Genomic DNA, 288,358 nt, shown 5'->3' with positions numbered 1-288,358 from the left:
ATAGAGATGGGAAAGGGGAATATAAAGGATAGAGTAGGGAAGTGGGAGGATAAAGGCTGGAATAGGGAAAGGGGAATACAAGGATAGAGATGGGAAAGGGGAATACAAAGGATAGAGGTGGGAAAGGGGAATACTAAGGATAGAAATGGGAAAGAGGAATATAAAGGATAGAGATGGGAAAGGGGAATATAAAGGATAGAGATGGGAAAGGGGAATATAAAGGATAGAGATGGGAAAGGGGAATATAAAGGATAGAGATGGGAAAGGGGAATATAAAGGATAGAGATGGGAAAGGGGAATATAAAGGATAGAGATGGGAAAGGGGAATATAAAGGATAGAAATGGGAAAGGGGAATGTAAAGGATAGAGATGGGAAGTGGGAGGATAAAAGCTAGAATAGGGAAAGGGGAATGTTGTGTCTCCTTGTGTTCTTATACTATAAATAATACAGACACTTTAACTCATTTTAGTTACTGCTTTTACTTTGGCTGTATTCTTGCTTTGTTTCTCTGCTGCTGCATGGTGCGGAGTGATACAAGATGTCCGACGCTGCACTGTGCACTGCCCGTGCACAGTGTGCCACATAGCAATATAACTACACCATACCAAAGTAGTTCCATACCAAAGTAGTTCCATTTAACGATGTGATACTATAACAATGTAACATCCCTCTTCCTCAAAAAACTAAAACATGAAATTTAACAATTTAAATTAACAAATATTATATCTAAACTATTATTATCAACTACCAAGAATCGTGAGTTTTTTTTTTATTCGCGATATCGCTCAGGTGGTTGGATATTGTCCCTCCATCTTGTGGATTTGGTGGTGACCATTCCTCTCTGCGGTGTTTTGGTGTGTTCCGCTCTCGTTGTTGTTGTTGCTGTCGCCTTTGGAGTTGGAGTGTGCTTGCTCATGGTTGTTTGATTTGTAGCACTTGTTTCTGGTGTTGTACTGCTTGTGGTAGCTGGTGTTGTCAATGTTGCTGATGTTGTCTGCTACTTATCCAGTTCAGGTGAAGGTCTGATGTGGAGTCTGTTCCGTCTGTATTGGTTACCAGGTTCAATCTCTACGAAGTAGTATCTTGGAGTATCATGTTACATTGTTATAGTATCACATCGTTAAATGGAACTACTTTGGTATGGAACTACTTTGGTATGGTGTAGTTATATTGCTATGTGGCACACTGTGCACGGGCAGTGCACAGTGCAGCGTCGGACATCTTGTATCACTCCACACCATGCGGCAGCAGAGAAACAAAGCAAGAATACAGCCAAAGTAAAAGCAGTAACTAAAATGAGCTAAAAGTGTCTGTATTATTTATAGTATAAGAACACAAGGAGACACAACATGGCGGCAGCGGTGGGATAGTGGTCCCTCTTTATCGCCTGGTTTAGATCTTTGGGGTCCAAACATATTCTGAGATGCCTGTTTGGCTTTTCTCGTACCACAATTGAGTTTACCCAGTCTGTGGGTTCAGTGACCTTTACGATCACTCCCTTTTCTTCCATCTCCTTTAGCTCTCTTTCAAGCTTTGTCTTCAGCTCGATGGGTACTTTTTGTGGAGCATGGATAATGGGCTTTACCTCTGGATCGATGGTGATGTGGTATTGGAAATCTCCGAAACATCCCACAGTATCATCGAAACATTCCGGATACATATCTATCAAGTCTTTTTTACTCTTGATTTGTGGGCGGTTCTCCAGTGGGGTGTTGCTGTCTATCTTCAGTGGCGTTTCCGTCAGCTCGTGATGCACTGAGATCAATCTCAACTTCTCGCAGCTGTTTAATCCCAGGATCGCTGGCCCCTCAGTGTCGGTGACATAGAACATGCAGTTGATGTTCTTTCTTTTATGTGTCCCTTTGATAAAGGTTATTCCGAGTTGTTTAATCTCACTCCCATGGCACTATTTCGAAGAAGAGCAGGGCAGTTATCCCCGGTGTCCTGGCCAATAGTTATCCCTCAATCCACAGAACAAAAACAGATTATCTGGTCAGTATCACATTGCTGTTTGTGGGAGCTTGCTGTGCCCAAATTGGCTGCCGCATTTCCCACATTATAACAGTGACTACACTTCAAAACTACTTCATTGGCTGTAAAGCGCTTTAAGATGTCCGGTGGTCGTGAAAGGCGCTATATAAATGCAAGTCTTTCTGTTTTTTGATGATAGGGAGAATGTTGATGGGGCAGTAATTGGCTGGGTTGGATTCGTCCTGCTTTTTGTGGACAGGACATACCTGGGCAATTTTCCACATTATCTAGTAGATGTCAGTGTTGTAGTTGTACTGGAATAGCTTAGCTAGAGGCACAGCTAGTTCTGGAGTACAGGTCTTCAACACTACAGTCGGGCTGTTGTCGGGCCCCATAGCCTTTACTATGTCCAGCCGATTCTTGATGTCATGTGGAGTGAATCGAATTGACTGAAGACTGGCATCTATGGTGAGGACCTCAGGAGGAGGCCGAGAAAGATCATCCACTCAGCACTTCTGGCTGAAGATGGTTGCGAACACTTCTGCCTTGTATTTTTCACTCACTTGCTAGGCTCCGCCATCGTTGAGGACAGGGATTGTCCACCACCATTGACGATTTCATGTGCCACAACTGCAGAACTTTGACCTGATCCGTTGGTTGTGGGATTTCTTAGCTCTGTCTATAGCATGGTGCTTTCACTGTTTAGCATGCATGCAGTCCTGTGTTGTAGCATCACCAGGTTGGCACCTTATTTTCCAGAGTACGCCAAGTGCTGCTTCTGGCATGTTCTTCCACACTGCTCATTGATCGTTTGGCTTGATTGTGATGGAGGAGTAAGGGGTATGCTGGGCCATGATGTTACAGGTTGTGGTGGTTTACAATTTTGCTGGGGCTGATGGCCCACAACGCCTCAATAATGCCCAGTTTTGAGCTGCTAGATCTGTTCTTCATCAATCCCACTTAGCACAGTACCACATGACATGATGGAGAGTGTCCTCAGTGTGAAGACAGGACTTGGTCTCCACAAGGACTGTGTGACGGTCACTCCTACCATTATTGTCATGGAAAGACGCATCTGCGACAGGTAGATTAGTGAGATTATTCCCTCATGTTGGTTCTCTCACCATCTGCCACAAGCTCAGTCTGGCAGCTATGCCCTTCTGGACTCAGCCAGCTCGGTCAGTGGTGTAATGTATGTAATGTATATATACCTTAAGGGAGAGAACTACTTTTTACAGCTCCTGTATACTGTAGTACCGGCAGTGACCACACCTGTATATAAACCCTGAGTAGTGATCTGTACAATTAGTTCTAGAGTAACCCTCATTCAGTAAATACCTGTTGAATCGTTCCCTGCAGTCTGTTGTCTGATTATTGAAGGACACAACATTAAGATACACGGACATAACATTGGCGACGAGATAGATTTGAACCTACCTGCAACTCTGCATCACCTCCCAGGGATTCGCTCCTGGAGAACAGTGGAAGAAGGTCGAGTCCAGAAGCACGGGCGTCGACCACGGGCAACCTCCCAGTCATCCAGCGGAGATTTGAGCATCGCAGGGGAGGCTGTCGAGAGCCAGGCTTGGCTTTCCAGTCACGGTGGTCCAGCGAAACGGGCTGGCAACAAGTACTGCGCAGACCCTTCCCGGACAGCGGCGGGCTAGAGCCCGACCGAGCGGCACAGAAAAAGGCCGAGCAGCGTCGATGGGGGAGAGAGAGAAAGGGCAGAGCGCACAGGCCGCAGCCGGTGTTCAGGACCGAGTGGCGTCAACGGGGGAGAGAGACGAGAGAGAGCAGAGCACAGCCGGTGTTCAAGGGCCGAGCAGCGTCAACGGGGGAGAGAGGCGCGCAGGAAAACACGAGGCGCTGCCATTGCCACGAGGACCGCAGAGAGCGGCGTTGGCAACAGCGCAGGAGCAGCGCACGAAACCCACAGGGCGTTGCCATTTGCCACGAGGACCGCCGAGAGCGGCGTTGGCAGCAGCGCGGGAGACGCCATTTTAAGCCGCAGCGGGGAAGAAAGGAAAGCGCGGGAGACACCATTTTAAGCCAGTCTAACCACACCCAAAAATGCCGAAGAGTGGCAGTATCACAGCGTTCGACAATGAATAGAAGATTGGACGACATATGTCGAACGCATAGAAGTATACTGCAAGGCGAATGAAGTGCCAGATGACAAGAAAGCGCTGGTATTGTTGAATTCAATGGGTGCAAAAACGTATGGCTTACTACGAAACCTAGTAACCCCAGAAAAGCCAGTAGAAAAGGATTTTGAAAACCTAGTGTCAATCCTACAGGACCACTTAAACCCCACACCGCTGCTGATAGCAGAAAGATTTAAATTTCACAAAAGGAACCAGCATAAAGATGAAAGTAATGCTGAGTATTTAACGGAACTGCGCAAGCTATCGAAACACTGCCAGTTTGCAACGGGACTAGCAGATACTTTAAGGGACAAGTTTGTGTGTGGGCTTCAAAGTGAAGGAACCCAGAAACGGCTTCTATCAGAAAAGGATCTTACGCTAGACAAGGCTTTCAGCATTGCAGTATCACACGAAGCAGCAGCACAGGGCGCTGCAGAGATACAACGGAGACCGCAAGAATATGGCACAAATGAAATGTCATACGGAACAGTGAAGTGCTATCGCTGCGGCAGAACAACACACGACCGTAATGATTGCTGGTTCAAGGACAAAGTGTGCAGACAGTGTGGAAAAGTAGGACACATAGCAAGAGTCTGCAGGTCGGGAAAGAAAACCAGCAGCAAGAAATCTCCACAGGAGAAGTACAAGAAGGTACATAAGGTGACGGAGAGTAGTTCAGACGAACAGAAGAGTGATACAGACTCCGGAAGCAAGGAGCTGGGTTGTCTGAAACTACATAATGTGATCAAAATGGAGGATCACCAAATTATCTGGGTCACGCTCAAGATAGCAGGAGTCCAAGTGAAAATGGAATTGGACACAGGATCAGCCCTAACAGTCATAAACCGAAGGGACTACAAGCCGCTATTCTCACATATACCCTTGAGAGATACAAAGATTGTCTTGAAGATGTACACGGGGCAAAAAGTCTACCCCAAAGGAAAAATAAGGGTGAACGTCATATATAACGGCAAGGAAACACCAAAAATGGACCTATATGTATTGCCAGATGGAGGGCCACCACTACTAGGACGTGAATGGATCCGGAAGATACAGCTAGATAGGCATTCCATACAAGCACTGACTGTAGATGCCAAAAAGGATGACGACGTCACACCTGGACGACTGTCAAAAATGCTAACTGACGCACAAGAAGTGTTCCAGCAGGGACTCGGAACACTAAAAGACATAACAGCGACGATCAAAACAGAGGAAAATGCAAGCCCAAAGTTTTTTAAGGCCAGACCGGTACCTTATGCAATCTGCCCAGCCGTCGAAGCAGAGCTGGAAGGTTTGGAACGTTCAGGAGTACTGTCCAAAGTGGACTGGAGCGAGTGGGCTACACCCATCGTTCCTGTAATGAAGAGGTCGTTGAGTAATACGCCTGGGGAACCAAAGAAGGTTCGCATCTGTGGGGACTTTAAGGTGACAGTGAACCCAGTCCTTCACACTGTACAATATCCGCTTCTGCGGATTGAAGATATTTTCGCCTCGCTATCTGGAGGGAAACGCTTCACTAAGATTGAACTGGCCCAGGCGTACCTGCAAATGGAGGTAGAAGAAGCCTCGAAACAGTACCTCACGATCAACACTCATAAAGGTCTCTACCAATACAACCGGCTGGTGTTCGGGGTAGCATCAGCTCCGGCTATTTGGCAAAGGGCAATGGAACAAGTCCTGCAAGGGATTCCAGGGACCCAGTGTTATTTGGACGACATCCTGGTCACGGGCGAAAATGACAGTGGTCACCTCGCCAACCTGGAGCAGGTGCTCACTAGATTGAAGGAATATGGGCTCCGAGCTAATCGCCACAAATGTGAGTTTTTCCAGAAGCAGATCTCGTATTGTGGCCACATTATTGATAAAGAGGGGTTACATAAGTCCCCTGAAAAGATTGAGGCAGTAGTCAAGGCTCCAGCACCGGAAAATGTGTCACAACTGAGGTTGTTCCTCGGGCTGGTGAACTACTACCATAAGTTCTTGCCGAATTTGTCTACCGTACTACACCCACTGAACACCCTACTGCAAACGGGGGTACCATGGAAGTGGAGTGACGAATGTAAACGAGCTTTCCAGAAGAGCAAAGCATTGATCACATCAAAAGAGGTGTTGGCTCATTTCAACCCAGCACTACCAGTTCGGTTGGCGTGTGATGCATCACCCTATGGCATTGGAGCGGTGCTGTCACACAAATTCCCGGACGGCTCGGAGAGGCCAGTAGCCTTTGCGTCTCGGTCACTAACCTCAGCCGAGCGTAACTACGCCCAGATTGACAGGGAGGCCCTCAGCCTAGTGTGGGGAGTGAAAAAGTTCAATCACTATCTGCACGGGCAGAAGTTCACCTTGCTGACTGACCACCAGCCACTTGTCTCCATCTTTAATCCAAAGAAGGGCGTTCCGGTGATGACTGCGCAACGGCTGCAAAGATGGTCCCGTTTTTTAGGGGCGCACCAATATGAAATCGAGTAAAGGGGCACGAAAGAGCATGGAAACGCTGATGGGCTATCACGCCTGCCACTGCCTACTGTGGAGGAAGCACCAGCAGTGGATCCTGTCGAAATATTTCATTCGACTATAATTGAATGCTTGCCAGTAACTAACGCTGGTATAGAGAAGGAGACCCGAAATGACCCGACACTGTCTCGGGTATATGATTTGATGGTGAAGGGATGGCCAGCACATGGCGACTCACTGTTGCCAGCATTCTCATCCAGAAGAGAACAGCTGTCAGTATGCCAGGGGACCTTGATGTGTGGATCCCGAGTGGTAATTCCACCCAAGTTAAGGGAGAGAGTGCTCAATGAGCTTCACGAAGGTCATCTGGGAGGGGTGAAAATGAAAAGCCTTGCTAGGGCTTATGTGTGGTGGCCAGGGATCGATCAGCAAATCGAGGACCTGACAAAGAGCTGCTCAGGATGCCAGAAGGTCCAAAATGCACCACCACATGCCCCTCTACGCCCATGGGAGTGGCCCTCATCTCCATGGCAACGGGTGCATATTGATTTTGCTGGTCCATTCATGGACTCAATGTTTTTAATAGCCGTGGATGCGCACTCGAAATGGCCTGAGGTGATCAAAATGTCCTCCACCACCACGGAGAAAACTATTGCAGTCCTACGGACCATTTTTGTCAGGAACGGCTTGCCACAGCAGATTTGCTCTTATAACGGACCGCAGTTTATGTCCGAAGAGTTTCGAAGATTTATGAAAAGGAATGGGGTAAGGCATTGCACATCCGCCCCGTATCATCCAGCCACAAATGGATTGGCTGAGAGGTTCGTACAAACCTTTAAAAAAGCAGTAAAGGCCATGTGCGATGACGACATTCCACTGCAGCATAAGGTGGACAATTTCCTGTTAGCCTACAGAAATGCGACACATGCAGTCACCAACCAGGCCCCGGCCATGATGTTCTTTAACCGAAGGTTGAGATCTCATCTGGATTTGCTCAGACCAAATGTACGAAGAGATGTTGAGAGTAAGCAATTCCAGCACATCAATGAGAAGCCGACAAGAAGCTTCAATGTAGGGCAACCAGTCTTGGCCCGCGACTACTGAACAGAGAAATGGCAACCAGGAACGATATGCACACGGCAGGGGCCACTAATGTACACAGTGGATGTTGGGGAGAACATTGTGAGACGCCATGCTGACCAGATCCTAGAGTCACAGGAACGAGTCAACCCCATGTCTCGGCCATACGTACCTGGTGAGGAACCCGACGTACAGGTCGCATCTACCTCAGAAACAATAGCATTGGAAGCTGATGAATCAACTGACGACAGGGTGCTAGAATCGCCTCTGCACCAAGAGCGAGACACTCGGGAAAGGCGTTATCCAGAAAGAATCAGGAAGCCTCCCCAGAGACTGAATATATGAATGGACTATTTTCATATAACATTGTATATTAAAAATGTTAATTGTTAAATGAGTGTTATGGTACTGTTAATCTAAAAGGGAGGAATTGTAATGTATGTAATGTATATATACCTTAAGGGAGAGAACTACTTTTTACAGCTCCTGTATACTGTAGTACCGGCAGTGACCACACCTGTATATAAACCCTGAGTAGTGATCTGTAGAGTTAGTTCTAGAGTAACCCTCATTCAGTAAACACCTGTTGAATCGTTCCCTGCAGTCTGTTGTCTGATTATTGAAGGACACAACATTAAGATACACGGACATAACAAGTGGTGGTACTACTGAGCCACACTTGATGATGTACATTGGTCCCCCACCCTAAGCATATTCTGTGCCCTTGCTACCCTTAGTCATCATCTGGTGAGGGCAGTAGGTGATAATCGGCAAGAGGATTCCATGCCCATGTTTGACCTGAAGTCATGAAACTTGATGGGGGTCAGAAGTCAATGTTGAGGACTCCCAGCACCACCGCCTCCCCAACTTTGTACCACTGTGCCTCCACCTTTGGTGGGTCTGTCCTGCCCAACAGGCAGGACGTACCCAGGGATGGTGATGGAGAAGTCTGGGACATTGGCTGATATGATTCTTTCAGTAAGGCTATATCGGGCTGTTGCTTGGCTGATATGTAGGACAGCTGTCCCAACTTTGGTACCAGTCCAAAGATGTTAGTGGACAGGTCTTTGCAGTGTCGACAGGGCTGGGTGTGCCTTTGTTGGGTACTGATTCAATACCTAGGAAAGGGGAGGATAAATGTTAGAGTGGAGAAAGGGGACTATAACCAATAGAGTAGGGAAAGGGGAGATAAATAATAGAGTAGGAAAAGAGGAGGATGAATGATAGAATAGGGAAAGGGGAGGATAAACAATAATGTTTTCTTTTCTACTCTAGGATGCCATGGTCGGAACAGGTCCAAAAGACCACTGTGTTGGAGATGAAGCCAGGGCCAGACCAGACATTTGGATCTCCAAGTACCCAATCAAACATGCGATTGTGACCAACTGGGAAGACATGGAGAAGATCTGGCACCACACCTTCTACAGTATGTTGGAAGTCAACCCAGCAGAGTGTCCTGTTCTTCTCACGGAGGCACCTCTGAACCCCAAAGCAAACCAGGAGAAGATGACTCAGATGGTTTTATGAAGGGGAAGTCATGTTTGACAAATTTGCTGGAGTTCTTTGAGGAAGTAACATATAGGGTGGATAAAGGGGAACCAGTGGACGTAGTGTATTTAGACTTCCAAAAGGCATTTGACAAGGTGCCACACAAAAGATTATTGCTTAAGATAAAAAATCACGGGATTGGGGGTAATATTCTGGCATGGATAGAGGATTGGCTATCTAACAGAAGGCAGAGAGTTGGGATAAATGGTTCATTCTCAGACTGGCAATCAGTAACTAGTGGTGTTCCGCAGGGGTCAGTGCTGGGTCCCCAACTCTTTACAATCTATATTAACGATTTGGAGGAGGGGACCGAGTGTAACATATCAAAGTTTGCAGATGATACTAAGATGGGAGGGAAAGTAGTGAGTGAGGAGGACATAAAAAACCTGCAAGGGGACATCGACAGGCTAAGTAAGTGGGCAGAGATTTGGCAGATGGAATACAATACTGGAAAGTGTGAGGTTATGCACTTTGGCAGGAAAAATCGTAGAACAAGTTATTATCTTAATGGCAAGAAACTGAAAAGTACTGAAGTACAAAGGGATCTGGGGGTCCTGGTGCACGAAACTCAAAAGGTTAGTATGCAGGTGCAGCAAGTGATTAAGAAGGCCAATGGAATGTTGGCTTTCATTGCTAGGGGGATAGAATATAAAAATAGGGAGGTATTGCTTCAGTTGTACAAGGTATTGGTGAGACCGCACCTGGAATACTGCGTACAGTTTTGGTGTCCATACTTAAGAAAGGACATACTTGCTCTCGAGTCAGTACAAAGAAGGTTCACTCGGTTAATCCTGGGGATGAGGGGATGGACATATGAGGAGAGGTTGAGTAGATTGGGACTCTACTCATTGGAGTTCAGAAGAATGAGAGGTGATCTTATTGAAACATATAAGATTGTGAAGGGGTTGGATCGGGTGGATGCGGTGAGGATGTTCCCGATGATGGGTGAAACTAGAACTAGGGGGCATAGTCTTAGAATAAGGGGCTGCTCTTTCAAAACTGAGATGAGGAGGAACTACTTCACTCAGAGGGTGGTAGGTCCATGGAATATGCTGCCCCAAAAAGCAGTAGAAGCTACATCATTACATAAATTTAAAACAGAAATAGACAGTTTCCTAGAAGTAAAGGGAATTAAGGGTTACGGGGAGCGGGCAGGAATTTGGACATGAGTCTAGGTTCGGATCGGTCATGGCCCTGTGGGTAGCGGAGCGGGCCCAGGGGCCATGTAGCCTGATCCTGCTCCTATTTCGTGTGTCTAATTCTGTTAGATTCAGGAGATGGTTCTGTGATAGTAGATTGGCGGTTAGGATCAGATCAGCCATGATCTTATTGAATGGCGGAGCAGGCTCGAGGGGCTGATTGGCCTACTCCTGCTCCTATTTCTTATGTTCTTATGTTCTTATGATGTTCGAGAATTTTAGTCCACCAAGATTCTATGTTGCTGTCCCTGGTGTACTCTCAATGTATGCAAGTGGCCGCACCACAGGCCTCGTGTTGGACAGTGGTGATGGTGTGACCTATGCCATGTCAGTCAATGATGGCTATATAGTGTCTGATAGCATTAGACATCTAAACTTTGCTGGTAGGGAGCTCAATGACTACTTCATGGAGAGTTTGATTCACCATGGGTCCCACTTCATCACAGCTGCCGAGAGATTCGTTGCAAAAAAACTCAAGGAGGACCTTTGCTATGTGGCTCTTGATTATGACCAGGAGATGGTCATGGCTGCTTCTTCTTCCTGCCTGGACAAAAGCTATGAACTTCCTGATGGTTACATCATCACCATCGGCAATGAGCGTTTCCGATGTCCAGAAGCTCTATTCCATCCATCCTTCTTGGGAATGCCATCAGCAGGTGTCCATGAGACTGTCAATGACAGCATCAAGGCGTGTGAAAGCTGCAAGAGGTGCGATCTCTATGCAAATATTGTCCTGGCTGGTGGATCCACCATGTTTCCAGGTATGGCTGATCGAATACAAAAGGAAATCACGGCCTTGGCTCTGAGCACAATGAAGATTAAGGTCATTGCTCCACCCGAGAGGAAGTATTCGGTGTGGATCGGTGGCTCCATCTTGGCTTCTCTCTCCATCTTCCAGCAAATGTGGATCACCAAGCAGGAGTATGATGAGTCAGGGCGCTCCATAGTCCATCGCAAGTGCTTCTGAAGTGCTATGGCTAGGTTGTGCCTTTAATGGAGCAGGTAATGGGGGGAAACTATTCAAAACAAGCTTAATGACATCATTTTCTTTCATTTGTGGCTGATATAATGATGGTGGTGGCAGTGGCCCCAGTCAAGCCACCGCACTTCCAGTGCTGAATTCCTATGCCTTGCCCTCAGTCCAGCTGCTCCGGGTGATTTTCTAATATCTCTCAGTTGACTGTCCACAGCTGTAACAGGCTGATGCTTTGCTTGCTTGAGCAAGCCAATTCCCGATGGAGGCCCAGTGACTGCAAATATATCAGGTGGCCAGATTCCCCAAGGTCCAAGGGGCCATAGATGGCAACCATGTAGAATCATAGAATTTTACAGCACAGAAGGAGGCCATTCGGCCCGTCGTGCCTGTGCCGGCTCTTTGAAAGAGCTGTCCAATTTAGTCCCAGATCCCAGCTTTCTCCCTATAACCCTGCAAATTAGTCCTCTTCAAGTACATGTCCAATTGCTTTTTAAAAGTTCTTATAGAGTCTGATTACACCACTCATTCAGGTAGTGCGTTCCTGATCTTAACAACCCTCTATGTGAAGGAATTTCTCCTCATTTCCCCTCTAGTTCTTTTGCCAATTATTTTAAATTTATGACCTCTGGTTACTGACCCGCTTGCCAGAGGAATCAGTTTCTCCCTACTTGCTCTATCAAAACCCCTCATAACTTTGAATACCTCTATTAGGTCTCCCCTTAACCTTCTCTGCTCTAAGGAGAACAATCTCAGCTTCTCCAATCTCTCCACAAACTGAACTCCCTCATCCCTGGTATCATCCTGGTAAACCTCCTCAATACCCTTGCCAGGGAATTGGCAATCCTTCCTAAAGTGTGGTGTCCACAAATGTGCACAATACTCCATCTGAGGCCTATCCAGAGATTTGTTTTTGTATTCAATGCCCCTATTTACAAAGCCAAGTATCCCATATGCTTTCTTAACTTGCCCTGCCACATTCAAAGGTTGGTGAATATGCACCCCCTAAGAGGGCGCAAACAGGGCGCAAATCAACTAGCACCTGGGCACGGTGCCGCTAACGCCTCCCGTGAAATTCAACGGGAGGTTAGCGGCGGCGCTAACCGTTAGCGTCACGCAGCATTGTGCCGCCGGCAATGACCCCGGCTGTAATATTGGGTGGCGCCCCCTGACTTACCATTGGACGCTATGTTCGCCGGGGTCAGGGGGGCCTAGCTGCGGCCGGGGCTGTGCTAGTTAAAGGGGAGGTGGCGGGCGGCCATTTTTGTTGCTGGCCGCCTGCCAGCACCTGCCCCCGTTGCAGTCCCCGGCCCCCGTGAAGCCCCCCCCATGGGGTGCCGGCTGCTCTCCGTGAGCCCAGCACTTCTCTTGAGTGCCAGACTTGTTTGCCAGACCTCCTGATCCCCGGTGGCCCAGCTGGGTGCCGGGGCATGCTGCGCCAGGCCCCTCCCCTTTAATAAGGGGCGGAAGGCCTGCAGTACCGCGGCGCGATATTGGCTCGCAGCGTCCCAAGAGGGACGCAGGGCGCTTCCAGTAGCGCCCCTCCTCCCTTTCGGAGTGCTACCTGGGAAAATTGGCTGCCGGGGCGCTAACTTTTTCGGGGCGCTAAAAGTAACTACCCAATTTTTCCCCCCAAGTCTTTTGAGTCTTTCCTCATAACTCAGACCTCTGACACTGGAGATCAGCCTCAGGCTCCTCTTTCTACTGCCTCTAGTGCTCGAATATCTCTCTTGTTTCTTGACGATCAGAGTTGGACTCAGTATTCAAGGTGTGGTATGACCAGAGCCCTGTACTGCTTGATCATTACCTCCTTGGCTGATATTCTACTGTTCACTTGTTATTGGCTTAGTTAATTGCTGCTCTGTGTTGTGTATGTACCTTTAAGGGAATAACTGGTCTTAGACTGCAGTACCGGCAGTGACCACCCCTGTATAAAAGGCCCTAGCAGCCTTCTGTATTTTCAGTCTGACGCTGCCTCCTGTTCAGTAAAGTACCTGTTAAACTGTTCTCCCGAAGTCCATGTATTATTGAGGCGCGGACTTTACAGTGGCGACGAGTAAGTTCGAACTCACCTGCAGTGTGGCATCATCTCTCGGGGATCTCGCCTGAAAGGAAGGTCCTGGAAGGTCGTAGTCTGAGCAACGGGCGTCGACCAAGGGCAACCGGCCAAAGAATCCATCGGTGTCCAGAGAATTGCGGGAGAGACTGTGGTTCCAGCGAATCGTGCTGGTAGCAGGTAGCGCGCTGACCCTTCCGGACTGCGGCGGTCTCAAGCTCGATCGAGCGGACCTACAAAATGGGCCGCGCAGCGTCGCCGGGAAAAGAAAACAAGAGAGAGAGGGTGGAGCGCACAGGGCACGGTCGGTGCTCAAGAACAGGACAGCGGAGAGAAACTAAACGGGGAGGAAGGAAATCGAGATGCGCCGAAGCTGCGGGTCGCTGCCATTACCCTGTAGAATGCTAGGAGCAGCGTGGCAGTAAGGGGAAGAAGTAAAAGCGTGGGAGGCACCATTTTATCCCGTTGGGGAAGAAGCAAAAGCGCGGGAGGCGCCATTTTATTCCATTGGGGAAGAAGCAAAAGCGCGGGAGGCGCCATTTTAAGTCGCCCAAGATGCCGAAAAGTGGCAGTATCACTGCTTTCGACAACGAGGTAGAAGACTGGACCCCGTATGTGGAAAGAATTGAAGTGTACTGAAAGGCAAATGAGGTGGCCGATGGAAAGAGGGCATCGGTATTATTAAATCTGATGGGTGCGAGTACGTACGGCCTATTGCGGAATTTAATTACCCCAGCTAAACCAATGGAGAAAAGTTTTGAGGAGATTGTACATATCTTACAGGAACACCTAAGCCCTACGCCACTGCTGATAGCAGAAAGATTCAAGTTCCATAAAAGAAACCAGCACAAAGATGAGAGCAATGCTGATTATCTTACGGAACTACGCAAGTTATCGAAGCACTGCCAGTTCGGAGCAGGACTGGCAGACACCTTACGGGATAAGTTTGTCTGTGGGCTCCAGAGTGAAGGAACCCAGAAACGACTACTTTCAAAAAAGGACCTGATGCTAGAACAGGCTTTCAGCGTGGCAGTATCCTACGAAGCAGCAGCACGGGGAGCTGCGGAAATACAACAGAAACCACAAGAATACAGCGCTAATGAAATGGCGTATGGAGCCGAAAAGTGCTATCGCTGCGGCAGAACAACCCATGAGCAGAAGGACTGCTGGTTTAAAGACAAAATATGCAGGCAATGCGGGAAAATGGGACATATAGCAAGAGTCTGCAGGTCGGGAAAGAAGACCAACACGACAAGAACTACTAAAGAAACTGACAGATAGTAGTTCAGAAGGTCAGGAGAGTGATAAGGACTCTGGGAGCAGGCGACTAAGTTGTTTAAAGTTACACAACGTGATCGCAAAGGAAGATCACCGAACCATTTGGGTCACCCTCATGATAGCAGGGTCCCCAGTAAAGATGGAATTGGACACAGGATCAGCCCTAACTGTCATGAATCGACGAGACTATGAGCGGCTATTCTCACACATACCCTTAAAGGACACGTCCATTGTATTGAAGACATACACGGGGCAAAAGGTCTACCCCAGAGGAAAAATAAGGGTGCCAGTTGAATATAACGGAAAGGAAACACAGAAACTATACATGTATATACTACGAGATGGAGGACCACCATTATTGGGACATGAATGGATCTGAAAACTACAATTGGATTGGCATTCCATTCTGGCACTAACTGTGACTGACAAAAAAGATGATGACGTCGCACCTGGACGTCTGTCACAAATTCTATCTGACGCGGAAGAGGTGTTCAACAAGGACTTGGGACTCTAAAAGGAGTAAAGGCAACTATAAAGATTGAGGATAACGCAACCCCAAAATTTTTCAAGGCCAGACCGGTGCCATACGCGATACGCCCAGCTGTGGAAGCTGAACTGGAGAGTCTGGAGCGTTCGGGGGTGCTGTCTAAGGTGGACTGGAGCGAGTGGGCCACACCCATCGTTCCTGTAATGAAGAAAGCATTGAGCAGCACGCCTGGGGAGCCAAGGAAGGTTCGCATCTGTGGGGACTTCAAGGTGACTGTGAACCCAGTCCTGCACACAGTACAGTATCCGCTTCCGCGGATAGAATATATTTTCGCCTCACTATCTGGAGGAAAACATTTTACAAAGATTGACCTGGCTCAAGCGTATCTACAAATGGAGGTGGAAGAAGCAGCTAGGAAATACCTCACGATAAACACTCACAAAGGCCTTTACCAGTACAATCGACTGGTATTTGGGGTAGCATCGGCCCCGGCTATTTGGCAGAGGGCAATGGAACAAGTCCTGCAAGGGATCCCGGGGACCCAGTGTTATTTGGACGACATCCTGGTTACGGGTGAAAATGACAATGAACACCTTGCCAACCTGGAACAGGTGCTCATGAGATTGCAGGAATATGGGCTACGAGCCAACCATCCCAAATGCGAGTTCTTCAGGAGGCAAATCTCGTATTGTGGCCACATGATTGATGAGGAAGGGTTGCATAAGTCGCCGGACAAGATTGAGGCTGTAGTCAAGGCTCCAGCACTGGAAAATGTGTCGCAACTGAGGTCGTTCCTCGGGTTGGTGAACTACTACCATAAGTTCTTGCCGAATTTATCTACAATTCTGCACCCACTGAACGCCCTGCTTCAAACTGGTGTAACATGGAAATGGAGTGATGAGTGTAAGCGTGCCTTTCAGGAATGTAAATGCCAAATCACTTCAAAAGAAGTATTGGCCCACTACAACCCAACACTACCGATTCGGTTGGCATGTGATGCGTCACCTTACGGCATTGGAGCGGTGCTGTCACACAAATTCCGTGACGGTTCAGAGAGGCCAATAGCCTTTGCATCGCGCTCGCTAACCTCAGCCGAGTGTAACTACGCCCAGATTGACAGGGAGGCCCTCAGCCTGGTGTGGGGGGGGGGGGGGTGAAGAAGTTCAATCACTATCTGCACGGGCAGAAATTCACCCTACTGACTGATCATCAACCCCTGGTCTCAATTTTTAACCCAAAGAAGGGCGTTCCGGTGATGACGGCGCAACGGCTGCAAAGATGGTCACTTTTTCTAGGGGCACATCAGTATGACATAGAGTACAAAGGTACAAAACAACATGGAAATGCTGATGGTCTGTCGCGCCTACCGTTGCCTACAGCGGAAGAAGCACCTGCAGTGGACCCTGTGGAGATATTCCATGCGACCATAGTCGAATGTTTGCCTGTTACAAACGCAAGTATTGAGAAGGAAACCCGAAATGACCCGACACTCTCTCGGGTCTATGATTTGACGGTGAAGGGATGGCCAGCATATGGCGACTCACTGTTGCCAGCATTCTCGCCAAGGAGAGAACAGCTGTCAGTGTGCCGGGGAACCTTGATGTGTGGATCCCGAGTGGTAATTCCACCCAAGTTGAGAGATAGAGTACTCAATGAGCTTCACGAGGGTCATCTGGGAGGGGTAAAAATGAAGAGCCTAGCCAGGGCGTTTGTGTGGTGGTCGGGAATCGATAAAGAAATCGAGGATATGACCAAGAGATGCACAGGATGCCAGAAGGTCCAAAACGCTCCACCACAGGCCCCGCTACATCCATGGGAGTGGCCCTCATCTCCATGGCAACGGGTACACATTGATTTCGCTGGTCCATTTATGGACTCACTGTTTCTAATCGCTGTGGACGCCCATTCGAAATGGCCAGAGATCATTAAAATGTCCTCCACCACCACGGAGAAAACTATTGCAGTCCTAAGGACCATCTTCACCAGGAATGGGTTGCCAGAACAGATTTGTTCCGACAATGGCCCACAGTTTGTGTCTGAGGATTTCCGGAGGTTCCTGAAGAATAATGGGGTGAAACATTACACATCTGCCCTATATCATCCAGCCACAAATGGATTGGCTGAGAGGTTTGTTCAGACCTTTAAAAAGGCCATAAAGGCAATGTATAATGATGACATACCACTGCAACACAAGGTGGATAACTTCTTGTTTGCTTACCAGAATGCGACACATGCAGTAACCAACCAAACTCCAGCCTTACTGTTTTTCAACTGGAGACTAAGATGTCGCTTGGATTTGCTCAAACCAAACATAAGACGAGATGTTGAGGATAAGCAGTTCCAGCACATAAATGAGAAGCCAACCAGGAGCTTCAAGATAGGGCAACCAGTCTTGGCCCGCGACTACCGAACAGAAAAATGGCAGCCAGGAATGATATGCACACAGCAGGGACCACTAATGTACACAGTGGACGTTAGAGAGAGCATCGTGAGACACCATGCTGACCAGATTCTAGAGTCACAGGAACAAGCCAAACCTGTACCACAAGCATGTGCACCTGGTAATGAGCCCGAAGTACAGATTGCGTCTACCTCAGAAGCAGGGGTATTGGAAGCTGACGAACCAACCAATGACAATGAGCCAGAATTGACTCCACCGCCAGAACAGGATACTCGAGAAAGGCGCTATCCAGTCCGGATCAGGAAGCCTCCTCAAAGACTGAACTTATAAATGACTATTTCAGTTGATGTATATATTACTGAGAAAATTGTAATTATAATTAGTTATTATTTAGTTGTTAAATGAATGTTATGTACTGTTTATCTAAAAGGGGAGGAATTGTTGTGTATGTACCTTTAAGGGAATAACTGGTCTTAGACTGCAGTACCGGCAGTGACCACCCCTGTATAAAAGGCCCTAGCAGGCTTCTGTATTTTCAGTCTGACGCTGCCTCCTGTTCAGTAAAGTACCTGTTAAACTGTTCTCCCGAAGTCCGTGTATTATTGAGGCGCGGACTTTACACTCTGCATTGGTTGGACATGTTTAACATCAAGTCTACTAAGACTCCTAGGTCACTTTCAGCTTCATCTTTAGCTATTTCAACACCGTTCATTGGTTGTGTTGTCTATAGTTCCTTCCTATATGCAATACCTTACAGTTGTCTGCATTAAATTTCATCGGTCATTGTTCTGTCGACTTGTGTATCTTGTCAAACTCATTCTGAACTTTCTGAGCTGCGATCCAACTGCTGCAAATGTGACCACTTTACAATGAGTTTCAGAATCCAGGTCATTTATGTAAATTAGAAACATTACTGGTCCCAGCACTGAGACCTGAGGCACCCCACTCAATATGCCCAACCATTCTATGCCATTCAGCAAGAAGGAGAAACTGTTCCCCAGCAATGGGTCAAGGTTTTCAGGAAAGGGGCAGGAAAAATGACCCACAAAGCAGTTGCCCCGTATGGTCAAGTTTCTCAGTTTCAGAAATAGGTTGACAATAGGTTGAACCAATTTTACAGAAGACCACTTTAGTTTCTGATTATTTAAGGACCTGCACACAATGTTGGCTCCTGGTTGAGCTCAGAGCTGGCATTACTCGGGCGTGGGTACACCTGGATAGACCAGGCACACCTCCTGGCTGACTGGAACCTGGGGTCCAGACCAAGATCGGGGACACCACCTCTGAAGATTTGGCCATTAATTTTCTTTTAATAAAAGCGGCCCCCTTGGGGGGGCACCTACATGTTCATTTTGGGGTACATGCCACGCCTTGCCACCCCTTTAAGGATACAGCCTTTTTGTAGGGTGGGTGAGCTAGATGTGCCCTTAGCCCACTGAAGGACCACCACCTGACCTTGTGAGCTTTGGCGACGTCAGTGATGGACACTGTAGTGTCCGCGTATCAATAACACACGGACTGCAGGAGAACGGTAATAACAGGTGTTTACTGAACAGAGGGTATGCTGGAACTAACTGTACAAATTACTACACGGTGTTATATACAGGTGTGGTCACTACTGGTACTGCAGTATACAGGGGCTGTAAAAGATAGTTCCTCTCTTAAAGGTACATACATTACAGACACCATGGAGTCGATTTTAACTGTTCTCGCTAGGCGACAGCGGGTTAGTATTATAGCCCGCCCAATTTTCCTTCACCTAACCCCACATAGATTTTTGGGGCTTGGTGGTTAAGAATATGGGCTTTTGAGGATATTTAGATGGAATAATTAAATGACCTGTTGTGGTGTCGGTACCTTTCTACCTAGACACAATTTAGGACTCAGAACTCAGAGATTCAAACAGGAAAGGAAGTTCTGGAAAGTTCCGAACAAAGAGAGCTAAACTTAACAGAGAACACCCAACCATTTATCTCCTGTGACAGCGCCACAACAAGTGGGAGGAGAACACACAATAGAACACACAATACATAACATTTCCTCCCCTCTTAAATGGAAGGTCCACATTATTCCTCAACAGGTAAGTTACTTTCAATGCACTCAACGAACCTAGGGTAGAGGTAGACTGCCTCAAACCCTGACTTTACCCTGGGGTTTATTCTGCCCCAGTCTTGTGGGCAAGTCACTAAGCCTACAGATCGAAGCGTCTTGGAGGCCGCCGCTCTCTGACAGGATACCGGCGGTCATCGCTGGCTTCCACAGCAGTAGGCATTGACACAGGCCTGGATGGAGAAGGTGCCTGTGTCAGTCGAAAGTCAGGAGTTTGCACAGGTGGAACAGTCTCTTTGACTTCCTGTGTTAGAGAAGAGCACTGTGGCAAAGGATGCTGGTTTGCGGTATCAACAGTTCAGGCCAACCAGCCGTTGGAGCCTCTGTGGCTGTCTCTGCTCCTAGCAACAGTTGATCTGTGTGTCTTCTCCAGACGACGTCCTCAGCAGTCTCAACCGTGTAAGACACAGGGCCCGTCTGTGCGATCACCAGAGCAGGAACCCATTTCGGTCCAGTGTTGTAGTTTCGAGCTGGGACGTGCTCTCCAGGGTGAAACCGTCTCTCCTTGGCTCTTTTCTCTCTCTTTTCAACTTGAGCTTGTTGTTGACAATGGACAACCTGTTCTGCCCTTGGAGGTTTGAGTAAGTCAAAACTTGTCCGCAACTGCCTCTTCATCATGAGCGAAGCGGGGGAAGTTTTGGTTGTGGCATGCGGCTCGTTCCTGTAGGACAACAGGAAGCTGTTCAGATGTTGGTGGATTGAGCCCTGACCTTGCGATGCCTTCAAAGCGTGCTTCAAAGTTTGCACAAACCTTTCTGTCTGACCGTTAGTAGAGGGATGATAGGGCGCAGACCTGATGTGTTGGACACCATTCACATGCAGGAAGGTTGCAAACTCCTGTGATACAAATTGTGGACCATTGTCACTTACGAGTTGTTCCGGTGAGCCATAACGGCTGAACATCTCACCAAGTTTCTCAATTGTTTTCTCTGCCGTGGTAGATCTCATCACAGCGACCTCCGGCCACTTGCTACGAGCGTCCACAACCACCATAAACATCTTCTCTTCGAAAGGACCGGCGAAGTCCACATGTACTCGCTGCCACTCTTCTGCAGGCCAATCCCAGGGGTGTAGGGTTGCCAGCTGTGGAACATTCCGGGCCCTTTTTGACATGGGGAACATGTTTTGGCTTTCTCCTCAATATTCCCATCGAGACCTGGCCACCAGAAGTAGCGTCTTGCCATTTCCTTCATCCGAACCATCCCACTGTGGCCTGTATGAAGTTGTTGCAGTATAGGTTCCCTCAGAGGTGGCGGAAGGATGACACGGCGTCCCCAAAGAACACAACCTGCCTGGACGGAGAGCTCATTTCTTTTTGAAACGTAAGGTTTCAAACTAGGAGAATCTCCTATAGCTCTCCCTCGAATGACATCGTCCATTACCTCAGACAGGACTGGATCGTTGCGGGTGTACCTTCGCACCTGAACTGCAGTGACAGGTGCTCCCTCCACTTGTCTAAAGTAGAAGATGTCTATCTGACGAGGCTCTGGGGGAGTAACAGGCAAGGGTAGCCTCGAGAGACCGTCTGCGTTGCCGTGCAAGTCTGATTTGCGATATTTGATGTCGTATGTGTGTCGTGACAACAGTAAAGCCCACCTTTGCATCCTGCTTGCAGCGAGAGACGGCGCATAGTTACTCTCGGCCTTGTTCAAGGTGCGTGATACGAAGGAGATAGGTTTCTCTTCACCCGAAGGCATGATGTGGGATATGACTCCTCCCACACCATATGGTGATGCATCACATGCTAGCTGCACGGGTAGCTTTGGGTCGAAGTGTGTCAAGACCTCCGATTTCAGCAATGCTTTCTTTGCTTGGGCGAAAGCTTCGTTGCACAGTTCAGTCCATTTCCATGTTTTGCCTTGACATAGCAACTGATGTAACGGCTTCAGCAATGTTGCTAAGTCTGGAATAAACTTCCCATAGTAGTTAAGTAGCCCCAGAAATGAACGTAACTGGCTCACATTTTGGGGTGCTGGGGCCTCCATGATCGCCTTGACCTTTGACGGCGCCTTATGCAGGCCAGTAGCGTCAATCACATGCCCCAGGTACTCAACTGAAGACTGAAAGAATTCACATTTGTCTTTACGAACTCTGAGTCCGTACTCTTTCAGTCGTTGTAGTGTCGCATCCAAGTTCAGAAGATGATCCTCCTCATTTGTCCCAGTGACAAGGATGTCGTCCAGGTAGCACTGGACTCCTGGCAGTCCACTCAAAATCTGATCCATTGCCCTTTGGAATAGAGCAGGGGCTGACGTAATTCCAAACGGAAGGCGGCAGTACCTGTATAGCCCCTTGTGTGTCACAATTGTCAGCAGCTCCTTTGATTTGTCATCGACATGCATTTGTAGATAAGCTTGGCATAAGTCTATTTTGCTGAACTTTTGCCCTCTGGCCAGGCCCGTAAAAAGATCATCAATGAGGGGAAGAGGGTACTGTTCCACAGACAGCACCGGGTTAATAGTCACTTTAAAATCCCCGCAGATTCGAACAGATCCATCCTTTTTCAGGACAGGAACAATGGGTGTGGCCCATTTGCTCACGCTCACAGGCTCCAGGACTCCATTCTCGACTAAGGCCTCCAAGTTAGCCTCAACTTTTGGCCTAATTGCATAGGGTACAGGTCGGGCTTTGTGAAACTTCGGTTTGCTGTCAGGTTTAATGTCCAGTCTCACGCTGATCTTTTTCATGCTCCCAAGTTCCCCATTGAAGAGTTCTGCATGTTTGTTTAACACTGCAGTCAGACCTGACTCCCCTTTTGACATCATGTGGACTACAGGCCAGTCCAGCGTGATTTTCTCTAGCCACGCACGTCCCAGTAGCGATGGGTAATTTCCCTTTACCACATATAGTGGCAGTTTTGCAGTCTGTCCGTTCAATTTAACTGTCACCTCAATGACGCCTCTCATGGCCACAGGTTCGCCGGTATACGTCTTTAGCACAATGTTTGTTGGCTGAAGGGTAAGATGCTTTAGCATTTTGTTGTAGACAGTGTCTGAAACAAGGGACACAGCTGCGCCTGTGTCCATCTCCATCCGCACTGATTGTCCCTCCACCAGTGGTGACACCCAGTAGCCATTTAAATCACCTGCAACCGTCAGTATGTGCACCTCTTCCTCCTCAGACGTGTCGCTCCCCTCTGTTTTGCTTGTTCCATCATACTGCACTGAATGAACACTCTTTTTCCTCTCTTGTCCAAATACAGACATTTTGCTTCCATGCTTCCCAGCTCTGTCTGTTCTTTTTTTACCTCTACAGGCGCGTTCAATGTGACCCTTTTTGCCACAATTTCGGCATTCCAGCTCCATACACCAGCAGTCATTAGCGTGATGGCCCGTTTTCCCACAACGGTAACATGTGCCGTTCCGCGCACCTTTAGGCTCAGACGACACCTTGTGAACTCTCCCTGTTGCACTCAACTGGTGAGCCTCCTTGTCCACCATCTCCATGGAGACACTAACTTCAATGGCCTTTTCAAGAGTAAGGTTGTCCTTAGTAAGAAGGCGCTTCTGTATGGCTGCATTTTGCAGACCACAGACAAGTCTGTCTCTAATGGTGTCATTCAGCACCTCCTTGAACTGGCAGTGTTCCGACAACCTTTTTAAAGCAGCAATAAACATCGTCACTGATTCCCCCTCCTCTTGATTCCGTTTATGAAATCTAAATCTCTCAGCAATAACCAGAGGCTTTGGTGAAAAATGTGCTGCAAGAATTTCCACTAGTTGCTTATATGTTTTAGTTCCTGGCTTATCTGGTTGCACGAGGCTGCGAAGTAAATTGAATGTCTTCGGCCCGATTACACTCAAAAAGGTAGGCACGACCTTTTCATTTGCCACCGCATTTGCCAATACAAAATAGTCAAAACATTCTGTATAAGCGCTCCATTGCTCCACATTTTCATCAAAATCACCGATGTTTCCTAATATAGTAGCCATCTCACGTTTCAAATTAAATTTTCTGTTTACTCACTGCACCCGTAACGTACGCAGATTCATCCGCTCCTTGTTGCCACTTGTTGTGGTGTCGGTACCTTTCTACCTAGGCACAATTTAGGACTCAGAACTCAGAGATTCAAACATGAAGTGCTTTATTGGAAGGAAAGGAAGTTCTGGAAAGTTCCGAACAAAGAGAGCTAAACTTAACAGAGAACACCCAACCATTTATCTCCTGTGACAGCGCCACCACAGGTGGGAGGAGAACACACAATAGAACACACAATACATAACATGACCCTAAGGCTTTCCTGCTAAATTCACGGCTTTCGGACTCTTAGGATGATGTATGATCACATGTGTCCTTGTTATTGCAAAAACTAATTATTATTGCTAAAAGAGAGGGAAAAACAGTGCCTACAGCATTATTTCTTATCTCTCCTGTCTGCGGGAATGTGCTGAGAACTTTTGATATCTGTTGAGATATAATCAAATATAAATCGCTTTTAGTAATTTTCAGCATTAAGCTTTGCTAGATTGTAGTTTAATATTAAATTGCAGTTTTATTTCTCTTTTCTTAGAATTAGTAAAGAGAATGCTGTTTAAGTTAATATTTCTTTACAGTTAGAACTCTGTAGGGCACCGATCCGGGCAGGTGCAGACGTGTATGTGAGTAGAAGGAATGAGGAATAGGCCACGCCTACTATCCAAAGGCCAATAAAGAGTAATATAATTCTCAATTGTACTTTGTAAACTGCTGCTCAGATATTGTATTAAGTCTCACTTCTGCTTAAATAAAATCATAACTGTTATCAATATGGAGTCAGTTTCGAACCATTGAAAAGACAGTCCAAAGGGACATCAGTTTTTTTTCTTACATTGGGCATCATCCAAAGAACTGTTGTCCACCTGTACTCCACAGGGAGCTGATGGATTGTTCCAGAGTGGAAGAGTTACATAGGAACGTAGGAATAGGAGTAGGCCATTCAGCCCCTCGAGCCTGTTGCGCTATTTAATTAGATCATGGCTGATCTGTACCACAACTACATTTACCCACCTTTGCTTCTTGAAATCCTTACATAATAATATCTATCTATCTCAGTCCTGAAAGCTCCAATTGACCCAGCATCCATAGCCTATTGGGGAAGAGGTTCCAGATTTCCACTACACTTTGTGTAATAAAGTGCTTCCCGATTTCACTCCTTTAAGAACTTTAAGAGTATGCCACCTTATTCTGGATTCCCCCACTAGAGGAAATAATTTCTCTGTATCTACCTTATCGAATCATTTTATCATTTTAAACACCTCAATTAGATCACCTTTCAATCTTCTATACTCAGAAGGGAGGGAGTGCGGCGGAGGTTTACCAGAATGATACCCGGACTTCAAGGGTTAAGTTACGAGGAGAGATTACACAGATTAGGGTTGTATTGTCTAGAATTTAGAAGGTTAAGGGGTGATCTGATCGAAGTTTTCAGGATATTAAGGGGAACAGATAGGGTAGATAGAGAGAAACTATTTCCACTGGTTGGGGATTCTAGGACTAGGGAGCATAATCTAAAAATTAGAGCCAGACCTTTCAGGAGTGAAATTAGGAAACACTTCTACACACAAAGGGTGGTAGAAGTTTGGAACTCTCTTCCATAAACGGATTGATAGCTTTCTGTTAACCAAAAGTATTAATGGATATGGGCCAAAGGCGGATATATGGAGTTAGGTCGCAGGTCAGCCACAATCTCATTGAATGGCGGAGCAGGCTCAAGGGGCTGAATGGCCTACTCCTGTTCCTATGTTCCTATGTTCAAGGTAATACAAGCCAAGTTTATGCAACTTGCCTTCATAATTTAACCCTTTAACCCTGTTATAATTTTGGTGAATCTGTGCTATACCCCCTCCAAGCCCAATATGTTCTTCCTGAAATGCAGTGCCCAGAACTGAACATAGTACACAGTGTTGAAAGACAATTCTAAACTATACTGACTTTCCTTGGTTTTGGGTGTCAAGGTCTGCAATCAGGGAGAGGAGTGTTTCCTCAGGTAATGTGTAGTTAGGCTGTGGTACACAACAAAGGATCTTACACAATACCTGAAGTAACACTTGATCGAAAGTCACTTCAGACAGTCAGCAGACAAAGGAGCGCAGAGACTTTCATCCCATCAGTCTGAGCTGGATTAAAACTCAGGTCTATAGGGGTGAAAGGGCAGTGTGGTAACGCATGGCACCACCCAATCATTGGTTGGCCAATTTATATTAATTGTTAGATTACTTCTGTTTGCTTTTTTTTAACTCAAAGTTTCTAAACACAAATTAACTTCACAAAACCGAAAGCTGTGTTTGTTAGGGCAGATGCCAGCAAGTGTTTGTTTTGGTTGACAGCCACGCACGACTGAAGCACAGTATCTATCCAAAAAAACAAAGCCGGTCATCTCCACCATCAGAGATATTCAAGGCCAGCGATAATAATTAACCTCAGCGACCAATAGCTAACTTAGGGGTAGACAGGCTTCTGCTGGTGTGTCGCAGCAGTTTTGACTGGAGTTTTGCACAGGAGACTTCTGACGGGATGAGATCCTGGTTGACCGCCCTTGTGTGCGTCGGAGCGGTTGCGGTGGGGCACGGAGGCCCGGTTCAACGGACACCGACGTCCAAGGACGCTCTGTATGCCGCCATTTACAAGTACAACGCGGGGTCCAGCCGGCTGAACCTCTTTAAACTCATGGGAGCCCACTGCATCGCAATCAAGGTATAAAGACGTCATTGAACTGCTGGAATTGCGAAAGTGGATTCACAGCGGGCCTGCGTATGGCTTGTTTTTATTGCCTCAGAATTGGGAGGAGGAGGTGGGTGAGTGGGGGAGGCACAGGGTAAGGCTTCCTCCTGCACCCAGCCAGAGGCAAGAGAAGCAAGAAAAAAGCAATGGGGTCGATTTTCACTGCCTTTGCCTGGCATTAAAGGGACAGTAACAGCCTTAAAATGGGGTCGGTAGCATTTTGGCCCTTTTATCACCGGCGATGCGGCCAGCTCCATTTTGAAAGTGGTCTACTGCCGGGTGTCCAAAGTGCCCACCTGTTTCAGGCGACAGGCCCGTTTTAATATGGAAATCGGGGTCCATGACATAAATAGGCCCCCAATTGCCATTTTAGGTTGGAACTGGTCGGAGCCTGCACCGTGCCCAGTCCGACCAGTTCCGCGTCCGAGGGAACTGAAGAGGCCTGCCAAAGGTAAGTGTTGAATTATTTCTGTGGGCCCCGGAGGAGCAGGGGTGCTCCTCTCGGACTCACAAAAATAATCTAGGATGCTGCCGCCCCGAGACCCCCACCCTCCATGATCGTGAACCGCCCCCCCCCCTCCACCACCACCAACAACTTACCTTGCTGGTAGCAGCCCAGGCGCGATCTTGAGGCCTCTATCTGGTGAGCTGTGTCAGGGTGCCTGTTTGGCAGGCTATTCGACTTTGGAATACATTATAACCAAGTCTGATCCTGTACTTGCCTGGCATTATCCATACACACTTTCCAATGGTAGTTATTGGATAGTGAGCAGGCACATTCACCCAGCTGAATTTAATTCCCCCCTCCCTAGCCCCGGTGAGATAAGGACAATTGTAATGTTCTTAATCCCCTCCCACTCAGCACCACCCTCCTCCCACTCCAGCATGAGTGTAGCTCAGAACTGGCTGTGGACAGGCGCTGGGACCCTCCTGTCGATATAACTCACTGTGACAATGGAGGAGATTCAATATACACATATATATCTATTTTTGACAGTTGCTATTTTTCAGTTGAATGGTCTCCAATGCTTGCAAATTTGTTGTTAGCCATTGTACCAGTGATGAAGCCCAGTTTATAACTTAGATTATTTTTATTATTGATAAATCCAGATTCAGGGCCAAGGACAATGGCACTGGATACGATCAAGGTTCAAAGGAGTAGGACAGAATTACATAGAACATACAGCACAGAAACAGGCCATTCAGCCCAACAGGTCTATGCCGATCTTTATGCTCCCACTCTAATTCCCTCTTCTCACGCTGCCCCCATATCCCTCTATTCCCTTCACTCCTCATGTATGTATCAAGCCGGGCAAGTGCAGGATCAAACTTGGTTATTGTGGTATCTTGAGGTGGCCATAGATGGAGACGGACACCGGTTAACTCCATAACATGGTTTAATCAACCCTTGCACATAAAAGCTTCTGCCATGAGGCAGCATAAACAAAGAGTACAACAGTACAGATCAGACTTAACTCAGGAGAGCAATTGCCACAGCACCACCTGGTGGATCAGGTTACACATAACCTCCCAGGTTACTACACTCCTCCCCCCTTAAGATTGCCGTATGCAATTCTTAAACAATAACCCTTACTAGGTACTACGTTTTAACTAACCAGCATGCTCTAACCATGGTTAACCCCTGACTAATTTAACAGGTTTGTATAAGTCTTTCTGGTTGCTTGCGAATCCTTTGTGAACGTCTTAATTCCACTTGTGGTGGATTCTCAGATTCATTCGCACTTGAGATTGGAGTAGTCTCTGATGTTGGTTTTACTCTGTCCCGCTGTGGCCTGGCAGTACCAGTGTCCACTGGCACCTTATAAGCCGTGCTGGGTCCTGGAACAGCCTCCTCTACTGCCCTTTGTTCCATCTGAGGCAGTTCCCCCTGCTGCCGGCTGAAAAGCTGATCCACGTGCCGACGAACCCCTCGACCATCCCCTAGTAACACGGAGTATGACACAGGTCCTGTAATGTCTTGGATTAGTCCTGGTATCCATTTAGGTCCATAACCGAAGTTCCGGGTGTACACAGAGTCCCCTATGGCGAAATGGCGAGCTTTAGTATGTTTGTCATGGTACGCTTTTTGGTTTGTTTGTTTTGTCTCAACCTTGCTTTTGAGATCTGGGTGTATCAGGTCTAACGTGCACCGCAACTTTCTCCCCATCATCAACTCAGCCGGAGAAAGCCCCGTGGTAGCTTGGGGTGTTATACGATAACTAAACAAGGCTCTATTGAGCTTGGTCTCCAGGGTGTCACCTGAGCTCTTCCTCATGAGCTCCTTAAAAGTCTGCACGGCTCGCTCGGCTAACCCATTTGAGGCTGGGTGATATGGAGCCGAGGTGACATGTGTGATTCCATTCCTTACCATGAATTCTTTGCTCCCTTCACTAACAAAACACTGTGCATTGTCGGATACAATCATTTCTGGAATACCATGCCTGCTGAAGCTGTTCCTGAGACAATTCAGTGTGGCATCAGTCATTGCAGAGCTCACTGGATAAACGTCGATCCACTTTGAGTGAGCGTCTACCAGCACCAAAAACATTTTGCCCCTAAAAGGTCCCGCATAGTCTATGTGAATTCTCCTCCAGGGTTTGCTGGGCCACTCCCAGGGATGGAGTGGTGCCCCGGCAGGTGCTTTCCTCTGTTCCTGACATATAGTGCATGACTTTACCTTTGACTCAATTTCAGCATCCAAGTTAGGCCACCACAGGTAGCTCCTAGCCAGTCCTTTCATTTTAGTCATTCCTGGGTGCGATTGATGCAACTGTTCCATCAAAGTAGAGCATCCCCGCTCTGGGACTATGATGCGTGCTCCCCATAGCACACATCCATCTTGGACACTGAGCTTGTGCTGTCTCTGTCTGTACGGCGCGAACTCCGGTCCCTCACGGTGATCTGGCCAGCCTTTCCCAGGACTAGGGACAGGGTCACTGGCAAGGCTTGGAAGCTAAGCAGAGCCAGGCCTGGTTAGTACCTGGAGGGGTGACCATCAGGGAAGACCAGGTGCAGAAGGTCACGGAAGGAGCCCCGAGGAGGGGCGGTTGGTGAGAAGGTCACAGAAGGAGCCCCGGGAGGGGCGGCTGGTGAGCAGGCCTGGGCGTTGGGCTGAAGATTGTCGGACAGGAGGAATGGTGGAAATGGAATGGTGGCGCGCACAGACGCAGCGGCTTTGCTTCTCCCAGGACGGTGCTATTTACGTTTAATGTTAATGTTATTTGTACTGGACTCATGGGAGCTTGCAAGATCACATTTCGTTGTTCATGTACTTGTGCATTGTACAATGACAATAAAGTTGAATTATTATTAATTATTATATTATTATTATAGTCACGGACCCTTGACAGAACGGGGTCCTTGGCTGTCCAGCCCTGGATTTGCGCTGAAGTCATCAGGGGACTGATCTCCTAATCCAGCATCAGGACGTGCTCCTCAGGGGAAGTACTGCGAGGCAATTTTGAGAGGGGCAGGCGGCTGAGAGCATCCGCGTTCCCGTTTTCCTTGCCGGCTCTGTACGTGATCACATATTCATAGGCTCTTAGTATTACTGCCCATCTCATTATTCTCTGTGATGCCATTTGAGGCACCGCTTTCATCTCATTCAGTAAGCTAATAAGAGGCTTGTGGTCAGTACTGATTACAAACTTCCTCCCATATATGTACTTATGGAATTTCTTTACTCCAAATATAATGACCAACCCCTCTTTATCAAGCTGTGAATAGTTCTTTTCCGCAGCTGTGAGCGTGCGTGAAACAAACCCGATGGGCCTTTCCACTCCATCTGGCATGCGGTGGGCCAACACTGCCCCCACTCCATAGGGTGATGCGTCGTAGGACATTATCAGCTCCTTCTTCTCGTCATAATGCACTAACACCCTGCTGGACTGAAGTAGCTCCTTTGACTGCTGAAACGCTTTTGCTTGCTCTGGCCCCCAACGCCATGACTCCTCCTTTCTCAGCAGTTTGTGCAGGGGTGCCAGCAGCATCGATAAGTTTGGAAGAAACCGGTTATAATAATTCAGGAGCCCTAGATAGGCTTTCAGTTCAGTCACTGAGGTGGGTGCAGGTGCAGCCTGCACTGCCCGCACTTTCCCTGGTAATGGATGGAGGCCTGTGGCATCCACCCGATGTCCCAGGAATGTAACTTCCTTCTCCATGAAACTACACTTACTCCGTTTCAGGCGTAGCCCCGCCTCTTCCAGCTGCTGTAGCACTTTGTCCAGTGTTTTTAAGTGATCCTGATCGTCACTTCCTGTTAGCAGAATATCATCTAAGTACACGGCCACCTTTGGAATGCCCTGCAGAATGCCCTCCATAGTCAGTTGGAATATTGCTGGGCTAGAACTGACACCAAATGGTAACCTGGCATACGTGAACAGCCCCTTGTGCGTGTTCACCGTGACAAACTTTTTTGATTCTTCATCTAGCAATATCTGCTGATACGCATGACTCATGTCCAGTTTGCTGAATCTTTGTCCCCCAGCGAGCGATGTTAACATGTCCTCCATTCTCGGAATGGGGTACTGTTCCAGTGATGATACTCTGTTCACTGTTAACTTATAGTCACCACACACCCTTACGTTACCGTCGGGCTTCAATACCGGGACTATTGGTGCCGCCCAGTCTGAAAATTTCACTGGTTCTATTACTTTGTCCTTTAGCAGGTGATCTAGTTCCGCCTCCACCTTGGTTTTCATTGCAAAAGGTACCGACCTTGGTTTAAAGAAACGAGGCGTGGCATCACTGGCTACATGAATCTTGGCTGTGGCTCCCCTTAAGGTGCCCAGTTCGTCCTTGAACACTAACTCATGCTTCATCAGCACTTCTTGCAGTGCCTCTGTACTGTCCTCCATTTTATTAATTGCCTGCCAGTCCACACTCAACTCACTGATCCACCCTTGCCCTAACAGGTTTGGCCCTGACCCTGCTACCACTACCACCGTAAGCTCTTTGGTGACTCCTTTGTGTTCCACTTGTACTTCGGCCGCCCCCAAAATGTCCACCTTCTGTCCTGTGTAGGTTTTGAGACTAATGGGGCATGTACCTAGCTCTGGTACTTTTGCTTCCCCCCATAGCTTGGCGTACTCAGTCTGCGACATTATGGTTACACTACATCCGGTGTCAATCTCAAACTTTACTTGACCCCCGTTCACTATCAAATACTGAGTGAGAGGGGGTACGTTGGGCCTTGAAGTGTCTATACTGTATATAGTGAAAACCTCCTCACTAGACTCACTAGACTCTTCCTCTTGTATGTAATTTGCCCGCTTTGTGTACTTCTCCCTCTCCCCTTTAGCATGCTTTGCCTCTTTAGCACTGCTTCTCTCACTCACTGCCCTTTTACAGACTTTCTTTAAGTGCCCTATTTTTCCACAATTGTGGCACTTTGCCTTTGCAAACCTGCAGTCCTTTGCATAATGGCTCGTCCCGCCACATCGGTAGCAATCCCCAACCCCGACTGGTGGACTTTTCGCGCCAGCTTCCATCTTGAAAACAGCTCCTCCCACTGGTTTACTCCATTTCTCCTTGCTCATACTGTTTAAGTCCTTAATGTCCTTGTTAGCCATCTCCATGGCTTGTGCTTTTTTAAGTGCCGTCTCAAACGTTAATCCTTCTTCTGACAGCAACCTTTGCTGTATACTGTCGTCGTTAACTCCGCGTACTAGTCTGTCCCTTAACATGACTGTGAGCGTATTTCCAAAATTACAGTCCTGTGCGAGCTTCCGAAGCTCCTCCACATACTCAGTAACGCTTTCTTCCGGCCTCCTAATCCTCGAATTGAATTTCCATCTCTGTACTATTTCACTAGGTTTCGGATTGAAATGATTCTTTAGTAGACTCACCAACTCGTCAAAAGATTTTTCTCCTGGCCGCTCCGGGCTCAGCAGATTCCTCATCCGTGTATAGGTTTGCACTCCCACACAACACAGTAAAATGGCCCTTTTCTTTTCAGCACTGTCCACCTTGTTTGCCATAAAGAAATGGCTCAGTATTACAATATACTCCTCCCAAGACTGCGACTTGCTGTCAAAAGGTGCCACGGAGCCTACTGTTCCTGCCATTCTTGGAGTCCGGTCACTTCAGCCAAAAAATCAAACTCCGTTTCGACTCCCGCGGCCTAGCCTCGTGCTTTTCTGACTAGTTTGCTAACCAACCCGAGCACCTCTTCCGAATACTCCAAAACTCTTCCGTCCTTTATTCTCGTCGCCATATGTGGTATCTTGAGGTGGCCATAGATGGAGACGGACACCGGTTAACTCCGTAACATGGTTTAATCAACCCTTGCACATAAAAGCTTCTGCCATGAGGCAGCATAAACAAAGAGTACAACAGTACAGATCAGACTTAACTTAGGAGAGCAATTGCCACAGCACCACCTGGTGGATCAGGTTACACATAACCTCTCAGGTTACTACAGTTATAATGCCCTCCAAGGTGTAATAGCCTGCTATCTGCTTCAACCACTTCACGTGGCAGCGAGTTCCACATTCTCACCACGCTCTGTGTAAAAAAATCCTTCCTAAATGGTTTGATCTGTTAGTGACTGTTTTATATTTATGGCTCCTTGTTCTGGACTCACCCACAAATGAAAAAAAGCTAAGGGATGGTAAACCCAATGATGAGGCATCAGACAAAGATTGTGGTGGAGCGCCATATTCCCCCCACCCCCTGCGACCCTCTGCTTGATGGTTAGCGGAGTGGATGTACTGCTGCATGGGATGGGTGAAAGGCGGTTTTACCCTGTTTGGCACGTCAGTGTACTCTGCCTGCAAGACCGCCGTGCGCCATAAGCAGCAGGAGGTGGCGACCAGACCCAACATGTACCTGCAGGACCTGGGAACAGTTGAGGGAGAACACTTTACAGAACCTGGCAAGGTCCCAAGTAGATGGCCCAAGATCACATGCCACAAAGTGTTGTCCGTCAACTCGTTTAGTATTTAATGCTGGCACCCAGGCCAAGCTCTCACATAACCTCACAGAACATTGGATCTCATGCATGCCAATAACTTCAGTAGGGCACACATTTAAGGTGCAATTTACAATTGAAACCTTTGGCACAGTCGCATCTTCCAGGGATTTCACACAACAAGCTATTGTAACACAAACACGGTCACTTACTGCCCCCCAGCATGCTCTTCAGCTTGGCGACATGGCAGCCTGCACTGGCCCCTTGAAATGTAGCAGTGCAGCATCACTGGTGAGCTGAATCAACCCATTCAGTGGGATAGGTGAGGAAAGTGGATCAAAGTAGCTCGGTGGTGGTTATAACACTGGACTAGCAACCCAAAGGTTGTGAGTTCATAACCCCACTGTGGTAAATTATGAAAGTGAATTCAATAAATCTGGTTACCTTTTGGGCTGGTACCAGAAGAATGACCATGAAGCTGTCGGATTGTTGTAAAAACTAAACTGGTTCACTAATGTCCTTCAGAGAAGGGAATCTGCCACCCATACCTGGTCTGGCTTACATTGCGACTCCAGTTCCACGCTATGTTGTTGACTCTTAATGCCCTTGGGGCAACTAGGGATGAGTAATAAATAGTAGCTTGGCAGTTTCGCCCACATTCCAAGAACAAATAGAAACAACCTACATTCTGGTATGGTTGATACATGTGTGCAGCACCTTAACGAATACTGCAGTGCTAACTGGCAATGAACCAGTTAGCACTGGATGGCAGTGGCATCCTTGCCGACCACTGGTAATGTTGGCTGGAGGTGCAGGGCTCCTTGCTGAAAATGACAAAGATCTGCAACTGGCTCGCTGTTGACTGCGAGGCAGCTGTCCTCAGCAATGGCAGGCATCAAATATAGTTTAGTGCCTACTGATCTTGCTGGTGGGCAGATTGTGCCACCTCAACCGTGAAGTACTGGTGCCAATACTTTGATCTTTGCTTTTGTGCATCAGGTGCCGGTATCTTGCAGCAGGGGGCACTGAGGCCTAAGGCCCTCGGAGTGGCCAAAGCACAGGGCAAATCATATCTCAACTGAAAAGACATACATAGAAATACATAGGAGTTACAACATGGAAACAGGCCATTCGGCCCAACCAGTCCATGTTGACGTTTACCCTCCACGTAACCATATAGTTCTACTTACATTTACCCGCCCTGTTCCCATATTCCTTTAGCCCCTTGTCCTTCACCACATATCCAATCTAATTTGAATGTTGACATCGTTTCTGCCTCAACCAGTAACCCTGAAAAAATTTCGCAACCTCTCAACTCTCTGGCCTAGAAATTCAGGCGCGTCCACTTTTGGGTGCAGGCTACAATTCCTATTAGGCCTTGGGCCTCATTTCTACTGAAAGTAAGAGGCAGCTCGCCTGGTGAAGCATCACTAAAGATTGAGCTGGCGTGACACTAGCAACAGCCCTCAAGTAACTTAGTCCCAGTGAATGTGTGCGTTAGGCTTTGACGTTCTTCCATACTTGTGAGCTAGGCTTATTAAGGCACTCATTTTTATGTAAATTAAGGACGCTCCCATAATGAGCACTCTACAGAAAATAGGCACTGCATGGACACCCATTTCTTCAGTTGGGTCCTTGCTGTTAAAGGTGTATTGCAGTTTTTCAGATTCCTGTGCAGCTGTTTGCCATTCACTGCATCTGTGTTTTTTCATCTTTGTTCTTGGGATGTGGGCCACGTTGGCAAGGATGCATTTATTGACTCAGTACCCAGAGAAGGTGGTTTAACACATTCTCCTTCGACCACTGCAGTCCTTGTGGCGATGGTGCTCCCACAATGGCACTTACGTGGCGCGAATGTTACCTGCCACTTTGCCAGCTCTAGCCTGGCTGTTGTTCAGGTCCTGCTGTGGGCTGGCACAGGCTGCTTCATTATCAGAGAGTTCTGAGTGAAGCCGAACACTAAGGAATCATGTGAGCAGTCCTGCTCCTGAGTTTGTGATGGAGGGAAGGTCATTGGTGAAGCACCTGAATATGGCTGGGTCGAAGATGCTTTCCTGAGGAACTCCTGCAGCAATGTCCTGCGGCTGAGGTGATTGGCCTCTGACAATCAGAAGCATCTTCGTTTGTGTCATGTATGACTGCACTGGAGAGTTTTCCCTTTTGACTAGCAGTGACCTCAGCTTTGCTAGAATCACTAATGCCATTCTCGGTTGACTGCTGCCTTGATGTCGAGGGCAGCTTACACTCACCTCTCCTTGCTGTTGTGGGAGAAAGGAAGTCAATGAGGTTTATTAAAGCCTTACTTACAGTTTCTTAAAGCTGCACCCTGTCTGTTATCTGAGATTGTTTCCCAACCTAACAGTACTGAGGGACTACTGCACTGTCGAAGGTGCTGTCCTTTATGATGACATGTTAAACTGAGGCCCATCTACCTGTTCAGGTAAATGTAAAAGATCCCGTGGCATCGTTCCAAGAGGAACAGGTGAGTTTCCTTGGTGTCCTGATCAACACTCCTCCCTCAACCAACACCACCGAAAAACACATTAACTGGCCCTTCGTTTCATTTGCTGTTTGTGGGACCTTGCTGTGCATAAATTGGATGCCACGTTTAACTACATAACAGCAGTGACTGCACTTCAAAAGTAATTCATTGGTTGGATATCTTGAGGATGTTATATTTCATTGTATAAATGCAAGTTCTTTCCTTCTAAATTGCAGGTACTGGAGGAGGAGCACGGAAGTTATGCCAGACAGGACAACAATGAGAACACCTCCTTAAACTGCCAACAGGCCCAGACATTGGCATCTGGAGAAAACCTGTATGTGGAGACTACACCTTCCCAAAGAGGCTGTCACTGAACTGTGCTCGATGGGACAGTGTAGAGGGAACTTCACTCTATATCTAACCTGTGTTGTGCCTACCCAGGAAATGTTTGATAGGACAGTGTAGATGGAGCTTTCCTCTGTATCCAATCCATGCTGCACTTTACTTGGGAGTGCTCGATGGGGCAGTGTAGAAGGAGCGTTACTCTGTACCTAACCCCTGCTGTACCTGCCCTGGGTATGTTTGATGGGATAGTATATAGGGAACTTTACTCCATCTTTAACCCATGCTGTGCCTGCCCAGGGAGTGTTTGATGGGACTATTTAAACGGAGCTTTCCTCTGTATCTAACCCGTGCTGTACCTGATATGGGAGTCCTTGCTGATGACACTGGTATGTAGATATGTGAAATGTATCTGTTTCTCAGGAGTAAAATCCCTCAGCTTGTGAGAAGACAAATTCACTGACGAAAAAGAAGCAAATGTCTGTGAATGTCAACAGACCAGGCTCCCTAGAATGTACTGCTCGAAGTGTATAACGGCTTAATCACCTCTCCTTTCTGCAGGTAGTGTCACAAGGAAAAGAATACGAGATTGGGTTTGCCCTCAAGCAGACAGTGTGCACTAAAGGAATGGAGGATGTAATGCAAGAGTGTGAATTCATGGATAATGGGGTGAGTATGCCTGTGTCCTCTTTCTGAGTGTGTTGGGGGCCTGTCAAGCAATGTGACCCAGTGGAATTAACTGTGATTCACGGGTGCCCCCTTTTATCAAAGGATGCCAGTTGGTGGGATGAGCTGAGCCTGGGCCTAGCTTCCATCCCTGGGAGTCGTCTATCCATTCTGCTGCAGTAGAAGGAGGCCATTCGAGCCATTGGGCCTGTGCTAGCTCTTTTTTTAGAGCAAACCAAATCTAATCCCACTGCCCCACTCTCTCCCCATAGCTCTAAATCTTCATTCACTTCAAATATTTATCCAGTTTACCCTTAAATGATGCAATGGTGTCTGCCTCAGGCATTCCCTGGGACAAAGCATTCCAAGCTTTGTGTAAAAAAATGTTTTAAACCTTTTCCCTCACTCTTTTAGTGATAATTATAAATTGAAGACCTCTTGCCACACCTCGGAAAGAATATATTGGTCTTGGCGGGAGTGCAGCACAGATTCACCAGAATTCACCACTAGAAAGGGTGGTTGAGGCCAGGACACTGGACTTATTTAAAACGAGGCTGGATGATGTAACGAGGAGACCGTGGGGTTGGTCTTCTGGAAAGAGGTCAAATAGGCTGAAGGGGCTTCTCGTTCCTAACCTAGGTTATGAAGTGCAATAAGCTTCGAACTGTGAATATCTTCCAAAAATTCTGAACATGACCATTTGTTCCAACGATTGTTCCATTTTCCCAACAGACCATCTTGACCTGCAACGCGGTCATTACAGTTAGATTCAACATCCCTCTACCAACCAGAACTGTAGTCACCTGCACACAGGTAAGCAATCTCTTTCTTTCCTTTTTGGTGACTACTTCACATAGAGGGACAGTGAATGGACAGACCAGATATAATTACTGTCAGGCAATGACCATCTCCAACAAGAGACAGCCTAACTACCTCTGCTTGATAATCAGTGGCATTACCATCGCCAAATCCCTACCAACATCCTGGGGGTCACTATTGACCAGAAACTCAACTGGACCAACCACATAAATGCGGTGGCTACTAGAGCAGGGCAGAGGCTGGGTGGGTATTCTTTCACAAGTGGCTCACCTCCTGACTCCCCAAAGCCTCTCCATCTACAAGGCACAAGTCAGAAGTGTGATGGAATACTCTCCACTTGCCTGGATGGGTGCTGTTGCAACAATGTTCAAGAGGTTCAACAACATCCAGGACAAAGCAGACCGCTTGACTTGCACTTTATCCACCAGCTTAAACATCCACTCCCTCCACCACTAACGCACTGTGGCTGCAGCGTGTACTATCTACAGGATGCACTGCAGCAAGTCATCAAGGCTTCTTTGGCAGCATCTCCCAAACCCATGACCTCCACCACCTACAACAACAACAACAACTTGTCTTTATATAGCGCCTTTAACATAGTAAAACGCCCCAAGGCACTTCACAAGAGTATTATAAGTCAAAAAATTTGACACCGAGCCACATAAGGAGAAATTAGGGTAGGTGACCAAAAGCTTGGTCAAAGAGGTAGGTTTTAAGGAGAGTCTTAAAGGAGTAAAGAGAGGTAGAGAGGTGGAGAGATTTAGGGAGAGAATTCCAGAGCTTAACATAGAAACATAGAAACATAGAAGGTAGGAGCAGGAGTAGGCCATTCGGCCCCTCGAGCCTGCTCTGCCATTCAATGCGATCATGGCTGATCATCCAAATTCAGTACCCGGTCCCTGCTTTCTCCCCATACCCCTTGATCCCTTTAGCCTTAAGAAATATATCCAACTCCTTCTTGAATATATTTAATGAATTGGCCTCTACTGCCTTCTGTGGTAGAGAATTCCACAGGTTCACCACTCTCTGGGTGAAGAAATTCCTCCTCATTTCTGTCCTAAATGGCCTACCCCTTATCCTCAGACTGTGACTCCTGGTTCTGGACTCCCCGACCATCGGGAATATCCTTCCTGCATCTAGTCTGTCCAGTCCTGTCAGAATTTTATAAGTTTCAATGAGATCCCCTCTCATTCTTCTAAACTCCAGCGAGTACAAGCCCAATCGACCCAATCTCTCCTCATACATCATTCCTGCCATCTCAGGTATCAGCCTGGTGAATCTTCGCTGAACTCCTTCCATGGCAAGAACATCCTTCCTCAGATAAGGTGACCAAAACTGCACACAATACTCAAGATGTGGTCTCACCAAGGCACTGTACAACTGCAGCAAGACATCCTTGTTCCTGTGCTCAAACCCTCTCGCTACGAAGGCCAACATACCATTTGCCTTCTTAACCGCCTGCTGCACCTGCATGCTTACCTTCAGCGACTGGTGCACAAGGACACCCAGGTCTCGTTGCATTTCCCCTTCTCCCAATCTATTGCCATTCAGATAATAATCTGCCTTCCTGTTTTTGCTACCAAAGTGGATAACCTCACATTTATCCACATTATATTGCATCTGCCATGCTTCTGCCCAATCACCCAACCTGTCCAAATCATCCTGGAGTTTCTCGGCATCCTCCTCACAGCACACACGCCCACCCAGCTTTGTGTCGTCTGCAAATTTGGAGATATTACATCTAGTTCCCTTGTCTAGATTATTAATATATATTGTGAATAGCTGGGGTCCAAGGACCGATCCCTGTGGTACCCCACTAGTCACTGCCTGCCACTCGGAAAAAGACCCGTTTATTCCAACTCTTTGCTTTCTGTCTGCCAACCAGTTCTCTATTCAAGTCAATACCTTGCCCCCAATCCCACGTGCCTTAACTTTACACGCTAATCTCTTATGCGGGACCTTATCGAAAGCCTTCTGAAAGTCCAAATACACCACATCCGCTGGTTCTCCCTTATCTATTTTACCAGTTACATCCTCAAAAAATCCCAGTAGATTAGTCAAGCACGATTTACCTTTTGTAAATCTATGTTGACTTTGTCCGATCCTGTCACTGTTTTCCAAGTGCTCTGCTATTACATCTTTTATAATGGACTCTAGCATTTTCCCCACTACCGATGTCAGGCTTACTGGTCTGTAATTCCCCGTTTTCTCTCTACCACCTTTTTTGAATAGTGGGGTAACATTAGCTACCCTCCAATCCATGGGTACTGTTCCAGATTCCATCGAATGTTGGGAGATGATCAGCAATGCATCTACTATTTCTAGGGCCACTTTCTTAAGTACCCTAGGATGTAGATTATCAGGCCCTGGGGATTTATCGGCCTTCAATCCCATCAATTTCCTTAACACTATTTCCCTACAAATACTGATTTCTTTCAGTTCCTCCCTTTCATCAGACCCTATGTTCCCCGACGTCTCTGGGAGCTTAGGGCCAAAGCAGCTGAAGGGATGCTCAGGAGGGCAGAATTAGAGGAGCACAGATATCTCAGGGGTTGTGGGGCTGGAGGAGACTACAGAGATAGGGAGGGGCGAGGCCATGGAGGTATTTGAAAACAAGGATGAGAATTTTAAAATCGTGGCATTGCTTAACCGGGAACCAATGTAGGTCAGCGAGCACAGGGGTGATGGGTGAATGGGACTTGATGCAAGTTAGGACACAGGCAACCGAATTTTGGATGACCTCAAGTTTACGTAGGGTGAAATGTGGGAGGCCAGCCAGGAGTGCGTTGGAATAGTCAAGTCTCGAGGTAACAATGGATGAGGGTTTCAGCAGCAGATGAGCTGAGGCAGGTGCAGAGACGGGCAATGTTACGGAGGTGGAAATAGGCAGTCTTAGTTATGCCACAGATATGTGGTTGGAAGCTCATTTCAGGGTCAAATATGACACCAAGGTTGCGAACAGTGTGGTTCATCCTCAGACAGATGCTAGGGAGAGAACATATTTCTTATAAGAACATAAGAAACAGGAGCAGGAGCAGGCCAATCGGCCCCTCGAACCTGCTCCGCCATTCAATAAGATCATGGCTGATCCAATCTTGGCCTCAACACCACTTTCCCGCTCTCTCCCCATAACCCTTGACTCGCTTGTAGTTCAAATGTCTGTCAATCTCTGCCTTGAATATATTCAATGACTCTGCCTCCACAGCTCTCTGGGGCAGAGAATTCCAAAGATTCACCACCCTCTGAGAGAAGAAATTCCTCCTCATCTCCGTTTTAAATGGGCGATCCCTTATTCTGAAATTATGCCCTCTAGTTCTAGATTCTCCCATGAGGGGAAACATCCTCCCTGCATCCACCCTGTCAAGCCCCCTCAGAATCTTATATGTTTCAATACGATCACCTCTCATTCTTCTAAACTCCAATGAGTATAGGCCCAACCTGCTCAACCTTTCATCATACGTCAACCCCTTCATCCCAGGAATCAACCTAGTGAACCTTCTCTGCACTGCCTCCAATGCAAGTATATCCTTATTTATTTAATGGAGACCAAAACTGTACGCAGTACTCCAGGTGAGGTCTCACCAGCGCCCTGTAAAGTTGCATCAAAACTTCCCTACTTTTATACTCCATACCCCTTGCAATAAAGGCCAACATTCCATTAGCCTTCCTAATTACTTGCTGAGAGGGATGGAGTCGGTGGCTAGAACGACTGGGACAGCAAGGACAGGGATGTGGGTGTCGCTTGCAGGTTGAGGGCTGATCGAGATGCTGAAAATGTTAAAATGATTTGATAGGGTAGGGTAGTTAGACAGAAACTATTTCCTCTGGTGGGGGAAGTCAGAAACAGGAGACATAATCTTAAAATTCGAGCTAGGCCATTTAAGGGTGAAATCAGGAAGCACTTTTTCACACAAAGGGTAGTGGAAATCTGGAATTCTCTCCCCCAAAAGGCTGTGGATGTTGGGGCAATTAAAGCTTTCAAGACAGAGATCGATATATTTTTGTTGGGTAAGGGTATCAAGCGATATGGAGCAAAGGTGGGTAAATGGAGTTGAGGTACAGATCAGCAGTGATCTAATTGAATGGCGGAGCAGGAGCGAGGGGCTGAATAGCCCACTCCTGTTCCTAATATTCCTATGAGGGAAAAGGACGGTCGAGATTTGCGAGCGCTGCGTTCAATCCATGTGTTTTGTTTTTGCCTTTTCAGTAAAATTGACTGAGGAGTTTCGAAGAGGACATTGGCCAGCAGCATAGTGGGCAGAACGAACCGCCAAGGCAGCCATCTTTTGTCGGAAGTCACACGTTTAAAATAAAAATTGGCTTTGGACTCTCCAGAAACTGTTTAAAATGAGACATTTGAGGGTAAAATTTGCAATCTGCATTGTATTCAATCCTTGACGTCGGGCCTCGCCCCCTTTTCTTGAGACCGTCTGCCAATCATTTCTCCAGACCAATAGTAACTGGAGCTGAGCAGCCCAACCAATTACAGCTATTCCTCTAAGTGGTATCATAAGGGAGCCGGTAAACTGGATTCCATTTAAAGAGTGAGTCGCACTGTCTGAATCATCTGATCCTGTTACAATAAATTATAATCAATACTAAACCTCCGTCTGATTCTATGTCTGTTTTATCTTAAGTGTGGACAACACTGCCCCCTACACTCAAGAGCTGAATTAACAGATAGGCACACCGATGAGCATTAAAAGCGCCCTGCTCTCCTGACTGTATCTCTACTGATGTTAATCTGGCCCCCTCACACCATCACTCAGTAACCTCTCCCCCAGGTACCCTGTGTTACTAACCATAAACTTGAAATTCCTCCAGTATTGCATTGGGAAACTGGTGTTATTGGGACTGGAGTGAAGTTTTGGATGGGACCCGGTTGTGCCAGGATCTTGCCACATTTCTGTCAAAGTTTCCATGGTGCACCTCTCTGGCCCAGTATTGAATCCTTTTAAACAACTCAAGGGAATACAAACCAGGTTTATGCAACCTGTTCTCATTATTTAACCCTGCAAGCTTTGGATCCAAAGTTGATTACAACATACTTCCAACTAGGATTACGCTACCCATTACTTTCCAGACAGGACCACCCAACCCATTGATGACTAGCCAGCATCACCTTACCTAGGGCATTGTTTCGCAGTTGGAATGGATAACAAGATGGAGCGATCCCACAGGAAGCCTGTATTACGCAGAGTGGTCCCAGAGAATGTATATGTGCATTTGGGGAAGCAATGATGGGAGCAATAAAGAAGCCGCCCCTAAAAAAGGAAAATTATGCTATACAGGTTCAAAGTCCTCATCAGAGACCCAGCATAGCGTGTTGCAATGTGATGTTTGGCCCTTGTGTCACTCTCCAATGTCCAGCAGGTGGCAGACACTGTCCATCTGTCAGACTCACTGGTCTCCACAGAAACAGTGCGCTTCATTCAGAGACACCATTCAGACAGAATTAAAGGCCATTTCTAATATTCTATTTGGGGACAATGCTGCAACCTCCTGAATGATTGTTTGTTCTGATGTTTATCTGATGGTTACTGTCCTGCTTGGAACTAGGAAATCCCACCTAGATAAAGTAACTATGAATTATCCATTATGCTCAATTAGATTCCAGCCTGTAACTCACTCCTTGGTATCCATTATTATCTATATATAAACCATCTGAACTCCTTGATTAGATTTCAGCCTGTAACTCTCTCTGAGGTTACTATTATTCTATATGTAACCTATTTGAACCCCTCGATTAGATTCCAGCCTGTAATTCATTCCGGGTATTCATTATTCTATATATAAACCATCTGAACCCCTCAATTAGATTCCAGTCTGCAACTCACTCCCACGTATCTGTTATTCTATATAAACCAGCTGAACTCCTTGGTTGGATCCTAGCTTGTAGCTCATTTTGAATATCTGTTATTGTATATAAACAATTAAAATACAATAAGCACTGTGTTTGAAGAGTTGATTGTACTTCCAGAGGTGGTGCTGTGGACACGGTCTCCTATCTCACACTAACTCACCTTTATTTAGTGCATGTGTCACATTGTAGAAAGGCAAAGAAATCAATGTGTAAGCCGCAGACATGTTATAAAATTCAGGGTATGATTGAGCTCAGGGGTGGGGAAGGAAGAAACCAGTGAGGGGTCATGATCCTGATCGCTTTGCAACGAGTGGATGTATGGAAACTTTGTTTGAGGACAGGATCCGGTTCATCTAGGATGCCTATCATGGTCAAATCTCAAGGGCAATTAGGGATGGACAATAAATGCTAGCCTTGAGAGCGACGCCCGCATCCCATAAACGAATAAAAAAAAATATTTGGACCCCACCCACTATCCAGGCTCACACATGGAGAATGGCCTCTTGGGTGAGGGTTTTTTAGAGTTGTACATTAGCAAAGGAGAGGAGAAGAAGATGGGAACTTCGGAGGGAATAAAATCTCAACTAGCACTGAGTGAAGCATCAGTTAGGGAGCTGAGGTCACAAGACTCTAGATCCGCTCCAGCAGCTCCTGATATTTGCAGCCTGCGCCATTGATTTTCTGCCCTGTAAATGATTGCCTTGTCAGTCGCAGTCTCTAAGGGTTAGTTATGTACTAAACAGCTGAGACTCAATCCAGTGGCAGCCCGTTTAAACCTCGCTACCTGGTGAATTAACAAATAAGTACATAATTCTTTCTGTGCCTTTATTTTAAGAAGTGATCTCTGTGGTATTTCCCCAGGGCCGCAGGGCTGGGGATTTTTGTTGCGTTTCTAATCCAGAGCACGTCACAGCACTGAACAACTGCAATAGGACACGACGGGTGCAAGCTTTACTGTTGTGACTTTGTTTCTGTCTCTGTCCCTTCTCCTACATAGAAACATAGAAGATAGGAGCAGGAGTAGGCCATTCGGCCCCTCGAGCCTGCTCCGCCATTCAATGCGATCATGGCTGATCATCCAAATTCAGTACCCGGTCCCTGCTTTCTCCCCATACCCCTTGATCCCTTTAGCCTTAAGAAATATATCCAACTCCTTCTTGAATATATTTAATGTATTGGCCTCTACTGCCTTCTGTGGTAGAGAATTCCACAGGTTCACCACTCTCTGGGTGAAGAAATTCCTCCTCATTTCTGTCCTAAATGTCCTATCCCTTATCCTTAGACTGTGACCCCTGGTTCTGGACTCCCCGACCATCGGGAACATCCTTCCAGCATCTAGTCTGTCCAGTCCTGTCAGAATTTTATAAGTTTCAATGAGATCCCCTCTCATTCTTCTAAACTCCAGCGAGTACAAGCCCAATCGACCCAATCTCTCCTCATACGTCATTCCTGCCATCCCAGGTATCAGCCTGGTGAATCTTCGCTGAACTCCTTCCATGGCAAGAACATCCTTCCTCAGATAATGCGACCAAAATTGCACACAATACTCAAGATGTGGTCTCACCAAGGCCCTGTACAACTGCAGCAAGACATCCTTGTCCCTGTACTCAAACCCTCTCGCTACGAAGGCCAACATGCCATTTGCCTTCTTAACCGCCTGCTGCACCTGCATGCTTACCTTCAGCGGCTGGTGCACAAGGACACCCAGGTCTCGTTGCACTTCCCCTTCTCCCAATCTATTGCCATTCAGATAATAATCTGCCTTCCTGTTTTTGCCACCAAAGTGGATAACCTCGCATTTATCCACGTTATATTGCATCTGCCATGCTTTTGCCCAATCACCCAACCTGTCCAAATCATCCTGGAGTTTCTCGGCATCCTCCTCACAGCACACACGCCCACCCAGCTTTGTGTCGTCTGCAAATTTGGAGATATTACATCTAGTTCCCTTGTCTAGATCATTAATATATATTTTGAATAGCTGGGGCCCAAGGACCGATCCCTGCGGTACCCCACTAGTCACTGCCTGCCACTCGAAAAAAGACCCGTTTATTCCAACTCTTTGCTTTCTGTCTGCCAACCAGTTCTCCATCCAAGTCAATACCTTGCCCCCAATCTCATATGCCTTAGCTTTACACGCTAATCTCTTATGTGGGACCTTATCGAAAGCCTTCTGAAAGTCCAAATACACCACATCCACTGGTTCTCCCTTATCTATTTTACCAGTTACATAACACCAGTCACTGCACTTCAAAGTAATTCATTGTCCGTGGAGCACTGAGACATTTCTGAGAGAGGTGATAAGACACTATGGCCTAGAAATTCATTGTAGCCACTTTTGGGGCAGTAAAGTGGGGCGGCCGCTAAAGTTTGCGCCCGCCGCCAAATCGAGGCCACTTCTCCGATATTCATTAGCTTCGCCCTAAGAGTTCGCTCGAGCGCTAAAACTGGTGTTGGATGCCTCTGTTTGGGCGCTAAGCCGGAGGTGCTGATCGATAGCGCCGAGGCCGGGCGCAGCGCAGGTGCGGCCATCTCGTGATTGACAGCAGGCACCCTGGTGCCGGCCAGCTCTTAAGGGGGAAGGGTCGACTGTGTCTGCTGCCACGCCCTGGATAGTGGAACCCTGCAGCTAGGCCTGAACACTGCTGCTGGACCCAAATAGCGCCTGAAGCCATGGAGAAGGCCCGTGAACGTGCGCAGCGCTTCTCAGAGCGTGATCTGAGTGTGCTGGTTGGTGCTGTGGAGAAGAGGCGCCATGTTTTGTACCCGCACAATGGCAAGAGGGCGCCGTTCCGCGTCTACAGGAGAGCCTGGAGGCATGTCGCCAGCAAGCTGTCAGCCAACAGCGAGGTCCCCAGGAGCGGTGTCCAATGCCGCAAAAGGTTTAATGACCTCACGCGGATTGTCAGGGTGAGTACCCTTTCCAGTGACCTCCTCATCCTTGCATGTGCACCTCACATTATGGGCAAAGGGACCTGAAAGCCCTAATGGCCAGCCCTCATCCAGCAGCGATGGGACAGGCATGAACATCAATTGCACAATCTGCACTTAACACACTGGCCAGGCTATTCCACCATGGGAGGCAGTGCACACAAGATCAGGGCGACACACTGGCCAGGCTATTCCACCATGGGAGGCAGTGCACACAAGATCAGGGTGACACACTGTACTTAGAGGCCGTCCTTTCTCTTGCAGGCCAAGCTGGCAAATAATCGGAAGAGCCGGACTGTGACCGGGGGAGGCCGACCCCAGATCCAGCCGCTCACCGAGCTTCAACATCGCGTGGAGCGCATCATGGGTGCCCGGGTGATTGGCCCTCTTGCATGTGGAGATGCCGACCCTGTTCTGGCCACCAATGGTAAGGACATCCACGTTTGGACCTCTCTCGTCCCACTTGCGCATCAGATCTACATCCTTTGCCACTGTCCGACCAATGCGCTGAATGCCACCACTCATGCATCCCTTGCTGACGCCCTCTCCTCAGTCTAAAGCTACTCTTGTGCCTTCCTGCTTTCAGATGGTGAGGAGGAGGTCCCTGAACTTGCCAGTGACAGCCCCTCAGAAGAGGAGCAGGAGGAGGAGCAAGAGGAAGGCGGCCCATCAGGGGAACCCTCAGCTGCGGCCACCCAGGCCAATGTAGGGGACACGTCTTCCCTGGAGGGGAGCGTGGCGGAAGCTTCGAAGGGGAGGGGAGCTCATGGGACCTGCGGCCTGCAGAAACGCGGGAGGGGGGTGGAAGCTCGGCGGCCTTCTCCCCAGAGGGGGGATGCGTCGGAGGGGAGTCCAATTGCTGGGCCCAGCGGCGAACAGCAACGCAGGAAGGGTCGGCCAGCTCGGCGGCCTTCTCCCCAGAGGGAGAGTCCGGCCCCCAGTCCGGAGATGGTCTTCGCCGAGGAGATGGAACGCCTCGAGGACTTGTCCGCGGACTCGGAGCGCCGGCACACGGAGCTCATGGCGGCAGTGGCACGGTTGCCTGAGGCCATCGAGTCCCTCTCTCGGAGTGTGACTGAGTTCGGGCCCTCAGAGGCCATCAGTCGGGCGGAATTCCGGGCAGATCAGGCAGCGAGTCGGGCGGAATTCGGGGCAGATCAGGCAGCGAGTCGGGCGGAATTCGGGGCAGCTCTGGCAGCGACTGGCTAGGTGATCAGTGGTGCCGTCCAGTTAATGGCTGCTCTGATGCGGTCAGTGAACAGGTCAACATGGGCACTCACTGCTGCCACACTCGCTGTGTCAGCTAGGCATCGCCAGGGCACCCGGCGCGCTGCAGCAGCACAGCGGTCTGTCCCTCGGCAGATTGGTGCGCATGCTGCAGTGCTGGCCCGGGCGAGTGCCAGTGTCTCAGGCGACCAGCGAGCGCCTGCCATCCGCCAGCTTGCCCGCATTCCTCCAGCCGCCACTGCCACTCCCCCAGTGGAGCTGGCAGGAGCTACTGCAGCGACTGATGCTGGCCAGCCACAGCTGCAGCATTCAACAGCCGACCGCTCGACGGCCAGACCTCGACTAGGCCGACCCCCAAGGGCATCTGCCATCACGACATGTGCCCCTCAGGCGCCTGCCCCCAGCCTTGCAGCAGCCAATGGCCTTACTTTGAGGAGGAGCAGCAGGGCGGGCAGGGGCCACACAAAGATGGCCAAGGCATCGCCCTAGCGGGCCAAATAGTCGAATGTGTGGCCAGTTGTGTTTGTTTTTTGAGGCCGAGATTTGCATGTTTGTTTTTTGAAGGCCGATGATGTGATGTTTGTTTTTTTACGAAGGCCGAGAATGACGGCCATTTTAGTTGCACTATTTTGTTAATCCTCTCCAGGTTGTGGGAGCGAGTAATTTGTTTGAGTGTTTTTTGGGGGTTTCGTCTGTTTTTGGTTTTCATGTGGGAAGGGAGCTGAGTTTGAACAATAAAGCATTTTATTTATTAACATTGTCCATGTTTGATCTTTGAAGTGTTTGTTGCCTTAACCGGCTGAGGGCTTGCGGAGCGGCTGCAATCATGTTCTTTCATTGGCACATGCCATTCCCTGACAGGGGGCCTAGAAGTGACGTTCAATAAGCCGCCGACGGGCGGCCCTTGGACCTTGTGCCTCCCTCCTGGGCTGGTACTCCTCGTCCTCCTCCTCCTCATGCTCCTCCTGCTCCTCCTCCTGAGGTGGTGGTCCAACGTGAGGTGGCAGTGCCTGAGTCCTGCGGATAGCCAGGTTGTGCAGCATGCAGCAAACGACGACGAATTGGGAGACTCGATCCTGCGAATACTGGAGGGCTCCCCCGGAGCGATCGAGACAGCGGAACCGTTGCTTGAGGACGCCGATTGTTTGTTCTATGATGTTCCTAGTCGCTTGATGGCTCTCGTTGTATGCCTCTTCAGCAGGGGTCGTGGGCGCGCGGAGCGGGGTCATGAGCCAGGTACACAAAGGATAGCCTTTGTCCCCGATAAGCCATCCTCTTGGGGGAGGCTGTGCCTGGAACATGTCAGCCACAGTTGTCTGTCGCAGGATAAAGGCATCGTGGCTGCTGCCTGGAAAGCGGGCATTGACAGCTAGGATGCGCTGCCTGTGGTCACACACCAGCTGTACGTTGAGGGAATGGTAGCCCTTCCGGTTGCGGTAATCCTCGGCATGCTCCAGAGGTGCCCGCAAAGCCACATGCGTGCAGTCAATGGCGCCCTGCACCATGGGGAAGCCCGCTATTCTTGCAAATCCCACTGCACGCTGCTGCTGCTTGTCCAGGGTCATGGGGAAGGAGATGAATTGATGTCTCCTTGTGAAAAGGGCTTCTGTCACCTGGCAGATGCAGCAATGCACGGCGAACTGGGAGATGTTAGCGATGTCCCCAGCAGCGGATTGGAAGGAGCCGGTGGCATAGAAGTTGAGAGCCACCGTCACCTTCACTGCCACCGACAGAGACGTCCTGCACATCAGCTGTGGCTGCAGATCTCTGTGAAGCAGCTGGCAGATGTCTGCAACGACCTCCCTTCTGAATCGCAGCCTCCTAACACACATCGCGGCAGACATGGTCAGATAGGAGGACTGCTGGCGGTATACCCTGGGTGGGTAAGGCCTCACTTGGCGACGCCTGTTGCCCCCTCTGCGTCTAGCCAGGGCTGCCAGTCTCTCACGGCGTCTGTAAGCTCTTCTGGCATAAAGCTGAAAGTCAGCGTTGGCACCCAATGCAGCCCCCATTATATGCTGGCAAACACTGAGCTCTCAATGAAGGCAAAGATAATTGCTAAGCTCTGGCCTGAGCCAAAAATACCTGTCCTAGTGTTGGTCCAAACCAGTAAGCTCTCCTCCTTGGTCTCTGTCCAAAAAACCGTGGCACAAGAGTGAATGCTGCAAAATGGCTGGCCTTTATAGTGCAGGGTAAGTGCCCTTTAATTAGCGCTGTGTACCGTTCCACTTCACAGTCGTTAGGGCCGCCCGGCGCACAATGGGCCGGCGTGAGTGAAGTTCCGGTTTGGGGCGCACAAAGGGCGTTGCACTATTAAATGACGTCATGATCTGCGCGCGCAGCAGGGCGCGCGCTAAGACTTTGCACCGGCGCTAAATGTGTCCTGAAGTTGGGGAGAGGCGCAGATCGCGCTGCGCCCGGGCGATAAGCGCCTAGCGCTCGAGATCTACTCCTCCTAAGGCACTAACGGCTGGCGCGCCCAACTGAATTTCTAGGCCTATGTAATTGCAAGTCCTTCCTTCCTTCCTTCCTTCCTTCCTCCCTTCCTTCCTTCCTCCCTCCCTCCCTCCCTTCCTTCCCTTCCTTCCTTCCTTCCCTCCTTCCCTCCCAACAACTTGCATTTATAGAGCCACTTTAACATAGAAAAGAAATGTCCCAAGGTGCTGTACAGATGCGTAATCAGAGAAAAATCAATACCGAGCCAAAGGAGGCGATATTAGGAGGGGTGAGCAAATGCTCTGTCAAAGAGCTGCATTTTAGGTAGGGTCTTAAAGGGAGAAAGAGGCAAAGGTTATTTAGGGGGTGAATTCCAGAAAGTAGGACCCAGATGGCTGAAGGCATGGCCGCTAATGGTGGGGCGAAGGGAGTGGGGGATGCACGGGAGGCTAAAGTTGGAATAAGGCAGAGTTCTCAGAGGATTGCAGGGCTGGAGGAAGTTACAGAGCTAAGGAGGGGTGATACTATGAAGGGATATGAACACAAGGATGAGAATTTTAAATTTGAACCATTGGGGACCGGGAGCCAATGTAAGTCAGTGATGAGGGGTGATGAGTGAATGGGACTTAGTGTGGGTTAGGATATGCACAGCAGAGTTTTGGATGAGCAGAAATTTATGGAGGGTGAGAGGTGGGAGGCCGGCCAGGAAGGCATTGGAATAGTCAAGACCGGAGGTAACAAAGGCATGGAACAGATGAGGGTTTCAGCTGCAGATGTGCTGAGGCAGGGGCGGAGACGGGCGATGTTACGGAGGTGGGAATAGGCAGTCTTTGTCATGGAGATGATCTGGGGCTGAAAGCTCAGCTTAGGGGCCAACAGGATGTCGAATGTCTCGGCAGGGGGATGAAATCAATGGCAAGTGGTTGTGCCGAGGGCCGAAGACAATGGCTTCGGTCTTCCCAATATGTAACTGGAGAAGATTGTGACTCATCCAGGACTGGATGTTGGACAAGCAGTCTGACAACAGAGAGGCAGTGGCGGGGTTGAGACAGGTGGTGGAGAGATAGACCTGGGTGTTGTCAGTGTACACGTGGAAGCCGATCCCATGTCTGCGGGTGATTTGCCAAGTGGCAGTACATAGATGAGGAAGAGGAGGAATGCCAAAGGTGGATCATTGGGGAACTCCACCGGTAACACTGCTGGGGCAGGAAGTGAAGGCATTGCTGGAGATGTTCTGGCTATGATTGCATAGGTTAGAGTCAAACACTGCAGCGAGATTGAGGTGAATGAGATGGGATAGCACACCATGGTCAGAAGATGTCATTTCTGATTTCACAGCCAACAGTAATCCAAAGGCCTGGGCAAATAATCCAGAGAATGTGTGTTCAAATGCCAGCATGGCAGTTTGATCATTTGAATACAGATTTTTTTAAAAATCTGGAAATAAAAAAGTTAAAGTGACCATGAAACTGTCGGATTGTCGTAAAAAGCCAACTGGTTCACTAATGTCCTTTAGGGAAGGAAACCTGCAGTCCTTACCCAGTCTGGCCTATACGCGACTCAAGTCCCACACCAACGTGATTGACTCTTAACTACCCTCTGAAGTGGCCAAGTAAAGCACTCATAGAGAATCATAGAGAATCATGCATCATAGAGAAAAGCAGTAGGCCATTCAGCCCCTCGAGCCTGTTCCACCATTCAATTAGACCATGGCTGATCTGTATTCATTTTCCCGCCTTTGATCCATATCCCTTGATACCCTTACTGAATAAAAATGTGTCGATCTCATCCATGAAAATTTCAATTGACCCAGCATCCACAGACTTTTTGGGGAGAGAGTTCCAGATTTGCACCACCCTTTGTGTGAAAAAGTTCTTCCTGAATGGTTTAACTCTAATGTTAAGATTGTACCCCTGGCCAGAAACGTACTGATCAAGGTAGTTCTCCTGAACACACTTCAGAAATTCTTCCCCCTCTCTGCCCTTTACATTATTACTATCCCAGTCTATATTAGGATAGTTGAAGTCCCCCATTATCACTACGCTATAGTTCTTGCGCCTCTCAGTAATTTCCCTGCAAATTTGCTCCTCTATATCCTTCCCACTAGTTGGTGGCCTATAGAATACACCTCTATTATTTCTTAACTCTAACCAAATAGATTCTGTCCTTGACCCCTCCAGGATATCCTCTCTCTCCAGCACTGTAACATTCTCCTTAATCTCCCTAATCAATACTGCCACCCCACCTCCTTTCTTTCCTTCCTTACCTTTCCTGAACACCTCATATCCAGGAATATTTAATACCCAATCCTGCCCTTTTTTGAGCCAGGTCTCCGTTATTACCACGACATCATATTCCCATGTAACTATTTGCACCTGCAGCTCACCAACCTTATTTACCACGCTTCATGCATTTACATACATGCACTGTAAACCTCTCTTAGACCTTCTTGTATTCTCTCTTAGTCTGACTCCACCTAATACTTTACTATTTCTTACTCTAGTGCTATTTGTTTCTCCCAATCCTTTGTGCACTCTGTTTCTCCTTTCTAATGGTACATCCTGGTGCCCATTCCCCTGCCAAATACCCCAGCAGAGAAAATAACTTCCCTGCATTTCCCCTATCATTTTAAACACCTCAATTAGCTTATCCAATTTTATTTTCATTAATTCTGGTGAAAGGGCATTGCTAACAAGGCCAGCATTTATTGTCTATCCCTAGTTGCCCTTGAGAAGGTGGTGGTGAGCCTTCTTCTGGCCCTGTTGCAGTTCCACAGTGCTGTTTGGCAGGGAGTTCCAGGATTTTGACCCAGTGACCATGAAGGAACGGCGATATATGTCCAAGTCGGGATGGTGTGTGACTTGGAGGGGAACCTGGAGGTGATGGTGTTTCCATGCACCTGCTGCCCTTGTCCTTCTAGGTGGTGATCGCGGGTTTGGGAGATGTTGTTGAAGAAGCCTTCATGATTTGCTACAGTGCATCCTGTAGATACTACACACTGCAGCCGCGGTTCGCCAATGGTGGAGGGAGTGGATGTTTAAGGTGGTGGATGGGTTGCTGCTCAAGCTGACTGCTTTGTCCTGGATGGTGTCGAGCTTCTTGAGTGCTGTAAAATAACTGGAATGCAAATCGGATGGGTTCCATAAATGGTGGGTGATCTGCTTCACCTGATTACTGCCCAGGCTGTGAAGTTGAATCTACCCCATCTTTTCTGTAGCATACACTCATATAGCACTATAAGGTCACCTCTCAGTTGCCTCATTTCAAGGCTGACAAGTTCAAATTTCTTCAGTCTTTCCTCATAACTCAGTCCCGTGACTTATCTCTGCATGGCCGCTGCAGCCTGAAAATCCAATGTGTGCCTAGGTGACCTGACCAGGACAAAGTACTCAACGACCGTTAAAATATAAATTCGATAGATTTCTATCAGAAAATATTTAAATATATAGTATATGAGTACAGTAATTTGAGACATAACATGTAGTAAGTGTAGCATGCTTGGGGAGAACAGGGGACTTTGGACCTATGGTTTCCAAAGCTCTTCACCACTGGGGGTTTCCTCATGTCATTTCGGGCTCTTGTAGAACCATTGATAGAGGTTGATTGCTATGATTAGTCAACAACTCCATTATTGTTGTATCATGCAACTACCAGGGTGGTAGAAGCTGAACTAGATGGACTTTTGTCTTTTTTCATCTAGCAATTCTTATGTTCTGTAAGATTCGAAATTTTCGGTAATTAATCACGCAAGAAAATAGGGTTAATAAGACAGTTTATTGACCAAAAGAAGCTTGTACAGAAAAACCTTTGATAAAAGGGCCTACAAAATGGCCGCCGGACCTCGTGATCAGTTTCTGGGACCATTTGATTTCTGTTACTGCAAGCCAGACAGGCTTGTGGATTGAGGACAGTAAGCCCGCGAAAGCCAGTATCGGGAAACCGAAACTCATGGAACTGAGCATACATACTAATTAGATTCTAAGTACAGGACAGTTTTGGGTAACAGGATGAGGCCCATCAAGAAATGGGCGGACAATTGAATGAACACTTAAACCCATTTACTGTACAAAGGAAAACCGTTTAACAGCCATCGAGGGCAATCTCCAGACCGATCAATATACGAACCGAGTTACGGTGACAAAGTAAAAGACATTATCAGCCCAGGAAGGCCAGTTAAGCTATCACCGGCTCCCGTTACAAAGACAAAGCGCCCCTGCAGAGATTTCTGCCCGCCAAAATATTACAAAGACTGGACTATGATTTGGCGGGAGATAAGACTGTCCCAAAAAGGTATAACTGTGGATTAAAAGGTCCATCAAAAAAAAAACTACGCTTCACTTCACGATTCACTTCGGTACGCTTCGTAGCTTGGCCTCACGCTTCGCTTCGGAACTTCTACGACTCTTCGGTTAAGGCAGCACTTCGGTTTCGGAACGTGGTCGGTGTTCGGCCAGGCAAGGCTCAGCCACGACGGGAAGATGACGAGGGTGGCCCGGGTACTTTTGTCGGGAGATCATCGACGACCCAGGCCGAAGAAGAAGACACCCTCAGAAGGACAATCATTATGACTGTATAAAAGGACACTCCGGGCCTAGCACTCCAGTGCCTCAACATCCCATTCAGTAACGGACCTTCCATGTGCATCCATTTCTACAACATCACATCGGTAGCAGAGTCTCCAAGGTGCATCCAGTTCTTCGGCAGCCTTTCAGTAAAGGTAACACAGGTTTAACGGATTTCATCCATGACGAGCGCTCATCAAGGCTGTATCTGCTGCTTCACCGCGTAAGGAAAACCAAACTGCGCCAGAAGTTTCCAAATCCACGTGACGACGGAAAGCTGTGCCAAAAAGGCTGCGAACCCCCTTTTCGCGAATCTGAAAGTGGTGAGCATGATCCCGAGTTCCTCAAGTCGAAACTTAGTTTAGGTCTAGGGGAGGGGTTAAGGGTAATCGTAATGTGTTTCCCCTTTTACGATGTGCCGCGTGTTCCCCATTTCCATAGAGTTAAGTTTATAGATATGTGCATGCTTGTAGTTACTTTAATCTGTGCTTATGACATGTATTTTATAATGCTGCAAACTGTTTAATAATAAAAGCATCCATTTCGTGCTATTCAACCTGGTCTATTGAGTTTTTCTCTGCACTACAGTTCCCTGCACCTAAGTCCAAGGTCTAGAACCGTAGGGAAGAGTGGGTCGAACCACTCAAGGGTAATTATTGCACGAAGCCTGGTAGGAGACCAGAACGAGCAAGAGAAACCCCCTACAGTTCCTATGACCAGAGCACTGTACATTTGCTTTGTTGCTTGATGCTCTGTGGTGGTTAGACTTGTTGAGTGATGAGTGGAGTATAATGCACCTTTAAAAGATGCAGAACTCCATAGAGTGCCTTCTGAAAGTCCACATACATAACATCCACTGGACATATCTCCTACGCTAACTTAATTACCCCCTCAAAGAATTCCATTAGATTCGTGACGCATGACATATTGCTTCTAAATCCATGCCGAGTACTCCTTATGGCCTCTGCACCCTTTAGATAAACATTGATAACATCTCGTACAATATTCTCAAGCATTTTACAGTTTCTAGATAAATTTATCTATGATTTCCCAATTAAAGTCTGGCTCCTTTTTTTTAATATTGGGACAACAGTTGGTTGGACTCAGTCTTTCTCATGAATATAATGAGAAAGAAAAAAAGAAAGGAAAGAAAGAAAGGAAAGAAATAAAGAAAGAAAAAAGAAAGATAGAAAGAAAGAACGATATAGCACTTATATAGCACAGTTCACTACCTCAGGACATCCTAAAACACATCAGAGTCAATTAAATTATTTATTTGAAGTGCAATCACTGTTGTAATATAGGGAAATGCAGCAGCTGATTTGTGCACAGCAAGGTCCCACAAACAGCAATGAAATAAATGACCAGATCGTCTGCTTTTGATAGTGCTGGTTAAGTTATAAATGTTGGCCAGGATAGTGGGAGAACTCCCCTATTCTTCTTCAAACAGTGCCATGGGATCTTTTACGCTTACCTGAAAGGGCAGACAGGGGCTCAGTTTAATGTCTCATCCAAAAGACAGTACCTACGGCACCTATGACAATGCAGTGCTCCCTTAGTATTGTACTGAAGTGTCAGACTGGAATATGAGCTCAAGTGCCTGGACTGTGACTCACAGGCAAGAGTGCTACCACTGAGCCATGGCCGACACTATATAATGCAATGGGATTAAAGGTTGGGGAAAACATTTATACAAGTCACAACCAGGGAAGGAGCTGATTGGTAAGTAGGACCTGGTGAGTATTTCTACAGTCCAGTCGTTAAAGTAAAAGTAAGGTCTCTAGTTTAGAGTAAGTAGTGTGTAAAGTGAAGTAAGGTCCTTAGTGTATTTAATATTCTTTAATTTAGAGGAAGTAAAGGGAGTAAATTAAGGGTAGGACATGGCAGGGCAGCTCGGCAGCGTGGAGTGCTCCTCCTGTGCTATGTGGGAAGTCAGGGACACTTTCGGTGTCCAGGGCGAACACGTGTGCAGGAAGTGTCTCCAGCTACAGCTACTCAAAATCCGCATTTCGGATCTGGAGCTGTGGCTTGAGTCACTGTGGAGCATCCGCGAAGCTGAGATCTACATGGAGAGCACATTTAACGAGGTGGTTACACCGCAGGTAAAGAGTGCACAGTCAGAAAGGATAAAAGAACTAGGAAGGTAGTGCAGGAGTCCACTGGGTCCATCTCCCTCTCCAACAGATTTTCCGTTTTGGATACTGCTGGGGGAGATGGTTTCTCAGGGGAATGTAGCAAGAGCCAAGTCCGTGGCACTACGAGTGGCTCAGCTGCACAGGAGGGGAGGAAAAAGAGTGAGAGAGCAATAGTAATAGGGGATTCTATCGTAAGGGATAGACGTTTCTGTGGCCGTAGATGTGACTCCAGGATGGTATATTGCCTCCCTGGTGCCAGGGTCAAGGATGTCACTGAGCAGCTGCAGGACATTCTGAAGGGGGAGGGTGAACAGCCAGAGGTCGTGGTCCATATCGGTACCAACGACATAGGTAGAAACAGGGACGAGGTCCTGCAAGCAGAATATAGGGAGCTAGGAAATAAATTAAAAAGCAGGACCTCAAAGGTAGTAATCTCAGGATTACTCCCAGTGCCACATGCTAGTGAGAGCAGAAATAGGAGAATAGACCAGATATGCGTGGCTGGAGAGATGGTGTACATAAGAACATAAGAACATAAGAAATAGGAGCAGGAGTAGGCCAATCGGCCCCTCGAGCCTGCTCCGCCATTCAATAAGATCTTGGCTGATCTGACCCTAACCTCAAATCTACTTCCACTCTCCATCCCACCCATACCCATGTGATCTCCCGGGAGAGGCGAAAAACCAGATAAAAACCCAATGGCCAATTTGGGAGAAAAATCTGGGAAATTCCTCTCCGACCCAAATAGGCGATCGAAACTCGTCCAGGAGATCACTCTGTCCCTGTATTTCCTGCAGTACTTACCTTCTGTAAAAGATGATCTCCACCCCAGCCAGGAATAGGCCCAATTTACTCTTGAAGGACTCCTAGCTGGCAGCCTGTTCCCGAGGTCTCCACTAATCACTGTGAATAGAACCATCTCCTGAAATCTTACACAGAATTAGAACACAAGGGCCTAGAAATTGGGTTTTGGCTTAGCCAGGGCTTTAGCGCCGGAAGTTAGTGCCGGCGCTAAGTCCCCCTGCGCGCGCCAAAAATTCATTAGCGCCGCGCCCAAACGGCTGCCGGCGCCTGGAAAAGGGCGCTAACTGCCGTTTAGCGCCGCAATTCCGGCGCTGCGGCACCCGATGCGGTGCGGCAGGCTGGGGAAGTGCAGGCCTCCTCCTTCCGTTAAGGAGGAGCTGCCTGCACCCGGCCGCGGCCCGCGCAAATCTGTTTAAAAATGAGCCCGGCACCTCGGACAAGTGCCGGGCTTGCATCTGTTCCGGGGGGGGGGGGGGGAGAAGTCCGGGGAGGGAGCTGCGGGCAGGCGGCCGGCGGGAAAGCGGCCGGCCGCCGCGGGGCCTTTAATGCGCCGGCGCAAACACATGTTGGACTCTGTTGCCAGAGTCTTAGTTGCGGCTGCCACGGGCGAGGCGGCCGCAACTGAATTTCGGCGCTGGGGCCCGTCGGCATGGCAACCGGGACGCTGCGCACACCGATGACGTCATCGGTGCCGGCGCAGCGCTACCGGTGCAATGCCGCTTTAGGGCCCCAGGGAATTTTTCAACTGGCCATAACTCTGGCGCTAGTCCCTCTAGCGCCTCAAAAGCGGCGCTAAGGCTAGTGAATTTCTAGGCCAAGAAGTAGGAGCAGGACCAGGCTACATGGCCCCTGGGCCCGCTCCGCCACCCACAGTGCCATGACCGATCCGAACCTAGACTCATGTCCAATTTCCTGCCCGCTCCCCGTAACCCCTAATTCCCTTTACTTCTGGGAAACTGTCTATTTCTGTTTTAAATTTATTTAATGATGTAGCTTCCACAGCTTTCTGGGGCAGCAAATTCCACAGACCTACTACCCTCTGAGTGAAGAAGTTTCTCCTCATCTCAGTTTTGAAAGAGCAGCCCCTTATTCTAAGATTATGCCCCCCAGTTCTAGTTTCACCCATCATTGGGAACATCCTCACCGCATCCACCCGATCAAGCCCCTTCACAATCTTATATGTTTCAATAAGATCGCCTCTCATTCTTCTGAACTCCAATGAGTAGAGTCCCAATCTACTCAACCTCTCCTCATATGTCCACCTCCTCATCCCCGGGATTAACCGAGTGAACCTTCTTTGTACTGCCTCGAGAGCAAGTATGTCTTTTCTTAAGTATGGACACCAAAACTGTATGCAGTATTCCAGGTGCGGTCTCACCAATACCTTGTATAACTGCAGCAATACCTCCCTGTTTTTATATTCTATCCCCCTAGCAATAAAAGCCAACATTCCATTGGCCTTCTTGATCACCTGCTGCACCTGCATATTAACTTTTTGAGTTTCATGCACCAAGACCCTGTAAGGGGTCGTTTTAACGAGCTTATGGTGTGCTAAATCGGTTTTGATTTTTGCACTACTCGTGAGCGGTTTCGAAGTGCTCCCCCCTCACGGTTCTAGACATTGGGCTTATTGCCAGACAACCTTTGTGTGTTGGCCCAACTCGTGACTCGGAAGACAAATGGTCAGATGAGACAGATTGAGTTTTAAATCAAAAACGATCTTTATTTTTGAAAGAGAATGTACACAGAGAAAAATGGCAAGAATAAATGCAGACGAAAAATAATGTTTCTCACGGAGGACTAAATTATACACTGAGAAAAATAACTTTAAAACATATAAACAGTTCTAAAATAGCGATAAGCTAAAAGCGGGGGTGAGGGAAGTGCACGGACACATCGAGGGATAAATCACACTCCTGACTTACAAATACCCTTAACATTACAAACCCTCCCGTTACTGAATATACCTCAATTATGTCAGTTAGGCAGAGTTGGGCCTTTATGCTCACCAGAATTTCAAAACCTTTCTGGACCTTGGTACTTCTTGTTACGTCTGGAATTTCCGATCTTCCTTATGGGACCGGCTCCTGGACCCTGTTACTTGGTGTCATCCGGGACCTCCGACCTTCCTTATGGGACCGGCTCCTGGACTCGCTCTCCTGTACAAACTTTGGAAGTCCTCCGAAATCCTCGAGCCGTTTTCTGTTCCACATGGTCCTCGAACTCCTGATGGTAACTGGACTTGGACTTCACGGTGTGAACCGTCTCCGGAGGAGTCTTCCTTACTCTGGCTAAATCTTAGACTGACTTGCGGACGATTTACCTGAACGGTTATACTCTTTTCTGGCCCTAATCTTGGCGTCAAATCAACCGTTTTCCTTTGTTAAGGTTGCTTTAACAAAAGCAAGCACATTAATTTTAACTGCTCGCAAATCGAACTAATGGGAATCCGATTAGTGTCCCTTCGTTTGTGTGTGCTCAGCAGTTTCTGAGATCGGTTACCGCTTTGCCATAATGGGAATCCGTTTAGTGTCCCTCCGTTTGTGTGTGCTCAGCGGTTTCTGAGACCGGTTGCCGCCCTGCCAGCAATTAGCGCACCTCCAGGTGCTAATAGTTTTGTTTACTGCTGTAACCACATTACAATATCAAAAACAGTAAGGTTCTGGATTCTTCTAATCGATGATGACTCAGACTGCTGTTAGGTACTGTGTGTGTGTCCTTTTGAACTGGGCCATGAGAACTGCCAACTCCATTCTGTGTTCTCACAATGTGGCCACTTCAGGGGCCCTACCCGTATACTGTATTTCATGGATTTTTGCGAATCCTACAACCCCCAGGTCCCTTTGTACTGCAGTACTTTCCAGTTTCTTGCCATTAAGATAATAGCTTGCTCTATGATTTTTCCTGCCAAAGTGCATAACCTCACACTTTCCAGTATTGTATTCCATCTGCCAAATCTCTGCCCACTTACTTAACCTGTCTATGTCCCTTTGCAGGTTTTTTATGTCCTCCTCACTCACTACTTTCCCTCCCATCTTTGTATCATCTGCAAACTTTGATATGGTGTAGGAGGGAGGGATTTAAATTCCTGAGGCAATTGGACCGATTCTGGGGAAGGTGGGGCCTGTACAAGCTGGACGGGTTACACCTCGACAGAACCGGGGCCAATATCCTCGCAGGGGGGTTTGCTAGTGCTGTTGGGAAGGATTTAAACTAGTTTATCGGGGGATTGGGAACCTAAGTGTGGGCCCAGAATGGAGAGAAACAAAGCTGGAAGTGCAAGTTAGAAAAGTAGTCAGCAAAACTAGTAGGGAGCAGAAACAAAGGCCATCAGTAAAGAGGGTCAAAGTGCAGAAAAATATTAAACAGACAAAGTTGAAGGCACTTTATCAAATGCACGTAGCATTTGCAACAAGGTGGATGAATTAATGGCACAAATAGAAGTAAATGGGTATGATGTAATTGCCATTACAGAGACATGGTTGCAGGGTAACCAAAGCTGGGAACTGAATGTTCCAGGGTACTCAACATTTAGGAAGGACCGACAAAAAAGAAAAGGAGGTGGTGTAGCGCTGTTAATAAGGGATGAGGTCGGTATGGTAGGAGGTAAAAGATCTTGGCTCGGCAGATCATGATGTAGAACTGGAATCAGTTTCGGTGGAGCTAAGAAACAGCAAAGGGCGGAAAACATTGGTGGGAGTTGTGTATAGGCCACCAAACAGTAGTAGTAATGTAGGGCACAGTATGAATCAAGAAATTAGAAGTGCATGTAACAAGGGCAATACGGTAATCATGGGGGACTTTAATCTACACATTGACTGGGCAAATCAAATTACCACTAATGGTGTGGAGGACAAATTCTTGGAATGCATGCGAGATGGTTTCCTGGATCAGTATGTGGAGGAACCAACCAGGGAGCAGGCAATTCTGGATCTGGTACTGTGTAATGAGAAAGGGCTAATCAATAATCTTGTGGTAAAGGGGCCTTTAGGGACAAGTGACCATAATATGATTGAATTTTACATTAAGTTTGAGAGTGATGTAGTCCAATTTGAAACTAAGGTCTTCAATCTAAACAGAGGAAACTACAAGGGTATGAGGGACAAGTTGGCCATGGTAGATTGGGAGACTACACTAAAAGGTATGAAGGTGGACATACAATGGCTAACATTCAAGGAAATAATGCATAATTTGCAACAAACATATATTCCTCTAGGGCATAAAAACCCAAAAGAAAAAGTGATCCAACCATGGCTAACAAAAGAAATTAAAGCTAGTATTAATTCAAAAGAGGAAGCTTATAAAGTTGTCAGAAAAAGCGGTCAGCCTGAGGATTGGGATCTTTTTAGAATTCAGCAAAGGGGTACCAAGAAATTGATAAAGAAAGAGAAAATGGAATATGAGCACAAACTAGCAAAAAATATAAAAACAGATTGTAAAAGCTTCTATAGATATGTGAAAAGGAAAAGACTGGCGAAGGTAAATGTAGGTTCTTTACAGTCAGGGACGGGAGAATTTATAATAGGGAATGAGGAAATGGCAGAGAAATTAAATAAATACTTTGTTTCTGTCTTCACGAAGGAAGACACAAAAACCTCCCAGAAATACGAGAAAACCAAGGACGTGGCGAGAATGAGGAACTTAAAGAAATTACTATTAGTTAAAAAACAGTACTAGCAAAATTAATGGGACTAAAAGTCAATAAATCCCAAGAACCGGATGACCTACATCCTAAGGTTTTGAAAGAGGTGCCCATTGGGATGCTGGACGCATTGGTTGCCATCTTCCAAAATTCTATAGATTCTGGAATGGTTCCTGCAGATTGGAGGATAGCAAATGTAACCCCGCTATTTAAGAAAGGAGGGAGAGAGAAAACGGGGAACTACAGACCTGTTAGCCTCACATCAGTAGTTGGTAAAATGCTGGAATCTATTATAAAGGATGCAATAACTGGGCACTTAGAAACTAATAGTAAGAGTGGGCAGAGTCAGCATGGATTTATGAAAGGGAAATCCTGTTTAACAAACCTGTTGGAGTTCTTTGAGGATGTAACTAGTGGAGTAGACAAAGGGGAACCAGTAGATATGGCTCAGCATATCCCTCAATCTACCATTACCATCAAGCCGGGAGATCAACCCTGGTTTAACGAAGAGTGCAGGAGAGCATGCCGGGAACAGCACCAGGCATACCGAAAAATGAGGTGTCAACCTGGTGAGGCTACAACACAGGACTACTTGCATGCCAAACAACGGAAGCAACATGCGATAGACAGAGCTAAGCGATCTCACAACCATCGGATCAAATCAAAGCTCTGCAGTCCTGCCACATCCAGTCGTGAGTGGTGGTGGACAATTAAACAGTTAACAGGAGGAGGAGGCTCCAAAAATATCCCCATCCTCAATGATGGTGCAGCCCAGCACGTGAGTGCAAAAGACAAGGCTGAAGCATTTGCAACTATCTTCAGCCAGAAGTGCCGAGTGGATGACCCATCTCGGTCTCCTCCTGAGGTCCCCAGCATCACAGATGCCAGTCTTCAGCCCATTCAATTCACTCCACGTGATGTCAAGAAACGGCTGAAGACACTGGATACTGCAAAGGCTATGGGCCCTGACAACATTCCGGCAATAGTACTGAAGACTTGTGCTCCAGAACTAGCTGCACCCCTAGTCAAGCTGTTCCAGTACAGCTACAACACTGGCATCTACCCGGCAATGTGGAAAATTGCCCAAGTATGTCCTGTCTACAAAAAGCAGGACAAATCCGACCCAGCCAATTACCGTCCCATCAGTCTACACTCTATCATCAGCAATGTGATGGAAGGTGTCGTCGACAGTGCTATCAAGCGGCACTTACTCAGCAATAACCTGCTAACTGACGCCCAGTTTGGGTTCCGCCAGGGCCACTCAGCTCCTGACCTCATTACAGCCTTGGTCCAAACATGGACAAAAGAGCTGAACTCAAGAGGTGAGGTGAGAGTGACTGCCCTTGACATCAAGGCAGCATTTGATCGAGTGTGGCATCAAGGAGCCCTAGCAAAACTGAAGTCAATGGGAATCAAAGGGAAAACTCTCCATTGGTTGGAATCATACCTAGCACAAAGGAAGTTGGCTGTGGTTGTTGGAGGTCATTCATCTCAATCACATGACATCACTGCAGGTGTTCCTCAGGGCAGTGTCCTAGGCCCAACCATCTTCAGCTGTTTCATCAATGACCTTCCCTCCATCATAAGGTCAGAAGTGGGGATGTTCGCTGATGATTGTACACTGTTCAGCACCATTCGAGACTCGTCAGATACTGACGCAGTCCGTGTCCATATGCAGCAAGACCTGGACAACATTCAGACTTGGGCTGACAAGTGGCAAGTAACATTCGCACCACACAAGTGCCAGGCAATAACCATCTCCAACAAGCGAGACTCTAACCATCTCCCCTTGACATTCAATAGCATTACCATCGCTGAATCCCCCACTATCAACATCCTGGGGGTTACCATTGATCAGAAACTGAACTGGACCAGCCATATAAATACTGTGGCTACAAGAGCAGGCCAGAGGCTGGGAATTCTGCGGCGAGTGTCTCACCTCCTGACTCCCCAAAGCCTGTCCACCATCTACAAGGCGCAAGTCAGGAGTGTGATTGAATACTCTCCACTTGCCTGGATGAGTGCAGCTCCAACAACACTCAAGAAGCTCGACACCATTCAGGATAAAGCAGCCCGCGTGATTGGCACTCCATCCACCACCTTCAACATTCACTCCCTCCACCACCGGCGCACTGTGGCTGCAGTGTGTACCATCTACAAGATGCACTGCAGCAACTCGCCAAAGCTCCTTCAACAGCACCTTCCAAACCCGCGACCTCTACTACTTAGAAGGACAAGGGCAGCAGACGCATGGGAACATCACCACTTACAAGTTCCCCTCCAAGCCACACACCATCCTGACTTGGACCTGTATCACCGTTCCTTCACTGTCGCTGGGCCAAAATCCTGGAACTCCCTTCCTAACAGCATTGTGGGTGTACCTACACCATATGGACTGCAGCGGTTCAAGAAGGCGGCTCACCACCATCTTCTCAAGGGCAATTAGGGATGGGCACTAAATGCAGACCTAGCCAGCGACGCCCACATCCCATCAATGAATAATTTTTTTTTTTTTTAAATTGGATTTTCAGAAGGCCTTTGATAAGGTCCCACACAAGAGGTTGGTGAACAAAGTTAGGGCACGTGGAATTGGGGGTAATATACTAGCATGGATTGAGAATTGGTTAACAGACAGAAAACAAAGAGTAGGGATAAACAGGTCTTTTTCAGGATGGCAGGCTGTGACTAGTGGGATACCGTAAGGATTGGTGCTTGGGCCCCAGCTATTCACAATCTATATCAATGATTTGGATGAGGGGACTAAATGTAACATTTCCAAATTTGCTGATGATACAAAGCTATGTGGCAGCGTCAGTTGTGAAGAAGATGTGATGAGGCTTCAAGGGGATCTCAACAGGCTCAGTGAGTGGGCAAGAACATGGCAGATGGAATATAATGTGGATAAATGTGAAGTTATCCACTTTGGTAGAAAAAACAGAAAGGCAGAGTATTTCCTAAATGGTGAAAGATTGGGGAATGAAGATGCTCAAAGGGACCTGGGTGTCCTTGTACATGAGTCACTGAAAGTGAATGTGCAGGTACAGCAAGCCATTAGGAAGGAAATGGTATGCTGGCCTGCATTACAAGAGGATTTGAGTACAGGAGTAAAGAAGTCTTACTCCAATTATATAGGGCCTTGGTGAGACCACACCTGGAGTACTGTGTACAATTTTGGTCTCCTTACCTAAGGAAGGATATACTTGCCATAGAGGGAGTGCAACGAAGGTTCACGAGATTGATTCCTGGGATGGTGGGACTGTTGTATGAGAAGAGATTGAGTAAACTAAGCCTGTATTCTTTTGAATTCAGAAGATTGAGTGGGGATCTCATTGAAGCATACAAAATTATTACAGGGCTTGATAGGGTGGATGCTGGGAGAATGTTTCCCTTGGCTGGGGAGTCTCGAACCAGGGGCCACAGCCTCAGGATAAAGGGTAGGCCATTCAGGACTGAGATGAGAAGAAATTTCTTCACACAGAGGGTGGTGAATCTTTGGAATTCTCTACCCCAGGGGGCTGTGGAGGCTCAGTCATTGGGTATATTCAAAACAGAAGTTGATAGATTTCTGACTAGTAAGGGCATCAAGGGATATGGTGATAGGGCCGGTGAACGGAGTTGAGGCAGAAGATCAGCCATGATCTTATTGAATGGCGGAGCAGGCTCGAGGGGCCGTATGGCCTACTCCTGCTCCTATTTCTTATGTTCTTATGTTCTTATGTTAAGTAACCGTGATTATGGCAAGACCGGCCCGGAACTCAGTCACCCAGCTCCTGGAGATGTTCCAAGCAACTATTGCAATAGAGAGCGGTGACTGAGAGTCGTCGCTGGTGATGGGGGTAAGATCCATACGGACCAGCAGCGTGGAAACAAAGTGAGTTAGGCCCAGAGCTGAGCTGGCCTGGACTGACCGATTACAGGAAGCAGCTCAGGTACAATTGCATGGCCCTAATACCACCCCCGCATACTCTGCAAGCTCCAGACCTTGGTTCTGCCAGCCTACATCTAAGCTCACTTGATCCTGGTAAAGTGGAGTGCATCCTACAAAGAAAGTGCGCACTCCCCTATCGGGCAAACAGGTGTGGAATACCCAGCAGCTTATTTTAGTCAAAAGAAAAAACTCTAGGACTGCTTTGAATTACTTTGCAATAGATGCTTTACTAACCTCAACATATGGTAGAGATTTAACTGGCTGTGTAATTTCCTCACAGTACTAATTTAATACAGCTATCATTACTTAGCTTTAATGATCCTTCGAAGTAGCAGAAGGCCATTATCCCCCAACGAGCTTTTCCCTTCTTCATACATCAACCCCATCTCACCATCTCCCTCAATTCCTTCTCTCTGCAGAAATGCATCTAATTGTCTCTTGACCCCATTTATACTGTGCACTTTAGCCTCATCCCCTGGCCACTCATTCCACAGCTCTACAACCCCAGGTTCACCTTGACCTTCCCTCTAACTCCTAACTTCCTCATTTTTAACATGTGTCCTTTGCCACAGGGAATAATTTACCTGGTCAATGTCATTCCTTTTGAAATTCTATTACTTCAAGGTCACAGTATAAAAACCCTATGATTGTCTGGTTTAAGTACACCCTGTACTTAAAAAAGAATTCTTATAATTTTTTGAATTCTTTAAGGTAAGGGATGTTAGTTTTGGGAAATGTAACAACTTTTCATTTCAGGCACCCAGAGTCAGCATCAAATACTGCTAGGGCAAATGCAACACGGGCTAGATACCGAGTAAATCTCCTTCTATGCTGTCCCATGAAGCATTCCCATTTAAGGTGGGTAGCAGAGGCTAATAAGGTTCTGACGAAAGGTCATCAACCTGAAACGTTAACTCTGTTTCTCTCTTCACAGATGCTGCCTGACCTGCCGAGTATTTCCAGCATTTTCTGTTTTTATTTCAGATTTCCAGCATCTGCAGTATTTTCTTTTTGTTTTGGATACAACATTGGCTCATTGACAGGAAGCAAAGGGTAGTGGTTGATGGATGTTTTTCAGACTGGGAGATGGTTTGTAGTGGTGTTCCCCAAGGGTCAGTTTTGGGTCCATTACTCTTTTCAATTTTTATAAACGACCTAGACTTGGGTTTAGAGAGCAGCATTATTAAATTTGCAGATGATACGAAACTTGGCAAAGTAGTAGATAGTATGAGGATAGTTGTAGGCTTCAGGATGACATAGACAGGATGGTGAAATGGGCAGAAGCATGGCAGATGGAGTTCAATGTGGAGACGTGTGAAGTGGTGCACTTCGGGTGGACTAATATGGAAAGGCCGTATACTATAAATGGCACAATTTTGAAGTGTAGATGAGCAGAGAGATCTTGGTGTCCATATACACAAATCCTTAAAGGTGGCAGGGCAAGTTGATAAGGCGGTTATAAATCACGTACTTGGGTTTATAAATAGAGGAACAGAATATAAAAGCAAAGAGATCATGCTAGAACTTTCTAAATCACTGGTTAGGCCTCAACTGGGGTATTATGGACAATTCTGGGCACCACACTTCAGAAAAGATGTAAAGGCCTTAGAAAGGGTACAGAGGAGGTTTACCAGGACGTTATCAGGGATGAGTGACTTCAGTTATGAGGAGAGATTGGAAAAGTTAGGACCTAGAAGAGAGAAAGTTAAGAAGTGACCTAATAGAGGTTTTCAAGATGATGAGAGGTTTTGATCGAGTAGATAGAGAGAAACTATTCCCTCTGGCGAGTGGGTCAATAACCAGAGGTCATAGATTCAAAATCACTGGTAAAAGATCGAGAGGGAAAAATGAGAAAAAAAATTTCACTCGGCGAGGTGTCGGGATCTGGAATGTTCTACCTGAAAAGGTGGAGGAAGCTGATTCCATAAATATTTTTTAAAGGGATTTGGACAGATACTTGAGGATGAGGAACTTAGAGTTACTGACAAAAAGCAGGGGGTGCGGGACTAAGCACGACTGCTCTTTCAAAGAGCCAGTACAGGCACGATGGGCCGAATGGCCTCCTTCTGTGCTGTATGTTTCTGTGATTCTGTATTTTCAACAAAAGAAATTGAAGCCTTTGTGACCAGAAGCTCCTTAACTCATCATCTACGCACTGAGATTCCATCTCCGTGTCAGCAGAAACATCTCCTCACTCAGCAGCCACACGGGTCGTTGTGTGGTGATCAGTTTTGCTGCTGTCCAAAACTAATTTCATTCCCTTCCACCTCACCCCCGACCCCGCCCTGTGACTCTGTCCCAAAACGCTTCACATATAATTTATTACTTTGGAGTTCAGTGAATGCTGTTTTGTTAAATTTTATGAGTAATTTGAGATATGACTGGTGGTAAATGGAGCATGCTTGAGAGGATCAGGTGACTTTGGTCTTGGTTCCCAAAGCTCTCCACCACTGGGGGTTTCTTTGCCTCATGCCTGGGTCTGTTGTAAACTGATTGATAGAGATTGATTGCTAAGGTTAGTCAATAACTCCATTATCATTGTATCGTGCAAACACCAGGATGGTAGAAAGCCAACTAGATGAACCTTATTTTTTTTTGTCCAGCAAATCCTATATTCATATGTAGGCAAATGCGGCAGCTGGATTGTGCATTGCAAGATCCCACAAACAGCAGAGGTGAATGACTAATCCAAGGGTTAAATTATAAGGAGAGATTACATAAACTAGTTTCGTATTCCCTGGAATATAGGTTAAGGGGTTATTTGATTGAGTTTTAGGGTTTTCAAAGGAACTGTTAGGGTAGATAGAGAGTAACTTTTTCCGCTGGTGAGGGGAGGCTAGGACAAGGGGACATAACCTTAAAATCAGAGTCAGGCCATTCAGGAGAGAAGTTAGGAAACACTTCTTTACACAAAATGGTGGAATTGACGAATTCCTAACTAATAACTGAGGTCGACTCAGGAGATCAATCAAACAGGTCTTTAATGTAAGACTAAATGAGTTCAAACAGTTTGATGAGATCGATACAGGAGAGCCATGAAAACAGGTCTTAACAAGATGGAGATTCCACAAGGACTGCCTGGGCAGTCATGTGGTTTGCGACGTGACGCCATCGCGTTTGCCTGCGTTTTCCCACGCTCTTAAAGGGGCCACGCCCCGTACATACAAACACTATATACAAAACACAGTAATGTCTAACACAATGGTACAGGCTTAGGCTGGTGTTAGAACATCGTTAAAGGGAATTATATACAGTTGCCCAGAGTCATTCAGTGGCTCCGCCACATGCACCCCCCCAGAATTCGCTTTAACAGACAAAGTCAAACGGTGAGGGGGTCTGATGAGCCTGTCAGAACGGCTCCTGTACTCCTGAGGCGGAGGCTGTTGGGCGGCTGGCGGTCTGGCGGGTGGTTGCGCTTGGTCTGCCGTAACGGCGATGGGTGGCCGACCTCGTCTCGGTGGTTGTGCTGTCTCGACAGGGCAGTCGAGGTCCAGATGTGCCGGCTTTAATCGATCGACTGAAATGTGGTCCGGTTTACCACCGACATCTACCTTGAAGGTTTTGTCCCCTGCCTCCAACACGCTGAAGGGACCAATATATGGGGCCTTGAGTAGATCCCTAAGAGCATCGTGGCGAATAAAGACGTATTCTGCCTTGTGAAGCTCCGTTGGAACGTGCAAACTCTGCAGCCCGTGGTGCGAAGTGGGCACCGGCGCGAAACATCTGGCCCCCTCTTGGTGACTAGTAAGCTGGTCAGACGCGGACCAAGGCTTCGTCGACTCTGGTAGGAAATCCCCTGGGACTCGCAGCGGTTGACCGTACACTAGCTCCGCAGATGAAGAGTGAAGGTCTTCTTTGGGGGCCGTGCGAAGGCCCAACAGGACCCACGGTAGCTTGTCTGCCCATCCAGCGTCCTGGAGGCTGGCCCTCAGGGCGGCCTTCAGTGACCGGTGGAAACGTTCACAGAGACCATTCGCCTGTGGGTGGTAGGCTGTGGTGCGGTGTAATTTGACACCGAGTCCTTGGGCCACTGCATTCCAGAGTTCAGAGGAAAACTGTGGTCCCCTGTCTGAAGAAATATCAGCGGGCACTCCGAAATGGGCGACCCAGGTGGAAATGACCGCCCTGGCCACGTCCGCTGAAGTAGTGGATGATAGGGAAACCGCCTCTGGCCATCTGGTGGTGCGGTCAACCATGGTCAGGATGTGTGAAAAACCATGGGAGGGTGGGAGTGGACCCACCAGGTCCACATTGATATGGTCAAACCGTCGCTCCGGAACTGTGAAGGTGGCCAACGGAGCTTTGATGTGACGCTGTACTTTGGATTTTTGGCAGACCACGCAGGTATTGGTCCAGTCGCGGACATCCTTCTGCATGCCGTGCCATACGAATTTCGCTGACATCAGCTTCTGAGAGGCCTTCATTCCTGGGTCTGACAACCCATGTATGGCGTCGAACATTTTGCGGCGCCAGACGGCCGGTACGACAGGGCAAGGGTCCCGTACGGAGACGTCACACAAGAGCGTGGTACCTGCCGCATGGAACTTGACGTCGGCCAACTGGAGGCCAGTGACGGTGGTTCTGTAGGCCTGGACTTCTGGGTCCAAGGCTTGATCCGCTGCCATGAGGGCGTAATCGATGCCTAAATGAACCGTATTGACGGTCGCGCGGGAGAGGCAGTCGGCCACCAGGTTGTCCTTACCGGCCACGTGCTGTATATCCGTGGTGAACTCGGATATGTAGGTCAGTTGACATTGCTGTCGGGATGACCACGGTTCGACGGTCTTGGCCATGGTGAAGGTGAGCGGCTTATGGTCCACGAAGGCGGTGAAGGGACGTCCTTCCTGGAGGAAGCGAAAATGGCGGACGGCCAGAAAAAGAGCGAGCAACTCCCGGTCGAACGTGCTATATGCTCTCTCATTCCGCGGTAGTTGATGGCTGAAGAATGCCAACGGCTGCCACGTCCCATTCACCTACTGCTCTTGCACGGCGCCGATTGCGTAGTCTGACGCGTCGGTGGTGAGGGCGATGGTGGCTCCTGGCAGCGGGTGCGCCAGCATAGTTGCATTGGCCAAGGTACTTTTGGTGTCGGCGAACACCCGGGCCATGTCAACCATCCAGTCTACCGTATCTTTGCCAGTCTTGCCCTTGAGGGCCTCGTACAGGGGCTGCATGAGTAGTGCTGCCTTAGGCACGAAACGGTGGTAAAAGTTTACCATGCCTAGGAATTCCTGCAGGGCCTTAATGGTTTGCGGGCGTGGAAAGGATGTCACCGCCTCGACCTTCGCTTGTAAAGGAACCGCTCCCCCTGAAGTGATGCGATGCCCCAGGAAATCAATTTCTTGCAGGCCAAACTGACACTTGGCCGGGTTGATAATCAGGCCAAGTTGGCTGAGACGTCGAAAAAGAGTGCGAAGGTGACAGACATGTTCTTCTTTAGTGGGACTGGCAATGAGAATATCGTCCAGGTAGACGAAGAGGAACTTGAGGTCCCGCAGCACGGAGTCCATCAGGCGTTGGAAAGCCTGGGCGGCGTTCTTTAACCCAAACGGCATTCTTAAAAACTCGAAAAGGCCGAATATGGTGATGACTGCAGTCTTCTGGACGTCTTGGGGATGAACGGGGACCTGGTGGTCGTAGTTGTTTTTTTGGGGGGGAAGCTGCAGGGAGGGCGGCAATGTCTCGCTTTCGCGCCGAACTGCGCATGGTAGAAACACAGCTCAGCAGGCTGACGAGCTGGGGCGGTGTCTGTGGGGGATGGGCGCCTCGTGGCGGCGCAGTGCTGCTGAGTAACCGCAAAAATGTTGTCCTCCTCTGCCGTGAGTGCTGCGCAGTCCTCAACTTCGGATCTGGCCAGGGCGGCTTGCACCTGTTCCGGTAGCTGGCTGAGGAATATTTCACGGAATAGGAAGCATTCCGGTTCGGAGCCAAGGAGTGTGAGCATTTGGCTCATTAACTCCGAAGGCTTGGCGTCCCCGAGCCCGGGCATAGTGAGCAATCGACGGGCGCGCTCCGCTTTAGTGAGCCCAAAAACTTGCAGCAACCGTGCCTTGAGGGTTTCACACTTGCGCTCCGTTGGAGGGTTCTCGAGGAGGCTGACGATCCGCGAGGCGGTAGAGCTGTCGAGTGCGGAAACCACATAAAGATATTTGGTCTGATCCGCAGCGATGTCCCTCAGGGCGAATTGGGCCTCGACCTGAATGAACCACGAGGTCGCTTGCTGCTCCCAGAACTGCGGTAGCTTCAGCGAAACGGTGTTGGCCTCCATGCTGTGTCCTTTTTGTGAAAAACGTTCACAAAAAACGGGGTCACCAATGTAGGAATTGATGAATTCCTAACTAATAACTGAGGTCGACTCAGGAGATCAATCAAACAGGTCTTTAATGTAAGACTAAATGAGTTCAAACAGTTTGATGAGATCGATACAGGAGAGCCACGAAAACAGGTCTTAACAAGATGGAGATTCCACGAGGACTGCCTGGGCAGTCACGTGGTTTGCGATGTGACGTCATCGCGTTTGCCCGCGTTTTCCCGTGCTCTTAAAGGGGCCATGCCTCATGCATACAAACACTATAGACAAAACAAAGTAATGTCTAACACAATGGTACCGGCTTAGGTTGGTGTTAGAACATCGTTAAAGGGAATTATATACAGTTGCCCAGAGTCATTCAGTGGCTCCGCCACAGTAGGAATGTGGAACTCTCTCCCACAAAAAGCAGTAGATAATAGCTCAATTTATAATTTTAAATCTGATATCAATAGATATTTGCTAGTCAAGGGCATTAAGCGATATGGAGCCAAAGCGGGTGGATGGAGTTAGGATACAGATCAGCCATGATCTCATTGAATAGTGAAACAGGCTCGAGGGACTGAATGTTCCTATGTTAATACATTTTTGGCGGTGTTGGGTGAAGGCAGAATGTTGGTCAGGTCTCAACAGTGAAAGGGCATTTTTAACATCCAGCTGAACAGGAGGCAGGACCTTAGTTTGATGTATCATCTGAAAGATGACACTTCTAACAATGTAGCACTCCCTAAGTACTGTGATAAGGGGTGCAATTTTAACCCTACCCTCCTGGTGGGCAGGTAGTTGAAATTGCCTAGTTTATTTACCTGCCAGGATTCCACCATCCATGGTTTTAACCGGTTCTCCTGAGCAGACGGCAAGGACACCCACCCAAAGCCATGGGATCCTTCTTTACAGATGCATGTCAGGTCCCAATGAAGTTATCAGGACTCAACCGCGAAGCGGCCGCGGCTTTCCTGCCAGGCCAATCTGGAACAGAAGAAGAGCAGTCCGAGGTAGAGGCCGGAAAAGGAAAGCTTAGGCCCATCCCCCCAATTACACATACATGAGACCCCCATGAGACGCCCCTGGAACCCAATCCCACTGCCTAGTCTGTGACGGTATATGGACTCTGGTCATGCAATTTGCTGCTGCTTTGGGAGTTCAATGGGCAGCACGGTGGCATAATGGTTAGCACTGTTGCCTCACAGCGCCAGGGACCCGGGTTCAAATCCGGCCTCGGGTGACTATCTGTGTGGAGTTTGCACATTCTCCCCGTGTTTGCGTGGGTTTCCTCTGGGTGCTCCGGTTTCCTCCCACAGTCCAAAGATGTGCGGGTTAGGTTGATTGGCCATGATAAAAATTGGCCCTTAGTGTTAGGGGGGATTAAATACGTGGGGTTATGGGGATAGGGCTTGGGTGGGATGGCTGTCGGTGTAGGGACCGGGTGCTAGGGTTTGGGTGATCAGCCATGATCTCGTTGAATGGCAGAGCAGGCTCAAAGGGCCGAACGGCCTACTCCTGCTCCTATCTTCTATGTTTCTTCTATGTTTCTATGTTTCTAATGCAACGTCAAGCAACTGGCAGGATCTCAGGCTACATTGGGAAGTCAGTAGGAGCCAGAGTCATATAGGCAGCCCTAGGCCGCACCCAGAGCCAGACACACGTTAAGGAAGCCCACAGCAGTTATGGCCGCATCGGGGAAGCCAGAGGAGCTGGGGCCACATCAGAAGGCCAGTGGGAATTGGGGCTATGCTAGATGGCCAGTGACCATTGGGCTGAATCTGGAACCCAGTGGGAGCTGGGAGTCATGCTGGGAGGTCAGGAATAGATGGGTTGGCATCAGGAGGACGTCGCAGGGATGGAGAATTCTTTATCTGTGAGAAACACAATGAGAATTATACAAGTCACAATAACCACTAAATTAACATTCTGGTCAAAGAGGCCCAAGAATGGCTAGTGTTAAAAATGGAAGTGTCATTAGGGCATTAAGAACAGATCCTGGTGACTGAAGCCCATTATTAAAGTGTGAGGGTCAGAGTTTACAATTGTGAGTGACAGATTTAAGACCTAACGCCTGTTATACATAAGATCCATCAACTGAGACTTAAAAGGGACGTAGATACTTACTTGGCAAGTGAGAGTATTAAGGAATGTAGAAATCATAGAATCATAGAAATTTATGGCACAGAAGGAGGCCATTCAGCCCATCGTGTCTGTGCCGGCCAAAAAAGAGCTATCCAGCCTAATCCCACTTTCCAGCTCTTGGTCCGTAGCCCTGCAGGTTACGACACTTCAAGTGCATATCCAAGTACTTTTTAAAGGTGATGAGGGTTTCTTCCTCCACCACCCTTTCAGGCAGTGAGTTCCAGCCCCCCACCACCCTCTGGGTGAAAAAAGTTCACCTCAACTCCCTTCTACCAATTGCTTTAAATCTGTGCGCCCTGGTTACTGACCTCTCTGCTAAGGGAAATAGGTCCTTCCTATCCACTCTATCTAGGCCCCTCATCATTTTATACACTTCAGTCAAGTCTCCCCTCAACTTCCTCTGTTCCAAAGAAAACAACCCCAGCCAATCTAATATTTCCTCATAGCTAAAATTCTCCAGTCCTGGCAATAACCTCGTAAATCTCCTCTGTACCCTCTCTAATGCAATCACACCTTTCCTGTAATATGGTGACCTGAACTGTATGCAATACTCTAGCTGTGGCCTAACTACTGTAGTGTTTTATACAGTTCAAGCATAACCTCCCTGCTCCTATATTCTAAGCTTCGGCTAATAAAGGAATGTACCAACTTATCTACCGGTCCTGCTACCTACAGGGATCTGTGGACATGTACTCCAAGGTCCCTCTGTTCCTCTACACTTCTCAGTATCCTACCATTTATTGTGTATTCCCTTGCCTTGTTAGCCCTCCCCAAATGCATTACCTCACACTACTCCAGATTGAATTCCATTTGCCACTTTTCTACCCACCTGACCAGTCCATTAATATCTTCCTGCATTCTACAGCTATCTTCCTCACTATCAAACACACAGCCAAATTTTGTATTATCTGCAAAATTCTTAATCATGCCCCCTACACTGAAGTCTAAATCATTGATATATACCACAAAAAGCAAGGGACCCAGTGCTGAGCCCTGCAAAACCCCACTGGAAACAGCATTCCAATCACAAAAACACCCGTCGACCATTACCCTTTGCTTCCTGCCACTGAGCCAATTTTGGATCCAAATTTTGGATCCAAATTGCCACTTCCCCTTGGATCCCATGGGCTTTTACTTTTCTGACCAGTCTCCTGTGTGGGACCTTGTCAAAAGCCTTGCTAAGATCCATATAGACTACATCAAAAGCAGTCCTCATCGACCGTCCTCGTTACCTCCTCAAAAATTTCAATCAAGTTAGTCAGCCACGACCTTCCCTTAACAAATCCATGCTGACTGTCTTTGATTTAGGACAGGAAATCTGGCTGGAGCTAGTTTAATGGGCTGCACATGTTCGTATGTTTCTCGATAGATGATAGATAGATAGATAAATAATAGATTGATAGAGATAGGTAAATAATCGATATAGATAGATGGATGAATAAATATAGATGTGCAAAAAGATAGTGGACATGTACATAGATAAATAGAAAGAGATGGTTAAATAGGTAACAGATGCAGTACATGGATATTGAGATATATATATATATATATAGATAGATAGATAGATAAATAGATAGATAGATAGAGAAGCATATAAATAAATTAATTGATATCTAATAGATAACAGATGGTAGATAGGTGGATGAGAATGTAAGTTGTGAGGAGGATGCAAGGAGGCTTCAAGGGGATATAGACAGGCTAAGTGAGTGGGCAAGAACATGGCAAATGGAATATAATGTGGAGAAATGTGAAGTTATCCACTTTGGTAGGAAACATAGAAAAGCAGAGTATTTTTTAAATGGTGAGAGATTGGGAAATGTTGGGTGTCCTTGTACACAAATCACTGAAAGTTAACTTGCAGGTACAGCAAGCAATTAGGAAAGCAAATGGTCAGTTGGCCTTTATTACAAGAGGATTTGAGTATAAGAGTAAAGGGCCTAGAAATTCACTATGGCCCTGCCAGCTGGCTAGCGCCCAAAAGTTAGCGCTGGGCGGGAAGCCTATAGCGATCGTTAGATATTCATTGTTAGCGCCCCAATTCGGAACCGGGCGCTATACCAGGGTGTGCCCGCCTCTGCTTGGGGCGCTGACACTGAATATCAGCGCTCTTGGCGCCGCTGCGCCAGCCGCTGCAGAGCGGCAGGCTGCGGTACTGCAGGCCTCCTCCTTCTCTTAAGGGGGAGCTGCCTACAACGGGGAGATCGCCGCTGGATAGTGCCGGCAAATGAGCCCGGCACCACGGAGAAGTGCCGGGCTCGCGGAAAGCAGCCGGCAATGCCGTGGGGGGGGGGGAGTGGAGGAGGCCGGGGAAGGAGGTGCGGGCAGGCGGCCGCCGAAAAAGCGGCCGGCCGCACCTTCCGCTTTAAAGCGCCCCACTAAGGCAGCAGGACGGCCCCGTTTTCTGGTCGCTGTTTGCGGCCGCTTCGGAGGAGGCGGCCGCAACTAAATATGGGGATCGGGCCGGTTTCGGGGCGGAACCGGGGCACTGCGCACACCGATGACGTCATCGGTGCCGGCGCAGCGCTAACGGCTACCTCCGCCAATACCGCTGCGCTGAATATCTGCGCAAACTCATTTCTGGCGCAAAATCACTCTTTAGGCGTTAACTGGGCGCAAAGCTGGCAGCGCCTTAATGAATTTCTAGGCCAAGATGTCTTACTGCAATTATATAGGGCCCTGGTGAGACCACACCTGGTGAATTGTGTACAGTTTTGGTCTTCTTACCTAAGGAAGGATATACTTGCCATAGAGGGAGTGCAACAAAGGTTCACCAGACTGGTTCCTGGGATGGGGGGATTGTCCTATGAGGACAGATTGAGTAGACTAGGCCTATATTCTCTAGAGTTTAGAAGAATGAGAGGTGATCTCATTGAAACAAACAAAATTCTTACAGGGCTTGATAGGGTAGATGCAGGGAGGACGTTTCCTCTGGTTGGGGAGTCTAGAACCAGGGGTCACAGTCTCAGAATAAGGGGTCGGCCATTTAGGACTGAGATGAGGAGAAATTTCTTCACTCAGAGGGTGGTGAATCTTTGGAATTCTCTACCCCAGAGGGCTGTGGGGGCTCAGTCGTTGACAGAGATCGATGGATCTTTGAATATTAAGGGAATCAAGGGATATGGGGATAGATCAGGAAAGTGGAGATGAGGTAGAAGATCAGCCATGATCTCATTGAATGGTGAAGCAAGCTCGAAGGGCCAAATGGCTTACTCCTGCTCCTATTTCTTATGTTCTTATGTAATACTAGAGAGATAGGTGGCCAGCTTCTTATACTCCAGATCCACGAAGAAAAAGCTTCAGACTGTCTCAGAGTGGTAGGGCCTAGACTGCATTAATAGGAAGCACACAGTAGACACCAGTTGCTTCCCAGCAGACAGGGAGGTAAAGATGGGAGGGAGAGTCACTTTGTACTGCTATCGTGTACCAATTCATAGCTTGGTGGGGCCACACCTTCATACTAGGTTCAGCTCTGGTTTCTCAAACACAAGGGAGCCATCCAAGCTGTGGAAACGGTGCTGGAAAGGAACGTGAGGCTGAGCCCTAGTGTCAGCGGACTGGGTCATAAGGAAATGTTAGAAAAGCTTGGACTCTTCAGCCTTGAAAGGCGGCAGATGAGAGGTGACGTTATAGAGAGATAAGATACTAAATGCAATAGAAAAGCTTAATATGAAGCACTATGTCGAGTTGAACTTCGACTGCAGGAGAAAAAGGGATGTGGGTGTAAACTGGTAAAAAGGAAATGCAGACCAGTGTCAGGGAGCACCTCACAGAGACAGTGATTAACACTGGAATGGGCTCCAGATAGGGAACTGTGGACAAAAACAACGAGACCTGATTCTTCAGTCTGACTCCTGGCGACTGAGACTTTGCAGTGGGAAATTCATCTCGCACATGATCGGTACAGTACCAGGTCAGAATGGCGCAGTGTGTACTGTACATATACAGGAGCTGACACTGAGACACACACGAGTGATACAGTACCAGGTCAGAATGGCGCAGTGTGTACTGTACATATACAGGAGCTGACACTGAGACACACACGAGTGGTTCAGTACCAGGTCAGAATGGCGCAGTGTGTACTGTACATATACAGGAGCTGACACTGAGACACACACGAGCGGTACAGTACCAGGTCAGAATGGTGCAGTGTGTACTGTACATATACAGGAGCTGACACTGAGGGGTCGATTTTCCCAAAGCTGTCGGGAAGAAGGCGGGACTACAACTTTCGGGTTTTTGTCCCGCCTACTTCGACGTCCGGCCAATCCGTGCGATTTTCCCTTGATTGACCCGGCAACAGGTGACGTCACAGACTGCAATTTCATCTGTCAAGAGTTCTTGACAGATGAAATATCAGTGTTTCACAGCTGTTTGAAGCTGTGAAACACTGACAGTCCGAGTTCTAACATGAGTCCTTCTGCGCAGACTCAGTTAGAACTCTTACCGGCACTCAAAGCTGAAGGCTGTCACTTTTCACAGATCGCAGCCGTTCAGCTTTAAGTTCCAGCTGAGTGATGGGCTCCCGACGGCTACAGGAAGAAAGGCTGTTAAGGTAAGTAAAGGTTCTTTACACACTTTAGACACACCAAACACACTTACCTTTGCACTCATGCACCCATCACTCACCTGAACACCGACATCGCGACCCCTCCAACTCCTTCAACCCGACGGCCCGCCTGCTCTAACCTGGCGTGGTTTGGAGCCGTCGGGAATCCCACACGAAACCCCTCAAAATAGGGATTAGGCTAAAAACTGCCTGTTAACTACCTGTTAACAGGCAGCTAATTGGCACTAATCCCTTCCCGCCTGGTTTCGGCGGGTCCCAGTGCGGGGCGGGTACCCGCCGCCTCTGAAAGTTGCGTGGAGCGGGGTTTTGGGTGGGATGGTGTCAGGTCCGCCGAATTCGGGATTTCCCCCCCCCCCCACACACCTGAAACCCCGCCTGATGGCTCCACGAAAATCGACCCCATAGACACATACGTGCGGTACAGTACCAGGTCAGAATGGCGCAGTGTGTACTGTACATATACAAGAGCTGACACTGAGACACACACGAATGGTACAGTACCAGACAGGAGTGAATCGTTCCCTTTTACCCGCTGTTTACTGTACCTGTACTGGAGCTGACACTGAGACACTCATAAGCCGTACAGTACGAGACAGGAATGAATGATTACCATTTACCCCCCAGTGTCCCATATAAAAAAATTCCCTCAATCCATTACACTGAGTATTATCGGTGGGAATTATCGGTGTAATCTGATAATAATGAAAATACAAGATTCTGAAACATTCTGTAATAATTCCCACAACATTTTTTGCTCAAATTGCTACCGTCTTGCATTCCTGCTGTTTATTTTGGGACTAGATATTGACTGCCAAGTGAAAAAAAATAGCTTAACAGATTCCAAGAAACCATCTCGTGGAGAGAGACTGGAGATCATTGCATGTTTGAGGAAGGACAGAGCTAGGGAGTAATTATATTACATTTTTAAAATATTTCCTCCCCCACCTCTTAATCACAGGCTGGGTGGAGGCTGAGCCAATGGTAGGCAGTCTGCTCTTTGTACTTCCTCACCCCATCTCTGATACCTGCCCAACACACATAGAGTGGACAGAGAGAGAGGGAGAGAGAGACAGCTGGGCGATACGATCCCATCATTTCCAGGCTCATCACCGCTGGTGGGCAAGAAGACTGGGAAGGAGTGTATAAGGAGAGTAGGAATGCTGAAATGAAATATACATAATGAAACTATTTCAAGGCTTTAAATAAAGCTGAAGAAACTTTTCTTTTAAATAGAACTCTCGATTTATAAGACTTTAATCTACAGAACAATTTGGAGAAAATAAGCTGGAATATATATATGCATGCTGGAGAATGTGAAATTGACACGAAATTTACGCGGTGATATTCACACACAAGAGGTGGGCTTTTTTTTCCCTCGCCGAAATCCTGGAGCTGGAGTAAGGAAAGTGCAGAAAGGCGCCTGACCTGACAGCACAGAAACCGCCAGCCCAGGGCTTTACCTCGTTTCTTGCCACTGGCGAAGATCCAAGGGGAGGAGAAAAATAGTGAATTGAGGGCAGGGGGTTAATAAGCAACTGAGTTCTGTCATATGGATGTGATTTTTGTTGTTGCTGTCTAACCAGTATGCACAGAAAATCAAACATCGGTCGTGACTGCCCCAGACTCTGCTCCCTGCACAAGTGAAGGAAGAAAAGTTAGCGAGAGTTTCAATTCGTTTTTTTTTGGTGGGTGGGGGGCGGGGGGCGAGTTGGAATGGACTCGTGGATTCGATACTACCGAAGGTGAAGGAAGAGAGGAAAGTGTTTGAAATAAGGAATTTGAAAAGTGGATGAGGAAGGAACTCGGCTGACATCGTCGGGTGTCGAACATGGGAGGCGCCACCGTCTCTAGCAGCCTGGGAGTCTTGCTGTACTGCTCGGTCCTCAGCAGTGTCTACGCTCTGGTGAGTGCCTGAGTTCATTTAAAGAGGAGAGCGTGTTTTAAGGACATGTGTACAGATTCATCTATTGGGTTATTCCGGCTCGGGGATACCACATATTTCTTATATTAGCTTCTGCTGTTATATATATATGCATGTGTGTATTATAGATTTTATTTATATATTATAGGATCAATTTTATGAATGTATACCTGGCACTAGAGACAATCTCACAAGCTGGTCGCTCTCATTCCCAAAATCAGCTGATCTCTCTCTGTCTCTCTCTATACACACATTATATATATGAGTGTGATCATATACTATATATTTATGTGCATGCACCATAGGACAGAAAGTCTATATATATATATAATATATATATGCATAGACTCTCTCATTACATATATATATGTATATATACTTTCCTTTATATTGTATATTATGTATATATATTTACATACATGCACACATATATGTGTGTGAGTATACACTATATATATCTACTTGTGTATATACTATAGGATAGACATTACACGGTTTCACTGCCAGCACACTGTCTTGCTAGACCTAAGTGCAGGTCAGATACAGAGTCACAGATTGTAACCCCACTCCTGCAACCAAACTCACCTCTAGTGAGATCTAGTTCTAATTGGTAGGTTCCATCATCTCTGTTCCATATGTGTGTGCCTCTGTGTGTGCCTCTGTATGTGTGTTTGTACCTGTGTTCAAATCCCTCTATGGCCTCGCCCCTCCCTATCTCTGTAACTGACTCCAGCCCTACAACCCTCCGAGATCTCTGCACTTCTCCAATTCTGGCCTCTTGCACATCGCCAATTTTAATCGCTCCACCATTGGTGGCTGTGCCTACAGCTGCCTAGGCCCTAAGCTCTGAATTCTCTTCTTAAACCTCTCCGCCTCTCTATTTCTCTCTCCTCCTTTAAGTCGCTTCTTAAAACCTACCTCTTTGACCAAGCTTTTGGTCACCTGTCCTATTATGTGGCTTGGTGTCAAATTTTGTCTAATATTGCTCCTGTGAAGCACCTTGGGATGCTTTTACTAAGTTAAAGGTGCTGTATAAATGCCAGTTGCTGTTGTGTCTATATGTGTTTATGTGCATGTGTGTCTGTGTGTGTGCATCTGTTTGTGAGTGTGGGTGTGTCCATGTCTGTGCGTCTGTCTGTGTGCGTGTGTGTGCGTCTGTGTGAGTGTGTGTCTGTGTGCATGTGTAAGTGTGTGCCAGTGTGTGTGCGTCTGTGTGAGTGTGTGTGCGTCTGTGTGAGTGTGTGTCTGTGTGTGAGTGTGTCTGTCTGTGTGCATGTGTGAGTGTGTGTCAGTGTGTGTGCATCTGTGTGAGTGTGTGTCTGTGTGTGTGTGTGTCTGTCTGTGTGCATTTGTGAGTGTGTGTGTGTCTGTGTGAGTTTGTGCCTGTGTGCATGTGTAAGTGTGTGCCAGTGTGCGTGCATCTGTGTGAGTGTGTGTGTGAGTGTGTGTCAGTGTGTGTGTGTAAGTGTGAGTGTGTGTCAGTGTGTGTGCATCTGTGTGAGTGTGTGCCTGTGTGTGTGAGTGTGTCTGTCTGTGTGCATGTGTGAGTGTGTGCGTCTGTGTGAGTGAGTCTGTGTAAGTGTGTGCCAGTGTGTGTGAGTGTGTGTGTCTGTGTGTGTAAGTGTGTGTCTATGTGTGAGTGTGCGTCAGTGTGTGTGAGTCTGTGTAAGTGTGTGCCAGTGTGTGTGAGTCTGTGTAAGTGTGTGCCAGTGTGTGTGAGTCTGTGTGAGTGTGTGTGTCTGTGTGTGTAAGTGTGTGTCTATGTGTGAGTGTGCGTCAGTGTGTGTGAGTCTGTGTAAGTGTGTGCCAGTGTGTGTGAGTCTGTGTGAGTGTGTGCCAGTGTGTGTGAGTCTGTGTGAGTGTGTGCCAGTGTGTGTGTGCATGTGGTTCTTTTGCCAATTAACTTAAATCTATGTCCTCTGGCTATCAACCTCTCGCCAGTGGAAACAGTTTCTCCCCAACTACTCTTTTGAAACCCCTCATCATTTTGAACACTTTATTAAACTCCCCTTACTTAATCTATCAATTAACACTGATCATGAGGTGCTAGTAGGAACACTTTCATTTTAGTAAAGATTGCTATTTAATAACTAAAATATATTGGAAAATGCATTGCCGTTAGCAGCTTTTAATTTTAATTTTTTTGCTATTTCCTCCCTTCATCCTCTCCCATAGGTGCGACTGTGGGTTTCACAGGCACGTGCCCCTCCCCCCTGCTATCTCATCCGAGTAGCCGTCCGAGTGTACGAGTCCAGATGGAGGAGGCTGTTTGATCATGGGGGGCTTCATGGTTGATCTTGATTCTGTTCACATCTGATGCCCCCACACATGTATGTGCAACCCTGCCCCCCACCCCCCGCGCCAATGAGCCGTCATCAGTGTGGGCGTACTGACTGTTTTGTTCCCCTGCCCTTCCCATTTCAGAGGCACTGCGGGCAATCACACCTGAGATCAATTAACTCAGTACAGACTGCAGGTCGAATGTGTCCTGCTCCTACTTCTTGTGTTCTAATTCTGTGTTAGATTTCAGGAGATGGTTCTATTCACAGGGATTAGTGGAGACATCGAACAGGCTGCCAGCTAGGTGTCCTTCAAGAGTAAATTGGGCCTGTTCCTGGCTGGGGTGGAGATCACCTTTTACAGAAGGTAAGTACTGTAGGAAATACAGGGACAGGGTGATCTCCTGGACGAGTTTCGATCACATGGGTTCGGGTGGGATGTAGAGTGATAGTAGATTTGAGGTTAGGATCAGATCAGCCATGATCTTATTGAATGGTGGAGCAGGCTCGAGGGGCCGATTGGCCTACTCCTGCTCCTATTTCTTATGTTCTTATGTTTCCATCTCTGGCCCTCAGTAAAGAGAGAATAAACAAACTTGCATTTATATAGCACCTTTCTTGACCTCAGGACATTCCAAAGTGCTTCACAGCCAATGAAGTACTTCTGAAATGTAGTCACTGTTTAATATAGGAAACACAGCAGCCAATTTGCACACAGGTAGAGGCCACAAACATCAATGAGATAAATAACCAGATCATCTGTTTTAGTGATGATGGATGAGGGATAAATATTGGTCAGGAGACCAGGGAGAACTTGCTTTTCTTCGAATAGTGACATGGGATCTTTTACAACCACCTGAGAGAGAATACGAGGCCTCGGTTTAACGTCCCATTTGAAAGATGGCACCTCTGACAGTGCAGCACTGGAGTGTGGTGCTTGAACCCACAACCTGCTGAATCAGAGGCATGAGAGCTACCAACTGACTCATGGCTGACACAAAATACACAGTCCGTGACCAGCAGCCTCAGGGCAAGCAAACTATTGAGATCGTTGGTGTTGTAAGAAAGGATATGGCGCGGTCTTGATAAATAAGTGACAGAAAAATCAATCTCAACAGCAGGAGAATATAGGGAGGTTGTTTAGAAATCAGCAGTGACTCCAGAACCCTGGGGTGTTAAACAGAGAAGCATAGAAACATAGAAGATAGGAGCAGGAGTAGGCCATTCGGCCCCTCGAGCCTGCTCCGCCATTCAATGAGATCATGGCTAATCATTCAAATTCAGTACCCTGTCCCTGCCTTCTTCCCATATCCCTTGATCCCTTTAGCCTTAAGTAATATATCTAACTCCTTGAATATATTTAATGAATTGGCCTCCACTGCCTTCTGTGGTAGAGAATTCCACAGGTTCACCACTCTCTGGGTGAAGAAATTCCTCCTCATCTTTGTCCTAAATTGCTTACCCCTTATCCTTAGACTGTGACCTCTGGTTCTGGACTCCCCGTCCATCGGGAACATCCTTCCTGCATCTAGTCTGTCCAGTCCTGTTAGAATTTTATAAGTTTCAATGAGATCCCCTCTCATTCTTCTAAACTCCAGCGAGTATAAGCCTAATCGACCCAATCTCTCCTCATACGTCATTCCTGCCATCCCAGGGATCAGTCTGGTGAATCTTCGCTGCACTCCCTCCATGGCAAGAACATCCTTCCTCAGATAACATCAAGTGTGAACGAGAAAGGTTGTCAGGAATCTGACCTTGTGTCTGATTTAAAGAACAAAAATGAAAAAAAATCAACAGATCAAACCTGAAATAAAAACAAAAAATTCCAGAAACAAACAGCAGGCAGGTCAGCAACTGTAAAGGGAGAAAAAGAGGGAGGAGAGTTTGGCTTGGTCACCTCCATCACCATTAATTTACAAGAGGAATTTGCCACACCCACAATAAAATATCTTCTGCCCTATTCTCCAGCTCATGCCGGAGTTCGGTTCCATGGACCCTCAAACTCTATGAGGGGGCATAATTTCAGAATAAGGGGGCACCCTTTTAAATCAGAAATGAGGAGGAATTTCTTCTCTAAGAGGGTCGTGAATCTTTGGAATTCTCTCCCCCAGAGAGCTGTGGAGGCTGGGTCATTGAATATTTGTAAGGTGGAGATAGACAGATTTTTGAAAGGTAAGGGAGTGAAGGCTGATGGGGAGTGGGCAGGGAAGTGGAGCTGAGGCCAAAATAACAACAGAAAATGCTGGAAAAACTCAGCAGGCCAGGCAACATCGTGGAGAGAAAATAGAGTCAACGTTTCAGATCAAACCCTTTGTTAAGACTGGAAAGGCACAGGAAATGAAATAGAATGAAAGGCCAGACTGGGAGAGAACAAAAGAGAAGTGAAGAGACATTAAGAGGTATTCAAAACGAGACGAGATGGTGATAGGACTAGTGGAGACAAAAGACGGCTGAGATTAGGTGTGAAATGCACTGGCAGAATGGGAGACGGCTGCCATGTGGGAGAGAAAAAAAAGGGGGGGAAGGGCCAAAACAAAGGTGTGGATAAAATATAAGTAAAAATGTAATGGGGGCCGAGGTTATGATCTGAAATTGTTGAACTCGATATTGAGTCCAGAAGGCTGTAAAGTGCCTAATTGGAAGATGAGGTGCTGTTCCTCGAGTTTACGCTGAGCTTCCGTGGAACAATGCAAGAGCCCAAGTACAGTGAGGTCTGAGTGGGAATGGGGCGGTGAATTAAAATGACAGGCGACCGGAAGCTCGGGATCATCCTTACGGACTGGACGGAGGTGTTCCGCAAAGCTGTCACCCAATCTGCGTTTGGTCTCCCCAATGTAGAGGAGACCACATCGTGAGCAGCGAATACAGTATACTAGATTGCAAGAAGTACAAGTAAATCGCTGTTTCACCTGGAAGGGGTGTTTTGGGCCCTGGACAGTGGGAAGGGGGGAGGTATAAGGGCAGGTGTTGCATCTCCTGTGCTTGCACGGGAAGGTGCCGGGCGAAGGGGAAGGGGTGCTGGGGGTGATAGAGGAGTGGACTAGGGTGTCTCGGAGGGAGCGGTCCCTACAGAATGCTGAAAGGGGAGGGGAGGGGAAGATGCATTTGGTGGTGGGATCACTTTGGAGGTGGCGGAAATGGCGGAGGATGATTCGTTGAATGTGGAGGCTGGTGGGGTGAAAGATGAGGACAAGGGGAACCCTATCGTGGTTCCGGGAGGGAGGGGCAGGGGTGAGGGCAGAAGTGTGGGAGATAGAATGGACACGGTCAAGGGCCATGTCAACCACGGTAGAGGGGAATCCTCGGTTGAGGAAAAAGGAAGACATGCCGGAGGCACTGGTGTGGAAGGTGGCATCGTTGGAGCAGATGCGGCGGAGACGGAGAAACTGGGAGAATGGAATAGAGTCCTTACAGGAGGCGGGGTGGGAGGAAGTGTAGTCCAGGTAGCTGTGGGAGTCAGTGGGCTTGTAGCGAATGTTGGTCAATAACCTATCCCCAGAGATGGAGACGGAGAAGTCGAGGAAGGGAAGGGAAGAGTCGGAGATGGACCATGTGAAGGTGAGGCAAGGGTGGAAATTGGAGGCAAAGTGAATTAAATTGTCTAGTTCAGAGCGAGAGCAGGAAACGGCACCGATACAGTCATCAATGTACTGGAAAAGGAGGTGAGGGAGGGGACCTGAGTAGGACTGGAACAAAGAGTGTTCCACATATCCCACGAAAAGGCAGGCATAGCTAGGACCCATGCGGGTACCCATAGCAACACCTTTGATTTGGAGGAAATGAGTGGAGTCAAAGGAGTTGAGGCCAAGATCAGATCAGCCAGGATCTTATTGAATGGTGGAGCAGGCTCGAGGGGCCAAATGACCTACTCCTGCTCCTATTTCTTATGTTCTTATGTTTTTATGATATCTTTTCTACTTGAGCACATAATCTAGGCTGATACTCCAGTGCAGTGCTGAGGGAGTGCTGCACTGTTCGAGATGCTGTTTTTCCAATGTGAATTTAAACCGAGACCCTGTCTGCCCTCTCAGGTGAATGTAAGAGATCCCATGGCCCAACATTCCTCCCTCATCTAACACCACACACAGGCAGAAAGACTCACCTAGGCATTTATCTTTCTATCAGAAACCATTGAGTTAGAGCCTTTCTGAACCTCCCTTGATGGGTCTATTGGCAATTTCAGTACCCAGTGTGAAAGTGAGCTGCACGGAGTGGGAAGGTCGCAGATTGGAATTCCTGGTTTGTGCTGAGTTAGCAGATCTCAGTTGGGTCAACGGTAAGAGTGGTACAATTGGACTCAGCACCCCTCGGTGGAAAAAATTAATCAGTTAGTGTTCTCCTGCCCCTTACTGCTGACCAGTTGCCCCTGGTGTGTGAGAACAAGATTATCTGCGATGCCCCCATTGCAGAATAGCCCAGGGTCACTCATTGTGCAGATGAAGGCCTGATGCAGATGAGCACCTGCATGAGACCCTGAAGGGCTGGTGGAACCCACAGAAGTAAACACCCAGCAAAGAAAGTAGGAGAGATAATATGAAGAATGGTCACATTGAGAATGGTAAGAGACTGCAAGGCGGCTGGGGTGACCCGTGGGAATGGATCACCCAGCCCAAGAGACAGCACCTTCAGCATTGGGGGGTGGGGGGAGGTGGGAATCTTGGGGGGACCCGTGGGAATAGACTCTCAGCCAAAGAGACAGCACCTTCAACAGTGGGGGTATCTTGAGAGACCCATAGGAATGGACCCTCAGCCCAAGTGACAGCACCTTCAGCATTGGGGGGGGGGTGAGGGGCCGGGTGGGTACCTTGGCAGACCCGCAGAAATGGACCCTCAATTCAAGAGGCAGCACCTTCAGGACAGGGGTAACGAACTGCGACAAGGAAAATATGAAACAAATCTCCAATGACTGACAGAGAAATGAAAAGAATTTACAAGATGTTTAAGTGCCATGGCGTTTCCCTGGCGATGACTGCAGTGTGTCGGCTGCTTTGGTCTCTGGTTCAGATTTCTCTTTGCTGGTTTAATTACTTAGAAAGACAGCCCATTGTAATTTCTGCTCGATACAACCCTGCTATATTTTTAGAACCCAAAGTTAGTCTTCCTTTGAAGCCTGGTGCCGTGGGTTTTTAATTCTGTAACTCCAGATGTTCTGTGGAATTCACATGCCTTTTAACTCTCCACTGACAGTTCAAGTGGTTTGTCGAGAGCAGGGGGCTGTTTGATCCGATGGGATGTCCTTTCTGAAGTTCCCTCGGCTCTGTGCTTGTGAAAGCAGGGACCCAGGCAGCCACTGTGAACACCCACTGCTTTTTTTACCAGCTCGGAGGTCCCCTAGCGTTGCCGGTTATCAATGCATTGGGCACACCCTCCCTTCCCTTGGTGGCTGTGCGTTCAAGCGGCTAGGCCCTAAGCACTGGAATTCCCTTCCTAAACCTCTCCGTCTCTCCACCTCTCTCTCCTACTTTGAGACCCTGCTTAAAACCTACCTTTTTGACTAAGCTTTTAGTCACCCATCTTAATATCTTCATTTTTGGCTCAGCATCAATTTTTGTCTGATAACACTCCTGTGAAGCACCTTGGGACGTGTTACTATGTTAAAGGCGCTATATATGTAAGTTGTTCTTGAATTAACTTAGAGCAAACAAGTTCAATTTGTAATATGGATAGGGTTAACATAAGTGTCAGTATTCTTAGGAAATGAATGAGATAAATAAAATACACTCACAACTCAAATGAATGACTCATCGAGTAGCTTAATAAGTAGTTCATCCAACCATTGGTTCTTGAATTAACTCTATAAGGGGAACTGAACCAAACCGTCACAACACCAGATTGATAGCAAAGAGTTAACTTGTTTTATTGAGGTATAAATGGGAACAATACCATCATCTGGTTAACAAACAGTCAGCAGGTTCTGCACTGTGCATATTTGCACGTTGTTGATAGTGTGGCTTATTGGACTCAATTTTTGTGCAGTGGTGCAAGTCAGTCTTATATGGTTCAGAAGTGGTGCTAATCCAGTCAGCTCGTAAATATGTTAGTAGCACTGAGTCAGCTCATTTGCATAAATTCAGATTTGAGTGGGGGTAATATTTATGCACAAGGAATTTTCAGCTCCCAACCACGAGAGCATGGGACTGGAAAATTCCGTATGAGTGAAATGTAAAGGGATGAGAACAATTAAAGGGAAATGTCACAACAGGGTGGCAAAAACTCTGAAAGCCCTTAGACAGCCTCAAAGGGCATCTCAACCCATTAGCAGCCATTGCTAGGACTGAAGAGGCAAAAAGGGAAGCTTTTCACATACAACCATGAGTCTGCAGGCAAGTGATACAGGAGCCCAACATCACCCCCCACCCCGCTTCATGATGGCTGAAGTCGAGGACACTAGGATTACTCTGGTTGGAGGTATTCCTGTAGGGTTGATCATGTGATATCTGATCACGTGATAGCTGATCATGTGATGTCTGCAAATGTTATTACATTTACCTTGTAAAGGCTGGGTTCCCTTTGGTTGAGCATCTTTGCTTGTGGTTTCACACCAGTAGCTGTTGTGCGAGAAGCAGGAGGCCACCCCAGAGCAGGTGGTGAAGGGAAACTGAGGCCGGGGGAGAGGGGACACCTACTGTAAGTGGCGGAACGATTTGCAGAGGGGGAACCAGAGGTGGGAGGAACTTTGATTCCACCATTAACTAATAGTAATTTACTAAAATTGCACTGATAACTAATAGCAATGCTTGTAACATTCAGATTCTTTTCATAACCAAAAGTAATACAAAAACTTACTGATAGTCTATATGCAGTTATAACGCCCCGATATCCTACCTGTAACTATTGTAATCCTATAACTCATTGGGGGAGAAATTCGGTTGGCAGCGCCTCCAATTAGCGCCTAAAGAGGCCGAGAAGTGGGGCGTTAGCCAATTTTCGGCCGGGCGCAGTGAACCCAGTGCCTCCTCCCATATTGAGTGAGCATTTTGCGCCGGCGCTAAACCTTAGCGCCCGCTCGCGGGCGCAGGCAGATCATCACATCATTTCAGTGTGCAACGCCTTTTGGGCGCCTCGGACCGGAAATTCAGTGTTGCGCCTCTCCGTTCCGCCTGGCGCTAATAAGGACTGCTTACCTGGAACGTTCCCCAGTCGCTCTTGGGCTAGGGGGGCGCTCTTTAAAGGGGACTGCACTGGTATAAAAGCAGCAGCCATTTTGGGAGCACAATTTCCTCGAGACTTTCACAGAGTTGCTGAGCTGCACTCTGAGAGCCATTGCACCAGTGAGCCAGCGCTGGCCAGAGGAACTTCAGCCTTCTGACCATCACCTTGCTGCTGGTGAGCATTTACAACATTTACAATTTCTTGTGCGCTATTATTATGGGGGCTGCATTGGAGGGGAACGTCCTGCTGCTGAACCATCTGGAAAGGGCGCAGAGACGCAGGGAGAGAGGGGCAGGAATGGCCAGACGGAGGAGGGCCAACAGACGTCGCCACACCAGACCTTACGCTGCCAAGGTTTTCTGACAGCAGTTCTGTTACTTGAACATGTCAAAGGAGCAGTGTCTTAGAAGGCTGCACTTCAGAAAGGAGGTGGTGACTGAGCTGTGCCACCTGCTTCAGCCAGATCTGCAGCCTCAGATAAGTTGCAGGACCTCTCTGTCGGTGGCTGTCAAGATGACTGTTGCCCTGAATTTCTATGCGAGCGGCTCCTTCCAGGCCGCAACTGGGGACATCGCTAACATATCGCAGTTTGCGGTGCATTGCTGCATCCGTCAAGTAACAGATGCCCTATTTAAAAGGAGGCTGTAATGTATGTACCTTTAAGGGGGAACTACTTTCTACAGCTCATGTATACTGTAGTACCGGCAGTGACCACACCTGTATATAACGCTGAGTAGTAATCTGTTGTTTCAGTTGCAGTTTGAACCACGTTGAGTAAACACCTGTTGTACCGTTCTCTGCAGTCCTTTTCTTATTATTACATGGACGTAACAGTGGCGATGAGCAAGTTCGAACCTACCTGCAACTCTGCATCACCTCCCAGGGATTCGCTCCTGGAGAACAGTGGAAGAAGGTCGAGTCCAGAAGCACGGGCATCAGCCATGGGCAACCGCCCAGTCATCCAGCGGAGATTTGATCATCGCAGGGGAGGCTGTCGAGAGCCAGGCTTGGCTTTCCAGTCACGGTGGTCCAGCGAAACGGGCTGGCAACAGGTACTGCGCAGACCCTTCCTGGACAGCGACGGGCTAGAGCCCGACCGAGCGGCACAGAAAAAGGCCGAGCAGCGTCGGCGGGGGAGAGAGCGAGGGCAGAGCGCACAGGGTGCAGCTGGTGTTCAGGACCGAGCGGCGTCAACGGGGGAGAGAGGGGAGAGAGAGCAGAGTGCAGCCGGTGGTCAAGGGCCGAGCAGCGTCAACGGGGGAGAGAGGTGCGTGGGAAAACGCGAGGCGCTGCCATTGCCACGAGAACCGCAGAGAGCGGCATTGGCAGCAGCGCAGGAGCAGCGCACGAAACCCACAGGGCGTCGCCATTTGCCACGAGGACCGCCGAGAGCGGCGTTGGCAGCAGCGCGGGAGATGCCATTTTAAGCCGCAATGGGGAAGAAAGGAAAGCGCGGGAGACGCCATTTTAAGCCAGTCTAACCACACCCAAAAATGCCGAAGAGTGGCAGTATGACAGCGTTCGACAATGAAGTCGAAGATTGGACGACATATGTCGAACGCATAGAAGTATACTGCAAGGCGAATGAAGTGCCAGATGACAAGAAAGCGCTGGTATTGTTGAATTCAATGGGTGCAAAAACGTATGGCTTACTACGAAACCTAGTAACCCCAGAGAAGCCAGTAGAAAAGGATTTTGAAAACATAGTGTCAATCCTACAGGACCACTTAAACCCCACACCGCTGCTGATAGCAGAAAGATTTAAGTTTCACAAAAGGAACCAGCATAAAGATGAAAGTAATGCTGAGTATTTAACGGAACTGCGCAAGCTATCGAAACACTGCCAGTTTGGAACGGGACTAGCAGATACTTTAAGGGACAAGTTTGTGTGTGGGCTTCAAAGTGAAGGAACCCAGAAACGGCTTCTATCTGAAAAGGATCTTATGCTGGACAAGGCTTTCAGCATGGCAGTATCACATGAAGCAGCAGCACGGAGCGCTGCAGAGATACAATGGAGACCGCAAGAATATAGCACAAATGAAATGTCATACGGAACAGTGAAGTGCTATCGCTGCGGCAGAACAACACACGACCATAATGATTGCTGGTTCAAGGACAAAGTGTGCAGACAGTGTGGAAAAGTAGGACACATAGCAAGAGTCTGCAGGTCGGGAAAGAAAACCAGCAGCAAGAAATCTCCACAGGAGAAGTACAAGAAGGTACATAAGGTGACGGAGAGTAGTTCAGACGAACAGAAGAGTGATATAGACTCCGGAAGCAAGGAGCTGGGTTGTCTGAAACTACATAATGTGATCAAAACGGAGGATCACCAAACTATCTGGGTCACGCTCAAGATAGCAGGAGTCCAAGTGAAAATGGAATTGGACACAGGATCAGCCCTAACAGTCATAAACCGAAGGGACTACAAGCGGCTATTCTCACATATACCCTTGAGAGATACAAAGATTGTCTTGAAGACGTACACGGGGCAAAAAGTCTACCCCAAAGGAAAAATAAGGGTGAACGTTATATATAACGGCAAGAAAACACCATAAATGGACCTATATGTATTGCCAGATGGAGGACCACCACTACTAGGACGTGAATGGATCCGGAAGATACAGCTAGATTGGCATTCCATACAAGCACTGACTGTAGATGCCAAAAAGGATGACGACGTCACACCTGGACGACTGTCAAAAATGCTAACTGACGCACAAGAAGTGTTCCAGCAGGGACTCAGAACACTAAAAGGCATAACAGCGATGGTCAAAATAGAGGAAAATGCAAGCCCAAAGTTTTTTAAGGCCAGACCGGTACCCTATGCGATCCGCCCAGCCGTCGAAGCAGAGCTGGAAGGTTTGGAACGTTCAGGAGTACTGTCCAAAGTGGACTGGAGCGAGTGGGCTACACCCATTGTTCCTGTAATGAAGAGGTCGTTGAGTAATACGCCTAAGTTCCTCGGAGTCCACATCACGGAAGACCTCTCCTGGTCCCTCAATACCTCCTCTCTGGTGAAGAAGGCCCAGCAGCGCCTATATTTCCTAAGGAGGCTGAAGGGATGTAACCAGTCACCCCTGATCCTCTCTAACTTTTACCGCTGAACAATAGAGAGCATCCTGACGAACTGTATCACAGTATGGTATGGCAGCTGTAGCTACTATGACCGGAAAGCCCTGCAGCGGGTAGTCAAAACTGCCCAACGCATTACCGGCACCCGGCTACCGACCATAGAGCACATCTACCAGAAACGCTGTTTACGGAGGTCACGGGCCATCATCAAAGACCCTACCCACCCCAGCCACAGTCTGTTCGCCCTCCTGTCATCTGGGAGACGCTACAGATGCATTCGCACCCGAACGACCAGATTTCGGAACAGCTTCTTTCCCAGGGCTGTCATCCTACTGAACTCCACAAATAAACTCTAAAGCCTGCACATCTGCCAATGCACTTTATTATGGGGTGAACCAAACACTAGTACGATAGCAAAATACTGCAGATGTTGGAAATCCGAAATAACAACAGAAAATGCTGGAAAAACTCAGCAAGTCAGGCAACATCCGTGGAGAGAAATTTGAGTTGACGTTTCGGGTTTGACCCTTCTTCAAAACTGGAGAGAAAAGGAACTAGATCGAAGGCAGGGCTGCGATCGGACAAAAGAATAAAAGAACCAAAAGAAGTAAAAGAGATTAGAAGCTAGACGAGATGGTAATAGGCTGTGATTGGGTGTAAAGTGTACTGGCAGGGCAAAAGATAGCTGCCAGGTGTGAGAGAGAAACAAAAGGAAAGGGGGGGGGGAAAGGAAAGGAGTGGAAAAATATAAGTGAAAATGAAATAGGGGCCGAGGTTATGATCTGAAATTGTTGAACTCGATATTGAGACCGGAAGGCTGCAGACTGCCTAATCGGAAGATGAGGTGCTGTTCCTCGAGTTTACGTTGAGCTTCCGTGGAACAGTACAAGAGGCCAAGGACGGTGAGGTCCGAGTGGGAATGGAGCGGTGACTTCTTTTGGTTCTTTTATTCTTTTGTCCGATCGCAGCTCTGCCTTCGATCTAGTTCCTTTTCTCTCCAGTTTTGAAGAAGGGTCAAACCCGAAACGTCAACTCAAATTTCTCTCCACGGATGTTGCCTGACTTGCTGAGTTTTTCCAGCATTTTCTGTTGTTATTTCACTTTATTATGGTTATGTTTATGTTAATGTATTACAAGCCAAATGAATGTTGAATGTTTAAATGTCTTAATCTAAATGTACACTCTCGGGAGCCGCAAGCCTACATTTCGTTGTACTGCACTTGTGCACTAACAATGACAATAAAGTTGATTATGATTATGATTATGAAGAAGGTTCGCATCTGTGGGGACTTTAAGGTGACAGTGAACCCAGTCCTTCACACTGTACAATATCCGCTTCCGCGGATTGAAGATATTTTCGCCTCGCTATCTGGAGGGAAACGCTTCACTAAGATTGATCTGGCCCAGGCGTACCTGCAAATGGAGGTAGAAGAAGCCTCGAAACAGTACCTCACGATCAACACTCATAAAGGTCTCTACCAATACAACCGGCTGGTGTTCGGGGTAGCATCAGCTCCGGCTATTTGGCAAAGGGCAATGGAACAAGTCCTGCAAGGGATTCCAGGGACCCAGTGTTATTTGGACGACATCCTGGTCACAGGCAAAAATGACAGTGACCACCTCGCCAACCTGGAGCAGGTGCTCACTAGATTGAAGGAATATGGGCTCCGAGCTAATCGCCACAAATGCGAGTTTTTCCAGAAGCAGATCTCGTATTGTGGCCACGTTATTGATAAAGAGGGGCTACATAAGTCCCCTGAAAAGATTGAGGCAGTAGTCAAGGCTCCAGCACCGGAAAATGTGTCGCAACTGAGGTCGTTCCTCGGGCTGGTGAACTACTACCATAAGTTCCTGCCGAATTTGTCTACCGTACTACACCCACTGAACACCCTACTGCAAACGGGGGTACCATGGAAGTGGAGTGACGAATGTAAATGAACTTTCCAGAATAGCAAAACATTGATCACATCAAAAGAGGTGTTGGTTCATTTCAACCCAGCACTACCAGTTCGGTTGGCGTGTGATGCATCACCCTATGGCATTGGAGCAGTGCTGTCGCACAAATTCCCGGACCGCTCGGAGAGGCCAGTAGCCTTTGCGTCTCGGTCACTTACCTCAGCCGAGCGTAACTACGCCCAGATTGACAGGGAGGCCCTCAGCCTAGTGTGGGGAGTGAAAAAGTTCAATCACTATCTGCACGGGCAGAAGTTCACCTTGCTGACTGACCACCAACCACTTGTCTCCATCTTTAATCCAAAGAAGGGCGTTCCGGTGATGACTGCGCAACGGCTACAAAGATGGTCCCTTTTTCTAGGGGCGCGCCAATATAAAATTGAGTATAAAGGCACGAAAGAGCATGGAAACGCTGATGGGCTATCACGCCTGCCACTGCCTACTGCAGAGGAAGCACCAGCAGTGGATTCTGTCAAAATATTTCATTCGACTATAATTGAATGCTTGCCAGTAACTAACGCTGGTATAGAGAAGGAGACCCGAAATGACCCGACACTGTCTCGGGTATATGATTTGATGGTGAAGGGATGGCCAGCACATGGCGACTCACTGTTGCCAGCATTCTCATCCAGAAGAGAACAGCTGTCAGTATGCCAGGGGACCTTGATGTGTGGATCCCGAGTGGTAATTCCACCCAAGTTAAGGGAGAGAGTGCTCAATGAGCTTCACGAAGGTCATCTGGGAGGGGTGAAAATGAAAAGCCTTGCTAGGGCTTATGTGTGGTGGCCGGGGATCGATCAGCAAGTCGAGGACCTGACAAAGAGTTGCTCAGGATGCCAGAAGGTCCAAAATGCACCACCACGTGCCCCTCTACACCCATGGGAGTGGCCCTCATCTCCATGGCAACGGGTGCATATTGATTTTGCTGGTCCATTCATGGACTCAATGTTTTTAATAGCCGTGGATGCGCACTCGAAATGGCCTGAGGTGATCAAAATGTCCTCCACCACCACGGAGAAAACTATTGCAGTCCTACGGACCATTTTTGCCAGGAACGGCTTGCCAGAGTAGATTTGCTCTGATAACGGACCACAGTTTGTGTCCGAAGAGTTTTGAAGATTTAAGAAAAGGAATGGGGTAAGGCATTACACATCCGCCCCGTATCATCCAACCACAAATGGATTGGCTGAGAGGTTCATACAAACCTTTAAAAAAGCAGTAAAGGCCATGTGCAATGACGACATTCCACTGCAGCATAAGGTGGACAATTTCCTGTTAGCCTACAGAAATGCGACACATGCAGTCACCAACCAAGCCTCGGCCATGATGTTCTTTAACCGAAGGTTGAGATCTCATCTGGATTTGCTCAGACCAAATGTACGAAGAGATGTTGAGAGTAAGCAATTCCAGCACATCAATGAGAAGCCGACAAGGAGCTTCAATGTAGGGCAACCAGTCTTGGCCCGCGGCTACCGAACAGAGAAATGGCAACCAGGAACGATATGCACACGGCAGAGGCCACTAATGTACACAGTGGATGTTGGGGAGAACATTGTGAGATGCCATGCTGACCAGATCCTAGAGTCACAGGAACGAGTCAACCCCATGCCTCGCCCATATGTACCTGGTGATGAACCCGACGTACAGGTAGCATCTACCCCAGAAACAGTAGCATCGGAAGCTGATGAACCAACCGACGAGAGGGGGCCAGAATCGCCTCCGCACCAAGAGCAAGACACTCGGGAAAGGTGCTATCCAGAAAGGATCAGGAAGCCTCCCCAAAGACTGAATTTATAAATAGCCTATTTTCAGCTAATGTTGCATGTTAAAAGTGTTAATTGTAATTAGTTTGATATTTAATTGTTAAATGAGTGTTATGGTACTGTTAATCTAAAAGGGGAGGAATTGTAATGTATGTACCTTTAAGGGGGAACTACTTTCTACAGCTCATGTATACTGTAGTACTGGCAGTGACCACACCTGTATATAACGCTGAGTAGTAATCTGTTGTTTCAGTTGCAGTTTGAACCACGTTGAGTAAACACCTGTTGTACCGTTCTCTGCAGTCCTTTTCTTATTATTACATGGACATAACAGAGGCGGCAGTACATCTCCTTCCCTGTGACACTGGAGAAGCAGTGGGAGCGCGCAGAGGGCTTCGCAGCAATAGCAGACTTCCCCATGGTGCAGGGCGCCATTGACTGCACGCACGTGGCTTTGCGGGCGCCTGTTTTGAATCCGGAGGAGTTCCGCAACCGCAAGGGGTTCCATTCCTTGAATGTTCAGCTGGTCTGTGACCGCCGACAGCTGATCCTCGCAGTCAATGTGCAGTTTCCTGGCAGCAGCCACGATGCCTTCATCCTGCGCCAGATTTCAGTTGCAGACCTATTCGAGGCCCCGGTTCACCCAGGAGGCTGGCTTCTCGGTGACAAGGGCTATTCTCTGTGTCCATGGCTGATGACGCCGCTCCGTTCGCCCAGCACTCCTGCTGAAGAGCGCTTCAATGCGAGCCATCAGGCGACGAGGAACATTGTGGAGCTCCCAATCGGTGTGCTGAAGCAGCGGTTCCGCTGTCTGGACCATTCCGGAGGCGCCTTGCAGTACTCACCAGAGCGAGTGTCCCACTTCGTCATAGTCTGTTGCATGCTGCATAACCTCGCCATCCTATGCACCCAGCCAATGCCACCAGACATTGAAGCACCAGCGGAGGAGGAGGCGGAGGAGGAGGAGGAGGACGAAGACAGGAGGGAGGTACAAACTGGAAGGGCCGTCCGTCAGAGGCTGATAACAAGCCGCTTCTAGGCCCCTCTGACGGAATGCTTGGTGCCATTCGATGAGGAGGAATGGAACCGTCCGGATAACCCAAAGCCTATGAAGGGCAGTGAATGTAAATATCAGACATGGCCAATGTAAATTTAAAAAGTTGTTTATTTTGCTAAATGTGCTTCCTTCCAACATGACAAAGCAATGGCAACAGAAAGCAAAACTAACACACTAACACATAAGTGGCTCGCACACCCAGGAGACTATCCAAAACATTACTAACATTCAGACCAGCATCCACGGCCTTGATTTCTACAAATAAGACGTCTCAGCTGCACCTTCTACTCTTTCCCCCTTGATGGTGATCTACTTCTCTTGCGAGAACGGCCCCTTCCCTCCCTGCAGCTCCTCCATAATGGGACCCCAGTGGCTGCATCAAGGCTGGGGGAGGCCTGCTGGCTGCCTGAAAGCGCAGATGCCCCTGAGGGACGTCCTGGACGACCTCTGGCCTTGGAGGGCCCGGATGCTGACTGCTCCAACTGTATATGGGTGGAAGCAGTCTGTCCTGCAGGTGGTGGCAGCTGCAGTGGAGACGTGCCAGCGGTGGCATCAGGAATGCTGACATCCTGAGAGCGGACAGCAGCTCCCTGGTCGACCGACACACTGGCACTCTGACGGGGCAGCACCACAGCATGCGCACCAATCGGCTGGTCCACAGATTGATGCCCTGCTGTGGTGCTGCAAGGGCCCCAGGTAATCCCGCCTGATCCAGCGAGGGTGGCAGCAGTCATTGGTCGCGTGGCCTCAATATGCGTCTGCATGAGACCAGCGAGTGACTGCGTGGCAGCACTCAGCACTTGCGTGGCAGGTGCCAGTGCTTCGGTGAAGCCCTGGACAGTCCTTTCCAGTGCTGCCCCAAAGCCGTGGACAGTCCTTTCCAGTGATGCCCTGAAGTCCTGGACAGTCCTTTCCAGGGCTGCCCCAAAGTCCTGCGCACTCCTTGCCTGTGCTGCCCCGAAGTCCTGCGCACTCCTTGCCTATGCTGCCCCGAAGTCCTGCGCACTCCTTGCCTGTGCTGCCCCGAAGTCTTGGACACTCCTTGCCTGTGCTGCCCCGAAGTCTTGGACACTCCTTGCCAGTGTCTCGATGGATTCAGGCATCCTTGCCACTGCAGCCATGAGTTCAGTGTGCCTGAGCCGAGCCTGGGTGCTCATTTCTGCGAGGGAACACACCTCTTCTGCGCTCTGTGCAGCAGTACTCGCGGCCTGACTCGCCCTCCGGGGAGACGGCCCCCGAGCTTCCCTACCCCCCTTGCATTGCTGCAGCCTGCTGGTTCCTGGAACTGCTTCCTCCTCAGAGCATTCCCCCCCCCGCTCCCCTCCAGGGAAGTAGTCTCCCCAGTCTGCAGAGGGGCTGGCTCGCCTGAGGGTGGCAGGGATGGTCCAGCTTCCTCCTGCTCGTCGCCTCCGGAGTCAGTGGCAGTGGCAGCTTGAGGGCCCAGCTCCTGAGCTGGTGATGCAGCATCTGAAAGCAGGGAGGTTGAAGAGTGGCTTTAGCGAAAGGACAGGGTGGCAGCAAGGGATGCATGAGTGCTGCAATGCTCTGACATGGGTCCAGAGTGAAAAAGCATGCTGGTGGGGGGAAGAAGTGGAAGGAGAGAGTTCAAAAAGGTGATGACCTTACCATCGCTGTGCACAATGGGGTCGGCAGCTCCAGTGGTGACAGGACCAGTCATCCGGCCTCCAACAATCTGGTGGACTCGTTCCTCCAGGTCTGTCAGTGTCTGCAGCTGAGGAGGGCCTCTTCCGGTGCGAAGCTGCTCCCTCCGGTTCCTGGCCAGCTTGGCCTGCAGGAGAAAGGACGGGAAGTGATGAAACATGCTGGCCTGAGCTGACATCACATGCCCCCATGGTAGATTAGCCCTTCCATTATGCATTGAGCTGACAGCACATGCCCCCCATGGTAGAATAGCCCTTCCATTATGCATTGAGCTGACATCACATGCCCCCCACCATGGTAGAATAGCCCTTCCATTATGCATTGAGCTGAATGTGCGTGTGTGTTTCCAGAAAGGGCCATGGGTGCTGGCTGACAGATGGCCATTGGGGCTTCGCGCACCCTCTGGCCATAATGTCAGGTGCAGATGGAGGGATGAAGAAGATTGCGAAAAAGGCACTCACCCTAACGACCCGAGTGAGGTCGTTGAACTTCTTCCTGCATTGCACAGGAGTCCTGCCCACCACGCTGGTTGAGGTGACTCTTTGACAAACTTCCCTCCAAGCCCTGCGGTACTCGCTCTGATGAGGCCTCCTGCCATTGTCGGGGTACAGCACAGCTCGCCGGCGCTCTACTTCGCCAACCAAAGCATCCAATGCCCCATCGGTGAAGCGCTCCGCTCTCTGCTTCACCCTCTCCATATGTTCAAAGTTTGGAACGCCACAGAAAGCACAGCGCCGATTTTGAGGCCTACAAGGTGCAGAGTGTGGCTGCTGCTCCTAATTGACCTGCCCCTTTAAGAGCTGGCCGGCGCCAGCATGTCTCGGGGTAATCGATTATTGACAGCACCTGCGCTGCGCCCGGCCGCCGACATATTGAGTAGCGCCGCCGGGTTAGCGCCTTAAGACTCCCGTGCAGCGCCTGAATCAACGCCGCAATCACCTTTAGGGGCGCAGCAACCCAATATCGCTCGAGGTGGCGATAAGTTGCGCCTGGCGATAAAATTTGCGCAGCGCCAATTCTAACGCCCCAAACAGGGCTATACCCAATTTCTCCCCCATTGATATTCACCCTAAAACGACAGTCAGAATCCTTCCTCCAGCATTGCACAAGGTGCGGTCAGGCTTCCGAGTCAATGCTACTTTTAACAGGCTCCATCGCTCTCCCTATCTCTGTGGACTCTGGTTTGGACTCAGACTCTGTGTGAAAGTGACAACTCTGAATGGAGAACCTCAGTCAGAGCTGATCTGTACTTAGACTTCACACTTCAAATTCAGTCGGCACAAACCGACCTGGACCAAACCGAGAGATCACACAAAGAGCAGTGGGCTCAGTGTTTGGGACACTTCTCACAGGGCACATCGTCCTAAACTCAGCTCAGCATCAAGATTTCTAAACCACTCCCCGGACTTAGACTCAGTAAAAGAGCTTTTACACAGAATTTACAGCACAGGGGGAGGCCATTCGGCCCCCTGTGCCTGTGCCGGTGCTGGCACTCTCTCCTGTAAGCCCATTCCCCCATAACCATTGATATTCCTCCTTTTCAAATACTTATCCCATTCCGTTTTAAACGATGTTCTAGTTTATGCCTCACTAGCCACTTATGGTGAAGCATCCCATGGTCTAACAGCCCTGAGTACAAATACCTTCCTTCTTGCTTCCCACCAGACAGCCGAAGGCACGGCCACCAATGGTGGGGTGAAGGACAAGGTGCCAGAATAGGACAAATGCAGAGTTCACGGAGGGTTGTAGGGCTGGAGGAGTTTACAGAGATAGGGAAGAGCGAGGCCATGGAGGGATTTGAACACGAGGGTGAGAATTTTAAAATTGACGCATTGCCGTACTGGGAGCCAATGTAGGTCAGCGAGTGCAGGGGTGATGGGTGAACGGGATTTGGTGTGAGTTAGGAGACGGGGCAGTGAGCACAGGGGGTGATGGGTGAACGGGACTTGGTGTGAGTTAGGAGACGGGGCAGTGAGCACAGGGGGTGATGGGTGAACGGGACTTGGTGTGAGTTAGGAGACGGGGCAGTGAGCACAGGGGGTGATGGGTGAACGGGACTTGGTGTGAGTTAGGAGACGGGGCAGTGAGCACAGGGGGTGATGGGTGTACGGGACTTGGTGTGAGTTAGGACACGGGGCAGTGAGCACAGGGGGTGATGGGTGAACGGGACTTGGTATGAGTTAGGACACGGGGCAGTGAGCACAGGGGGCGATGGGTGAACGGGACTGGGTGTGATTTAGGAGACGGGGCAGTGAGCACAGGGGGTGATGGGTGAACGGGACTGGGTGTGAGTTAGGAGACGGGGCAGTGAGCACAGGGGGTGATGGGTGAACGGGACTGGGTGTGAGTTAGGAGACGGGGCAGTGAGCACAGGGGGTGATGGGTGAACGGGACTGGGTGTGAGTTAGGAGACGGGGCAGTGAGCACAGGGGGTGATGGGTGAACGGGACTTGGTGTGAGTTAGGAGACGGGGCAGTGAGCACGGGGTGATGGGTGAACGGGACTTGGTGTGAGTTAGGAGACGGGGCAGTGAGCACAGGGGGTGATGGGTGAACGGGACTTGGTGTGAGTTAGGACACGGGGCAGTGAGCACAGGGGGTGATGGGTGAACGGGACTTGGTGTGAGTTAGGACACGGGGCAGTGAGCACAGGGGGTGATGGGTGAACGGGACTGGGTGTGAGTTAGGACACGGGGCAGTGAGCACAGGCGGTGATGGGTGAACGGGACTTGGTGTGAGTTAGGACACGGGGCAGTGAGCACGGGGTGATGGGTGAACGGGACTTGGTGTGAGTTAGGAGACGGGGCAGTGAGCACAGGGGGTGATGGGTGAACGGGACTTGGTGTGAGTTAGGACACGGGGCAGTGAGCACAGGGGGTGATGGGTGAACGGGACTTGGTGTGAGTTAGGACACGGGGCAGTGAGCACAGGGGGTGATGGGTGAACGGGACTGGGTGTGAGTTAGGACACGGGGCAGTGAGCACAGGGGGTGATGGGTGAACGGGACTTGGGGTGAGTTAGGAGACGGGGCAGTGAGCACAGGGGGTGATGGGTGAACGGGACTTGGTGTGAGTTAGGACACGGGGCAGTGAGCACAGGGGGTGATGGGTGAACGGGACTTGGTGTGAGTTAGGACACGGGGCAGTGAGCACAGGGGGTGATGGGTGAACGGGACTTGGTGTGAGTTAGGACACGGGGCAGTGAGCACAGGGGGTGATGGGTGAACGGGACTGGGTGTGAGTTAGGACACGGGGCAGTGAGCACAGGGGGTGATGGGTGAACGGGACTTGGGGTGAGTTAGGAGACGGGGCAGTGAGCACAGGGGGTGATGGGTGAACGGGACTTGGTGTGAGTTAGGACACGGGGCAGTGAGCACAGGGGGTGATGGGTGAACGGGACTTGGTGTGAGTTAGGACACGGGGCAGTGAGCACAGGGGGTGATGGGTGAACGGGACTTGGTGTGAGTTAGGACACGGGGCAGTGAGCACAGGGGGTGATGGGTGAACGGGACTTGGTGTAAGTTAGGAGACGGGCAACAGAGCTTTGATGAGCTCAAGTTTATGGAGGGCGGGAGATGGGAGGCCGGTCAGAAGAGCTTTGGAATAGTCCACACCCGACTCCTGACTCCGTCTCCCCCATTCACCAATCTCCCTCTCTATCCCAATCCCCATCGCCCGAGTTCCTAACCCCCACACCCCAACTCCTGTCTCCGTCTCCCCCATTCCCCAATCCCCCTCTCTATCCCAATCCCCATCTCCCGAGCCCCTACCCCCCACACCCCGACTCCTATCTCCGCCTCCCCCCATTCCCCAATCTCCCTCTCTCCCCCAATCCCCATCACCTGACTCCTGTCTCCATCTCCCCCATTCCCCAATCTCCCCCTCTCTATCCCAATCCCCATCACCCGAGCCCCTACCCCCACACCTGACTCCTGACTCCGTCTCCCCCATTCCCCCATCCCCCTCTCTATCCCAATCCCCATCGCCCGAGCCCCTACCCCCCACACCCCGACTCCTATCTCCGTCTCCCCATTCCCCAATCCCCCTCTCTATCCCAATCCCCATCTCCCGAGCCCCTACCCCCCCACACCCTGACTCCTATCTCCGTCTCCCCCATTCCCCAATCTCCCTCTCTATCCCAATCCCCATCACCTGAGTCCCTACCCCCCACACCCCAACTCCTATCTCCATCGCCCCCATTCCCCAATCTCCCTCTCTATCCCAATCCCCATCGCCCGAGCTCCTAACCCCCACACCTCGACTCCTGTCTCTGTCTCCCCCAGGCCCGTCTGCTGTCATTCTCTCCCACCATCCCGAGCCCCAATACTCCCAGTTCTCGGTCACCTACTCTTCCACCCACTTCGATCTCCAATCCCCTACCTCCTAGTCCCTGTTCACCCTCTTCCTACCCAACCCCGCACCTCTCCAACATCGCTCTCTTCCCCTTCCCCAGACTGCCGGCTGCTTCTCCAGCAGCTGGTCCAGTTTATGGCCACCCCTAAGAGGGTGCCAGCTCTCTATGGTGAGGGGGCGGGGGTGTGGGGTAGTGGGTGATATCATCGATACTGGAGGTTTCTCTGCGGCGGTAGCCGGCGATGCCACGGAGCAAAGGGGAGGGGCCTTGGTTTAACATCTCATCCGAAAGAGCAAATTTTTCAAGAGGCGTATAAAGGGGAGGCAGAGGGTATTTTGCAGAAGGGAAGCCAAGTGGCTGAAGGCATGGTTGTCAATTGTTGGGCAAAGGAAGGGTGAGAGTGGAACATAATAAAAGGCCATTAACAGGGGAAGGGGATGTTCAGAGGGGGTGGGGTCGGGGTTTAGTGCACGAGGAGATTGCAGATATGGGATGGAACGAGGCCGCGGAGAGATTTAAAAACAAAGACTAACATTTTAAATGTAATGCGTTAGGGATGGGAGCTGGTGTAGGTCGGGGGAGGGGGCTGATGGGCGAGTAGGCCTCATACTGGGCACAGTAGGTCCCTTGTGTGTATCTGCTACACTTGCTCCACAGGCTCTGTTTACCAGCGGCTGCAATAGAAATATTTATAGAGACTAAGTTGTACTTCTTGGAAGGCTCCCAAGAAGTATTTCTGTGCTGTGAAGAGTTACCTGTGTGAAACTGCGGGGCCTCAACACACACAGCGGTGGATCTATTATGTTGGTCTGCGTGCGAGTGATTTATTTTTTCACATAGTGCTAATTAAGTCCGTGGAAACATTGAGGGTAATTTTAACTCAACCCTCCCTCCGGTGGGAAACTGATGGGATTGGATCGGCTGACCATTTTACACCCTGCCTGATTTGACTTTCTGCTGACTTCAATGGCTTAAGTTAGAATTACCCCCACATTGAATTAGACAGGGGTTCATCGGCATTTAAAAAAAATGATATAAAGAGAGATCAGGGGGGAAAAATTTGGTTGGTTAGCGCCTCTCCTTAGCACCTCCAGGGGGCGCTAATGGGGAGCTAGGAACTCAGTGCCTGAGCGCGATGATTTTAGCGCGCAAGCGCGGCAATTCTAGCGCCGCTCGCGAAATTGACCAGTCATTTTGCAGCGCCGCTAAACACTACCGCCATGATCTCCTGCGCCTGCAGATCATGACGTCAGTCGAGCGTGCAACGCCCTGGTAGCGCCTTAATGCCTGCCGTTAGGAACGACAGGTAGAGGGGAACGTTTTCAAGTCGGGAAGGGGCTGGGGCAGCGCTATTTAAAGGCGGGCACTTCCTGCCTTTCTTGTTGGCAAAATTTTTGGTACACGCAGATTGAGAAGGAGAGACACGTCTGGAGAGATTTAACGCTGTCTTGAGGAGTTTTGTCCCTCGCCACCACTTTTGAGGTTCCTAAGCGCCGAGCTCTTTCCCTGGGCCTATCCATTAGTGCTTCCAACACAATTGCTTTAGAGGTCTCTCCAGGCCGAGATTAAAGGCTGCAATGAGCAGAGAGTGTCGGGCCAGCAAGATGGCCCCTCCCCTTTAATAACTGGACGGCGCCAGTCTGTCTGGCTTCCATGGTAACTGACGTCGCCTGAGCTTCGGAAGCGTTCTGAGGTAGCGCCTCCCTCCCTGACGTTTGCGCCTTCAGAGAGGTATGTAGCGCCTGATTTAGCGCTCAAATCACCTCCTGGTGCTAGAGGCAAATTTTGCAGTCGGAGGCGATAAGTAGCACCGGGCGTAAAATTTCGCGCCCGGCCGATATTTGCGCCCCAAAATGGGTGACACCCAATTTTTTCCCCCCATGCATTTTAAAAGTAACCTTTCACAATCTCAGGACTTCCCAGAGTCCTTTATAGCCAATGGAGTACTTTTTGAAGTACAGTCACACAGCAAGATCCCACAAACAGCAATGAGATAAAAGACCAGATAATCTGCTTTATTGATGCTGTGCCCCCTCTCGGATGAGACACTAGACGGGGGATCCGTTTTCTCTCTCAGGTGGACGTAAAAGATCCCATGACATTATTTTGAAGAGGAGCAGGGGAGTTCTCCCCGGTGCCCTGGCCAACAATTATCCCTCAACCAACATCACTAAAACAGATTATCTGCTCATTGATTGCATTGCTTAGTGTGCATATGTGTGCATATGTGTGTGTGTTGAGTGTGTGCGCGTGTGTTGTGCGTATGTAAGTGCGGGTGTGTGCACGTGTGTGATGTACACGTGTGTGTGTGTGTGTGTGATGAATGTGTGCGTTTGTAGAGCAGATTAGGCTTGGCTATGATTTCCCCTGCGATTGAATATCCTCCTGACACTCACCATCTAGGTTAACATATGAAGATTGGTTACTTGGGTGAGATTCCAGAGGTGCTGCAGAACCATAAACTAGCAAGGGTCAGCATCGTCCGGCGAGTAGAGGAGAAAACGGGGGGAGTGGATACAGTAAACTGCCACAAATGGGTGAATTTGGTGAACTAAAGCAGATGCCATTTTGAAAAAATTCTCAGTATCAAACAGACTAAAGCATGGTTAGAGATAAAAGATATACAGCACCTCAGCACTTCTTTCAGCACTACAGTCGACCTTGCCAGTGATGCCCTTATCCCAAGAATTAATAATAAAAATATTTTGAAATTCAGGGATTGTTGTTGGAAAAGGAAACACCATTGACCATTTTGCCCACAGACAGCCGCAAGATGGCTGACCTGCTTTTGTTTCAATACTGAATGGTCATCGGGAAAACATCCTTCTTTTCATTGGATAGTGCCACAGCCTCTAACATCCATCTGCACCTGAGGTAGGGTTGGGGTGGGGGGTGGACTCAGTTTATTGTCTCCTTCAATAATGCAGCAGTATCTCAGTAGTGCTCTCTGCCTAACCTTGGCCTAAAATTCTGGGGGAGCGGGTGCTTATGAAGGCAGCTGAACCATAGACATCAGAGCCACTGCAGGAGGGAATCCAAAAGCTGCTCAGGCCGAGGATATTAAGTTGCCATTTTAAATTATATTCTCCACCTTGACTTTAGGCCCTGTTGAAATGACAATCGATCCTTCTGGAATCAATTTCATTTTTGCCTTTTGAACTTCAGGCGCTGCCATAGGAGCTCATGCTTGCTCTCAGCACACATGAGTCCCGTTGGGCCTATCGGGGAGAGGGCTTCTGGCAGAATTCTCAGGCTAGCCCAGGAATGCCCACCAGACACGTCACCAAAGTGCTGCCAAGGCATAAGGTGGCGGCAGTTTCCGGGCTGGGAGTCATGGAGTGTGGCTTTGACCCACAACCTTCTGAACAAGACGTGGCACTAGGGTTGCCAACTCTGGTTGGACCTGTTCCTGAAGGTTTCACCATACAACCTCCAGCCTCCACCCGCCCTGCCCACACATTCCCGCCATTGGTCACCCATCGTGTCTAGCCCAGTGGCACATTGCCTTCCTCCCCAATTGGAAAGTGAACAGACTCTTTAGTACCCGATTGGATGATTCTTGATGTCCGTCACCAGCTTTTTTCCCCCCATCTCTGATACTTTTACAACTAATAAACAAAAAGTGTTCTAAGGCAATGAAAAAAAAAAGGACCATGTTTTAAATTCAGCTACGATTAGTACTGAGGGAGCACAGTCGGAGGTGCCGTCTTTCGGATGAGACGTTAAACCGAGGCCCCGTCTACCCTCTCAGGTGGATGTAAAAGATCCCATGATACTTTTCGAAGAAGAGCAGGGGCGCTCTCCTGGTGTCCTGGCCAATGTTTAACCCCCAACCAACACCACTGAAACTGGCCATTTATCTCACTTTTTGTGGGATCTTGCTGTGTGCAAATTGGCGACTGCATTTTCCTATATTACAACAGCGACTACACTTCAAAAAGTACTTCATTGGCTGTAAAGTGCTTTGGGACGTCCTGTGGTCGTGAAAGACGCTATATAAATGTAAGTTCTTTCTCTTTCACCTAGGTTGCTCGCAGCACTGTCCAGGAGATTCATTTTTAATTCCTGGGAACTCCAGAACAATCCTGGTGGGTTGTCTGTTCAGCTGTCAAAGAGCCTGTGGTAGAGTGCTACCAATCTTCTCAAAATTTAGAATCAGTGCCATTTAAGTTGCAGGTTTAAACCTTACTTCTTTTGGCATTTCCCCGTAAAGCAGCTTCACTCAACAAACATCCAGTATCCAATAAAATCTTTGCCAGAGCCTTCAAACAGGCCCTGTATTTGTTTATCTGAACTCCTTGCTCTGGCTCACACCCTTTTTCTGTCAATTGATGAAGAGGCCTAGTCCGGCACTAAATCAACTGTACAAAGTGTGTACATTACAGTACACAACACAGCCAATACAGTGGAATCCTGTTATATACAGTAGGATAGTTAACCAAAATACAGTTCCATTACTCCAGCAGAGACTGGATGATCTGGTGTAAAGAGGGAGGCTATAAATATTCTGTTAACACGTCCCTCTGAAAATTTCACCAGGATATTCTAGACTCATTACTTTTCTAAACCCTTAGCAATGGGCAAATTATTTTCAGTGTGGGTTAGTGCATGACTTCATTCGCATTTGTTTTTAAACCCCACTCTTCAAATGTTCCAGAAAATTCTAACAATAACCCTGTAAAGCATCAGCCTTGGCTCAGTCGGTAGCACTCTTGCCTCTGAGTCAGAAGGTCATGGGTTCAAGCTCCACTCCAGAGATTTGAGCACATAATCCGGGCTAGCACACCAGTGCAGTACTGAGGGAGTGCTAAACTGTCAATGGTAACGTCTTCTGGAAGAGATATTAAACCGAGGCCCCGTCTGCCCTCTGAGGGGAACGTGAAAGATGCCACGGCACTATTTGAAGAAGATCAGGGAAATTGCCTGTGTCCTGCCGAGTAGTCATCCCCAATGAACGGAGTGTCTGGTCATTAATCTCATTGCTGTTGGTGGAACCATGTTGTGCGCAAGTTGGCTGTCAAGTTTCCTACATTACAACAGTAACTACACTTCAAAAACAGTAATTCATTGGTTGTAAAGCACTTGGGACTTCCTCAGGTCATGAAATACGCTATATAAATGCAACTTCTTTCTTTTAATACTCTTCATTATTACTAAGTGGTTCTTTTTTAAAATACATTGAGGGCCGAACAGCCACAGTCCAATTCTTTGGATGACACCACTGATGAGTGCACTGCCCTGTGTGGTACTGAGCTGTATGAATGAAGAAGTCCCCAAATGAATCCATGACGTGTGCATGAGGTAACTGATCACAGCCAGTGCAGCAGTTGGGTGTTGCTACAGTTGGCCTCAGTGCCCCTGGGTTAAGGAGAGGGGGAAAAAGATCAGCCTGGGTTCCTGCTCCTGATTGCTATCCATAACCTCGGCTAGGAATAGCGGTGAAATTCAACTTCAGCAGGTGGTACAAAATGGTGGTAGCGGATTGGGCGCCCGATTTACCTGATATACCATGCCCGATTTACCTTTCCGTTGACTTCAATTGGGCACGGTTTATAACAATCGGCCAATCCACTACCACCCATTGTGTGCCCCCGCCAAAGTTTAAATTCCACCCCTTCTTCCCCCCTTGTATGGATGTCGGGTAAGAACAGGAGCCAGCTCAGCTGTGATGGAGACCCGTGGTCAAATGATGAATGGCCACTTGCGTGAGGTGCTGCTGGGAAGCCAGCATCCGTGGATCAGAGCGTCAGAAAGAGGTTGCATCTATCAGAGAGGAGGGAGAGAGCTGGAAAAATGAAAACATAAAAAGTCGTTTGACGCCACGTGTTTGAGAAATGAGATTTACACAATCTTGTAAATGAGCGTGAGTAACAGGATTTACACAGTTGTGTAAATACACGAGTAACAAAATTTACATGGTTGTGTAAATGCACGTGAGTAACTTGATTTACACAACCGTGCAAATGTACGGGTAAATAAATGCACAAGTAATGTGATTGACAGAATTGTGTAAATAAATGCACAGGTAAGGAGATTTACATAACTGTGTAAATACACGTGGTGAAATGAGATTTACACAACTGTAAATAAATGCACATTTAATGTGATTGGCAGAATTGTGTAAATGGTGCATGAGTAATGGATCTTATATAACTGGTACGCTGTAAATGCCTCGAGATTTACATGATCGTGAAAGTGTATCTGCTCTTTTGTAAGACTCTCGGTTATAACACTCTGTTACACCCTGCTCTTAATATCAAACTTAGCATCATCTCCGTTATATCCCACTCTCATTATGTCTCAGTTGTAACACTCTCTACGTTATACCTCATGCTCACTAATAAGTCCAGTCATAACACTCGTGCTATAAAAGTGTATCTTAAAAGATCAGGAGTAAGGTTCCTCATTGGATCAGTGTGGAAACAAGTTGATTAATGTGTCCTGAGTCCTGCAAACCGTCTGTAAAAGTCATCTGATCTTAGCCCGTGTGGCAGTTGGGCTGTGGACCCCTGACTCTTGCTGGAAGCTGTGTTTGGGTGTGTGGATGTCAGGTGAGAAGATGATCGGGCTAAGGTGTGATGGCCTCTGCAGTTGAATAGACAGTTGGCAGTCGTGTGAACGAGATGTCGGAGAGCAACTGGCATTTGTGGAATTGTAACCCGGGTCGATGGGGGGAGGGGAGGGGGAATCAGTGACCTCAAGAAAGTGGGGAAGAAAACTGGGGGGGGAAATGCTGGATTAGAGCTAAATTATCCTTGTGGTGAAGTTATTCTGGGATTTGTTAAGGGAAAAGGGATGAGGTTAATTCCTGACACACTGACAGAATTGTCCGGAGTGAATTTCACCCTTCGATGAGCTTCGCCACAGGGATAATTATGACAAGGTTTTCAGTCAGGAACTGTGGAGGAGAGGGCCCAACTCCATTATATCCCAGGGTTACCTGTGGCAACAGGAAAAGGACATCACCGCCGAAAAACCAGATTCCTGAGTCGGTTGAGGTGGGAACACTGCTTCCAAGAAACATGTCTCAACATTTGCTTAGTTTGTTGGGAAATCCTATTTTTTTGAAGCCTCAGCTTCTTGGCGAGATTGCTTTCCAAACCAAGTAGGGTCAGTGCGATGGGGTAGTGGTTATGTTGCTAGAGGCCTGAGCTAATAATTCAGAGAATTCCTCAGATAATGAAGCAGTCCATGCCAGCATGCAGCAAGACCCAGACAACATCCAGGCTTGGGCTGATAAGTGGCAAGTAGCATTCGGGCCACACAAGTGCAAGGCAGTTACCATCTCCAACAAGAGAGAGCCTAACTATCTCCTTTTGACATTCAATGGCATTACCATCACTGAATCCCCACCATCAACATCCTGGGGGGGGGTCACCATTCTTCGAAACCTGCGATTTCTAGCACCTAAAAGGACAAGGGCAGCAGGCGCATGAGAACACCATCACCCGCAAGTTCCCCTCCAAGTTACACACCATCCTGACTTGGAAATATATCGCTGTTCCTTCATCGTCGCTGATTCAAAATCCTGGAACTCCCTCCCTAACAGCACTGTGGGAGTACCTTCACCACACGGACTGCAGCAGTTCAAGAAGGTGGCTCACCACCAACTTCTCGAGGGCAATTAGGGATGGGCAATAAATACTGGCCTTGCCAGCAATGCCCACATCCCAGAAACGAATTAAAAAAATTGACCAGGAATTGAACTAAACCAGCCACATAAATGCCGTGGCTATTACAGCAGGTCAGGGGCTGTGTATTCTGTGGCAAATGGCTCACCTCCTGTCTCCCCAAATCCACTCCACCACCTACAAGGCACAAGTCAGGAGTGTGATGGAATACTCTCCACCTGCCTGGATGAGTGCAGCTCCAACAAAACTCAAGAAGCTCGACACCATCCAGGACAAAGCAGTCTGTTTGATTGGCATCCACCATCTTAAACATTCACTCCCTCCACCACCGGCACATCAAAGGCTACAGTCTGTACTATCTACAGGATGCACTCCAGCAACTCACCAAGGGTTCTTTGGCAGCAGCTCCCTAACCGTGACCGCTACCACCCAGAAGGACAAAGGCAGCAGGTGCATGGGAACACCACACAGACATCCAAATGTGGGCCGAGCATCTGAAGGCCGGGAAAAGAGCGTACCGCAGTCCTGGGTGATAGGACAGAGTAGGGAGAGATTGCGCGTTCCTTCTTTTTGCCACAGTAGTCGCACCGATTGTATCAAGTCACTCATCATTCTGTGTGTTTCACCTACTGTGGGATAAGGCAGTTTACAATCTGAACCAAACCTCGTTCCACCCAGCGTTAACTCAGTCTGCTTTTGGTAAGATCAAAGGAGTACACAAGGATAAGGTGTGGAAGTCCCATCCAGATCACAAGAGGGTATCATTGTTAGATTCCTGGGTGCAGTTACCACACAAGTCGATACAGGGAGTCAGAATCCCTAAGAAGCAGGCCTCCAGACCTCAGTCCGACAAGAAGGACAAGGGCAGCAGGCACATGGGCACACCACCACCTGCAAGTTCCCCTCATGGACTGCAGTGGTTCAAGAAGAATGCTCACCACTACCTTCTCAGGGCAACTAGGGATGGGTAATAAATGCTGGCCGTGCCAGTGACGCCCATATACTAAGAAACAATAAAAAAAGAATGTGAGTTCATATCCCACCATGATATTTTTCCATTCCATGTTACCTGTGAGAGAGATGCCAGTTTAGTTGACAATTTTGCACGGAGGACTTGACAGGAGCTGGATGGGTGCTGCCCAATCTCAGATCACAGGGGTTAAGTTAGTATAGTGGTCATGTTACTGGACTAGTAATCCAGAGAACCAGACTTAATCAAGCCCAGAGAATATGAGTTCAAATCTCACCATGACAGCTTGAGAATTTGAACTCTGGCAATAAAAATCTGGTATCAGTAAAAGTGACAATGAAGCTGTTGTATAAAACCCAGCCGGTTCACTAATGTTCTTCAGGAAAGGAAACCTGGTGTCCTTACCTGTTCTGACTTTATGTGACTCCAGTCTTGTTGAGTCTGTATGTCCCAGTTATGTTTAGGATCAATCACTGGACACAGGCAACAAGAATAACTTTTAACAGGTCTTTACTATTCGAAGGTCAGGGCTGAACTGCCCAGCAATTCCTTGCACAACACTTATATACCGGTGTGGTCACCACCGGTATTACAGTATTACAGTATACAGCAGCCAAGAGAAAGTAGTACATCTCTTAAGGTAGTTCTCTTAAGGTGGAACAGGTTACATACACCACAATCCTCCCTTTTTAGCTTAACAGTTATATCCCCATTTAACATAACATAATAACATATATATATATACAACTTCATGCAAAACAGTTCAAAGATTCAGTCTCTGAGGAGGCCTCCTGATTCGAGTTGGATAACGCCTTTCAGGGGTCTCTGATTCTCGTTGCTGGGGTGACTCATCTAGTTGGTCTCTTATGGATTGGACATTATCATCAGGTGCATTCACTTCTGAGGTAGATGCTTCAGGTTCACTAACTTCTTTCACGGTTGTCTCTGCCGTAACCATGGGTTCGACCCTTGTTCTCGATTCTACCAGTTGGTCAGCATGACGCCGTATTACATTTTCACCAATATCTACCGTGTACATCAGGGGTCCTTGTCTGGCCCGAATTGTTCCAGATTGCCATTTGTCGTTTTTATAGTCCCGGGCTAACACTGGTTGTCCTATTTTGAAGCTCCGAGTGGTCTTGTTATTTATATGCTGGAACTGTTTGTTTTCAACTTCCCTCCGCACATTTGGTTTTAACAAGTCCAACCTGGACCGCAACCTCCTGTTATAGAACATCATGGCAGGACTTTGGTTTGTCACTGCATGAGTGGCGTTTCGATATGCCAGTAGGAATTTGTCCACCTTGTGTTGTAGTGGAATCTGATCTTCGCTCATGGCCTTTATTGCTTTTTTAAACGTTTGTACAAAACTCTCGGCCAACCCGTTTGTAGCCGGATGATATGGGGCAGAGGTATAATGTTTCACCCCATTCTTCTTCATGAATCTCTGGAATTCTTCTGACATGAACTGTGGTCCGTTGTCTGAACATATTTGTTCTGGGAATCCATTTCTCGCAAATATCGTTCTTAACACCGCGATCGTCTTTTCCGAGGTAGTGGTAGTCATCTTAATCACTTCTGGCCATTTAGAATGTGCGTCCACCGCAATTAAAAACATGGAGCCCATGAATGGACCAGCAAAGTCAATATGTACACGTTGCCATGGGGTTGAAGGCCATTCCCATGGATGCAGCGGTGCAATCGGAGGTGCATTTTGCACTTTTTGGCACCCTGAGCAGCTTTTCGTCAGATCCTCTATCTGTTGGTCGATACCCGGCCACCACACATAAGCCCTAGCAAGGCTTTTCATCTTGACTCCCCCCAGATGACCTTCATGCAGTTCCTTTAGAACCCTCTCTCTTAACTTAGGAGGAATAATCACCCTTGTTCCATACATCAATGTTCCTTGACAGACGGACAGCTGTTCTCGTCTTGCTGAGAATGCCGGTAACAGTGGATCACCATGTGCTGGCCATCCCTTCACTGTCACTTCGTAGACCCTGGACAGTGTCGGGTCATTCCTGGTTTCTCTTTCAATACTTGCATTGGTGACTGGTAAACATTCGATGATGGTCGAGTGAAATAACTCAACAGGGTCAACCGTCGGTGCCTCCTCCTCTGTAGGTAGTGGCAGGCGCGACAGCCCATCAGCATTACCATGCTGCTTTGTACCTTTGAATTCGATCTGATATTGATGTGCCCCTAGGAAAAGGGACCATCTCTGGAGTCTCTGTGCTGTCATCACCGAAACACCCTTCTTAGGGTTAAAAATGGATACCAACGGCTGGTGGTCTGTCAGAAGCGTAAACTTTTGGCCCTGCAGGTAATGATTAAACTTCTTTACTCCCCACACAAGGCTGAGAGCCTCCCTATCTATCTGAGCATAGTTGCGCTCAGCGGAGGTCAATGATCTGGATGCGAATGGAACTGGCCTCTCCTGGCCATTTGGCAACTTGTGTGAGAGTACTGCCCCAATACCATATGGAGAAGCATCACAAGCCAAACGAATAGGCAGCGTTGGGTTGAAGTGAGCCAACACTTCCTCTGAGGTGATCAATGTCTTGCTTTCGCGAAAGGCCCTCTTACAGTCCTCGCTCCACTTCCATGGTACTCCCTTCTGCAAAAGAGCGTTCTGCGGGTGCAGCACCGTGGATAAATTTGGCAGAAACTTATGGTAATAGTTAATCAACCCTAGAAACGACCTCAATTGGGATACATTATCCGGAGCGGGAGCCTTCACAACAGCTTCGATCTTGTCAGGAGACTTATGAAGCCCCTCCTGGTCAATGACATGACCACAGTACGAGATCCGCTTCTGAAAGAATTCACATTTCTGGCGATTAACTCGAAGACCATATTCTTTCAATCTGGTGAGCACCAGTTCCAAGTTTGCAAGGTGTTCCTCGTCATCATCTCCTGTAATCAGAATATCGTCCAGGTAACATTGTGTACCTGGAATTCCCTGTAATACCTGCTCCATGGCCCTCTGCCAAATTGCTGGAGCCGATGCCACTCCAAAAACCAGTCTATTATACCGGTACAAGCCTCTATGCGTGTTGATCGTGAGATACTGGCGTGACTCTTCCTCAACTTCCATCTGTAAGTATGCCTGCGCCAGGTCTATCTTGGTGAAGTGTTTCCCGCCAGACAACGAAGCAAAGATATCCTCAATCCGTGGAAGCGGATACTGCACCGTGTGAAGCACCGGATTAACAGTGATCTTGAAATCTCCACAGATGCGAACCTTCCCCGGTTCCCCCGGCTTGTTGCTCGATGAACGCTTCATGACTGGGACAATGGGCATGGCCCACTCACTCCAGTCTACCTTAGACAGTACTCCTGAACGTTCTAGCCCTTCCAGCTCAGCTTCCACAGCAGGTCGTATTGCATAAGGTACCGGTCTGGCTTTGAAAAATTTCGGGTTTGCATGTTCTTCCACCTTGATGTTTACTGTAATTCCACTCAGTGTTCCCAGTCCCTGTTGGAACACCTCTTTAGTATCGTCCAATATTCTGGACAATCGTTTAGGTTTGACATCTTTTGTACCGGAATCTACCGTTAGTGCTTTTAAGGAATGCCAGTCCATATTTATTTTCCTAATCCACTCCTGTCCCAGTAGTGGTGGACCTCCCTCAGGTAGCACATATAAGTCCATTCCTCGGCTTTCTTTGCCCTTGTGGACCACCTTTACCTCTATCTTCCCGATGGGGTATACTCTTTGCCCCGTGTATGTTTTCAATACAATCTCCGTATCCCGTAGGGGAATATGTGGGAATAACCTTTTGTAATCTTGCTTATTCATGACCGTCAATGCCGATCCAGTGTCCAATTCCATCTTCACTTGGACTCCTGCTATCTGAAGTGTGACCCAAATTGTTTGGAGGTCTGCTTCCTTACCAACATTGTGTACTCTTAGACTACCCAGTTCATTACTGCTGGAGTCTGAATCTGGCTTCTGTTCGTTCGAACTGTTCTCTGTCACCTTGTGTACCTTTTTGTACTTTTCCTGCGGTGACTTTTTGTTGCTGGTCTTCTTTCCTGACCGGCATACTTTAGCTATGTGACCAAGCCTGCCACATTTTCTGCATTCCTGATTTTTGAACCAGCACTGGTTCTGATCGTGCGTTGTCTTTCCACAACGATAACATTTTACTGTACTCAAGACCATTTGATTGGTGCAGAGTTCCGGTGACCGTAGCTGCATTTCTGCAGTGCCTCTCGCTGCGGCTTCTTGCGATGCTGCAATAGTGACAGCTTTATCAAGCGTAAGATCATTCTCTTCAAGCAGTCGCTTTTGTGTTCCTTCTTTTAACAATCCACACACAAATTTATCTCTCAGCGCATCTGCTAGCCCTGTTCCAAACTGACAGTACTTCGATAGCTTACGTAGTTCAATTAAAAATTCAGCGTTGCTTTCGTCTTTCAACTGCGTTCTTCTGTAAAATTTAAATCGTTCCGCTATCATCAGCGGCGTGGGGTTTAAATGATTTTTCAGGACAGTAACAATATTCGCGAAGGTCTGATCCGCCGGTTTATTTGGTGATAGAAGGTGCTTCAATAGCCCGTATGTCTTCGCCCCCATTGAGCTTAATAAGGTTAATGCTTTCTCATCATCTGGTACCTTATTTGCTTTACAATAAACTTCCATGCGTTCTACATACGTGGTCCAATCTTCGATATCACTATCAAAGGTATTAATGCTCCCATGTTTAGGCATCCTTGCAAGTTTTTAAATTTTTCTTTTTCTCAAAATGGCGGCTTCCCGCGCTTGTCTTCTTTCCCCGCCTACTAAAATGGCGGCTTCCCGCGCTTGGCGGTCTTTCCCGCGCTTGCCTTCTTCCCCCGCTGGCTGCAATGGCGATTGCCTTGCTGCTGCCGTTCTCGCCTCCCCAGCGGTTCTCACTCCCCGACGCTGCTTTGCCTTGCAGCCCCGCTTGCAGCCCAGTCCTTTACACCGGCTGCGCTTGAATTCTCCGCGGCTCTCGCGCCTTAAGCTTCTCAACTCCCCGACGCTGCTTTGCCTCGCAGCCCCGCTCGCAGCCCGGTCCTGTACACCGGCTGCGTTTGAGTTCTCCGCGGCTCTCGAGCCTTAAGCTGCCCCAGTCGCTGCGCCTCTCGGCCTCGATTGCAGCCCGGCCCTTCCTACCGGCCGTGGTCGAGCTCTCCGCCCTTATTCCTCCATTTTCCCTCCCCTACTCCACAGTCAACGCGGCCGACTTTCTGCTCGTGTCGCTGATCGGCTTACCCACCACCGTGGTAGAAGGGATGATCACTGCCTGTCGCTGATGGAGGGCTTCGTGGTCAGAATTCTTTTTCTTTTTAACCCGGGTTCTCGATGCCTCCCGTGCGATGGTGCTCAGCAGGATGATGAGGGCGGATGCCTCTTCTCGACGCCCGTTTTGAGGACGAAGCTGCCTTGGATGTAAATTTGCCGCAGGGTAAGATCGGACTCGTCGCCACTGTTGAGTCTGTATGTCCCAGTTATGTTTAGGATCAATCACTGGACACAGACAACAAGAATAACTTTTAACAGGTCTTTACTATTCGAAGGTCAGGGCTGAACTGCCCAGCAAATCCTTGCACAACACTTATATACCGGTGTGGTCACCGGTATTACAGTATTACAGTATACAGCAGCCAAGAGAAAGTAGTACATCTCTTAAGGTAGTTCTCTTAAGGTGGAACAGGTTACATACACCACAAGTCTCACACCAATGTGTTTCACATTTTTAGTAAGGAGTTGGCTTCCCTAGACATTCCCAAACTGACTTATGGATCAGTTGAAAGACAAATGGTAATTACAATATGAGACAGGATGTTGTTTCTCTCTGAGACACAACCAATGGACAATTTGTTAGCCAGGTTTGGCTATTCAGAAGGACACTGCACTTCGGTGTTGGAAACCTTTCTCGATTTCTGTGGGGGCTGTGAGAGTGGCTTTGAAAAATTAGAACACAGACATCCAAATGAGGGCTGAGCATCTGAAGGCCGGGAAAAGAGCATACCGCAGTCCTGGGTGATAGGACAGAGTAGGGAGAGATTGCGCGTTCCTTCTTTTTGTCACAGTAGTCGCACCGATTGTATCAAGTCACTCATCATTCTGTGTGTTTCACCTACTGTGGGATAAGGCGGTTTACAATCTGAACCAAACCTCGTTCCACCCAGCGTTAACTCAGTCTGCTTTTGGTAAGATCAAAGGAGTACACAAGGATAAGGTGTGGAAGTCCCATCCAGATCACAAGAGGGTATCATTGTTAGATTCCTGGGTGCAGTTACCACACAAGTCGATACAGGGAGTCAGAATCCCTAAGAAGCAGGCCTCCAGACCTCAGTCCGACAAGAAGGACAAGGGCAGCAGGCACATGGGCACACCACCACCTGCAAGTTCCCCTCCAAATCACACACCATCCTGACTTAGAAGTATATCGCCGATCCTTCATTGCCACTGGGTCAAAATCCTGGAACTCCCTCCCCAATAGCACTGTGGGAGTACCTTCAGCACACGGACTGCAGCGGTTCAAGAAGGCGGCTCACCACCAGCTTCTCAAGGGTAATTAGGGATGGACAATAAATGCTGGCCTTGCCAGCGACGCCCTCATCCCATAAACGAATAAAAAAGATATTGACTGTCGTTCTGAAACTGTAACAAGGTGTTTCAGCATCTTTACCATTGGGTAACTAGTTAAATGGCTGAGCATCTACTAAGTAGCCCCACAATATGCCAAATATACAACGTGTGCAAACATAAGGATGTGCGAGCTCTTTGTATTTGGTTTGCTCTTTGTGTGTTGTTACGAGCAGCACATAAATTGAAGTGTCATTTTATTGAGTGTGCTCTTGGTCTGATCCTAGAGAATTGAAAAGTAATGTAAACAAGTTTGAAGAGAATAGACTGATAGCCTGATGGCCAAGAAGGTCCTTGAATTAAGATCCTTTCATCTACCGTCTTATAAATGTTATTGAAACTATAATAAGTCAATAACAGTTTGTTACAAAAGGAAATTTTTTTGTTTTTCAATAGTCAATTCCATTCCTACAAGGGTGAATTCATTGAATTCTTCAGTCAGTGCACCGGGAATTAGAACACTGAACTGTGGTCTCAAATTTTAATTCAAAGGAGACAAGGAAGAAAGACAAACACTTCTTGAAAGGCTCTGAAATTCCTTGGGCTGGAGAGGGTGTGAAGCCTGATTTACCCCTAGGGGGAGGGGAGAGGAGGGCTTGCAATTGGGGAAGGAATCCAGTCAGACTGGCTTGCGTGCTGTGGTCCATTGAATTCTGATCAGAGTGGGTAGATCAACCGCCTGCCCCTCCCCCACACCAAGAGGGTGAGTCGAGAGGAAAATTCTTAGGTTTCCCCAGGGAAATACTGTCCTTTAGGCCCTTGAAAGGCCATCAGTCCCTTTGAGCTGCAAGTCTTTCGATTACCCTTGCGCAGAGGTTATATCCCTTATTCCTCTTATCTAACGAAACAGCCATTGATTTCAGTCCTGAAAATTTCAATTGACCCAGCATCCACTGTCTTTTGGGGTAGCGAGTTTGATATTTCAACTACCCTTTATGTGAAAAGGTGCTTCCTGATTTCACTCCGAAATGGCCTAGCTCTAATTTTAAGATTGTGCCCTCCTGTTCTTGATTCCCCCACCAGAGGAAATAGTTTCTCCGGCCCCAGCTTTAAAGGGGCTGGTGGGTACGATGTGCGCGAACCCCGAAGCAGGTAACACACCTGGGGAGTACGGGGACTTGGAGGGGCCGGGCCTGATTACCATAACTTTCATCAGAGTCCTGCCCAAGCCCGGCCATAATGCACTACCAGGGTGGCGAGCAGGAGCGGAAGAGCGCAGGCAGGAGGTCAGGAACCTGTGGGATCGGTCCCCGGCAGTCAGGTAAATGGGGGAGGGGTTGGGGGTCAAAGGTGATCGCGGGAGATGTGGGGCAGCTCGGGTTAAGGGAGGCCTAAGGATTCCTTGTAGGGCTCAGAGGAAACCTAAAAACAAATTTTAAAGCTTATCTCCTGGGTCTCTTCTGGCCTACGATTCACGTCCCAACAGGCCTAGCCTGATGGGGAAGCAGCTCAGGCCTCCAACTAAAATAGCAGATAATTGCACTAAGTGATAGGACCCCAATTAATCAGTCGGTCGGCAGTATCAGAGCAATAAAAAGAATTGTTTGAATTCCTGTTCTGTCAGCTTTCAAATATCTTTCTGAGACTATAGAAATCTTTGAGGCTCCAGGTCTGGACACCCAAATGGGGCCACAGTCATCAATGCTTTGATCGGTTTGCCTGGTTTCCAGTGTATCCGGGCCTTCCAGCGCATTCCTGATGAAGTAATGACGGGATTTTGTGGGAAGTCCATAGATGTTTCAGCTCTTTCTTTGGACCAGGATTCATATCCAGTCCAGCCCAATGGGATGAAGGGCTCCACTCTCTGGTGGTTGTAGGGTTCTATGTGAAGTGATTTGGAACATCTTCAACCCTGTTCCAAGAGATCATGAAACTGTCACACTAAACCGGCCCGAATGCTGCAATCTCACTAGAGAGGCCCTCAGGATGGAAAATGGTGCATTGGGGGAGGGCCTCTTCTGAGGTTCGGATTGGATAGTAATTTTGAAGCGGCTCAGTGTTTATCTAATCTGTGCCGTACCTGACCTGGGAGTGTTTGATGGGACAGTGTAAAGGGAGCTTTACCCTACATCTAATCTGTGCTGTACCTGACCTGGGAGTGTTTGATGGGACAGTGTAAAGGGAGCTTTATCTTACATCTAATCTGTGCTGTACCTGACCTGGGAGTGTTTGATGGGACAGTGTAAAGGGAACTTTACCCTGCATCTAATCTGTGCAGTATCTGACCTGGGAGTGTTTGATGGGACAGTGTAAAGGGAGCTTTACCCTGCATCTAATCTGTGCTGTACCTGACCTGGGAGTGTTTGATGGGACAGTGTAAAGGGAGCTTTACCCTACATCTAATCTGTGCAGTATCTGACCTGGGAGTGTTTGATGGGACAGTATAAAGGGAACTTTACCCTAAATCTAATCTGTGCAGTATGTGACCTGGGAGTGTTTGATGGGACAGTGTAAAGGGAGCTTTACCCTGCATCTAATCTGTGCAGTATCTGACCTGGGAGTGTTTGATGGACAGTGTAAAGGGAGCTTTACCCTGCATCTAATCTGTGCTGTACCTGACCTGGGAGCGTTTGATGGGACAGTGTAAAGGGAGCTTTACCCTGCATCTAATCTGTGCAGTATCTGACCTGGGAGTGTTTGATGGGACAGTGTAAAGGGAGCTTTACCCTGCATCGAATCTGTGCTGTACCTGACCTGGTGTTTGATGGGACAGTATAAAGGGAGCTTTACCCTACATCTAATCTGTGCAGTACCTGACCTGGGAGTGTTTGATGGGACAGTGTAAAGGGAGCTTTACCCTGCATCTAATCTGTGCAGCATCTGACCTGGGAGTGTTTGATGGGGCAGTGTAAAGGGAGCTTTACCCTGCATCTAATCTGTGCAGTATCTGACCTGGGAGTGTTTGATGGGACAGTGTAAAGGGAGTTTTACCCTACATCTAATCTGTGCAGTACCTGACCTGGGAGTATTTGATGGGACAGTGTAAAGGGAGCTTTACCCTGCATCTAATCTGTGCTGTACCTGACCTGGGAGTGTTTGATGGACAGTGTAAAGGGAGCTTTACCCTACATCTAATCTGTGCAGTACCTGACCTGGGAGTGTTTGATGGGACAGTGTAAAGGGAGCTTTATCCTGCATCTAATCTGTGCAGTATCTGACCTGGGAGAGTTTGATGGGACAGTGTAAAGGGAGCTTTACCCTGCATCTAATCTGTGCAGTACCTGACCTGGGAGTATTTGATGGGACAGTGTAAAGGGAGCTTTATCCTGCATCTAATCTGTGCAGTATCTGACCTGGGAGAGTTTGATGGGACAGTGTAAAGGGAGCTTTACCCTGCATCTAATCTGTGCAGTACCTGACCTGGGAGTGTTTGATGGGACAGTGTAAAGGGAGCTTTACCTTGTAATGATATCAGCAAATAGAGATGGTATTTGCCTGTTCGATTGTGATGCCTTAATAGCATGTTTGCATGTATTGATTGCTTGTGCCTGACCAGCAGAGGGCATGTGACCGAGAGAAGCAAGGCAGTGAGGTTTGGTTTCAGTTTCATTCTAGATGCATTACAAGCATCGTGTCTCCTGTAAAAGCTGTGATGTAAGAAAAAGGAGACTTACCATCAAGTAACTTTAAAGTAAGCTTTAAGTAACTTATAAACACACTATATACACAAGAGAGGTCTTTACCATGCCTCTGGTAGAAGCCTCTTACAATACTGAACAGACCAGTATTTATACCAGTCCAACAGGAAGTGACATATGACAGGAAGTGAGGTATGTACACAGTTCATAGTTCATAGTTCATAGTTCACAGGAAGTGATGACATAACTTCCCGGAAGTTATCATTTTTATCACATTCTTCCCTCCTGCAGGATTAGGAGGCTGTGGTCTACCTTTTGGTCCGCAGCCGCCGAACAAGGAAGAGTCGCACCCGTTTGGATTCCCGTCGTAGAGGGTCGCTGGTCCGCTTACATGCGGTTGGCCATTGGTCAGAGTCTGTGTGGCCTGGATTGCCCTGTGAAGGGCCGGGGAGATCATGGCTTCGAGTACGAGCCCCAATAGGTTCAAAGTCGGACTGCCTCTGTTCAGAGGGAGGTGCAGAGCTGGTCTGTGGCGGATCAGTACTTTCATGCGCGGTACTGGGAGGGTCGCAACCTTGAGCACGGGGTTCTACCGGCACCAAGCTAGTTGGTGTCCGATCAGGATCCTGGAGAGGGGTACCCGATAGGTCCCAAGAGTTTCCTGGTGAAATGCCATCACCCGATGTCCCACTAGGTCCTGGTGGGCAGGGAGCCAGATCCCGTAATGATACGGTAGATTCTCGGCCGTCGGAATATCGTATGTTTGCATAGGTGGGGTTGGCATCGGTTAGTTCGACCTCGTCTACAAGAGGGTCATTTTTAGACATCCGAACGTATCTTCGGAGTAATACAGGTCCAGGAGTAGTTAGCCATGACGGGAGTGATGTCCCATGAGATGAGCGACGCTGGAATCCAAAGAACCGCTCATGAGGTGTAGTATTTGTGGCTGTAGAAAGCAGGGACCGTATAGAGTGCAATGCATCCGGAAGCACTGTTTCCCATTGCTGGTCTGGTAGGCCCCGAGATCTTAAAGCGAGACGTACGGAATTCCAGATGATACCGTTATACCTCTCTACCTGCCCATTTCCGATGGGATGGTATGGTGTTGTTTTGCTTGTAGCAATTCCCCGTTCTGAGAGGTAGTCCTTGAGTTCCCTTGACATAAAGGATGGACCCCGATCTGAGTGAATATAAGCCGGCATGCCACAGAGAGAAAATACCTGCTCAAGGCAGCAGATTACTGTGGACGCCAGCATATTGGAGCAGGGGAAGGCAAACGGAAAACGTGAATATTCGTCGATCATGGTGAGCAAATATGTGTTCCGAGTTGAAGAGGGCACTGGGCCCTTAAAATCGATGCTAAGTCGTTGCATCGGTTGGGTTGCATGTATGAGTATACCATCTGAGGGGCGGAAGAACTGAGGTTTTAATTCCGCACAAAGCCGGCATTCTGAGCATATTTTCTTTACATCTCCAGTGGAAAAAGGGAGATTCCGTGATCGTACGAAATGTAGCATGCGCGTAACGCCAGGATGACACAAACCATTGTGGACATCCATGAGAGTGGAGGATGACATAGTGGAGCAGAATGCCCGTGTGAGGGTGTCCGGGGCCACATTCTCCTTGCCAGGCCGATAGAGAATGGTATAACCAAAAGAGGCCAGTTCCATCCTCCAAAGTTGTATTTTATTATTCTTAATTTTGGTTCGTTTTCGATTATCGAGCATGAAGGCGACTGATCGTTGGTCCGTGATCAATGTAAAGTGCTGGCGAGCTAGAAAATGGTTCCACTTCCGTACTGCCTCTATGATGGCTGTGGCTTCTTTCTCAACCGGAGGATAATGTAGCTCGGCACCTTGTAAGGTCCTGGACATAAATGCTACAGGACGACCTTCCTGATTCAGAGTAGCCGAGATCGCCACCTCCGAGGCATCACATTCAACCACGAAAGGGAGATTCTCATCAATGGAGTGAAGAGCCGCTTTCTCCAACTGTTTTTTGAGAAGGTTAAAGGCTGCAACAGCCGCTGTTCCCAGTGGAAATGATCTAGCATGCAGCAAGGGTTGGATTTTGTCCGAAAAATGAGGAATCCATTTAGCGTAGTATGCAAACAGACCGAGAGCCCGACGTAAAGAAGCCGGATTCTTAGGTGACGGGAGCTCTTGGAGCGGGCGAAGTCTTTCTGGGTCTGGCTTAATGATACCATTGCCTACGCAGTAGCCAAGGATGTTGATGGTCGGTTGCGACTCAACAGATTTGGATTCATTCAGGGTCAAATTACGGCGATGGAGGGCATCCCGAAATTTTTGGAGGTTGGAGTCGTGTTCCTGTTGATCGTGACCTGCAATGGTAATGTTATCAAGATAGGGAAAAGTGTCCCTTAGGTTTTCCTGCTTAACCAGGCCATCCATTGCCCGTTGAAAGACAGCCACTCCATTAGTAACCCCGAATGGGAGGCGACAAAATTGGTACAGCCGTCCATTAGCCTCAAAGGCTGTGTACTGCTTATCTGAGACCTTCAAGGGTAACTGATGATAGGCACTTTTTAAATCGTAAGTTGAGAACACTTTGTATTCGGCCAGTTTATTAACCATATCATCAATGCGTGGCAATGGGTAGGCGTCCAAGTCGGTATATTGATTGATGGTTTGCGAATAATCAATGCATAGTCGCTGTTTGTGAGGTTTTAGAGGGTTCTTGACAATGACGACTTGAGCCCGCTAGGGCGACGAATATGGTTCAATGATATCCTCTGCTAGAAGTCGAGAGATTTCAGCCGCAATAAAAGATTGGTCTTCCTGATTAAAGCGCCGCGATTTCGTTATTATCGGTTGGCATTGAGGCGGAATACTGGCAAATAATGAGGGTTCATCAAGTGAAGCTGCTGATAATGCACAAAATGGTAATTTAGACGGTATATTAGAAATAGTAAGACCAGGTTTGGATCCGCCGAACTCAATAGTGAGTTTCTTATGCTGTTTCTGGAAATCCAGCCCTAAGAGGAGATCACTACATAAGTCCTTGAGTACCGAAAGTCGGGTGGAGGGATACATGCGACCATGAAGTGTCATATCAACAACACAAAAGCCGGAGATTCTGGTATTAAGTGATGACTGGGCCATCGCAATTGCCTGGTCCGATGGGAAGACATGTAGTTTCAATTTCGCAACAATCTGTTCCTTAATGAAACTATCAGTACTTCCTGAGTCAATTAAGGCATCTAAGGTATGCCCTTTAATTGAAATTTTTGTGGCTGCATGAGACAGGTTCTGTGGGCAAGCAGCTGTAATTGGTGTCGTTGCACAGAGAGTGGCTAAAACTCTCGGTGTGCTTCTTCGGGAGAGAGCTCGAGGGGAAGCTTGATAGGTCCTAGCTGGAGCATCTCGATAGGCCCTAATTGGGGCAGTTCGGTAGGCCTTAGCTGGATTGGCCCTCGTAGAGGCCCTTGATAGGCAAACTTTAGCAAAGTGTCCTTTTTTCCCGCAATAACTGCAGATTGCATTGCGAGCAGGGCAGGTTTTCCTAGGGTGAAAAGCATCTCCACAAAAGAAGCATTCCTTCCTAGATTGCCAAGAGGCTGCTAAAGTGGGGTCGTCCTCCTCTTCTTCATCAGAATTATCAGAATTAGATTCCCCCATGATAGGGTTCACCTGAGACCGCTTGAATTGTCTGGTTGCAGCTACAGCAGCAGATCGAGATCTGGGCAGCTGATAGAGGTCTGCATTTCTCTTTGCCAAATCCAGTGAACAAGCTAGGTCAAAAGCTTTTTGTAGCTCAAGTGTTTTACTTTCTAGTAGACGCTGGCGTATAAATGGAGAGGCAATCCCGCAGATGAAAGCATCACGAATCATTTCTTGGCGGTACAGCTCAGCTGAGGCTGCCTGAAAGTTACAATCTACGCTGAGCCTGCGAAGTTCTTGCAGGAATTCGTCAATTGATTCCCCTGGCCCTTGTCGGGCTGTGGCCAGTAGATGTCTAGCATAGACCTCATTTGGGGTCTTCGCATACAGTTTCTTAAGTGCCCGAATCACCTCTTCGTAATTATCCCAGTCATCAACATATTCAAACACTTTTGGGGTCACATAATTGACAAGTATCTTCAATTTAGCAGGAGCATCCGCTTTACATTCATCCAGAAAATTCTCAAAAGTACGATACCAATGCTTCCATACCCTGCCAGCTGCTGGTGTGTTCGGGTCCAAGTCCAGATGAATAGGTCTAAGGATTTTCTCCATGATGGGTGGTTCCCTGGATCCTTAACTTCTGAGTTTGTCTGAAGGTCTAGTATTTGTCAGTGTAAATATTAAGTTACTTAAATTGATGTAAGAAAAAGGAGACTTACCATCAAGTAACTTTAAAGTAAGCTTTAAGTAACTTATAAACACACTATATACACTAGAGAGGTCTTTACCATGCCTCTGGTAGAAGCCTCTTACAATACTGAACAGACCAGTATTTATACCAGTCCAACAGGAAGCGACATATGACAGGAAGTGAGGTATGTACACAGTTCATAGTTCACAGGAAGTGATGACATAACTTCCCGGAAGTTATCATTTTTATCACAAGCTGTATAAAAGAGTTGAACAAGCTTTAGATTAAAAGTCATTCTCTTTCATAAATGTCTCATCATTGAACCCACAAAGAAATCAATACATACCTTACATCTAATCTGTGCTGTACCTGACCTGGGAGTGTTTGATGGGACAGTGTAAAGGGAGCTTTACCCTACATCTAATCTGTGCAGTATCTGACCTGGGAGTGTTTGATGGGACAGTGTAAAGGGAGCTTTACCCTGCATCGCATCTGTGCAGTACCTGACCTGGTGTTTGATGGGACAGTGTAAAGGGAGCTTTACCCTACATCTAATCTGTGCAGTACCTGACCTGGGAGTGTTTGATGGGACAGTGTAAAGGGAGCTTTACCCTGCATCTAATCTGTGCAGCATCTGACCTGGGAGTGTTTGATGGGACAGTGTAAAGGGAGTTTTACCCTACATCTAATCTGTGCAGTACCTGACCTGGGAGTATTTGATGGGACAGTGTAAAGGGAGCTTTACCCTGCATCTAATCTGTGCTGTACCTGACCTGGGAGTGTTTGATGGACAGTGTAAAGGGAGCTTTACCCTACATCTAATCTGTGCAGTATCTGACCTGGGAGTGTTTGATGGGACAGTGTAAAGGGAGCTTTACCCTGCATCTAATCTGTGCAGTATCTGACCTGGGAGTGTTTGATGGGACAGTGTAAAGGGAGCTTTACCCTGCATCTAATCTGTGCTGTACCTGACCTGGGAGTGTTTGATGGGACAGTGTAAAGGGAGCTTTACCCTACATCTAATCTGTGCAGTATCTGACCTGGGAGTGTTTGATGGGACAGTGTAAAGGGAGCTTTACCCTGCATCGCATCTGTGCAGTACCTGACCTGGTGTTTGATGGGACAGTGTAAAGGGAGCTTTACCCTACATCTAATCTGTGCAGTACCTGACCTGGGAGTGTTTGATGGGACAGTGTAAAGGGAGCTTTACCCTGCATCTAATCTGTGCAGTATCTGACCTGGGAGTGTTTGATGGGACAGTGTAAAGGGAGTTTTACCCTACATCTAATCTGTGCAGTACCTGACCTGGGAGTATTTGATGGGACAGTGTAAAGGGAGCTTTACCCTGCATCTAATCTGTGCTGTACCTGACCTGGGAGTGTTTGATGGACAGTGTAAAGGGAGCTTTACCCTACATCTAATCTGTGCAGTACCTGACCTGGGAGTGTTTGATGGGACAGTGTAAAGGGAGCTTTATCCTGCATCTAATCTGTGCAGTATCTGACCTGGGAGAGTTTGATGGGACAGTGTAAAGGGAGCTTTACCCTACATCTAATCTGTGCAGTATCTGACCTGGGAGTGTTTGATGGGACAGTGTAAAGGGAGCTTTACCCTGCATCTAATCTTTGCAGTATCTGATCTGGGAGTCTTTGATGGACAGTGTAAAGGGAGCTTTACCCTGCATCTAATCTGTGCTGTACCTGACCTGGGAGCAGTTGATGGGACAGTGTAAAGGGAGCTTCACCCTGCATCGAATCTGTGCTGTACCTGAGCTGGGAGTGTTTGATGGGACAGTGTAAAGGGAGCTTTACCCTGCATCTAATCTGTGCAGCATCTGACCTGGGAGTGTTTGATGGGACAGTGTAAAGGGAGCTTTACCCTGCATCGAATCTGTGCTGTACCTGCCCTGGGAGTGTTTGATGGACAGTGTAAAGGGAGCTTTACCCTACATCTAATCTGTGCAGTATCTGACCTGGGAGTGTTTGATGGGACAGTGTAAAGGGAGCTTTACCCTGCATCTAATCTGTGCTGTACCTGACCTGGGAGTGTTTGATGGGACAATGTAAAGGGAGCTTTACCCTACATCTAATCTGTGCAGTATCTGACCTGGGAGTGTTTGATGGGACAGTGTAAAGGGAGCTTTACCCTACATCTAATCTGTGCTGTACCTGACCTGGGAGTGTTTGCTGGGACAGTGTAAAGGGAGCTTTACCCTGCATGTAATCTGTGCTGTACCTGACCTGGGAGTGTTTGATGGGACAGTGTAAAGGGAGCTTTACCCTACATCTAATCTGTGCTGTACCTGACCTGGGAGTGTTTGCTGGGACAGTGTAAAGGGAGCTTTACCCTGCATGTAATCTGTGCTGTACCTGACCTGGGAGTGTTTGATGGGACAGTGTAAAGGGAGCTTTACCCTGCATCTAATCTGTGCAGTATCTGACCTGGGAGTGTTTGATGGGACAGTGTACATACGAACATACATACGAACAAACGAGAGTAGGCCACTCGGCCCTTCGAGCCTGCTCTGCCATTCAGTAAGATCATGGCTGATCTGATTACTCCACATTCCCGCCTCCCCCCGATACCTTTTCAACCCCTTGCTTACCAAGAATCTATCTACCTCTGCCTTAAAAGTATTCAAAGACTCTGCTTCCACCGCCCTCTGAGGAAGAGAGTTCCAAAGACTCACGACCCTGTGAGAAAAAATTTCTCCTCATCTCTGTCTTATATGGGTGACCCCATATTTTTAAACAGTGACCCCTAGTTCTAGATTCTCCCACAAGAGGAAACATCCTCTCCACATCCACCCTGTCTGGACCCCTCAGGATCTTATGGGGGAAAAATTCAGTTGTTTGCGCCTCCCGTTAGCACCTTAAGAGGGCGCTAATGGGGTCAAAGCAACTAATGCCCGGGCGCGGCAAAGTTTTCGCCGCTCGCGAAATTAACTAGACATTTTGCGGCGGCGCTAAACACTACCGCCATGATCTCCTGCGCCGGCAGACTGTGACGTCAATCGAGTGCGCAACGCCCCGTTAGCGCCCCGGACCGGATATTGAATGGCGCCCCCTGCCTTACCGCCTGCCGCTAGCAACGACAGGTTGAGGGGAGCGTTTTGCTGTCAGAAAGGGACTAGGGGAGCGCTATTTAAAGGCGACCGCTTCCTGCCGCTTTTTGTCGGTGACATTTTTACACCACGCATTCTGAGAGAGAGAGAGAGACTTCTGGAGAGATTCAATGCTGTGTGAAGGAGTTTTGGGTACTGAGCAGCACTTTGCAGATTTATTTTGATTTGCCCTTCCTTGCTTTGCCAGCGCTCTGAGGTAGCGCCTCGCTCCTCGGCCTTTGCGCCTTAAGGCAGGTGTGAAGCACCTGATTTAGTGCTCCAATCACCTCCAGGGGCGGTAAAAGTCAAATTTGCCGTTGGAGGCGATAATTAGTGCCAGGCGCTAAACTTTGCGCACGGCCGATAATGGCGCCCCAAACGGGGCGATACTGAATTTTTCCCCCTATATGTTTCAATCAAGGCATCTCTTACTCTTCTAAACTCCAGCGGATACAAGCCTAGCCTGTCCAACCTTTCCTCATAAGACAACCCGCCCATTCCAGGTATTAGTCTAGTAAACCTTCCCTGAACTGCTTCCAGCGCATTTACATCCTTCCTTAAATAAGGAGACCAATACTGTACACAGTACTCCAGATGTGGTCTCACCAATGCCCTGTATAACTGAGCATAACCTCCCTACTTTAGTATTCAATTCCCCTCACAATAAACGATAACATTCTATTAGCTTTCCTAATTACTTGCTGTACCTGCATAGTAACCTTTTTACGATTCATGCACTAGGACACCCAGATCCCTCTGCAATCTCTCACCATTTAGATAATATGCTTCTTTTTTATTTTTCCTGCCAAAATGGACAACTTCACATTTTCCCACATTATACTCCATTTGCCAGATCTTTGCCCACTCACTTAACCTATCTAAATCCCTTTGTAGCCTCCTTATGTCCTCTTCACAATTTACTTTCCTACCTATCTTTGTGTCATCAGCAAATTTAGCAACCATACCTTCGGTCCCTTCATCCAAGTCATTTATTTAAATTGTAAAAAGTTGAGGCCCCAGCCCTGATCCCTGTGGCACACCACTCATTACATCTTGCCAATCAGAAAATTACCCATTTATGCCTACTCTCTGTTTCCTGTTAGCTAGCCAATCTTCTATCGATGACAATATGTTACCCCCTACACCCCCGCAATAACCTTTGATGTGGCACCTTATCAAATGCCTTCTGGAAATCCAAGTACAGTACATCCACTGGTTCCCCTTTATCCACAGCACATGTTACTTCCTCAAAGAACTCCAATAAATTGGTTAAACATGATTTCCCTTGCACAAAACCATGTTGACTCTGCCTGATTATTTTGAACTTTTCTAAGTGCCCTGCTATAGTGTCTTTAATAATAGCTTCTAACATCTTCCCTATGACGGCTGTTAAGCTAACTGGCCTGTAGTTTCCTGCTTTCTGCCTCCCTCCCTTTTTGAATAAAGGAGTTACATTCGCTATTTTCCAATCTAATGGAACCTTCCTCGAATCTGGGGAATTCTGGAAAATTAAAACCATTGCATCAACTATCTCACTAGCCACTTCTTTTAAGACCCTAGGATGAGGTCCATCAGGACCCGAGGACTTGTCAGCCCGCAGCTCCAACAATTTGCTCAGTACCACTTCCCGGGTGATTGTAATTTTCTTGAGTTCCTCCCTCCCTTCCATTTCCTGATTTACAGTGATTTCTGGGATGTTACTTATATCCTTTATAGTAATCACACAACACCAGGTTATAGTCCAACAGCTTTATTTGAAATCACAAGCTTTCGGAGCGCTGCTCCTTCTTCAGGTGAAGTGGAGAAATGCATAAAGACACAGCTTATATAGACTATATACTTGTTTCAGAACATGGAGGTCTAGTTGTACTTCACTAGTTCCTTGTCTTACAAAATGTCCCTGGAAAGCTGGGGCCGACGCTCGAGCATTTATACTCCTTGGACAGTGCCACCAGCTGGCTGTCCAGCGTTATTTCATGAGTAGTTTCTTGAATGATGAGATTTATAACATTCTTCCTGCCTAAAAGATTTTGAAGTCCGACGACTTCCCCTTAGCGGATCAGGCGGACCACGAATAGCCGCAGTCTTTTAGATTTTTGTTTATGGCTAGAAGGCACGTCTCCCTGGACCGTGTCTTGGTCCCTGGGCCATTTGATCCGTACCGCTGGATCGACAGGGCCCGTGTTGCTCTGATCGACCCGAGGGAGGCTGGGGAGATCGTGACTCTGGGTGCGGGTCCCCACAGGCGCAGAACTGGCTTCATCCTGTTGGATAGCCAGGGATTGACCGGTGTCCTGGCCTCGGCTCCCCGAGTGGATCCAGTGGGGCAGCTGGCAGATCTCTCGATGCCCCAGGTAGGGCATCATCTTCGGGGGAGCGCAGAGTGTCGGCATCATCCCCATGGGTCCCTCTATCGGTTGACTCCGTGGAACCAGCCGGACAGGGAGCCAGGTCCCGGAGCGAAACGGTGGACTCCCAGCCATCAGGGTACCGCACGTGCGTGTATCATGGGGTTGATGTCTATGAGTTCCACCTCGTCGATGAGAAGATCGGTTTTAGATGATAAGACGAATCTTCGGAGCAGCACGGGGCCGGGAGCTGCCAACCATGATGGTAGAGACGTCCCATGGGTGGAGCGACGTTGGAAGCTGAAGAATCGCTCGTGAGGTGTGACATTGGTAGACGTAGAAAGGAGAGACCTGATGGAATGCAACATGTCTGGGAGCATAGTTTCCCACTGCTGGTCTGGTAGGTTGCATGACCTCAGCGCAAGACGAACGGCGTTCCAAATGATAGCATTGTATCTCTCAACCTGTCCGTTACCGATGGGATGGTACGATGTTGTTTTACTTGTGGCGATTCCCCGTTGGGAGAGATAACTTTTGAGTTCGCTTGACATGAAGGAGGGACCCCGATCAGAGTGGATGAAATTGGCCGTACCGCAAAGGGAAAAGACTTGATCAAGGCATTTGATCACTGTGGAAGTAAACATATTGGGACAGGGGAAAGCAAAGGGAAAGCGTGAATATTCATTCACCATAGTCAGTAAGTAGGTGTTTCGCGTTGAGGAGGGCAATGGCCCTTTAAAGTCAATGCTGAGTCGCTGCATAGCATGTATGAGCGAGCCATCCGATGGACAGAAGAATTGCGGTTTTAATTCCGCACAAATTCGACAGGAAGAGCACATTCTTTTCACATCTTCCGTAGAAAATGGGAGATTTTTAGATCGCACAAAGTGCAACATACGGGTAATGCCAGGATGGCATAAGTCAGCATGAAGATCTGCCAGAGTCGAAGTTGACATAGAAGAGCAGAATGCCCGCGTGAGGGTATCCAGGGCCACATTCTCTTTGCTGGGTTGATAATGTATGGTGTATCCAAAGGCGGCCAATTCCATCCTCCAGAGTTGTATTTTGTTATTCTTGATCTTAGTGCGTTTCCGGTTATCCAGCATAAAGGCCACGGAGCGCTGATCGGTTATAAGTGTGAAATGGCGACGAGCGAGAAAATGACTCCATTTACGTACTGCTTCGATGATGGCCGTAGCCTCCTTCTCGACAGGAGGATAATGGAGCTCGCTACCCTGCAAAGTTCTGGACAGAAATGCAACGGGTCGACCACCTTGATTCAAGGTAGCAGAGATCGCCACATCCGATGCATCGCACTCGACTACGAAAGGAAGATTTTCATCAATGGAATGAAGCGTGGCTTTTTCCAGTTGTCGCTTGAGGAGGTTGAAAGCTGAAATAGCCGTTGCCTCTAATGGAAATGACTTTGCGTGAAGCAGGGGCTGGATCTTGTCGGGGAAGTGGGGTATCCATTTCGCATAATAGGCGAACATACCGAGTGCCCGACGAAGAGACCCGAGATTCGTAGGGGGAGGGAGCTCCTGAAGCGGATAAAGTCACTCCGGATCCGGTTTGATGACACCGTTGCCCACCCAATAGCCAAGGATGTTGACTGATGATACTGATTTCACAGATTTGGACTCATTTAAGGTTAAGTTGCGATGACGGAGAATGTCAAAACATTTCTGGAGGTTGGCATCATGCTCCTTCTGGTCATGACCAGCAATGGTGATATTATCCAGATATGGAAAAGTGTCCGTTAAGCTCTCCTGTTTGACTAGGCTATCCATTGCCCGTTGAAAGACGGCCACCCCATTGGTGACCCCAAATGGAAGGTGACAAAACTGGTAAAGCCGACCATTTGCCTCAAAGGCCGTATACTTCTTGTCAGAGTCCTTTAACGGCACTTGATGATATGCGCTCTTTAAATCAAAAGTTGAAAATACCTTGTAGTTGGCAAGGTTATTGACCATGTCATCGATGCGTGGTAGTGGGTAGGCATCCAGGTTGGTATACTGGTTAATAGTTTGCGAGTAATCGATGCAAAGACGTTTCTTGTGTTGCTTCAGAGGATTTTTAACAACGACGACTTGAGCCCGCCAGGAAGATGAACATTGCTCAATGATACCGTCAGCTAGAAGGCGAGAGATTTCTGTCTCGATAAAGGATCGATCATCTTGGCTGAAACGTCGTGATTTAGTGACTATGGGCTTACATCGGGGGGAAAGATTGGCAAACAAAGAGGGCTCGTTGAGCGAAGCCGCCGAAAGTGCACAAAACGGTACTTTGGAAATAGTAAGCTCCGGCTTTGACCCTCCAAACTCAAAAGTGAGCCTTTTGTGTTGTTTCTGGAAATCCTGTCCCAGGAGCACATCACTGCATAGGTTCTTGAGCACCCCGAGCCGGGTAGAGAAATAAGTGTGGCCATTGAGAATAAGGTCGACAAGACAAAAGCTGGAAGAATTGGTGGTCAGTGTCATCAGAGCCATTGCAATTTCCCTGTCTGAGGGGTAAATACGCAGTTTTAACTTACTGACAGCCCGCTCACTAATGAAGCTGTCAGAGCTGCATGAGTCGATTAGTGCGCTCAAAATGTGTCCATTTACCGAAACCTTCGTGGCTGCATGGGACAGACTTTGGGGAAAAACAACTGTGACGGGAGGAGGGGCAGTTTTACCCTTGACAGCTGTAACCTTAGTAGTGGTTCTTGGGGGAGGAGCAGTTTTATAGATTGCAGCTGTAACCTTAGTAGTGGCTCTTGGGGGAGGAGCAGTTTTATAGATAGTAGCTGCAAAACTAACAGGAGCTCTCGACCGGTATACCTTAGAAAAGTGGCCTTTCTTACTAACAGCAGCTCTTGACTGGCATACCTTAGAAAAGTGACCTTTCTTGCTGCAATGATTGCAGGTCGCGTTACGAGCAGGACAACATTTCCTATAATGGAATGCACCTCCACAGAAGAAACACTGCCTTCCAGATTGCCACGATGCTGCTAGGGCGGGTTCATCATCAGTGTAGGTTTCTAGGGTAGGGTTGTCATCAGCCAGGTTGGAGTCGTCATCCGTGAGGACTTCCGCCCGAGGCCTATCAAAAGAGTCACTAAAAGTGATAGCAGCAGCCCGTGCACGTGGTGAAAGATAGGTGTCTGCATTCCTCTTTGCTAAGTCCAGAGAACATGCCTGGTCATAGGCAGCCTGTAACTTGAGGGTTTTATTCTCCAACAGACGCTGACGTATCAAGGGAGACGCAATCCCATTAATAAAGGAATCACGAATTAACTCCGCCTGGTACTGCTCAGCTGTGACAGCTTTAAGATTACAATCCTTGCTGAGCCTGTGAAGTTTCTGAAGGAATTCTTCAAGTGATTCCCCGGGTTGTTGTCGAGTTGTGGCCAGTAGATGCCGAGCAAAAATTTCATTTGGGGAATGGACATATAGCTGCTGTAGTAACAACAGAAAATGCTGGAAAAACTCAGCAGGTCAGGCAACATCCGTGTAGTATTTGGATAGCGGCGTCATAGTCTACACAGTCTTTGATATGATCAAACACATGAGGGGATACATAATTAGTAAGCATTCGTAACTTGTTAGGAACATTCTCACCACACTCCTCAAGGAAGTTGCTAAAGGTACGATACCAGTGTTTCCATACCTTAGCGGCTGTAAGTGAATTCGGGTCCAGGTCGAGACGGGCGGGTCTGAGTAGTTTCTCCATGATGGATCGATTACTTGTCTGAGTTCCCTTCTACGGTTCAAGTCGTAGCTGGCTGTTCCCGAATCACCCAAAGCGTGGAGTTGATATCAAGTTGATTAAATTGACGTAATAAAACTCACTATGCACTTGGTTTGAGCATAAAGCAAGGCTTTAATCAACTTGTTTCAGAATATGGAGGTCTAGTTGTACTTCACTAGTTCCTTGTCTTACAAAATGTCCCTGGCAAGCTGGGGCCGACGCCCGAGTATTTATACTCCTTGGGCAGCGCCACCAGCTGGCCATCCAGCGTTATTTCACGAGTAGTTTCTTGAATGATGAGATTTGTAACACTCCCCTTGGAATTTTTATTTCTTGTTGGAATGTATATATTCTATGTATTTTGAAATATCCCCTTAAATGTCTGCCACTGCAACTCTATTGACCTATCCCTTAACCTAATTTGCCAGTTCACTTTAGCTAGCTCTGCTTTCATGTCCTCATAATTGCCCTTATTTAAGTTTAAAATACTGGTCTTGGACCCACTCTTCTCTTTCTCAAACTGGATGTAAAATTCAATCATATTATGATCGCTGCTACCTTGGGGCGCCTTCACTATGAGGTCATTAATTAATCCTATCTCATTGCACAATACCAGGTCTAGTATAGCCTGCTCTCTGGTTGGCTCCAGAACATGCTGTTGTAAGATCCTCTCCCAAAAACATTCCATGAACTCCTCATCAAGGCTACCTTTGCCCATCTGATTTTTCCAGTCTATATGCAGATTAAAATCCCCCATGATTATTGATGTAAAGGGCGCTTTACCCTGCTTCTAATCTGTGCAGTATCTGACCTGGGAGTATTTGATGGGACAGTGTAAAGGGAGATTTACGCTGTATCTATCCCATGCTGTACCTGTCCCAGGAGTGGATTGAATTGGTAAGCAATTATTCCCCAGGATAATCCCTCATCTCAATTTTCCCAAAAATCAGCAAAAAAAAAGAAAGAAAGACTTACATTAATATAGCGCCTTTCACGACCATCGAACGTCCCAAAGCGCTTTACAGCCAATGAAGTACTTTTTTCGAAGTGTAGTCACTGTTGTAATGTAGGAACATGGCAGCCAAATTGCACACAGCAAGCTCCCACAAACAACAATGTGATAATGACCAGATAATCTGTTTTTTAGTGATGTTGATTGAGGGATAAATATTGGCTAGGATTCTGTGGACAACTCTTCTTCGAAATAGTGCCATAGGATCTTTTAAGCCCACCTGAGAGGGCAGATGGGGCGTCTCATCTGAAAGACGGAAGGATCCGATAAAAAAACTAAAGCAAAACAGTTTAATCAGCCTGAACTTTGGAACTGATAGGGAAGAGTGCCTGGTTGGCAGAGCAACAACAGATTTACAGCACAGGAGACAGTGCCACTTTTCAGAAGGTGATGTGAGGCTGGGATGTGTCAAAAGATCTGTCTAAAGTAGACTTGCAAAGAAGTGACATACTGTGGATGACAGAAGAGCCCCCAAGAGCCGACTTGCAGATAAGTTAACAGCATTTGAGATAGGCATGGATGAGTCACCCGTTAATGGAAACCAGCTTCCTTCTTTGGCTGTCATTAATATTAATTCTGAGCTTAAATGCATCGAAAAGCACTTATTGAAATAGCAGTTCATAACGCTTAGATTAAGTGAGGAGGCATGAGGCTCGAGAATCTTAGTGTTCACTTGTAATTGACATCTGATACTAAATTTGAAAACACAGAAGGTTCAAATTTCTGTTTTTGCGATTTCTTTCTTCTGATTACTTGGCCCAGATTTCGGGTGGAAGAGGCAGGGATGGTTGGAAGCCTTAGCCTTGGCTCAGTTGGTAGTCCTGATTCAGGAGGTCATGGGTTCCAGTCCCACTCCATGACTTGAACACATCATCGTAGCTGACATTTCAGCGCTGCGCTGTTAGAGGTGCTGTTTTTCAGATGAGACGTCAAACTGAGGCCCCATCTGTCCTCTCAGGTGGATGTAAAAGAACCCTATTTGAAGAGAGCAGGGAGACCTCCTGGTGTCCTGGCCAATATTTATTCCTCAACCAACATCACCAAAACAAATTAACTGGTCATTCATCTCATTGGTGTGTCAAGATCAAGGCAATTTAGAAGGGAGGGAGATTCATTTTAAAGAGTGAGTCTCACCATTAGTACACCTCTTGCTTGTTGGTTAAAGGGAATACTGGTAGAAATCTTATGGGATTTTGTTGTGTGCAAAATGGCTGCCATGTTTACCTAAATAACAGCAACCACTTTACTTCAATGTAATTGATTGTATGGGAAGTGTTGTGAAATATTCTGAGAAATATGATAAGGCGCGATTTACAAAGAAGTCTTTTCAAACCTACTATCATTTTTTGGACAAAGGCTTTATTTTCACATGCCCTGTGCCTAATTTCATTACGCTGTGGCCTGATTTTCACCCCTTGCCCCGTTACTACCCTGCCCAATCTCCCAAATGAAATCTAGTGATACTAGCCAAGATAATACTTTGAAATGAGGGCCCCCTTTTCCCTGTAAGATTCACAGATCCCCTGTGTAGAATCACACGATAACAATTGCTCTCTTCAGCTAGCTGCTGGTACCTTTGAAGTAACAAGAATGAACTTCCACTAACCTCCTCCTGTAAGTTAGTTAAAGGCACTCACTGTCTGCTGTTTTGGGCCTTGTGGAATTGCCTGTCATGTGGACTTACGACCCTTCACCGAGACTCTTCAATTAAAAAAGCTACTTTACAGAGCACTCTATTAAAATGGCAATTGTTAACAGGAGAGGGGAAAGTTGTATAATCGGACCCCTATCAAAGAGGGAGTCGCCCCATCAAGAAAGAGCTTCCCCCTCAGGAGAGGGTCTCGCCATCAGGAGAGGGTCTCACCATCAGAAGAAGGTCTCAGGATCACAACATGATTACAGATGAGGAAGGCCCATTTGGCTCAAACCAGATGAGGAAAGCCCATTTGGCTCAAACCAATCATCCATCCATTAAGATCCTACATTCATGTGAAGAGGAATTGTCCGATATCAGTCATAATTTTTACTAGTTTGAACCTGTGTCCACCTGTCCTACTCTCACAAATTAATTTAAAGTATTATTCCAGATTCACCGTTTCCATTCTGTTAACTATCTTGTATACCTCCTTTCCAGGCTGAAAAGCCTAGATTTCTCCAGCCTTTCCTCATAGTTCAGACACCTGACACTGGGGATCAGCCTGTGGCTTCTCTCTGCACTGCCTCCAATGTTTGAGAAATCTCCCTTGTGTCTCGGTGACCAGAACTGGACTCAGTACTCAAGGTTCGGTCTGACCAGAGTCCTGTACAGTTCAATCAGTACCTCCTCTGACTTGAAGGGGGGCAATTTTAACATAACCTGTCTGTCAGAAATCTGATGGGATTGGGCTGGTTTTACACCCCACCTGATTTTATTCTCCATTGAAGTCACTGGGCGGGGTCTAAAACCAGCGTTCCACCCAATCTCATGGATTTCCTGCCCCACATTTAGGTTAAAATTATCCCCATGGTTTCAGCCTTGGCTCAGTGGTACCACTCTCACCTATGAGTCAGAAGATTGTGGGTTCAAGCACTACTCTAGAGAGTTGAGCACATAATCTATGCTGGCACGCCACTGCAGTACTGAGGGAGTGCTGCACTGTCGAAGATACCAGCTTTCAGATGAGACATTAAACTGAGGCCCTCAGTCTGCCCTCTAAGGTGGTATTGGCTATGACCTTGTTGCATCATACGATCAAACTCAATCCAGCCACCAGCCTTAGCTGGATCCAAATGTAGAGGTGAAAGATCAATATGTTAACCCACTGCACCATCCAGTCCTCTCAAGATGGTAACTGGGCTCAGGAGGTTTCTGAAGATTGGTACGCAACAAGTCTGATCCTGAACATCAATCTTCCTCCTAGCACCATTTGCAATAAAATCTAAATAAGTTTAATGAGGAACCTTCCTCCATACCTCTGTTCATGTGGGACTTGCATCATTAAAACAAGGCAACAATTTCAACATGGCTACCAGGATTGTCCAAAGATATTCACTAAAAATTACATTTTTAGAAAGGAAGAACTTGCAGGACGATGGATAAAGAGCAGTCAAGTAGGACTAATTGGATCGCTCTTTCAAAGAGCCAACACAGACATGATGAGCCGAATGGCCTCCTTCTGTGCTGTATAATTCTATGAAAGCATTTTTTGTTTTGCTTGCTATGTTTGTCCCTTAACCACCATCACTAAAACAGAATATCTGGTCATTATCTCAATGCTGTTTGTGGAACCTTGCTGTGCGTAAATTGGCTGCCGCATTTCCATTACAACAGTGATTACACTTCAAGACTACTTCATTGGCTGTAAAGCGCTTTGCGATGTCCTCAGGTTGTGAAAGGCACTATATAAATGCAAGTCTTTCTTTTTCTTTCTTTTGATTTGGAACTCAGCAGCTGTGACGAATTCCTTGGCTGCACGCTCTGATTAATGTTTCCAACTGATTAGTCAGGAGTTGACCGGACAGTCAGTTGTGCTGTTGTTTGGAAACAAAACACAGAGAAAAAAAATCCTGCTTGCTTAATAAACTTTAAAAGAGACAACTGTTATTGTTGACAATGTGCCAGCTTGGCTCTTTCCTCTGAGTCAGAAGGTCATGGGTTCAAGCTTCATTTCTGAATTTCAGCATGTAATCTGGGCTGACACTTCAGTGCAGTACTGCAGGAGTGCTGCACTGTCGGAGGTGCCATCCTTCAGATGAGATGTTAAACCATCTGCCTGCTGAGGCGGACATTAAAGATCCCATGTAATCAAAGAAGAATCATTGTTCTCCTGGTGTCCTGGTCAATATTCCTCTCTCAACCAACAGCACTGAAAGATCCAGAATGACACGGCTTTGCTGTTTGTGGCATCCTGCAAAATGGCTGCTCTACTTATCTCCATAACAGTAATCACTGCATTTCAAAGTAATTCATTGTATGTGAAGTACTTAGAGATATGAGGGTGGTAAATGTATGTACATGAATGAAAGGTGTGCCATTGAATCTTTAATATCCCATAGGACAGGCAGAAGAGGATCTTAGCTTAACATGTCACCCAAAAAACAGAATGCCTGACAATGCTGCCTACAGTAGGATGCACATAGAATACTGTGTCCAGTTTGTAGTGTATGTACCTTTAAGAGAGAACTACTTTTACAGCTCCTGTATACTCTAGTACCGGCAGTGACCACACCTGTATATAAGCCTTGAGCATGCCTCTGTACCCCCAGTCTTGAGACGACCCTACTCCAGTAAACACCTGTTGATTGTTAAGTTACAGCATCCGTGTAGTTATTGGAAAACATCATACTCTCAGAATCACGGATTTAACAGTGGCGACGAGTGTCGATTCGAATCTACCTGCAACTCTGCATTTCCCTTCGAGGATTCGCTACGGGAGGGCGGTGGAAGGAAGTCGAGGCCAGAAGCACGGGCGTCGACCACGGGCAACCGCCCAGTCGTCCGGCAGAGAGTGAACATTGCAGGGGAGGCTGTTGAGAGCCGGGCTTGGTTCCCCAGCCACGACGATCAGCAACAGACTGACAACAGGTACAGCGCAGACCCTTCCCGGACAGTGGCGGCTGGAGCCGACCGACGGCAGAGAAAAAGTCGAGCAGCGTCGACGGGGTAAGAGAGAGGGTGAAGCGCACAGGGCGCAGCCGGGGGTTGAAAACCGAGCGGCGTCGAGGAAAAACAAAACGGAGAGAGAGAGGGTAAAGCAACAGCTGGGTTCAGGACCGAGCGGCGGAAATGGGAAAGGCGCACAGAAAAAAAAACGCGCAGAGCACAGCCAGGGCTCAAGGGCTGAACAGTGTCCGCGGGGAGAAGAAGGGAGAGCGCGGGAGATGCCATTGAGCCGCGGAGAAGAAGGAAGAGCACGGGAGACGCCATTTTTAGAAGCCACAGCGGAGAAGAAGGGCGAGCGCGGGAAGAAAGGAAAGCGCGGGAGATGCCATTTTTGTGCCAGCGGAGAAGAAGGGAGAGCGCAGGAGACGCCATTTTTGACAGTTAAATCACACCCAGGGATATCGAAGAGTGGCAGTATCTCTACGTTCGACAATGAAGTCAAAGATTGGGCGACATATGTGGAACGTATTGAGGTGTACTGCAGGGCGAATGAAGTGCCAGATGCTAGGAAAGCACTGGTTTTGTTAAATTCCATGGGTGCAAAAACTTATGGCTTACTGCGAAACCTAATAACCCCAGAGAAGCCCGTGAATAAGAATTTCAAAAGCATAGTAGAAATCCTACAGGACAACTTAAACCCCACACCGCTGCTGATAGCAGAAAGATTTAAGTTCCATAAAAGGAACCAACATAAAGACGAAAGTAATGCTGAGTACTTAACGGAACTGCGCAAGCTATCGAAACACTGCCAGTTTGGAGTGGGACTAGCAGATACGTTAAGGGACAAGTTTGTGTGTGGGCTTCAAAGTGAAGGAACCCAGAAACGGCTTCTATCAGAAAAGGATCTTACGCTGGACAAGGCTTTCAGCATGGCAGTATCACACGAAGCAGCCGCAAGGGGCGCTGCAGAGATACAACGGAGACCGCAAGAATATGGCACCAATGAAATGTCCTATGGAACAGGGAAGTGTTATCGCTGCGGCAGAACAACACACGACCAGAAGGATTGTTGGTTCAAGGACCAAGTGTGCAGACAGTGTGGAAAAGCAGGACACATAGCAAGAGTCTGCAGGTCTGGGAAGAAAACCAACAGCAAGAAATCTCCACAGGAGAAGTACAAAAAGGTACATAAGGTGATGGACAGTAGTTCAGACGAACAGAAAAGTGATACAGACTCCAGAAGCAAGGAGCTGGGTTGTCTGAAACTACATAAGGTAACCAAAATGGAGGATCACCAGACTATCTGGGTTACACTCAAGATAGACGAAGTCCAAGTGAAAATGGAATTGGACACAGGATCAGCCCTAACAGTCATAAACCAAAGGGACTACAAGCGGCTATTTTCACATATACCCTTGAAAGCTACAGAGATTGTCTTGAAGACGTACACGGGGCAAAAGGTCTACCCCAAAGGAAAAATAAGGGTGAAAGTGATATACAAAGGCCAGGAAATACCTAAAATGGACCTATATGTATTGCCAGATGGAGGACCACCACTACTAGGACGTGAATGGATCCAGAAGATACAATTAGATTGGCATTCCATACAGGCACTGAAGGTTGAGGCCAAAAAGGATGACGACGTCACACCTGGACGACTGTCAAAATTGCTAACTGACGCAAAAGAAGTATTCCAGGAGGGACTCGGAAGACTAAAAGGCATAACAGCAATGATTAAAATAGAGGAAAATGCAAGCCCAAAGTTTCTTAAGGCCAGACCAGTGCCTTATGCAATCCGACCAGCCGTCGAAGCAGAGCTGGAAGGGTTGGAACGTTCAGGAGTACTGTCCAAAGTAGACAGGAGCGAGTGGGCTACACCCATCGTTCCTGTAATGAAGAGGCCGTTGAGTAATACGCCTGGGGAACCAAAGAAGGTCCGCATCTGTGGAGATTTTAAGGTGACAGTGAACCCAGTCCTTCACACGGTACAATATCCGCTTCCACGAATTGAGGATATTTTCGCCTCGCTATCTGGAGGTAAACGCTTCACCAAAATTGATCTAGCCCAGGCATACTTGCAAATGGAGGTAGAAGAAGCCTCGAAACAATACCTCACGATCAACACTCATAAAGGTCTCTACCAATACAACCGGCTGGTGTTTGGGATAGCATCGGCTCTGGCTATTTGGCAAAGGGCGATGGATCAAGTCCTACAAGGGATTCCAGGGACCCAGTGTTATTTGGATGACATCCTGGTCACGGGCGAAAATGACAGTGATCACCTCGCCAACTTGGAGAAGGTGCTCACTAGATTAAAGGAATATGGGCTACGAGCTAATCGCCACAAGTGCGAGTTTTTCCAGAAGCAGATCTCGTATTGTGGGCACGCTATCGATGAAGAGGGGTTACATAAGTCCCCTGAAAAGATTGAGGCAGTAGTCAAGGCTCCAGCACCGGAAAATGTGTCACATCTGAGGTCGTTCCTCGGGCTGGTGAACTACTACCATAAGTTCTTACCAAATTTGTCTACAGTATTACACCCACTGAACACCCTACTGCAAACAGGGGTACCATGGAAGTGGAATGACGAACGTAAATGAGCTTTCCAGAAGTGCAAAGAATTGATCACATCAAAAGAGGTGTTGGCCCATTTCAACCCAGCACTACCAATTCGTTTGGCATGTGATGCATCACCCTATGGTATTGGAGCGGTGCTGTCGCACAAATTCCCAGAAGGGTTGGAGAGGCCTGTAGCCTTTGCGTCTCGGTCACTAACCTCAGCCGAGCGCAACTACGCCCAGATTGACAGGGAGGCCCTCAGCCTAGTATGGGGAGTAAAAAAATTCAACCGCTATCTGCATGGGCAGAAGTTCACCTTGCTGACTGACCACCAACCACTTGTCTCCATCATTAATCCAAAGAAGGGCGTTCCGGTGATGACTGCACAATGGTTACGAAGATGGTCCCTTTTTCTAGGGGCGAACCAATATGAAATAGAATATAAAGGCACGAAACAGCATGGAAACGCTGATGGGCTATCACGCCTGCCACTGCCTACTGTGGAGGAAGCACCAGCAGTGGACCCTATCGAGATATTTTATTCGTCAATAATTGAACGATTGCCAGTAACGAACGCGGATATAGAGAAGGAGACCCGCAATGATCCGACGCTGTCTCGGGTATATGATTTGACGGTGAGGGGATGGCCAACACATGACGACTCACTGTTGCCAGCATTCTCATCCAGAAGAGAACAGCTGTCAGTATGCCAGGGGACAGTGATGTGTGGATCCAGAGTGGTGATTCCACCCAGGTTAAGGGAGAGAGTGCTAAATGAGCTTCATGAAGGTCATCTGGGAGGGGTGAAAATGAAAAGCCATGCTAGGGTTTATGTGTGGTGGCCGGGGATCGATCAACAAATCGAGGACCTAACCAAGAGCTGCTCAGGATGCCAGAAGGTCCAAAATGCACCACCACATGCCCCTCTACACCCATGGGAGTGGCCCTCCTCTCCATGGCAACGGGTGCATATTGATTTCACTGGTCCATTCATGGACTCAATGTTCTTAATAGCAGTGGATGCTCACTCGAAATGGCCTGAGGTAATAAAAATGTCCTCAACCACTACAGAGAAAACGATTGCAGTCCTACGGACCATATTTGCCAGGAACGGCTTGCCAGAGCAGATTTGCTCTGATAATGGACCACAGTTTGTGTCCGAAGAGTTTCAGAAAATTATGAGAAGGAATGGGGTAAGGCATTACACATCCGCCCCGTATCATGCAGCCACAAATGGATTGGCTGAGAGGTTCGTACAAACCTTTAAAAAGGCGATAAAGGACATGTGCGACGATGAAATTCCACTACAGCAGGTGGACAATTTCCTATTAGCCTACAGAAATGCGACACATGCAGTTACCAACCAGACCCCGGCTATGATGTTCTTTAACCGAAGGTTGAGATCTCGTCTGGATTTGCTCAGACCAAATGTGTGAAGAAATGTTGAGGATAAACAATTCCAGCACATCAATGAGAAGCCGACAAGGAGCTTCAATGTAGGGCAACCAGCCTTGGCCCGTGACTACCGAACAGAGAAATGGCAACCCGGAACGATATGCACAAGGCAGGGGCCATTAATGTACACAGTGGATGTCGGGGAGAACATTGTGAGATGCCACGTCGATCAGATCTTTGCGTCACAGGAACGAGTCAACCCCATGTCTCGCGTACCTGGGGATGAACCCGACATACCGGTAGCATCTACCTCAGAACCAGTAGCAGTGGAAATCGATGAACTAACCGACGAAAAGAGGCCAGAATCGCCTCCGCACCAAGAACAAGAACCTCAGGAAAGGCGCTATCCCGAAAGGATCAGGAAGCTGCCCCAAAGACTGAATCTATAAATGGACTATTGTTGTTTAATGTGCATGTTAAAGTGTTAATTGTTATTTGAATATTATGGATACTGCTAATCTAAAAGGGGAGGAATTGTAGTGTATGTACCTTTAAGAGAGAACTACTTTTACAGCTCCTGTATACTGTAGTACCGGCAGTGACCACACCTGTATATAAGCCTTGAGCATGCCTCTGTACCCCCAGTCTTGAGACTACCCTACTCCAGTAAACACCTGTTGATTGTTAAGTTACAGCATCCGTGTAGTTATTGGAAAACATCATACTCTCAGAATCACGGATTTAACAGAGTTTTGGTTTCCTCGCATGGTGGGTGATATTGAGGCTTTGGAAAGGTGCCGAGGAGGGCCACTAGACTAATTCCCAGTTTAAAGCATCTTAGTTGTCAAGATAGGCTAAAAGAGTTGGGACTCTACAGTTTAGAGAAGCGTAGACTTAGAGGTGATTTGATTGAAGTTTATAAGATGATGAAGGGAATAGATTGTGTTCCAGTTGACAGTTTGTTTCAATTAAATAGGTTAGGGACAACCAGGGGTCAAAAATTTAAGTTGTATAAGACTAGATCTAGGTTCGATGTCAGGAGATGGTTCTTTTCCCAGAGAATAGTGGACCTCTGGAATGGGCTGCCGTCTAGTGCGGTGGAAGCTGACTCGCTGAATTCCTTCAAGCGAGAGCTGGACCTGTTTCACAGAATCACAGAATTACAGAAACCCCACAGTGCAGATAGAGGCCATTTCGGCCCATCGAGCCTGCACCGACACATATCCCACCCGATCCCAGTAACTCTTACACCAACACATATCCCACCCTATCCCTGTAACCCCACGTATTTAATCCCCCTAACAATAAGGGTCAATTTATCATAGCCAATCATCCTAACCCGCACATCTTTGGACTGTGGGAGGAAACCAGAGCACCCGGAGGAAACCCACGCAAACACGGGGAGAATGTGCAAACTCCACACAGACAGTCACCCGAGGCCGGATTCGAACCCGGGTCCCTGGCGCTGTGAGGCAACAGTGCTGATCACCTCTTACAGAAGGTAGGTACTGCAGAGAATTCAGGGCCAGAATGATGATCTGGACTAGTTTTGATCACCTAGATGGGTTAAAGAGGAATTTCCCAGATTTTTTACCCCAAATTGCCCTGGTTTTTTAAATCTGTTTTTTTGCCTCTCCCAGGAGATCACATGGTTTTGGGTGGGGTGGGGTGGAGTGTATATATTGTGATACACAAGATATCGTAATTGTGTAGGACAGGCTCGATGGACCACAGGGTCTTTACCTGTCTGACATTGTTTGTATGTTTCTATGTACCTCAGTATTACACTGGGGTCTCATCCTAGATCTTGGATTCTGAAACTAAGAATCCTTTCAGGCTTCTTTCTTTTCATTTGTTCATGTGACCTGGGCGTCACTTGCAAGACCAGCATTTATTGTCCATCCCTAATTACCCTTGAGAAGGTGGTGGTGAGCCGCCTTCTTGAACCGCTGCAATCCGTGTGGTGAAGGTACTCCCACAGTGCTTTAGGGAGGGAGTTCCAGGATTTTGACCCAGCGACAATGAAGGAATGGCGATATATTTCCAAGTCAGCATGGTGTGTGCCTTGGAGGGGAACTTGCAGGTGGTAGTGTTCCCATGTGCCTGCAGCCCTTGTCCTTCTTGTCGGACTGAGGTCTGGAGGCCTGCTTCTTAGAGATTCTGACTCCCTGTTTCGACTTGGCGGAAGATGCCACGGGTTTAGGAGGTGCTGCTGAAGAAGCCTTGGTAAGTTGCTGCAGTGCATCTTCTAGATGGTGCACACTGTAGCCACGGTACGCCAGTGGTGGAGGGAGTGAATATTTAAGGTGGCAGATGGGGTGGAAATTAAGTTGGCTGCTTTGTCCTGGATGGTGTCGAGCTTCTTGAGTGTTGTTGCAGCTGCACTCATCCAGGCAAGAGGAAAGGATTCCATCACACTCCTGACTTGTGCCTTGTAGATGGTGGAAAGGCTTTGCGGAGTCATGAGCTGAGTCACTTGCTGCTGAATGCTCAGCCTATGACCTGCTCTAGTAGCCGCAGTATTTATGTGGCTGGTCCAGTTAAGCTACTGGTCAACGCTGACCCCCAGGATATTGATGGTGGTGGAGTTGGTGATGGTAATGCCGTTAAATGTCACTTGTGTGGTGCGAATGTTACTTGTCACTTATCAGCCCAAGCCTGAATGTCGTCCAGGTCTTGCTGCACGCGGTCACGGACTGCTTCACTATCTGAGGAGTTGTGAATGGAACTGGTCACTGTGCAATCATCTGCCTTCAATTTCCACTACATAGAGGTTCAGTTGCGGTTTTTTTTTCTTTGTATGTCACTGTCACTTTTATTTTACCTTTGGGGCACATCCTTTGTCCTGTGTATGTCTTTAACAGTACTTTAGTTGGCCTTAGCGGTATGTGTGAAAACAGTCGTTTGTAGTCATGTACAGAGATCACTGTAAAACTGAGCCTGTGTCCAACTCCATTTTCAGCCTAACTCCTGCCACTTCTGGAGTAACCCATATTATTCTGTGATCCCTGTCTCTTTCACACTGTGTAGTTTTAGACAAGCCAGATCCTCTTCCTCTGAGTCTGTGTCACTTTTTTCTTTATCTGAACTGTCTTCAGTCACGTAGTGTACCTTCTTGTATCTATCTTTGAAAGGTTTCTTGTTTTCAGTCACTTGATGTACCTTTTTGTTACTCTGTATTGTATCAGTTTTCGGCTTCTTATTTGCTTTGCAGACTCTTTCAATGTGCCCTCGTCTGCCACATTGTCTGCAGTCTTTGTTTTTAAACCAACAGTCATTGTGGTCATGTGACATTTTGCCACAGCGATAGCACTTCTTTTCTTGTTTCAGTGACATTTTATTAGTTGAATATTCCAGGGATTTTTGTTGAATTTCTAAAGCGCCACGTGCTGCTGCTTCCATTGATATTGCAATACTTAGAGCCTTCTCCAATGTGAGGTCTTTTTCAGACAGGAGCTTCTTTTGTGTGCTTTCACTCTGCATGCCACACACAAATCTGTCCTGTAACGATCAATAACATGTCATTCTATAGTGGACACTAGGTGGAGCCGTAGAGTTGTGTAGAGCTGTATATAAGACTACACTACCCAGCTGTATATATATTAAGACTACATTACCCATGAGGCACTAGGCTACCCACAAGGCAGCAGTCAAGATGGAAGCCTCTACAGATACAGTACCTAGTCCACATATGCGCAATAAAAGTGTCTAGCAAAAGCTAGCTGTGTTCATAATAAGAATGTTTAGTTATTAATGAACATAACATGGTACCAGGGTGGTGAAGATCTGCTGAAAATTGTGCAAAGCGACATGGAGAATTTGAAGCCACCAGAGCGTTTGAATCTCGAGGGAAATGTCGACTACAATTGGCGGATTTTTAAACAACAATTCAAACTCTACATTGTAGCCATCGGATTCGGTACGAAGCCAGACGCAAGGAAGATAGCGTTGCTGCTTACGGTTGCAGGCCCACAGGCGATAGAGGTATTTAATACATTTGTATTTAATCCAGAGGAAAACAGAGAAAAATTAGAAGATGTGCTAAAAAAATTTGATGCACATTGCTCTCCCAAAAAGAATGAGACGTATGAAAGATACATCTTCTGTTCTCGGACACAGCAACAAAATGAGACTTTTGATAGCTTTATAACTGATCTGAAACTGAAAGCACAGACATGTAATTTCTCTGAGCTCAAAGCATCCATGATTCGTGACCAGATTGTGTTTGGTATTCATGATAAAAAAGTCAGGGAACGTCTGTTGAGAGAAACCGAACTAAATTTGTAAAATGCAGTGAAAATATGCCAAGCCAGCGAGCTAGCTCAAAAGCACGCGAAGACTTTCAGTGAAATCAATAATGATGCGATTGTAATGAGTGAAAATGCTGCTGTCAGTGCTGTATCCTACAAGGGGAAGAAACGTGGGCAGAACAGAAATGAAAAGCAATCGGAGGATGACATTTTTAATTGTAAACGCTGTGGTTACAAACCCCAGTTAAGACAATGCCCAGCGTTTGGAAAAATGTGCACAAAGTGTAATGGAAAGAATCACTTTGCCAAACAATGCTTTTCAAAAGTACAAACTAAGAAAGGGCAACGAGTTAATGTAACTGAGGACACTGATTTAAGTGAGACATTTTTTGTCGGAATGGTGTCATGTGACGATATCCAAAAAGATACAGAAAATATGCAGCCCTCAGAAATGGACAATGCTGAACATAAAGTCAATGCAGTAAAAGTGGACAAATGGATGATCCCACTGCAGGTAAATGGAGCATTAGTTACCTTGAAACTAGACACTGGGGCAAAAGCAAACTTAATTAGTATGAGTGACATTAACAATATGAAAGAAAAGCCCAAAATACAGAAAAAGTCAGTACTACTGAAGAACTATAATGGACAGAAAATAGATAGCTTAGGTGTATGCAGACTTAAAGTGACAGTCAAAGACAAAGTGCATCATCTCATGTTTTCTGTTGTGGCTGAAAGACTTGATTCGATACTAGGTGACAAAGCTTGTGAAGACTTAGAACTGGTCAAGAGAGTCTACTGTATAAACTGTGCCATAAGCAGACCAGATGACTCAGGTGATGAAGCAGAGAGCTCATCAAGGATGAAAAGGCCAAAGGGTATCCATGTCTTCAAAAAGCCTAGTTTCTCCAAGAAGAAAGAAAAAGACTTTAAGGTCAAAGAGAAGCCAAAGGAAGAAAAGCACAAAGAGGAAAAACACAAGGAGAAAAAGTCCAAAGATATAACCGCAGCAGATGTTGTTAAGCAGTGGAAAGAGAAAAAGAAAAAGAAGAAGCCTGCACCAGAGCAGGAAGCAGTTCCGGTGGATACTCCTTCTTCCCTCAGGCCAATCTTTGGTGTTCCATTAGCCGAGGCTGCTGAGAGGACTATGCTGTATGATGGGATCCAGCTGCCAGCAGTTTTTCGAGAGTGCATTGACTACATTGAGAGTTATGGCATGAAGAGTGAAGGAAACACTGAAACCCTCTCCAAGCAAAGATCGCAAGGAGACCTCGATCTATACAAGAGCAGATTGATGACAATGCCGCAACTGCATCTTGTCATTCACTGCCAGAACACTCTGATGAAGACACATCAGACTTACCCGTGTTGAGAAGATCCACACGTGAAGTAAAAGAGCCTGATAGACTTAATCTTTGAGTACAATGTAAAGCTTTGAAAATGTGTTGACTGTTTTGAAAATGTTTATGTTTATAGAGCACTAACAAAAGTGTTACTGATATTATCTTTATTGTTTTCTTGAAAGTTGATTGATATTGATTTTGTTAAACCTCAAAGAAAGGGGGATGTAACGATCAATAACATGTCATTCTATAGTGGACACTAGGTGGAGCCGTAGAGCTGTGTAGAGCTGTATATAAGACTACACTACCCAGCTGTATATATATTAAGACTACATTACCCATGAGGCACTAGGCTACCCACAAGGCAGCAGTCAAGATGGAAGCCTCTACAGATACAGTAACTAGTCCACATGTGCTCAATAAAAGTGTCTAGCAAAAGCTAGCTGTGTTCATAATGAGAATGTCTATTTATTAATGAACATAAGATGTCCCTCAATGCATCTGATAAGCCCACTCCAAATTGGCAATGTTCTGATAATTTGCGCAACTTTGCCAAATATTCAGAAATGCTTTCATTTTTGCTCTGGTTCCATTTATGGAATTTAAATCTTTCAGCTATGAGCAGTGGTTTGGGGCTTAAATGGTCTTGGAGTGTGTCCACTATTTGTTTGAATGTTTTGTTTGCTGGCTTTTCAGGGGTTAATAAACTACGTAGTAGCCCATATGTCTTTACGCCCATAACACTCAGCAAAACAGTAGCTTTCTTTTCTACCTCCACTCCGTTAGCCTCACAGTACAACTCTACTCTTTCAATGTAAGTTGCCCAGTCTTCAATGCTGCTATCAAATGCTGCAATCGTGCCAATCATCGCCATTTTTTTTTTCCAAACCCATTTTTCTTTCTTTACTAGTTAGCTAGCGTCATGCAAGTCCTGTGCACTTTTCACTTGACTTACGTATCCCCTGCCTAGCTTAGCAAGCATGCTCCGTCTTCTCTACCTTCTCGCTCCTTTCTTCCAAATTTCGGTGTCCTCTGGATGCGATGCCAGAATAGGGAGACGTAGGTTCATAATTCTCATCGCCAATTTGTTGTGTTTGTACTGCTATACACAACTACATAAAATAATAAAGCAGCAGAGACTGAGAGTAACTTCAAGTGATCTTTACTGGTTAACTGGAACTTCGGCACTGACTATACAAATCGATACGCGTCTGTTATATACGCTCACAACTAAGGATGTACATCCGCAAAACAAAGTAGTCCCTTCAATGTTGTATACATTACACCTTCATTTTCTATAACTTAACTGATTCAAATAGTCTGTTCACATGTACACAGTCTAGTCCCTTCATCATTTTAAATACTTCAATCATGTCTCCCTGAAGTCCATGCTGTTCTAGAATGAAAAAGACCCAGCTTCTTGAGTATATCGTGATAACTAAGAATTTTAAACTCGGCCCTGCTATGAACCTTTTCCAGGAGTTTTATATTACCCATCATGTGAGGGGACCAGAACTTTGACTGTTTTATATTACTCTTGGATAGGATACAAGATAAAGCTTTTCATCTGATCGATGATTCTTCTCTTCATTCCAGTGCTCTTAAATCCAGCTGAGAGAGCAGATAGGGCCTTGGTTTAACGTCTCATCTGAAAGATGGCATCTCACAATGCCGCACTCCCTCAGTGCTTCACGAGAGTGTCAGCCAAGATTATGTGCTCAAGTTTCTAGAGCGGGGGCTTGAAGCCATGACCTTTTGACTCAGAGGCGAGAGAGGTACCACTGAGCCACGGCTGACATCACGTGGATGTTAAAGATCCCATGGCACTATTGGAGGGAAGAGCAGAAAATTCTCCCGGCGTCCTGGGCAACGTTCCTTCCTCAACCAAAACCACCGAAAAATAGATTAACTGGTCTCATTTGTTACATGTGGAATCTTGCTGCATGTGTTTACCTATACAACAACACTTCAGAGATTAGTTGTGAAGCAATCTTTGATCTCCTGAGGACATGATAAAGCACTATAGAAACTCTCAGAATAGAAAGGGGAATCGGTTGCTGTCCAGTGACCCCTGCTGGACAAATGTGTGCATAAAGATGTCAGGTGAGGACAGGAATGGGCTCGGATGTAATGCTCCCCATGGTTTATTTGCCTGTCAACTCTCATACATCTAGAATGGGCATATTGGTGAGATATAGGAGGAAATGCAGCACCTGTGGATCTGGCCCCGAACCCCCACCTCCGGCCCTCGGCCCCCGACCCTCAACCTCTAGCCCCACCCCCACCGTCTTCAGGAGAGGAGAGAAAATTAGGAAGAAAATATTATTGCCCTGTCTGTGTCTTTTTATACTGGCTCGGTGACATTCTATAGAGGTTTACAACACAGAAGGAGTCTATTCAGCCCATCATGTCTGTACTGGCTCCTTGCTGGAGCCATCCCACTGCGCCGCTCTCCCCATAGCCCTGTATCCTTCTCTGCTTCAAATATTTATCCAATTTCCCCATAAAAGATGCAGTGCTCTCCAGCACAAAGCATTCCATGCTCCAACAACTCTCTGAGTAAAGAAATGTTTCCAACTTTCTTAGTGACAATTTTAAATTGATGACCCTGGTCTCTGAATCCGAACCAGAAGTCTCTCCTTCTCTGCCCCATTCTTCCCGACTAATTTTGTGCATTTTCTTTTTGCCCTATTCAGGTTGATGCAGATGATGTCATTACCAGAGATGAACAGATTTACCTGCTGCTTCACGCTAAATGGAAGTGCGAGCAGAGGCTGAAGTCCAGGATGGGTAAGGCTGCTGGTGAGCCCCTCCTTTAATTTTGTCAACTCCAACTTATATTTATATAGCGCCTTTAACATAGTAAAATGTTCTAAGGCACTTCACAGGAACGTAGAACACCAAAGAAGGAGACATTAGGAGGGGCTTGGTCAAAGAAGTAGGTTTTAAGGAGCTTCCTAAAGGAGGAGAGAGAGGTGGGGAGGCGGAGAGGCTTAGGGCCTGTACGGCTGAGGGTACGACTGCCAACAGTGGAGCAAGGAATGCACAAGGGCAGAATTAGAGGAACGCAGAGTTATAGGGCCGGAGGAGGTTACAAAGATAGGGAGCAGTGAGGCCATGGAGGGTTTTGAACACAAGGATTTTAAAAACACAAGAATTTTAAAATGGAAGCATTCAGGGAAAGGGAACCAATGGAGGTCAGTGAGTACAGGGGTGATGGATGAACGGGACTTGGTGTGAGTTAGGACATATTCTGTAACTATGTAAAGTAGCAATGATCACAGTGACAGGGGAGGATTGAGTGCCTTTTAAAGTTAACAGTAAAAAAGTTAATGCTACGGTGTGTTGAAAAGCAGTGTCGCTGATCAAAGGGACCGTGGCAAACATAAATGGATGTGTTAAAGAATGTGGGTGGATTTTAAATGGTGAAACTAAGGATCCGGCCATAATACAATATGAAATGTGTGCACGGTGACAGGAACTGTGAAACATGTGTGCACGGTGATGGAACTGTGAAATGTGTGCGAGTAGTGACAGGAACTGTGAAACACGTGCAAATGGTGACAGGAACTGCAAAACAGGTGCAAAATGTGACAGGAACTGTGAAACATTTGCAAATAGTGACAGGAACTGTGAAACTGTGCGACCATGTAGGTGCTGGGATGCTATAATTTGACCTTTGCACTGCTCAGTTGCTGCTCGAGCAATAGCCAGGGTGTTGCCGACACCCACTGGAAGTGCACCTGCCCAGTTGCCAACTTGGCTGGGTTTTTTCCATCTATCCGGTGTAACTCAACATCCAGAATCAAACTTGAAGAATGATGAGTTGGAGGGCCAGGGTGAATTTGGAGGAATCGATTTGGTTTGAGAGCGAACACCTTTGGCGTCATCGGAGGAATGTGGAAGAAGAGACTGAGCTGAGACAGTGAGACAAGGGCAGCCTATTGAACTGAAGTCATTAAATAATAAAATCGGCTCCAAGTTGTTTGCTTGCTGAAGGAGCTCAACCTCTCAGTGATGTGTAGAGCTTTGCTGTGAAACATTCCATAGTTTATTATTATTTATTTTTATAAGAGGCACTGAGTGATCTTTCCTTTTTGCCAGCTTTAACAAGCCATCTCAGAGCTTGTGCTGAAGGAGGGTGGGAAGGAGGGGGATGGGCAGGTGGGAAAACCGTGGCTGCCTAATTGGCAGGATGCCCTCACCCTACTGCCTGCCAACCTGAGTCATGGCATCAAGTGTAAAAAAAGGCTTATTTGGCAGAATATACTACCTCTGATGGGCACCAAGCAGTGGGAATTGAGTCTAAAAATGATGTGACATTTGCTTTAAAACAATTTTTAAATAAAGGCAAATTATCGGTTGAAATGGAGGTTAAGAAAAAAGCATTTACATATATAGGACTAACAAAATATTCATTGTGCTGCATGCAGTCCTTGATATATATATAATATATATACCAATTATATATATTTTTTATATACATATATAAAGATAGAAAAATACTGGCATTTATATAGCCTTTCATGACTTCAGAACGTCCCCAAGCGCTTTACAGCCATTAAAGTACTTTCTGAAATACAGTCTCTGTTATAATGTAGAAAACGCGGCAGCCAGTTTGCATAGGGCAGAGTCCCACAAACAGCAATGAGATACAGGATCAGATCGTCTGTTTTTTTAGTGATCTTAATGGCTGAACCCATTACCATAAATTTCCTCGCTGATCCACCTGGTTAAAATTGGGCCCATTTATTCTGCAAATTAGTTTTGATCAGCAATAGCAAGTCAGCCAGTATAGGTAACTGGACTTTGCCAGGTGCAAAGTTCTGATTTAAACTTGGTTTTGGGATTCATTATAATCCAACATTGATTGAAAGAGGATCAATTTTTTTAAATTATTTAGAATAACTTTAGCTGTGGCAGGATTCAGCAGCTCTGCTTACAAGCTTTATCTTGCAGACTCTTGGCTAGCGCAGTCTGGATTGAACCAGTTACCTAATTGCATCATTATCAGAGATTGTTTGTTAAGGGAGTGTCTCCAAATTACATACACAAACTGATGTGAAACATTGACGCTTTGTGAACGTGAGGGAATATTCACATTGGATCAGTACACCTGGACCAATCAACTGCTAGTCCAGTGGGGTGTGAGATAGAGGGTCAGAAAGAGAGACAGAGAGAACCATTCTAATCCCCAGAACTACCATCTCCCACCTGAAATGGCACATAATGTTCACCAATCTTAGGGCAATAAATCTTTTAGAACTGCTACATACTTCATAGATAAAAAAAAAATGCTTGTCTGTGATAGCTGGAACCTATGGGCAACTGCCCAAGGGAATTGTGGGATGGCTGTTTTTAGCAGTGTGGTCAGGGGTTGTGTACTGAATTTTACTGCAAACATACCCGGCCTTGTTTCAAGTTTCCCTGCTACACAAAAGCATGCTCTGTATACCAGGCCACCACTGCCTGCTCTCATCCAAACACCTAAAATTAGCCTTTAAGAATATTTCATTCCCAAATACCACAATATCCTTCTCTGGGTGACAGTGTGTCACTATTTTAACACAGCACTGCTTTGCAAAAAGAAAAGAAAAATCCACACACACGCGCGGGCAGGGTCCGACTGACAGAGTGGGATCGCAGAGACGTGGGCCTCTGAAGCAAGGCAGCCAAAAATAACTTTCTTGTTTACCAAAATCTTTGTAATTCAAGATTGTTTTTCTTCAAGTTGGGAGAATCCGGAGAATAACATTTGCAGGAAATTTTAAATGGGCAGCGACCTCACGCTGCTGGTGAGACTGGGGCTGGGGCTTGGTTCCTGTAATATCCGTATCTTCTTTGATTTTCTTTGCTGCTGATTTTTTGCCCCGTCTCTCCTCAGTGCACTGTCTCATGCTGGGGTAAAGTTGCAAAATCATCTGCTGAACTCTTGTGCCTCACTCATTCATCAACTGTTCATTTTTCAACTCTTAATATAGTATATGTACAGGAGTGTTATACTGAGTAACACTCAGTGTGTTATATAATATATACAGGAGTGTTATACCCAGTAATGCACGGTGTGTTATATATACAAGTAATACACGGTGTATTATTATAAAATATACACGCATCTTTCTCCAGTTTCTCTCCGATCTCCCCTCATGACCTCTCCGCGCTCATCTTGTCCATAAGACCCACTTCCTGCTCCCTCGACCCTATTCCCACTAAAACGCTGACCACTCAATTCCCTTTTCTGGCTCCCATGTTAGCTGATTTTGTTAACTGTCCTCTCTCTTCAGGTACTATTCCCCTCTCCTTCAAATCTGCCGTCATCACCCCTCTCCTCAAAAAAACAACCCTTGACCCCTCTGTCCTTGCAAACTACCGCCCAATCTCCAAACTGGTGCCTGAGGTTTGGAAAGTGGCAAATGTGACACCATTGTTCAAGAAAGGGTGTAAGAACAATCCTAGTAACTACAGGCCGGTCAGTTTAACATCAGTGGTGGGTAAAGTTTTAGAAACAATAATCAAGGAAAAAATTAATGGGCACTTGGAGAGGTTTAAGCTAATTAAGGAGAGCCAACATGGATTTGGAAAAGACAGATCGTGTTTGACTAATCTAATTGAATTTTTTGATGAAGTAACAGAGAGGATTGATGAAGGGAATGCAATGGATGTTGTCTACATGGATTTTAGGAAGGCGTTTGACAAAGTACCACATAGAAGGCTGGTTAACAAAATTGAGGCTCATGGAATAGGTGGGTCAGTGGCAGCTTGGACAAGGAATTGGCATAAGGATAGAAAACAGCAAGTTGTGGTAAATGGCTGTTTTTCAGACTGGAGGATGGTAGACAGTGGTGTTCCCCAAGGGTCAATGCTGGGGCCACTGCTTTTTTTAATATATAAATGACCTGGATATTGGAATACAGAGTAGAATTTCTAAATTTTCTGATGACACCAAACTTGGGGGTGTGGCAAACAGTGAGGATGATACCAATCGACTGCAGCAGGACATAGAAAGGCTAGCAGAATGGGCAGACAAGTGGCAGATGGAATTTAATACAGAGAAGTGTGAGGTGATGCATTTTGGCAGAAGGAACAGGGAGAGCCCATATACACTTAATGGCACAGTTTTAAAGAGTGTGCAGGGACAGAGGGACTTAGGAGTTAATGTGCATAGGTCCCTGAAGGTGGCAGGACATATTGAGAGAGTGGTTAGCAAAGCATATGGGATCATGGGCTTCATAAATAGAGGTATTGAGTACAAAAGTAGAGAAGTTATGCTGAACCTTTATAAAGTGCTGGTTAGGCCACAACTGGAGTATTGTGTCTAGTTCTGGTCACCACACTTTAGGAAGGATGTGAAGGCCCTTGAGAGGGTGCAGAGGAGATTTACCAGAATGGTTCTGGGGCTGGGGGTTCTTAGCTACAAGGACAGGTTGGAGAAGCTGGATTTCTTTTCATTGGAGCAAAGGAGGTTGAGGGGTGATTTGATAGAGGTGTACAAGATTATGTTGGGTTTGAATAGGCTAGACGGGGATAAGCTGTTCCCACTAGTTGATGGTACAAGGACTAGGGGACACAGATTTAAGGTTTTGGGCAAGAGATACAGGGGGGATGTGAGGAAAACTTTTTTTATGCATTGAGTGGTGAGGACCTGGAACTCGATGTCGACGGAACTATGGAAACAGAGACACTCAGGGCTAGAAATTCAGTAGGCTTTGCGCCCAGTTTTCGCCCAAAGAGGGCTTTTGCGCCACTTGCTGAGATTGCGCCGATATTCAGCGCTGCAATAATGGCGGCGTTAGCCAGTAGCGCTGCGCCGCCACCGATGACGTCATCGGTGTGCGCAGTGCCCCGCTACCGCCCCGCTACCGGCCCGACCGCCATATTTAGTTGCGGCCGCCTCTTCCGCAGCGGCCGCAAACAGCGATCTGAAAATGGGGCCGTCCTGCAGCCTTAGTGGGGCGAGTTAAGGCGGAGGTGCGGCCGGCCGCTTTTTCAGCAGCCGCCTGCCCGCACCTCCTTCCCCGGCCTCCTCCACCCCCCCCCCGCGGCATTGCCGGCTGTTTTCCGGGAGCCCGGCACTTCTCCGTGGTGCCGGGCTCATTTGCCGGCACTAGCGAGCGGCGATCTCGCTGTTGCAGGCACCTCCCCCTTAAGAGAGGGAGGAAGGCCTGCAGTACCGCAGCCTGCCGCTCCGCAGCGGGTGGCGCTGCGGCACCTAGCGCGCCGAAATTCAGTTTCAGCGCCCCAAGCGGGGGCGGCCACACCCTTGAATAGCGGCCGGCTTCGACTTGGGGCGCTCAAACTGAATTTCTGGCGGGCGCAAGTGGCTCCGCGCGCAGCGGTAACTTCTGGGCGCAAGCGAGCTGGCGGGCCCAAACTGAATTTCTAGGCCTCAATGTTTTCAAGGGGAAACTGGATAGGCATTTGTGGGAAATAAACTTGCAGGGCTGCGGGGATAGAGCAGGGGAATGGGACTGACTGGCCTCCTTCTGTGCCTTATGACTCTATGATTCTATGACTCTATGACTCCCTTTCCTCTCCTTAGTCCATGAACGTGTTGTTGCCTCCCAAATCTGTGCCCCTCTTTCCCAGAACTCCATGTTTGAATCCTTCCAATCAGGTTTCCGCCCCTACCACAGTACCGAAAAGGTTCTCATCAAAGTCACAAATTACATCCTTTGTGACTGTGACAAAGGTAAACTATCCCTCCTCACCTTCTTGACCTGTCTACAGCCTTTGACATGCTTGACCACTCCATTCTCCTCCACCGTTGTCCAGCTGGGTGGGACTGCACTCGCCTGGTTCCATTCTTATCTATCTAATTGTAGCCAGAGAATCACCTGCAACGGCTTCTCTTCCCGCTCCCGCATCATTACCTCTGGTGTCTCCCAAGGATCTATCCTTGGCCCCCTCCTATTTCTCATCTACATGTTGCCCCTTGGCGACATCATCCAAAAACACAGCATCAGTTTCCACATGTATGCTGATGACGTCCAGCTCTACCTCACTAACTCTTCTCTCGACCCCTCCACGGTGTCTAAATTGTCTGACTGCTTGTCCGACATCTAGCCCTGGATGAGCAGAAATTTTCTCCCATTAAATATTGTGAAGACCGAAGCCATTATCTTCGGTGCCCGCCACAAACTTCGTTCCCTAGCCATCGAACCCATCCTCTCCCTAAGTCTGAGGCTGAACCAGACTGTTTGCAACCTCGGTGTTATATTTGACCCTGAAATGAGCTTCTGATCACATATCCGCGGCATAACTAAGACCGCCTATTTTCACCTCCATAACATCGCCCGTCTCCACCCCTGCCTCAGCTCATCTGCTGCTGAAACCCTCATCCATGCCTTTGTTACCTCTAGACTTAACTATTCCAACGCATCCCTGGCTGACCTTCCACGTTCTATCCTATGTAAACTTGAAGTCATCCAAAACTCGGCTGCCCGAGTCCTAACTCGCACCAAGTCCTGTTCACCCATCACCCCTGTACTTGCTGACCTACATTGGCTCCCGGTTAAGCAACGCCTCGATTTAAAAATTCTCATCCTTGTTTTCAAATCCCTCCATGGCCTTGCCCCTCCCTATCTCTGTAATCTCCTCCAGCCCCACAACCCCTTCCCCCCACCGAGATATCTGCGCTCCTCTAATTCTGCCCTCTTGAGCATCCCTGATTATAATCGCTCAACCATTGGTGGCCGTGCCTTCAGCTGCCGAGTCCCTAAGCTTTGGAAGTCCCTCCCTAAACCTCTTCGCCTCTCTACCACTCTTTCCTCCTTTAAGACGCTCCTTAAAATTTACCTCTTTGACCATCTGCCCTAATTTCTTCCTTACGTGGTTCGGTGCCAAATTTGCCTTCCTCCAATTAAGTATTTTTACTCCAGATTGCTCCCTGTCCTTTTCCATAGCTAATCTAAACCTTATGATACTATGATCACTGTTCCCTAAATGTTCCACGACTGACACTTGCTCCACTCAACCCACCTCATTCCCTAGAACCAGATCCAGCAATGCTTCCTTCCTCGTTGGGCCGGAAACGTACTGATCAAGAAAGTTCTCCTGAACACACTTCAGAAGTTCTTCCTCCTCTCTTCCCTTTACACTATTACTATCTCAATCTATATTAGGATAATTGAAGTCCCCCATTATTATGACTCTATAGTTCTTGCACCTCTCTGTAATTTCCCTGCAAATTTGTTCCTCTATATCTTTCCCACTAGTTGGTGGCCTATAGAATACACCTAGTAGTGTAATGGCACCTCTATTATTTCTTAACTCTAACCAAATAGGTTCTGTCCTTGACCCCTCCAGGACATCCTCTCTCTCCAGCACTGTAATATTCTCCTTAATCAATACTGCCACCCCACCTCCCTTCTTTCCTTCCCTATCTTTCCTGAACACCTTATATCCAGGAATACTTAGTACCCAATCCTGCCCTTTTTTGAGCCAGGTCTCTGTTATCGCCATGACATCATATTCCCATGTGGCTATTTGCGAATGCAACAAGACCTGGATGACATTCAAGCTTGGGCTGATAAGTGGCAGGTAATATTCGCACCACACAAGTGCCAGGCAATGATTATCTCCAACAAGCGAGAGTCTAACCACTGCCGGTTGACATTCAATGGCATTACCATCGCCGAACTCCCCACCATCAACATCCTGGGGGGGTCACCATTGACCAGAAACTTAACTGGACCAGCCACATAAATACTATGGCATCAAGAGCAGGTCAGAGGCTGGGTATTCTACAGCTAGTGTCTCACCTCCTGACTTCCCAAAGCCTTTCCACCATCTACAAGACACAAGTAAGGAATGTGATGGAATACTCTCCACTTGCCTGGATGAGTGCAGCTCCAAAAACACTCAAGAAGCTCGACACCACCCAGGACAAAGCAGCCCGCTTGATTGGCACCCCATCCACCACCTTAAGAACATAAGAACATAAGAAATAGGAGCAGGTGTAGGCCAATCGGCCCCTCGCGTCTGCTCCGCCATTCAATAAGATCATGGCTGATCTGATCCTAACCGCCAATCCACTATCATAGAACCATCTCCTGAATCTAACAGAATTAGACACACGAAATAGGAGCAGGATCAGGCTACACGGCCCCTGGGCCCGCTCCGCTACCCACAGGGCCATGACCGATCCGAACCTAGTTTCATGCCCAAATTCCTGCCCGCTCCCCGTAACCCTTAATTCCCTTTACTTCTAGGAAACTGTCTATTTCTGTTTTAAATTTATGTAATGATGTAGCTTCTACAGCTTTTTGGGGCAGCATATTCCATGGACCTACCACCCTCTGAGTGAAGTAGTTCCTCCTCATCTCAGTTTTGAAAGAGCAGCCCCTTATTCTAAGACTATGCCCCCTAGTTCTAGTTTCACCCATCATCGGGAACATCCTCCCCGCATCCACCCGATCCAACCCCTTCACAATCTTATATATTTCAATAAGATCGCCTCTCATTCTTCTGAACTCCAATGAGTAGAGTCCCAATCTACTCAACCTCTCCTCATATGTCCATCCCCTCATCCCCGGGATTAACCGAGTGAATCTTCTTTGTACTGACTCGAGAGCAAGTATGTCTTTTCTTAAGTATGGACACCAAAACTGTACGCAGTATTCCAGGTGCAGTCTCACCAATACCTTGTACAACTGAAGCAATACCTCCCTATTTTTATATTCTATCCCCCTAGCAATGAAAGCCAACATTCCATTGGCCTTCTTAATCACATTTACTCCCTCCACCACCGGCGTACCGTGGCTGCAGTGTGTACCATCTACAAGATGCACTGCAGCAACTCATCAAGGATTCTTTGGCAGCACCTCCCAAACCCACGACCTCTACCACCTAGAAGGACAAGGGCAGCAGGTGCATGGGAACAGCACCACCTCCAAGTTCCCCTCCAAGTCGCACACCATCCTGACTTGGAAATATATCGCTGTCACTGGGTCAAAATCCTGGAACTCCCTCACTAACAGTACTGTGGGAGCACCTTCACCACACAGACTGCAGTGGCTCAAGAAGGTGGCTCACCACCTGACCTACTCAAGGGCAATTAGGGATGGGCAATATATGCTGGCCTTGCCAGCGACGCCCACATCCCAGGAACGAATAAATGAAAAAAAAGCTCACTAACCTTATTTATCATGATTCGCGCATTTACACACATGCACTGTAAACCTGTCTTAGACCTTCTTGTATTCACTCTTAGTCTGACCCCACCTAATACTGTTATGTTCATTAATAAATAGACATTCTTATTATGAACACAGCTAGCTTTTGCTAGCTACTTTTATTGAGCACATGTGGACTTGTACAGCATCTTGTAGAGGCTTCCATCTTGACTGCTGCCTTGTGGGTAGCCTAGTGCCTCATGGTTAATGTAGTCTTAATATCATACAGCTGGGTAGTGTAGTCTTATACATACAGCTATATACAGCTCTACGGCTCCACCTAGTGTCCACTATAGAATGACATGTTATTGATCGTTACATCCCCCTTTCTTTGAGGTTTAACAAAATCAATATCAATCAACTTTCAAGAAAACAATAAAGATAATATCAGTAACACTTTTGTTAGTGCTCTATAAACATAAACATTTTCAAAACAGTCAACACATTTTCAAAGCTTTACATTGTACTCAAAGATTAAGTCTATCAGGCTCTTTTACTTCACGTGTGGATCTTCTCAACACGGGTAAGTCTGATGTGTCTTCATCAGAGTGTTCTGGCAGTGAATGACAAGATGCAGTTGCGGCATTGTCATCAATCTGCTCTTGTATAGATCGAGGTCTCCTTGCGATCTTTGCTTGGAGAGGGTTTCAGTGTTTCCTTCACTCTTCATGCCATAACTCTCAATGTAGTCAATGCACTCTCGAAAAACTGCTGGCAGCTGGATCCCATCATACAGCATAGTCCTCTCAGCAGCCTCGGCTAATGGAACACCAAAGATTGGCCTGAGGGAAGAAGGAGTATCCACCGGAACTGCTTCCTGCTCTGGTGCAGGCTTCTTCTTTTTCTTTTTCTCTTTCCACTGCTTAACAACATCTGCTGCGGTTATATCTTTTTCTCCTTGTGTTTTTCCTCTTTGTGCTTTTCTTCCTTTGGCTTCTCTTTGACCTTGAAGTCTTTTTCTTTCTTCTTGGAGAAACTAGGCTTTTTGAAGACATGGATACCCTTTGGCCTTTTCATCCTTGATGGGCTCTCTGCTTCATCACCTGAGTCATCTGGTCTGCTTATGGCACAGTTTATACGGGAGACTCTCTTGACCAGTTCTAAGTCTTCACAAGCTTTGTCACCTAGTATCAAATCAAGTCTTTCAGCCACAACAGAAAACATGAGATGATGCACTTTGTCTTTGACTGTCACTTTGAGTCTGCATATACCTAAGCTATCTATTTTCTGTCCATTATAGTCCTTCAGTAGTACTGACTTTTTCTGTATTTTGGGCTTTTCTTTCATATTGTTAATGTCACTCATACTGATTAAGTTTGCTTTTGCCCCAGTGTTCAGTTTCAATGTAACTAATGCTCCATTTATCTGCAGTGGGATCATTCATTTGTCCTCTTTTACTGCATTAACTTTATGTTCAGCATTGTCTATTTCTGAGGGCTGCACATTTTCTGTATCTTTTTTGATATCATCACATGACACCATTCCTACAAAAAATGTCTCACTTAAATCAGTGTCCTCAATCACATTAACTTGTTGCCCTTTCGTTGTTTTTACTTTTGAAAAGCATTGTTTGGCAAAGTGATTCTTTCCATGACATTTTGTGCACATTTTTCCAAACGCTGGGCATTGTCTTAACTGGTGTTTGTAACCACAGCGTTTACAATTAAAAATGTCATCCTCCGATTGCTTTTCATTTCTGTTCTGCCCACGTTTCTTCCCCTTGTAGGACACAGCACCGACAGCAGCATTTTCACTCATTACAATTGCGTCATTATTGATTTCACTGAAAGTCTTCGCGTGCTTTTGAGCTAGCTCGCTGGCTTGGCATATTTTCACTGCATTTTACAAATTTAGTTCGGTTTCTCTCAACAGACGTTCCCTGACTTTTTTATCATGAATACCAAACACAATCTGGTCACGAATCATGGATGCTTTGAGCTCAGAGAAATTACATATCTGTGCTTTCAGTTTCAGATCAGTTATAAAGCTAACAAAAGTCTCATTTTGTTGCTGTGTCCGAGAACGGAAGATGTATCTTTCATACGTCTCATTCTTTTTGGGAGAGCAATGTGCATCAAATTTTTTTAGCACATCTTCTAATTTTTTTCTGTTCTCTGCTGGATTAAATACAAATGTATTAAATACCTCTATCGCCTGTGGGCCTGCAACCGTAAGCAGCAATGCTATCTTCCTTGCGTCAGGCTTCGTACCGAATCCGATGGCTGCAATGTAGAGTTCGAATTGCTGTTTAAAAGTCTGCCAGTTGTAGTCGATTTTTTCTGTGAGATTCAAGCTCTCTGGTGGCTTCAAATTCTCCATGTCGCTTTTCACAATTTTCAGCAGATCTTCACCACCCTGGTACCATGTTATGTTAATTAATAAATAGACATTCTTATTATGAACACAGCTAGCTTTTGCTAGCTACTTTTATTGAGCACATGTGGACTTGTACAGCATCTTGTGGAGGCTTCCATCTTGACTGCTGCCTTGTGGGTAGCCTAGTGCCTCATGGGTAATGTAGTCTTAATATCATACAGCTGGGTAGTGTAGTCTTATACATACAGCTATATACAGCTCTACGGCTCCACCTAGTGTCCACTATAGAATGACATGTTATTGATCGTTACAAATACCTCACTATTTCTTACTCTAGTGCTATAAGTCTCTACCCATCTTTGTGCACTTTGTTACTCCTTTCCAATGCTACATCCCGGTGCCCATTCCCCTGCCAAATTAGCTTAAACCCTCCCCAACAGCACTAGCAAACTGCTACCCCCCTGCGAGGACATTGGTTCTGGCTCTGTTGAGGTGCAACCTATCCAGCCTGTACAGGTCTCACCTCCCCCCAGAATGGTCCCAATGTCCCAGGAATCTAAAGCCCTCCCTCCTGCACCATCTCTCCAGCCATGCATTCATCTGCGCTATCCTCCTATTTCTAGACTCACTAGCTCGTGGCAAAGGGAGTAATCCAGAGATTACTACCTTTGAGGCCCTGCTTTTTAATCTCTTTCCTAGCTCCCTAAAATCTGCCTGGAGGACCTCATCCCTTTTTCTACCTATGTCACTGATACTGATATGGTCCACGACCTCTGGCTGTTCACCCGCCCCCTCAGAATGTTCTGCAGCTGTTCGGTGACATCCTTGACCCTGGCGCCAGGGAAGCAACATACCATCCTGGACTCACATCTGCGGCCTGTCTGTTCCCCTATCGATTCCCCTACCACTATTGCTTTCCTGATCCTCCTCCTCCCCCCGTACAGCTGAGCCACCCGTGGTGTCGTGGACTTGGCTCTGGCTGTACTCCCCAAAGGAACCATCACCCTCACCAGTGTTCAAAATACTGGTTGGAGAGCGATATGCACTCAGGGAACTCCTGCACTACCTGCCTGGTCGTCCTCTTCTGTCTGGCAGTCACCCATTCCCTCTCTGCCTGCGCATTCCTTATCTGTGGGGTGACCACCTCCTGAAACGTGCTATCCACGAAGCTCTCAGCCTCACGGATGAACCGCAGTGACGCCAGCTGCTGCTCAAGCTCTGAAACCCGGAGCTCGAGCTCCTCCAGCTGACGACACCTCCTGCACACATGGTTGTCCAGGACACGGGAAGCGTCCTGGATTTCCCACATAGTGCAGGATGTGCATTCCACGGGACTGAGGTGCTCTGCCATGCCTCTATTTATTCGACTATTAACTAACTTACAGAAATAAACTTAAGACTAATTAGGGCTAGAAATTGGGCTTCTTTGTGCCTTCGGGGGGTGCTAACGGGGTGCAAATGTGTTTGCGACCGGACGCGGCGATATCAATGCCTCCCGCTAAATTCGGCTCGCAACAGGAGGCCTTACCCACCCAGGCTATTCCAGCAGCAGTTCTCCTGCATGAATTTCACTGAGGACCAGCTTCAGCAAGGATGTGGTCAGAGAACTCTGCCACCTCCTGCAGCCAGACCCCGAGCCTCGGATCAGGACCACCACGGCTCTCTCAGTGGCAGTCAAGGTCACCGTCGCCCTCAATTTCTAAGCCAGCGGATCATTCCAGCGTGCGACAGGCAACATCTCCAACATCTCCCAGTTTACCGTCCATTGCTCCATCTGCCAGGTCACAGATACTCTATACAGAAGGAGAAGGAATTATATTTCCTTCCCCATGAGCAGAGAGAAGCAGCGCGAGCATGCATGTAGCTTTGCCAGGTTAGCGGGCTTCCCCATGGTGCAGGGCACCATTGACTGCACCCACGTGGCTTTGCAGGCACCGCATAACAATCCTGAGGTATTCTGTAACCGCAAACGCTACCACTCACTTAATATGCAGTTGGTGTGCGACCACAGACAGCACATCCTCACCGTCAATGCCCGCTATCCTGGCAGCAGCCACGATGCCTTCATCCTGTGCCAGACCGGTGTGCCAGATCTGTTCCAGCCACCACATGAAGCTTGCAGCTGGCTGCTCGGAGACAAGGGCTATCCGCTCTCCACCTGGCTCATGACTCCCCTCCGCAACCCCAACACTCCTGCCCAGCACTCATATAATGTCCGCTGCCTTGACTGCTTGGGAGGAGCCCTCCAGTACTTGGCTGAGCAGGTGTCCCATTTCGTCGTCGTCTACTGCATGCTCCACAGCTTGGCCATCATGAGGGCGCAGCCATTGCCACCAGGTATAGCTGCACCACCTCAGGAGGAGGACGAGGGGGAGGAGGAGGAGGAGGAGGAGGAGGAGGAAGATGAGGAGGAGGAGGAATAGGAGGACGAACAGCAGCGATGGAGGAGGCAGCCACTCAGCATTCTGCAAGGTCGGTCCATGACCGCCTCATCAGACTTCGTTTCCAGTGACTTCGAGTCCTCGCTCCGGTTGCTGAGCACAGCACCATCATTCCATCACTTTGTGATTTCGTACCACACCCCAGAACTGAAATGAGACACAGCACCAAATCTGCAACATTCCAGTAATAAATTTATCAAAAACCATTAACCACATATATAAAACAATATTGACAAATCACCCTTGTGCAAACCCTTGCCTCCCCTCTTTATAGTCTCCTTTCCTAATCTAGTGCTCCTACGTAGTGTTTCTCCAGTGTTTGCAGCAGGACTGGTGAAAGGCTGCTGAGTGTCGGTGCCAGAGACTACAGATGGCTTTGCAGGACGCCCTCGACCAGTTCTGGGCCTGGAAGGCCCGGCTGTACACTGCACCACCTCAGGCTGGGCAGCGGCATCCCTACCAGTCTGCTGGAGCACAGATTGCTGGCCTGCTGCGATGCTGTGAGATCCCCGGTGGACTGTGGTGGACCCAGCGACGATGGCTGCAGTCAGATCTTTCATGGCATCAAGCTGAGACTGCATGACAGCAGTCTGAGACTCGATGGCAGCAACCATTGACTGCATTACAGCACTAAGATGTTGCGTCGCTTCCGTCTGTGCTGCAATGGATGCTGCCACATCGCCCATGATACGCGTCATGAGGTCTGGATCCGCACGGTCTCTCTAGGAGTCCAACATCCTCTGCACAGTGGAAATGATGGGCTCCATGGTATGCACAAAGCTCTGTGCAATGTTGGAGGTGGACTCCTCCATGCTCCTTACCATTGCCAAGAGGCTCTTGGACACCCTTGCCATGGCACCTATCATCTTGGTGTGCATGGCCATCACCCTTCTTGTGAACGCCTCCCCAGCGAGGTCCTCATCTCAGTCCTGTGCTGCAGAACTCGCGTGTGAACTCGCCCTCCGGGGAGCTGACTCCCGAGCTACCATTTCCCCATGCCTTGCTGCAGCCCACTCGTCCCTGGTGCATCACCCAGTGCAGACCCCTCTACTAAACTTGCCTCTAAAGATCGCGTAGTGCCAGTATCTGAGGTGGTGCCTGCGGGTGAAAGATGCAGTGACGCGGTGCTTTGCTGCTCCTCCTCTTCTCCTTCCTCACTCTCAGTGGGAGGCTCAGGGACAGGCTGGTCATCTGGTTGCTGATTATCTGAAAGCATAAAGGCACAAGACTCACATTAAGATGAGGGCAGGGGGGCAGGAATAGAGCAAGGAATGCAGACAGTATCAGGAGGTGGAAAGTGAGAAAGGTTTGCGGTGTGACTGGGAAGTGGGATGAGAGAAGGAGAGGGGCTGAAGATACCGTTTTTGACCTCAATGGGGTCGATGTTGCCGACGGCCACGCCGCCCACCACCTGCTGCCCAATGAGTCGTAGCACTCACTCCTCAAGGTCTGAGAGCTGCTGGAGCTGCACATCACCCCCGCCTGTTCTCTGCTGCACCCTCCTAATGTGGGCCATCTTGGCCTGCAAGAGAAATGAATGTGTTTGAGTCAGAGTCCAGCTATGTGTTTGGGAGATATGCCTGCCGTTGTTGAATAGCTGTGATTATAGGCAAGGCATGAGATGTGGATGTGAGTTTGAGTAGGTGAAGATGTTTGGTGGGTGAGTGGTGGGGGTGTGGTTCTTTGTGCAGTGTGTACAGACGGAGGTTCAGGTGCTGGTATGTAGGAGCTGTTGAAGCATGTACTCACCTTGACCACCCGACTGAAGTCGTCGAATTTCCTCCAACACTGTGTCAGGCTGCGTTCCACCACACCACTGGCTGAGACCTCCTGGGCCACTTCCCTCCACATTGTCCTGAACACCTGAGGCGATGGCCTCCTTCCAGTGGCCGGGAACAGCACTGCCCTCCTTCGCTCCACTCCAGCCTCCAATGCCACGTCCGTGAACCAACGAGCTCTTTCCCAGGGAGTGGGAACAGCCATCACCATCAGGGGATTCACTTGCTCGCAGGTCACCTCAAAGCCAGCAATGCTGAAACTGAGCATCTGCACAATGATGCAACCTCCCCTTTAAGAGCTGGAAGGGGCCAGTATGAAGAATCATTGCTGAATGCGCACCTGAAATTCATTAGCGCTCTGCTGGTAGCGTCCCACTGAGGACATTAGCGCTTGATTTAGCGCCTCACTTCCTCCCTGGGGCGCTAACACTCAATTTAGTAGAAGTTCAGAAACCTTAGGGCCTGGTGCTAAATTTTCAAAATTTCAAAAGTTAACGCCCCAAACGGGGCGATCCCCAATTTCACCCCGTAAGAGTCTTATAAGTCGTGCCTACCTTTATCTCCGGCCGCTTCTCTCGCTCTCTTAGTTAAAGTCTTTATTCACGCTATTATTTATAGTTATATTAATTGGTTTATCTAGTTAAGTTAGAGAAAAAAACATTAATACTCACCCACCGATCACCTACCTGCTGTCCTGTGACGTCACTCCTTGATTTTGTTGTTCTTTTGGAATTCGCCGGATTTGTATCTGCCGACTCCTTCCAGGCCCGCTGTCCCCGGCCTCCCGTGTTCTTTATTTTCTGCTACTGACTCCTTCCAGGCCCGCTGTCCCCGGCCTCCCGTGTTCTTTATTTTCTGCTACTGACTCCTTCCAGGCCTGCTGTCCCTGGCCTCCTGCGTTCTTTATTTTCTGCTACTGACTCCTTCCAGGCCTGCTGTCCCCGGCCTCCTGCGTTCTTTATTTTCTGCTACTGACTCCTTCCAGGCCTGCTGTCCCCGGCCTCCTGCGTTCTTTATTTTCTGCTACTGACTCCTTCCAGGCCTGCTGTCCCCGGCCTCCCGCGTTCTTTATTTTCTGCTACTGACTCCTTCCAGGCCCGCTGTCCCCGGCCTCCCGCGTTCTTTATTTTCTGCTACTGCCTCCTTCCAGTAACAGACGGCATGTAACTATAGAATATGTACAGGAGCGTTAACCTGGGAGTGTCTGATGGAACAGTGTAGCACGAGCCTTGCTCTCTATCTAACCCGCACTGTAACTGATCTTGGAGTGTTTCATGGGACAGTGCAGAGGGAGATTTACTCGGTATCGAACTTGTGCTGTACCTGTCCTGGGAGTGCTTGATGCTGACATTGGAAGTAAAGCGTAGAAAATAAATGTTTCATTCTTCAGCAGAAAAAAGATGTAATTAAAATTAAATGCTGGGTCCTAGCAGAGCCGTAGAACGTGTTAGTCAGGGAGATCATGCTGGCAGCAGTTTGTCTGGTTTCAAAGCTGGTTGTTGCACAGTCAATTCCCAAAAGTGTTTGGTCATTTTGAAAATGTAAACCCAAAATAGCCCAGCTGTACTTGCCGCGATAACATTTTTACCTCAGAGAAGAAGGAGTTCTTTGTTCTGGGCTCTGGGCCTGGCATACATTTACTCTTGTAATACATATGCTGACCACCAGATGGCTTTTGCACTGTTCTGTTTTATCCAGTTTTCTCCCTGTTTTATTGTCGACTCACCCTGGGGCACGGGCCCATGCTGCATCATCCTGGTTGACTGCTCTTCAAGCGTAAACTTGGACAGTGAACATTGGCAGGCCATTCAACCACGGAGGGCATCACTTGCACAGAAGGAGGCCGTCTGGTGCATTGTGTCCGTTCTTTGCTGGAGCAAGCCAAAACTAATCCCACAGCCATACAGGCTCTTCCCATGTCCCTTTATCCTACAGCAAAGCAGCACTAATTGATGATTCGGGGGGAACATGCTGGCTGAGGGTTCCCCTCGGTACCTCCAGTCACACCGAGAACAATTGCCATGCCCTTACCAAGGTGCTAGCTGAGACCAGCGGATTCTGAAAACATCAGAGTTCAATCCTGGGTCCTTTTGGTCTATTAGGGTAGATTTTACCATATTATTACATCCCAGAGGTAAACTTGGTTAAATCTGATCCTTAAGCAATTCTAACAGAAGAATTTTAAGAAACACAATGATATTATTTAGCCAAACAAACCTACCCTCTTTTGACTGATCTAAACTCCACCTGATTACCTTTTTGCCATGTGATGTACCTGACCTGGGACTGGGTGGTGCTGACACTGGGTGACTTGTGTCCCTTTGATAAGCACAAAAAAAAATAGAATCATCATAGAACCAGTGGGGAGACCATTTATACAGCTGTACATGGAGGGCATAACGGGAATCGATCACTGCTTCTGTGCCAGGTTAGTTGATCATAGCTGGAGCTGCTATAATTGACCTCAGCGCCCCTGATTTAGGGAGAGGAAAAATCAGTCACAGTCGTCGTTGTTGTTTCCGTATCTTCACACTCTTCTCTTGGAGTAGTGGAAAGATTTGCAGGCTGATTAACAGTCTGACAGGATGGCAGTGTTATTGTTTTCATATCTTCTCGCTCTTTCCGCGGAGAACAGTGTGAAGTAGTGAAAGGATTGTCAGGATGATTAATAATCTGACACGCCGCAATGTGAGGCTCCTTCCGTGCCGTAACCATCTTCATACCAGCTGATAGAGTGACACTTAATAGTACAGTTTTAAAGAGAGTGCAGGGACAGAGGGACCCGGGAGTAAATGTGCATAGGCCCCTGAAGGTGGCAGGACATATTGAGAGAGTGGTTAGCAACGTATATGGGATCTTGGGCTTCATAAATAGAGGTATTGAGTACAAAAGTGGAGAAGTTATGCTGAATCTTTATAAAGCACTGGTTAGGCCACGACAGGATTATTGCATCCAGTTCTGGTCACCACACTTTAGGAAGGATGTGAAGGACCTTGAGAGGGTGCAGAGGAAATTTACCAGAATGGTTCTGGGGATGGGGGATCTTTGCTACAAGGACAGGTTGGAGAAGCTGAATTTGTTTTCATTAGAGCAAAGGAGGTTGAGGGGTGATTTGATAGAGGTGTACAAGATTATGATGGGTTTGGATAGGCTAGATGGGGAAAGGCTGTTCCCACGAGTTGATGGTACAAGGACTAGGAGACACAGATTTAAGGTTTTGGGCAAGAGATACAGGGGGGATGTGAGGAAAAACTTTTTTACGCAGCGAGTGGTGATGACCTGGAACTCGCTGTGAACGGAAGTGGTGGAAGCGGAGACACTCCATGTTTTCAAGGGGAGACTGGATAGGCACTTGAGGGAAATAAACTTGCAGGGCTGCGGGGACAGAGCGGGGGAATGGGACTGACTGGATTGCTCTGCAGAGAGCCAGCATGGACTCGATGGGCCAAATGGCCTCCTTCTGTGCTGTTATGACTCTATGGGGTAAAAATTGGGTAGTTGGGGTGCTACCTTTAGCGCCCCGAAAAAGTTTTCCCAGGTAGCGCCCCGAGATGGAGGAGGGGTGCTACTGGAAGCGCCCGTGTCCCTCTTCGGGCACTGCGAGCCAATATCATTGTAATGGCCGTGTGTAATTGAGACACGGACTGCAGAAGTTGGTTATAACAGGTGTTTACTGAATGGAGACAAAACTGGAACTACTATACAAAGTTACTACACAGGCTTATATACAGGGGTGGTCACTACTGGTACTGCAGTATACAGGAGCTGCAGAATATAGTTCCTTCTTCAAGGTACATACACTACAATTCCTCCCCTTTTAGCTAAACAGTACATAACATTCGATTAATAATTAAATAACATATTTACAATTACAGTTGCTATATACATTAGCTGAAGTTAATCAATTATAAATTCAGTCTTTGAGGAGGCTTCCTGATTCTGTCCGGATAACGCCTCTTTGGGGTATCAGGTTCTTCTGGCAAAGTTGATTCGGGATCAACGTCGTTGTTTGGTTCGTCTGCTTCCAATATCACCGATTCTGAGGTAGATGCAATTGGTACTTCGGTTTCATCACCAGGTGTATAGGATCGTGGTGTAGATTTGACGTTTTCCAGTGACTCCAGAATCTGGTCAGCATGGCGTCTTACAATGCTCTCTCCAACGTCCACGGTATACATTAGAGGTCCTTGCCGTGTGCAGATCGTTCCTGGCTGCCATTTCTCTGTGCGGTAGTCCCGGGCCAAAACTGGTTGACCTATCTTGAAACTCCTGGTTGGCCTTTCATTCATATTCTGAAACTGCCTGTTCTCCATATCTCTTCTGATGTTTGGCTTAACCAAATCCAAGCGGCATCTTAGTCTTCGATTGAAGAACATCATGGCTGGAGTTTGGTTGGTAACCGCATGTGTCGCATTCCGGTAGGCAAACAAGAAGTTATCCACCTTGTGTTGTAGGGGTATGTCTTCATTACACATTGCCTTGATAGCCTTCTTGAATGTTTGAACGAACCTCTCAGCCAATCCATTGGTGGCTGGATGGTATGGGGCGGATGTGTAATGCTTAACACCATTGTTCTTTAAGAACCTCCGGAACTCTTCAGACACAAACTGTGGTCCATTGTCGGAGCAAATCTGTTCAGGCAGCCCATTTCTGGCGAATATGGTTCGTAAGACTGTGATAGTTTTTTCTGTGGTGGTTGAGGACATTTTTATTACCTCTGGCCACTTTGAATGTGCATCCACCGCAATTAAAAACATCAAGTCCATAAATGGACCAGCAAAATCAATGTGTACCCTTTGCCATGGAGATGAGGGCCACTCCCATGGATGTAGAGGGGCTTGTGGTGGGGCGTTTTGGACCTTCTGGCATCCTGTACAGCTCTTGGTCATCTCTTCGATTTCTCTATCGATTCCCGGCCACCACACAAACGCTCTGGCTAAGTTCTTCATTTTTACCCCTCCCAGATGACCCTCATGAAGCTCATTGAGCACTCTATCCTTCAATTTGGGTGGAATTACTACTCTGGATCCACACATCAAGGTTCCTCGGCACACTGACAGCTGTTCTCTTCTCGGTGAGAATGCTGGCAACAGTGGTTCGCCATGTGCTGGCCATCCCTTCACCGTTAAATCATAGACCCAGGAGAGTGTCGGGTCATTTCGTGTTTCCTTTTCTATGTTTGCATTCGTCACAGGTAGACATTCGACTATGGTCGAGTGGAATATCTCCACAGGATCCACTGCAGGTGCTTCTTCCACCATCGGCAACGGTAGGCGTGACAATCCATCAGCATTCCCATGCTGTTTAGTTCCTTTGTACTCGATGTCATATTGGTGTGCCCCTAGGAAAAGGGACCACCTCTGTAGCCGTTGTGCTGTCATTATCGGGACGCCCTTCTTAGGGTTGAAAATGGAGACAAGAGGTTGATGATCAGTTAGTAGAGTAAATTTCTGTCCGTGCAGGTAGTGATTGAACTTCTTCACCCCCCACACCAGGCTGAGGGCCTCTCTGTCAATCTGGGCGTAGTTACGCTCGGCTGCAGTTAACGAGCGTGACACAAAAGCTATCGGCCTCTCTGAACCATCAAGAGATTTATGTGACAGTACCGCTCCAACGCCGTAGGGAGACGCACCACACGCCAGTCTTATCGGTAGTGATGGGTTGTAGTGAGCCAATACTTCTCTTGAAGTGATCAGGCCTTTACACTTCTGAAAGGCCCGCTTACATTCATCGCTCCATTTCCATGCTACTCCAGTTTGTAGCAGGGCGTTCAGTGGGTGCAGAATTGTGGACAAATTCGGCAAAAACTTATGGTAGTAATTCACCAATCCGAGGAATGACCTCAGTTGCGACACATTTTCAGGCGCTGGAGCCTTAACTACCGCTTCAATTTTGTCAGGGGACTTATGTAACCCCTCTTCATCAATCACATGGCCACAATGCAATATTTGTTTCTTAAAAAACTCGCACTTGGGGCGATTGGCTCGTAGCCCATGTTCTCTTAGTCTAGTGAGCACCTGCTCTAGGTTGGCAAGGTGTTCACTGTCATTTTCACCTGTCACTAGGATGTCGTCCAAGTAACACTGAGTCCCCGGAATCCCTTGCAGCACTTGTTCCATCGCTCTTTGCCATATAGCCGGAGCTGATGCAACTCCGAATACCAGTCGATTATCCTGGTAAACACCTTTGTGAGTGTTTATCGTGAGATATTTCCTAGAGGATTCTTCAACCTCCATCTGTAAATATGCTTGCGCTAGGTCAATTTTTGTAAAACGTTTCCCTCCAGATAGTGAGGCGAAAATATCTTCTATCCTCGGAAGAGGATACTGTACTGTGTGAAGGACTGGGTTCACAGTCACCTTGAAGTCCCTACAGATGCGAACCTTCCTTGGCTCCTCAGACTTATTGTTTAACGTTTTCTTTATGACAGGAACGATGGGTGTCGCCCACTCGCTCCAGTCTACCTTAGTTAACACGCCTGCATTCTCCAGATTCTCCAGCTCTGCCTCGACGGCTGGGCGAATTGCATACGGTACCGGTCTTGCTTTGAAAAACTTGGGAATTGCATTCTCTTCTATTTTTATCGAGGCAGTTACACCTTTAAGAGTTCCCAGTTCTTGTTGAAATACCTCTTTAGCGTTAGCCAAGATTTTTGACAATCGTCCAGGTGTGACGTCGTCATCCTTTTTACCAGCCACAGTCAGTGCCTGAATGGAGTGCCAGTCTAAACTTATCTTTCTGATCCATTCACGTCCCAATAACGGTGGTCCACCATCTTGCAGTATGTACAGATACAATCTCTGTATTTCCTTGCCGTTGTATCCGACAGGCACCCTTATTTTCCCTCTGGGGTATACTTTCTGCCCCGTACATGTCTTCAGGACAATGGATGTGTCTTTCAAGGGTATGTGTGAGAATAGCCGCTCGTAGTCTCGTCGATTCATGACGGTCAGAGCTGATCCTGTATCCAATTCCATTTTGACTTGGGACCCTGCTATCGTGAGGGTGACCCAAATGGTTCGGTGATCCTCTTTTGTGATTACGTTGTGTAGTTTGAGACAGCTTAGTCTCTTGTTCCCGGATTCATTATCGCTCTTCTGGTCTTCGGAACTACTGTCCGTCATCTTTTGTACTTTCCTGTACTTTTCCTTAGTAGTCTTTTTGTTGTCGTTAGTCTTCTTCCCGGACCTGCAAACTCGTGCAATGTGTCCCATCTTTCCGCATTGCCTGCATGTTTTGTCCTTAGACCAGCAGTCCTTCTGGTCATGGGTTGTTCTGCCGCAGCGATAACATTTTTCAAATCCCCGTGTCAATTCATGGGTGCCGTATTCCTGTGGCTTTGGCTGTATTTCCGCAGCTCCCCTTGCTGCTGCTTCGTACGATACTGCCACGCTGAAAGCCTTATCTAGCGTCAGCTCTTTCTCTGAGAGTAACCTCTTCTGGGTTCCTTCACTCAGGAGTCCACAGACAAATTTGTCCCGTAGGGTATCTGCCAGTCCTGCTCCGAACTGGCAGTGCTTTGATAGCTTGCGTAGTTCCGTAAGGTAATCAGCATTGCTCTCATCTTTTTGCTGATTTCTCTTGTGGAATTTAAATCTTTCTGCTATCAGCAGCGGTGTAGGATTTAGGTGTTCCTGTAGGATATGAACAATTTAGTTAAAACTCTTCTCCATCGGTTTGACTGGAGTGATCAGGTTCCGCAATAGGCCATACGTTCTTGCGCCCATTAAGTTTAGTAGTACCGATGCCTTTTTCTCATCGGCTACTTCATTTGCCTTGCAATATACTTCGACTCTTTCCACATACGTGGTCCAGTCTTCTATTGCATTATCGAAGGCAGTGATATTGCCAGTCTTCGGCATCTTGGAGATCTAAGATGGCGCCTCCCGTGCTTTGCCTTCTTCCCCGATTGAACAAAATGGCGCATCCCGCGCTTTGCCTTCTTCCCCTCTGGATTAAGATGGCGCCTCCCGCGCTTTCTGCCTTTTCCGCTGCTGCCAGCGCTGTTGCTGGCATTTTTATGCCTTGATGGCGACGCCCTATGGTCTTCGCGCGCTTCCCCCCCGCGCTGCTGCCAACGCCGCTCTCCGCGGTCCCCGTGGCAAACTGCAGCTCCTTGCGGCTTTCTGCGCTTCTAATTTCTTTTTCTTTTATTTTAATTACTGTTCCCGTCATCAGAGCAGACCCTATGGGACACTTCCCTCCCTCTTCTCGGGTCTGTATGCTGCCTGGCTTCGTAGCACCGGCCACGCCCTGTGTGCTCCACCCTCTCTCTCTCTCCTCTTCCTGACAACGCTGCTCGGCCCCGTTGAAAAGCCACCCGATCAAGCTCTAGCCCGCCGCAGCCCAGGAAGGATCAGTGTACTACCTGCCACCAGCCCGATTAGCTGGAACACCATAGACTGGATAACCAAGCCCAGCTCTCGACAGCCTCTCCTGCAAATCTTCGAATTCGATGAATCAGAGGGCGGTTGCCCACGGTTGACGCCCGTTTCTTCTGTTTGTTTTTTTTTTCTTTTTGGATTTCTTCCTTCTGGCTTCGACCTCTAATAAATTCGCTTCAGGGATGGATCCCCGTGAGGTGGTGCAGAACTGTAGGTAAGTTCGGATCTGTTCGTCGCCAATGTAATGTCCGTGTGTAATTGAGACACGGACTGCAGAAGTTGGTTATAACAGGTGTTTACTGAATGGAGACAAAACTGGAACTACTATACAAAGTTACTACACAGGCTTATATACAGGGGTGGTCACTACTGGTACTGCAGTATACAGGGGCTGCAGAATATAGTTCCTTCTTCAAGGTACATACACTACAATCATGGCACTACGTGCCGCGGTGCTGCAGGCCTTCCTCCTCTTCTTAAAGGGGAAGGGCCTGGCGCAGTGTGTCTCGGCGCCCAGCTGGGCCAGCAGAGATCGGGAGAGCCGGCAAACGAGCCCGGCACTCAAGAGTAGTGCCGGGCTCACGGAGAGCAGCAGGCACCCTGCGGGGGGGGGGGGCTTCATGGGGGCCGGGGACAGCAACGGGGGCAGGTGCTGGTAGGTGGCCAGCAACAAAAATGGCCGCCTACCACCTCCTCTTTAACTAGCACCACCCCGGCCGCAGGTAGGCCCCCCCAACCCCGGCGGACATAGCGTCCGGTGGTAGGTTGGGGGCGCCCCCCAATATTACAGCTGGGGTGCGAGCAGGGCGCTGCACACGGCGTTGACATCATCGCCGGTGGCGCAAACGGTTAGCGCCGCTGCTAACCTCCCGCTGAATTTAGCCCCCTATGACTCTATAATTAGTCCTATACGGCGGGAGAGTTGTATGGGCTCCCACAACCCATATAATAAGGGAATGGTTGTATGTGGTGGGGATCACCCACACGCATCGAATCTGAGTTTATCCTTCACTTTAATACAGGCTCGTGGAGTCAAGAAATAGAGAGACGTTGGATTAATAATCTTTATTTATCAATGCACTAATACAAACCCAGGACATACAGTACTGATGAGCTTGACGTCAATCACACTCACAGGCAACAAACTCATTAGGCCTCATGAACTAAGCTTTCTGATCGTTCATGTTCCTCTCATCAAAACTACTTAGAGTTCCTAAAGTGTGTTGTATCTTTATATGGTTAATTATGTGAGGTAAGCTTGATGTTAGTACACAACTGCGTCCATAGTATGTAAGTTTAGTACATAAGCACTTTAGTGGTTCTGCAGAGTACATCCCTCCTCTAGCATTTGTTATTAGCAATTCTATCTGTTTAAATTCTCTGGACATTTCACACGCATGATTAGCCAAGGCTGGCCTGCAGAATCTTGGCTTCCTTATCTTTTTAGATTTTTATTTACTGAAGCCTTTCTCGATTCACACTCCCAACACCTCCACCAGACATCTGAGCGCCTGTCCAACAATTAATATTCCACTCTCAGGCCGTCCTACATCTAATGTTCTTGGATTTATACCTCTGCATTGTCCAGAATGTGATTTACTCCAATGTAAACCATACCATTATCACAGTCTACCATACCTATACGCTGCTGACTATTCTACCTAGCTTGTTGATCCTTACAAGCCTCATTCAATACGCTATACCTTTTTAGTAAACCACACTTTATACTTTGTTCCACAGAAGGGTACTGTGCCCCCCAATGGGATGGCATCCTTTGCTGGCCAGAAGGACCACCAGGCAAGTTGGTGCCAATGCAGTGCCCAGATTACATATACGATTTCAACCACCAAGGTAAGAGTGTAACCAGTAGCTATGAGGTGCGCAATGGGCGGGCGGTGAACTGTCACTCATCTGTTGTTATGGCCGTGAGGCCCGAGCTTCACTTACATGCAGGAAATCTAACGTTGGTGCTCCCCGGAATTCTTTACCCATTGTGGATTACCCGACAGGCCAAGGATGCATGCTGGGATTTGACAGTGGTAAATCAATGGGCCATTTGACTCTGAGAAGCCTGAATCCAGCAGGACTCAATGCCGACCATCTCAAGCACCTTCCAAAAGCCTGCCCAAAACCTTTCCTTTGACCAGGCCTTCACTTACTTCCCCTTCTCCACCCTTCCTGCTCAATATCAGCCACAACCCCTGTGGGCATCTTTGTTAAATGAAAGATATTACATTGTTGGGCTTGGAATCAAATCTATCTCCTGGAGAATAAAGGAAATACACTGTGCCATTCACTCAGAGGGTGGTTTGTCCAGCAGATTTAGACCATTTGTAAAAAATACAACTGCCCCTCAAACTAAATTGCCTTTACGGTTACAACAATGAGTGAGCAGATGGCGGGATGGGCGAAAGGCGAAGCTGCGCTAGGTACTGACTTGCTTTGTGTTTAACGCCAGGCCATGCTTATCGAGAGTGTAACGTGAACGGGAGCTGGGAGCTTGTGCCGAGCAACAACCGAACGTGGGCAAATTACACAGAATGTGCCAGGTACCTTGCGCACATGAACCAGGGCACAGAAAAGGTGACGTAAACCAATAAATCATTTTTATTATAATATAATTCAGTTTATATAGCATCTCGGAACATTTAGGGTGATTGTTTTAAACAGCTATGGTTATACCAGCAACATCCACAAACAGTAGTGAGATGAATGACCAGATAATCTGTCTTTTTTGAGAGAGGAATGTTGCCCAGGGCACTGGGAGAACTTTCTGCACTTCTTTGAATAATACCATGGGACCTTTACCATCCACCTGAATGTGGCCTTGGGCTAACGTCTCATCCATAGCACCTCCAACTGTGTAGCATACCCTTATTGGATTGTCAGTCAAGATTATGTGCTCTGGGGGCTGACAATATGATGGTGGGTGACGTAAGAAAACTACTAGGCACTTGGTCTAAGCGTTAAACAAGGCTTTAATCAACTGTTTTACAACATGGAGATCTAGTTGTGTCCTTCACTAGTTCCTGTTAAGAATGTCCTGCGCAAGCTGGGCCCGTGCCCGAGTATTTATACTCTCCCTGGACAGCACCACCCATAGGCCGCTCAGTATTATTTCATAAGTCTTTCTTTCATGAATGACTGATTCATGTCAGTGGGTATGCAATGTGCTGAAGCACATCAGGCTCCTACTCCCCAGGAAGTTGGACACAGAGCCAAGGTATGCAATGTACCCCCGCCATCCAGCTATCTATCTCCTTCTCAACCGGATATTTCTTTACGCACAGGGTGATCAGCGGCTGTAACGGGATGACATGAAGGGTGGTTGAGACCAAGACACTGGACTTATTTAAGAACCAGCTAGGTGCCATAGTAGGGAGATGTTAGTATTTTGGAAGGGTGAGATTGAATGGGCTGAAGGGCCTTCTACAACTGAACTGACCTTGTGATCTTGTGAATTGTGCAATTAATGCTTTCACTGAGTCTTCTGTCCCACAGAGGTTGGGACTGAAAGTTGCTTCAAACCTCTGATCTTGATCAGTCAAATAGCCTGGTCACACCTAGTCATCTACAACACTCAGCATTTTAGGGACCTGATCGTACACCCACCTTTTCCCCAATCCAATTCTCCAATCAGGGGGTACTTTTAATTTTGACTCACAGGATTGCAGATGACACCGAACCATAGATGCTTACAGTACAGAAGGAAATCATGTGGTCAATCATGTCTGTGCCGGCTCTTTGCTAGACCAATTCAAAGGTAATCGCCCTGCCCCACTCTCCCCCACAGCCCTGTAACTTCCTCTGCTTGAAATATTTATCCAGTTTTCCCTTAAAAGATGCAATGGTCTCTGCCTCATCCGCTCCCTGTGGCAAATCATCCCATGCTCCAGTGGAATAAATTTCTCTTAACCTCTCTCCTCACTGATTTAATTTGATGATCCCTGATCACTCACTTTCCAACTAGAGGAAATAATCTTTCCCCACTCACTCTATCAGAACCCTTTATAATTTTACAAACCTCTATTAAATTTCCTGAGCCTTCTCTGCTCCAGTGGAAATATACCCACTAACTCAAGTCTCTCCTCATAACTATAGAGTCACAAGTGCACTGAGAGACTGGGATTATGAATCTCAGAGAAAGAAAGATTTGCATTGATAAAGCGTCTTTCACAACCTCAGAACATCCAGAAGCACTTTACAGCCAATGAAGTACCTTTGAAGTGTAGTCGCTGTTATAATGTAGGAAATGGAATCCATTCAGATGCACAAGAATACTGCAAAGCCGCGGATTATAAATCAAGGAGTCTATTCAGAGTCCTGTCTATACTGTGAGATCTGGGATTGTTAATCTAGGAGAAATTGAGTTACTGAGAAAGAGATAGAGAATCAGACATATACTAACACTGAAAGTAAATATATATTGTTGCAAAGTGCACATTCATTCTGTGTGTTGCATTGTCGAGCATTTTATAACACACCACTGCTTCATGTCTCACGCTGCTTCTATGATGATCAGTGCAAATTCATATCTATCCCAGGGCTGTAGAATAGAATTAGAATTTTCAAGACAGTCCTTCAAGACTCCCTGCCCCACACACATTCCATTCATAGCATGAGCTGTCAGTCGTTCAGTTACTGCGCCGTGTTGTGGTATTGATGGCCACTCTCTCCATGCTTGTGTCTTGTGGCTACTGTTAACTATAACCTGTCACATCTCATTATTTTCTCTTGCAGGATATCTTTGACCGTCTGTACCTCATATACACGGTGGGATACTCCATCTCATTGGGCTCATTGACCGTGGCTGTTATTATACTGGGATACTTCAGGTAAAGAACATCATCTGAATTTACAACAGATCCAGTGGGGTTCACTTTAATCAACAGAAGACATTTCCAGAGATTTTTTCCCCCTTATGGCCCTGGGCTTTTTTCTGTTTTTTTGCCTCTCCTAGGAGCTTACAAGGCTGCAGAGGCGGCTTGGGGGCTGAGGTTAAGGAAGTGTCTAGTCATGATGCTCCAGCCTTCGTGAGTGTGGGGCAGGCTTGATAGACCAGCTCGTCTTTTCCTGCCCGTCATTTTTGTATCTTCATATTGGGATGGAGGAAGTAAATTTGGAGTTATATTTTGAGATGTACAACAACAACAACATTTATATAGCGCCTTTAACATAGTAAAATGTCTCAAGGTGCTTCACAAGAGTATTTTAAGACAAAACATTTGACACCGAACCACATAAGAAGAAATTAGGGCAGGTGACCAAAAGCTTGGTCAAAGAGGTAGGTTTTAAAGAGCGTTTTAAAGGAGGAAAAAGAGGTAGAGAGGTGGAGAGGTTTAAGCAGGGAATTCCAGAGCTTAGGGCCCAGGCAACAGAAGGCATGGCCACCAATGGTTGAGCGATTATAATTTCAAGAGGCCAGAATTAAAGGAGCGCAGATATCTCGGGTGGGGGGGTGGTGGGAAGTTGTGGGGCTGGAGAAGATTACAGAGATAGGGAAAGGTGAGGCCATGGAGGGATTTGACAACAAGGATAAGAATTTTTAAATTGAGGTGTTGCTTAACCGGGAGCCAATGTAGGTCAGTGAGCACAGGGGTGATGGGTGAACGGGACTTGGTGCAAGTTAGGACACAGGCAGCCGAGTTTTGGATGACCTCAGGTTTACCTAGGGTAGAATGTGGGAGGCCAGCCAGGAGTGCATTGGAATAGTCAAGTCTAGCGGTAACAAAGGCATGGATGAGGGTTTCAGCAGCAGATGAGCTGAGGCAAGGGCAGAAACGAGCGATGTTACGGAGGTGGAAATAGGCGGTCTTCAGGACAGTGAGGTTGAGCATTTGATTGGCAAGTTTAGGAGAGAGTCCAGAGGGTGAGCAACAGCTGGAGCAGGTTACCAGTAAGGGTAACTGAGGTCAGGAAACTATTCCTATTTGGAAAGGAAGAAGTTGCATTTAGATTTTTAAAAATCACACTAGAGCATGTTCCATTGCACTTTACAGCCATTGAATTACATTTGAATTGCAGCCATTTAGTTCCATATTGTGACAAGGCCCCAGAAACAACAAATGAGATTAATCTGGATTTGTTTTATTTCATGGTGTTGTTTGAGGAAGTCGTATTAGCCAGCACACTTCCTTGCTGCTCTTTGAACAATGCCATGGAATCTTTTACATTCACATGACAGGGCAGGTATAACATCTCACCTGGGAGATGGCATTGCTAACAGTGCAGCACTCCCTCAGTATTGCATGAAGTATCAACCTAGATTGGGTGCTCATGGCCTAGAATAGGGCATTGAACACACAACCTTCTAATTTTGAGGCAAGAGGACTATCCAAGAAAGAAAATGGAAGACTTGAATATATATATATCTATACAGCACCTTTCATGACCTCAGGACGTCCCAAAACGCTTTACAGCCAATTAATTAGTTTTTTGATGTGTAGTCACTGCTGTATTGTAGGAAATGCAGCAGCCAACTTGCGCACAGCAAGGTCCCACAAACAGCAATGCAATAATGACCAGATTGACTGTTTTTAGGCTTTGGTTGAGGGATAAATATTCGCTAAGACACCAGGGAGAACTCCCATGGTCTTCTTCATAATAATGCCATGGAATCTTTTATGTCCACTTGAGAGGGCAGACAGGGCATCGGTTTAACGTCTCATCCGAAAGACAGAATCTCTGACAGTGCAGCACTCCCTCAGGACTGCACTGGTGAGTCAGCCTAGATTTTGTACTCAAGTCTCTGAATCAGACTTGAACTTCGCGCATTACAAGAGTGATCATACTCGCACTTGGGGTAGAATACAGCAATCTGAAATATGCAAACTACAAACACAATATTGCAGTGGAACAGACTACAAAATAAGGGTGTCTTTCAAGGAAGTTATATTGCAATACAGCACCTACCTCTTTAGCTTTGCTGTACCTGTCATGTACCAGTCATGGAGATGAAAACCAAATCACCTCATCCCGCATCCCGGCCATTTTGATCGGGTAGTTGCCAAGCGGCATGTTTGGGGCCTGGTGGTTAAAATTGACGGAGCCTGTCTGCTGCCACTCCCGGGCACACATACCACTCGCTTTGCCGCGTTCCCATCCAGGAATTAAATTGAGTCCAACGGCTCTGAAAAACTTTGTGACATCCTGAAGGTGTGAGAAGTTCTACATCAATGCAAGCTCTTTACACAGCAGGAAAAAAAATTATCTAGCCACAGGGAACACTGTTCATGGAGGTTGTTGTTCATGAGGGACCTTTTTTATTGTGATTGGACAGTGTTGCTTGGCTTCTGCAGGGGGTTGGGGTGGCAAGGAGTTTGAGGGTTGGGCTACCATAGGTACCTGGCCTCCTTAGAGGGGGTTGACCCCACACTAACTCTTGTTCACGTGTTACCATTCCCTCACAGGCGCCTACACTGTACCAGGAACTACATCCACATCCATCTCTTTGTGTCTTTCATGCTCCGAGCCATCAGTATCTTTGTGAAGGATGCAGTGCTGTACTCGGAGACAGCATTCTTGGATCTGGAAGGAGTTGACTTGGAGGATCTGAAATCTATAACTGATGCTCCTCCATCTCAGGACAAGTCTCAGTATGTAAGTGACATGTTTTTTGGTAAGAAAATTCTTAAATTCAAAACACCTGGATACTACTAATCCTTTTTTTTCTCCCAATTCCATATTTTTCCTTGCAAATTCACACTCCCCCTTTCCTTACTGTGGGAGGGGGTAATTGGAGGCGGCAACAGTTCCACATCCATCATTACCCTCCCGTATTGCCCTCCAGTATTTTATCCATAGGATCATAATTTACATACAAGCTTAGACAGTGAGTATAGCAATACAGCACTTATCTCTTTAGCTTTGCTGTACCTCTCATATACCTGTTATGGAGATGAAACCAAATGCACCTCATCCCCCATCCCGGCCATTTTGATCAGGTAGTTGTCAAGCGGCATGTTTGGGGCCCGGTGGTTAAAATCGGTGGAGCCTGTCTGCTGCCGCTCCCGGGCACAGTGAGTACCTGCAGGCTATTCGTAAAAGCAAGCGGTTAGATTACTTTGTGCAGTTTTGGGCACCCTGTTATAGAAAAGAACTTTATAACGTAGATTCAACAGGATGATGCCAGGGATGGAAAACTATAGTTCTGAGAGACTTGAGATATTGGGACTATTTTCACCAGAGGAGGTTAAAAGAAGATGTAAAAGAGTTTTTTTTTAATTCTAAAAGGCTTTGACAAGGGTGAAGGAGGAAAGACTATTTCCTCTGGTTGAGGAGTCATTGGCAAGGGGAAGTCATCAATTTAAAATTGTCACTGAGAGTGAAGAGTTCAGAGAAATTTATTTTCGCCGAAGACTGTTGGAGAATAGAATGCTTTGTCAGAGGGAGAGGTTGAGGCTGAGGCCATTGCATATTTCAAGGGAAAATTAGATAAACATTTGAAGTAGAGAAGGATACAAGGCTATGGGGAGACAACAGGGCACTGGTATTAGTTTTGGATTGCTCTAGCTAGCATGTGCACAATGGGCCGAATAGCCTCTTTCTCTGATGCAACCATCAATGTTTCTATTGGGGGATCACAGCCAGGCCTGATCCAGCCCTCACCAAAATCTACACATGTGCATTTGTTGCTGGATAGAGATCGGACACAGGATCCCCGGCCTAATCCAGTAGCACTGTCTACCACTGCTGCTACCACTGCTGCTTCATGCTGAACTAGCTCAACACTGACCAGGGATTAAACTGGGAGCTACTTTTTTTATTTATTCTTGGTATGTGAGTGTTGCTGGCAAGGCCATCATTTATTGCCCATCCCTAGTTACCCTCGAGAAGGTAGTGGTGAGCCGCCTTCTTGAACTGTTGCAGACCGCGTGGTGAAGGTACTCCCACAGTGCTGTTAGGGAGCGAGTTCCAGGATTTTGACCCAGCGACGATGAAGGAATGATGATATATGTCCCAGTCAGGATGGTGTGTGACTTGGAGGGGAACGTGGAGATGATGGTCAAATAACATTTATGGAGGAAAACTCATGGGCCCAGAAATTCGGGTCGGGGGCTTCCCGCGGGTGTAAGCCCCCGATCTGCACTTACCTAGCGCGCCGGCCGTTGAGCTCTGGGCTCCCGTGGAATTCCGATCTGGGACCTGGTCCAGCTGCTGGCGCGCAGTGCTTGCGTATCCCAGGGGCGCAGTTAGTTCAAAGCGTCCCCTGGGATCACATGGGCCATGGGCAGCCAATCGGAGCAGGGAATGCTCCATTCATAAGTCTGACAGGAAGAGCTGTCAAGACTTATAAATACTACGGCCCCAAAATAGCACTAAATCTTCAAATAAATTTTTTAAAAATCACATTTTTTAAATAAACTATAAATTACATGAAATAACTATTTTAAACAATAATTTAAATTTTTGAAAAAATAATTTTATTTTCTAACCGGCTAAAAATAAACTTACCTTGCTTTAAAGTATTTAAAAATAATAAACCTGTGGAAAAAATGTTTTAATTTTAATTAATTCACCACTTACCTTGTAAAAAGCAGGCCTTATGCCTGCTTTTTATATTTCTAAATTCTGCAGGCTTACGTTCCTGGGAAAACCTGTAAAAAAAACGAACTTCGATGCGCACGCACAGCCTCCCCCACGCACGCATTCGACCTCTGAACCCCTTCGTTCAGAGGAACAGAAGTGCCGGTTTCTTGCGCATGCGCAGTGCATGCAGGAAACCGGCACTTCCATCGGCTTACGGGTGAGTACCCCGTGCGTACTCACCCGTGGAGACCCGAATTTCTGGGCCATGAACTGCAGAGGTCATTTGAGGTATGCGGTCATATCGAGTAAAGCTCCAACCCTGGAGAATGCAGTTTGAATGCGTACCCTCTAGTATTACCATCAAGCATTTTTTTTCCATTTCCCACATAGGTATAATCATGTAATTGTTATGTAACTGGGCTAATAATTCAGAGGCCTGAACTAATAATCCAGATAACACGAGTACAAATCCCACCATGGCAGTTTGAGAATTTAAATTCAGTTTAAAAAAATCTGGAAATAAACAGCTGGTACCAGTTAAAGTGACCATAACGCTGTTGGACTGTTGTAAAAACCCAGCTGGTCCACTAATGTCCTTTAGGGAAGGAAACCTACCGTCCTTACACGGTCTGGCCTATATGTGACTCCAGTCCCACACCAACGTGGTTGACTCTTAACTGCCCTCTGAAGTGGCCTTGCAAGCCAGTCATTTGTATCGAATACTTTCAGCACATGGACTGCAGATGTTCAAGAAGAAGGCCCACCACCTTCTCAGGGTAACTAGGGGTGACCAATAAATGCCAGCCTTGCCAGCAACATCCACATCCTTAGAATTAATATAAAAAACAAGTCTCCTTGAGTGAGATTTGCCAGTTGGAGTTAGTGGGAGTTTTGGACTCTGGGCACATGCATTCCATACAGGACCTTTGCAGGTAACAGATAGAGGAGACTCTCATCCCAGCAGGCTGGGCTCATTTTAAACCCTGACGACCATGTGTGCCAGAAATGCATCCAGCTGCAGCTACTAGCAGACTGCATTGCGGCGCTGGAGCTGCGGATGGATGGGCTTTGGAGCATTCACGATGCTGAGAGGGTCGTGGTTAACACGTTTAGTGAGGTGGTCACACCGCAGGTAAGGGCTGCACAGGCAGAAGGGAAATGGGTAACCATCAGGCAGAGCAGTAGAGGCAGGCAGGTAGTGCAGGGGACCCCTGTGGCCATCCCCCTCTCAAACAGGTATAGCGATTTGGATACTGTTGAGGGGGATGACTTACCAGAGGAAGGCAGCAGCAGCCAACTTCCTGGCACCAGGGGTGCTTCTGCTGCTCAGGAAAGGAGGAAAAAGAGTGGGAGAGCAATAGTGGTAGGGGATTCTATCGTAAGGGGAACAGATAGGTGTTTCTGTGGCCATAGACGTGACTCCAGGATGGTTTGTTGCCTCCCTGGTGCCAGGGTCAAGGATGTCACTGAACGGCTGCGGGGCATTCTGAAGGGGGAGGGTGAACAGTCAGAGGTCGTGGTTCACATTGGGACCAATGACATGGGTAGGAAGAGGGATGAGGTCCTGCAGCAAGAATTTAGAGAGCTAGGTAGCAGATTAAAGAGCAGGACCTCAAAGGTTGTAATCTCTGGATTACTCCCGGTGCCACGTGCTAGTGAGTATAGGAATAGGAGGATAGAGCAGATGAATGCGTGGCTAAAGAGTTGGTGCAGGAGGGAGGGCTTTAGTTTCCTGGATCACTGGGCCTGCTTCTGGGGAAGGTGGGACTTGTACAAGTCGGACGGGTTGCACCTGAACCAGAGCGGGACAAATATCTTTGCGGGGAGGTTTGCTAGCACTGTTCGGGGGGGTTTAAACTAAAATGGCAGGGGGTTGGGAACCTGAGCAGGGAGACAGAGGAAAGGGAAACAGGGATAAAAGCAAAAGATAGGAAGGAGAAAAACAAAAGTGGCAGTCAGAGAAATTAACGGTTTAAATCAAACGTGGCCACAGTAAATAATAATTCTAATAGGTCTAAGAGCGTTAAAAAAACAAGCCTGAAGGCTTTGTGTCTTAATGCGAGGAGCATTTGTAATAAGGTGGACGAATTGGCTGCGCAAATAGAGGTAAACGAATATGATTTGTTTGGGATTACGGAAACGTGGCTCAAGGATGGCCAAGACTGGGAACTCAACATCCAGGGGTATTCGATATTCAGGAAAGATAGGCAAAAATGAAAGGGAGGTGGGGTAGCATTACTGGTTAAAGAAGGGATTAATACAATTGTAATGAAGGATATTAGCTCTGATGATGTGGAATCTGTATGGGTAGAATTGAGAAATACTAAGGGGAAAAAAACATTAGTGGGAGTGGTATATAAACCTCCCAACAGTAAGGCGGAGGTTGGGGATGGCATGAAAAGGGAAATTAAAGAAGCGTGCAATAAGGGCACAGAAGTCATCATGGGTGACTTTAATCTACATATAGATTGGGCCAACCAAATTAGTAACAATACTGTGGAGGAGGAATTCCTGGAGTGTTTACGGGATGGTTTCCTGGACCAATATGTCGAGGAACCAACCAGAGATCAGGCCATCTTAGACTGGGTATTATGTAACAAGAAAGGATTAATTAGCAATCTTGTTGTACGAGGCCCCTTGGGTCGGAGCGATCATAATATGATTGAATTCTTCATTAAGATGGAGAATGAAGTAGTTGACTCAGAGACTAGGGTCCTCGATTTAAATAAAGGAAACTACGATGGTCTGAGGAGCGAGTTGGGTAGGATTGATTGGGGAATGGCACTCAAAGGGTTGACGGTGGATAGGCAATGGCAAACATTCAAAGACCGAATGGATGAGCTACAGAATTTGTTCATCCCAGTTTGGCATAAAAATAAAACAAAAAAGGTGACTCAACCGTGGCTAACAAGGGAAATTAGGGATAGCATAAGATCCAAGGAGACGACATATAAATTGGCCAGAAAAAGCAATAATCCTGAGGATTGGGAGCAGTTTAGGATTCAACAAAGGAGGAGAAAGGGATTAATTAAGAAAGGGAAAATAGAATATGAGAGTAAGCGAGCAGGGAACATAAAAACTGACTGTAAAAGCTTTTATAGATATGTGAAGAGAAAAAGATTGGTGAAGTCAAGCGTAGGTCCCTTGCAGTCAGAATCAGGGGAATTTATAATGGGAAACAAAGAAATGGCAGACCAACTAAATTCATACTTTGGTTCTGTCTTCACAAAGGAGGACACAAATAACCTCCCAGAGATGCTGGGGAACATATGATCTGATGAAAGGGTGGAATTGAAAGAAATCAGTATTTGTAGGGAAAAGGTGTTAGGAAAATTGATGGGACTGAAGGCCGATAAATCCCCAGGGCCTGATAATCTACATCCCAGGGTACTTAAGGAAGTGGCCCTAGAAATAATAGATGCATTGCTGGTCATCTTCCAGAACTCGATAGACTCTGGAACGGTACCCATGGATTGGCGGGTAGCTAATGTTACCCCACTATTCAAAAAAGGTGGTAGAAAAAAGGCGGGGAATTATAGACCGGTAAGCTTGACATCGGTAGTGGGGAAAATGCTAGAGTCCATTATAAAAAATGTAATAGCAGAGCACTTGGAAAGCAGTGACTGGATCGGACAAAGTCAACATGGATTTACAAAAGGTAAATCATGCTTGACTAATCTACTGGAATTTTTTGAGGGTGTAACTGGTAAAATAGATAAGGGAGAACCAGTGGATGTGGTGTATTTGGACTTTCAGAAGGCTTTCGATAAGGTCCCGCATAAGAGATTAGCGTGCAAAATTAAGGCACATGGGATTGGGGACAAGGTATTGACTTGGATAGAGAACTGGTTGGCGGACAGAAAGCAAAGAGTTGGAATAAACGGGTCGTTTTCCGAGTGGCAGGCAATGACTAGTGGGGTACCGCAAGGATCGGTCCTAGGACCCCAGCTGTTCACAATATATATTAATGATCTGGACGAGGGAATTGGATGTAATATCTCCAAATTTGCAGACGACACAAAGCTGGGTGGGAGGGTATGCTGTGAGGAGGATGTCGTGAAACTCCAGTACAATTTGGACAGGTTGGGTGATTGGGCAGAAACATGGCAAATGCACTATAATGTGGATAAATGTGAGGTTATCCACTTTGGTGGCAAAAACAGGAAGGCAGATTATTATTTGAATGGCAATAGATTGGGAGAAGGGGAAGTGCAAAGGGACCTGGGTGTTCTTGTGCACCAGTCGCTGAAGGTAAGCATGCAGGTGCAGCAGGCGGTTAAGAAGGCAAATGGTATGTTGGCCTTCGTAGCAAGAGGGTTCGAGTACAAGAACAAGGATGTCTTGCTGCAGTTGTACAGTGCCTTGGTGAGACCACACCTTGAGTATTGTGTGCAGTTTTGGTCGCCTTACCTGAGGAAGGACGTTCTTGCCATGGAAGGAGTGCAGCGAAGATTCACCAGGCTGATACCTGGGATGGCAGGAATGACGTATGAGGAGAGATTGTGTCGATTGGGCTTATACTCACTGGAGTTTAGAAGATTGAGAGGGGATCTCATCGAAACCTATAAAATTCTGTCAGGCCTGGGCAGACTAGATGCAGGAAGGATGTTTCTGATGGCCGGGGAGTCCAGAACCAGGGGTCATAGTCTAAGGATAAGGGGTAAGCCATTTAGGACTGAAATGAGGAGGAATTTCTTCACCCAGAGAGTGGTGAACCTGTGGAATTCTCTGCCACAGAGGGCGGTGGAGGCCAGTTCATTAAGTATATTCAAGAAAGAGTTGGATATATTTCTTAAGGCTAAAGGGATTAAGGGATATGGGGAGAAGGCAGGGACAGGGTACTGAATTTGGATGATCAGCCATGATCTCATTGAATGGCGGAGCAGGCTCGAAGGGCCGAATGGCCTACTCCTGCTCCTATCTTCTATGTTTCTATGTTTCTATGTTTAATCAGACTGATACCTGGGATGGCAGGAATGACGTATGAGGAGAGATTGGGTTGATTAGGCTTATATTCGCTAGAGTTTAGAAGAATGAGAGGGGATCTCACTGAAACTTATAAAGTTCTAACAGGACTAGACAGACTAGATGCAGGAAGGATGTTTCCAATGGCGGGGGAGTCCAGAACCAGGGGTCACAGTCTAAGGCTAAGGGGTAGGGTATTTAGGACTGAGATGAGGAGGAATTTCTTCACCCAGAGAGTGGTGAACCTGTGGAATTCTCTGCCACACAAGGCAGTTGAGGCCAATTCATTAAATATATTCAAGAAGGAGTTAGATATATTTCTTAAGGCTAAAGGGATCAAGGGATATGGGGAGAAAGCAGGGACAGGGTACTGAATTTGGATGATCAGCCATGATCTCATTAAATGGCGGAACAGGCTTGAGGGGCCGAATGGCCTACTCCTGCTCCTATCTTCTATGTTTCTATGTTTCTATGTTGCAGAATTTAACCAATGTCACCAGCCTTAGGACTTTTTAAATCTAAGCAGCCACCAGGCTACTTACAACCAGGTCACCGCAAATTAACTCCCCTCCCCAACTAACCGTACCAGAACTTGCCCTATCCCATCATCTCAGCGTCTGTGGAAGAGTTAGAATGTCACAGCATCGACTCACATTTGTTATTCAGTAATCGTTGCTATTTATATTTTTCATGAAACTTTGACAGGAAGTGTGTGAAATTTAGAGATAAAGTTTGGGATTGAGAACAAGAACATTTAAATAGTAGGAGTGTCTCGAAATCTTTACATGGGGAAAGGGTGTGTGAACTGAAGAGAATTGTGTAGGATCTCACATTGTTGACGCTATATTTGTCACCAACCTTTGACCCTAACAGATCATTGTAACTTCCTGTCAAGGTTTTAGAGCTGTCAGTAACTCTGACCTATGGCTGTGTTGATATGTTTTTGCTCACTGTCTTCCAGATTGGCTGCAAGGTGGCTGTCACCATTTTCCTTTACTTCCTGGCTACTAATTACTACTGGATTCTGGTGGAAGGCCTCTATCTCCATAGCCTCATCTTCATGACCTTTTTCTCTGATAAAAAGTATCTCTGGGGCTTCACCTTAATAGGCTGGGGTAAGGTAAAGATTTTAAACAACTGTTTTTTCCTCTATTTACTCTCCCCCTACCTTTCTCCACACCTCTCGCTCTCTGTCTATCCATCTCTATCTCATCTGTCTCAAACAGCATGTCTGTTTTCTCTCTCTCTGTCTCTCTTTCTATTTCTATGTTTATTTCTGTCTATCTTGGTCTCTAACTCTGTCTCTCTATATGCCCTCTCTCTCTGTATTAGTTAGCTAAATGGTTTCAACTGGTTATAGTCATAAGAAGGGAGAGTGTGAACTCCATATCAGGCAAACACAAACTCTCCCTCTGTGGGTTTCTCTGTAGCTTAGTTTGGAGACCCGAACAAGGAGATATATTTCAATGCATCGGACACCTGCATAACTGAAAACAAATCTTCGAATATCTTTTTTGTCATATGTAAGACATTGGGCTTGTGACAGTAAAATTAACGGTGAAATATCAGGCAAAGGTGTGTAAAAATTCTTTATGTTGTGTATGTAGGGCTGAAATTTCAGCATTGCACTGCTGGCTTGGGGTCTCACTTGAAATAATCACTGGACAGCGATAAGGTGTAACAACTCAAGTCCATTCCCATCCTATGGTCACTACGAGTGAACGGCTGCACTGGGAGTGGAGCAAGTAATGTGCCAAATCATTAGGGTCAATTTTAACCCCCAGCAGATTTTAGGTGTGTGGTGTGGTGGGGGTGTGGTGGGGGATGGTGAGAAACTAGGCAAAACACGCTCAGGCCTAAGTTTGCGGCCCGGGCTACTTTAACTCCCGGGTCTCATCTGACATTGCCATTCAGCAGCTCGACCAAAATGGGTGGACAGCGGACGCTGACTGATGGGCAGGGGACAGCTCACCGCAAATAGGTAAGACGTGGGGTCAGGGGTTTGGGAGGGTCTCGTGGGTTCCAGGGCAGAGAAGGCTGCAACATTCCTCGTGGGGCCTGGAGGCGCGAGGGGCACTCTTCCTCCTGGTAGGAGAGTTTTTCACTTGCCTTGGAGGGCCTCTTCTGTTCGGAGACCACCTTCAACCTGGCTGGAAAACTGCAGCAACTTCCTCACTCGGGCCCCAGTTAAAGTGCATTCAGGGTCCTTTTTTTTTATTCGTTCCTGGGATGTGGGTGTCACTGGCAAGGCCAACAATCATTGCCCATCCCTAACTGCCCTTGAGAAGGTGGTGGTGAGCCGCCTTCTTGAACCGCTGCAGTCCGTGTGGTGAAGGTACTCACACAGTGCTGTTAGGGATGGGATTCCAGGATTTTGACCCAGTGACAATGAAGGAACAGTGATATATTTCCAAGGGAGTGGCCCTAGGAGTCCTCAACATTGACTCCAGACCCCATGAAGTCTCATGGCTTCAGGTCAAGCATGGGCAAGGAAAATTTCTGCTGATTACCACCTACCGCCCTCCCTCAGTTCATGAATCATTACTCCTCCATGTTGAACACCACTTGTAAGAAGCACTGAGGGTAGCAAGGGCACAGAATGTACTCTGGGTGGGGGACTTCAATGTCAATCTCCAAGAGTGGCTCGGTAGCACCACTACTGACCGAGCTGGCCGAGTCCTGAAGGACATAGCTGCCAGACTAGGACTGCAGCAGGTGGTGACAGAACCAACACGAGGGAAAAACCTACTTGACCTCGTCCTCATCAATTTACCTGTCGCAGATGCATCTGTCCATGACAGCATTGGTAGCAGTGATCACCGCACAGTCCTTGTGGAGACGAAATATCGTCTTCACACTGAGGACACCTTCCATCATGTGGTGTGGCACTACCAGTGTGCTAAATGAACAGATCTAGCAGCTCAAAACTGGGTATCCATGAGGTGCTGTGGGCCATCATCAGCAGCAGAATTGTATTCCACTACAATCTGTAAACTCATGGCCCAGCATGTCCCTCACTCTACCATTACCATCAAGCCAGGGGACCAACACTGGTTCAATGAGGAGTGCAGAAGAGCATGACAGGAGCAGCACCAGGCTTACCTAAAAATGAGGTGCCAACCTAGGGAAGCTACAACACAGGACTACATGCATGCTAAACAACAGAAGCAGCATGCTATAGACAGAGTTAAGCGATCCCACAATCAACGGATCAGATCAAAGCTCTGTAGTCCTGCCACATCCAGTTGTGAATGGTGGTGGACCATTAAACAACTAATGGGAGGAGGCGGCTCCATGAATATCCCCATCCTCAATGATGGCATAGCCCAGCACACGAGTGCAAAAGACAAGGCTGAAGCGTTTGCAACAATCATCAGCCAGAAGTGCCGAGTGGATGATCCACATTGGCCTCCTCCTGAGGTCCCCACCATCGCAGAAGCCAGTCTTCAGCCAATTCGAATCACTCCACCTGATATCAAGAAACAGCTGAGCGCACTGGATACAGCAAAGGCTGTGGGCCCCGACAACATCCCAGCTGTTGTGCTGAAGACTTGTGCTCCAGAACTAGCTGCGCCTCTAGCCAAGCTGTTCCAGTACAGCTACAACATTGGCATCTACCCGACAATGTGGAAGACTGCCCAGGTATGTCCTGTCCACAAAAAGCAGGAAAAATCCTATTCCAGCCAATACGGCCCATAAGTCTGCTCTCAATCATCAGCAAAGTGATGGAAGGTGTCATCGACAGTGCTATCAAATGGCACTTACTCACCAATAGCCTGCTCACTGATGCTCAGTTTGGGTTCCGCCAGGACCACTCGGCTCCAGACCTTGTTTCAGCCTTGGTCCAAACATGGACAAAAGAGCTGAATTCCAGAGGTGAGGTGAGAGACATTGCCTTCATCATCAAGGCAGCATTTGACTGAGTGTGGCATCAAGGAGTCCGAGTAAAACTGAAGTCAACGGGAATCAGGTGGAAAACTCTCCACTGGCTGGAGTCGTACCTAGCACAAAGGAAGATGGTTGTAGACGGTGTTCCCATGTGCCTGCTGCCCTTGTCCTTCTAGGTGGTAGAGTTTGCGGGTTTGAGAGCTGCTGTTGAAGAAGCCTTGGCGAGTTGCTGCAGTGCATCGTGTAGATGGTACACACTGCAGTCACAGTGCGCCGGTGGTGGAGGGAGTGAATGTTTAAGGTGGTGGATGGGTTGCCAATCAAGCGGGCTGCTTTGTCCTGGATGGTTTCGAGCTTCTTGAGTGTTGTTGGAGCTGCACTCATCTGGGCAAGTGGAGAGTATTCCATCACAATCCTGACTTGTGCCTTGTAGATGGTGGAAAGGAGTCAGGAGGTGAGACACTCGCCACAGAATACCCAGCCTCTGACCTGCTCTTGTAGCCACAGTATTTATGTGGCTGGTCCAGTTAAGTTTCTGGTCAATGGTGACCCCCAGGATGTTGACGGTGGGGGAGTCGATGATGGTAATGCTGTTGAATATCAAGGGGTGGTTGCTAGACTCTCTCTTGTTGGAGATAGTCATTCCCTGGCACTTGTGTGGCGCCAATGTTACTTGCCACTTATCTATCATAATAGGATCCTGATTTGCATAAATTAATGAGCCACACACCACCCCGCCCCCTGTTCGCCGACAGGTTAAAACTGGCAACAATGGGAAAAAGGTCGAGTCACAAGGGGATAGAGTTAAAATTGACCCCATCATGTCAGTTGTCCACTGTAGAATCCTCTCATGATTTATGATAGTGACGACTAATTTTGGGGGATTGAGTGAAGAGGGGTTATAATGAATTAAGGAATGTGCTACAAAATAGGGCCATGAGTCCTACGTGGATAGTGGGGCAGGTGTTACAGACAAGGAGGGTGGGAAGTGCTTGTGGAAATGGTCAAAGGAGAATCAACAGTTGTATAAGAAGCATGTTGAAGTCCAATAGCAAACAAACCTCTCCTTTATCCCATTCATTGGAAGACTGTATGGGGTTTGCAGGGTACGGTAGCATAGTGGTTCTGTTACTAGACTTGTAATCCAGAGGCCTGGACCAATGATCCAGAGACGTGAGTTCAAATCCCACCATAGCAGCTGGGGAATTTAAATTCAATTAATTAAATAAATCTGGAACAAAAAGCTAGTATCAGTAATGGTGATCATGAAACTATCGGATTGTCATAAGAACCCATCTGGTTCACTAGCATCCTTTAGGGAAGGAAATCTGCCATCCTTTCCTGGTCTGGCCTAGGTGTGACTTCAGACCCACTGCAATGTGATTAACTCTTAGCTGCTCTCTGAAATGGCCCAGCAAGCCACTCAATTGTATTCAAGAAGGCAGCTCATCTTCACCTTCTCAAGGGCAATTATGGATGGGCAAAAATGCTGGCTTTACCGGCAATGTCCACATCCTGTGAATAAAGAAAAGGTTGAATTTCCACACGGATTCTGCCGATTCCATCGTCATTTTATTTCTCCATTTCTCCAGGATTCCACGGATCTTCCACGATCAGGAGGACCCCATCCCATAGAAAGTCAACCCCTACATGTCACCTGGAAACAATCGGGGGGCCCAATGAAACGGTTCATCTCGTTTACGACAAGCTGTGTGGGGGAGCAGGATTCCAGATGGATCTTTCCTCCGAAGAATATTGGCTGGGACAATAACCCGGCCTGAGCAATCCTTCCTGTCGCCCATCACTGTTGCTCTTGGGGTTGGATGACAGAGAGAACCGTTCTGTCTGTGTGAAGTATAGTGCCAGATTCGTCATTGGAAGGAGGGCAGGATTGTAAAAGATTGCAACAAGCAGGATTTTCTGAACCCTGTGAGAGTACGCCGTGGGGTGTTGTTTGCATGGTGTGCCCTCCCCCCCCCCCCCGCCCAACCCCAACAGAGTGACATGGTGTGCATCCCCCCCCCGCCCAACCCCAACAGAGTGACATGGTGTGCACCCCACCCCCCTACCCAACCCCAACAGAGTGACGTTTCGGGCCTGGGGGATCTTCATATTCCCACCTCACGACAGTACGCCAGCACCACTGACAATCATTTCCTCGAGCGGTACTAGGTTTGGGAATAATTGACTGACCTCATTTCACAGCTGCCGATCCCTGCTAAGCCAACCCAGGCATTCAGTAACTGAGTTCAAGGCCCCCGTTAGTTGCAGTCTCCCGGGGGCATTCCTGGCCTTAGGTGTACAAGGGACTTGAGGCAATGTGTTGGAAGTCAAGCTTTCTCATCAGCACAGCGTTAAAAAATATATTTTACTGGATTACATACAGTGCAGCAATTGCGCGGTTTACCGTAGAATCATACATAGGGAAAGGTAGCATAGTGGTTATGTTACTGGACTAGTACTCCAGAGGCCTGGATTAATGATCCTGAGATGCGTAGTTCAAATCCCACCACAGGCAGCTGGGGAATTTAAATTAATTAAAATACATCAAAATACAACTAGTATCAGTAATGGTGACAGTAAAAACCCATTTGGTTCACTAATGTCCTTTAGGGGAGGAAATCTGCCGCCCTTACATGGTCTGGCCTATATGTGACTCCAGACCCACAGCAATGTGGTTGACTCTTAACTGACCTCTGAAATGGCCTAGCAAGCCATTCAGTTGTAACAAACCGCTACGAAACACAATAAGAATAAAACCGGACGGTCCACCCGGCATCAACCCCGGCATTGACATGACAACGACACACCTAGCCCAGTCGACCCTGCAAAGTCTTTCTCGCCAACATCTAGGGACTTGTGCAAAAATTGGGAGAGCTGTCCCACAGACTAGTCAAGCAACAGCCTGACACAGTCATAATCACAGAATCATACATTTCAGCCAATGTCCCAAACCCCTCCAGCACCATCCCTGGGTATGTCCTGTCCTACCAGCACAGTGGTATACAGTCGGGAAGGAGTGGCCTTGGGAGTCCTCAACATTGACTCCAGACCCCATGAAGTCACATGGCTTCAGGTCAAGCATGGGCAAGGAAACCTCCTGCTGATTACCACCTACCGCCCTCCCTCAGCTGATGAATCAATACTCCTTCATGTTTAACACCACTTGGAAGAAGCACTGAGAGTAGCAAGGGCAGTGGGGTATTTCAATGTCCATCACCAAGAGTGGCTCGGTAGCACCAGTACTGGCCAAATCCTGAAGGACATAGCTGCCAGTCTTGGCCGGTGACAGAACCACCATGAGGGAAAAACCTACTTGACCTCACCAATCTACTTGTCAACATTGATAGCAGTGCCATTGTGGAGACAAAGCCCCGTCTTCACACTGAGGACACCTTCCATCGTGCTAAATGGGATAGATTCAGAACAGATCTAGCAGCTCAAAACTGGGCATCCATGAGGTGCTGTGGGCCATCAGTAGCAGCAGAATTGTATTTCACCACAATCTGTAACCTCATGGCCCAGCTATCCCTTACTCTACCATTATCATCAAGCCAGGGGACGAACCCTTATTCAATAAGGAGTGTAGAAGAGCATGCCAGGAGCAGCACCAGGCATACCTAAAAATGAGGTGCCAACCTGGGGAAGCTGCAACATAGGACTACATGCATGCTAAACAGTGGAAGCAGCATGCTATAGACAGAGCTAAGCAATCCCACGATCAATGCTCTGCAGTCCTGCCACATCCAGTCGTGAATGGTGGTGAACAAATAATGGGAGGAGGAGGATCCATGGATATCCCCATCGTCATTGATGGTGGAGCACGTGAGTGCAAAAGACAAGGCTGAAGTGTTTACAACCATCTTCAGCCAGAAGTGCCGAGTGGATGATCCATATCGGCTTCCTCCTGAGGTTCCCAATATCACAGAAGCCAGTCTTCAGCCAATTCGATTCACTCCATGTGATATCAAGAAACAGCTGAGCGCACTGGATACAGCAAAAGCTGTGGGTCCTGACAACATCCCGGCTGTCATGCTGAAGACTTGCGCTCCAGAACTAGTCGCGCCTCTAGCCAAGCTGTTCCAGTACAGCTACAACACTGGCATCTATCCGACAATGTGGAAAACTGCCCAGGTATGTCCTGTCCACAAAAAGCAGGACAAATCCAATCCGGCCAATTATTCTGAATCATCAGCAAAGTGATGGAAGGTGTCGTCGACAGTGCTATCAAGTGGCACTTACTCACCAATAACCTGCTCACTGATGCCCAGTTTGGGTTCTGCCAGGGCCACTCAGCTCCAGACCTCATTACAGCCTTGGTCCAAATTTGGACAAAAGAGCTGAATTCCAGAGGTGAGGTGAGAGTGACTGCCCTTGACATCAAGGCAGCATTTGACTGAGTGTGGCATCAAGGAGCCCTAGTAAAACTGAAGTCAATGGGAATCGGGGGGAAAACTCTCCACTGGCTGGAGTCATACCTAGCACAAAGGAAGATGGTTGTGGTGGTTGGAGGTCAATCATCACAGCCCCAGGACACCGATGCAGGAGTTCCTCAGGGCAGTGTCCCAGACCCAGCCATCTTCAGCTGCTTCATCAATGACCTTCCCTCCAACATAAGGTTAGAAATGGGGATGTTCGCTGATGACTGCACAGTGTTCAGTGCCATTTGCAACTCTTCAGATTCCCAGAAATAAGGCTCTAGCGATAATGAGGAACTGAAAGAAATTAGTATCAGTAAAAAAATAGTACTGGAGAAATTAATGGGACTGAAAGCCGTTAAATCCCCTGGACCTGATGGCCTACATCCTAGGGTTTTGAAAGAGGTGGCTATAGAGATAGTGGATGCATTGGTTGTCATTTAAGAAAGGAGGAGGAGAGAAAATGGGGAACTACAGACCAGTTAGCCTGACATCAGTAGTAGGGAAAATGCTCGAATCTATTATGAAGGACATGGTAACAGGGCACTTCAAAAATAATAATAGGTTTGGGCAGAGTCAACACAGATTTATGAAAGGGAAATCGTGTTTGATAAATCTGTTAGAGTTTTTTGAGGTTGTAACTAGCAGAATAAATAAGGGGGAACCAGTGGATGTGGTGTATTTGGATTTTCAGAAGGCATTCGACAAGGTGCCACACAAGAGGTTATTAAACAAAATTAGGGCTCATGGGATCGGGGGTAATATACTAGCATGGATTCAGGATTGGTTGACGGACAGAAAAGAGAGAGTCCGAGTAAACGCGTCATTTTTGGTGTTGGCAGGCTGTAACTAGTGGGGTACCGCAAGGATCAGTGCTTGGGCCTCAGCTATTCACAATATACATCAATGATTTGGATGAGGGGACCAAATGTAATATATTCAAGTTTGCTGATGATACAAAGCTGTGTGGGAATGTAAGTTGTGAGGAGGATGCAAGGAGGCTTCAAGGGGATATAGACAGGCTAAGTGAGTGGGCAAGAACATGGCAAATGGAATATAATGTGGAGAAATGTGAAGTTGTCTACTTTGGTAGGAAAAATAGAAAAGCAGAGTATTTTTTAAATGGTGAGAGATTGGGAAATGTTGGTGTTCAGAGGGACCACCTGGGTGTCCTTGTACACGAATCACTGAAAGTTAACATGCAGGTACAGCAAGCAAATAGGAAAGCAATTGTTATGTTGGCCTTTATTACAAGAGGATTTGAGTATAAGAGTAAAGACGTCTTACTGCAATTACATAGGGCCCTGGTGAGACCACACCTGTAGTACTATGTACAGTTTTGGTCTCCTTACCTAAGGAAGGATGTACTTGCCATAGAGGGAGTGCAACAAAGGTTCACCAGACTGGTTCCTGGGATGGGGGGATTGTCCTATGAGGAGAGATTGAGTAGACCAGGCCTATATTCTCTCGAGTTTAGAAGAATGAGAGGTGATCTCATTGAAATATACAAAATTCTTACAGGGCTTGACAGGGTAGATGCAGGGAGGATGTTTCCCCTGGCTGGGGAGATTAGAACCAGGGGTCACAGCCTCAGAATAAGGGTCGGCCATTTAGGACTGAGATGAGGAGAAATTTCTTCACTCAGAGGGTGGTGAATCTTTGGAATTCTCTACCCCAGAGGGCTGTGGAGGCTCAGTCGTTGAGTATATTCAAGACAGAGATGAATAGGTTTTTGGATATTAAGGAAATCAAGGGATATGAGGATAGTGCAGGAAAGTGGAGATGAGGTAGAAGATCAGCCATGATCTTATTGAATGGCAGAGCAGGCTCGAGGGGATAAATGGCCTACTCCTGCTCCTATTTCTTATGTTCTTATGAAACAGTCTATGCCCGCATGCAACAAGACCTGGATGACATTCAGGCTTGGGCTGATAAGTGGCAGGTAACATTTGCGCCACACAAGTGCCAGGCAATGACTATCTCCTACAAGCGAGGGTCTAACCACCTTGCCTTGATATTCAACGGCATTACCATCACCGAATCCCCCACCATCAACATCCTGGGGGTCACCATTGACCAGAAACTTAACTGGACTAGCCACATAAATACTGTGGCAACAAGAGTAGGTCAGAGGCTAGGTATTCTGCGGCGAGTGTCTCACCTCCTGATTCCCCAAAGCCTTTCCACCATCTACAAGGCACATGTAAGGTGTGTGATGGAATACTCCCCACTTGCCTGGATGAGTGCAGCTGCAACAACACTCAAGAAGCTCGACACCATCCAGGACAAAGCAGCCCACTTGATTGGCAGCCCATCCATCACCTTAAACATTCACTTCCTCCACCACCGGCGTACTGTGGCAGCAGTGTGCATCATCTACGAGATGCACTGCAGCAACTTGTCAAGGCTTCTTCGGCAGCACCTCCCAAACCCGCGACCTCTTCTACCTAGAAGGACAAGGGCAGCAGGCGCATGGGAACATCACCACCTCCAAGTTCCCCTCCAAGTCAAACACCATCCTGAGTTGGAAGTATATCGCCGTTCCTTCATCGTCGCTGGGTCAAAATCCTGGAACTCCCTCCCTAACAGTTCTGTGGGAGCACCTTCACTGCAGCGGTTCAAGGAGGCGGCTCACCACCACCTTCTCAAGAGCAATTAGGGATGGGCAATAAATGCTGGCCTTGCCAGCGACGTCCACATCCCATGAATGAATAAAAGAAATGCAGCACAGTAGGAGGCCATTTGGACCATCATGCCTCTGCCGGCTCTTTGAAAGAGCAAATCAATTAGTCTCACTCCCCTGTTCTTTCCCCATAGCTCTGCAAATTTTCCCTTATCAAGTATATATTGAATTCTATTTTGAAAGTTACTATTGAAATTGCTTTTACCACCCTTTCAGGCAGTGCATTCCAGAGCACTCCAAATTCTCTCCATCTCTACTCTGCTATTTTGCCAATTACCTTATATCTGTATCCTCTGGTTACTCCTCTTAATTTTGAATATCTCTAATAAATGTCTCCTTAACCTTCTCTGCTCTAAGGAGAATAATCCCAGCTTCTGTAGTCCCTTTACATAACTGAAGTCCCTCATCCCTGGTATCACTCTGGTAACTCTGCTCTGCACCCTCTCCAAGGCCTTTGCATCCTTGTTATGAGTGGGGACTCTTTGTCTTGGCCTGGAACACCCCAAAAAATTGCTGGCAGCATCAAGCAAATCAAGCCCTCATAAAGGAGTTGATTGCTACGTTTCAACATACATTTCAGCAGGTTGTGCTGGCTTGCCACCCAAGCTGCTTGCCAGTGTCACATGTTCTTCCTCCTTTCCCAGCAGGCCTCCAAGGTGCGCCCATTCTGACATGGGCACCTGGTGGAAATATGTAAATTAGCTAACTGTGTTTCGATCCTTAATACTACAGCAGGTGTCAGGAACAGAGGCCACAGAGGCAATGGGATTCCCACAGAAAGGATCTTGGGAATTTTGGGCTCTGGTATTGGCAAGATATTCAGGTGCATCGCAACCGAGTGTGATCTTGTCCTGATGACATCTGCACACAGGAGCGCTAGTGTCAGCCTAGGCTCAGTGGTAGCACTCTCACCTCTGAGTCAGAAGCCCCACTCCAGAAACTTGAGCACATAATCCAGGCTGACACTCCAGTGCAGTACTGAGGGAGTGTTGCACTATCAGAGGTGCCGTCTTTCAGATGAGACGTTAAACCAAAGCCCTGTCATAAGAACATAAGAAATAGGAGCAGGAGTAGGTCATACGGCCCTTTGAGCCCGATCAATAAAATCATGGCTGATCTTCGACCTCAACTCCACTTCCCTGCCCGATCCCCATATCCCTTGATTCCTCTAGAGTCCAAAAATCTATCTATCTCATCCTTGAATATACTCAACGACTGAGCATCCACAGCCCTTTGGGTTAGAGAATTCCAAAGACTCACAACTCTCTGAGTGAGGAAATTCCTCCTCATCTCAATCTTGAGACTATGCCCCCTAGTTCTAGAATCTCCAGCCAGGGGAAGCAACGTCAATCCCCCTCAAAATCTTCCTTCTCAGGTGGGTGTAAAGGATTCAATGGCACTATTTGACGAAATGCAGGGGAGTTCTCTGTGGCCAGGCCAATATTTAGCCCTCAGCCACCATCACTTAAGCAGATGATCTGGTCATTGCTGTTTGTGGGGCCTTGCTGTGCACATATTGGTTGCTGTGTTTCCTACATTACAATGGTGACTATATTTCAAAAGTACTTAATTGGCTGTGAAACGCTTTGGGATGTCCTGAAGATATGAAGGGCGCAATACAACGTGCCATCCGATAGATGGCACCTCTGACAGTGCAGCACTCCCTCAGTACTGCACTGAAGTGCCAGCCTATATTATGTGCTCAAGTCTCTGGAGTGGGACTTGAACCAACGAGCTTCTGACTCAGAGTCGTGAGTGCTACCACTGAGTTACGGCTGACACCGAAAGAACAAGAATAAAGTCTTACTCGGAGAAATTTAAATTTCAGTTGTAATTGAATGTTTTCTTTGGTCTCTTTTTCATTCGTAGGGGTTCCTGCTGTGTTTGTGGCAGCGTGGGCAAGTGTGAGGGCAACTCTGGCAGATACACAGTACGTATGACATCTTGGGCAGAGACCCTCCCTGGGAAATCTGTGAGCCCCTTAATAAGGCTGTACCAAACATAGAAGAGAGAGAGAGAACACAAGCAGATATGAAAATCTAAAGCAAAAAAAGGTCATTCGGCCTTCAATCCTGCTCCACCCAGAGTCCGTGTATAATTACTCTATCATGGACTTTCCTCCCACAATATTGCTTGATCCCCCACTTTAGGGGCACTGCTGCATTTTCACCCCCATTGAACATAGGAACAAGAGTAGGCCATTCAGCCCCTCGAACCTCTTCCCTCACTCAATTAGATCATGGCTGATCTGTACCTCAACTCCATCTTCCCTGCCTTTGATACCCTTACCTAACAAAAATCTATCAATCTCAGTCTTGTAAATTTCAATTGACCCAGCATCCTCAGCCTTTTGGGGGAGGGAGTTCCAGATTTCCACGACCCTTTGTATGAAAAAGTGCTTCCTGATTTCACTCCTAAATGGCCTAACTCTAATTTTAAGATTGTGTCCACTTGTTCTGGATTTCCCCACTAGACAAAATTGTTTCTTTGTATCAACCCTATTGAATTGTTTTATCATTGTAAACACCTTGATTAGATCGCTCCTCAACTTCTCAAACTCGAGGGAATACAAACCAAGTTTATGCAACCTGTCCTTGTAATTTAACCCTTTACGCCCTGGAATCATTCTGGTGATTCTGTGCTGCACCCCCTCCAAGGCCAGTATATCCTTCCTGAGGTTCGGTGCACAGAAATGAATGCAGTGCTCCAGATGGAGTTTGTCCAAGACTATACAACTGAAGCATAACTTCCTCCCCTTTGTATTCCAACTCCCGGGAGATAAAGGCCAACATTCCATTAGACTTTTTGATTACTTTCTGTACCTGTGTATTAGCTTTTATTGATCTGTAGATCTGAACACCCAAATCCCTTTGCTTGCTCAGATGGATGTTAAAGATCCCAAGGCACTATTTGAAGAAGAATTATAGATACATAGAATATTACAGCACAGAAAAAAACTATTCAGTGCAGATGTCCTGAGGTCATGAAAGATGCTACATGGATGCAAGTCCTTTCATAGTAACATAGAGATAGGAACAGGAGTAGGCCATTCGGCCCTTCGAGCCTGCTCCGCCATTCAATGAGATCATGGCTGATCCTCGTCTGAGATCATAGCTGATCTTACCAGTTCAGTACCCCGTCCCCGCCTTTTCTCCGTAACCCTTAATCCCCTTAGCCTTCAGAAATATATCCAATTCTCTCTTGAAAATATTTATTGAATTAGCCTTCACAGCCCTCTGTGGCAGGGAATTCCACAGGCTCACCACTCTTTGAGTGAAGAAATTCTTCCTCATCTCTGTTTTAAATGATTTGCCCGCTATTTTTAGACTGTGGCCCCTGGTTCTGTGCTCCCTGGCCATTGGAAACATTCTCTCTGAATTCAGCCTGTCCAGGCCTGCCATAATTTTATATGTTTCGATGAGATCCCCTCTCAATCTTCTAAACTCCAGTGAGTACAAGCCCAAACTATTTAATCTCTCTTCGTAGGTCATTCCCGCCATTCCAGGTATCAGCCTGGTGAATCGCCGTTGCACTCTTTCCATGGCAAGAACATCCTTCCGCAGATGGGGCGACCAAAACTGTACACAATACTCCAGATGCGGTCTCACCAGCACCTTGTACAGCTGTAGTAAGGTATCCCTATTCCTATACTCGAACCCCCTTGATATGAAGGCCAACATACCATTTGCCTTCTTAATCGCCTGTTGCACCTGCATGCTCTCCTTCAGTGACTGGTGCACAAGAACACCCAGGTCCCTCTGCACTTCCCCATCTCCCAATCTATTGCCATTTAGATAATAATCTACCCTCCTGTTTTTACCCCCAAAGTGGATAACCTCGCATTTATCCACATTATAGTGCATCTGCCACGTATCCGCCCATTCCCCCAACCTGTCCAAATCGCACTGTAGCCTCCTGACATCCTCATCAGAGCCCACCCCTCCTCCTAGTTTAGTGTCGTCAGCGAATTTGGAAATATTTCCTTCCCATCTGGTCTGTTGTCTGTACAGTGCACCATGGAAATGCAGGAATTGTGGATAACTGTTACATATATAACTCAATACATCTACCAATGCTCTTCCTCCTTTCTTTACAGGTGCTGGGATCTAAGTGCTGGGAATTTAAAGTTGATTTATCAGCTACCTATTCTGGCAGCGATATTGGTGAGCTATCAAAAAAGAAAAAAATTCTTCCCTCCTCATTCTGAGGCGGATTCCATGGCATCAGGTAACATCGCATCCAATAACTTTCTGAATTCACTTGACAGGAAGTGTTTCTTTTCTCTTCCAGGTAAACTTCATGCTTTTCATCAACATTATCAGAGTTTTAGCCACAAAGCTGAGAGAGACCAACGCCGGAAGGTGTGATACCCGTCAGCAGTACCGGTAAGCTGCAGGGGCACATGATTGGTTCAGATGAAGCAGGCCCTTTTGTATGGAGAGATCAAGAAGGTGTCTAGTGCGGAAATGGATGGGGAGGTGTCGTTCTGAGGTTGCGATTAAGGCATTTTGTCAGATCACTGTGCATGGACTTCGTCTTGCTTCTGATTCCTGCTAAACCTGGCTTGGCAGTGCTTGAACAAGAATGTAAAAGAAGGCTTACTCTGGGGTGAAGTGACAGTTTTACCCTGACATCCAGCTACATGCTCTCCTCCCTCGCCACTTCCTTTGTAGTTTCTAACCCACCCTTGCTGCTAAAAGTCACCAATGACATCATCTGTAACTACAACCTTGGCACGCTACCCCTTCCTCATCCTCTTTGACCCCTCTGCAACCTTTCCAGGGTTCCAACCCATTTTCTTCCACCTGAATAGGCAGACAGGACTTCAGGTCTCATCTGAAGGGGCTTATCTGACAGTGTCCAGCATAGCAAGCTACTCAGTCATATCAAACCACAAGCAGCATTTTAAGAAGAAGGCCTTCTCAGGGGACACTATCGACGGACTTGTCAGCGATGCCCACATCCACAGAATGAATAAAAAATAAGAACACATCTAAATGCCTTTTGAACCCATTCACATTGGTGGCTTATTCTACGACTGTATTAATCATTATAATCAAAAGTAAGATAAATGCAAAACAGAATTAAAGGTCCCCCATAGAATGATACAGCACAGGAAGAGGCCATTCTTTGAAAGAGCAACCCAATTAGTCCCACTCCCCTGCTCTCTCCCCATAGCCCTGCAAATTTTCTCTCTTCAAGTATTTATCCAATGCCCTTTTGAAAATTATTATTGAATCTGCTTCCACCACCCTTACAGGAAATGCGTTCCAGATCACAACAACTCGCTTCGTTAAAGAAATTCTCCGCATCTCCCCTCTGGTTCTTTTGCTAATTATCTTAGAACTGTGTCCGCTGGTTACTGACACTTTTGCCATTGGAAACAGTTTCTCCTATTTACTCTCTCAAAACCCTCCATGATTTTGAACACGTCTATCAAATCTCCTCTTAACCTTCTCTGCTCTAAGGAGAACAACCCCAGCTTCTTCAGTCTCTCCACATAACTGAAGTCCCTCATCCCTGGTATCATTCTAGTAAATCTCCTCGGCACCCTCTCTAAGACCTTCACATCCTTCCTAAATCCCTAGAATTGGACGCAATGGCCCCGATATTTACGAGGATGAGGGGAGGAAGCAGAGGGGGGGGGGTGGGGTGGTCGCAGGGGCCAGTAAACCTGGAAAAGCGGGTAACGCGGAGGAACTGAAGAATTTAAGGGCAGGACCACATTTGAATTTTATTTCTCAGTTTCCTGGTTGTTAGCCAGCAGGGTTGAGAGGCTGGCAAGTTGTTGCACGGGAAAGCCTGTGCTGGAAGGCCGCAGCCAGGGAACGTAGAGGAGCGTGGGAGAGATCGTAGGTCGGCAGGGAGATTGGAGCTTAGGTCAGGGCTGGGGATGGGGGAAAGGGGGAGATTGGAGCGTGGGGCGGGGAAAGGTTTCGGAGCGTGTGTCGGGGGGGCGGGCGATCAGAGCGTGGGTCGGGGGGGGGATCGGCGCATAGGTGGGAGGGGATCAGAGAGTGTGTCGGGGGGAGATTGGAGCGTGTGTCGGGGAGGGGGATCGGAGCGTAGGTTGGGGGGAGATTGGAGCTTGGGTCGGGGAGGGATAGGAGCGAGGGTCGGGGGGGGGATCGGAGCGTGGGTCGGGGGGGCGGGCGATCAGAGCGTGGATCGGGGGGAGGGATTGGAGCGTGTGTCGGAGGGGCAGGGGGGATCGGAGCGTGGGTTGGGGGTATCGGAGCGTGGGTCGGGGGGGCGGGGGGGATCGGAGCGTGGGTTGGGGGGATTGGAGCGTGGGTCGGGGGGGCGGGGGGTTCGGAGCGTGGGTCGGGGGGGCAGGGGGGATCGGAGAGTGGGTCGGGGGGGCGGCCGATCAGAGCGTGGATCGGGGGGAGGGATCGGAGCGTGTGTCGGGGGGGCGGGGGGGATCGGAGCGTGGGTCGGGGGGGGCGGGCGATCATAGCGTGGGACGGGGGGGCGGGGGGGATCGGAGTGTGGGTCGGGGGGGATCGGAGCGTGTGTTGGGGGGAGATTGGAGCGTGGGTCGGGGGGAGATCGGAGCGTGGGTCGGGGGGAGATCGGAGCGTGGGTCGGGGGGAGATCGGAGCGTGGGTCGGGGGGAGATTGGAGCGTGAGTCGGGCGGGGGATCGGAGCGTGGGTCGGGGGGGGATCGGAGCGTGGGTCGGGGGGACCGGAGCGTGGGTCGGGGGGAGATTGGAGCGTGGGTCGGGGGGAGATCGGAGCGTGAGTCGGGGGGGGTACGGAGCATGGGTCGGGGGGGCAGGGGGGATTGGAGCGTGGGTCGGAGGGATCGGAGCGTGGGTCGGGGAGGCGGGGGGATCGGAGCGTATGTCGGGGGGCGGGCGATGAGAGCGTGGGTCGGGAGGAGGGATCGGAGCATGTGTCAGGGGGCGGGGGGGATTGGACCGTGGGTCGGGGGGCGGGGGGGATCGGAGCATGGGTCGGGGGGAGGGATCGGAGCGTGTGTCGGGGGGGCGAGGGGGATTGGAGCGTGGGTCGGGGGGCGATTGGAGCGTGGGTCGGGGGGGATCGGAGCGTGGGTCGGGGGGCGGGGGGGGATCGGAGCGTGGGTCGGGGGGCGGGGGGGGATCGGAGCGTGGGTCGGAGGCATCGGAGCATGGGTCGGGGGGGCGGGAGGATCGGAGCGTGTGTCGGGGGGCGGGGGGGATCGGAGCGTGGGTCGGGGGGAGATTGGAGCGTGAGTCGGGGGGGATCGGAGCGTGGGTCGGGGGGCCGGGGGGGGGATCGGAGCGTGGGTCGGAGGGATCGGAGCGTGGGTCGGGGGGGCGGGAGGATCGGAGCGTGTGTCGGGGGGGCGGGGGGAATCGGAGCGTGGGTGGGAGGGATCAGAGCGTTCGTCGGGAGGGCGGGGGGGATTGGAGCGTGGGTCGGGGGGAGATTGGAGCGTGGGTCGGGGGGAGATTGGAGCGTGAGTCGGGGGGGGATCGGAGCGTGGGTCGGGGGGCCGGGGGAGATCGGTGCGTGGGTCGGAGGGATCGGAGCGTGGGTCGGGGGGGATCGGAGAGTGGGTTGGAGGGATTGGAGCGTAGGTCGGGGGGTCAGGGGGTTTCGGAGCGTGGGTCGGGAGGGGGATCGGAGCGTCGGTTGGAGGGATCGGAGCGTGGGTCGGGGGGGCGGGGGGGAGATTGGAGCGTGGGTCGGGGGGAGATTGGAGCGTGGGTCGGGGGGAGATTGGAGCGTGGGTCGGGGGGAGATTGGAGCGTGGGTCGGGGGGAGATTGGAACGTGGGTCGGGGAGAGATTGGAGCGTGGGTCGGGGGGAGATTGGAGCGTGGGTCGGGGGAGATTGGAGCGTGGGTCAGGGGGAGATTGGAACGTGGGTCGGGGGGAGATTGGAGCGTCGGTCGGGGGGAGATTGGAGCATGGGTCGGGGGGAGATTGGAGCGTGAGTCGGGGGGAGATTGGAGCGTGGGTCGGGGGGAGATTGGAGCGTGGGGCGGGGGGAGATTGGAGCGTGGGTCGGGGGGAGATTGGAGCGTGGGTCGGGGGAGATTGGAGCGTGTGTCGGGGAGGGGGATCGGAGCGTAGGTCGGGGGGAGATTGGAGCGTGGGTTGGGGGAGATTGGAGCGTGTGTCGGGGAGGGGGATCGGAGCGTAGGTCGGGGGGAGATCGGAGCGTAGGTTGGGGGGAGATTGGAGCGTGTGTCGGGGAGGGGGATCGGAGCATAGGTCGGGGGGATCGGAGCGTAGGTCTGGGGCATTGGAGCATGGGTTGGGGGGAGATTGGAGTGTGGGTCGGGGTAGGATCGGAGCGTGGGTCGGGGGTGCGGGCGATCAGAGCGTGGGTCGGGGGGAGGGATTGGAGCGTGTGTCGGGGGGGCGGGGGGATCGGAGTGTGGGTTGGGGGGATCGGAGCGTGTGTCGGGGGGCGGGGGGGATCGGAGCGTGGGTCGGGGGGCGGGGGGATCGGAGCGTCGGTCGAGGGGGTGGGGGGGATCGGAGCGTGTGTCGGGGGGGCGGGAGGATCGCAGCGTGGGTCGGGGGGCAGGGGGGGATCGGAGCGTGTGTCGGGGGGGGATTAGAGCGTGGGTTGGGGGGCAGAGGGATCGGAGCGTGGGTTGGGGGGGCGGGGGGGATCGGAGCGTGGGTCGGGGGGATCGGAGCGTGGGTCGGGGGCGCGGGGGGATTGGAGCGTGGGTCAGGGGGCGGGGGGATCGGAGCGTGGGTCGGGGGGATCGGAGCGTGGGTCGGGGGGATCGGAGCGTGGGTCGGGGGGATCGGACCGTGGGTCAGGGGGTCGAGGGGGATCGGAGCATGGGTCGGGGGGAGATTGGAACGTGGGTAGGGGGGAGATTGGAGCGTGGGTCGGGGGGAGATTGGAGCGTGGGTCGGGGGGAGATTGGAGCATGGGTTGGGGGAGATTGGAGCGTGGGTTGGGGGGGCGGGCGATCAGAGCGTGGGTCGGGGGGGGCGGGGGGGATCGGTGTGTGGGTCGGGGGGGCGGGGGGGATCGGAGCGTGGGTCGGGGGCGGGGGGATTGGAGCGTGGGGGGGATCGGAGCGTGTGTCGGGGGTGCGGGGGGATCGGAGTGTGGGTCGGGGGGGATCGGAGCGTGGGTCGGGGGTGCGGGGGGATCGGAGCGTGGGTCGGGGGTGCGGGGGGATCGGAGCGTGGGTCGGGGGGGCGGGGGGTATCGGAGCGTGAGTCGGGGGGGCGGGGGGATCGGAGCGTGGGTCGGGGGGGGGGGTGGGGGGGATCGGAGCGTGGGTCGGGGGGGCTGGGGGGTGTAGTGTCCGTGTGTTGATAAAGACACTGAAGACAGGAGTTGGTTCATAGGTATTTACTAAGCAAAGTCTGGGGGGGGTTCTAACGGATATACACAATACTCAGGCTTATATAGCCCAAGTGGCAATTACAGGCATTACAGCACACCTGGGGCTCTTAAAGGCACATACACCACAATTCCTCCCCTTTTAGCTAACCAGTACATCATATTTTAAGTAATTATTAATTACATGTTATAAGCAAAATAATATACATTGCTGTAGTTAATTAATTATAAGTTAGTCTCTCAGGAGGCTTCCTGACTCGGTCCGGATAACGTCTCGGGGGTGTAGTAGTTTCTGGTGGTGTAGTAGGTTCTTCTGGCAAGGCTGATTCGGCTTGAAAGCCAGTGTCGGGTTCATCGGGTTCCAGTATCACCGGATCGGAGGTAGATATGGGTATCTCTACTTCATCGTTAGATGTATAGAGTTGTGGTGTAGGTTGTCCCTTTTCGGATGACTTTATGATTTGGTCAGCATGGCGCCTTATTATGCTTTCTCCAATGTCCACGGTATACATCAGTGGTCCTAGTCGTGTGCAGATAGTTCCAGGCTGCCATTTCTCGGTACAGTAGTCCCGGGCCAAAACCTGTTGACCTATCTGGAAGGCCCTAGTTGGCCTTTCATTCATGCCTTGAAACTGCCGGTTCTCCACGTCCCTTCTGATGTTGGGCTTGACCAAATCCAGCCGGCATCTTGGGTTTCTATTGAAGAACATCATGGCGGGAGTTTGGTTTGTAACCATATGTGTTGCATTCCTGTATGCGAATAAGAAGTTATCCACCTTGTGCTGAAGTTTTATGTCTTCATTACCAATGGCCTTTATGGCCTTCTTGAAGGTCTGGACAAACCTTTCAGCCAATCCATTGGTGGCGGGATGGTATGGGGCGGACGTGTAGTGCTTAACCCCATTGTTTTTTAAGAACTTTCTGAATTCTTCGGACACAAATTGCGGTCCATTATCAGAACATATCTGTTCCGGCAGCCCATTCCTGGCAAATATGGTCCTTAATACTGTGATGGTTTTTTCTGTGGTGGTGGAGGACATCTTTATTACCTCCAGCCACTTGGAGTGTGCATCAACCGCGATTAAGAACATTGAGTCCATAAATGGACCAGCAAAGTCGATGTGCACCCTTTGCCAGGGAGATGAGGGCCACTCCCATGGATGTAGAGGGGCTTGTGGTGGAGCGTTTTGGACCTTCAGGCATCCTAGGCAGCTCTTGGTCATTTCTTCGATGTCTCCATCGATACCTGGCCACCATACAAACGCCCTAGCTAGGTTCTTCATTTTCACTCCACCCAGATGCCCCTCGTGAAGCTCCTTTAGCACTTTATCCTGGAGTTTGGGTGGAATCACCACTCTGGATCCACACATCAAGGTTCCTCGGCACACTGACAGCTGTTCTCTTCTTTGCGAGAATGCTGGCAACAGTGGTTCGCCATGTGCTGGCCATCCCTTCACTGTTAAATCGTAGACCCGTGAGAGAGTCGGGTCATTTCTCGTCTCCCTTTCAATGGCAGAATTTGTCACTGGTAGACATTCCACTATGGTTGAGTGGAACATCTCTACTGGGTCTACTGTAGGTGCCTCTTCTACCGTTGGCAACGGTAGGCGCGATAAACCATCAGCATTCCCATGCTGTTTTGACCATTTGTATTCTATGTTGTATTGGTGTGCCCCTAGAAAAAGGGACCACCTCTGTAGCCTTTGCGCTGTCATAATGGGGACACCTTTTTTAGGGTTGAATATGGAGATGAGGGGTTGATGGTCAGTCAACAAGGTAAATTTTTGTCCGTGTAGGTAATGGTTGAATTTCTTCACTCCCCATACCAGGCTGAGTGCTTCCCTGTCGATTTGGGCATAGTTATGCTCAGCTGAGTTTAATGAGCGTGACGCAAAAGCTATCGGCCGTTCTGAGCCATCAGGGAATTTATGGGATAATACTGCTCCTATGCCGTAAGGGGATGCATCGCACGCCAGTCTGATTGGCAGTGATGGGTTGTAATGAGCCAAAACTTCTTCGGATGTGATTAAGTCTTTGCATTTATGGAAGGCACGTTTACAGTCTTCGTTCCATTTCCAAATCACTCCTGTTTGTAGAAGTTCATTATGAGGGTGTAGAAGAGTTGATAAGTTCTGTGCCAAGTCAATTTTGGAATTTTGGTGAAACGTTTCCCTCCGGATAGTGAGGCGAAAATATCTTCTATCCTCGGAAGAGGATACTGTACTGTGTGAAGGACCGGGTTTACAGTCACCTTGAAGTCACCACAGATGCAAATTTTTCTCTGTTCTTCAGAATTATCTTTATTCAATGCTTTTTTCATGACTGGTACGATGGGTGCTGCCCATTCGCTCCAATCTATTTTGGATAATACGCCTGCTTTTTCCAAATTCTCCAGCTCTGCCTCGACTGCTGGACGTATTGCGTATGGCACCGGTCTTGCCTTAAAAAATTTGGGAATTGCTGCATCTTCCACTTTTATTGAGGCGGTGATGCCTTTCAAGGTTCCTAGTTTCTCTTGAAACACTTCTTTGGCGTTGGCCAAGATGTCTTTTAATCGTTCAGGTATGATGTCATCATTGTTTTTTTCCTTACTGGTCACCGTCAGTGCCTGAATGGAGTGCCAGTCTAAACGTATCTTCCTGATCCATTCACATCCCAACAACGGTGGACCACCATCTTGTAGAATGTATAAATACAACTTTTGTATTTCTTTGCCATTGTATACAACAGGCACCCTTATTTTTCCTTTGGGGTATACTTTCTGCCCCGTATATGTTTTTAAGATAATGGATGTGTCTTTTAGAGGTATATGCGAAAATAGCCTCTCGTAATCCCGTCGATTTATTACGGTTAGAGCTGATCCTGTATCTAGCTCCATTTTAACTGGGGACCCTGCTATTGTGAGGGTAACCCAAATGGTTTGGTAATCATCTTTGGCAAGTACATTATGTAATTTGAGACAGCTTAGTCTCTTGTTTTCGAAGTCGCTATCGCTCTTCTGGTCTTCGGAGCTACTGTCCGTCATCATTTGTACCTTCCTGTACTTTTCTTTATTGATTTTTTTTTTCTGTCAGTAGATTTATTTTGTCCAGATCGGCATACCCGTGCAATGTGTCCAATCTTCCCGCATTGCCTGCATGCTTTGTCCTTGAACCAGCAGTCCCTCTGGTTATGGGTGGATCTGCCGCAGCGATAACATCTTTCGAAACCCTGTGTCATTTCATGGGTGCTGAAGTCCTGTGTCTTTTGTTGTATCTCTGCAGCTCCTTTTGCTGCTGCTTCGTATGATACAGCCATACTGAAAGCTTTGTCCAATGTTAAATCTTTTTCAGAAAACAGTCTTTTTTGTGTTCCTTCACTTAAGAGACCGCAAACGAATTTGTCTCGAAGATAATCTGATAGTCCTGCCTCGAATTGGCAGTACTTTGATAGCTTTCTTAATTCGGTTAGGTAATCAGCGTTACTTTCATTCTTGTGTTGATTTCTCTTGAAGGACTTGAATCGTTCCGCTATCAGCAGCGGTGTTGGGTTTAAGTGCTCCTGCAGGGTATCAACAATTTCTTTAAAATTCTTGTCCTTTGGTTTGGCTGGAGTGATTAAATTTCGTAACAGCCCGTATGTCTTTGCGCCCATTAAGTTCAGAAGTACTGAAGCTTTTTTTCATCTTCTATTCCATTTGCAGTGCAATATACCTCCACTCTTTCCACGTATGTGGTCCAATCCTCTATTTCGCTGTCAAAAGCATCAATATTACCAGATTTAGGCATTTCAGAAAAGATATGGCGCTTCCCGCGCTTTTTTTTCTTTTCTGTAGCGAAGACATGGCGCTTCCCGTGCTTTCCCACCGCTGCTGCCGATAACAACGCTGTTTACTGCGGTTTCCGTTCTCTTTTTAAAATTTTTTTAATTTACTGTTGGAGACTTGTTCCCGACGGAGGTCTAAACGCTGACCTGCTTGCCGCGCCGGCCGTCTCCCGAGTGCTCCCTCCCAGTCCATTATTGCTTGCCTCCGATTTCGCTGCCTGTCTCAGCTGTAGAGCCAGCCGCTGGAGCCCCAGCCTGACGCCCAGGAAGGATTAGCGCAGTACCTGCCACCAGCTCGGCCAGTTGGTGAAACCACAGCTTCTCTCACTTCCTTGAGTCTTCTGGACGCCCGAGGAATCGATGTCCTTGAGGTGCTGCCAAATTGCAGGTAAGTCCGTTTCCACTTCGTCGCCACTGTAGTGTCCGTGTGTTGATAAAGACACTGAAGACAGGAGTTGGTTCACAGGTATTTACTAAGCAAAGTCTGGGGGTGGCTTCTAACGGATATACACAATACTCAGGCTTATATAGCCCGAGTGGCAATTACAGGCATTACAGCACACCTGGGGCTCTTAAAGGCACATACACCACAGGGGTGATCGGAGCGTGGGTCGGGGGGGGGTGGTGGGGGGGATCGGAGCATGTGTCGGGGGGGTGGGGGATCGGAGCGTGGGTCAGGGGGGATCGGAGCGTGGGTCGGGGGTGCGGGGGGATCGGAGCGTGGGTTGGGGGGGCGGGAGGATCGGAGCGTGGGTCGGGGGGGATCGGAGCGTAGGTCGGGGGGGCAGGGGGATCGGAACGTGGGTCGGGGGGGCGGGGGGATCGGAGCGTGGGTCGGGGGGGCGGGGGGGATCGGAGCGTGGGTCGGGGGGATCGGAGCATGGGTCGGGGGGCCGGGGGGATCGGCGCGTGGGTCGGGGGGATCGGAGCATGGGTCGGGGGGTCGGGGGGGATCGGAGCGTGGGTCGGGGGGTTGGGGGGATCGGAGCGTGGGTCGGGGGGTCGGGGTGTTTGGAGCGTGGGTCGGGGTGTTCGGAGCGTGGGTCGGGGGATCGGAGCATGGGTCGGGGGGTCGGAGCGTGGGTCGGGGGGGTCGGGGGGATCGGAGCGTGTGTCGGGGGGATTGGAGCATGGGTCGGGGGGGATCGGAGCGTGGGTCGGGGGGTCGGGGGGGATCGGAGCATGGGTCGGGGGGATTGGAGCGTGGGTCGGGGGGGTTGAGGGGGATCGCAGCATGGGTCGCGGGGTTGGGGGGTCGGGGGGATCAGAGCGTGGGTCGGGGGATCGGGGGTTTCGGAGCGTGGGTCGGGGGGTTGGGGGGTTTCGGAGCATGGGTCGGGAGGGGATTGAAGCGTGGGTCATGGGGATCAGAGCATGAGTCGGGGGGATCGGAGCGTGTGTCGGGGGGTTTCAGAGTGTGAGTCGGGAGGTCGGGGGGATCGGAGCGTGGGTCGGGGGGATCGGAGCGTGGGTCGGGGGGATCGGAGCGTGTGTCGGGGGGATCGGAGCGTGGGTCGGGGGGGATCGGAGCGTGTGTCGGGGGGTCGTGGGGACCAGAGCGTGTGTTGGAGGGATTGGAGCGTGGGTCAGGGGGTCAAGGGGGATCGGAGCATGGGTCGGGGGGTCGAGGGGGATCGGAGCATGGGTCGGGGGGTCGAGGGGGATCGGAGCATGGGTCGGGGGTTCGAGGGGGATCAGAGCATGGGTCGGGGGGATCGGAGCTTGGGTCGGGGGGTCGGGGGGTCAGGGGGATCAGAGCATGGGTCGGGGGGATCGGAGCGTGGGTCGGGGGGTCGGGGGTCAGGGGGATCAGAGCATGGGTCGGGGGGATCGGAGCGTGGGTCGGGGGGTCGGGGGGTTTCGGAGCGTGGGTCGGGGGGGGATCGGAGCGTGGGTTGGGAGGGGATCGGAACGTGGGTCGGGGGGATCGGAGCATGGGTCGGGGGGTCGGGAGGGGATCGGAGCATGGGTTGGGGGGATTGGAGCGTGGGTCGGGGGGTCGGGGGGATCGGAGAATGGGTCGGGGGGTCGGGGGGATCGGGGGGTTTCGGAGCGTGGATCGGGGGGTCGGGGGGTTTTGGAGCGTGGGTCGGGGGGGGGATCGGAGCGTGGGTCGGGAGGGGTTTGGAACGTGGGTCGGGAGGGGATCGAAGCGTGGGTCAGCGGGATCGGAGCGTGGGTCGGGTATCGGAGCGTGGGTCGGGAGGGGTTTGGAGCGTGGGTCGGGAGGGGATTGAAGCGTGGGTCATGGGGATCAGAGCATGGGTCGGGGGGATCGGAGCGTGTGTCGGGGGGTTTCAGAGCGTGAGTCGGGAGGTCGGGGGGATCGGAGCATGGGTCGGGGGGATCGGAGCGTGGGTCGGGGGGATCGGAGCGTGTGTCGGGGGGATCGGAGCGTGGGTCGGGGGGGATCGGAGCGTGGGTCGGGGGGGATCGGAGCGTGGGTCGGGGGGGATCGGAGCATGGGTCGGGGGGATCGGAGCGTGTGTCGGGGGGTTTCAGAGCGTGAGTCGGGAGGTCGGGGGGATCGGAGCGTGGGTCGGGGGGATCGGAGCGTGGGTCGGGGGGATCGGAGCGTGTGTCGGGGGGATCGGAGCGTGGGTCGGGGGGGATCGGAGCATGGGTCGGGGGGTCGGGGGGACCAGAGCGTGTGTTGGAGGGATTGGAGCGTGGGTCAGGGGGTCAAGGGGGATCGGAGCATGGGTCGGGGGGTCGGGGGGATCGGAACGTGGGTCGGGGGGGGGATTGGAGCGTGGGTCGGGGGGATCAGAGCGTAGGTCGGGAGGGGATCGGAGCGTGTGTCGGGGGGATCGGAGCGTGTGTCGGGGGGATCGGAGCGTGTGTCGGGGGGATTGGAGCGTGGGTCGGGAGGCCGGGGGGATCGGAGCGTGGGTCGGGTGGTCAGGGGGGATCGGAGCGTGGGTCGGGGGGAATCGGAGCCTGGGTCGGGGGGATCAGAGCCTGGGTCGGGGGGGGATCGGAGCCTGGGTCGGGGGGGGATCGGAGCCTGGGTCGGGGGGGATCGGAGCCTGGGTCGGGGGGATCGGAGCGTGTGTCGGGGGGATCGGAGCGTGTGTCGGGGGGATTGGAGCGTGGGTCGGGAGGTCGGGGGGATCGGAGCGTGGGTCGGGTGGTCGGGGGGGATCGGAGCGTGGGTTGGGGGGGATCGGAGCCTGGGTCGGGGGGGATCGGAGCCTGGGTCGGGGGGGATCGGAGCCTGGGTCGGGGGGGATCGGAGCCTGGGTCGGGGGGGGATCGGAGCCTGGGTCGGGGGGATCGGAGCGTGGGTCGGGGGGTTTCGGAGTGTGGGTCGGGGGGATCGGAGCCTGGGTCGGGGGGATCGGAGCGTGGGTCGGGGGGGATCGGAGCCTGGGTCGGGGGGATCGGAGCCTGGGTCGGGGGGATCGGAGCCTGGGTCGGGGGGATCGGAGCCTGGGTCGGGGGGATCGGAGCCTGGGTCGGGGGGATCGGAGCGTGGGTCGGGGGGTTTCGGAGTGTGGGTCGGGGGGATCGGAGCGTGGGTCAGGGGGATCGGAGCGTAGGTCGGGGGGGGGATCGGAGCATGGGTTGGGGGGTCGGGGGGCATCAGAGTGTGGGTCGGGGGGATCGGAGCGTGGGTCGGGGGGTCGGGAGGATCAGAGCGTGGGTCGGGGGGTCGTGGGGATCAGAGTGTAGGTCGTGGGCTGGGGGATCGGAGCATGGGTCCGGGGTAGATGTTGGGTTTCAGTTTTTTGAAATTTTATCTCTCCCACCTGTCGTGGAGGGGTTAAAATTACCCCAATACTCCAGCTATGGCCTAACCAGTGTTTTGTAAAGGTTTTGCGTAACTTCCTTGCTTTTGTACTCTATGTCTCTGTTTATAAAGCCTAGGATCCTGCAGGTTTGTTAAACAGGGTTTTCAACTTGTCCTCCCACCTGCAAAGATTTGTGTATGTACACACCCAGGTCACTCTGTTCTTGCATCCTTTAAAATTGTACCATTTAGTACAATTCCCTGTACTCCCGTCTCTCTGTCTGTCTTTTACATAAGAACATAAGAAGTAGGAGCAGGAGTAGGCCATACGGCCCCTCGGGCCTGCTCCGCCATTCAATAGGATCATGGCTGATCCGAACCTAGACTCACGTCCACTTCCCTGCCCTCTTCCCGTAACCCCTAATTCCCTTATCAGCTGGGAAACTGTCTATCTCTGTTTTAAATTTATTTAATGTCACAGCTTCCACAGCTCTCTGAGGTAGCAAATTCCATAGGTTTACTACCCTCTGAGTGAAGAAGTTTCTCCTCATCTCAGTTTTGAAAGGGCAGCCCCTTATTCTAAGATTATGCCCCCTAGTTCTAGTCTCACCCATCAGTGGAAACATCCTCACCGCATCCACCCGATCAAGCCCCCTCACAATCTTATATGTTTCGATAAAATTGCCTCTCATTCTTCTGAATTTCAATGAGTAGAGGCCCAACCTACTCGACCTTTCCTCATAAGTCAACCCCCTCATCTCCAGAATCAACCGAGTGAAACTTCTCTGAACTGCCTCGAGAGCAATATGGAAACCAAAACTGTACGCAGTATTCCAGGTGTGGGCTCACCAGTACCCTGTATAACTGAAGCAAGACTTCCCTGCTTTTATACTCCAACCCCCTTGCAATAAAAGCCAAGATTCCATTGGCCTTCCTGATCACCTGCTGTACCTGCATACTAACCTTCTGTGCTTCATGCACCAGGACCCCCAGATCCCTTTCTACTGTAGCACTTTGCAGTTTCTCTCCATTTAGATAATAACTTGCTCTTTGATTTTTTCTGCCAAAGTGCATAACCTCACACTTTCCAACATTATATTCCATCTGCCAAATTTCTGCCCACTCACTTAGCCTGTCTATGTCCTTTTGCAGGTTTTTTATGTCCTCCTCACTCACTGCTTTCCCTCCCATCTTTGTATCGTCGGCAAACTTGGATATGTTGCACTTGGTCCCTTCCTCCAAATCATTAATATAGATTGTAAAGAGTTGGGGTCCCAGCACTGACCCCTGCGGAACACCACTAGTTACTGATTGCCAACCCGAGAATGAACCATTTATCCCACTCTCTGTTTTCTGTTAGATAGCCAATCTTCCACCCATGCCAGTATATTACCCCCAATCCCGTGATTTTTTATCTTGTGCAGTAATCTTTTGTGTGGCACCTTGTCAAATGCCTTTTGGAAGTCAAAATACACCACAGCCACTGGTTCCCCTTTATACACCCTGTTTGTTACATCCTCAAAGAATTCGAGCAAATTTGTCAAACATGACTTCCCCTTCATAAAACCATGCTGACTCTGTCCGATTAAATTATGCTTATCCAAATGTCCTGTTACTGCTTCCTTAATAATGGACTCCAACATTTTACCAACCACAGATGTTAAGCTAACTGGTCTATAGTTTCCAGCCTTTTGTCTACCTCCCTTTTTAAATAAGGGCGTTACATTAGCAGTTTTCCAATCTGCTGGGACCTTTCCTGAATCCAGGGAGTTTTGGAAAATTACCACCAATGCATCCGCAATCCCTACCGCTACTTCTCTCAAGACCCTAGGATGTAAGCCATCAGGTCCAGGGGATTTATCAGCCTTTAGTCCCATTATCTTACCGAGTACCACCTCCTTAGTGATTTTAATCGTGTTTAGCTCCTCCCCCCCTATAGCCCCCTGTTTGTCCAGTGTTGGGATATTTTTAGTGTCCTCTACTGTAAAGACTGATACAAAATATTTGTTCAGCGTTTTTAACTCATTCTCTGTCCCTCTTTCTCCCTCACCTCTCATTCTAACATTTCCCTCTGTCTCTTCGCTATCTCTCGGTAAGATGTATTAAGGGGAAAGGTTGATCTTCTGTCTAATTATATCCCCATCTTGTTTGATTGGTAGGAAGCTGCTGAAGTCGACTCTGGTCCTGACTCCTCTGTTTGGTGTTCACTATATAGTCTTCATGGCTATTCCTTACACCGAGGTGTCTGGTATTCTCTGGCAGATCCAGATGCATTACGAAATGCTCTTTAATTCCTCCCAGGTAATTCTATTTTTCCTCTGCAGAAGGACATATTTTGTTGACAACACAAGGGGTTATGGTAGTGTGATGGTTATCTGGTATCAGTGAAAGTGACCATCAAGCTGTTGGATTGTTGTAAAAACCCAACTGGTTCACTAATGTCCTTTAGGGAAGGAAACCTGCCGTCCTTACCCGGTCTGGCCTATATGTGACTCCAGTCCCACACCAACGTGGTTGACTGTTAGCTGCCCTCTGAAATGGCCGAGCAAGTCACTCAGTTTAAGAAGGCCCACCACCAGCTTCTCAGGGCAGCTAAGGATGGGCAATTAATGCTGGCCTTGTAAAGGACTCCCAGATTCTGGGAATGAATACAAAAAATAATTTAACTGAGTCAAAGATTCTTGACTCTTTTTTTCCTTTGGTTAACTAGACATCTGACACACATTGTAATCAATCTCCATCTTTAAGAGTCTCCAAACCAAGCTGCCAAGGGAGAGTTTCTGTTTGCCTGACATGGAGTGCGCACTCCCTGCCCAGAGGAACACATCTGTCCAAACAGACCAGGCGCAGGTTAGCAGAGCCCAGGATCAGAACAAATAAAAAGAATGATTCACTTCTGCTGGTACTGTACGGCCCGTGTATGCCTCAGTGTCAGCTCCTGCACATGTACAGTACACAGCGGGTAAAAGGGAATGATTCACTCCCGTCTGGTGCTGTACGGCCCGTGTATGTCTCAGTGTCAGCTCCTGCACATGTACAGTACACAGCGGGTAAAAGGGAATGATTCACTCCCGTCTGGTGCTGTACGGCCCGTGTATGTCTCAGTGTCAGCTCCTGCACATGTATAGTACACAGCGGGTAAAAGGGAATGATTCACTCCCGTCTGGTGCTGTATGGCCCGTGTATGTCTCAGTGTCAGCTCCTGCACATGTATAGTACACAGCGGGTAAAAGGGAATGATTCACTCCCGTCTGGTGCTGTATGGCCCGTGTATGTCTCAGTGTCAGCTCCTGCACATGTACAGTCCACAGCGGGTAAAAGGGAATGATTCACACAGCTCATGTGTGTCTCAGTGTCTGCTCCTGTACATGTACAGTACACAGCGGGTAAAAGGGAATGATTCACTCCCGTCTGGTGCTGTATGGCCCGTGTATGTCTCAGTGTCAGCTCCTGCACATGTACAGTCCACAGCGGGTAAAAGGGAATGATTCACTCCTGTCTGGTGCTGTACGGCCCGTGTATGTCCCAGTGTCAGCTCCTGCACATGTACAGTACACAGCGGGTAAAAGGGAATGATTCACTCCCGTCTGGTGCTGTATGGCCCGTGTGTGTCTCAGTGTCAGCTCCTGCACATGTACAGTCCACAGCAGGTAAAAGGGAACGATTCACACAGCTCATGTGTGTCTCAGTGTCTGCTCCTGTACATGTACAGTACACAGCAGGTAACAGGGAAAAATTCATGCCCGTCTGGTACTGTACGACTTGTGTGTGTGTCTCAGTACCAGCCCCTGTATGTATTGATCACAGTGAGGATTGTTATAGCAGATTACCAGGGAAGCTCTATTAATTGAACAGCAGAGCTCTAACTACTGTCCGTTTGACTTTTCAGGGTTGCTTTGTGGCTGTTATCTACTGTTTCTGTAATGGAGAGGTAAGCACTTGTGTTCGTGTGTGTTTGTCATTCCTAGTGCCTAAGCACAAGTGCCAGGTGTAGATGGGTGAGTGACCTGAATTGATACAGTGCCTTGCCATGCTGAAGCTCCTCAAAGTTCGGGAATTTCCTCGGAGTTGGCCCTGCATGGCCACTGTAAATCTGCCCGTCAACTCCTGGTGAAGTTAACAGCGGCGGAGGAAATTGTCGCCAAAATGTTTCACATGATAAGTCCTGGCAACAGGGAATTTGGTACAAGCACAGTAAACAGCACCAGTTAGGAAATACGTCCCACATCATTTCTCCAGTTCTGACGAAAGGTCATCAGCCTGAAACGTTAACTCTGTTTCTCTCTCCGCAGATGCTGCCTGACCTGCTGAGTAGTTCCAGCATTTTCTGTTTTTATTTCAGATTTCCAGCATCTGCAGTATTTTAGAATCATAGAACCTCACAGCACAGAAGGAGGCCATTCGGCCCATCGTGCCTGTGCTGGCTCTTTGAAAGAGCTATCCAATTAGTCCCACTCTCCTGCTCTTTCCCCATAGCCCTGCAAATATGACCTACTAGTCTTTTATAATGACTGAACCTGAGGACTGAAGGCATTATTTTGCCTTAAATATACTTTTGTAACCTGAGGGACAATAATTAATCTTGTAACCCCTAATCTACAATCAATAATTGTTTTATCACTTCACTGAACTAAATATATTTTTGCCTGGTTTTGTTATTTTGCATGATGACAGCAGGCAATAGTCTCTGTTTTATTACTTTCAGCATCTCTTTCTGAAGACATCAATTAATGCAAAATAGCAAGAACAATCTCCTCCCCAAGACCTTATTCAGCTAATCTTACTTAGTATTTTGGCTCAATGCTATTTAAATGCTATTTAAAAAAAAAATCAAATTTACATTTACTACTGGTAGATGTGATTTACTTAATTAGAAGTGAAGTTGGGAGAACAAAGATTTCAGGCAAAGATTATATAGAATTTGCAGCAAACAGGCCATTCAGCCCAACTGGTCTATGACAGTGTTTATGCTCCACACGAGCCTCCTCCCACTCTTTTTACTTCATCTATTCCTTTCTTCCCTCATGTACTTATCTAGCTTCCCCTCAAATGCATCTACACTATTTGCCTCAATCACTCCATGTGGTAGCGTTAAGATTCTGATGATTAATTCATATACAAAATGGCAAGGAGTCCTGCAAGACACTTGGGGCTGAATTTTCCATTTCCCAACACTATATGGTTTGTATTTGATCTTGACATAATCATCCAATCCAACTGATTAGAAGGACTGCTAATGTGGTACCCTTGTTTAAAAAGGGAGAAAAGGATAGACCGAGTAATTACAGGCCAGTCAGCCTAACCTCGGTGGTGGGAAAATTATTGGAAAGAATTCTGAAGGACAGGATAAATCTTCATTTAGAAAGACACAGATTAATCAAGGATAGTCAGCACGGATTTGTTAAGGGAAGGTCGTGTCTGACAAACTTGATTGAATTTTTTGAGGAGGTAACAAGGAGGGTAGCTGAGGGTGGTGTGTTTGATGTAGTGTATATGGACTTTAGCAAGGCTTTTGATAAGGTTCAACATGGCAGACTGGTCACGAAGTTAAAAGCCCATGGGATCCATGGGCAAAGTGTCAAGTTGGATTCAAAACTGGCTCGGAGACAGGAAGCAGAGGGTAATGGTTGATGGGTGTTTGTGACTGGAAGGCTGTTTCCAGTGGGGTTCCGCAGGGCTCAGTACTGGGTCCCTTGCTTTTTGTGGTATATATCAATGATCTAGACTTCAATATAGGGGGTATGATTAAGAAGTTTGCAGATGATACTAAAATCAGCTGTGTGGTTGATACTGAAGAAGGAAGCTGTAGACTGCAGGAAGATATCAATAAATTGGTCAGGTGGGCAGAACAGTGGCAAATGGAATTCAATCCGCAGAAGTGTGAGGTAATGCATTTGGGGAGGGCTAACAAGGAAAGGGAATACACACTAAATGGTAGGACACTGAGTAGTGTAGAGGAACAAAGGGACCTTAGAGTGCATGTCCACAGATCCCTGAAGGTAGCAGGCCAGGTAGATAAGGTGGTTAAGAAGGCATACGGAATGCTTGCCTTTATTAGCCATGGCATAGAATACAAGAGCAGGGGGGTTATGCTTCAACTGTATAAAACACTAGTTAGGCCTCAACTAGAGTACTGCGTGCAGTTCTGGTCACCACATTACAGGAAAGATGTGATTGCACTAGAGAGGGTACAGAGGAGATTTACAAGGATGTTGCTGGGAGTAGAGAATCTTAGCTATGAGGAAAGACTGGATAGGCTGGGTCTGTTTTCCTTGGAACAGAGGAGGCTGAGGGGAGACCTTATTGAGGTGTATAAAATTATGAGGGGCATAGATAAAGTGGATAGAAAGGACCTATTTCCCTTAGCAGAGGGGTCAAAAACCAGGGGGCACAGATTTAAAGTAATTGGTGGAAGGTTTAGAGGGGATTTGAGGGGAAATTTCTTCATCCAGAGGGCTGTGGGGGTCTGGAACTCACTGCCTGAAAGGGTGGTAGAGGCAGGAACCCTAACCGCATTTAAAAAGTAATTGGATGTGCACTTGGGATGCTCTAACCTGCAGGGCTACGGACCAAGAGCTGGGAAATGGGATTAGGCTGGATAGCTTTTTGTTGGCTGGCACGGACACGATGGGCCGAAATGGCCTCCTTCTGTGCTGTAACTTTCTATGATTCTATGATTGGTTCAGAGTTCATGAAGGTATGGTGGCTATGTATCGGTGATGTCGTTTCCCACTGTATTCTAATGGTTCTATGCAGCTGTAGTGCTGGTGGCCTAGGGAGCAACAGGGCTTTCTGCTGGTCCTTCATTTCTCACGAGCTAGTGCTATCCATCTGAGGAATGTGTTTCCCCTCTATGGTTCTGTGGCATCGGTTTCTCTGGAGGGTTTGGGGACTATCTGATTGAGATATCTTAGTGGTCCAGGGAAGTTTTTATTACAAAACCCTTTTTAATGCTGTGGAGTCTTGTTATTTTTAGATTTTGGAGTCAATCAATCTTAACTTTAGGAAGAGGGCATTGAATCTAAATTGATCAGAATGTTCATTCGCAATACACATACATAAATTTGACAGCTAAAGTACTACAGGAAACTCTTTTTTATCCGGCACCGATGGGACTGGCGTGGTGCCGGTTTATCAAAAAGTCCGGATTACAGAGAGGTATAGTTAAAAGGTACGAGGGCTCCGTACACAGCAACAAATCCAGGCTTCCCTGTTGCTTAGCAACAGGTGCAGGAACCCCGGCCACAGACCAAGCGTCCCTGTTGCTTAGCAACAAGTGCAGGAACCCCAATTACACAGCCACAGATCCAGGAATGGCCACTAATATGAAGTAAAACTTACCTGAACCTACACCTGAATTTTGCCGGTTAACAGAGATTTCCGGTTATTTAGGTGCCGGTAAATCGAGAGTTTCCTGAGTATTTAGGTTAAATAAGTCAACTAAAAATACATGCAAGGCACATGGCTGTAAGTTTGCAGAGAGAGAAAAGTGTCTAACCTTGTGATCTTCAGCCTCACACTGAGGGGAAATGTACTTTTAATGTCATTTGCTAGGCCCCACCCCAGTTATTTGTGACCCCATTGACCCTGTTCCAGTCACGAATCGATGACGCTCGATGATGCTGGTTCATTGCACAGATTCAAGGGAGATTTTACATTGGGGATTATGCTAATGAGCTTTCACTGAAAATTGAGCATAACTTCACATCGGCAAAAACCGGCGCAATGTCCAGTGCATTTTTCCGACTGCACCCATAGTGGAAGCTCCAGGCCATTACGGTGTCAGCCATGGCTCAGTTGGTAGCACTCTCGCGAGCCAGTAGTCTGCGGGTCCAAGTCCCACCCCAGAGTCCCGAGCACAAAAATCCAGGCTGACACTCCAGTGGAGCACTGAGGGAGCGCCGCACTGCCAGAGGTGCCGTCCCCTGGATGAGAACATAACATAAGAAATAGGAACAGGAATAGGCCACTTAGCCCCTTGAGCCTGCTCCGCCATTCAATACGATCATGGCTGATCTTGGGCTCAAAGCCATTTCCCTGCCCGCTTCCCATAACCCTTCACTCCCTTATCTTGCAAAAATTTGTCTATCTCCACCTTAAATGTATTTAATGACCCAGCCTCCACAGCTCTCTGGGGCAGAGAATTCCACAGATTTACGACCCTCTGAGAAGAAATTCCTCCTCATCTCAGTGCTAAAAGGGCGACCCTTTATTCTGAAACTATGCCCCTGAGTTCTAGATTTCCCCACGAGGGGAAACATCCTCTCTGCATCTACCTTGTCAAGCCCACTCTGTATCTTATATGTTTCAATAAGATCACCTCTCATTCTTCTAAATTCCAATGAGTATAGGCCCAACCTGCTCAACCTTTCTTCATAAAACAACCCCCTCATCTCAACAATCAACCTAGTGAATCGTCTCTGAACTGCCTCCAATGCTAGTATATCCTTCCTTAAATAAGGAGACCAAAACTGTACGCAGTACTCAAGGTGTGGTCTCACCAACGCCCTGTACAGTTGTAGCAAGACTTCCCTGCTTTTATACTCCAACCCCTTTGCAATAAAGGCCAACATTCCATTTGCCTTTTTGATTACTTGCTGTACCTGCATACTAACTTTTGTGTGTTTCGTGCACAAGGACCCCCAGGTCCCTCTGAACTTTAGCATTTTGTAATCTCCATTTAAATAATAATTTGCTTTTTATTTTTCCTACCAAAGTGGATAACCTCGCACTTTCCCACATTATACTCCATCTGCCAAATGTTTACCCACTCACTTTGCCTGTCTATATCCCTTTGCAGATTCTTTGAGTCCTCTGCACAACTTGCTTTCCCACCTATCTTTGTATCATCCGCAAACTTGGCTACATTACACTCGGTCCCTTCATCCAAGTCATTAATGTAGATTGTAAATAGTTGAGGCCCCAGCACCGATCCCTGTGGCACCCCACTTGTTACCGTTTGCCAACTGGAAAATGACCCATTTATCCCGACTCTCTGCTTTCTGTTAGTTAGCCAATTCTCTATCCATGCTAATATATTACCCCCAACTCCGTGAGCTCTTATCTTGTGCAGTAACCTTTTATGTGGCATCTTATCGAATGCCTTCTGGAAATCCAAATTCACCACATCCACTGGCTCACCCTTATCCACCCTGCTCTTTACATCCTCAAAGAACTCAAAGATGCCAAACCGAGGCCCTGCCTACCCTACTAGGTGGAGGCAAAAGATCCCACAGCACCATGTCGAAGAAGAGCAGGGGAGCTATCCCTGGCATCCTGGCCAATATCTAGCCCAACCAACATCACCAAAACAGATTATTTGGTCATTACCACATTGCTGTTTGTGCGCAAATTGGCTGCTGCGTTTCCTACCTTACAACAGTAACCATACTTCAAAAGCAGTTCACCAGCTGCAAAGTGCCCCAGGACATCCTGAGGTCATGAAAGGCACCACACCAATGCAAGTTTTACTTTCTTTCCTTCTTTTAATACTTTGTAATATTTATGCCTTGTTGTAAGACATACGTTGGCCCGTGCTTCAGTCTATTTGCTTTTAATTATTACTAGCTGACAGTTCTGAGAATGTTAGCATTTGTAATGTTTCCGACTATAAGGAGCTCTTTACCTCAGTCTTCAGTGGGTTATAAAGTACGAATGAAAACTCACGTAGGATAGTGGCAGGTCAGAAACATCAGACAGCAATGTGCCATCGCCACAGATGTAATATACCATTAAGTCGGTGAAGGTGACAGGCTCTATGGAGAGTTAAAAAAAAGCACCAGCTTAACACACAGGACAAAGTTTTACTTTTGTCTGACAATCACAACAGAAGGCATTATCAGCAGTGATTGTCAGGGGTTTAGGATAGCATTTCTTGCTTGCTTGGTTGTTCTTGTCTTCTTTTCAAACAGGCATCACAAACAGTTTCCTTTGTATATAATTGACTTATATTTTAGCATCCCATAAAAAACTTCAGCAGATCTTCATCATGGTGGGTTAGATCTTTAAAAAATGGCAGTTGATTTGACACGGATGATGGGGATACAGAAAACAATGCCCAAGGGAATTTTGGGGGTGACACTAATGACACATCAAAAAGTGCTTTTAAAGTTGCTAATTTTTCCAATATTGTCACCACAGGAGCAATTAAATGTGACATCATGGGAAGCAGGGCCCAGATTCAGCCCCTTCCCTGAACTCAATCTGCATTCACCTTTCTGATGGTTAATGGCAAGGCTAGTTTCTTGGAAAACTACACTTTGAAAATGAATGATGAGGGGAATGACTCACCAGGGGAAGGCAGCAGCAGCCAGCTTCCTGGCACTGGGGGCGCTCCTGCTGCCCAGGAGGGGAGGAAAAAGAGTGGGAGAGCAATAGTCGTAGGGGATTCTATAGTAAGGGGAACAGATAGGCGTTTCTGTGGCCGTAGACGTGAATCCAGGATGGTTTGTTGCCTCCCTGGTGCCAGGGTCAAGGATGTCACTGAGCGGCTGCAGGGCATTCTGGAGGGGGAGAGTGAACAGCCAGAGGTCGTGGTCCACATTGGTACCAACGACATAGGTAAAAAGAGGGATGAGGTCCTGCAGCAAGAACTTAGGGAGCTAGGGGCAAGATTAAGGAGCAGGACCTCAAAGGTTGTAATCTCTGGATTACTCCCGGTGCCACGTGCTAGTGAGTATAGGAATAGGAAGATAGAACAGATGAATGCGTGGCTAAAGGGATGGTGCAGGAGGGAGGGCTTTAGTTTCCTGGATCACTGGGTCTGCTTCTGGGAAAGGTGGGACTTGTACAAGTCGGACGGTTTACACCTGAACCAGAGGGGAACCAATATCCTTGCGGGGAGGTTTGCTAGCACTGCTGGGGGGGGTTTAAACTAATTCGGCAGGGGGATGGGATACAGAGTGGAGCTATAGTAGGGGGTGATGTACAGCCAAATAAGGAGGAAAAAACAAGTCAGCAGGGAAGGCAGAGCAAAGATGTGAAGGCAAAAGGGAATATGGCAGGGCTGGAAGGCATTTATTTTAATGCAAGGAGTCTTGCAAATAAGGTGGATGAGCTGAAGTTGTTGTTGAACACATGGGAGTACGATATTGTTGCTATCACGGAGACATGGTTGAGGGAGGGTCAGGACTGGCAGCTAAATATTCCGGGGTATAGAATCTTCAGGCGAGACAGAGGGGGGTGTAAAAGGGGAGGGGGTGTTGCAATATTAATTAAGGAGTCTATTACTGCTGTAAGGAGGGATGATATATTCGCGGGTTCCTCTAATGAGGCCATATGGGTAGAACTTAAAAACAAAAAGGGGTCAAGCACCTTGCTGGGAGTGTACTATAGGCCCCCAAACAGTCAGGGGGAGATAGAGGAACAGATATGCAGGCAGATATCAGAAAAGTGTGAAAATAATAGGGTAGTAATAGTGGGGGATTTCAACTTCCCCAATATAAATTGGGATAGTCAGAGTGTGAAAGGCTTGGAGGGAGCAGAATTCTTAAAGTGCATCCAGGAAAGCTTTTTGAGCCAACATGTAGAAAGTCCTACAAGAGAGGGGGCGGTACTGGACCTAATTCTAGGGAATGTAGCCAGGCAGGTGGTGGAAGTGTCTGTAGGAGAGCATTTTGGCGATAGTGACCACAATTCGGTGAGATTTAAGGTGGTCATGGAAAAAGACAAAGACGGCCCGGAAATCAGGGTTCTAAATTGGGGGAAGGCCGATTTTAATAAGATAAGACAGGATCTGGCAAAAGTGGACTGGGAGCAGCTACTTATAGGAAAATCCACATCAAAACAGTGGGAGGCTTTCAGAAGGGAAATAGAGAGAGTACAACACCAACATGTTCCTGTAAAGGTCAAGGGTGGGACCAACAAGCAAAGGGAACCTTGGATGACAAAGGATATACAAAAATGCATTAGGAAAAAAAGGGGGGCTTTTGGCAGTTACAAAAGACAAAAGACGGTGGAAGCCCTAGAGGAGTATAGGAGGTGTAGGGGCATACTTAAAAAGGAAACTAGGAGGGCGAGGAGGGGCCATGAAATAACACTGGCGAGCAAAATAAAGGAAAATCCTAAGATGTTTTATAAGTATATTAAGGGCAAGAGGATAACCAGGGAAAGGGTAGGGCCCATTAGGGACCAAAGTGGCAAGCTGTGTGTAGAGCCAGATGAAGTAGGTGGGGTTTCAAATGAATTTTTTGCCTCAGTGTTCACTATGGAGAAAGACGATGTAGATATAGAAGTCGGGCAAGGGGACTGTGACATACTTGAACATATTAGCATCGAGAGGGAGGAGGTACTAGCGGTTTTAGCAGGCCAAAAAGTGGATAAATCCCCAGGCCCGGACGAGATGTATCCCAGGCTGTTGTGTGAGGCAAAGGAGGAGATTGCAGGGGCTCTGACACAAATTTTCAGAACCTCTCTGGCCACAGGGGATGTACCAGAGGACTGGAGAACAGCTAATGTAGTACCATTATTCAAGAAGGGTAGCAGGGATAAACCAGGGAATTACAGGCCAGTGAGCCTAACATCTGTGGTAGGGAAATTATTGGAAAAAATTCTGAGGGACAAAATTAGTCTCCACTTGGAGAGGCAAGGATTAATCGGGGATAGTCAGCATGGCTTTGTCAAGGGTAAATCATGTCTGACCAATCTGATTGAATTTTTCGAGGGGGTGACTAGGTGTGTGGATGAGGGAAATGCTGTGGATGTGGTTTACATGGACTTCAGTAAAGCTTTTGACAAGGTCCCGCATAGGAGACTGGTCAAGAAGGTAAGAGCCCATGGGATCCAGGGGGCCTTGGCGCGTTGGATCCTAAACTGTCTGAGTGGCAGGAGGCAGAGGGTGATGGTCGAAGGTTGCTTTTGTGACTGGAAGCCTGTGTCCAGTGGGGTACCTCAGGGATCGGTGCTGGGTCCCTTGCTGTTTGTGATCTACATTAATGATTTGGATGAGAATGTAAAGGGTATGATCAGTAAGTTCGCGGATGACACGAAAATTGGTGGGGTGGTAAATTGCGAGGGGGAAAGCCTCAGGCTACAGGACAATATTAACGGGTTGGTCAGATGGGCGGAAAAGTGGCAAATGGAATTTAACCCGGAAAAGTGCGAGGTGATGCATTTTGGACGGACAAATAAGGCAAGGGAATACACAATGAGTGGTAGGACCCTAGGAAGTACAGAGGGTCAGAGGGACCTTGGTGTACATGTACATAATTCCCTGAAGGCAGCGGAACAGGTAGATAAGGTGGTTAAAAAGGCTTATGGGATACTTGCCTTCATTAGCAGAGGCATAGAATATAAGAGCAGGGAGGTTATGATGGAGCTGTACAAAACGCTGGTGAGGCCACAGCTGGAGTACTGTGTGCAGTTCTGGTCGCCTCACTATAGGAAGGATGTGATTGCTTTGGAGAGGGTGCAGAGAAGATTCACCAGGATGTTACCTGGGATGGAGCGCCTCAGCTATGAAGAGAGACTGGACAGGCTGGGGTTGTTTTCCTTGGAGCAAAGAAGGCTGAGGGGGGACCTGATTGAGGTGTACAAAATGATGAGGGGCATAGATAGGGTAGATAAAGAGGAACTTTTCCCCTTAGTAGGGGGGTCAATAACAAGGGGGCACAGATTCAGGGTAAGGGGCAGGAGATTTAGGGGGGATTTGAGGAGGAACTTTTTCACCCAGAGGGTGGTTGGAAGCTGGAACTCACTGCCTGAAAGGGTGGTAGAGGCAGGAACCCTCACAACATTCAAGAAGCATTTGGATGAGCACTTGAAATGCCATTGCATACAAGGCTATGGACCAAATGCTGGAAAATGGGATTAGACTGGACAGGGAGGGATGGGCGGCGCAGACACGATGGGCCGAAGGGCCTCTTTCTGTGCTGTAAAACTCTATGGCCTAGAAATTGGGTTTTGGCTTAGCCAGGGCTTTAGCGCCGGAAGTTAGTGCCGGCGCTAAGTCCCCCTGCGCGCGCCAAAAATTCAGCAGGGCCGCGCCCAAACGGCTGCCGGCGCTACTGAAGGGTCTTTGCGGCGGTAAATCGGCGCTAACTGCCGTTTCGCGCCGCAATTCCGGCGCTGCGGCACCCGATGCGGTGCGGCAGGCTCGGGAAGTGCAGGCCTCCTCCTTCCGTTAAGGAGGAGCTGCCTGCACCCGGCCGCGGCCCGCGCAAATCTGTCTAAAAATGAGCCCGGCACCTCGGACAAGTGCCGGGCTTGCATCTGTTCCGGGGGGTGGGGGGGAGAAGTCCGGGGAGGGAGCTGCGGGCAGGCGGCCGGCGGGAAAGCGGCCGGCCGCCGCGGGGCCTTTAATGCGCCGGCGCAAACTCATGCAAGACTCTGTTGCCAGAGTCTTAGGCCTAGAAATTCAGTTGCCTTAGCGCCGCTTTTGAGGCGCTAGAGGGACTAGCGCCAGAGTTATGGCCAGTTTAAAAATTCCCTGGGGCCCTAAATCGGCGTTGCACCGGTAGCGCTGCGCCGGCACCGATGACGTCATCGGTGTGCGCAGCGTCCCGGTTGCCATGCCGACGGGCCCTAGCGCCGAAATTCAGTTGCGGCCGCCTCGCCCGTGGCAGCCGCAACTAAGACTCTGGCAACAGAGTCTTGCATGAGTTTGCGCCGGCGCAGTAAAGGCCCTGCGGCGGCCGGCCGCTTTCCCGCCGGCCGCCTGCCCGCAGCTCCCTCCCCGGACTTCTCCCCCCCACCCCCCGGAACAGATGCAAGCCCGGCACTTGTCCGAGGTGCCGGGCTCATTTTTAGACAGATTTGCGCGGGCCGTGGCCGGGTGCAGGCAGCTCCTCCTTAACGGAAGGAGGAGGCCTGCACTTCCCGAGCCTGCCGCACCGCATCGGGTGCCGCAGCGCCAGAATTGCGGCGCGAAACGGCAGTTAGCGCCGATTTACCGCCGCAAAGACCCTTCAGTAGCGCCGGCAGCCGTTTGGGCGCGGCCCTGCTGAATTTTTGGCGCGCGCAGGGGGACTTAGCGCCGGCACTAACTTCCGGCGCTAAAGCCCTGGCTAAGCCAAAACCCAATTTCTAGGCCTTAGTTGCGGCTGCCACGGGCGAGGCGGCCGCAACTGAATTTCGGCGCTAGGGCCCGTCGGCATGGCAACCGGGACGCTGCGCACACCGATGACGTCATCGGTGCCGGCGCAGCGCTACCGGTGCAACGCCGATTTAGGGCCCCAGGGAATTTTTAAACTGGCCATAACTCTGGCGCTAGTCCCTCTAGCGCCTCAAAAGCGGCGCTAAGGCAACTGAATTTCTAGGCCTATGACTCTATGAAAGCAGGCCTTTGATGTACAAAAGAGATATGCTCTGACTTGTAGTTGTAGAAACAACACATTGTAATGAACATTTGGCATTATCAAAGGAAGTAACAGAACCCACAAATTTAAAAAAAAACTTTATTATAGACCATATTTTACACTTAAAAAGCATTTCTATCTGATAAATTACCTTATATATCAATTTAAGTGTCAGCTTGGCTTAGTGATAGCAGTCTTGCTTCTGAGTTGGAAAATTGCACTTTCAAGTCTCTCTCCAGAACTTTAGCACATATAGGATATGTGTCCAATTCTGGGCACCACACTTTAGGAAAGACGTGAAGGATTTGGAGAGGATACAGAAGAGATTTACTAGAAATGTTCCAGGGATAAGGGAATACATTTATGCGGATAGACTGGAGAAGCTGGGGTTGTTCTCCTTGGAGCAAAGACGGCTAAGAGGAGATTTGATAGAGGAGTTTAAAATCATGAAAGATTTAGATAGTGTAAATAAAGAGAAACTGTTTCCAATGGCTGAAGGGTCGATAACGAGAGGACACAAATTTAAGGTGATTGACAAAAGAACCAGAGGTGACGAGGGAAAAACTTTTTTATGCAACGAGTGATTAGGATTTGGAATGCACTGCCTTATAGGCTGGTGAAAACAGATTCAATAGTAGCCTTCAAAAGGGAATTGGATAAATACTTGAAGGAGAAAAAATTGCAGTGATATAGGGAAAGAGCGGGAGTGTGGGACTAACTGAATTGCTCTTTGAAAGAGCTGGCGCAAACTCAATGGACTGAATGGCCTCCTTCTGTGCTTTACTATTCTATGATTCTATGATAATGGACCCTGGCATAAGGTACATTCTGGGGGAGGGGGGTTGCCGAACCGATACCGGTCAGGGGAGGGAGATGCAAGGCTGGGGCTGGGGAGACCCAAGAGCTCCTTGCAGGGCCCGGGGGCAGCACTCCTGCTCATCCTGGCCCACAAGGATTCCACGTAAAAGTAATATTTATTAAGTTACCATGGCTTCTTCTGGTCACGCCGGGACTCCCATTTGGTTTGCCTGTCGGAGTTGGCCTCGTGCGAGCCTCCCGAATGCTGAAATTAAAATGTCATTGCAGTGCTGATGATGTCATCAATCTGCGACTTGTAGATTTAAATTAGGCCCTGCCTGCCTGCCTGCAGCGGGAGCCACGGCCGGTTTCAAAGTCAGTAACAATAAAATGCTGCCGGGCGGGAACGGTGTGGACTCGGTAAGTGGAATCAGACGATTGTTGTTGTAGACTATTACCAAACTCAAGTAGAACAATTAAATACTAAATGCAATAGCAAAATACTGCGGATGCTGGAAATTCGAAATAACAACAGAAAACACTGGAAAAACTCAGCAGGCCAGGCAGCATCCGTGGAGAGAGAAACAGAGTTAACGTTTCAGGTCGAAGAGCTTTCGTCAGAACTGGAAAAAAGTAGGATTTTTCCAGTTCTGACGAAAATACTAAATGCATCTGTTTTAATGTCCTGCATGCGATGGTTTGTCAGATCACGAATAACAGAGGATTACGGAAGTCATATTTATAAAATGGGATGTGAGTGGATAGCTGGAGTTGAAGAGCAGGTGTGATGGATTGACTGACCCTTTCCTGTGCTTTAAATTCTATGATTCTACCTTTCAGACACTTTCAGAATTTTGAACCCTTCAATTAGGTTCTCTTTTATTTTTTGTGCTCCAGAGAATCCAATCTTCTCAAATTTTCTCATCATTACAAGATGGGAGTCATTTTAACTTTGGGCGATAGTGTAAAACGGGCGATAGTGGATCAGCCGCACATTATACATCTCTCCCGTTTTTAATTTCCATTGACCATAATAACCCCATGAGTGAGTGATTTAAACTGAGAGGGAAAATCCACGGGGAGCACTACCTGCTCAAATCATTCCCTCATTTTATATTCCGTATACAACTACAAAAATATTGATTGATGTACATCGATTTTTTTTTTCATCCGACACTGTCCTACTATACTCGGCCTCCTAACAAGTGAGCCATTTAAGTGAAATCTCTGATGGGGAGATATATCAGAACAATTTATGCAGAGTGTCCAGCCAATCCAGCATACAGTAGCATAGTGGTTATGTTACTGGACTAATAATCAAGCAGCTCATGAGTACAAATCCCACCATGGCAGTTTGAGAATTTGAATTTAAAAATATGGAAATAAAATGCTGGTATCAGTAAAAGTGACCAGGAATCTGTCAGATTGTCATAAAAACCCAACTGTTTCAGTAATGTCTTTTAGGGAAGTAAACCTTGTAGTGTATGTACTTTGCAGAAGGAACTATATTCTGCAGCCCCTGTATACTGCAGTACCAGTAGTGACCACCCCTGTATATAAGCCTGTGTAGTAACTTTGCATAGTAGTTCCCAATTGTCTCCACTCAGTAAAGACCTGTTATAACCAACTCCTGCAGTTCGTGTCTCAATTACACACGGACATAATACTGGCGACGAGCAGATCCGAACTTACCTACAGTCTGCACCACCTCATGGGGATCCATCCCTGAAGCGAAGTTGTCAGAGGTCGAGGCCAGAAGGAAGAAAGAAAAAAAATAAATAAAACAATCAGAAGAAACGGGCGTCGACCGTGGGCAACCGCCTCTGATTCATCGGAGTGAAAGATTTGCAGGAGAGGCTGTCGAGAGTGGGGCTTGGTGATCCTGTCGATGGTGTTCCAGCTAATTGGGCTGGTAGCAGGTAGTACACTGATCCTTCCTGGGCTGCGGCGGGCTAGAGCTCGATCGGGTGGCTTTTCAACGGGGCCGAGCAGCGTTGTCGGGAAGAGGAGAGAGAGAGAGAGGGTGGAGCACACAGGGCGCAGCCGGCGCTACGAAGCCGGGCAGCGTACAGACCCGAGAAGAGGGAGGAAAGTGTCCCGCAGGGTTGCTCCGACGACGGGGAAATAAAAGAAATTAGAAGCGCAGAAAGCCGCGAGAAGCTGCAGTTTGCCATGGGAACCGCAGAGAGCGGCGTTAGCAGCAGCGCGGGGGGAAGTGCGCGAAGACCATAGGGCGTCGCCATCAAGGCATAAAACGCCAGCAACAGCGCTAGCAGCAGCGGAGAAGACGGAAGTCGCGGGAGGCGCCATTTTGTTAAATCGGGGAAGAAGGCAAAGCGCGGTAGGCGCCATCTTAGATTTCCAAGATGCCGAAGACTGGCAATATCACTGCCTTCGATAATGCAATAGAAGACTGGACCACGTATGTGGAAAGAGTCGAAGTATATTGTGAGGCAAACGAAGTAGCCGATGAGAAAAAGGCATCGGTACTACAAAACTTAATGGGCGCAAGAACGTACGGCCTATTGCGGAACCTGATTACGCCAGCCAAATCGATGGCGAAGAGTTTTAACGAAATTGTTGATATCCTACAGGAACACCTAAATCTGACACCGCTGCTGATAGCAGAAAGATTTAAATTCCACAGGAGAAATCAACATAAAGATGAGAGCAATGCTGATTGCCTTACGGAACTACGCAAGCTATCAAAGCACTGCCAGTTCGGAGCAGGACTGGCAGATACCCTACGGGACAAATTTGTCTGTGGACTCCTGAGTGAAGGAACCCAGAAGAGGTTACTCTCAGAGAAAGAGCTGACGCTAGATAAGGCTTTCAGCGTGGCAGTATCGTACGAAGCAGCAGCAAGGGGAGCTGCGGAAATACAGCAAAAGCCACAGGAATACGGCACCCATGAAATGACACGGGGATTTGAAAAATGTTATCGCTGCGGCAGAACAACCCATGACCAGAAGGGCTGCTGGTCCAAGGACAAAATATGCAGGCAATGCGGAAAGATGGGACACATTGCACGAGTTTGCAGGTCTGGGAAGAAGACTAACGACAACAAAAAGGCTACTAAGGAACAGTACAGGAAAGTACAAAAGATGACGGACAGTAGTTCCGAAGACCAGATGAGCGATAGTGAATCCGGGAACAAGAGACTAAGCTGTCTCAAACTTCACAACGTAATCGCAAAAGAGGATCACCGAACCATTTGGGTCACCCTCACGATAGCAGGGTCCCAAGTCAAAGTGGAATTGGATACAGGATCAGCCCTGACCGTCATGAATCGACGAGACTACGAGCGGCTATTCTCACACACACCCTTGAAAGAGACATCCATTGTCTTGAAGACGTATACGGGGCAAAAAGTATACCCCAGAGGGAAAATAAGGGTGCCTGTCGAATACAACGGCAAGGAAATACAGAAATTGTATCTGTACATACTGCAAGATGGTGGACCACCGTTATTGGGACGTGAATGGATCAGAAAGATAAGCTTAGACTGGCACTCCATTCAGGCACTGACGGTGGCTGGTAAAAAGGATGACGGCGTCACACCTGGATGATTGTCAAAAATCTTAGCTAACGCCAAAGAGGTATTTCAACAAGAACTGGGAACTCTTAAAGGCGTAACCGCCTCGATAAAAATAGAAGAGAATGCAATTTCCAAGTTTTTCAAAGCAAGACCGGTACCATATGCAATTCGCCCAGCCGTCGAGGCAGAGCTGGAGAATCTGGAGAATGCAGGCGTGTTATCTAAGGTAGACTGGAGCGAGTGGGCGACACCCATCGTTCCTGTCATGAAGAAAACAAACAATAAGTCTGAGGAGCCAAGGAAGGTTCGCATCTGTGGGGACTTCAAGGTGACTGTGAACCCACTCCTTCACACAGTACAATATCCTCTCCCGAGGATCGAAGATATTTTCGCCTCACTATCTGGAGGGAAGCGTTTTACAAAAATTGACCTAGCGCAAGCATATTTGCAGATGGAGGTTGAAGAATCCTCTAGGAAGTATCTCACGATAAACACTCACAAAGGTCTTTGCCAGTATAATCGACTGGTATTCGGAGTAGCTTCAGCTCCGGCGATATGGCAAAGAGCGATGGAACAAGTCCTGCAAGGGATTCCAGGGACTCAGTGTTACTTGGATGACATCCTAGTGACAGGTGAAGATGACAGTGAACACCTTGCCAACCTAGAGCAGGTGCTCACTAGACTAAGCGAACATGGGCTACAAGCCAATCGCCCCAAGTGCGAGTTTTTTAAGAAACAGATATCGTATTGTGGCCACATGATTGATGAAGAGGTGTTACATAAGTCCCCTGACAAAATTGAAGCGGTAGTTAAGGCTCCAGCGCCTGAAAATGTGTCGCAACTGAGGTCATTCCTCGGATTGGTGAATTACTACCATAAGTTTTTGCCGAATTTGTCCACAATTCTGCACCCACTGAACGCCCTACGACAAACTGGAGTAGCATGGAAATGGAGCGATGAATGTAAGCGGGCCTTTCAGAAGAGTAAAGACCTAATCACTTCAAGAGAAGTATTGGCTCACGACAACCCATCACTACCGATAAGACTGGCGTGTGATGCGTCTCCCTACGGCATTGGAGCGGTACTGTCACATAAATTCCTTGATGGTTCAGAGAGGCCGATAGCTTTTGCGTCACGCTCGTTAACTTCAGCCGAGCGTAACTACGCCCAGATTGACAGAGAGGCCCTCAGCCTGGTGTGTGGGGTGAAGAAGTTCAATCACTACTTGCACGGTCAGAAATTTACTCTACTAACTGATCATCAAACTCTTGTCTCCATTTTCAACCCTCAGAAGGGCGTCCCGATAATGACAGCACAACGGCTACAGAGGTGGTCCCTTTTCCTAGGGGCACACCAATATGACATCGAGTACAAAGGAACTAAACAGCGTGGGAATGCTGATGGATTGTCGCGCCTACCGTTGCCGACGGTGGAAGAAGCACCTGCAATGGATCCAGTGGAGATATTTCACTTGACCATAGTCGAGTGTCTACCTGTGACGAATGCAAACATAGAAAAGGAAACACGAAATGACCCGACACTCTCCTGGGTCTATGATTTAATGGTGAAGGGATGGCCAGCACATGGCGAACCACTGTTGCCAGCATTCTCGCCGAGAAGAGAACAGCTGTCAGTGTGCAGAGGAACCTTGATGTGTGGATCCAGAGTAGTAATTCCACCCAAATTGAAGGATAGAGTGCTCAATGAGCTTCATGAGGGTCATCTGGGAGGGGTAAAAATGAAGAACTTAGCCAGAGCGTTTGTGTGGTGGCCGGGAATCGATAGAGAAAGCGAAGAGATGACCAAGAGCTGTACAGGATGCCAGAAGGTCCAAAACGCCCCACCACAAGCCCCTCTACATCCATGGGAGTGGCCCTCATCTCCATGGCAAAGGGTGCACATTGATTTTGCTGGTCCATTTATGGACTCGATGTTTTTAATTGCGGTGGATGCACATTCAAAATGGCCAGAGGTAATAAAAATGTCCTCAACCACCACAGAAAAAACTATCACAGTCTTACGAACCATATTCGCCAGAAATGGGCTGCCTGAACAGATTTGCTCCGACAATGGACCACAGTTTGTGTCTGAAGAGTTCCGGAGGTTCTTAAAGAACAATGGTGTTAAGCATTACACATCCGCCCCATATCATCCAGCCACCAATGGATTGGCCGAGAGGTTCGTTCAAACATTCAAGAAGGCTATCAAGGCAATGTGTAATGAAGACATACCCCTACAACACAAGGTGGATAACTTCTTGTTTGCCTACCGGAATGCGACACATGCGGTTACCAACCAAACTCCAGCCATGATGTTCTTCAATTGAAGACTACGATGCCGCTTGGATTTGGTTAAGCCAAACATCAGAAGAGATGTGGAGAACAGGCAGTTTCAGAATATGAATGAAAGGCCGACCAGGAGTTTCAAGATAGGTCAACCAGTTTTGGCCCGGGACTACCGCACAGAGAAATGGCAGCCAGGAACAATCTGTACACGGCAAGGACCTCTAATGTATACCGTGGACGTTGGAGAGAGCATTGTAAGACGCCATGCTGACCAGATTCTAGAGTCACTGGAAAACGTCAATTCCACACCACGATCCGATACACCTGGTGATGAAACCGAAGTACCAATTGCATCTACCTCAGAATCGGGAATATTGGAAGCAGACGAACCCAACAACGACGTTGATTCCGAATCAACTCTGCCAGAAGAACCTGATACCCCAAAGAGGCGTTATCCAGACAGAATCAGGAAGCCTCCTCAAAGACTGAACTTATAATTGCTTAACTTCAGCTAATGTATATGAAAAATGTAATTGTAAATATGTTATTTAATTATTAATCGAATGTTATGTACTGTTTAGCAAAAGGGGAGGAATTGTAGTGTATGTACTTTGCAGAAGGAACTATATTCTGCAGCCCCTGTATACTGCAGTACCAGTAGTGACCACCCCTGTATATAAGCCTGTGTAGTAACTTTGCATAGTTAGTTCCAGGTTGTCTCCACTCAGTAAAGACCTGTTATAACCAACTCCTGCAGTCCGTGTCTCAATTACACACGGACATAATAAACCTGGCCTACATGTAACTCCAGTCTTGCACTGAAAGTGGATTTTACAACCGAGGTTACTGTTGCAACGAAGGATTCAGTGATGGTAATGCCATTGAATGTCAAGGGGTGGTGTTTAGACTCTCGCTTGTTGGAGATAGTCATTGCCAAAGGGTTGTTAGTCCTGCAATAACTACCACGCGATTCTGGCCTGAATGGTTTCAAACAACAAGCTTTAATAGATATATTTTTTTAAATTCATTTTTATGGGATGTGGGCATCGCTGGCGAGGCCAGCATTTATTGCCCATCCCTAATTGCCCTTGAGAAGGTGGTGGTGAGCTGCCTTCTTGAACAGCTGCAGTTCGTGTGGTGAAGGTACTCCCACAGTGCTATTAGATAGGGAGTTCCAGGATTTTGACCCAGCGACGATGAAAGATCGGCGATATACTTCTAAGTCAGGATGATGTGTGACTTGGCGGGGAACTTGGAGGTGGTGGTGTTTCCATGCGCCTGCTGCCCTTGTCCTTCTAGGTGGAAGAGGTCGCAGGTTTGAAAGGTGCTGCCGAAGAAGCCTTGGCGAGTTGCTGCAGTGCATCTTGTAGATGGTACACGCTGCAGCCACAGTACACTGGTGGTGGAGGGAGTGAATGTTTAAGGTGGTGGATGGGGTGCCAATCAAGCAGCTGCTTTGTCCTGGATGGTGTCGAGCTTTTTGAGTGTTGTTGGAGCTGCACTCATCTAGGCAAGTGGAGAGTATTCAATCACACCCCTTACTTGTGCCTTGTAGATGGTGGAAAGGCTTTGCGGAGTCAGGAGGTGAGACACTCGCCACAGAATACCCAGCCTCTGACGTGCTCTTGTTGCCACAGTATTTATGTGGCTGGTCCAGTTAAGTTTCTGGTCAATGGTGATCCCCAGGATGTTGATGGTGGGGGATTCAGTGATGGTAATTGTTAGATCCGTGATTCTGAGCGTATGATGTTTTTCAATAACCACACGGATGCTGTAACTTAACAATCAACAGGTATTTACTGGAGTAGGGTAGTCTCAAGACTGGGGGTACAGAGGCATGTTCAAGGCTTATATACAGGTGTGGTCACTGCCGGTACTACAGTATACAGGAGCTGTAAAAGTAGTTCTCTCTTAAAGGTACATACACTACAATTCCTCCCCTTTTAGATTAGCAGTACCCATAATATTCAAAGAACAATTAACACTTTAACATGTACATTAAACAACAATAGTCCATTTATAGATTCAGTCTTTGGGGCCGCTTCCTGATCCTTTCGGGATAGCGCCTTTCCTGAGGTTCTTGTTCTTGGTGTGGAGGCGATTCTGGCCCCTTTTCGTCGGTTAGTTCATCGGCTTCCACTGCTACTGGTTCGGAGGTAGATGCTACCGGTATGTCGGGTTCATCCCCAGGTACACGAGACAAGGGGTTGACTCGTTCCTGTGACGCTTAGATCTGATCGACGTGGCATCTCACAATGTTCTCCCCGACATCCACTGTGTACATTAATGGCCCCTGCCTTGTGCATATCATTCCGGGTTGCCATTTCTCTGTTCGGTAGTCACGGGCCAAGACTGGTTGCCCTACGTTGAAGCTCCTTGTCGGCTTCTCATTGATGTGCTGGAATTGTTTATCCTCACATTTCTTCGCACATTTGGTCTGAGCAAGCCCAGATGAGACCTCAACCTTCGGTTAAAGAACATCATGGCCGGGGTCTGGTTGGTAACTGCATGTGTCACATTTCTGTAGGCTAATAAGAAATTGTCCACCTTATGCTGTAGTGGAATTTCATCGTCGCACATGGCCTTTATCGCCTTCTTAAAGGTTTGTACGAACCTCTCAGCCAATCCATTTGTGGCTGGATGATACGGGGCGGATGTGTAATGCCTTACCCCATTCCTTCTCATAAATTTTCGAAACTCTTCGGACACAAACTGTGGTCCATTATCAGAGCAAATCTGCTCTGACAAGCCGTTCCTGGCAAATATGGTCCGTAGGACTGCAATCGTTTTCTCTGTAGTGGTTGAGGACATTTTTATCACCTCAGGCCATTTCGAATGAGCATCCACTGCTATTAAGAACATTGAGTCCATGAATGGACCAGCGAAATCAATATGCACCCGTTGCCATGGAGAGGAGGGCCACTCCCATGGGTGTAGAGGGGCATGTGGTGGTGCATTTTGGACCTTCTGGCATCCTGAGCAGCTCTTGCTTAGGTCTTCGATTTGTTGATCGATTCCCGGCCACCACACATAAGCCCCAGCAAGGCTTTTCATTTTCACTGCCCCCAGATGACCTTCATGAAGCTCATTTAGCACTCTCTCCCTTAACTTGGGTGGAATCACCACTCTGGATCCACACATCACTGTCCCCTGGCATACTGACAGCTGTTCTCTTCTGGATGAGAATGCTGGCAACAGTGAGTCGCCATGTGTTGGCCATCCCCTCACCTTCAAATCATATACCCGAGACAGCGTCGGATCATTGCGGGTCTCCTCTATATCCGCGTTTGTTACTGGCAATCGTTCAATTATTGATGAATAAAATATCTCGATAGGGTCCACTGCTGGTGCTTCCTCCACAGTAGGCAGTGGCAGGCGCGATAGCCCATCAGCGTTTCCATGCTGTTTCGTGCCTTTATATTCTATTTCATATTGATTCGCCCCTAGAAACAGGGACCATCTTTGTAACCGTTGTGCAGTCATCACTGGAACGCCCTTCTTAGGATTAAAGATGGAGACAAGTGGTTGGTGGTCAGTCAGCAAGGTGAACTTCTACCCATGCAGATAGTGGTTGAATTTATTTACTCCCCATACTAGGCTGAGGGCCTCCCTGTCAATCTGGGTGTAGTTGCGCTCGGCTGAGGTTAGTGACCGAGATGCAAAGGCTACTGGCCTCTCCAACCTGTCTGGGAATTTGTGCGACAGCACCGCTCCAATACCATAGGGTGATGCATCACATGCCAAACGAATTGGTAGTGCTGGGTTGAAATGGGCCAACACCTCTTTTGATGTGATCAATTCTTTACACTTCTGGAAAGCTCGTCTACGTTCGTCATTCCACTTCCATGGTACCCCTGTTTGCAGTAGGGTGTTCAGTGGGTGTAATACCGTGGACAAATTTGGTAAGAACTTATGGTAGTAGTTTACCAGCCCGAGGAATGACCTCAGTTGTGACACACTTTCCGGTGCTGGGGCCTTGACTACTGCCTCAATCTTTTCAGGGGACTTATGTAACCCCTCTTCATCGATGACATGGCCACAATACGAGATCTGCTTCTGGAAAAACTCGCACTTGTGGCGATTAGCTCGTAGCCCATATTCTTTTAATCTGGTGAGCACCTTCTCCAAGTTGGCGAGGTGATCACTGTCATTTTCGCCCGTGACCAGGATGTCGTCCAAATAACACTGGGTGCCTGGAATCCCTTGCAGGACTTGATCCATCGCCCTTTGCCAAATAGCCGGAGCCGATGCTACCCCGAACACCAGCCGGTTGTATTGAAAGAGACCTTTATGAGTGTTGATCGTAAGGTATTGTTTCGAGGCTTCTTCTACCTCCATTTGCAAGTACGCCTGGGCTAGATCAATTTTGGTGAAGCGTTTACCTCCAGGTAGCGAGGCGAAAATATCCTCAATTCGTGGAAGCGGATATTGTACTGTGTGAAGGACTGGGTTCACTGTCACCTTAAAATCCCCACAGTGCGGACCTTCTTTGGTTCCCCAGGCGTATTACTCTACAACCTCTTCATTACAGGAACGATGGGTGTAGCCCACTCGCTCCAGTCTACTTTGGACAGTACTCCTGAACGTTCCAACCCTTCAGCTCTGCTTCGACGGCTGGTCTGCTCGCATAAGGCACTGGTCTGGCCTTAAGAAACTTTGAGCTTGCATTTTCCTCTATTTTAATCGTTGCTGTTATGCCTTTTAGTGTTCCGAGTCCCTCCTGGAACACTTCTTTTGCATTAGTTAGCATTTTTGACAGTCGTCCAGGTGTGACGTCGTCATCCTTTTTGGCCTCAACCTTCAGTGCCTGTGTGGAATGCCAATCTAATTGTATCTTCCGGATCCATTCACGTCCTAGCAGTGGTGGTCCTCCATCTGGCAATACATATATGTCCATTTTAGGTATTTCCTGGCCTTTGTATATCACTTTCACTCTTATTTTCCCTTTGGGGTAGACTTTTTGCCCCATGTACGTCTTCAAGACAATCTCTGTAGCTTTCAAGGGTATATGTGAAAATAGCCGCTTGTAGTCCCTTTGGTTTATGACTGTTAGGGCTGATCCTGTGTCCAATTCCATTTTCACTTGGACTCCGTCTATCTTGAGTGTGACCCAGATAGTCTGGTGATCCTCCATTTTGGTTACCTTATGTAGTTTCAGACAACCCAGCTCCTTGCTTCCGGAGTCTGTGTCACTTTTCTGTTCGTCTGAACTACTGTCCATCACCTTGTGTACCTTTTTGTACTTCTCCTGTGGAGATTTCTTGCTGTTGGTTTTCTTCCCAGACCTGCAGACTCTTGCTATGTGTCCTGCTTTTCCACACTGTCTGCACACTTGGTCCTTGAACCAACAATCCTTCTGGTCGTGTGTTGTTCTGCCGCAGCGATAACACTTCCCTGTTCCATAGGACATTTCATTGGTGCCATATTCTTGCGGTCTCCATTGTATCTCTGCAGTGCCCCTTGCGGCTGCTTCGTGTGATACTGCCATACTGAAAGCCTTGTCCAGCGTAAGATCCTTTTCTGATAGATGTCGTTTCTGGTTTCTTTCACTTTGCAGCCCACACACAAACTTGTCCCTTAACGTATCTGCTAATCCCACTCTAAACTGGCAGTGTTTCGATAGCTTGCGCAGTTCCGTTAAGTACTCAGCATTGCTTTCGTCTTTGTGTTGGTTCCTTTTATGGAACTTAAATCGTTCTGCTATCAGCATCGGTGTGGGGTTTAAGTGGTCCTGTAGGATTTCTACTATGCTTTCGAAATTCTTGTTCACAGGCTTCTCTGGGGTTATTAGGTTTCGCAGTAACCCATAAGTTTTTGCACCCATGGAATTTAACAAAACCAGTGCTTTCCTAGCATCTGGCACTTCATTCGCCCTGCAGCACACCTCAATATGTTCCACATATGTCGCCCAATCTTCGACTTCATTGTCGAACGTAGAGATACTGCCACTCTTCGGCATCCCTGGGTGTGATTTAACTGTCAAAAATGGTGTCTCCCGCGCTTTCCCTTCTTCTCCGCTGGCACAAAATGGCATCTCCCACGCTTTCTTTTTTCCCGCGCTCGCCCTTCTTCTCCGCTGCAGCTTCTAAAAATGGCGTCTCCCGCGCTCTTCCTTCTCCACAGCTCAATGGCGTCTCCTGCGCTCTCCCTTCTTCTCCCCGTGGACACTGTTCAACCCTTGAGCCCTGGCTGTGCTCTGCGCATTTTTTTTCTGTGCGCCTTTCCCATTTCCGCCGCTCGGTCCTGAACCCGGCTGCTGCTTTACCCTCTCTCTCTCCGTTTTGTTTTTCCTCGACGCCGCTCGGTTTTCAGCCCCCGGCTGTGCCCTGTGCGCGTCACCCTCTGTCTTACCCCGTTGACGCTGCTCGGCTTTTTCTCCGCCGTCGGCCGGCTCCAGCCGCCGCTATCCAGGAAGGGTCTGCGCTGTACCTGTCGTCAGTCTGTTGCTGATCGTCGTGGCTGGGGAACCAAGCCCGGCTCTCCACAGCCTCCCCTGCGATGTTCATTCTCTGCTGGATGACTGGGCGGTTGCTCGTGGTCGACGCCCGTGCTTCTGGCGTCGACTTTCTTCCACCGCCCTCCCGGAGCGAATCCTCGAAGGGAAGTGCAGAGTTGCAGGTAGATTCGAATCGACACTCGTCGCCACTGTTACATCCGTGATTCTGAGAGTATGTTTCTATGTTTCTATGTTAGTATGATGTTTTTTAATAACCACACGGATGCTGTAACTTAACAATCAACAGGTATTTACTGGAGTAGGGAAGTCTCAAGACTGGGGGTACAGAGGCACATTCAAGGCGTATATACAGGTGTGGTCACTGCCGGTACTACAGTAGTTCTCTCTTAAAGGTACATACACTACAGTAATGCCATTGACTGTCAAGGGGTGGTGTTTAGACTCTCGCTTGTTGGAGATAGTCATTGCCTGGCACTTGTGTGGCGCGAATGTTACCTGCCAATTATCAGCCCAAGCCTGAATGTCGTCCAGGTATTGTTGCATGCGGGCATGGACTAATAACAATATTGTTCTGATACAACTATTCTACATTATTAAATTAAATAACAAGCAAGAAAATGACAAGCAAGTAATACAACCTCTAATACAAAAGCAAAATACTGTACTGCTTCCCTTGGACCCCCGGAATCCCTGCCCATCTTACCTGGGGCCTCTTTTATCACCCATATACCATTGTTGCTCCCCCTCCATTTACCCAGTACCCCTCTCCTCATACAAAAGCAAAATACTGCAGATGCTGGAAATCTGAAATAAAAAGAGAAAATGCTGTAAGTACTCAGCAGGTCAGGCAGCATCTGTGGAGAGAGAAACAGAGTTAACATTTCAGGTCGATGACCTTTCGTCAGAACTGGAAAAAATTGAAGATTGAACAGGTTTTTAAGCAAGTGCAGAGGCAGGGCAAGTGGGGGGGGGGGAAGGAAAGAACAAAATGGAAGGTCTGTGATAGGTTGGAAGGCAGGAGAGATTAAATGACGAAAGGGACGATGGTGCAAGACAAAAGGAGATGGTAATGGAACAAGTAAAGAAACAAAAGATGGTTCTAGAAGAGGTATAAATGGGAATGGCAGAAACATCAACAGCTGCCGTCCGAAAAAATGAAGGCAGAGGAATTGCTTTGAACATGGGGCAATAGTTTGCCAATTACTGATTTTTCTTTTTCTTTGTGATTTTGAAAGTCATGGGCCTAGAAATTGGATCGCACTGTGCAGGTACCTAAGGGACCAATATGGTGGGTAGCATGTGTGCGCTCATTCTGTGCCAGAAGTGCAATACCAGCCATATTGATTAGAACTCCTCGCTAGCACGTGCCTGAAACTGGCATTAGGCGCTATGCGTAATCGGGGGCTTAATGCTTATTTCAAGCCGCATTTAAGAAATCCGTTGCGAGTAAGCGCAGCTTGTGTTGTCCATGCTACGGTCAGTTTCTTCAGGCGCTTGGCAGCCCAATGAGTGGTCTTTTAAAGGGACCGCTGGGGGCTGTCACTCGGAAGGTAAATATTAAGTTTTTTCCTTACCCTATTGTGGAGCAGGCCAATCTCGCTGCCCAGCCCACTCCCTGCAACTGGCGGGCTGCCTCTGGCCACTTAGTGGTAATAAACGAATGAGACTGGCAGGCCAATTTGCCATGGTCCTGCCACCAGGAAAATTAGGTTCTTGCAGTGCGCACTGCACCAGGCTCGCTCTTCGATTCAGGCGCGAGCCAAGTTCAAGGTCGTGTGTTTTGCCACTTTTGATTGTATATCACTGCCCTTTTCTTCAGGTACAGAGTGAGATCAAAAAGGCATGGGCACGCTGGACCTTAGCACTTGACTTCAAACGCAAAGCCCGGAACGGGAGCACCACCTACAGCTATGGGCCGATGGTGTCACACACCAACAACAGCATCAGCACCAACCTGACCACTCGGGCCCCACAGGCCCTCCATGTCAACAGCCGACTGGGCAGCGGGCTGCTGAACGGGCACCGGAACCTGCCAGGCTACGTCAAGAACGGCTCGGCGTCCGAGAACTCGCACCCCTCCTCCCTTCCTGAGCAATATGGCAAGGACGACGAGCATGGCAAGAGTTTGGGGCCTCCAGGGTCCTACAAGCCTTCGTTGGTCATCGAGGAAGAGAGAGAAACTGTAATGTGACTGGTCGATACTTGCACAAGATACATCCAACTCCACACACAACTGCACTCCTCAACTATAAGACAATAGCAATGGATTGAATTTATTCTCCAATTGTTTCACTACACTGGCAAGAGCAGGCTACTCCAACTGGAAAAGACCCAATAAAATGTGGAAAGAGAATCAGGAAGACATGATACACCCAGCTGCATCATGTTATCCTTTTTTTTCCTTTTAAGGGTTGCCTGCATCTTTGAATAATTATTTAGATTTTAGTCAAGCACTGTTCCTCAATGTCGTCACAAGTGCCAACATTCAGTGGGTAGACTTAAAACAGCGTTGGTGACACACGTTGCTTCTGCATGGCCTGAATCTACCAGAGTAAATCCTCTCTGCTGCCTACATCTCACCCTCATCAGTTGACCATTTTAGAGGACCATCAATTGCTTGAGTTTGTGGGGAAGAACGGGCAATCTACTCCCCTCCCTTTATCTTTGTTGGCAGTCATATTAAACTTTGGGATTTGATGATACAAAACTCTCCCCGGACGATGTCTGGGTTTTTTTTTTGCTGAGGAGTTATCTTCAGCTGGAGGGACCACTAGATCCCAGAGAAGAGGGTCTGGAAGATGGCTCCAGCAGAATCATGTAAAGGTGGCAGTTAGAAACATACTCCTTCTGTTTTTATAGAGTTTGCAGATGGTTTCCATTGCTGCACCACTACATAAAGAGCTGCAGAGTCCCACCTGGGGTGTGACAATGTCCTGAATATCTTGCACTGATATCGGGGAAATTAATCATTTGGATCTTTTTTCATGTTGGGAGGATAGCAAGAAGATTCAGAAATAATGGGGTAACAAAATGACTCAACAGTGAACATCAGCACAGACCCTTAATAGCAGAAAGTCGGAGAGAAGCTGGTATTTAGAACAGTGCTGTTGTGAAAAGCCACACAGGCACTATCTGAAAGACCTATCTGAAAGTTAATGAAACTGCAAGATTCCCAATTATCTTTAATACTTTGAGTTGGATGGTGACCCCTTGAGTACAATAAGACAACATTGAAAACCACAACCTTCTCCATTGTCGAGGCATTGAGCTCCAAGTGTTAGGTATGAAAGTTCAACTGGCTTCATGTCCACTCATTGTCCAGCAAACTAACTGGAGTGCGTTCAAAACATGGTGATGTTCTGGATGTTGTTTCTAGTTGAGTTTGTGATGTTCATGTTGTTTGGTTAACAATTGTGAGAAAAAAAGGATAAATTATTATTTATTGTTAATATTATTATTTTTTAACAAATGCAGAAGACAGTTTGCAGCTTTAATGATTGTGAAAAATAAATAAATTTGTTGGTTGTTCTGTAGTGACTGACAAGGATAGTGAATTGTGTTCCATTTTGGATTGGTGTCCTTTTTATTATAAAATGGAGACCGTGGGATGGCAATCTGGGAGTTTCACCAGCAGCTAGTCTGCCTGGAAAGATTATTCACTGCATTTACACACTTCACATATGGTTTTAAAGGGCACATTTGAAAAAAAAAGGGTTATGTCGTGTAATAGTGATGCAGAGGTCGTGAGTTCAAATCCCAGCATAGCAAGTCATGAAACTGTATTCAATAAATCTGGTCATTTGTGGGCTGACACCAGAAAAAAAGTGTCTTGGTTCGCTAATGTTCGTCAGGGAAGGGAACCTGCCACCCCTACTTGGTCTGGCCTGTCATGTGACTCCAGTCCTACTCTTAAGTGGTTGACTATTAACACCCTCTGAAGTGGCCTAGCAAGTTGTAAAGTGCAGGAAGAAAACCCCCACCATCTTCTTAGGGAAACTAGGGATGGGCAATAAATGCCAGCCTTGCCAGGGTTGTCCAGATCCTGAGAACAAGTGTAAATTTCCAAGTATGCCTGTGGAACCTTGCTCATCATGGACGTGCTGCCCCCCAGAGCAGGATTAAACACCCACATGTTCTCATTGGCTCGCCTGCACGCAGCGTAGAACTAACCCATGTAGAGTAGGATCTGGGTTTTTATTTCCCTATGTCTTGTGCTTTGAGGAATCTATATATCTCTTTTTTAAATGTTTCAATGATATCCACATTCCTTGTGCCAGGTTGCAGTCTATAACCAACATTCGCTGCACAGGGTGACATATAGATCAACTGAGTCTACATTCACTGCACTATACCAACATAGGAACAGGAGTAGGCCATTCAGCCCCTCAAGCCTGTTCCACCATTCAATTAGATCGTGGCTGATCTGTACCTCAACCCCAATTACCCGCCTTTGCTCCATATGCCTTGATACCCTTACCCAACAAAAATCTATCAATCTCAGTCTTGAAAATTTCAGTTGCACCAACACTCACAGCCTTTTGGGGGAGAGAGTTCCAGATTTCCACTACCCCTTGTGTGAAAATGTGCTTCCTGATCTCAGTCCTGAATGGCCTAGCTCAAATTTTAAGATTGTGTCCCCTTGCTCTGGATTCCCTGCCAGAGGATATAGATTCTCTTTATCTGCTGTATCGAATCCCTTTATCATTTTAAACATCTCAATTAGCTCACCCCTCAATTATCTAAACTCAAGAGAATACAAGCTAAGTTTATGCAACTTATCCTCATAATTTAACCATTTTAGCCCTGGCATTATTCTGGAGAATCCACACTGTATCCACCTCCAAGGCCAACATATCTTTCCTGAGGTTCGGTGCCCACAGCTGTATGCAATACTCCAGATGGGATCTGATCAAGGCACTGTACAACTGTATATCACCTCCTCACTTTAGAATTCCAATCCCCTTGAGATACAGGCCAACATTCCATCAGCCTTTTACTTTTTGTACCTGTGCACTGGATTTTAGTGATTTGTCTACATGGACACCTAAATCGTTTTGCACCTTCACAGCTCCTAGTCTCTTTGGGCTGGATTTTGCCAGTGCTCAGAGGACGGGTTTGGAGGCGGGTCAAAGGTTAAAATCATTTTGATTGACGGTAGGTTGCGATCCCGCCATCAACCCGCCGCCAAACAATTTTCCCAAGTGTCAGGTCCCTGATTTGCGAATGGACCTGACACCTTGCGGCGGGAAGAGGATTAAAGGCAATTATCTGCCTATTAACAGGTAGTTGCTAGTAGTTGACAGCCTATTTTTGAATTTTGCCGCTTCAGGCTCGGGCTTCCCGATGTCCGGACACCATGCCAGGTAAGTGTGGCGTGTTGTGAGTCTGCTGTAATATTTCTGCATTGATGACAGCTGCAGAAGTGGTGTGAAGGATCCAATGTTGCACTGGTGAGTCTCAGAGGGAAAAAAATGTTGGGAACTGCATTTTTAATACATTTACACTTTTCTTTAGGTTACAATTTTTGAAATCCATGTCCAGTGCCACCTCATTGGGAGAACCTCTTTCACCAGTGACAGATCGCTTCTGCCACCTCACCTGCAGCTGCCATCTATTCCAGCCTATGGAGGGAGTCATTGGAGAGCCTGGGTGCAAGAGGTCACCTTTGTGCAGTGATTGTCAGTGTTTGCAGCACCTCAATGCTGTCAAACACTGAGGAATCAACTGTCAAAAAAGAATTGTGTGTGGTCCCTTTAAGGAAAGCGGCAGCTAACGTGTCATCAAATGACGTCATCGACCGGCTTCCTCTTAATTGGCCGGCAAGCCCGCAGGGCAGGCTTAACAAGGTCAATCAACGCAAAATTTCATCTGTGGGCCGGATGAAGTTGGGGGCGGGACTGGAAGCCGGAAACCACCTGACCCGCACCCAACCCACCTCCATTGATAAAATCACGGCCTTTATCTCTGCTGTCTCCTACCTCCCAAATAATTACCGACCCACGTTACAGCAGTCTATACTGACCCAGTCCCCATTCACTGCACTGGATAACAGTCTATAGCAACCCAATCCCCCTTCACTGTACTGGGTGGCAGTCTATATAAACCCAAACCCCATTCACTGCAGTTTAAAGTAATATTCCAGGTTTTCTTTATATGGCGATGGTATGGGGATGGTATAGGGTGATTCTCTCCTTTAAAAGGATCTTGATTACATAACCCCATCCTTGAATTGCTAAAATTCTTCTCACTTTCTTTGGACATTAACCGTTGCTCATTCTTCACCTCTACAATCTATGTATAAGATATTAAGGGGGAAAATGTAAATTTAGCGCCCGGCGAAAAATAGTGCCGGCAATCGCTAACTTCAGTTTTAGCGCCCCAAGAGGTAGGTGGAGCACTAATTCAAGTGCTCCACTTCCTTCTTAGAGCGTTAACCCCGAATATCGGGGTGATGCATTCTGCAGCGCTACACACTGGGCCACGTAGCGCTGTGGCATGGAAGGGTTCAAGCCCACAAATCTGTGGGGCCCTACCTGGACCCCCGGTGAGCAGAGTGCTGGGCTGCCAGATCATGGCACAGACCCCGTGTTCAAAGAGGCAACGGGCTGCTGCCGATTTTTTTCCCCCCGCCCTCCACCTCCCCTTTACTTATTGCTCCGCAAGCCTCCTGCCGCTTCGTTCCTGCCCCTTGAATCGGTCGCTGTCATCGCTCAGTGCAGATTCAAGGGGCACGGTCCAATTTTGCAGGCGGGGCAAAAACGGGGCACTGCGCACGGTGATGACGTTGTCATCGCCTGTGCAGCGGAGCAGGGTGCTACTGGTTACCGCCGCTGCTAAACTCCCACTGAATTTAGCAGGAGTCTAGTTATTAGAATGAATGTGATATGTGTGATATGTTTATGCATAAATTTATTAATGACGTTTACAATTTCACCTTTGCGCCCAGGAGGATGCTGTGATATGGCATGACACAGGGATGGTATGATGGGCATGTGGTGAGCAAAAGGGATCTGGGGTTTAAGTCATCCTGGTGTGAGGCTGAAGGTCTGTTTGGAGGAGGTGGCAGAGTTCTATGACCGCCACCTTGGTGATGCGGAGCCGCCTAATACACTGCTCCCCACTTAATTGGAGGTAGGAGAAATGCTCTCAGAATACCCTTGGAGGGTAAGGCCTCCTGTTGACAGCCCTGATGGCCCTCCTCATCCTCCCTCTGGCCACATGTTCCCGTCTTTCTCGCTGCTACCGCTCCCTCCGCCATAGATCCTGGAGGGCGAGGTCGACTGCCAGTACTGGAGACATCTCTGTACATAGTTGGTGTTGTACTGTACCTTTAAACTTTTTCCTTGGAGAAAAGAGTGAAGTAGTGGAAGGATTCATAGGCCGATTAACAGTATGACAGACCATGACGCCTTCCATGGCTGGAACTATCATTATACCAGCCGAGAGAATGCATAGTCCTATATGGCGGGAGGGTTTTCTGGGCCCCCACACCCATATGATGAGGGTGGGGGGTGGTGCATGGGGCAACAACACTTATTAGACATGAGTATCTGTCGGGATGTCAAACTAGAATTCAGAGCTGGAGCTTCGGTTGCCACTCGCCACGACTGTCTGAAGCGGGGTTCAAACCTTGCACCTTTTGACTCGGAGGCGGGAATGCTGCCACAAAGCCAAAGGCTCGCTCCTCTGCATATCCCGATTGCTATATAAAGGTAAGATGACCGTACTGGCCTGTCTATCTGAGCTTTTTCCCTGGGTTTTTCAATTAAAAAAATATAAACGTAAGCTGGAAAATTTGAAAAATTAATTTTCGAAAAATGGAAATATTGACTTGCACCAGCATGAGGCATTTCAGCATTGCCGAACCTTCTTCTGTTGATTCCCTGCTATTACTGATAATTACAAACCTTATGCTTAATTACACAGAACAGCGATTCTACCTTTACAATTACATGTCAATGGTATTGACCTTCAGACAATGGGATTACCAATGAGATGTGCATTACACCTATTGAATGACCCATCTACCCAGCTTTGATTAATACCAGTGTAATTATAATAAGAACCTAATGAGTGAATGAAGATCTTAATGCGTTTCAAGAAAAATATTTTGTCATGCTGTTGAAGATGCATTTTACCACACCTCTTTGATACTCACTGTCTGTAACCTTTTCAGCCAACCCTCCAAGAACTCTGCATCCCTCCAACTCTGGTCTCTTGTGCATCCCCCACTCCTTTTGCCACGTCATTGCCAGCTGTGTCTTCAGCCATCTAGGTCCTAAGCTCTGGAATTCCCTTCCTAAAGCTCTCCACCTCTCCTCCTTTAGGATGCTACTTGAAACCTAGCTCACCTGTCCTAATATCTCTTTCTTTGGCTCGATGTCAATCTTTTCCGATTATATTCCTGTGAAGCGCGTGGGACATTTTACTATGTACTACACACAAGTTGTTGTTGTTTGCCTGTTTAGTATGTGTTTTTTCCCCCACATTGGTGCTGATTCCTTGATAAAATACGTTGAGGGGATTCTCCTCTTCAGGCCAGAATTCTGGTGGGTTGGTTCTTCCGTCCCACCTACCGGATCCGCCCTCAATCACCCCAACCCATCTTCCTGGTCTGGGGTTCACTCCATATTCACAGTGGGCTCTCGTTGCTAAGACGGAACCAGGGCAGAAAATCTCAGCAGTGCTGTGGTTTGAGAAGGGACCTTAAGGGGGAAGAAGTAACTCCAAAGTAAGGCCTCGGGTGAGAATGAGGCCTTCAGCGGGTAAGTATTTTGGGCTGACTGATGGGATATTAGGCCAGTACGAGGTTCTATAATAAAAACAGAAAATGCTGGAAAATACTCAGCAGGTAGCTCTTTCAAAGAGCCGGCACAGGCACGATGGGCCAAATAGCCTCCTTCTGTGCTTTGTCATTATTTGATTTTAAGTCAGGCTGCATCTGTGCAGAAAGAAACAAGAGTTAACGAGGGGAATTTTAACCCCCAAAAACAGGTGGGTTTAAGTCAGGTGTGATGTAAAAATGTTTTAAATCTCAAATCTAAACTCAACTCACCTCGAATCCGCCCACTTCCAGTTTTAACGGTGGCGGAACGGGGGAAGGCAATCAACCCGCTCTCAGGAGGCGGGTTTCTCATTTAAATATTTTAATGAGGCTGCGTACCTCAGATTTTATCTCACTTCCAGGTTTATCCCTGGCCGGCCAGGTTTTCTAGGCCTTGGGAAAGCCGGCAGCTAAAGGGAGGCGAGGACTGCTACATGGAAGTGGTATGTGTCTTTCCAGCACTGCTTGTGGGCCAGGAGGCTTCCAGAAAAGAAGATCGTGGCTTATGAATTTGATCGAATTTTTGAAGAAGCCATCAGATTAGTGAATAAGGTTAACCCGGTAGACATTGTCTGGACTTCAGAAAGTTTTTCTCTACAAGATTGAAACAGAAAAAGAGGCTTATGATAAATGTCAGGCTAATTATCCAGTAGAGACCCAAGCTGAACACAAAGTACAGAGCAGAACTGAAAAAGGAAATAAGAGGAGAAAAACAAGTGTATCAGAATGGATTAGCGGATAACATAAAAGGAACCCAAAATGCTTTTATAAATATGTAAATTGTAAAAGATTAGTCAAAGGAAGGGTGGGGTCAATTGGGGACCAAAAAGGAGATCTTCTTATGGAGGCAGAGGGCATGGCTGAGGTGCTAAATGAATACTTTGCATCTATCTTCACTAAAGAGGATGCAATGCACTCCTCGTAGGACTCCCATCTCCCACCCTCCATAAACTTAAGCTCATCCAAAACTCTGCTGTCCATGTCCTAACTCACACCAAGTCCTGTTCACCCATCACCCCTGTGCTTGCTGACCTACATTGGTTCCCGGTTGAGCAACGCCTCGATTTTAAATTCTCATCCTTATTTTCAAAGCCCTCCAAGGCTTCGCCCCTCCCTATCTCTGGCCTTGCAACCCTCTGAGATATCTGCGCTCCTCCAATTCTGGCCTCTTGCACATCCCCGATGTTAATCGCTCCACCATTGGCAGGTGTGTCTTCAGCTGCCGAGGATCTAAGCTCTGGAATTCCCTCCCTAAATCTCTCCGACTCTCTACCTCTCTTTCCTCTTTTAAGACGGTCCGTAAAACCTACCTCTTTGACCAAGCTCTTGGTCATCTGCCCTAATATCTCTTTATGTGGCTCAGTGTTAAATTTTGTTTGATAATGCTCCTGTGAAGCATCTTGGGGCGGTTTACTAATTGAAGGCGCTATATAAATGTTGTCGTTGTTGTTGTTGCCAATCATATCACAATAAAGGAGGAGATAGTAGACAAATTTGATAGGATAAAAATAGATAAAAAGGAGGTACTTAAAAGGTCGTCAGCGATCAAAGTAGTAAAGTCACCCCGTCCGGATGGGATGGTTGCTGAGGGTGGAAATTGTGGAGGCTCTGGCCACAATCTTCCAATCCTCTGGATATGGGACAGGTGCCAGAGAACTGGAGGCTTGCAAATGTTACAGCCCTGTTCAAACCCGAGAACTACAGGCCAGTCAGCCTAATGTTGGTAGTGGGGGAACTTTTTAGAGACAATAACCCGAGACAAAATTAATTATCACTTGGAAAAATATTGGGTTTATAAATGACAGCCAGCACAGAATTGTTAAAGGCAAATTTGTGTTTGATTAACTTGAGTGAATTCTTTGATGAAGTAATGGAGAGGTTTGATGAAGGTAATGCAGCTGATTTTGTGCATATGGATTTTCAAAAAGCATTTGATAAAGTACCATATAATAGACTTGTTTGCAAAATTGAAGCCCATGGGATTAAAGGGGAAGTTGCAGCATGGATACGAAATTGACTAAGAGACAGAAAGCAGTTAAGTATACATTGGTGTGCCAGCGGGGCCGGTGTTAGGACCACTGCTCTTTTTGATGTATATTAATGGCCTGGACTTGGGTATACAGGGCATAATTTCAAAGTTTGCAGATGACACAAAATGCGGAAATGTAGTAAACAGTGAGGAGGATAGTACAGACTTCAGGAGGACATGGACAGACTGGTGAAATGGGCAGACACATGGCTGATGTAATTTAACGCAGAGAAGTGTGAAGTGATGCATTTTGGTAGGAAGAATGAGGAGAGGCATTATAAATTAAATGGTACAATTTTAAAGGGGATGCAGGAACAGAGAATGTACACCTGGGTGTGTACTTACACAAATCTTTAATGTTGGCAGGACAAGTTGAGAAGGCTAATAAAAAAGCATACGGTATCTTTGGCTTAGAGTCATAAGGGGAAAAATTCAGTTGTTTGCGCCTCCCATTAGCGCCTTAAGAGGGCGCCAATTGGGGCGCAAAGCAACTAGCGCCCGGGCGCGGCGATGTTTGTGCCGCTCGCGAAATTAACTAGACATTTTGCAGCGGCGCTAAACACTACCGCCACGATCTCCTGCGCCGGCAGATTGTGACGTCAGTCGAGTGCGCAATGCCCCGTTAGTGCCCCGGACCAGATATTGAGTGGCACCCCCTGCCTTACCGCTTGCCGCTAGCAACGACAGGTTGAGGGGAGTGTTATGCTGTCAGAAAGGGACTAGGAGAGCGCTATTTAAAGGCGACCGCTTCCTGCATTTTTTTGTCGGTGACATTTTTGCACCACGTATTCTGAGAGGGAGAGAGAGAGAGAGACTTCTGGAGAGATTCAACGCTGTGTGAAGGAGTTTTGAGTACTGAGCGGCACTTTGCAGGTTTATTTGGATTTGTCCTTCCTTGCTTTGCCAGCGCTTTGAGGTAGCGCCTCGCTCCTCAGCCTTTGCGCCTTAAGACAGGTGTGAAGCGCCTGATTTAGCACTCCAATCACCTCCAGGGGCGATAAAAGCCAAGTTTGCTGTCGGAGGCGATAATTAGCGGCAGGCGCTAAACTTTGCACACCGCCAATAATGGCGCCCCAAATGGGGCGATACCGAATTTTCCCCCCATAGAATACATAAACAAGGAATTTATGCTAAACATTTATAAATCACTGGTTAGATCTCAACTAGAGTATTGTGTCCAATTCTGGGCACCACACTTTAACAAGGATGTCAAGGCCTTAGAGAGGGTGCAGAAGAGATTTACTAGAATGGTACCAGAGATGCGGGATTTCAGTTACGTGGAGAGACTAGAAAACCTAGGGTTCTTCTCCCTAGAGCAGAGATGTTAAGGGGAGATTTAATAGAGGTGTTCAAAATCATGCAGGGTTTTGATAGAGTAAATAAGAAAAAACTATTTTCAGTGGCATAAGGGTCGGTAACCAGAAGACACGGATTTAAGGTAATTGGCAAAAGAACCAGAGGCGAGATGAGGAGAATTATTTTTATGCAGCGAGTTGTTAAGATCTGGAATGCAATGCCTGAAAGGGTGGTGGAAGCAGATTCAATAATAACTTTCCAATGTGAATAGGATAAATACTTGAAGGGGAAAATTTTGCAGGGCAATGGGATGGATTGAGAATTGGCTGATGCCCGTAGGCAGAAAGTTGTACTCTTGAATTTGGATCTGCTTGGAGACAAGTTACAAGTGGTGTCGGGCAGGGATTGGTGTTTGGACCTTTGCTTTTTACTATTTTGATTATTGACTTAGATGTAGGTGTTGGGGGAATGATCTGCGAGGATGATACCAAGATATGTACGAGTGTTAGGACTGTAGAGGATGTTCAACTACTAAAAGCAGATCTGTGATCTCGATGTGCTGGGGGAAATTGGCCTATGTTTGGGAAATTATGGTTACCTTAGATATTTGTAGTGTTTTGTATGTGGGCAGGCCTAATGCTAAATATACATACACCCTACAAGGAACAGAATTGATGCTAGTGGTGAAAGAAAGAGATCTGTGTGTTTTAGTGCAACACTCTCTAAGTGTTGATGACCAATGCCCTGAAGCTATAGCTAAAGCAAACAGGATACTCAGTTGTATTCTCAGGATAATTCTCAGTGAGGAAGAAAGCTGTAGACTGCAGGAAGATATCAATGGACTGGTCAGGTGGGCAGAAAGGTGGCAAATGAAATTTAATATGAGAAGTGTGAGGTAATGCATTTGGGGAGGGCTAACACGGCAAGGAATTACACATTAAATGGTAGGATACTGAGAAATGTAGAAGAACAGAGGAACCTTGGAGTGCAGTTCCACAAATCCCTGAAGGTAGCAGGACAGCTAGATAAGGTAGTTAAGAAGGCATACGGGATACTTTCCTTTATTAGCCAAGGCTTCGAATATAAGAGCAGGGAGGTTATGCTTGAACTGTATAAAACACTAGTTAGGCCACAGCTAGAATATTGCGTACAGTTCTGGTCACCACATTGTAGGAAAGATGTGATTGCACTAGAGAGGGTACAGAGGAGATTTATGACGATGTTGTCAGGACTGGAGAATCTTAGCTATGAGGAAAGATTGGATTGGCTGGAGTTGTTTTCTTTGGAACAGAGGAGGCTGAGGGGAGACTTAATTGAGGTGTATAAAATTTTGAGGGGCCTAGATAGAGTGGAAAGGAAGGACCTATTTTGTAGGGTTCTCAAAATTCCCACATTCCCCAAAATTATGGATAAAGGGGCCCTGTATGGACAAGTTATTAAAAACAGGGTACCCAAAATGGCTTCTGCAACCTCGTGACCAAAAGTACAGGATTTTAAAAGCAAGGCCCTGCAGAAAAGGCAGGCACTTTTTCAAGCCAGGACATCGAGGCCATTAAGCACGGAGACAACCACTCCAGAAGTCGTTAAAGTAAATGGCTGTAATCATTTTAAACGAGCCCGCCAAAAGTTAGACAAAGGACTGACCTGATTTGGCGCGCAGATAAGGAATGAAGAACGGGTATAATTGTAGGCCCATCAGTGGTGATCGGTCTCTTATCTCTTGCTTGTGGCCTTGGCCTGCTGCCTCTCGTTCTCGTGCCCTGGCCTTGTGGCGGGTCCTCTTCTCGCTCCCCACGCCGCTCAACACCAAGGACGCCCATTACACTGGGGCCAAACGCGGGAGGAGAACGGAACCCGATTCGAAAGCACACAGGACACACAGGCCACAAACGGGCAGACGAGACGAGACGAGATGAAGAATACTGTAAACCGATAAGGGCAGAGAAGAGCAGCGGAAAGACGCGTTGGGGGACAAACGCCTAGTTATAAGTTGGCGTTTGAAGAATAAGTTGGCATTACATGCATGGACAGTAAAGCCCTAGTGTCATAGCCCAGTTTAAGAATAAGCTGGCGTTCAAAGGATGGGTAGCAAAATCAATGGACAATAAGAGCCCAATTTAAGAATAAGCTGGTGTTTGAAGCTTGGGTAGGAAAATCATTAAGCGGTAAAGACCGCCAACCGACCCCCAACCGCAGCAATACCGTCGACGACCGCCCGAGGAAGAAGAAGAAGACCCATCGCGACTTGATGACGATGTTAGCTGAGGAAAAGGGAGGGTGCTTCGCACAAACATCTTCAGCGCCATGCCCTGAGACCACGTGGCGACGGGATACCCCAAAGGACAGAAAGAGTGGACCTCAAAACCCCACCAGTTAAAGTAACAGGTTTTGAATTGGTGAGCATGAATTCCTGGCCCCTCATAGCTTAATCTAGTTAGGTATTAGGGGGGTGGGATAAGGATAAGGGGATTTTTAATGTATCTGTTTCCCTCAATGTGCCGTGTGTTCCCCATTCCCATATAAGTGTAATTGTTTATGCCCGTATTCATATCAGTAATTCTCAATAAGATTGTGTTTTATTCTGTTTTTAATAAAATTCGGATTTTTCTTGCACCAAACCACTTGTCTACTCAATTTTCTGTATCGCCGCCTGTACCTAAGTCTGGTGTCTAGAACCCAGGGGTGTGGGAGTGATTCTAACCACTCAGATACAGTCAGAGGTGAAGCTGACTGGGCACACGCCACCCCTACAGAAATGGCGACCGTGGCAGGACTCCGGCAACAGGGGTGCGATACAGTAGACAATGGTTCTGATGAGCAAACCATGATGGAGGAAAGGATTTCTGATTATGTGTTTAGTAAGGTGAATATCACAAAGAAGTGGATCATCAATCTGTTAAGGGCTGGGCGTCCAGTAGATGCCGCAGCTAAGTGGACAGAAGGGAGGGAGCACAAGAAATCCCTAGAGAAGGCAGTCTGGCTGATGTGTTTCAAAAAGCAGGTCCAGCTTCTGGACAGGCTCGTTGCAGCACAGGCAGCTGAGTTAAAGGAGTCAGCCCTGGAGATCCAGGACAAGGCTCTAGCAGGGGAGAATTTACTGGTAGCATTGCAGGCCCTGAATCAGGAAAGGGTGCATTTAATGGGAGAACATAAGGCCAAGTGGGAATACCTAGAGTGCCAGGTCACCGAAGCCAAGGGTAAGGAGTTAAGGTTGCGGGAAAAGGACGCCCGCCTAGCGAGACATTTGAGAGAACAGGAGGAGTAGGTAAAAGAAGGTAAAAGCAGCTTACAAGTTAGCGAGCGAACAGGGGTTTGAAGATGCAGCTCACGGCCCCTGCAAGGAACAGATAGAAAATCTGAGCCTGGCCCTGAGGAAGGCAAAAGGCATGGTGTGCCTCATAAGCCCGAAGGCAGGCCAGGCAGATTTTATAGGGAACGAGGGGAGAACAGTTCAAACATCACTGGTAGTGCCCAGGGACGACCCGGTTGAGGAACAGGAGGTCTCACGAGCACCACCTGTAGCGCCAGGTTTCAGCGAGGCCTGGCAGTAAGGGGGGGTGGAGTCAGAGGTGGGTGCGGAGGTGGAGCAACCCCGACAGAGAGGCCGGAGCCGGGAGCGATGTGCCCAGCCCAGCATCGGAGGTTTGGCCCACCCGTTAATGGCGACGACGAGGGACCCCTCCAAAACCAGTTCGTATTACCCTATAGCACCCAACAGCTGAGGGCTATGCTGAGCCATATCCCAAAGCTCTCTGAAAAGGGGGACACCTCGATCCACTTCAGGGAAGTAGAGCAGGCAGCCAGCGTCAGCGACTGCGATGGCGCTGAGCAGGCCAAAATGCTGCTATTCTCCCTGGAGGGTAGGCTCCTCCAATCCCTCTCTGACGAGTGTAAGAAGGGGCAGTGCGGGTATGAGGAGCTCAGGGATGAAGTTCTGGAGGCCATGGAGATGAATGAGGGAAGTCCTTTCTCCCGTGTGGGGAAGACCGTCCAGCTCACAAGGCTTATATACAGGGGTGGTCACTACTGGTACTGCAGTATACAGGGGCTGCAGAATATAGTTCCTTCTTCAAGGTACATACACTACAATTCCTCCCCTTTTAGCTAAACAGTACATAACATTCGATTAATAATTAAATAACATGTTTACAATTACAGTTGCTATATACATTAGCTGAAGTTAATCAATTATAAATTCAGTCTTTGAGGAGGCTTCCTGATTCTGTCCGGATAACGCCTCTTTGGGGTATCAGGTTCTTCTGGCAAAGTTGATTCGGGATCAACGTCGTTGTTTGGTTCGTCTGCTTCCAATATCACCGATTCTGAGGTAGATGCAATTGGTACTTCGGTTTTATCACCAGGTGTATAGGATCGTGGTGTAGATTTGACGTTTTCCAGTGACTCTAGAATCTGGTCAGCATGGCGTCTTACAATGCTCTCTCCAACGTCCACGGTATACATTAGAGGTCCTTGCCGTGTGCAGATCGTTCCTGGCTGCCATTTTTCTGTGCGGTAGTCCCGGGCCAAAACTGGTTGACCTATCTTGAAACTCCTGGTTGGCCTTTCATTCATATTCTGAAACTGCCTGTTCTCCACATCTCTTCTGATGTTTGGCTTAACCAAATCCAAGCGGCATCTTAGTCTTCGATTGAAGAACATCATGGCTGGAGTTTGGTTGGTAACCGCATGTGTCGCATTCCGGTAGGCAAACAAGAAGTTATCCACCTTGTGTTGTAGGGGTATGTCTTCATTACACATTGCCTTGATAGCCTTCTTGAATGTTTGAACGAACCTCTCAGCCAATCCATTGGTGGCTGGATGATATGGAGCGGATGTGTAATGCTTAACACCATTGTTCTTTAAGAACCTCCGGAACTTTTCAGACACAAACTGTGGTCCATTGTCGGAGCAAATCTGTTCAGGCAGCCCATTTCTGGCGAATATGGTTTGTAAGACTGTGATAGTTTTTTCTTTGGTGGTTGAGGACATTTTTATTACCTCTGGCCACTTTGAATGTGCATCCACCGCAATTAAAAACATTGAGTCCATAAATGGACCAGCAACTTCAATGTGTACCCTTTGCCATGGAGATGAGGGCCACTCCCATGGATGTAGAGGGGCTCGTGGTGGGGCGTTTTGGACCTTCTGGCATCCTGTACAGCTCTTGGTCATCTCTTCGATTTCTCTATCGATTCCCGGCCACCACACAAACGCTCTGGCTAAGTTCTTCATTTTTACCCCTCCCAGATGACCCTCATGAAGCTCATTGAGCACTCTATCCTTCAATTTGGGTGGAATTACTACTCTGGATCCACACATCAAGGTTCCTCTGCACACTGACAGCTGTTCTCTTCTCGGCGAGAATGCTGGCAACAGTGGTTCGCCATGTGCTGGCCATCCCTTCATCGTTAAATCATAGACCCTGGAGAGTGTTGGGTCATTTCGTGTTTCCTTTTCTATGTTTGCATTCGTCACAGGTAGACATTCGACTATGGTCAAGTGGAATACCTCCACTGGATCCACTGCAGGTGCTTCTTCCACCGTCGGCAACGGTAGGCGCGACAATCCATCAGCATTCCCATGCTGTTTAGTTCCTTTGTACTTGATGTCATACTGGTGTGCCCCTAGGAAAAGGGACCACCTCTGTAGCCGTTGTGCTGTCATTATCGGGACGCCCTTCTTAGGGTTGAAAATGGAGACAAGAGGTTGATGTTCAGTTAGTAGAGTAAATTTCTGTCCGTGCAGGTAGTGATTGAACTTCTTCACCCCCCACACCAGGCTGAGGGCCTCTCTGTCAATCTGGGCGTAGTTATGCTCGACTGCAGTTAACGAGCGTGACGCAAAAGCTATCGGCCTCTCTGAACCATCAAGGGATTTATGTGACAGTACCGCTCCAACGCCGTAGGGAGACGCATCACACGCCAGTCTTATCGGTAGTGATGGGTTGTAGTGAGCCAATACTTCTCTTGAAGTGATCAGGCCTTTACACTTCTGAAAGGCCCGCTTACATTCATCGCTCCATTTCCATGCTACTCCAGTTTGTAGCAGGGCGTTCAGTGGGTGCAGAATTGTGGACAAATTCGGCAAAAACTTATGGTAGTAATTCACCAATCCGAGGAATGACCTCAGTTGCGACACATTTTCAGGCACTGGAGCCTTAACTACCGCTTCAATTTTGTCAGGGGACTTATGTAACCCCTCTTCATCAATCACATGGCCACAATATGATATTTCTTTCTTAAAAAACTCGCACTTGGGGCGATTGGCTCGTAGCCCATGTTCTCTTAGTCTAGTGAGCACCTGCTCTAGGTTGGCAAGCTGTTCACTGTCATTTTCACCTGTCACTAGGATGTCGTCCAAGTAACACTGAGTCCCCGGAATCCCTTGCAGGACTTGTTCCATCGCTCTTTGCCATATAGCCGGAGCTGATGCAACTCCGAATACCAGTCGATTATCCTGGTAAAGACCTTTGTGAGATTTTATCGTGAGATATTTCCTAGAGGATTCTTCAACCTCCATCTGCAAATATGCTTGCGCTAGGTCAATTTTTGTAAAGCGTTTCCCTCCAGATAGTGAGGCGTAAATATCTTCTATCCTCGGAAGAGGATACTGTACTGTGTGAAGGACTGGGTTCACAGTCACCTTGAAGTCCCCACAGATGCGAACCTTCCTTGGCTCCTCAGACTTATTGTTTAACGTTTTCTTCATGACAGGACCGATGGGTGTCGCCCACTCACTCCAGTCTACCTTAGTTAACACGCCTGCATTCTCCAGATTCTCCAGCTCTGCCTCGACGGCTGGGCGAATTGCATACGGTACCGGTCTTGCTTTGAAAAACTTGGGAATTGCATTCTCTTCTATTTTTATCGAGGCGGTTATGCCTTTACGAGTTCCTAGTTCTTGTTGAAATACCTCTTTAGCGTTAGCCAAGATTTTTGACAATTGTCCAGGTGTGACGTCGTCATCCTTTTTACCAGCCACAGTCAGTGCCTGAATGGAGTGCCAGTCTAAACTTATCTTTCTGATCCATTCACGTCCCAATAACGGTGGTCCGCCATCTTGCAGTATGTACAGATACAATTTCTGTATTTCCTTGCCGTTGTATTCGACAGGCACCCTTATTTTCCCTCTGGGGTATACTTTCTGCCCCGTATATGTCTTCAAGACAATGGATGTGTCTTTCAACGGTATGTGTGAGAATAGCCGCTCGTAGTCTCGTCGATTCATGACGGTTAGAGCTGATCTTGTATCCAATTCCATTTTGACTTGGGACCCTGCTATCATGAGGGTGACCCAAATGGTTCGGTGATCCTCTTTTGTGATTACGTTGTGTAGTTTGAGACAGCTTAGTCTCTTGTTCCCGGATTCACTATCGCTCTTCTGGTCTTCGGAACTACTGTCCGTCATCTTTTGTACTTTCCTGTACTTTTCCTTAGTAGTCTTTTTGTTGTTGTTAGTCTTCTTCCCGGACCTGCAAACTCATGCAATGTGTCCCATCTTTCCGCATTGCCTGCATGTTTTGTCCTTAGACCAGCAGTCCTTCTGGTCATGGGTTGTTCTGCCGCAGCGATAACATTTTTCAAATCCCCGTGTCATTTCATGGGTTCCGTATTCCTGTGGCTTTTGCTGTATTTCCGCAGCTCCCCTTGCTGCTGCTTCGTACGATACTGCCACGCTGAAAGCCTTATCTAGCGTCAGCTCTTTCTCTGAGAGTAACCTCTTCTGGGTTCCTTCACTCAGGAGTCCACAGACAAATTTGTCCCGTAGGGTATCTGCCAGTCCTGCTCTGAACTGGCAGTGCTTTGATAGCTTGCGTAGTTCCGTAAGGTAATCAGCATTGCTCTCATCTTTATGCTGATTTCTCTTGTGGAATTTAAATCTTTCTGCTATCAGCAGCGGTGTAGGATTTAGGTGTTCCTGTAGGATATGAACAATTTCGTTAAAACTCTTCTCCATCGGTTTGACTGGAGTGATCAGGCTCCACAATAGGCCGTACGTTCTTGCGCCCATTAAGTTTAGTAGTACCGATGCCTTTTTCTCATCGGCTACTTCATTTGCCTTGCAATATACTTCGACTCTTTCCACATACGTGGTCCAGTCTTCTATTGCATTATCGAAGGCAGTGATATTGCCAGTCTTCAGCATCTTGGAGATCTAAGATGGCACCTCCCGCGCTTTGCCTTCTTCCCCAATTGAACAAAATGGCGCCTCCCGCACTTTGCCTTCTTCCCCGCTGGATTAAGATGGCGCCTCCCGCGCTTTCTGTCTTTTCTGCTGCTGCCAGCGCTGTTGCTGGTGTTTTTATGCCTTGATGGCGACGCCCTATGGTCTTCGTGCGCTTCCCCCCGCGCTGCTGCCAACGCCGCTCTCCGTGGTCCCCGTGGCAAACTGCAGCTCCTAGCGGCTTTCTGCGCTTCTTATTTCTTTTTCTTTTATTTTAATTACTGTTCCCGTCATCAGAGCAGACCCTATGGGACACTTCCCTCCCTCTTCTCGGGTCTGTACGCTGCCCGGCTTTGTAGCACCGGCCGCGCCCTGTGTGCTCCACCCTCTCTCTCTCCTCTTCCCGACAACGCTGCTCGGCCCCGTTGAAAAGTCACCCGATCGAGCTCTAGATCGCCGCAGCCCAGGAAGCATCAGTGTACTACCTGCCACCAGCCCGATTAGCTGGAACACCATAGACTGGATAACCAAACCCAGCTCTCGACAGCCTCTCCTGCAAATCTTCGAATTCGATGAATCAGAGGGCGGTTGCCCACGGTCGACGCCCGTTTCTTCTGGGTTTTTTTTCTTTTTAGATTTCTTCCTTCTGGCTTCGGCCTCTAATAAATTCGCTTCATGGATGGATCCCCGTGAGGTGGTGCAGAACTGTAGGTAAGTTCGGATCTGTTCGTCGCCGATGTAATGTCCGTGTGTAATTGAGACACGGACTGCAGAAGTTGGTTATAACAGGTGTTTACTGAATGGAGACAAAACTGGAACTACTATACAAAGTTACTACACAGGCTTATATACAGGGGTGGTCACTACTGGTACTGCAGTATACAGGAGCTGCAGAATATAGTTCCTTCTTCAAGGTACATACACTACAGAGACCTATCTGTTGGACACGGGGGCATCATGCACCGTGGTCCATTCAGCTAACCCCACCACCTCACCTCTATCTAACGGGGTCCCATACAGTCTGTTGGGATTCACAGGCAGGGAACAGGCCGGCTCGTTTTCCATCCCGCTCGCCATTCGTTTAGGACCACTCCGCTCTAAGTGGACCTGTGTCCTAATGAAATGGGAAGCGGAGGGTGGAAGAGGGGTCCTGGGAGCCAACTTTATTGTAGGCCACGGTATCCTGGTCAATTTAAGAAATCATTGCCTATGGGGGGCAAGTACAGGAAAGGACGGCGAGGTAGTAGTAATCCCAGGGAAAGAAGGGAAGGGGACCCTGGGCACCATGAAGCACAAGGAGGGTTATAACCTCGAGCTCATGGTCAGTAATAACACAAAAGAGTTACATAGAAACATAGAAACATAGAAAATAGGAGCAGGAGTAGGCCATTCGGCCCTTTGAGCCTGCGCCGCCATTCAATGAGATCATGGCTGATCATCCAAATTCAGTACCCTGTCCCTGCCTTCTCCCCGTATCCCTTGACCCCTTTAGCCTTAAGAAATATATCCAACTCCGTCTTGAATATATTTAATGAACTGGCCTCCACCGCCCTCTGTGGCAGAGAATTCCACAGGTTCACCACTCTCTGGGTGAAGAAATTCCTCCTCATTTCAGTCCTAAATGGCTTACCCCTTATCCTTAGACTATGACCCCTGGTTCTGGACTCCCTGGCCATCAGAACCATCCTCCCTGCATCTAGTCTGTCCAGGCCTGACAGAATTTTATAGGTTTCGATGAGATCCCCTCTCAATCTTCTAAACTCCAGTGAGCATTTGTGCAGGCCCACCTAGCCACATTTGCCACACACAAACACGACTGCGGGAGGGTCAATGGGTTTGAGGTCAGCGTAGACGGGGACCCCATGGCCCGACCACAGAAACAGTATAACTTCCCCAGGGAAGCGGAGCCAGACATGGAAGCAGCCATGTCCTCCTTAGTACAGCAGGGAGTTCTGAGACCGATAGCCACCCACGTAAACTCTCCACTGTGGCCGGTTAGAAAGCCGGACAATTCCTGGAGGGTCACAGTGGACTATCGGGTGCTCAACAGCAACATCCCAGCCTGTGCACCCACGGTAGCAGCAGTTGCTGACCTGATAGGAAGTATCCCAGCATCCGCGACCACTTTCACGGTGCTGGATATTTCCAACGGGTTTTGGTCCATCCCTTTAAGGAGGGAGGATCAGTACAAGTTTGCCTTTACGTTTAAAGGGCAACAGTACACCTGGAACTGTTTGCCTCAGGGCTTCCACAACAGCCCCAGCATTTTCCATCAGTGCATGGCAAACAGTTTAAAGGATTTCAGCCAGCCCAGACAGTTGGTACAGTATGTGGATGACCTGCTCCTGTTCACTGATTCCAGAGAGGAGCATGCCCCACTACTGGCCGAACTGCTGGAGCAGCTCGGGCAAAAGGGTTTTAAGGTAAACCCCAAGAAAGCGCAGATCGGCCAGCAGGAGGTGAAATTCCTGGGCCTGACCATACGCGCTGGAGAAAGGGCCATAGATAAGGCTAGGAGAGAAGCGGTACAAGAGTTACCAGTCCCCAACACAGTCACGGGTGTGAGGTCATTTCTAGGGCTAACCGGGTACTGCAGGGACTTTATTGAAGACTATGCAGCCACAGCAGCCCCTCTGCTCCGATTCCTACACAAGGGAGTGGAGTCGGCGTGGGATGAGGGTTGCCAGGCAGCATTTGTCAGGCTCAAGAAGGACTTGCAGACTGCACCAGCTCTAGGGGCCATAGATGGGGGGAAAGAGTTTTTCCTGGAGGTAGCAGCCAGCAGGGACAGGCTGAGTGCTGTGTTGCTCCAAGAGCGGCATGGCAGGCTGAGGCCGGTGGTCTACTCCTCCACGATACTCACAGATGTGGAGAGGAGCTACTCCAATTGTGAGAGGCACCTTTTGGCCACACATTGGGCTGTGAAAAGATCACTGATCTTAACAGGCACCTCTCCCATCACCCTCCTCACCCATCATACACCCACCCAGATGCTCCTGGATGGGAGGATGAAGGATGGGACAGTAAGCAGTGCCCACATTGCTCGCTGGACCCTGCTCCTCTCACAGATGGACCTCAAGGTGAAGGGTCTCTGCGAGCCAAAGCTCGCAGCCAACCTGGTATATCCTGGAACAGCCCACCGGTGTTCCATAGAAGGGGTTTGGGAAGTGGACATAGGTTTACGGGCCGGGATACACCACACAGGCCGCAAAATCTATGTGGACGGCTCCAGCATGGTATCTGCTGGCGAGGGACTCACGGGGTGTGGAGTTTATGACCCAGCGGCAAACATTGCCCTGGCAATTAAGCTCCCCAGCACCATGAGCGCCCAGCAGGCTGAACTGTCCGCAGTGGTGTAGGTCGTTACACACCCCGAATCTTCCCCACCCCATACACTATTTGCTCGGACAGCATGTTCACGTGCAGTTCATGTACGGAGTACCTGGCCATCTGGTCCCGCTGCGGATACACCTCCGCCGACGGGAGACCCCTCACAGTGAAACCCCTGCTGAAGAAGATCTTGACAGCAGTGGGGGAGGAAGGGGAGGCTTTCATTCACAAGGTGAAAGCTCATTCCTCCACAGAACCCCGCAGTCAAGGCAACCAGCAGGCTGACATGCTCGCTAAGGAGGGTGCCCGCACAGGCACTTTCTGGGACCCATATGGGTCCAGACCCATGGCGGCAGTCAGAGGTAGGGACGGGACACAAGGGAGTGCAGGGGTAGCTTTAGCACCGGACCTTAAGACGGTCCAAGCCCAAGACCCCGTCCTCAAGGCAGTCCTCAGCGCAGTGACTGAGGGAAAATCAGTAGAGGGTCCTTACAGCACAGCAACCCTCTCCGTGAAAGAGGGCATGCTGTTCCGGGGTGAACAATGGGTTGTGCTGCAGCAACACCGGAGGAAATTCCTTCAACTGGCCCATGAGGGTCCAGGAGCGGGGCATCCCGGGCCTGAGACCACCTGGCAGCGGGTGGAACAAGCGGGATGGTGGCCAGGACTCAGGGAAGATGTCCGCGAGTTCTGCGCCGGCTGTCTGGTGTGCGCTGCTAATAACCCTGACCCCCCACAAAAGGAAGGTATCTATGGGACACATCAGGAGGGTAGAGGGACCATGGCAGTCGATACAGGTCGACTACATTGGGCCTCTGCCCACCGCCCAGGGAGGCTATAAGTACTGCCTAGTCCTGGTAGATGTGTTCACGAAATGGGTAGAGGCCTTCCCCTGCAGAACAGCCACAGCTCTGGGTACTGCCAGGATCCTGGTCCGGGAAGTGTTCTCGCGGTGGGGGCTACCACAGTATGTGGAGTCCGACCAAGGGAGTCACTTTACCGGGCAGGTAATGCAGAATACCCCTATGCTGCTAGGCATCGAGGGGAAGTGGCACGTGGCCCACAACCCACAGTCATCAGGGATTGTGGAGAGGATGAATAGGACCTTAAAGGAAAGGTTGAGGAAGGAGATGGTGGACTCGCCTCGAAAATGGGCCGAGGTCCTACCGTTGGTTCTGATGGGGATCCAGGCCAGACAGTCAAAAAGCATGGGGTACTCCCCGCACGAGCTGATGACTGGCAGGGTTATGCGGACCCCCACCCATGTACTAGCCCCAGTGCTCACAGAAGGTCAGCTCAGAGAGGTAAACTGGGACAGGTTCGCCCGAAACCTCTTCGCTCACCTTAAACAGGTCCACGAGCAGGCGGCTGGGAACATGGGAAAGCAGCATCGGAGTAACCGATTGCTGTTAGAACCCCGAAAACACCACGAGTGGGAGGTAGGGGGTCAGGTCATGGTGGGGAACTATGCTCGGGTAGGGAGTCTGGAACCATTATACATGGGGCCCTACAGCATTGTAGACAAGGCCAGCCCCATGATATACGCTGTCAAGATGCCTCGGCGCACCAAATGGTTCCATATTAATCAATGTAAACTGATTAAACCCGAAAAGAGAAAACAGCCAGTTGGGGTAGGGCCTGAGGATAGAAATCCTCAGCCTGCAGTGGGAGCGAGTTCACAGACTGCACAGGCAGGCGCTGTGGCTTGCTTAAGGGGAGGGGCCATCCCGCCCACCGATTGGGACACTCCCCCACTCTTCTGGGCTCCAGATGAGGAGGGACCCGAGGGCGAAGACCCCGCCCCTAACCCAGGTTTAGAGGAGGAGGGACCTGAGGTCAAAAACCCCAGACCCAGATTTGGGACCTGAGGGTGAGGGCCCCCAGCCAGCGGCAGTGGTAAGCCCACAGACCGCACCGGAGGGGGCAGTGTTTCGGGTTAAGGGCCCACCAGCCAAGAAAACCCCACCCGCCAGAGTCCTCAGAATGTCCTCACGGACGCCCCAGCCAAGGAAACCGTGGTCACTAGCTCCCCATTTTAAAGGGACAGCCTCCCGAGTTAGGGGGACATCCAAGGACAGAGGTCCCCAGCCGGCAGCCGCAGGCTGCGAGGGACCAAAAGTACAGGACAGTGCGGCCACACCGAAGGGAGCGGTGTGCCGCAGTCCAAACAGAGATTAGCCTGGCCGCCCGGAGACGGGCGGCGGATGTACATAGTTTTATGTAAGTTTATATTGTTAAGTTTGGGTTTTAGTTTAAGTTTAAATAAGGTGATGGGTAGTTTTAATATAGTAGTAGTATTTCTAAGAATGTTTGTATTTGAGTCGAGGTCACGAGACTCAACTATGCTTCACCCAAGCCAGAGAATCTCCTTGGGACCTGGCTATATGCTCTTTTGTCTCTTTGCAGGAAAGGATTTGAGGATGAAGGGGGGCGTACTCCTACTCGCCCTGATAGGGATGAGCGTTGGAAAGTGAGGTGACGTGGAGGACTCCCATATCTATGGGTGCTCGGGAGAGAAAGCTCCAGTGGTGACTGCTGGGAGCAACGAACAAGGCACGGAGGAGCCCGCCATCTACGCCCATGAGGGAAGATGGCCCGGGTGGTTGGGATCCAACTCCACCCGGTACTCCAGCCAGACCAGGTTCACCTACGGGGAGGCCTCCCTCCCCTGCCCCAGCGTATAGGTTGTGGCCTCACGGGTCGGGGTCACTGAGGGGAAACGCGTGTGCCTGACTTGTAAAGGACAGATTCCCCATGGAAGGTGGTGGTGGCTCAGGAAGCTGAGCACAGACATGGGTGTCCGTACAGCTGACTGGGAACGAATGGGGAATGACACCCACCGAACGGTCACCAGGACCCAAGAAGGGACTAGCGTATGTTGGGATAAGTGGTGGGAGTTGGAACAGGGAATCTATGTCTGTATGTGGGGGTCAAAAAGGGCCTGCCCCACAGGCATATCCATCATCTTCTCCGCATCATGGCAGGATAAGGGGAAGGGGGTGGAATGGGATTCCCACCTACACACCTGCATAGTCCCACGTTACCCAGCCCCAGTTAAAGCCACTGAGGTAGTGGCACGCACCCGGAAGCCCCTGCCCACAACTCAGGCAGCCAGGACACACAGAGAGGGGTGCCCCACCACCACCAAGGGACCAGGGAATGGGCTGGTACTAGTGCCTACGGATCAGGTACTATACCAGGGGGTACACTACACAGTAGCCTCCGTGATTTTAAACCTCACCGAGGTACACTTACTGGAGTGGTGCCCCAAAGAGACAGAGCAGCTATATCAGGCCCTCTTAAAGGACATGTTTAGAAAGTTTTATGAGTTCGATTTCGCTAATGTAGACAAAACCGAACTGTACACCACACACCGCGAGTACTTTGGTAATATGGGGAGACAAAGAAGGGGAGTATGGAATGATGTTTTTACTGTGTTTAACACAGGGTCCTCTGTCATCAACAGTCTGGATGGCATAGAGTTGCAGACCCAGGTAAACGGTTTAAAAACACAGTTAAGGAAGATATTAATGGATGAGAACAAGGTAGTGGGCTCGGAGTTACATGAGGACCAGGCCATGATGGTCCATTTAAAAGAAATTATAGCGGAGCTGGAGAAGCACGCAAAGACTAAATGCCCTCATAAGAGAGGACAGAAATGTTTCTGACCAGGCTGCGCAGAACGAGGTGTGCGTGCTGTACGGGGCATGGTTGCTGGGCGAGGGCCGCAGTAATCTGGAGGATTTAAAGCAGGGTTTAGTCCCCTCCTGGATCAGCAACAAACACCTCGCAGCCCTCCATTTGTTTGAGAATGCATTAAGCCCGTGTCAACTTCAGCTAGCTTCTGAGGCCTACCCAGTCCCAGTGGATTGTGGGCGCTCTAACCACACCATCATGGGAATAATAGTGAGAATGCCGGTCATGGGTAGGACAGCCCAACCCGCACTGGTATACAGGGTAGAGAACATTGGAGTTATTCAAGGGGGTGCACACATTCGTTTCACAGCGGTCCCACCTTACGTCATAAAGTGGGAGCACGCTATGACAGGTACTGACCTCTCGGGGTGCCGGAGCTGGGGAGCACACATAATACTGTGTCCCCAGCACTTGAATGCCTATTCAAAACCACAGTGCGGGTTTAAAGCCGTTGGCACAAAACCTATAGATTGTACCATGGAGGCAATGGCACAAGGCCATGTTCCCCCACAGGTAGCATATATAGGAGGTGGGACATATTGTATCACCACAGGTGCGCCCCACTACCAGTATGGACAGCATAGTTGGTGTCCGGTAAGTGACAGCAGTTTCTGCTTTAAACCCGAGGCAGAAGTTCAAGTGACCTAGGAACGAATTGTCCCCATTCCTGAACCCTCCACTGTTCACCTCACTGTAAAGGAGAATTTCACCAACCTGCAAAAGTACGTAGCGCATTTCGGCTATGAAATTCCCCCTCTCCCAGAACACCTTACCAAGATACTCAAAGCCGTTATAGTCTCGCAGAAACATTTCTACACGTTAGAGCAGAAAACGGTAGAGATAGGGGCAAAGATATTGGACATCGTGATTCCACCCTGGTGGGACATTTTCAACAATATAGAGGTCCCTTCGTGGATCAGGCTGGCTTCCCACATCCTCGTGGTTTGCCAGCTGGGGATAGTATTGTGCCTAGTATGCACTCAGTGCAAGGGAAAGGGTCAAATACTAGAATTCTGAAACCAAAGGACCTGGAAGGAACATTATGTGAAGGTGGAGGGAGATATACCTGTTTGAAGTTTTTTGTATTTCTGAGTAAAGATTGTTGTTTTTTTGTGTTTTGTTGTTTTTAATAAAGATTTTCGACGTGTTGTTTTAATAAAGATGTATGTGTACCAAGTGGTGCAGGGGTGTTGGTCCCCCTCCATGCTTGGATATGTGTAAATGACTGTAATTATTCTATGTATGCTTATGTACACTACATTTTACAGAATGGGAAATGCATGTGTCGTGGGTATCTTAGATAGGTAATTGCAGGGGAAGATTGACTATGGAGGGTCGGAAATTTTGCTCACCTTATCAGAATGACACTTAAAGCAAGTTTAGTATCAACAGGGGGGAGTGTAGGGTTCTCAAAATTCCCACATTCCCCAAAGTTATGGATAAAGGGGCCCTGTATGGACAAGTTATTAAAAACAGGGTACCCAAAATGGCTTCTGCAACCTCGTGACCAAAAGTACAGGATTTTAAAAGCAAGGCCCTGCAGAAAAGGCAGGCACTTTTTCAAACCTGAAATAAAACTTAAAATGCATGAATCTGTGAAGAGACTTTGTGCAGCCAGACAGCTAAAGCAAACACAAAATATGCATTCATTCACCTTGAAACAGATCAAGTTAGAATGGGCCTACATCGAGGCTATTAGGTTTCTGCATTTTTAATCAGTGACAGCTAACAGTAGCCATCAAGTCAGGATGGGGACAATTAAGTTTCATAAATGACAAACAGCCAGGACATCGAGGCCATTAAGCACGAGACAACCACTCCAGAAGTCGTTAAAGTAAATGGCTGTAATCATTTTAAACAAGCCCGCCAAAAGTTAGACAAAGGACTGACCTGATTTGGCGCGCAGATAAGGAATGAAGAACGGATATAATTGTAGGCCCATCAGTGGTGATCGGTCTCTTATCTCTTGCTTGTGGCCTTGGCCTGCTGCCTCTCGTTCTCGTGCCCTGGCCTCGTGGTGGGCCCTCTTCTCGGTCCCCGCGCCGCTCAACACCAAGGACGCCCATTACACCGGGGCCAAATGCGGGAGGAGAACAGAACCCGATTCGAAAGCACACAGGACACACAGGCCACAAACGGGCAGATGAGACAAGACGAGACGAAGAATACTGTAAACCGATAAGGGCAGAGAAAAGCAGCGGAAAGACGTGTTGGGGGACAAACGCCTAGTTATAAGCTGGCGTTTGAAGAATAAGTTGGCATTACATGCATGGACAGTAAAACCCCAGAGTAATAGCCCAGTTTAAGAATAAGCTGGCGTTCGAAGGATGGGTAGCAAAATCAATGGGCAATAAGAGCCCAGTTTAAGAATAAGCTGGTGTTCGAAGCTTGGGTAGGAAAATCATTAAATGGTAAAGACCGCCAACCGACTTCCAACCGCAGCAATACCATCGACGACCGCCTGAGGAAGAAGAAGAAGACCCATCACGATTTGACGATGATGTTAGCTGAGGAAAAGGGAGGGTGCTTCGCACAAACAACTTCAGCACCGTGCCCTGAGACCAGGTGGCGACGGGATACCCCAAAGGACAGAAAGAGTGGACCTCAAAACCAACCCAGTTAAAGTAACAGGTTTCGAATTGGTGAGCATGAATTCCTGGCCCCTCATAGCTTAATCTAGTTAGGTATTAGGGGGGTGGGATAAGGATAAGGGGATTTTTAATGTATCTGTTTCCCTCGATGTGCCGTGTGTTCCCCATTCCCATATAAGTATAATTGTTTATGCCTGTATTCATAGCAGTAATTCTCAATAAGATTGTGTTTTATTCTGCTTTTAATAAAATTCTGTTTTTTCTTGCACCAAACCACTTGTCTACTCGATTTTCTGTATCGCCCCGCCTGTACCTAAGTCCGGTGTCTAGAACCCAGGGGTGTGGCAGTTATTCGAACAGCTCAGAGACAGTCAGAGGTGAAGCTGACTGAGCACACGCCACCCCCTACAATTTCCCTTAGCAGAGAGGTCAATAACCAGGGGGCATAGATTTCAAGTAATTGGTAGAAGGATTAGAGGGGAGTTGAGGCGAACATTTTTCACCCAGAGGGTGGTGGGGGTCTGGAACTCACTGCCTGAAAGAGTGGTAGAGGCAGAAACCTTCGTCACATTTAAAAAGTATTTGGATATGCACTTGAAGTGCCGTAACCTACAAGGCTATGGACGAAGAGCTGGAAAGTGGGATTAGGCTGGATAGCTCTTTCTCAGCCGGTACAGACACAACGGGCCGAATGGTCTCCTTCTGTGCTGTAAATTTCTATCATTCTATAATTCACTACAAAACAAAACATACCGTATTGACCTTGTACAAGGCCTTGGATCAGCCTCAGCTAGAATATTGTGTTCAGTTTTGGTCTTTTCACATAGTGAGGGGTTATTGAGGCTTTGGAAAAGGTGCAGAGGAAGGCCACACGATTAATTCCCACTTTAAAATATCTTAGTCAGCCAGATAGATGTAAAGAGCTGGGTCTCTATCTATCTATCTATCTATCTATCTATTATTATCTTCTATCTATATATATAAATCGGTACTTCTGTCATTCTGTCATTCTGTCTATCTGTCATTCTGTCTGTCATCGCCTGTGCGTCTGGCGGGCTATGCGCTCGAAAGTTACAGGGCGTACCTACGCGCGCGTTACCTCCAAAGAAAGCTTACGCTTCCGAGACGGTTTTAAGCGTATTTACGTTTCGGCCGGGCTAAAATCGCGCCCGCGGTATCCCAAAAACCTTCAACATTCCGCTCATTAGCATCTCATTATCCGCTCATTAGCGACAGAGTGACCTCGAGCTCGACCAATCGTACGCCGGGTTGCTGGCGTGTGCCGCCGGGCCAATCGGTGCGTGTGTGGCCGGGCCTTATTGTTCTGAACCGAGGTGAGTCGCCGCCATCTTGCTTCCATTCTTTTTCCTGCTTTCTGCGTCTTTCTTTTCAAATATACATTTCCACCAAAATAAAATTGAATTTATTAAATTGTTTTAAAAAAAAATCACTCATTTGTAAACCTAACCTGAACATTCTTTTTCCTACCTTTCCCCGTTTTTTTCTTAGGTCTCCCGTTTTTTTCTTAGGCCTCAAAGCCTGCGCCTTTCTTGCACAGCCAGGCCCGAGCTAGGTGATTGCGCTTCTGCTAAGCTCCTCACCGCCCCCCCCGCCGTGTCACGTTACCCAGGGCAACGGCGTCAGCCGCGAGGGTCAGGGTGCGCATGCAGCAGGAGCAGGTGAGACGCGGTGTCTCTGTTCCGCGCTCGGCGGGGGGGGCGGGGCTCGGCCGCCGGCCATCTCTCAGAGCCGCAATCGGGCTCGGCGGGGGGGGGGGGAGGCGGGGCTCGGCCGCCGGCCATCTCTCAGAGCCGCAATCGGGCTCGGCCGAGGGGGGGGGCGGGGCTCGGCCGCCGGCCGTCTCTCAGAGCCACAATCAGGCTCGGCCGGGGGGGGGCGGGGCTCGGCCGCCGGCCGTCTCTCAGAGCCGCAATCGGGCTCGGCCGGGGGGGGGGCGGGGCTCGGAGAGCGGGGCTCTCGGCCGGGGGGGGCGGGGCTCGGAGAGCGGGGCTCTCGGCCTGGGCCCCCCCCGCCCGCCCCCCCTTCCCCCCCTGCCCCTCCGCCCCCCACCCCCCCTTCCCCTTCCCGCCCCCCCTTCCCCCTCGCCCCCCCCTTTCTCCCCCCCCGCCCCCCCCTCCCTTCCCCTGCCCCCTCCCTTCCCCCCGCCCCCCTCCCTTCCCCCCGCCCCATCCCCCTCCCTTTCCCCCTCCCTTCCCCCCCCGCCCTCCCTTCCCCCCCGCCCCCCCTTCCCCACCCGCTCTCTCTCTTCCCCCCAGTCGCTCTCTCTCTTCCCCCCAGTCGCTCTCTCTCTTCCCCCCCAGTCGCTCTCTCTCTCTTCTCCCCCCCCCCAGTCGCTCTCTCTCTCTCTCTTCTCCCCCCCCCCAGTCGCTCTCTCTCTCTCTCTTCCAACAACAACATGCCCTCGAAAAAGCCTCGGCACCGCCGGGCACTTCAGCTAGTCTATATATATAAAAGGATTGATCTGTCTGTCTGTCTGTCTGTCTGTCTGTCCTTCCATCTGTCTGTCCGGCTATACACTCTAAAGTTATAGAGCGTACCTACATGTGCGTTACATCAAAAGAAAGCTTACGATTCCGGAATGGTCATAAGCATATTAACATTTCGGAGAGACAAAAATTGCGCCCGCAGTATCCAAAAAACGTTCAAAATTCCGCTCATTAGCATCGAGTGACGCGAAGGTCGACCAATCGTCCGGTTGAGCGACCTGACGGTCGACCAATCGCTGCGTCGCAGGGGCAGGTTCGTCGCGCGTGTGGGCGGGCCCTCCTAGAGTCGAGTGACAGGACGATTGACCAATTGGTGCGTGTGTGGGCGGGCCTTATCGTTCTCAACCGAGGTGAGTGGCCGCCATCTTGATTCCATTCTTTTTCCTGCTTTCTGCGTGTTTCTTTTCAAATCTACATTTCCAGCAAAAAAAAATTGCTTTTATTAAATTGTTTTTTAAAAAAGTTCATTCATTTCTAAATATTTTCTCTAACCTGATGATTCTTTTTCCTACCTTTCCCCGTTTTTGTAAGGCCTCAAACCCTAGGCCTCAAAGCCTGGGCCTCTCCTGCCCAGCCACGCCCGAGCTAGCTAATTGTCCCACGGCTTCTGGTAAGCTCCTCCCCCTCCCCCAGTCCCCCCGTCACATTACCCGGGGCAACGGCGTCAGCCGCGAGGGTCACAGGACATGCACAGGGTGCGCGCGCAGCAGGCGACGCACAGAGCGAAGCCAGCAGCTGAAATGCGGCGTCTCTCTCTCTTCCCCGCTCGGCGGTCTTGAAGCCAGCTCGGGTGGGGGGGCGGAGCTCGGAGAGCGGGGCTCTCGGGAGTGCGGGGCGGGGTGGCCGGGGCTTGGAGAGCGGGGCTCTCGGGAGTGCGGGGCGTGGCGGCCGGGGATCGGAGAGCGGGGCTCTCGGGAGTGCAGAGCGGGGCGGCGCGGCCAGTGCTCGGGAGGACGGGGGCTCCGAAGGGGGGGAAGGGTTACCCCGGCAACCGGGCGTGGCCATCTCTCACAGCCTCAAGCCGGCTCACGCCTGTTCCCGGGGCTTGGCTCCATTTGCGGCCGCAGGCCACTCGCCCTCTCTCTCTCCTTCCCTCTGTCGCTCTCTCTCCTTCCCTCTGTCTCTCTCTCCTCCCCTCTGTTTCTCTCTCTTTCCCCCCCTACCCCCCTGCTCTCCCCCCTCCTCTCCCCCCCTTCTCTACCCCCTCCCCCCCCTTCTCTAACCCCCTCCCCCTTCTCTCCCCCTCCCACTTCTCTCCCCCCTGCCCCCTTCTCTCCCCCCTCTCCCCTCCCCCCTCCCTCCCCCCTGCCCCCTTCTCTCCCCCCTCTCCCCTCCCCCCTCCCCCTCCCCCCTCCCCCCTCCCCCTCCCCCCTCCCCCCTCCCTCCCCCCAGTCGCTCACTCTCTTCCCCCCAGTCGCTCTCTCTCTTCCCCCCCAGTTGCTCCTCTCTCTTCCCCAATCGCTCTCTCTCTTCCCCCAGTCACTCTCTCTCTTCCCCCCCAGTCGCTCTCTCTTCCCCCCCAGTCGCTCTCTCTTCCCCCCGTCGCTCTCACTTCCCCCCCGTCGCTCTCACTCTTCCCCCCCGTCGCTCTCCCTCTTCCCCCCCATCGCTCTCTCTTCTTCCCCCCCAGTCGCTCCCTCTCTTCCCCCCCAGTTGCTCCCTCTCTTCCCCCCCAGTCGCTCTCTCTCTTCCCCCCCAGTTGCTCTCTCTCTTCCCCCCCAGTCACTCTCTCTCTTCCCCCCCAGTCGCTCTCTCTCTTCCCCCCAGTCGCTCTCTCTCTTCCCCCCAGTCGCTCTCTCTCTTCCCCCATCGCTCTCTCTCTTCGCCCCAGTCGCGGTCTCTCTTCCTCCAGTCGCGCTCTCTCTTCCCCCCCATCACGCTCTCTTTCCCCCCCAGTCGCGCTCTCTCGTTCCCCCCAGTCGCGCTCTCTTCCCCCCGTCGCTTTCTCTCTTCCCCCCAGTTGCTTTCTCTCTTCCACCCCAGTCGCTCTCTCTCTCTCTTCCCCCCCAGTCGCTCTCTCTCCCTCTTTCCCCCCAGTCGCTCTCTCTCTCTCTTCCCCCCCAGTCGCTCTCTCTCTCTCTTCCCCCCCCAGTCGCTCTCTCTCTTCCCCCCCAGTCGCTCTCTCTCTTCCCCCCCAGTCGCTCTCTCTCTTCCCCCCCATCGCTCTCTCTCTTCCCCCCGTCGCTCTCTCTCTCTCTTCCCCCCAGTCGCTCTCTCTCTTCCCCCCCCCCAGTTGCTCTCTCTCTCTCTTCCCCCCCTCCAGTCGCTCTCTCTCTCTCTTCTCCCCCCCCCCCTCCCCCCCCCCCAGTCGCTCTCTCTCTCTCTCTTCCAACAACAACATGCCCTCAAAAGACCCTCGGCACCACCGGGCACTTCAGCTAGTATATATAAGAGTATGGGCTAGATTTTCAGTTGCTTGCGCCAGCAGTTAGCGCCTTAAGAGAAGTGATTTTTGGGCGCTATGCGTGTAGTGCCTGGGCGCAGCGCAGTTTGCGCCCCGCCCCAAATTAAGTTGCCCGTTAGCGCCGGCGCAAAGTTTAGCGGCCGCCCGGATGCGCGCGCAGAAAATGACGTCACATCCTCGTGCAACGCCCTTTGGCTGCCCCGAATCCAAACTTCAGTCGGACCGCCCCATTGTGCGGCTGGCGTCCAGAGCGTTTGTAAAATGGAACGCAACACACCCTGGGGAGCGCAAATTAAAGGGCACTCGTAGAAAAGGCACTCTGCATGTGTTGTGTGGAAGTAAGCAGGTTGTTGTTGTGAACGGTCCATTTATGTTTCCGGGCACCAATACCAATTCCTCCTCCTCCTCCTCCTCCTCCTCCTCCTCCTCCTCCTCCTCCTCCTGTTTCCCCCCAGACTTTGCATTTGAAAAAAATACATGCACCCTTCCCCTTTAAGAGCTCACTGGCACCAGAGTGTCTGCCGTGCGCTGCGCCCAAGCTCGGGTGTTGCGCTCTCCACCGCCGGCTTAGCGCCTAAAGATACTAGTGGAACGCCTCTTTTAGCGCTCCACCAACCTCTTAGGGCGAAGCCACTGAATTTCCGGCAACGGGGCGCTACTTTGGGGCGGGCGATAACTTCGGGCAGGCGCTAAGCTTAGCGCCCCAAAACTGTCTATACTGAAAATCTAGCCCTATGTCTCTCTGTCTGTCTGTCTCTCTGTCTGTCTCTCTGTCTGTCCGGCTATACAATCAAAAGTTATAGAGCGTACCTACACATATGTTATATCAAAACAAAGCTTATTGTTAGGGGACTCTTGTAGGCATATTTACTTTTTAGTCACACAAAAATTATTTGGACAGTGTACAAAAAACATTCAAAATTACTCAAAAATCCACTCATTAGCGCTTGACCAATCCTACCTCTCATTAGCGTTCAGTGACATGCTGCTTGACCAATCCTGCAGTTCACTCACCTGATGCTTGACCAATCGGTGCTTCACAGGCGGGACCTAATGCTCCAGTCTCCCTAAACTTCGCCGCCATTTTTTTCATCCTCACAGGGACACCACCAGCCAAAGAAACCCCCACATTCCGACTCCGGCAGCGGCAGGTGAGTTTTCACGCAGCAGGCGGGTCATCGACAGCGGCCGACCATCAACCGCGCCACACACACAGCGGTCGGGGGAGCGGCAGCGGCCGCCCGTCAGCCGCGCGATCCGCGAGGGAGGGGAGGGAGGGGAGGGGGGAGGGGGAGGTGAGGGCAGGAGGGGGAGGGAGTGAGGCAGGGAGAGGACAGCACAGGGAGAGGGGGAGAGGGACAGAGAGGGGGGGGACACAGGGGCACAGAGACCGCGCGGCCCAAAATTGCCCTGGCAACGCTGGGCTCCCCTGCTAGTACTTTATAAAGGAGTAGACTCAGGGTCGATTTGATTGAGGAATATAAGATAATAAAGGGAGTAGGTTGCATTTATATTGCACAATTATTTTAACTGGATAGGTTAGGGAGGATCAGGGTCACATTTACACGTTATTTAAGGAAGAACTAGGTTGGATGTTAGGAGGTTCTGGTAGATCACCTCATACAAGGTGTAAGTATCCTGGAATATAAAGTAGGGTCTATGTGATCTCCCGGACTAGTTTAAATCACCTAAGGGGGTCAGAGAGGAATTTAATTGTACTGTGTTTTTATCTGTTTCTTTGCCTCTCCCAGGAGATTATATGGCTCTGGGTGGGATGGAGTGTTTGCATTGTAATGGGACAAGCTAGATGGACAAGTGGGTCTTTTCCTGTCCGTCATTTTCGTATGTTTGTATATGTTTTTCATCTTTTGTTGAGTAGGCTTCTTGCAGTCAGGAAGGAAGCCAGGTCATCAATCGGGGATTGTTGTCAATCCATGGCCATAAGGACTTAAAAGATGCAGAAGAAAAGGCCAATGCATTAAGCCTGCAACCTGCGATGGACCACGTATAATTATTACTGACATAGAGTCATCCTAATACACTTAATCACCTGAGGGAGGATAGGAGCAAAAACACAAATACCAAGAAGACAGACCTCTGGATATTCTTTCTTCAAATTGAAAATGATTCTTGGACACTGGTCCAACATCATCCACTTATGAATGGTATGGTAGTGCAGTGGTTATATTACTGGACTAGTAATTCAGAGGCCTGGGCTAATAAACCAGGAAAAATGTGAGTTCAAATCCCTCCATGGCAGTTTGAGAATAAGTTCAGTTTAAAAAAACCTGGAAATAAAAAGCTGGCACCAGTAAAAGTGACCATGAAGCTGTCGGATTATTGTGAAAACCCAACTGGGTCACTACTGTCCTTTAGGGAAGAACATAAGAATTAGGAGCAGGAGTAGGCCATATGGCCCCTCAAGCCTGCTCTACCATTCAATAAGATCATGGTTGATCGTTGACCGCAACTCCATTTTCCCGTCCGATCTCCATATCCCTTGATTCCCCTAGAGTCCAAAAATCTATCTATCTCAGCCTTGAATATACTCAACGATTCAGCAACCACAGCCCTCTGGGATAGAGAATTCCAAAAATTCACAACCCTCTGAGTGAAGAAATTGCTTCTCATCTCGGTCTTAAATGGCCGACCCCTTATCCTGAGGCTATGCCCCCTAGTTCTAGACGCTCTAGCCAGGAGAAACAACCTCTCAGCATCTACCCTGTCAATCACCCTCAGAATCTTATATGTTTCATTGAGAAGGAATCCTGCCATCCTTACACGGTCTGGCCTATATGTGACTCTGATTCCACACCAAAGTGGTTGACTCTTAACTGCCCACTGAAGTGTCCTAGCAAGCCACTCAGTTGTGTCAAACTGCTACCAAGAATAAAAATCATAGAATCATTGGCCGTGATTTTATTGGTACTGAGAGGATGGGCTTGGAGGCAGGTCAAGGGTCAAAATTGTTTTGATTGACGGCGGGTTTTGATCCCACCGTCAACCCGCCTCCAAACAATTTTCCCAATTGTCAGGTCTCCGATTTGCGCAGGGACCCGACACCTAGCGGTGGGAAGAGGATTAAAGCCACTTACGTTCCTGTTAACAGGCACTTGATAATAGTTAACAGACTCTTTTTCAATTTTGCCGTTTCTGCAACGGGGTTCCCGATGTCCGGACACCACGCCAGGTAAGTGTGGCGTGTTGTGAGTCTGCTGTAATGTTACTGCATTGATGACAGCTGCAAGTGGGGTGAAGAATCCAATGGTGCACTGGTGAGTTTCAGAGGTAAGGAAATGTTGGGAAAATCATTTTTAATGCTTTTACACTTTTCTGTAGGTAAAAAGTTTTGAAATTGTTGTCTAGTCCCACCTCATTGGGAGAACCTCTCTCACCGGTGACAGATTGCTTCTGCAACTTCACCTGCAGCTGCCATCTGTTCCAACCTATGGAGGGAGTCACTGCAGAACCTTTGTACAGTGATTGTCAGTGTTTGCAGCACCTCAATGCTGAGAAATGAGCTGTCAAAGAAAAATTGTGCGTGGTCCCTTTAAGAAAACCGGCAGATGACGCGTCATCAAATGATGTCATCTGACTGGCTTCCTCTTAATTTGCTGGCAAGCCCACAGGGCGTGCTTAACAAGGTTAATCAGTGTAAAATCACGTCCGTGGGCCGGATGTAGTTGGGGGTGGGACTGGAAGCCAGAAACCACCTGACCTGCTCCCAACCTGCATCTATTTACAAAGTTGCGGCCATAGAAATTTACAGCACAGAAGGAGGCCATTTGACCCATCTTGTCCATGCAGGCTGACAAAGAGCTATCCAGCCTAATCCCACTTTCCAGCAATTGATCCGTGGCCTTGTAGGTTACGGCACTTCAAGTGAATATCCAAATGCTTTTTAAATGTGATGAGGGTC

The 288,358-nt window shown here is 48.3% G+C and overlaps 3 protein-coding genes across 4 annotated transcripts in view; all 3 read left to right on the top strand.

Moving 5' to 3' along the window:
• LOC147114691 (actin-2-like) overlaps window positions 1–11,367 on the top strand; it is a 12,566-nt gene extending 1,199 nt beyond the window's left edge. The window contains exons 2-3 of one of the 2 annotated variants that reach the window (XM_085992104.1): window positions 8,929–9,168; window positions 10,603–11,367. In XM_085992104.1, the coding sequence (XP_085848230.1) occupies window positions 8,929–9,168; window positions 10,603–11,367 (1,005 nt within the window). Of the gene's footprint in view, window positions 1–8,928; window positions 9,173–10,602 lie in introns of both variants that reach the window. The other variant, XM_085992106.1, reaches the window with a different exon arrangement.
• Window positions 11,368–26,125: 14,758 nt separating this feature from the next.
• LOC147114690 (cathelicidin-related peptide Oh-Cath-like) lies at window positions 26,126–42,228 on the top strand. The gene is made up of 4 exons (XM_085992540.1): window positions 26,126–26,376; window positions 36,702–36,809; window positions 37,539–37,619; window positions 41,833–42,228. The coding sequence occupies exons 1-4, from the start codon at window positions 26,197–26,199 to the stop codon at window positions 41,833–41,835; spliced, it is 372 nt and encodes a 123-aa protein (XP_085848666.1). The 5' UTR covers window positions 26,126–26,196; the 3' UTR covers window positions 41,836–42,228.
• Window positions 42,229–80,208: 37,980 nt separating this feature from the next.
• Window positions 80,209–252,012, top strand: LOC147114689 (parathyroid hormone/parathyroid hormone-related peptide receptor-like). The gene is made up of 13 exons (XM_085992539.1): window positions 80,209–81,057; window positions 154,504–154,609; window positions 180,640–180,750; window positions 181,358–181,482; window positions 183,640–183,734; window positions 186,309–186,498; window positions 194,354–194,507; window positions 206,251–206,311; window positions 208,478–208,544; window positions 208,672–208,766; window positions 223,388–223,529; window positions 225,118–225,159; window positions 251,419–252,012. The coding sequence occupies exons 1-13, from the start codon at window positions 80,983–80,985 to the stop codon at window positions 251,788–251,790; spliced, it is 1,635 nt and encodes a 544-aa protein (XP_085848665.1). The 5' UTR covers window positions 80,209–80,982; the 3' UTR covers window positions 251,791–252,012.
• Window positions 252,013–288,358: the final 36,346 nt, after the last annotated feature.

The sequence above is a fragment of the Somniosus microcephalus genome, chromosome 7 (assembly GCF_052327205.1).
Source record: "Somniosus microcephalus isolate GS21.2 chromosome 7, FLI_Smic_1.0, whole genome shotgun sequence".
Taxonomy (NCBI): domain Eukaryota; kingdom Metazoa; phylum Chordata; class Chondrichthyes; order Squaliformes; family Somniosidae; genus Somniosus; species Somniosus microcephalus.
This window is presented reverse-complemented; position numbering and strand designations above follow the sequence as displayed.

Bases quoted from the DNA above. Each gene is read 5' to 3' on its own strand.
- LOC147114690 (XM_085992540.1), top strand. From the start codon at position 26,197: ATGAGATCCTGGTTGACCGCCCTTGTGTGCGTCGGAGCGGTTGCGGTG. The intron at 26,377-36,701 runs GTATAAAGACGT...TCCTTTCTGCAG, and splicing joins CCCACTGCATCGCAATCAAG to GTAGTGTCACAAGGAAAAGA. The intron at 36,810-37,538 runs GTGAGTATGCCT...TTTTCCCAACAG, and splicing joins GTGAATTCATGGATAATGGG to ACCATCTTGACCTGCAACGC.
- LOC147114689 (XM_085992539.1), top strand. From the start codon at position 80,983: ATGGGAGGCGCCACCGTCTCTAGCAGCCTGGGAGTCTTGCTGTACTGC. The intron at 81,058-154,503 runs GTGAGTGCCTGA...TGCCCTATTCAG, and splicing joins TCAGCAGTGTCTACGCTCTG to GTTGATGCAGATGATGTCAT. The intron at 194,508-206,250 runs GTAAGGTAAAGA...TTTCATTCGTAG, and splicing joins CTTCACCTTAATAGGCTGGG to GGGTTCCTGCTGTGTTTGTG.